A 276,612-nucleotide genomic window follows, 5' to 3' on the forward strand; every position below is an offset into this window, starting at 1 on the left:
TAAAATCCAGAACTTGTAATAAACAAGAGGGACCATATGGCCAGGGCTTCTTCTTCATCTGTAAATAACAGAAAATAATGCCACTTTGCGAAAAATCAGTCCCTTGCAGTATGCCCCCTAGCTACTTTGAACTTGTTGGAAATATTTTCTAGAAGAGCAATTCTAGAAGGGCCAGACTATTTGAATACCAGTACAGTAATTTAAGTTGCCTAAATAAAAATGTCTTCAGAATCTTGCCACAGTTGCTCTCGCTGCTGTTAATAGGTGTGAAATGAGTTATTTGGTTTTTTTTAAAGATCTCTATCCACATCTATATAGAGATTTCAAAGAGCCAAGGAGAAAGCTAGAGATGGTCTGTCTTGTTATTTAAAAAAATCTCACTAAAGACTTTGGAAATACATTTGGAAATACTCCACCTTGAGCTCCTTGGGAGAAAAAGGTGGCATATAAATAAATGTAGGGGGGGTGCTTTTTTAAACACCTTTTTTAAAAATTCATTTTCTTATGCTTGCAAACCGCCTTGTGTATAGCAATATCGAAAGGTGGTGTACAAAATGAAAAATGAAATGAGAGATGAAGAGTGAACAAATAAAAACGAAGAGAGCACCAAAGAGAGGTCACCTGGAGTACTGTGTCCAGTTCTGGGCACCACAGTTCAAGAAGGATACTGACAAGCTGGAACGTGTCCAGAGGAGGGCAACCAAAATGGTCAAAGGCCTGGAAAGGATGCCTTATGAGCAACACCTTAGGGAGCTGGGTATGTTTAGCCTGGAGAAGAGAAGGTTAAGGGGTGATATGATAGCCATGTTCAAATATATAAAAGGATGTCATATAGAGGAGGGAGAAAGGTTGTTTTCTGCTGCTCCAGAGAAGCGGACATGGAGCAATGGATTCAAGCTACAAGAAAGAAGATTCCACCTAAACATTAGGAAGAACTTCCTGACAGTAAGAGCTGTTCGGCAGTGGAATTTGCTGCCAAGGAGTGTGGTGGAGTCTCCTTCTTTGGAGGTCTTTAAGCAGAGGCTTGACAGCCATATGTCAAGAATGCTTTGATGGTGTTTCCTGCTTGGCAGGGGGTTGGACTGGATGGCCCTTGTGGCCTCTTCCAACTCTATGATTCTATGATAGTTTCTTCCTTCGCGCGCATTTCTCTAGGCTACTCTGAATTTCTCGCCTTTTCCGTTTCGTTTCTCAGAGCGGGGTCGCTCAAGGGTCGCGGGTGGCGATTCACCTGAGAAACAGAGAAGGAAGCCCCTCCCTCGCTCGCTCGCTCGCCCACCCGCCTGCTCGACTCGAACCCTTGAACGGGCACCCAGAACGAGATGCGCTGCTGCACCCCCGCTTTGAGCAATAGCGGCGGACGATGAAAATCTCCCTGGCCGCCTATGCCCCGCCATCCTCTCCCTCAGCCGCCCCTTCGGGGCTTCTTGGAAGCGCGCTTAGCGCAGAGCAGCAGCGCAGCAGCGCCTTTTCGCGCCCCACGCGGGTCGTCCGAGCGCCTCACGAAAGGGCTCCGAATCCACACCCACCCACACCCCGAGCCCCCGGCTCTTGAGCCACAGCCCTGTGGGTTTCATGGAGCATTTTTGTGGGTGCTGCTCGGGCACCCCGGGGGGCGAAAGGAGTTGGCACCTGCGGGCACGAGGAGGAAGCGCAAGCGCCGCTCGCTGAGGAAAGGCGTCTCCTCCCCCCCCCGGCCGTGTGGTGATGCAAAGTGACTCTGAGAGGGGGGGAGGGAGGGAGAGAGGGAGAGCGCCGCGCGCGCAGCGTCTTATGCCAGGTGTTTTGGATGTGCCTGACCTGACAGAGACGGCGCGCGCCCTGCCCTCCCGCCACACACGCGCAGAGGCACCGCCGCTGCTGCCACCACCACACCTCTCCTCCTGCTCTCCGCCTGGCTATCTCGGAGCCGCAGAGCCAGGCAGACTCCGCCAGCAGCAGCAGCAGCAGCACCAGCAGCGGCGGCGAGAGGAGGAGGAGACGCGAGAGACCCCGCAGCGCCCCGTCCCAGTCCTTCCTCTCTCTCTCTCTCTCTCCACACACGCGCACGCGCGTGTTCCAGCGAAACCAGCAGCCGGCCGAACGCGAGCGAGCGAGCGAGAGCCGTTCTGCCGTTGAGGGAAAGACTCGCCGGCTCCTCTCACTGTCTCCGTCTCTTGCGAGCGTGTCTCTGGTCCTCCTCATCCTCTTCCTCCTCCTTCCTGCGCGTCTTTTCTCCCACCACCATCACCAACGAGCCACCATGGCGAAAGATCTCGTCCAGAAAAGGGGCTTCAACTGCAGGCGCTTCCTGAAGAACAACTGGCTCCTCCTGGCCACCATCCTCGCTGTGGTGCTGGGTGAGTTGGCGGGCAGGGAAGGAAGGAGGCAGGCAGGCAGGCAGGCAGGCAGGCAGGCAGGCAGGCAGGCAGGCAGGCAGGCAGGCAGGCAGGCAGGCAGGCAGGCAGGCAGGCAGGCAGGCAGGCAGGCAGGCAGGCAGGCAGGCAGGCAGGCAGGCAGGCAGGCAGGCGAAGGAAGCTGGAGGGTCGCGGGGCCGCGTGGAAAAAAAGGCAGCCCTTCCCTTTGGAGGGAATCCTTGGCAGCTGCTCTGGGTCACGTTTGCCTCCTTCCAGCCTTGCACAGCATAGCTGCCAAGTTATCCCCTTTTTTAAAGGGATTTTCCCTTATGCTGAATAGGCTTCCTCGCGGGAAAAGGGAAAACTTGGCAGCTATGGTGCACAGTAGTATTCCTTAAGGGGGGGGGGTTATAAGCAGGAAAATAGGGGTGTCATGGCAAGAAATAGCTCCACTTGCTTAACATTGAAGATATATACTGTATGATACACACAGAGAGACGTGTATATATATGAACAAAGAAGATTAGAGATAGATAGATAGATAGATAGATAGATAGATAGATAGATAGATAGATAGACAGACAGAGCACAGACAGACACAGATACACACACACACAGAGAGAGAGAGAGAGAGAGAGAGAGAGAGAGAGAGAGAGAGAGAGAGAGAGAGAGACCAGGGCAGGGGCGGAACAAGGCTTTATTTCACCCTGGTCAAAGACCTAGCCTGGCACCCCCCACGTGCATTTGCGTACAAACACACAGGTTGGGAGCTTCAATGGTGCCCCAAGGGGCTTCACCCAGAGCAAAAAACCTGGCTACCCCCCCATAGCTACAGCTCTACACACACGCGCTAAACAAAATGCTCAGCCACCATGGGAGAAATGTAACGTTGTATTATGAGCATCTTAGAAAGGTAACCCAGCTAGGATTGGTTCCAGGACTTATAAAGGACCTCCCCTGCTACGGTATCATTTGGGCAGGATTGCAGTCTACCGGTATCTCCTCTAAGCTCTTTGCCAAACCCCCAGCTGAGCTTAATAATACCTAGTACACACACACACACACACACACACACACCTCGAATATCACATGATGAAGGTGTATAGGTGTTTTCCTCGTGGAGAGCCCTGTCCAAAAGAATGGATAGCTCCCTGGAAACATGCAGATTTGTTCTTTGTGGGGAGGATGGAGGTTTCCTCAGCCCTGTTGAAATGAAGGAAAGAGCTGGCAGTGAGCAAATCTTTGCCATTGTGATGAAATGGTGCTAATGTTATAGAGCTGACCTGGCATTCGTTGAGCATCTATAATGCTGATAAGATTAAAGCACCGTGGCTCCGGAGTCGAAATATGTTTACTCAGGAGCAAGGCCCACTAAGTTCAACCAGACTTGGCAAGTATTTCAAGAAGTAAAGGAAACCTTAAGGAGAGCTGGTTAGCAACTTGCCCAGGTCTAGCCCCATTGCAGATCATTAAATCGTTCTTCATCTCAGCAATCATTGACTTGTCCTATCCTAGTAATCTTGGAAAGGAGGCTCATTGCAGAAATGTTTACTTCCAAGTAAAGCTTATTAGGATCATAACTGAAGAAAGGGTAAGAAGATGAATACCATTCTGTGAATGGCACATTGGAACTGTGTAACCTGATTTACATTATATATACTTGCAAATAAACCCTGCTGAGTTCAAAGGAACTTGCTACTTGTCAAGTAGGTTTAGGATTGCAGGAGAGCCTAACCACGTGTACTCAGATGTAGATGGCTCTGTGTTTGTTTGTTTGTTTGTTTGTTTGATAAAAGTTACATACTGCTTGGTCCTTGGAAAAGACCCTGATGTTGGGAAAGATTGAGGGCACTAGGAGAAGGGGACGTCAGAGGACAAGATGGTTGGACAGTGTTCTCGAAGCTACGAACATGAGTTTGACCAAACTGCGGGAGGCAGTGGAAGACAGGAGTGCCTGGCGTGCTATGGTCCATGGGGTCACGAAGAGTCGGACACGACTAAACGACTAAACAACAACAACTGCTTGGTTGTAGGGGGGGGGGACTCAAAGCAGTGTTAAATAGAAATCACTCCCAAATAAATGTGAGAAGCACTGCAGCCTCAGTTTCCCTTCCTTCCAGGAAGAATGATCCCCATTCTCTTTCTTAAATCTCCAAAGCCACCTCTAGTATGTGAAGTTATTTCTGTGTATTTTTTTTTAAAAAAAAAAACAACAACTAGAAACAGACAAGTATTTTTGTATACCGGTATAAGCAGTGCACTCTCACTCCAGCACGAATTGCCTCGCTGTCAAAAAATATAAAGCATCCTTGGTGATTGTTTCCAGCCAGGATTTGTTAAATAATTCATTTCAGTAATCTCATTTACTTGACTGCATTCAGTTATTGGTGTTTCTCTGGCTGTTAGAAGTGTAAATCACGCTTATCCAACCAACATCATTCTCATGCAATATTAATATTTGTTAAATGCCATCCATTCAGTGTATTTCATAATGATGTGGGCAAATTAATACTAGAGACAAACATGCCTCTTCCCTCTCCATTTCTCTCAATACTGGCGTTCCACAACCTAAATGATAGCTCTCAGTATTGTGAGCATATAAATTCCTTTTGAATCAGTTTTGTTTGCTTTAGTGTTACAATTATATCCCACATTTATTTCCTTTAAGTAGTTCAGTGGGTTACATTTCATCCTCACAACTTCCTCCTCATTTTATCCTCACAGCAAGTGTGTGTCGTAGGTTAGGCTGAGAGAGGGCAACTGGCCCAAGGTCATTCAGGGAGATCCATGGCTGACTGAGGATTTGAACCCTAGTCTCCCACGTCCTAGTCTGATTCGGGATTTAGGGTGCAACCTTAACCCAAGATCCACCAGCGAGTTAGGCTGCAGTAGATCTCTGGCTCAGTCAGCTGAGGCTGCAGTGGTTTAAGTCCCCAACCCTAGCTTAGCTGGAGATACACTAGTGCAAAATGCTCGTCTTGGCTCAGATGGCGCTCAGCCAGGCGAACCAAAGCTGACTGGATTGAGGCTGGTGTTAAGTCCCTAGGAAAGCATGCTGGGGAGAGGAACAGGCAGGGTAGAGACTTCATAGGGACCCTAACTCTGTTCATCTCAGCCATGTGGCCTAGCTGCCCAGCAGAACTTATGCCAGCAAAAAAAGGGGTGGTGTGAGTCACACTCTTAATTTACGGCTTCTTTAAGGCTATTATTTTAAGGCTTCCCTCAAACAGGGTGGGGCTGTCTCGGTTGGCAGTAGACTTGCTCCCGAATGGGGTTTGGATCTGTCTTACCTTGTTGTTGTTTAGTCATTTAGTCGTGTCGGACTCTTCGTGACCCCATGGACCATAGCACGCCAGGCACTCCTGTCTTGCACTGCCTCCCGCAGTTTGGTCAGACTCATGTTCGTAGCTTCGAGAACACTGTCCAACCATCTCGTCCTCTGTCGTCCCCTTCTCCTTTTGCCCTCCATCTTTCCCAACATCAGGGTCTTTTCCAGGGAGTCTTCTCTTCTCATGAGGTGGCCAAGTATTGGAGCCTCAGCTTCAGGATATGTTTTACCTTAGGCTGACTTAAATTAAGACAGGGTAATTAAGACAGGGTAATTAAGCTGGCTTCCCATAGGATTCCTCCTTTAACCGTCAGAAATAGCAAAAGTTGAGGCTGACAGTTCAGTGTGCACTCACTTAGAAATAAGGGCTTCATGGAACTACTTTTGAATGTGTCTAGGCTCTAGTTTCGCATATTCTAAGAACTGATCTAGAAACTGTACTGTGTACAGTGGTACCTCAGGTTACAAATGTTTCAGCTTACAAACTCCTCTAACCCAGAAATAGTACCTCAGGTTAAGAACTTTGCTTCAGGATGAGAACAGAAATTGTGCTCCGGTGGCAGCAGGAGGCCCCATTAGCTAAAGTGGTGCTTCAGGTTAAGAACAGTTTCAGGTTAAGAACGGACCTCCGGAACGAATTAGGTTCTTAACCAGAGGTACCACTGTATACATATTTACTTGGCCACAAATCCCATTGTACTTAATGCAGTTTATGCCCAAGTGAGGTACATAGGATTGTTTCCTTAGCATAATGCTATGCAGCTTCATTTGGACGTGAACCCCATTGCGTTCAGCGGCTAAGTGTGTATAGGATTGCATGTGTGGATACTGAGCTGCAATATTGTGCTAAATGAATGGTATTTAATAGCTGGATTCGTTTTATTTTCCATTTATAGGCTGGGGGGGGGAAGGATCATAGCTGCAATCCAGGCAATCTTTTAAGCACCCTTGATTTCAATGGGAGAGACTTCAGCACATGCTTAAATATCCTGTAAAATCGACATGGCACACACAAAAACTCCACTTCTTTGGCTGGGTTGTGCCCCCAGGCTATGCAAATATGAGGAAAGTCCCTTATTCCCTTGTATTTCTTTGGATGCTTCAAAATGATCACTCTTAAACAATTTAGGAAGGCAAGCGAAAGCAACATCACATGCCCTCTTCTGGTGCCATTGCATTGTCCTCTCCCACGCAACAGCACAGTAGTTTTAAATACTGTTTCGTATTTTATGAATGTGTTGAGCCACTTTGAGGAATTTGTTTCAATCAAGAACATAAATAGATAATGTTAAATCCATAAATTGCAGCAAAGGCTGCAGCACCCTTAACAGTTAGGTTGGAACCAAGCTACACCCTGCATGAAATAAAGCGTGTTTAAATTGGCAGTTCTTGTTTTGAAGAATAAGCCATAGGGGCCTTTATTGGTTTCCTGCTAGAAATCTCTCTGCACCCTCTGACTCAGCGGCTGTTTGCCCCTAAACATGTTTTTCCCCATTGCAAGTTTTAGGCACTGGAGGCCTGATCAATCTTGGGACTGTGATGCCAGGTGAACTTTTAACTGTTTCCCCCTTTTGCTGTTCCAATATGGAATGGGCTCCCATTGCATGAGAGGTGTCAGGGACTGGGAGTTGGAGGCTAACTTGGAAGACAGGATCAGTGAACTGGGGAGATGAAGAGTCCGAGGCAGGAGAAGCTGCAAGATTGGAGAGTGAAGAACAGGTGCAGGAGGAGAAAGAGATAGGACGTAGAGTCAGGGACTTGCGCACTTCTTCCTCCACCTCTCCTGCTCAACTGTCTCCTAGGACCAGAAGAGGATTGAAGTGGGAGGAGCAGAGGGTTACATGCAGGCGGAGTCTTCACCTGCTTGTGCACAGCCCAGGTGGGAGAGATACATAAGCTGAGGTTGGGGGCGCTGCGTCTCTGTTGCGGCAACTCCCTCATTGGGTGCACACCTAGAAGTTGCCAAGAGATGTAAGGCTGAGGCATGTGCCTTTTCCTAACTTGCAAGTGTTCTTTTTTTTTTTTTTTTAAATATTTTTATTAATTTTCCAATTAAAACCAATTATATCACATTCAATATTTCAAATTATACACATATATATATCAATCAAACCGAATGTTATGCCAAATCATCTAAATAATTTATTTTTGGGTTCCCATGCTTCAAGAAATTGGGAATTCCTCGCAACTGTCCACTGCCGTCTTATTTCTAAAGTTCAAATCGTCCTCCAAGCTCATAATATTCCAAATCTTCCCCTTACAGTCACATAGGTGTTTTCCACTTTCATCCGATTGTTCCAGCTGCTGAGATAAATATCAAACGAAGTTTCACAGATGTTCTTTCTCCTGTGTGAGTTAATCAATCCAGCCTCCCCATAAATCTTCTTAGTGGAGCTCCCTGTTGCGACGAAGTAGCAGCGCCATCTTGAAAGGCTCAAATCACTTTCATTTTCTCTCATAGCCATGAAGATTTACGATTTATTTATCTTTATAGAATTTACAGCTTTTTCAGGCAGGAGACCCAAACATCCAACCATGAACTCTTAGTAAATTAATGGATCTCCTTGCCCTATAGCTGAACTTAGCTTCAGGTCGCTGCTCCAATTTAAAGTGCGTCACAGCTCATAAATCCTCCGAACGCGTCCAGAGCTCCTTCCGTCTGACTAGGGGGGGGCTTTTCTCATCGGCAACTTCACATCTTTAAGAAATATGCTCAGTAACAACAGCTATAGAGTTCAACTCACACAGTCTTTTGCTTCTCTTTCACTCCAAACAAGCCAGGACATCGCGTCCGGGAAGGTACGAGGCAACAATATGAAGAAAAAATAAAAACTTGCTTCCCTTATCGCTCCGTCCCCATCAATCCTTCTTCCAGATGCCGTACATTCTTTGACTCCTCTCACTCAGCAGCTTAAAATTCTCAGCAGTAAACAGCGCTTCTTCCCCTCCTTCTGAAGTATGTCCATAGATTTAAGCCTAATTATCTTCTTTAACCATGGAAATCCCCGCCATGCAGATTAGCGTCCGGGAGTCCTGGCCGTCGTAAGTGCTCAGCCCAAGCTCCCCCCACTCCAAAAACAGTCGGAGTGGGTCTGGGGGCATCGCGGGCCAGCGGCCCCTCTCCGTAACCCCCGGAGAGGGTAGGGGGTTGCCATTTACTCCCCTAGCAACCGCCAAATTCCTTACGAAGGTCAGAGAGATGGAAAACAGGTCCGCCATTCCTGCAGGCGGAAACCGGAACCCCAACTTGCAAGTGTTCTTTTGACAATAAAGAGTTAAATCCTCACTCTGGACGTCCCTGTCTCACAAGAGGGCTCTCGGTCCACAGCAGGGGAAAATGGGTGACAACACATCCCACACAGAAGATCCCCAGAGTCTGGATCAGACCCCCCCCCTGCCTATAATTTGCTGCTTTCCCCCCCATTCTTGGAGGAAGAGAAGAGAACACAGAAGTTGAGGTGCAGCAGGTGGAGAGGGCAGAGGAAAGGACCTAGGTGGGGCAGATGAGAAACCTCTAAGGATCACATTTACATGTGATCTAAAGTTTAAGTCACATGATTTGCCAGCAGCAAGTCCCACCCAACTATCCTATCTTTTCCCATAGCTCCCCATTCCATGGGCGTAAACTGCATTGAACGTGGTGATATTTCTAAGTGGACCTGTATAGGACCGTGGTAGAAAAACTCCTTAGACAACTGCTCAGGTGTATGTTCTCAGGCCCTGATCTCCTTTTTCAGAGTGGATTGTTGAGGTCTCACAATTCAGGCAGGGCCAGATTTACCATAGGTTTGATGAGGCCCTAAGCTACTGAAGGTAATGGGGCCCTTTTGATGTCCAGCTGTCCTTTGTCAGCAACAAATGGTCGCTGATTTTTGTGTTGAATATATGCTATAGGGTAATTTATGGACCTCACAGGTATCTAAAACCATTTGCACATAACAAAATATGTATTTTCTCAAAGTAATTGTTGAAATGAAATACAATTAAGAAGAAGTGATACTGTATTTTAGGGAGCAGGCTAGCAGGCAGGGCCCATTACAGTGGTACCTCTACTTACGAATTTAATGCGTTCCGAACACACATTTGTAAGTCGAAAAAATTTGTAAGTCGAATCCCATAGGAATGCATTGGGAGAAAAAATTTGTAAGTCGAAGCAACCCTATCTAAAAATTCGTAAGTAGAAAAAATCCTATTTAAACCGCATCCAAGATGGCAGACGGAGCTCCATTTGTAAGTAGAAAAATTCGTAATTAGAGTTATTTGTAAGTAGAGGTACCACTGTACTTACACAGTTGCTGTATGTAGGTTTTATTTTATTTGTTTTTTATCTTATTTTTTGGAAATGTACATCCAGAGGTTTTTTCCTTAAAGTTTTTGGGGGGCCCCCAAGAGAGTGGGGCCCTAAGCTATAGCTTGTTTATCTTATATGTAAATCTGGCACTGACTTCAGGACACCTTTACCTTTTTGGGGGGAGAGGAGTGTCTCTGGAATCATTTTTATTTCATTTGACAAAGCCAATCATCCACTGGACTCTGCATGCGTGGCTCAGGATCTGAGCAAAAGGGATTTGAATACATCCTTTGTAAATTCTTACAGATTTTCCTTTGAACAACTCATCCCTGTGCCATAGGACATACTGCTTCAGAATCTTGTCAGGTGATCTTGGAGGTTGCCATTCGTTGTGTGTGGGGGGGTGCACTTTGGGATGTTGGGATGAGTTTCATAATTATTTGGATCTTGGCTACAGTTCAGTTCCTTTTCTGAGTTTTGTACATTCAGGATTTGATCCAGAAGGCAAATTCACACATGCAATGCTCATTTGTTGATCTCCCCCACTGCTTTCCTGCAGGGAGAAATTTAGAGATTTTAAACATACAGGTGAAACTTGAAAAATTAGAATATCATCGAAAAGTGCATTTATTTCAGTAATGCAACTTATTGTTTTTTCTTTTTCTTTTAATTTTTACAAATGCTTTCTTTTGGAAATTCCACAGTAATAAAACAAATAGTTACAATAATACAAAAATAAACATCGCTATTGCATTTCATTAATTACATTCCATTTATAATTGATCCACCTAATGACAAATAATTACAATTACAACAAATAAAGGCTTGACATATCTTGCTTTGCATGTCATGCATCTATCTCATATATTGGTTTCACCTTTTAAATTGTGTTACTGAAATAAATGCACTTTTTGATGATATTCTAATTTTCCGAGTTTCACCTGTACCTTTGAAGTGGGGGAGTTGTAATCCTTCTCCACTGACCTTGATTTAAAATAATATGTACAAATATAATCTACTGGCGAAATTGTTGTTTCTTCACTGTTTGTTTGCAAGTTACTTTGTTTCTAAAGCAGCTATATATTTCACATGGAAGTCATTTGAGTTTCACGTTTTCTTAAAGAAATATACTTCAGATAAGTAATGGTTGTGAAAAGATAACATTATTAACATGTTGGCAAATTTTCCAGAAACTCATAGCATCAAATTTTAATGCATATAAACAATTTTATGTCCATACATTTGAATTCTAATAGATCTTTTGAAGGAAGCATGAAGATCTATTAGAATTGAAATGTATAGACCTCAAGAAATTGTCTCAATTTAGCAAAGAATTGGGCAATTAAAGGCCAGATTTGTGTGTATAGGTTAATGAAGAATAGTGTGGGCATGAAAATAGCTTTTCCATATAGCATTATATTAAGATCAATATGTACTGCTATACTTCAATACTTCGGAACATTGTTAAGGATAACTGCTATGCTTAGTGTATTTTTGGTATTTGGGATGATAAAGCGTGTCATACTTCAAAGAAACCAGTTAAATTGCTTTTTTGGTACAAGGACATGCCCTTCTGTGCAATTTTTTTAAAAAATTGGGGAGGGGATATATGAGCATTTCAATTGGAAACCTTTTCATAGCTGAAAGTGTAATTACACTTTTTTCAAGGTAAATTACAAAATACAATTCCATCCTTCCTTAGTTCAATCAACAATATGGCATTGGAGGAAAACGCTATTTGATGTTTGGGGACTTAATTTGTTAAGGATCTTAAAAATAATTAAATTATTAAGTACCGGTAAAAAAGAAAAGAATGCTTCTGTGGAACCTTTCAAAACTTTTGCAACCAAGCTTTGAGTAAGCAGTAGTGCAGTAGCTGAACTGTTGTTGTTTAGTCGTTTAGTCGTGTCGTGTCCCCATGGACCATAGCACGCCAGGCACTCCTGTCTTCCACTGCCTCCCGCAGTTTGGTCAAACTCATGCTGAACTGTATACAACTAATATACCATATATACTCGAGTATAAGCCTACTTTTTCAGCACAAAAAAAAAGTGCTGGAAAAACTGCCCTTGGCTTATATTCAAGTGAGGCGGGCGGTGGCAGAGAAAGGCACAGGACCGGGGGTCAGAGAAGCTGCGCTGTGACTCTCTGAACCCCCGTCCTATGCCTGCTCTGTGTGAGGTAGCAGGGAGGGAGAAGCGGCGAGGAAGGGATCCTCATGTGTCTCCAGAACAAAAACATAGAGAATCGAAGCCAAACTCATTTCCTTTTCTTTATATTTTTGTGTATAAGCAGACTGCTTCGTTTCCAAACTTTATGTTGCATAGATACACGCAGAAAACATATTTGATGGATTGGAACAATGGGGCAGCTTTAGGAGACACCGGTGGTTTCAAACCATGAGATTGGTGGCTAGGTGTAACTTTTGAGCATGCTCCAAGGTGAGGCATGAGCCAGGAAGAACAGCAACAGGAAGAATGCTCCCATGGTTGAGCTGCCTCACAACTCAAGTACACCTGAAGGAACCTTCTGCCATATTTGAATAACATACAGTGGTACCTCAGGTTACAAACTTAATTCATTCCGGAGGTCCATTCTTAACCCGAAACCGTTCTTAACCTGAGGCGTGCTTTCACTAATGGGGCCTCCCGCTGCCAGCGTGTGATTTCCGTTCTCATCCTGGGGCAATGTTCGCAACCCGAGGTTACTACTTTCGGGTTAGCGGAGTCTGTAACCCAAAATGTTTGTAACCAGAAGTGTTTGTAACCCGAGGTACCACTGTACTTGTGAAGAACAAACATTTTCAGCACTGTAATAATTTGCTTTATGCTGACTAAAATTATATTCAAAACATTATTTTCCTCTCCCCTCCCAAATACTAAATCTAGTTTTGTATTTCACTCTTACGTCTTAGGCATTGGATTGGGTGTCGCTGTTAGGGAATATGGAAATCTCTCCAATCTGGATAAATTTTACTTCGCCTTTCCAGGAGAAGTTCTGATGAGGATGCTCAAGCTAATCATATTGCCATTAATTATATCAAGTATGATAACAGGTAAGACCAAATATACCGTGTGTGTGTGTGTGTGTGTGTGTGTGTGTGTTTTCTTATTTCTGTAAATAAAATATGTTTGGTTAAAAAATAGCATTAAGCATTTAAAACTTTACTCCCGTGACTTTCAAATGTAACATTTCTCAAGTCTTACACTGATGCTATTTTAAGAATATAATGTAATAATAATTTATTATTTATCCCCCGCCCATCTGTCTGGGTTTCCATAGCCACTCTGGGTGGCTCCCAACAGAATATTAAAAACACAATAAAACTTCCCGAAACAGATATCTTCTAAAAGTCAGATAGTAGTTTATCTCCTTGACATCTGATAGAAGGGTGTTCCACAGGGCAGGTGCCACTACCGAGAAGGCGCTCTGCCTTGTTCCCTGCAATATCAAAGCATTTCCTTCACCTCTTATTTCTAGATTATTGTTCCTTAACAGGTCTTTGGAAGCTCAAACTGTGAAGTTTACACAAATGTAGAGCAGGTTCTCAGCTCAGAGTTTCTCCTGGCATCACAGGAGGGCTCTTGTCTTTTGCCGGTTGCAGGCAGCTGCTTCACCAACTGCAACCAGTTCTCAACAGGGAGAGCCTAACCGTGCTCTAATAACCTCCCCAATTGAATTGCCAGGGGTGAGGGGAGGAGCACCTAATCCCCTATCAATTTGCCCCTCCTCCAAAATCATCTTATGAGATCCTCCTTCACGCAAACTCCCTGCCAGAGGTGGGGTGGTCAGACAGAGGACCTAGTGAGACATGGGTCCCCAGTTATAGAAGACCCCCCAAAAGAGACACACACCTGGCCACCAGCGCTGTTATCTTGTATGTACCAGGTAAAACTCTGGTTTTGCTTCTGGAAGGAAGAGCTTGGAGTGTTGTTTCCAAGTGGAAAACAAGTGTCTTGTGCTGTTTCAGAGTAGCAAACCTTTGAGAAGTGATTCAGGTAGGTAGCCATGTTGGTCTGACGCAGTCGAAATATATAAAATAAAAATTAAAAAATTGTCCGGTAGCACCTTAGAGACCAGCTCAGTTTCTTTGAGAAGTGAATACATTTTAAAGCTCCGGTAGTCAGAAGGCATAAATTAAAAGTAAATCATCCAGTAAACCATCCTGTTAAGGCACAAGACAGCATATCCTAAATGCTAGCACCTTGTGATGACCAAGCACACACCCCAAACTGTACCCTGGCATGTCCCCTTTTTCCCCCTAATGGTACTGAAGTTCTGCATTAGACCTGTGGGAAGAGGAAATCTACTACAGTTGTACCTTGGTTTTTGAACAGCTTAGTTCTCAAACATTTTGGCTCCCGCACGCTGCAAACCCAGAAGAGACTATTCCGGTTTGCGAACTATTTTTGGAAGCTGACCGTCTGACGGGGCTTCCGCAGCTTCCGATTGGCTGCAGGAGCTTCCCGCAGCCAATCAGAAGCCACGCTTTGGTTTCCGAACGTTTTGGAAGTAGAACGGACTTCTGGAACAGGTTCCATTCGATTTCCAAGCTATGACTGTACTGGATCTCACTCTCTGAAGCTGGAAGGGGATATCCAATATATCCTATGGGCCCAACACTCCTTCCCAGGGACCATAGGATTACATGTACAGAAAGCAAAAACAAAAATGTATGCCATATTAATTGTACATGAAGTGAACATTCAAAAGCGTTTAAACTTTTTAAAAAATGGAGGCGGGACCTAATAAAGTTGCACTTAACTTCATTTAAAGGTTTTATTCACAGAAATCCCAAGTTTTGCTTGCTTGTTGTTGTTGTTTTTAAAAATGGATACTGTACTTGTAAATATTTTAAGATATGGCAACTTAGTAATGTACACTGCTGGTTTACTATTTTGACTTCAGGTGGGGAAATTAAGAAGCTGGAAATTGCAGACATGTTAATTTTTGCTTACTTGAAGAGCTGTATACATGAATAAAGTGTGCTTCTTACCTGAAAAAGTTACTTACAAATTTGATGTTGTATCCATTTCCAGTTGTCCACTCCGGCAACATGCTAGATCCCTCTACAAGAAAGCAGCTGTGGCTTTGCAGTGTGGGATATTTGAGACGTCTTAGTGTAAATAGGAGGAAGTCTGCATATTCTGAATTATTAAAAATGTTACAAGGAAAGGAAAAGAAGTGTTCTGATCATTGGTGTGAAGTGGCAGGAAATGACTGTGATAAAAGGGCATTGTTTGCCAAGCAGGACAAAGACTCGTGCTAAATGGAGTGCTCATCTTTTCAAGCTAATTAAGACAGCTGAAGTTTGCATATGGCACCTGATATTTAAAAAGGTAAAGGTACCCCTGACCATAAGGTCCAGTTGCGGACAACTCTGGGGTTGCGGCGCTCATCTTGCTCTATAGGCTGAGGGAGCCAGTGTTTGTCCGCAGACAGCTTCTGGGCCATGTGGCCAGCATGATATTTATATAGTCACAAAAGCACATGAAAATAGCCAGTACACACCTAGCCTATTATGGGGTTTGATATTCTTCCAGTTCCAACATGCACAAAAGGAAAGGGATTTGGATAACAATGTGCAGCTCTATTTGGCAACTATCATTCAATTCAATTCAGAGTAGCTATAGTAGTAGCGTAGTTTGAAGTTGTTGTTGTTTAGTCGTTTAGTCGTGTCCGACTCTTCGTGACCCCATGGACCATAGCACGCCAGGCACTCCTGTCTTGCACTGCCTCCCGCAGTTTGGTCAAACTCATGTTCGTAGCTTCGAGAACACTGTCCAACCATCTTGTCCTCTGACGTCCCCTTCTCCTAGTGCCCTCAATCTTTCCCAACATCAGGGTCTTTTCCAAGGATTCGTCTCTTCTCATGAGGTGGCCAAAGTATTAGAGCCTCAGCTTCACGATCTGTCCTTCCAGGGAGCACTCAGGGCTGATTTCCTTAAGAATGGATAGGTTTGATCTTCTTGCAGTCCATGGGACTCTCAAGAGTCTCCTCCAGCACCACAATTCAAAAGCATCAATTCTTCGGCGATCAGCCATCTTTATGGTCCAGCTCTTACTTCCATACATCACTACTGGGAAAACCATAGCTTTAACTATACGGACCTTTGTTTTTGAAGTTTGAAGTAGATAGTGACTATTATGCATTATGACTTTGACCTATTAATTCCCAAGTCAAGGAGATGGCTATACAGATAACAAAGAAGCTTTAAATAATCTTGTTTGGGGATTACTAGTATCACTGAAGAGAAATATGTTTATTCTGTGTGACGCAAAGAAGATCCTAAATGTCTCCTAAATCCATACCTTTTCATATTATTTACAGCTCTAGGAGACCCTGTTGTTAGCTGTTAAGTGGAAATTAACAAAATTTCATCCCATGCAGTTTCCCCTCATCCTTGTGTTTTCTCATTCCCCCCCTTTTTAAAAAAAAGTTGGGCAACAATGGGGGGAGGAATTAGCCAATGAATTTGGTTCATCATTTATTGTTGATAAAGCAAATTCAAGATAATTCAGGAACTTCCTTTATGTGCTTCTGTTAATATTATTTATTTCTGTCAGTAACCCACTTTGCAAACAAGGGCTTTGGTTCGGTAATGACCTTTAAAAATAAAAACCTTTGTCCTTGTAATGTTAAACTATGTGTCACACAGTTCTACATCTTATAAAGAAACGGCTTGATGACGAGCCTCTTGACCGATCAATATGCTACTACCCTAAAGCAGCCACTGCAAATGAACCAGATCGAATTGTGACTTGGAGACCATGGCACAAGGGACAATTTTTAATCAGATTGTGAAGCTGTCATCTGCTTTAGGAGGAGGCATGCCAAGGTGTCCCTTGTCTTCCTACAAGGTACATGCCTTTATTCTAGGGTGGCCAAAAGTGGACGTTATTCCTATAACTTTTGTGTAAAAGAGGGAACTCCAGCAGGTGTAGCTTGCATAATAAACTACACCTGTTGAACTTCTCTTTTCTGCACAGCTATTAAAGTTGTGGAAGCCCTGACTTTCACTACCGCCCACCTTACCTTATCCCCCTCCTCTCACCTGCTCCTTCATTAGGGCAGTAAAAATGTGGCAACATCTGAAAGCATGAAAAGGAGAGCTTGCAGGCTCAGACCTCAGCACTCCAAGCCCCTCCCAGACACCATGTGATCAAAATGGGTTCAAATCAGGCCACAACTTTATTGACTGTGATGAAGCGGTTCAATAGGCAATGGGTAATCGTTTTACTTCTGGCCCGCCTGCCAGAAATGATGTACAGGGTCAACCCAACAGCAGAGATTAGGGTTGCCCAGAATTTCCAATACATACCCAGAATACTGTAGTCGGAAGCAGTGTTGAGGTGGAAATTGGCAAAATGCCCAGGATTGCTGCCTTGAGGAACACAGTTGTCTAGGCCCCCAACTGGGCATATGGACAACTGGACATATAGATACCCAAGGGAGAGGAGGCGAAGGTACAACCTCCCCTCCATCCAAGACTAAGGTTACACAATGCCTAGACTGCCACTCAAGCCAATTGACCTAGCCACCAAACCCCTACATCTGCAGCCAGGACCTAAGGCTGTTAGTTAGATCAGGAGGCCAAATCTCATTCCCCTCATATGAAAGGTGCACCCTGTCCAGACAATAAAGAGTCAGGGTGCTGACTCACCCTGCCGTTCAACTGCAGGACATGCCTTTTTCACTGCCTGATTGGCCTTTTCCTGAGCCTCTTTCATACCTACAGGGTCTAGATTGCACCATATCCTCAGACCACACAAAGGAAATGGATGGATACTGGACATGGAGCTGCTGTAGGTCCTCTATAATAGCCCAAGTAAGGTCGACACTTTCCTTTGCCCTGGGTTATTTTGCACCTAGTTGGGTGACCTTGACATCCGGGGAACTGCTTAACACAACTGTCTTCATGTATAGGCCCTCCCCCCTCAAGATGTAACTGTAGGAACCTGCGGGTATCCCAAACAGGACATGGGCTATGACCCCCAAAGGCTGGTAAAACTGTAGTGGTGCCGTTTACCAGTTGATCTGTGGTGCCGGGAATGGGTCTGCCCCATGCCCGGTCACCAGCTCCTTGCCAATCTATTTTTTTGATTTTTGATTAGGTGGTCCTTAATGATAAAAAGCAGAGACATCACCTTAAAAAGCAGAGACATCACCTTGCCAGCAAAGGTCCATATAATTAAAGCTATGGTTTTTCCAGTAGTGATGTATAGAAGTGAGAGCTGGACCATAAAGAAAGCTGATCGCCAAAGAATTGATGCTTTTGAATTATGGTGCTGGAGGAGACTCAAGAGTCCCCTGGACTGCAAGGGCTGAAGGAAAGCAGCCCTGAGTGCTCCCTGGAAGGACAGATTGTGAAGCTGAGGCTCCAATACTTTGGCCACCTCATGAGAAGAGAAGGCTCCCTGGAAAAGACCCTGATGTTGGGAAAGATGGAGGGCACAAGGAGAAGGGGACGACAGAGGACGAGATGGTTAGACAATATTCTCGAAGCCATGAACTCTCAAAGTCTAACCAAACTGCGGAAGGCAGTGGAAGACAGGAGTGCCTAGTGTGCTCTGGTCCATGGGATCACAAAGAGTTGGATACGACTAAATGACTAAACAACAACAACAACAACAACAACAACAACAACTGATAGGTGGTGAGGCTAAGAGAATTTGGAATCCCTTTGAAAAGCTTTCCCGTAAGTAGCCAGCAGCAGATGTATCAGGGTAAATATCTGGAACGGTTTTAAGGATGGGGAGTTTGATAGGGGTTGGTGCCAATTCCAAGCCCAAATTGTTTACGGTCCTGCTTGGTCCTCACAGACAGGCCCTGGTGCTTAATGATTCAAGACTTGTATTAAGCTTCACATGTTTTGGAGTACAAGTTCTTTCGATTTAGAAATAAAAACCTCTGAAAGTCAGAACTTAAGGTAAAGGTAAAAGACCCCTAGACGGTTAAGTCCAGTCAAAGGCGACTATGGGGTTGTGGCGCTCATCTCGCTTTCAGGCCGAGGGAGCCAGCGTTTGTCCGCAGACAGCTTTCCGGGTTGTGTGGCCAGCAGGACTAAACTACTACTGGAGTGTGGAAACTGTGTTTACCTTCCCGCCGGAGCAGTACCTGTTTATCTACCTGCACTGGCATGCTTTCATACTGCTAGGTTGGCAGTAATTGGGACAGAGCAATGGGAGCTCACCCCATCACATGGATTTGAACCGTCGACCTTCCGGTCAGCAAGCCCAAGAGGCTCAGTGGTTTAGACCACAGCGCCACCCGCGTCCCTCTAATTCAGAACTCAACAATCATAGAATCACAAAACTGTAAAGTTGGAAGAGACCCCAAGGATCATCAAGTCCAACCCTCTGCAATGCGGGAATCGCAACTGAAGAATCCCTGACAGATGGCCATCCAAACTCCGTTTAAAAACTTCCAGTGAAGGAGATCTTGACCACCACTTTCTGAGGTAGTCCATTTCACTGTCAAACAGGTCTTACCACCAGAAAGTTCTTCCCAATGTTTAGTCAGAATCTCCTTTCTTGCCATTTGAACCAATTGGTTCAGGTCCTACCTTCTGGAGCAGCAGAAAACAAGCTTGCTCCATCTTTCATATGAGAGCCCGTCAGCCATTTGAAAATAGCTATTATTTCCCCTCTTCTCTTCTCCAGGCTAAATATACCCAACTCCCTCATCTATTTCTCAGAAGGCTTGGTTTCCAGACCCCTTTTTAGTCTTGGTGGCCCTTGTTCTGGACACTAGACTTCTATTGATGCAGTCTAGAATTGCAATTTTGTGTGTGTGTGTGTGTGTGTGTGTGTGTGTGTGTGTGTGTGTGTGCTGCATCACACTGTTTACTCATATCAAGCTTGTGGTCCACTAAGACCCCCTAGATCCTTTCATATGCACTATATCATGCCAGGTGCCCCCACAAATCCTTCTGTAAGTCAAGATTCCTTCTTGTTCTGGCAGTCATCAGATGAGAGTTAAAGGAGGAAATGGGTCATGCTTCAACTAGGCAGAAGACATGTGTTAATCCTCACAACCTTCTGGGAAGCAATGATTATCTTAGTCTGAAAGTTGCAAGGTGGTTGTGATGCAGTTTTCAAAGAGATGGTAATGTGATTGCTCTGTGGCAAACTAAAATTTCCCCCTCATATTAGGTTATGTGAGTTGATCATTTGCACACCACATGCAACCTAGTTTGTGTGCAGGCTGCTTTTGAATTCCAGATAATCCACATCATTCTGCCGACACGTTCACAAAGCATAACCACATTATACGTAGCAACCTACTTTGCTGAACTGTACACTGAAGTGGTTGTGTGAATCGGTTCTTAATGCACGTGCTCTTCGAGAAGAGCTCATTTTAATGTTTGATCGTGTTTGGTTAAGTAGTAACCACACTCTTCAATAACGTGGCATGTGTGCTTGAGGTCATGTATTTTGTCTCTGCAGGTCTATATCTCGTGCAAGCACAACACACCTATTGTCCGCCTCGGGAACTGGCCAAGTATGCAGTATGAAATCAATCTCTGTAGAGAGAGGATTTATGGTTTGGTCATCAAATAGAACAGTGTTGGCGCAGGCAGTTAAAACAGGCCAGGCTTTTTTGCTGATCCTCTTTAATGACCAATTTATTGCGTGGGCTAAATGGAATGGAGGAAGAAATAGATTCTGTCAGTTTCCCTCTAATAGCTAGGTGACTTGTTCGGTCCTTGCTAGAAGCTCTGAGAAAGGGAGGAGAAGTACAGCTGATTCACTCTCAGTGATGACTTTCAGATTTCATCAGTGGCAAATTTCTGAAAGAGAGCTGCTTTGAGTTCAGTCCTGCCTGAAAGGCACACCCTTTGATCTTCTACCTAATAGCAGGTGTTTTGAGGGACTAACGCTGGGCACACTGTACAGAGAACAAACTCTCCACATGTGCAGAGGCACACATATCTTATTACCTCGCAACATCATTCAGAATGGAAGCCTTGCTCAATTGAAATCTGGTTCTGGGTCTCCATCTTAGTAATTTTGTGAGACCTTTAAAACACTGAAATGCTGACACATGGTGATAGAAGTCAACGTGCCGAGACACCATAAAGAACAAAGAACAGAACTCTGCTTTGTACTGGGACACAGTCACAATTCTGGCAACAGTGCAGGATAAGCAATTAACACATTATACTGGCAGCTGCCACATGGCCGCACCAGGGCAATTATGTTGATCTTGGGGTGCAAGGAAATGGCAGGATTCTCTCCACAGTGGCAGAGCAAGCCGATCGGGTGCCAGGGGCGGCGTGCGTGCCCTGCGCCCAGGGGCAGGGCCAGCCACCCGTGGGGAGGGGCGAGCCAGGGCAGGACACTCCATGGGGCCTCCGGACTCTGCCTGCTTCCTCCCACTCAGCTCCCCTACAGCTGAGGAGGAGGCGGTTGTTGGACCGTTTGGGGGTAGCGTGGAGCCTGCGGGCGCTCAAGCCACCGTGTCATTCCAGGAGAGACGCATGGCATAGCTGCCAAGTACCCCGTTTCCCCCCGGGAACCCCCCGTTTTTAGTTACCTTTTCCCGGTGGTCCCCCGTATCACTTCGTCTCCCGTTTTTCTCCATTATTTTCTCCTGACGGAGGCCATTTTTTTTCTTTCTGATTTGCCCTTCTATGGGCACCAAAAATGGCCACCGCCGGATTCAAAAGTCACATCTACGCATGTCCGGAAGTGCATAGATGGGCGGAGCGACACCGGAAGTTGCGTTGACGCACTTCCTGACATGCGTAGAAGTGACTTTCGAAGCCGGCGGCGGCCATTTTTGGTGCCCATAGAAGGGCAAAACGACACCGGAAGTTACATCGATGCAACTTCCGGTGTCACACAGCTGCCGGTCCTGGATTCTGCAGTCCAGGACTTGGAAGGTAAGACGCGTGGCTCGGGTGCACTGCAGGCCCCACGGTGAGTGCCGCCTGGCATTTTGTCACACACACCCCAGTGGTGACACCCAGAGCAGACCGCCCCCACCGCATCCCCCTTCCTCCACCACTGCCTCTCCAATCCCTTTGTGTAATACTTGGGTCTTTGTCCCTTAAATTGAGTGATGCAAGTTTGTACTGGTTATGGTTAACGGGATGTAGGACCAAACCAGCCAGGACACTGAAGAATGGAGGTAGAGGAGCTCCTACCATATAGGTCTATAATTTTTTATTTGCATTAGATCTGAAACTTGTTTTGGCATCACTGTTATATAAGCTTCCTTCTGTGTTCCTGGAATTTCACCTGTGATAGAATGAGATTCTAGAGATAGGTGAAATTCCAGGTCTTATCTCTCTGAAAACCACTGAAATGCTGGGAATTTTTTTAGCAAAAGATCTTAACTATGAATGTATGTGATTGGTATGTAATGCAGACCTTGCTTATTCAATTGAGCTTGTTGCAGCTTTTCCCTAACTGGAAAACCTTGTGAAATTTGAACACTGTCCCAGGGTTTGCTTGATTTTTGATTTTTTTTTTAAAAAAAGCAGCTTTATCTGTGTTGCTGAGCAATGAAATTTCTTAGTATTAACAAATAGACAGAAGTACGTCCTTCTTGACTGCTGTTCCAGGAACATTTCCTAACAGAATTATTATTAAGTGGAAGAGGGAGGTTTTGTTTGTTTTTCTGAGAACAATATGTGTCTCTTTGAGCATAATATAAGTCTGTGATTCATAAATCCTTCTTCATGGAAATAATGGAGGATTTTATGAGAATGCTGAACCTTTAAAAGGGTTCTCATGTTGCAAACACTTCAGGTTACAGACTCCGCTAACCCAGAAGAAGTAACTCGGATTAAGAACTTTACCTCAGGATGAGAACAGAAATCGTGCGGGGGCGGCACAGCGGCAGCAGGAGGCCCCATTAGCTAAAGTGGTACCTCAGGTTAAGAATGGTTTCAGGTTAAGAATGGACCTCCGGAACGAATTAAGTTCTTAACCTGAGGTACCACTGTACTATGTTCCTGCCTGAAATTCTGAAATAATGTCTTATTTCTAAAACGGATTAGTTTATTTTGTTAGATAAAAAGACAGGCTAACATCCATCTCATAAAATAAATTTCCCCTGCCACTGAGTCACTTTTAAAAGCAGTTAGATTTTCCTCTGCAAGTTAAAAGGGTGGCATGTACGACGCAGAATAAAATGGCACAATCAGATACATTATCCGGCTAGGAGGCTGACTATCAGCCACAATGACACAATGAGTCCTAGTTACAGGTAGGTAGCCGTGTTGATCTGAGTCGAAGCAAAATAAAAAAATTCCTTCAGTAGCACCTTAAAGACCAACTAAGTTTATATTTTGGTATGAGCTTTCGTGTGCATGCACACTTCTTCAGATACACGTGTATCTGAAGAAGTGTGCATGCACACGAAAGCTCATACCAAAATATAAACTTAGTTGGTCTTTAAGGTGCTACTGAAGGAATTTTTTTACAATGAGTCCTGTATGTTCAGGGTAATACCATATTTACTTGAATCTAATGCTCACCTTTTTTTGCCAAATTACATTGCAAAAATTAAGGTGCGCATTAGATTCAATGGCACATTTACATCCGCCAGCAAATACATTTTTTGGTTTCCAGGTTCTGAAAATTGAGGTGCGCATTAGATTCGATGGAGCATTAGACTCGAGTAAATATGGTATATCTTTGATTACCCAAACTGAAGGCGGGGCAACAGCTGAGAACCAACACCTTGATGCTGTGCTTGTGAGATTCCAGGGATCTGCTTGACAGCTTTTGTAAACAGAGGGTAATGCTGCCATTCTGGTTGATCAAACAGAAGTGTCTACTAACAAGTGGTTTCAACCATTTCCCCCTTCCTTCTGCATCTGGGGCGGCTCCCAGTATGTTTCCAAGCACAATTCAAAGTGTTGGTGCTGACCTTTAAAGCCCTAAACAGCCTTGGTCCTGTATACTGAAGGAGCGTCTCCACCTCCATCATTCTGCCCAGACACTGAGGTCCAGCACCGAGGGCCTTCTGGCAGTTCCCTCATTGCGAGAAGTGAGGTTACAGGGAACCAAACAGAGGGCCTTCTCGGTAGTGGCACCTGCCCTATGGAACGCCCTCCCAGCAGATGTCAAGGCAATAAGCAACTATTTTACTTTTAAAAGACAACTGAAGGCGGCCCTGTTTAGGGAAGTTTTTAATGTTTGATGCTGTATTGTTTTTAATATTTGGTTGGAAGCCGCCAGGAGTGGCTGGGGAAACCCAGCCAGATGGGCGGGGTATAAATAATAAATTATTACGGTATTATATTATTATTATAACCCCCTGCGCCCCTTCCACACTGTCTTGGAGGTTCCCTTAACTCTTATGTTAGTAGGCATTTTATATGAACAACACAGGAAGTCATCTTATACCAAATCAAACCATAATTAGTGCATTTAGTCTCTGTTGGCGGTCAGCATCTCTCCAGGGTTTCAGGCAGAGCACATTCCCAGTCGTACCTTGAGATGCCAGGGATTGGGACCCTCCGCATATGAAATGACTGTTTTGCCACTGAACTACGTACAGCCCTTCGGGTGTGTCAAAAGCTTTTTCTGCAAGTGGAAAAGCTTAACTGGAAGCCACCCACTATGCAAGGAGAATAGGTAAAGCAAATATCAGAAATGTGGACATGAATTGCCCATGTGGAGATGGCAATATTGAGTCGGTGGCTCATGTGCTTCTGGCTTGCAGTCCTTATAAAAAGATTTGAGGAGTGAGGTTATTACCGCTCTACTATTGCCCATGCCAGGTCACTCAACCCTTGCTACTGTGCCCGCCCTTCTAGCAGATCAAGATGATCAGGTGGCAGCAAAAAACTACAAGGTTTCTAGCGGGGGCAATTAGAATAAGATCTATTATTTTATTATTGATGTAAACCTCCAAAATGTATTTTGTATAGTTAAGTTTTTGCCTGTCTTCAGTACATTTTATTTTATTGCTATGGTTAGTGGCTGATGCAAATAAAGATTCTAATGATCTGCTCTGATCTAGACATGAACTGCATTTATTTACAAATGTTTATGAACTAGAATCTCATTATTTTCCAAATATCCCCAGGTGTTGCTGCTTTGGACTCTGGCATTTCTGGAAAGATTGGCTTGCGGGCAGTTGTTTACTACTTCTTCACTACAGCTTTAGCCGTAATCCTAGGTAATCCTAGAATCTTTATAATCCTTAAATTTATTTGCATTGTACAATGACATTTTGTTTTTATTTTAAATGCACATCAGAAGTAAGCAGTCATTTTTCACCTCACCCAGATTTTTTAGAAAGAGCATGTTTGGATAAACTGTTCATCTAGAGTCATTCTCATGGAATAGGTTTTTGTTTTGTTTTTTGCTCCATGCTACATTCCCGATATGTGATGTCATAGGCATACAGGATTGTTTTAACAACAAATACAATACTTAACCACGGGATTACCTGTACCTGTACTGTTACCTGTAGTGTTTAGGGAAGCTTTTAGTATTTGATGAATTATTGTATTTTAATATTTTGCTGGAAGCCACCCAGAGTGACTAGGGAAACCCAGCCAGATGGGCGGGGTATAAATAATAAATTATTATTATTGTTTCTGAGCAAACAAGGACCGGGCAGGAGCAAAGCGGCTGCAATCTCCTCCTTAGGATCCAGCACATTCACACAAATCATCATTTCGCTTATTGTGAATGTGCAACTTTGGCCCCTATGGCCGTCTGCAGCCTGGGTTCATCAATAGGCTGAATGACTTGGTGGGTTGTGTGTTCATCTTTTCCCCTCCTATAAAGCTTACTCTCTGTTGTGTGTGCCACAGAAGCTCTGAAATGAGTCAGCTGTTTCCTCACTGAAGGAATTAACCCATTAAGCTGCATTCTTTAACACGATCTTGTATCCTGTAAATGTGAACTCAGTTTCCCACCAAACCTGGAAGGAAAAATCCCCGATTCTACAGCTGACATAATCCTGACCTGTCATTTGCTGTGCTCTGGAAACAGCCATTGTACACCTTGTTTTGTTTTTTGTTTTAAAAAAAAATGCTGCGTGCAAGATTTCCATCTGTTCAGAATGTTATTTTTCTCCATTACAGGGATTGTGTTGGTTGTGGCTATCAAACCAGGCGTGTCCCAGAATGCTGCAGAGATTGACAGAATGGGCAGTACACCTGAAGTCTCCACAGTGGATGCTATGTTAGACTTGGTTAGGTGAGCCTTTCAGATTATGTTCTGTTGCTGAACCGATTGCACCATAAATGCCACTGTCTCAGTTTTAAGCTATCAAACCATATGTATCTGAGAGATGGGGAAGCTTGTAGTATGGAACTTTTAAGCAATAGATTTTATCCAATGCTGTCTCCAGACCATGAGTGAGCAGAATAAACCTCTGCTCTTACGACGAGACTTCACATTCCTCTTCTCCCTCTTTAATGCTCTATTGTTTTAATACTAGATTGGGAGCCGCCCAGAGTGGCTGAGGAGACTCAGCCAGATGGGCGGGGTATAAATAATAAATTATTGTTTTTATTATTATCCCCTCTGAGTGCCTTCAGTCACCTGCTCCAGGTGTTGTGGGTTTCTCTGGAGCATATTTTGTGGGGAGAAGCAGAGATGTTGGAGTCCCGATGCCCAAGTGGAAATCTGCTCATGCAATGTTGGGTTCTGACCAATATAAAGGACCTGTTCATAATTATGCAGTTCCTTTTCTTGATAAAACACAGGGGGTAGCGTATGCAATTCGTACTAGTTTTTTTCCTTTTCTTTATTCAGCTGGTAGGTGTCCCCTGCCCAATGCAGGAAGTATTTGGAACTATTTGTCTGCCAAAACAAAATGATATAATTACTAAAAACAACAACTAGAAAGTGTTACAAAGTCTGAGTGGGACATTTTTATCCTACTATGTCAATCCAGTAAGATTGTATATCTATATCCCAAGCACTGAATCCCGACTGAATGACAAATATAGCATGGAAGAAAGATCCGTTGACTCTTTAAGGCCTTACATAAGTGTTTCACCTTGAACAGATCTTCCTAGAACTTTGAGCCTTGATATAATATATCCTGGGATATGTGGAGAGAGAGAGAGAAACATTATCACCAGCATTCCCTATTGCTTCTTCAATATACTTTGTATTGCGTGGACAGGCGGAGTCCCCCAAACCCCATGCGACCCCTGAGCGGAATAATGATGCAAGACAACGTGCTATGGGATTAAAAATTGGCCACAACTTTATTGAGATTCAGATGTAGTGAGACCTTGGCTCAGGCATTGGGCGTTATCCTCTCCCAGGCCCCAGCCGGGGTTCTGGGAGGCTTCGGGGTTATCCAGAATGTATGGGGGGTAGGGCTGGCTCTGAAGAATATATGTTCAAGCAGAGAGAGACACCCCCCCCGTTCGCTGCCGCTGGATCATGTCGCCCTCACACCCCTCCCTTCAGGAAGATAGCCTAAAGAATTCGGCCCAAGTCCTGACGCCGCCAAAGTTGTGACGTATTGCTACGGGAAAGGCGAAACCTGCCAATGCAGGAAAATTCCTTTCCGGCCCTTCAACAGCGAACTTGATGTAGCAGCACCTGCATACCTATGGAAAAAAGGGGGCTAATCTGCAACAGAAAGTCAGTGAACTACAACGAAATGGTCAATGAGGGCGTGGAGGGTGGGAGAAGCTCCGGAGCCGACTGGTGCCTGTAAGTAGGATTCAACTTCTATTGTGTGAGCTGTAAGACCCTCCCCTTACCTGGCCAGACCCCTGGCAAACACCTCCCCCAGGCAGGATTGAGCAGTTGGCTGGGGTAGGCAGAGACCCCCTGCATCCTGCCTGGCGAGGTGGTGCCAGATCCAAACTTCCAGGGAGTCGCCTTTTGGGGGTCAAGGGGGCTGCGCGCGACCACGCAAAATGTGTTCCCCATTTTATGTGGGGAGCGGTCATTATTACATTGTGATATCATTAAAGGATCTTAAAATCCTTCTGCAGGAATATGTTCCCAGAAAACCTTGTGCAGGCCTGTTTCCAACAGGTAGGTTGAATCTTGGTATTTACGAACCCGTGCTCTGCATTTATTTCTCCACCTCCATAAAACAACATTGTGGTGCTTATACTGTAGGATACTGTGATATTTTGGGGGCAACAAAACACACAATGAAAACATCACGGAAAAATTAGGGTCTCCAAAAATTCACTTTCCTTTCCAGTTACCAGCACTCTAGAAGACAATTTTCAGAACCAAAGTAACATATAAAGCATGCATTCCGGGGCGGCATTAAGATCAGGGCCGTCTCTAGGCTTGGGCTAGGTGGCGCAATGCACCAGGGCGCCTGGCCACCAGGGGCACTGCTGCGCTCACCAGAAAGCTGATGTCTGAGCCCTATGGCTCGGCCGCCGCCTCCTCTCCTTCGGCCCGCGGGAATCCCCTCAGCCGCTGCCCGCCGAGCCGCTGTCACATGCGGAAGCGGCGGTGGTGGGAGCGGCTCCCGAGGGGCCTCCTCCACATCTGGTGCCTGCCGCCCCACCATCACCACTCCCGGGGCACAGGCAGCGGCATGGCAACTGCCTCCTGCTCCTCAGGCCGCTGGGAGCGCAGCGAGAGAGCACAGGCGGAGGCAGCGGTGGACCGGTCAGCTGGCCGGGGAACAAGCAGCGCACTGCGGGACCCGGAATTCACCACTCATGCCTGTTTCTGGGGTGGAGGAAGGAAAAAGAAGAAAACACAGAACTGTGTAAAGGCGGAAAAACTATATGCAGATATACAAAAAAAAAGCCCTAACCCATACATTCTTTTATAAATTTGATATTGTTATCTTAATACTAATAGAAATATTAATAGTCTGCTGCATTTTGTATAAATTCATTCCAAATATTGTCGTATTTATCCAAGCAGAGTCTATGTCTGTAAGCAGTCCATTCGCCAGTTGCAAGTGTTATCATATTATCAATCCACTGATTAAAGGAGATCATATCTTTACTCTTCCAGTTCATCAGTATCAGCCTCTTGGCTACCATTAGAGAGCGTAAAATCCATTTTCGTTGTCCTTTTGCTAACTTCCGTACAGCAGGTATAAAGAAAACCAAATCATTTACTCCATACTATGTTGGCTGTTGTTCTAACACAGGCACCCCCAAACTTCGGCTCTGCAGATGTTTTGGACTACAATTCCCATATTCCCTGACCACTGGTCCTGTTAGCTAGGGATCATGGGAGTTGTAGGCCAAAACATCTGTGTGTCAGCATTCTAGGCCTCACTAAACACCTTCCCAATCCTGAAAAGAAGTTTAAAAAATAGTTTCCTTGTCAATCCATAATATCCTAAGAATGTAATGTATGTTTTCTTAACTTTCAGTATAAGACCAAGCGTGTAGAAATAACGATAAAAAAGGAAGTAGACAAAAATGCTACTGTTCCTACACCAGACCCGCTCTCGACTGTACTGCCAACAGAGACTCCAAAGGTATTATTACTACTGGCTATTGTATTGCACTGCAACCATTGAAATTATGAAGAAAGGGTTATGGTAGTGAAATTCTGCTTGTAAATGTGATAATTAATAACAGGAATTGAAAAGGATCTACTAGACCACACTGTTAAAAGACCCAAGCTTGTGGTTGAATCCTTTGAGATAATTTGTTCTCCAGAGTTTCTAGCATGCAGCCATTTAGAAGCACTACACAAACCAACACTTTCAAAGCTATAACCCAAGGAATAAAGTAGCAAACTAACCAATAAACCCCAAACAGGCTTAAGTTTCTAGAGTTTCTTGAACTTTCGTATCAACAAAATGCATTGTTGGTATTCATATTTTATTGAAAAGATTTCAGTTGTAAAGAAATAAAGTGATGCAAAGAAAAAGAGAAAAAGGCGCAAAAATGTGTAGGGGGGAAACCCACAATATATGAATATATATGAAAAATACCCGAACCCATACATTCTTTTATAAATCTGATGTTATTATCCTAATGCATATGGGAATATTAATAGCTCACTACATTTTGTCTCGACTCATTCCAAATACAGTCGTCCCTTTGAAGTCGAATGAAATCCGTTCCGGAAGTCCATTCGACTTCCAAAATGTTCAAAAAACAAAACATGGTTTCTGATTGGCTGCAGGAAGCTCCTGCAGCCAATCAAAAGCCCCGTCAGACGTTTGGCTTCCAAAAATAGTTTGTAAACCGGAACAGTCACTTCTGGGGTTGCGATGTTCCAGAGCAAAAACGTTCAAGAACTAGGCTGTTGGACTTCCAAGGTATTACTGTATTGTCATATTTATCCAACCAAAGTCTACGTCTGTAAGGGGTCTGTTCATAAGTTGCGAGTGTCATCATATTGTCAATCCATTTATTATAGGGAATCGTATCTTTATTCTCCCAGTTCATCAATATCAGCCTCTTGGCATTGTAGCCAATTGGTAACCTTTCTCCTTCACTCTCAATCTGCAGAATATAACCAAGGAATACAAAATAGTGGGTTCGTATTCCAATGGTATTAACGTTCTTGGCCTGATAGTCTTTTGCCTTGTCTTCGGAATTGTTATTGGGAAAATGGGAGAAAAGGGGAAAGTGCTGATGGACTTCTTCAATGCACTGAATGAGGCCACAATGTATATAGTTCAGATAATAATGTGGTAAGTAGAAAAATGATACCTTGTCCATAAGTTTTGTTACTGAATTCAGGATGGCAACAAAAAAAGTAATTTACATAAAACTTCTTTTGGAAAGTCGACGTGATTAACGGGTTTATACCTTGAGTTTTTAAAATGTTACACATTTGGCTGTGAAAGCTCTTCTTCCCTCCCCACCTCTTTTGCTTTTCCTCTTCCCACTCCGACCGAAAGAGGCTAATTATTCAGCTATCAAAGTTACTGTATAGCAGGCGGTTAGGGTTGGGGAACGGCATTTTTGATATTCGTGCAACTGAAAGCTTGTTGCCAAAACTATGACACAGCATGGTTTCTGCTCCTAACTTTCAAAAATACATCTCTTCAGAGCTCGTGACCTCTTAACTACCAATGATGGTTTTTGGGTGGGCTATAATATTAAATAGGGACCCAGGTGGCGCTGTGGGTTAAATCACAGAGTCTAGGGCTTGCTGATCAGAAGGTCGGCGGCTCGAATCCCTGCAACGGGGTGAGCTCCTGTTGCTCAGTCCCAGCTCCTGCCAACCTAGCAGTTCGAAAGCACATCAAAGTGCAAGTAGATAAATAGGGACTGCTCCGGCGGGAAGGTAAACGGCGTTTCCGTGCGCTGCTCTGGTTCGCCAGAAGCAGCTTTGTCATGCTGGCCACATGACCCAGAAGCTGTCTGCGGACAAACGCCGGCTCCCTCGGCCTATAGAGCGAGATGAGTGCCGCAACCCCAGAGTCGGACACGACTGGACCTGATGGTCAGGGGCCCCTTTACCTTTACCTTTATAATATTAAATAGATCCTTTACTTATTGCTTACCTGATTTCAATGTTTACCACTTCTTTCCACTTATACCGTAACAATGACACATGTGAAACCCGTAACTGTTTCTTCTGTTATTTTTGTTCTATATTCTATTGCAGTTTACAAAATTAAAAATTATAATTTTTCAAAAAAGTAATGGAGTACAGTTGAGAAAATGCAGTCCCTTAGGAGTGCACCTAGAAGCAATCCAGAATTAAATTTCTGAAAGAAAGAAAGAAAGAAAGAAAGAAAGAAAGAAAGAAAGAAAGAAAGAAAGAAAGAAAGAAAGAAAGAAAGATCTCTTCTATATAGGGGCTTTTCTTTTGTTTTGCAAAGGAATTCCAGCTACACAATGCAGTACTCCCTTTCTTAGCTGTCCAATGTTGATTGACTCGTGGATAATTTAGCTGAGATTCCTGAAATGCAGGGGTTGGGCTAGATGACCCTTGGGTCCCTTCCAACTCTGTGATTCTATGACTTCGTGTTTTGCATAATAGTTCAAATTATGAACGTGTTCATAAAATGTATTAGTCATGCTAATGTCTTTCTTTTCTTTTTTTACAACACCGAAAAATGGTTCTTAAATACAACTTGAGAAGCAAATAATTTCAGCCACTTGCTTTCCCTTCATTGTTACATGCATGGGAAAAAGTTGAACAATTTTGTTTTATTTAGCATGTTTTTATAGTGAGCTCTATGAAATAATAGTGATCATGGGATACTTTTTTATTATGTTTTGCGCATTCCAGGTATATGCCGTTGGGTATTATATTTTTGATTGCTGGAAAGATAATAGAAGTTGAAGACTGGGAGATTTTTCGCAAATTGGGTCTTTACATGGCTACTGTTCTGAGTGGGTATGTTATTCCTTGAACCATAATAAAAATGTACTGATTTACTTTTCATTTTTAATTTATATATGATAGATCGGTTTCTTCTACAACTGGGTATGAAATAACATTCGTTTTATAGAAGTTATAATTTCACTGTGCTTCAGAACGACACTGAATTAGAAGTGTTCATTTTGCATAACATAAATCCCCACATATTTTGCATAAACTAAACCACTCAATATTCCATTATTACATCCATCAAAACTTACTTACACTGTTGAATTTATCTTAATGCTGCCAGCGTTTTCAAGTGTGCACAACCTCCCAGTATGTTGCACCTTGGTGCATATGAGTAGATCATACATCAAACATATAATAATATCAAACAGAATATACAAGTATGTCACATCAATTATTGTGGGGGCAATTGTCCAAGTCAAAACTACAATAGCTTGGCTAGTTTGTGATGCTTCTGGTAAGTTTTGGAATCTGTTGACAGCACTTCCCTAATACTTTATTGTCAGGTAATATCTGAAAGGTAAAAAAGGGGGGGTACCAGGAGGAAGTATGCATGCATGTTAGGAAGCAGCACCTTAGAATCAGGGCCATAATGGGTGCTGTTTTGCATGCACCTCTGGGTGTGTGGGGAAGAGGAGAGGCACGTGTTGCCCGAATGTCCAGAGATCTATTGCCAGTCAGTGTGGACAGAAAAGCTCGATGCGCCACGATGAAGGACGATAACTCAGTGGGAGAGTATGCTTGGCATGTAGGTTTAGTCCCCAGACTGCTGGTATCGGGTACCAAGGTCCCGACCACCACCCCACCACCCTGCAGTTGAATAAAGACGCTAGACACCAGTATTTTAGGTTAATGGGCTAAAAAAAAGGCCACAACTTTATTGGTTACAGATTGTGAGCGGTATTGGCTTAGGCATTGGACCTAACCGACTATATCTGACTCCTGCCCATCTGCAGGGAAGAGTTAACCACCAGTAGGGGGAGTCCTGCTGAGGCACATCAACTAGGAGCTCCCCTGGGGCCACCGATAGGGGTCGTGCCTTAGGCCATAGCCTTCCTAGGCTTTGGATAGGGCCACGCCCCCAGGAATCCTTTAACAGAATATCCTTCAATGTGTGGGGGAGATGATGGCGCTACCTCCCCTCCTCTCTTCTCCAGCAATATTCCAATGCCTAACCGCCAAACCTTACCAAGTTGTGATGATTTGCTATGAGGTAGGCAAAAACCAAGTGGCTGGTGCCAATTTGCCAAGTGGAAAGGCCCCTCAACGGTGACCATAGCAAAGTCAAAAGAGATGAAAACCTACAGGGTGGGAGAGTGGGAAAACTGGAGCAGCTGGAAGCGTGAAAAGGAGAAAACTCCCCATCGCGTCCTGCTGAAATCAAGCAGGCCACACCCCCAGACCAATTGGATTGGTCACCTGGGCAGTGACGCGGCCAGGAATCCCCCCAATCATGTGGGGCTGACCACACCTCCCCCCACGCATGTGGAGGGGAGGGGTCGTGAGAGCCCGCAACCCCACCTCCTCCTTAAGGCGGAAGTGGCTTTCATATTAATTTGAACAGTTTTAAAAACAGAACCAGATTTCAAAAATTGAGCTGTGATTTCTGCATTGCGGTGGGTTGGACTAGGTGGGATCCTTCCAACTTTACAGTTCTATGATTCTGTGATTTCCCCTCCCCTTTTTCCCCCCCAGGCTTGCAGTTCATAGTGTTGTAATTCTGCCGCTTATGTACATAATAATAGTCCGGAAAAATCCATATAAATTTGCCATGGGGATGGCTCAAGCACTTTTGACAGCGCTCATGATTTCCTCAAGGTAAGGATAATTTGGGGGGGGGAATCTTCTCTTCATATTGAATCATCTTGGAATTAATAGAAATGAATATAGAAATGATTAGAGCTGCCCCCTGTTTTGCCGCATTAAGGTCTACATCTTTATTTCCAGTAGCCTCAGAGCACCATAAGTTGTTCTCATGCCAGATTATTAGCCATGCACATTGACATTCTACTACTATGCTTCTTAAAGTCTTTTCTTTATCCCCCCCCATGTGTGTGATGCAGTTCAGCCACTTTACCTGTCACGTTTCGCTGTGCAGAAGAAAACAACCATGTTGACAAGAGAATTACCCGATTTGTTTTACCGGTAGGCGCTACAATCAACATGGATGGTACCGCCCTTTATGAAGCAGTGGCTGCTATTTTTATTTCACAACTGAATGACTTGGAACTAGATATTGGCCAAATAGTGACTGTTAGGTAAGAATTGTACTCTTGCATGCTTTCCAGTTCTTCTTTTCCAAGCAATGTAACTGCTGACTTTGTTATCCAGAATGCTTAACGCACACAAAGGTGGGCCAACCGCAACATGATCTGACGTCTCGCTGAAAACGTGTAGAGAACAGTGAGATAGGTTATCCCAGTGAAGGGCTAAATCAGCTGTGGAACTGAACAAAGACTGGATTTTCTGACATACCCACAGATCTTGGCATTTGACCAGTGCCTTAGGGATGAACTGAGCAGCCTAATTCTGACTCGCTTCAGCCGAGTATTTACAGATGAGCATACCTATTACACCTGATATTGTTACACAGCAAGGGGCGCGGTTGGCACTGTGGTCTAAACCGCTGAGCCTCTTGGGCTTGCCAATCAGAAGGTTGGCACAAATCAGCACGGCAGGGTGAGCTCCCGCTGCCCTGCCCCGGTTCCTGCCAACCTTGCAGTTTGAAAGCACGCCAGTGCAAATAGATAAATAGGTACCACTGTGGCAGGGAGGTAAACGGCATTTCCATGCGCTTTGGTTTCTTTCCGTCATGGTGTCCCATTGCGCCAGTAGCAGTTTAGTCATGCTGGCCACGTGACTCGGAAAGCTGTGTGTGGACAAACGCCGGCTCCCTTGGCCTGAAAGCGAGATGAGCACCGCACCCCATAGTTGCCTTTGACTGGACGTAACTGTCCATGGGCCCTTTACCTTTTATCTATTGTTACACACCACTCCTGTCTCCAGGCAGTGCAAGATTCCAGGGGTACCAAGTGTGCTTCCCAGGCTCTGTGTTTCCTTTTGGACAGTGGAGACTATGGCACCTTTATGATATATGGTTTATTTACACGTAAATACAACCTGGGTCTAGATGGAGAAAGTTCAGAGCATTTTCATCCCAAGAGGGTCTCTTGCTTCTCCAATAAGCAGAAGAGGCTTGAGTCTCGGAACAGAGAAATCAGCCAAGCTCTCTGCCTGTCCCAGCCAGCCCACATGGTTCTCCAAACGATTTTCCTTGCTTACATCATCCAAACACAAACCTTACACCCCTTAAACCCTTTTTGCCTCTGGCCACTAACACACAGCTGGAGGAGGGGTTCCCACCCCTCTTCCTCTGAATTATTACTTTGTTATTGAGGTGTCTTGTCAGTATGCTTTTCACTATGTTTTTATCATTGACGTTCTGTAATGTGTTTTTAGTGTTGTACACCGCCCTGGGATCTTTTGGCAAGGGACAGTATAAAGGTAAAGGTAAAGGGACCCCTGACCATTAGGTCCAGTTGTGACCGACTCTCTGGGGTTGTGGCGCTCATTTCGCGTTATTGGCCGAGGAAGCCGGCATACAGCTTCCAGGTCATGTGGCCGGCATGACTAAGCCGCTTCTGGCAAACCAGAGCAGCGCACGGAAATGTCATTTACCTTCCCGCTGTAGCGGTACCTATTTATCTACTGTACTTGCACTTTGACGTGCTTTCGAACTGCTAGGTTGGCAGGAGCAGGGACCAAGCAATGGGAGCTCACCCCGTCACAGGGATTCAAATCGCCGACCTTCTGATCAGCAAGCCCTAGGCTCAGTGGTTTAACCCATAGCGCCACCCGTGTCCCTAAGGGGCAGTATATAAATTGAATAAATAATAATAGTCTTTGCTCTCCCAGTGACTTTCTGGGTAGGTAAATGACTCGGTCCTTACTAGCTTTCTTCCACTTGATTTTTCCTCTTCCAGGTGGTTTCCTAAATGGGGAAAGCTGAGTCCAGCTATTTAAAGTCTGATTTTCAGTTTAGCCCTCCAAGCATGGATTAATTCTAACTTTTAGACCCAAGAATTTAGAGGGGATTTAGAGCATCCCCCCCCAAAAAAACCATAGCTATATAAAATGCACTGTTTTAAAAATCATTTAATCTTAATATACCAAACAGCAGACCTTATTGTGAATGTTGTCCCACCTCCTCCAAGACAGCTAAAATATCTTCCCTCTTGACACCACCACTACTAAAACTTAAAATGGCTGCAGTGTTCTATGATGGAAGAAAAGACTCAGATCAATTAAAAAAACAACCTCAGCTGGTATATCCCTTAGAAATCCCTTTAGATTAGTTCTTTACAATCACCCAGCAGTTGGAATTCCCATAAAGTCAATGTTTTTTAGGATGGTAGGGAATATTTTTTTTCAAACAACAACTCTGGTTTAAAAACTTCAAGAAGTGTTTCCATAACTGCATAAGACTGAATGAAGCAGAAACATATCTGATGCCCTTTTCTTGGTTTGGGATGTAGTGTCACGGCAACAGCAGCCAGCATCGGAGCTGCAGGTGTGCCCCAGGCTGGACTAGTTACCATGGTGATTGTCCTGAGTGCCGTTGGACTGCCTGCTGAAGACGTTACCCTCATAATAGCAGTGGACTGGCTTCTGTAAGTATCCATAATAAAACATAGGGTAACCTGCCAGCGTAGTATTAAAAGGTTGCCTGTGCTAGACCATTAACTTGAGAGCAGATCTGCTGTACATCTTATTATTTGTATCAAAACGTGTGGCATACAGATTGCAGCCCTGCTCGGGGGGGGGGGGGAGATTACTCATCCGTCCGCCCAGAGTGTGGTTTAGAGGGTTCAAAGTTGAACAAATTTGAAAACATAAAGGGTGAGGAACCTGTGGTGGATCCACAACGTCCACCATCCCTGATCTTGGGCTGTGTCAGTGATGGACAAACTTGGTCCTCCAGCTGTTTTCGGACTACAATTCTCTTCATCCCTGACCACTGGTCCTGTTAGCAAAAGATGATGGGAGTTGTAGTCCAAAAACAGCTGGAGGGCCAAGTTTGGCCATCAAAGGGCTATATTGAGAGGGGCTGATGATGGGAATCAGAATAAAAAAATTCCTTCAGTAGCACCTTAAAGACCAAGGTATTTTTTTATTTTGCTTCGACTCAGACCAACACGGCTACCTACCTGTAACTAGAATGATGGGAATCAGAGTTCAGCAGTCTCTGGAGGGTTTCAGTTTGCCCATTCCTGGTCTAGGTATATCACTAATAAATGTAGGAAAAAATTCCTTCAGTAGCACCTTAAAGACCAACTAAGTTTTTATTTGGGTACTGAAGGAATTTTGCTACTGAAGGAATTTTTTTCTATTTTGCTTCGACTCAGACCAACACGGCTACCTACCTGTAACTAGAACTAATAAATGTGAAATTGAACACATACTTGACACTAAGAAGAAAATTCAGCCACTCTCATGGTTTTTGTATCATATATATGCTGCTAATGATTGAAAACCCACTGCTCCAATCCTGTCCACAAGTGATAGCTTGAACGTCTTGGCGAATACAGTAGTTTACCATTGCAGTCTCCAGGGCCGTCTTAAGCGCCCCTGGCACCGTGGAGCGTCGGATCCCTCCGGTGCCCCCCCCGTTCCCCAGCACGGTGGGCGGGCGGGCGCAGCGCGGCTTCCACAGGCACTGCTGTGCGGCGGGCGGGCAGGCATAGCACTGTTGCGTGGGCGCAGCTGCGTGGTGGACCGGTCAGCGGGCGGGCGCAGCTCCCGGCGCCCTCCTGGCGGGCCGGCGCCGTGGTGCCCTGCGCCACCCAGCCTGGCCGTAGGGCTGGCCCTGGCAGTCTCTGTTTGAAGTTCTTTTATTCAAGTTTGGGTACAGTAAGTAACAGAGCATTCCAGGAGGCTAAAGAGTTTCCCCAGTGGGGTATATATATAAAATAAATATATATAAAATCTGTTTCTGACATCACATATGCATTCATTTAGTATTTGGCATGGAGAATGGCCTGTTTTGTTCTATGTAGAATGCAATAGGGCGTTGCTGGAAGGCGTTAGCATATATCACATTGAAAGATGAGAAGACGAATAACCCCCTGATGTTGTGGATGGGTCATACAAAGTTAACTAGGTTCTTCAATAGGTTTGCTGGAGTAGACATGGGCACAGAGTTGGCATCTGGGTCTGTTGCAGCATGGGGTCCATATATGTCATACATCCATACATTTAACACATCTGTACAAGTGGACTGTAGTGGCCCCTGAAACCTTTGTTGGTCCTTAAGGTGTGGACAACAGACTAGCATGTTAACACCTCTACAAACTATCCTAAAATCAGAACAGCATCTACCCACAGGCATTCTCCACCCAAATCAATGCAGTGGTACATCGGTTTAAGAACAGCCCTGTTTACGAGCTATTCAGTTTACGAACTCTGCAAAACTGGAAGTAGTGTCCCGGTTTGCGAACTTTACCTCGGTCTAAGAATGGAATCCGAACGGTGGAAGGGCACCGGCGGCAGGAGGCCTCATTAGGGAAAGCGTGCCTCAGTTTAAGAACGGTTTCGGTTTAAGAATGGACTTCCGGAACGGATTAAGTTTGTAAACCAAGGTACCACTGTATTATTTTCTTAGTTTGATGGTTTGCTACTGAATTCCTATAGCATTCATTTATATGTCACGTTAAAATCTTGACTGAGCCAACTACAGCTCATTTCTGATCATTATGAAAATACAAAGTTCAGGAACATCAGGAATTTATTTGGACTATTTGATTTGTGAGAGCTTTAAAGTGTGAACTAGAAAATGAGATAGCAAATGGATCAGTTTTGGGTAAAATACATATTTTCAAGTATTACTTTATAGTTGAATCATATTCCCATTTTGTTTCAATGTGATCAGTTTGTTCTGAATGATTGGTCTTTTTGTTGGCACAAGTTTGGATATTTCAGTCAAGTTTTCCTTGACACTCAGTTAACAATACTGTATTAACAAGAACCCAGATAATCATTTGGTTTCAAAGCCCCAAGGCAGCCAATTGTATACCTTTTCTTTGCATAGACGCTTACTATGTACTAGTAAATAAATTCATTGCCGTGACAATTGCCTTCTGGCATACACTTGCAATCTTATCTGTTGCATTTATTTTTAGAACACTGAATTCTTTTTGCAGGAAGCACATTGCACTGGACTGTGTCACTGGCCACTTAGCACTTCTGCAGATTGATTGCCCCAGGGTGCCATGTTGATTATCAGTCTTTCACTTATTACCTCAGATGTATCATCTTGTCCTTCCAGGAAGATTATATGCAAGGTTGTGTGTTGCAAGAGGGAATTTTGCTCCTAACTCCCAAACATAGCTGCCAAGTCTCCCGCTGAAAAATGCGGGATCAGCAACGGCGTGGCACCGGAAGTCGCTTCTACGCATGTCCGGAGATGCGTAGAAGCAACTTCCGGTGCCGCTCCGCCCATGCCTGGGCACCGAAAATCGGACAGAGCGGCAGTGCCTAATATGATTTTGGACCAAAAAAGCACATTTTTTTTTAAAAAAGGAACTCCCAATAGTGTTCCAGGCCTGAATCCTTGGAGAAGGAAATCAACACTAACAGTGCATTTTTGCCTACTCAGAGATTGGTTTTACAGAGTTCAATGAGCTGTTTAACTAGTTGTAGAATGTGGTGTTTGTAAGTAAGTAAAGTGTGCACTGCCGTTCCAATGTAACCCCTGCCTCAAGTGCCTCAGGGCAATTTTGTCTGTTGTCTTCAGAACCAGGCTAGGCTGAAGAAGCAGTCAGAGCATAGACTTGATTCTAAGCCATAGCCAAGCCCACTGGCCCCCTGCTTCTGTCTTAAGTGTGTTTCTGTCCAAGTGTGCTATACAATCAGTTACATAGCGTGGGTTGCTAGCGCCCAGAGCTGCATGGAGTGGATGGGAGGGAGGGAAACAGCAGAGTATGCATGCACATTCAACTGTGTAATGGTGCCATGTCACCCAGGATATTGCAGCCACATGGGTGAAAAAGGAAGAGTCATTCCCTTGTCTGAAGAGGTCACTTCCTGGTTCACATGGAGAACCCGTTTTCAGTGGAGCCCAGTGACAGAAGCTCACAGCTGTATGGAAGCAGCACTGGGTGTTGAAATTTTGTACCCCCTAGCAATTTTGCACCCCTACCCCTGTGCCCACCCCCCGCTACGCCACTGCACACAATCCCCCACTGCCTCTGCCATGTATGTGATTTTTCATGCAGGTTGGCAACAACAGCATGATCTAGTTGATAGAAGGTGTATGAAATCAAGACCTTGAGCTGAACTCATTAAGCAATGCCAGTCTGCAGTCCCCAAAAAGGCTAGTGTAGTTACAGAATTTGCTTAGAGCAGAGATCAGATTTGGGCAAATAGAACTGGGCAAATTTCAACATTAGGACTTTCAGCTGTGCAACGAAACTTGCCCTCCTTCTCCTTTCCCTATGCATTCCCTGAACATAGAGGGGTTTTCCCAAACCCTTCAGAGCAGATTTTGGGATGTGTGGGATGTGTGCTAACAGAGGAAGTTGGGAAGTTTCATTGCACAAACAGAAATCCTTGTGCTAGCAGAACAAGTGCCCTCTTAATTTGATTTAAAGGGGGGGGGCACGGGAACTCAGTTTCAGAATCCAGTTTGCATCTTTATATGAAAGCATAAATAGAAGCAAAAATTTCAAATTTCTGGGATCCACTTGAAAACTCAGTTCACTCTGAACCTAAAGTTCATGTTGAATTTTTGAAACGCAAATGTTAACATTCCTTCTACAGAGCTTAAAATTCATATTTTTAAAAAATAAAAAAACTGAGCTTTCGACTGTGATCTTTCCCACATTTTGTTTGAGTTCTGGTTCTGTGCCATTAATTACAAAATCAGCCTTGCGAACTGAAACATTTTGCAGAAGCAGTATAATTTCTGCCTTTGTAAAAATAGGTTGGACCCAGTCAACTTGCCCGGACTGACCCAAAATGTTTATTCCATAGGGATAGATTCAGAACAATGGTGAATGTCCTCGGCGATGCCTTTGGTGCCGGAATTGTGGAGAAGCTCTCGCAAAAGGAACTGGAGCTTATGGACGTTGGTACTGAAGTCAACATAGCGAACCCTTTTGCCCTGGAAAAAGCAACGAAGGATGACCGTGAGGAAACAGAGGCCAAGAAATCTTATGTGAATGGAGCTTTTGCTATTGATAAATCAGACACCATATCATTCACCCAGACATCGCAGTTCTGAATGAAATGGACTGACAAGGGAGCCACACTGGATTAAAGGACATGGGGAGGCCCTATGTTGAACCATATTCTGGGCCCCTCTCACTTCAGACCCCACATGCTTTTTTTTTTACTTCTTTGCCTATATTCATACAGGCAAACAGGAAGACACACATCCTCTCTCATACAAAACTCCCCTTCTCAGATCTGCCACAACACAGAGAGCACAGTCGTTCTGCTCCTTTTCTTGCGCAGGCTATAAGGAGATTTAAAATTTGCCCATTTGTCATTTCGCAATGGGGTGGCCAACATGTTGTGTGTTGATTTCTTCAGGAGCCTCAGTGATAGGTATATTCTCAGCATAGATATGTTCCCTGACAAATACAGAATGTCAGGGAACCCTACGTAGCTGAGGCCCTACACTGAAACAGGCCACGGTCTTACCTGTGTCGGCACTCTGAAGAACATCATCGTGCATGAAATTATTTAGCAAACCGAAAGGCTTTGAAACAGAGGCTCCAGCTTTTCCTCAGCTCTTTGTTTTTGAAACATCTGATCATTGTGGGCAGATTTATCCCAGTTGTACAAATATGTATTATTATTTTTTTAAGTTCCATCTCTTGAGAATTCTAGGTATCTGCTTGCAACGATCATGCTTATAAGTTGGGATAATAATAAACCAAAGGAAATGGTTTATATCTGAGGCATAGTGCCGTGTTCCCATTCCTCTACTCTGCACATGAAAATCTTCCCCTCCACCCCCAAAAAGGAAGACTCTTCTTTTGAAAATAACTTTAAAAGGAATTCTTATTTGAAATTCCATCTCTGACATTTCTCTGCAAATCAGCTCTGTGCCAAATGTTCATTCTGGTAGCTAATTAACTGTTAGAGAAAGGAGATGAGACTGCTCCTTCAGTATATGTGAACTTTTAAAAAGTATGTGTATATTTTTTTAAAATAAACTATATAGTATGGAAATTGGAAATTACTACAAAAGAGCTTTCATCTTCAGTTGTATTTTTTTTACACCATAATTTATAGCAAGAACATATCTGGACTTCAAATGCTAAGCCAATCATAACAGCTTTGCTGTAAATTGAAACTCTCGTAATTTAGCTTTCTTCATTTATTAGTCCTCTTTTGGAAGTGGCAAGAAGTAACTTCAGAGCTATCAGCCAGAGAAAACAGATAAAAAATAAACCACATAGCTACTCATGACATAGCCTGCCGACATTTTATGCTTTCAATAATTATTATACCCACTGTATAATTGCTAGTGGTTAGCTGAGTGTCAGCTTCCTTACTTTCATTTTGTAATTTAATCTGAAGGTTTGCGGTGGCCAATATGATAGGCCTCATGACAATAAAAACCCAAACTTTAAAGCAGCCCTCGAATAGTGAAGAACAAATATTTGCATTTTACAAGTGTTCATAGCATAATCGGCTACATGGGCGTGGCTTTTTTAATCAAACCATTCCATAATGTTAAACATTTTATCTAATACTTATACCAGGTATTTCAATGGTGCACTTTTTCCTGCAATGAAAATTATTGCAAAGTATAAACTATTTCAAGTGCACATCACTTGTTGGCCACCTGACTTGTAACACAGATTAAATTTAAGAGAGAATACCTTTTCTTTTCTTTTCTTTCTTTCTTTTTGTAAATAAGCTTGTGTTAAACCGAAAAAATATGCACTTAATTGCTATCAAGAAAAATATAAACAATTCTGTAGCATTAGACAAACTCAGTCTTACACTTTTGTATTCGGTAAATAAGCCAGGATATGTGCCAAAGACAACTGAAATAAACAAACAAACAAAAAATCACATATAGCATTACGTTTTGATAAATCGCACCTTAACTGAGAGGCATAATACTGTATGTATTTAAATATTATACTGTAAGCTAAAAATGCAGTGTGCATACAAAGTGAAAGTGTTGATATGTTTATACAAAATGAAGGCGTGTACAGTGTAAATTAGTTCTTTATCTTGTGCACAGTTATTTTTTTAAAAGATATTTGTACAGCTTTGCTACTGCTAGAGACAAAAAAACATCCATGCTTTTCTTTGCAGCTTTCTTTTTGTAACTCATCCTTTCATCACTGTACATGTTGCCTTTCTTTCATCTGAATAAACAGGCATCCTGCCTTCAAACTATCCCTGCTCCACATCTGTATGCAGACATCTCCCTGGGAACTAACACATCACATGGGTTTCTGCTCATCTGTTCCAGCTGTTAAACTAGAATGGAAGAAAAACAGTGCCTGTGGTGTTTCTGAAGCTGGTTTTGCCAGAGTAGCCCCAATAAATATTACAAGGCTATTCCAGAGTGAGTTGTGGCTGGGACCCGCGTTTCCTTGCGACCAGCTAACGTGATTTAGTATTAAGTCACCTATATTATAGCAGGTGCTTATAAAGCAAAAGAAGCAGTGATTTATCCGTCCTCAGGCTCACGACCGAGACCTAACGATAACAGCTTTGGAAATGGAAGCTCAGGACTAGTATCCAAAAATATGCTTTGGCTGTAGCAAACCCAAGCAATCTGACAATAAACAATAGCGTTAGTCACATAATATGCATATTTAAATCAGGTTGACTGTTTTGATTGTACTGTACTTACGTTTCTGTGAACTGCTTTTTGGGGGGGGGGTTTCCTTTGGGGATCAAAGGATGAGATGGAAATTAAATAATACTGCTATATCTGTTATTCTTCTAGATTTCTCTTAGTTATGCCCATGTGGAATAAATCGTGTACAGCATCATGAACTATGATCACCGTGTACTTTCGTTCTTCCTACTTGTCGAGGTACCACAAAAGCACACCTAACCGGTTACACATAAGTACAATGGGGCTTTTCTAAAAGAGGTACTCAGCAAGATCCATGTGCGCAACAGAGCTATTTGCAGTATTTTCCTCAACAGCAGTTCCCTGTGTGTGTAACGGACGTGGCTTATCTTGTGAAGCAGAAAAGTTCAAGTTGTGTATAAAGCTGATGCACAAAAGCAAGTTCATGTACGAGTGTGACATGACTTGCTGGAGGAGCAGGACCACTAACTCCCTAGCATCACTGGAAAAACTATTTCAGTGCGTTGATTATGAATGAGTTGGCCAGGAATCAATACATGGCACCGTATCATGAGTCTTGAGAGGAATGTGTGCTAAATATTTTCAGTTTCTATCAAGCAGTCGTATGGTATTAACCGTTCATGTAGGACGGTTGAGAGCAGCCAGCAATTTCTCCACAGGTGGAAGATCACAGTTTTGGTTTAGTTACCCCCTTTATAACCAAAATGTGTCAAGAGTACATTGAAAATATAAAAAAAAGCTTTGTGTACACATGGCCTGATTTATTCCCAACATAAGCCAATTTAATTTAAACTGTGTTTGGCACAAACTACTAGGGCAGATTCCAAAACTGCTTGAAAGAGTTGAGTACGCATTTGTTTTAGTGCTACCATATTGACAATTTGTTTTCTAACTTGACAAATTTGATAAAACTACATTTAAAGTTTTTGGAGATGTCACTCAATGAATTAAACCAGTGACCATGACTTTCTGACGTGTGGCTGTGAAGTTCATAGTCTGACACTCAACACTGTGACCTGGTTCAGATGTAACTCTCCCCTCTACAAGAGTTTGGACACATCTTGCATTTTCAACTATGTATTGGCATTTTGTACTTTCATTGAAACCAGGAATTGCCATTAAAACTAACTATGCTTCCAATTTCATAGTGGCCATTCTGGGAGGGGGAAGATAAAGTACTTGAGGGCAAGGTGCATCCACACAGCAGCAAACTATGATCTGGTGTGATCTCCAAACATAGCCAGCCTGCTTCTACAAAGGTCTGCCTAAAAGTCACTTTCGAAATAGCAAACAAAATAAAAAAATTCTTTCCAGTAGCACCTTAGAGACCAACTAAGTTTGTTATTGGTATGAGCTTTCGTGTGCATGCACACTTCTTCAGATACCTTCTTATCTGAAGAAGTGTGCATGCACACGAAAGCTCATACGAAAGCTCCTGCCAACCTAGCAGTTTGAAAGTACGTCAAAGTGCAAGTAGATAAATAGGTACCGCTCCAAGCAGGAAGGTAAACGGCGTTTCCGTCATTTTTTGTTTTTGTTGCTTTAAAAAAGGATAAAAACAAACACCAGCCACACAAGGCAAAATGACATGAATTATGCCACATGCAGCTTGGACCTAAATCGTAACAGTGCTGGATTTAGGATCTGATGTGGAGCAGAGCTGTTTCCACCAGGACTCAATTAACAGAGGGACCCCAACCCTTTTACCTTTCATACTGACCCCCCTTAGCTACTGTGTTTTAAGGATATATGGGCGGACACAATAGGATGTCCTTGTTTTCACTGGATAATTGTTGGAGGGCATGGAATAGGATGTCCCTATTTGCACCTGAGAAATGTTGGAGGGGGTGGAATATAGCTAAAATTATGGTTAATCGGGATGAGGTTGTGAGTTGCACTAAGAGCTTCCATACCACCCCAACTCCTACCAAGCATTTGAGCATCAAGATCCAGCAAGATCTATAGCAATTCACTCATCTACAGCCTCATTATGCCAGTCAAAGATAAGCCAAGTATTTTCGGGGAAGGGTTAGGGAGTGTGAAATTATGCCAGAGAGCTTTCGAAACATCTTCACTAGAGGTCTGAAAACCCTGCAACAATTCAAAATGATTAACTAAGCCCCTGATAGCATGGTTTTGTGTCCATAATTTTGTTTTGTTACATTTCTATAGAACCAAGAGATTGCTTTCACGGTGTATATTCTGAAGAGGCAAGATACAAAAACCTTATGGACTTGCTGTTGCCTGGTCCCATTAAATAATAATTACGTGCCTAATCTCCCTCTAACCTGGTAGAGGAAATAGCTTTGCTTGTCAAATTTAATAGTGCTATGGAGAGATATAAAATATGGATTATGAAATAATATGCAGTTGAAAAGGTTGACAATAGGACCCATGGAAGGAGGGTGGGAAGTCCAGAGATTCAGAGAAGTGTATAAATATGGATATGTATGTTGGGTTGTTAGAACTCTACACTTGCAAAATCAAATAAAAATTATTAAAGAAGAAAAAAACAAATTTAATAGTGCTGCTGCTGTAATTCAGATGAAAGGCAGAGGACATAAAACAGAAGGTTTCTTTCCATTGCAATGTGTGTGTGTGTGTAGTAAGACTTTTGATGCACTCAACTTCGGTTGCAAACAGAGAGCATGTACTTGTATAAGATACAGATCCTTGTGAACACTGGGTGACCTTGAGCCAGTCACAGTCTCACAGCCTAACCCACCTCATAGGGTTGCATTGAGGATAAAATTGGAAGGAGGTGAACCATGAACATCACCTTGAGCTCCTTGGAAGAAAGGTAGGGCGTGGATGTAATCAACAATTAAATAAATAAACTGAGGGAACGTACTTCCAACTAAACACGCTACAGGGGCAGAGCTACCTGCCCCGGTCCCCGGAGCGGTGGGGCTAGCTGGCCAGCAGGGGCGGAGCTAGCCACCCACACGGCAAGTGTCCCTAGCCACCCGCCACCCGCCCAGAGAGCAAGGGCAGCGCCTCTAGCCGCCCACAGCAGCATCGTCCCTAGCGGCTTGCCGCCCTCACAGCGAGCGTCCGGGGGTGCCGCCCGCGCAGTGAGCGTGTGGAGGTGGCGGCGATGTCACCCGCCCTCACATCTGACAACTGGTCCGGTGCGGAGCGCACCCCCCCACACACACACACCCGCCTTCCTCCGCCAGTGAACACACAATGGATTAGAACATGGCTAGGCAAACTAAGGCCCGGGGGCCGGATGCGGCCCAATTGCCTTCTCAATCCAGCCCATGGACGGTCCGGGAATCAGCGTGTTTTTACATGTGCAGAATGTGTGCTTTTATTTAAAATGCATCTCTGGGTTATTTGTGGGGCATAGGAATTTGTTCATTCCCCCCCCCCCCCAAAGATAGATAGATAGATAGATGATAGATAGATAGATAGATAGATAGATAGATAGATAGATAGATAGATAGATAGATAGATAGATAGATAGATAGTCCGGCCCCCCACAAGGTCTGAGGGACAATGGACTGGCCCCCTGCTGAAAAAGTTTGCTGACCCCTGGATTAGAGTCATGCACCCCAATCCTGTGCAGCTTATTTTTCTCCAGAGTACACTCTTTTGTAATCCAATTTGTTGTTGTTTAATCGTTTAGTCGTGTCCGACTCTTCGTGACCCCATGGACCAGAGCACGCCAGGCACTCCTGTCTTCCACTGCCTCCCACAGTTTGGTCAAACTCATGTTTGTAGCTTCGAGAACACTGTCCAACCATCTCATCCTCTGTCGTCCCCTTCTCCTAGTGCCCTCAATCTTTCCCAACATCAGGGTCTTTTCCAGGGAGTCTTCTCTCCTCATGAGGTGTAATCCAATTACAACTTCTCATCTTATTCAACGTAGGGAGTATAGGAGAACTTTGTGTCCTGCTTCCAAGTGCCCATTATATGCAAAGCCAATTCCGCTTCCTCAGTTTGTGTTCTCCTTCCAGTCCCAAGGTCTGGTGGTGAAGGATCACATTTTGACCACATCAGCCCTTCCCTTCGCTAGCCCTGCTTTCCCCAATGGCCTGGTAAAATGGCTAAGTGAGTCAGTTATGAAGCTGTAACCCAGGGCTGGAAGCAGAGGGGCTAAAGAAAGCATGCTGTTCAGCCAACTTTGTGAACCACATCCCATTAATCCAGTGGAGGAGACTGGATGGTACTGCTCTTCTTCAAAGCAAAACAGTTCATTGCTATGCTCTACTCTGGCTTAATCTGTGCCCGAATGGCTCAACACAGGTCACCTTCCTTTTTCTTGCAATACTCAAACGTTGAGTAATTTAAAGAGGAAAAAGCCATCTTTACTATTTCCCTTTGCATTCTCTGCTCAGTAACACATCAAAATAAGAGAGACAGGTCTTAATTCGCATCTCCGATGAATTGGATTGACACCAAAAAGAAAGTGGTAGCGATCCACCTCAGCCTACGAACTGCACGTGGTCCTCAGGTTCTCAGTTATTTTCTGCTTGAGCTATTGTTCACCCATTTTCAGGGCAAAATTCTTACGCAGGCAGGGAAGGCAGGCAGGAAGATATTTCTGCTTCTTCCCTTAGCATATTCTAGAAATCTGGGTGTGAATCGAGAGCCCCGCTTTGCGGTGTGGAATTTTACTCCTTCCAAGGTTAAGTAACTCGACTGATTGAAATGAATTGGAGACTACAGTCCGGTGTCTGTTCAGTGTGGAGTATCAGAGCGGAAATAAAGAGTCCGGCCATCACATTTCTATAAATCTTTCTCTACAAGGTGCTAAGGGTGGGCAATCATTTAAAGCAGCAATTTGAAGAGAAAATTGCTTTGATCCTCTTCCAACTGTTGAGACATAACTTTTGTCTTTTGCTGTAAATAAGGCATTAGTGCAATCCAAGGTCATTATTTTCTTTTTCCAGCACAGGGTGTGCCAAGCCATAAGCCTGCTGGGAAGCTGAACCTTCTGAATCATAAAAACCTTTCTACTTAATCCCAGGTGTGGGATAGGCTGTGGCTATTTAGCAATAAGAAAAAAATGCATTCTCTACATGTCTTAGAGCAGGCATCCCCAAACTACGGCCCTCCAGATGTTTTGGCCTACAACTCCCATGATCCCTAGCTAACAGGACCAGTGGTCAGGGAAGATGGGAATTGTAGTCCAAAACATCTGGAGGGCCGAAGTTTGGGGATGCCTGTCTTAGAGGCACTGGTGTTTTTACTGTTATTTCACATATGCCTGGCGACAAACTAATTGGTAGCCAATGTAGTCAGACCAGGATCGGTATAATAGGCCAGGGGAGCCAGCGTTTGTCCACAGGCAGCTTTCTGGGTCATGTGGCCAGCATGACTAAACTGCTTCTGGAGCAACAGAACACTGTGATGGAAGCCAGAGCGCACGGAAATTCCGTTTACCTTCCCACCGCAGCGGTGCCTATTTATCTACTTGTGCTGGTGTGCTTTCAAACTGCTAGGTTGGCAGGAGCTGGGACAGAGCAACGGGAGCTCACCACCGTAGAGCGGATTCAAACCGCCAACCTTGGGCAAGCCCAAGAGGCTCAGTGGGTGATACCACCCGCATCCCTTAGGATAAGTTATATAATATACCAAAAGGCCATTCCCATGTGGATGGTTCACATGGCAGGAACTTATCTTTCAGTGTCTTGATTGCACTCATCAATGCGTTCATGATGTGAACACACATGCCGTTGCACTGTTGAATGCAGTAAAGGCATTTAAACATGGTAGGGGTTTTGAACAGCAACCAGATGTAGCAAGTTGCATTTAATTAGCTGTATCTGCAGAACTTAAAAGATAAAACATTAATATTTCAAAATGCTCAGTGCTTCTGAGGGGAGGGGAGGATGTTCGCCACACAGTCGGTGGCTGTGAAATAGTAATGAGTTCACCACTGCTATAGAAAAGAGATTAGTTTAACTTCTGGCTAGCTCTTGATTAATTCATGCATTTAAGTTTGCAAATCCTGGAAAATATCTCATGGTAGTCTGCTAAAACAAAGTCAAATCAGAAATGTCTGCTTTAGAGGATCAGGAATAACGTAGATGAAAAATGCAGGCTTTAAAATCCTCCGATGACGACGACAGAGCTGGCAAGCTGGAGTTAGGATTCACTCCATTTCTACTGAAAGAGACTACATTTTCCAGCTGAGCATCAGTCATAAATTAAACAGGTGCATCTTCAACAGCAGGGAGAGGCAGTCATAAATTTCTGCATTTCACACAACAGTGAAAGGCACTGAGCCTCTGGACGGGAAGTTCTGCTCCTTTCGGCAATGGGACAAACAAGACCTGCATCTTTGTATTTAATGTAACCATTTTTAAAAAGAAAAAATGTAAATAGCACCCTGAAGCGGGTGCCGATATATAATCATCAGGATCACAGCAGGACTTGAGGAGGGTTTTTGCAGATGACACCAAACTAGGAAGGGAAGCTAATGCTGCTGAAGACAGAATCGGGATTCAAAATGACCTTAACAGATTGGAGACCTGGGTCCAAAATAACATAATAATAATAATAATAATAATAATAATAACAACAACAACAACAACAACAACAATTTTTATTTATAGCCCACCCTCCCCAGCCATAACCGGGCTCAGGGCAGCTACCGTGTTTCCCCCTTTTTAAGCCATAGTCATAAAGTAAGCCATGGCAGGATTTTTAAGATTTTAAAAATATAAGACATACCCCGAAAATAAGACATGCAGGCGCCCAGCAGGGAAGGTGGGAACGGGGCCCGAGGACGCCTCTGGCCAAAAGTTATGGGGGGGGGGGGGTGTCGGGAAGTTCCATTTGGTGGGGGGGGAGTTGGAGGGAGGGAGAGACACCGCTGACTGGGCTCGTTGCCTCTTTTTTCTTTTCACATTGTTTGTTCCTATAAAATGCCCGCAAGCCGGCTAAACAGGAAAGAAAGGGGAGAGGACTCACGCGTTTTCCCTCCCCGCCGGCACCTTTTTCCTCTTCCTCCCCCCACCCCCAAAGCTTCCTCGATCCGGTGCTGGGCGCCGACCCGGCAGGCCGCTTCCTTGATCCGGCGGCCTGCCGGGTCGGCGCTGATCAGTGCTGCGCGGAGCACTGGATTGAGGAGCCGGTCTGCAGAGTCAGCGCCCAGCAACGCCGTGCTGGATTGAGGAGGCGATGCTCTGTGCAGCGCTGCTGGCCGCTGACTCTGCAGACCGGCTCCTCGATAAGCGCCGACCCGATCTGAGGAAGCCCCGCTGCTGCCGCCAGTCCCCGAGCTGCGCTTCGGCTCGGGGGACTGGCGGGGAAGGCAGGCAGGCGGCAAGCAGCGCCCGCTGAGTTTCGGCTCCGGGACTGTTGTTGCCTGCCTGCCTGCCTGCCTTCCCCAAGGAAGCCCCGCTGCTGCCGCCAGTACCCCGAGCTGCGCTTCGGCTCAGGGGACTGGCGCGCGCCTGACATCACCGAGGTCGGAATCCGCTCCCCGCGTGCCTTCTCCCGGGGAGCCTCGGTGCGGCGCTTCGCAGGCGGCCCCCGCGGTAAGTCTGCAGCTACGGCGGGGACCTGACCTGGCAGCAGAGGTAGCGGAGGCGACCCTCCCGGGCGGAGCACCTGAGCCAGCAGCCGGGCCTCTGCCTGGCCCGGCTGAGGAGGCCTGCCACCCCGCAGCCCAGAACTGGCGGCTGCTGCAGCGCAGAGCGCTCGGAGAGCCCAGCAGCACCACGGAAGCAGAGAGCCTGCGAGGAGGGAGGAGGAGGAGTAAGAGGAGGAGGAGGACTCCTCTGTGCTGCTTGGCGGTGGCACTTTAGCAGCATGGTCATGGACACCCTTCCTGGCAGGGTGGCTGCGGCCCCTCAGCACAAGCCGAGACCCAGCGCCGACGGGGTGCCCCCTCCTTAGCCCAGCCTGCTCCATCTGAACGCGGGGAGGGAAGGAAGGCATGGGCGTATGTGTATGTGCGCGCACACGGTCTAGCCCGCCACAGATTCTGAGGGACAGTGAACCGGCCCCCCACATTAAAAGTTTGCTGACCCCTGTCCTGGACAGTGTTGCATGCTCTCCACCTGCTCTGGCTTCCCATATATTACCAAGCTAAGTTCAAGTTCTTTTGTAGATACACAAAGACCAGAACAGCTGTAAGGTACTGTAATAAAAACAGTAAGATTAATTAAAAAAAGACATCCCCTGAATATAAGACACCGTGTGTGTTTTTGAGGAAAAAAAGTTATAAGACGGTGTCTTAAAAAAGGGGAAACACGGTAACATCAAAATATAAATACATTAAAGCATAAAATTCAGCAATCGATTGAAATACAGCTTAAAACCGGATTAAAATCAAATAACATCAGAAGGCTCTTATTTATCAAATAAGATCAGAAGGCTCTTATAAGATCAAATAAGATCAGAAGGGACCCAGGTGACGCTGTGGTTAAACCACTGAGCCTAGGGCTTGCTGACCAGAAGGTCGGCGGTTCGAATCCCTGTGATGGGGTGAGCTCCCATTGCTTGGTCCCAGCTCCTGCCAACCTAGCAGTTCGAAAGCACGTCAAAATGCAAGTAGATAAATAGGAACCGCTACAGCGGGAAGGTAAACGGCGTTTCCATGTGCTGCTCTGGTTCGCCAGAAGCGGCTTTGTCATGCTGGCCACATGACCTGGAAGCTATACGCCGGCTCCCTCGGCCAATAATGCGAGATGAGCGCGCAACCCCAGAGTCGGTCACGACTGGACCTAATGGTCAGGGGTCCCTTTACCTTTACCTTTAAGATCAGAAGGCAACCCGCAAATTATGACTATAGGGGTCGAGAACTTTAGGTACTCAGCAGGCTCAGCTATTTATATGAGCTGGTGAGAGGAGTTAGAGAGGCCTCTTATATATAGGGTCTTGTAGGAGGAGAGGGGTTAGACTGGACCAAAGGCCCTGCGGAACAGCTGGTCTCCTGCAGCAGGGCATTCCACCAGGCTGCTCAAGGCCAGTCTAACCTCCTTGAGGCCCTGGATTTCAGTAGGGGCAAATGTAACATTCTACACTTAGACGGGAAGAACCAGCTGCACAAATATAAATGGCAAGGGATTTATGCTGCCTACCACCAGCAGAAATACCCCTGGCAGTCGCATCCTCTTACCTGTAATTTGGGTGGGCGGAGTCTGCAGAACTGGGCGGAGCCAGGAGAGGGCTGCTCAGTGGAACTTGAATTTAATCCTAGAGTGGTTCTTCAAAAGTTTGCTGTGCATCTTTCCAGCACGAAACCAAACTCTTTTCCCACGCCTTTATTAAATCCAAAATGGTATTCGCTTCCAAATTTCTAAAAGTGAGCTTTACACTGAGGACACAGCCCTGAGTGGTAACGTAATTCCAAGTAGGTTTTTCATGGAAAATACTTTCAGCAGCCAAATCTTAAAGAAGTATATAGCACCATCAATAGGATCATGACATCAACCCACAATAAGCTGATAGGCTTGCACTTGTTTGAAAATGTATAAATCAAACCTTTAATCAGCACTACAATACAGAGTGTTGTTTTCAAACCAATTGAGACATAACATCACACAGAAAATAAACTATTCTTCAGTTAGCTCTAGAACAAAAATCTTGCCAGCAATGGGTCTTCAGGTCAATATCCCAAGGCTGCTGCATTCTTTCTGGAAAAAAAGGTGTTAAATTGTCTTATTACTACAGGATGGGGGAAATTGATAAAATATTACAGAGAAACCTCATGCTTGGACAAACCTGTAGATCCTCTTCTATTTTTGTTTTTGTTTTGCATCATTGCTCTGAATGCAGTTCTCCAATGAAGACTGCAAGCTAAGCATCAATCAATCATTTTATTTGTATGCTGCCTTTCTGAAGTTAAAACCATGCTCAAGGCGGCTTACAATATATAAGAAATTACGTAAGTACAAACGTAACAAAAGGAGCCATAAACAATAAATAATTAAATATAATTAAATATTTCCACAAAGAATCGTAAGATCCAAAACAAAAATAGAAAAATTAGCAACAGCAACAACCCCACCCCTTCCCTTCCACCTAAATAACACCCCAGGCAATGAATCTGCTCAGCAGCCTCCCAGACCAGGTGTGAACAGGTCTGCAAGGCAGGGAGCCAGTCTTCCAGGACTCACAGCCAGGGACCTCAAGGTTGTGTACAGACTATTTTATTTTTTAAATTTCATATTCTAGCTAAGTAGTTTTCAACTGTCCAGCTTCAGGGACCCTCATTAACTATCTATTGAAGTGGAGGACCTTCTGTGCATCTACTTAAGAATTTCCATCTTTTACAATCCATTTATAGTTTGCGCAGGGTGCTAGCCAGTCCTGTTAAATTTCAGTCATTCATTCGTTCATTCATTCCAGCATTTACAATAAATTTTGTATGCTGCTTTTCTGGACACACGAAGCCCTTTCCTCACCCCACCCCACCCCCCGCACAAGCAATACAATATAAAGCAATTAAAACCAAAAACACAATACAAGCAAACTTCGGGGCATCAGACACCATTAAAAGCTTGTTCCGACATATTATGACAGGCATCCCCAAACTTGGCCCTCCAGCTGTTTTGGGACTACAATTCCCATCATCCCTAACCACAGGTCCTGTTAGCTAGGGATGATGGGAGTTGTAGTCCCAAAACATCTGGGGGGGGCAAGTTTGGGGATGCCTGTATTATGGGATCCTTCATTTCCTCAATTAGGCTGGCCAGAGTCCAAATGACTTAATGCAGTGGTTTTCAACCAATGAACTCAATCAATGAACTCAAAAAGGTTGAAAACCTCTGACTTAACAGATTCAAGTTACAAGAAAGGAGATTCCAACTAAACACCAGGAAGAACTTTGGGACAGTGAGACAGTGTGGAAGGTGGTGGAAGCTGCATGGCTTCCACACTGTCAGTCTGGGTTTGTTGCATGCTCTTAAAATGAATGGCAGAACACGGCGATGGCATCTTCATAGCAGAGCACGAGACAGATCCTAGCAATAAGCCAGACTCCATTGCAATCACTCTCATTTTGCTTGACCCACGTCAGTGTGAGAATTGCACCTTACGGGGCCTGGAATGCTGCTGTAATAGTTTATCTTACCGATTTGTAGCAGGCTTTATATAACCTTCCCAGTTCTTTTTTTTTTAACCTTCTGAAACAGACCAGTCCAATAAATCAAGAGAGGGGGGCGCGCGCTTTATGCAGCATACCTTGCCGATGACAGCAGTTATGACCAGTATCTTTGATCCGTTGAGTCACACAGTGGGGAACTCCTCAAAGAGATGGACCTTCTTTCAAGGACATCATCAATTTCGGAATCAGTGGCTCCCTGCAAAATATAGTTGTCCCGTTAAACCTGGGTTGTTCATCGTCATCAGCGCTGCTAAATGTGCCTGGCTGAAAACAAATATATCAGCTGTTCTAGGAGAATTAAAAGAAGCTTATCGCTGCACGTTTGGGAACAATTGATGTATGACACTGTCCCCTAGCTCTGTCGGTCAAAGGACCTTTCTATTAAGGTTCGTTAGAAGAATGTATCATCTTGGAGAGACAACAGCAAGTAATGTCACTTTGGGTTAACTCAACATGGATCTGTGTCTCCATCATGGGAGCTTTGAAATTAGTGAGTGAAAGCAGTTTCTGATTTAAACAAGGCATAACATTGAGATCCTGGGGAGCCACAAAAAAATCATGAGCAGAAAAAAAGGCTTTTCGGTGGAGCTAAAGCAGGGGTGGGGAATTCCCCGTCCACAAGCTGGATATGGACCACATCTTGATTTCACAAGGCCCTTGTGGTCCCCTTCCAGAGGACCTGTGAAGATATAGGGCTCTGATGTCCCACAGAGTGCGCAACTGCAGCTCCTTCCTCTGCAAGACGACCAAAGCAGGAGGGGAAAGGCAGGAGGGGAAAGGAACATTTATGTTCCTTGCAATGTGCAAAAAGTGCCTGTGGGTTTTGCAGTTGCGTGCATGCAATTTTCAGGATTCACTTGCATGCTGAAGTTTGAGACACTGCATAGCTGCAAGGGAGAAAACTGCAATTCAGATATGCACTGAACTTATTTGCATTCTTCTGCTGTGATTATTTTGCATAGTTGGGAAAAATGAAGGCTGTTTGAGGGGCTCTCTGCTTGTTTAAAACCATAGAATTGTAGAGCTGGAAGAGACCACAAGGGTCATTAAGTCCAGGCCCCAGCAATGCAGGAATCTTTTGCCCAATGTAGGGCCCGCAACCCTGAGATTAAGTGTCTCATGCTCTACCAACTGAGCTTGTTTGTTTTAATAAATATTCATAACCCACAGGCTATGTGAATCACCCAACTGACTGATCGCGGCAATATCCAAGACCTGATTTCGTTCCGCAGGGCCTGTAAGATAGAGTTGTTCCGCCTGGCCTTTGGCCTGGAATCAATTTGATCCCCTCCCCCACTTTCCCTTTTTTCTTTTTCCTCCCATGATGGAACTCATATTTGGGGACTTCCCTGGCTTTTTTTCTGGCCCATGGAGGACCAGTCTGGATAGTTGGCCTTGGTGAAGATTTGACGTTTTTTCCCCCCAAACAGTTTTTATTTGAGTTTCTACTGAAATGAGGCTGCATTTTAATTTTAATGTTGTATTTGATCTTGTTTTTAAGTTGTATCTTAATCAATTGTTTTGTATCTGGTGTTAGCCGCCCTGAGCCCGGTTTTGGCTGGGGAGGGCGGGGTATAAATAAAAATTTTATTATTATTATTATTATTATTATTATTATTATTATTATTATTATATAAAATGTAAAAATCATGAAAGTGTGGGCTCCACTTTTCTCCGTAACCGCTTGACCAATTGTCCTGAAATTTTGACACAACGATCCCAGCCACTCCCCGAGTGTTGTTAGGGGGGAAAAACCCCACACATCTCACACCTCTGCAGGTAAAAACCTGTTTTTCAACAAAATAAACAGCGCCCTCAAGTGGATTTCCTCCCACAGTACCCTTCCTGTGAAATCTACACCACACCCACAAACCCCGCCTCCACCACGAGATCCACCACTCACATATATCCACCCGGCAGAGGTGTCGAAGACCTCAGCAGAGACGCACAACAACAACGTCCTTCCCTCCTACCAGCTTTGTTAAATCTTCCAAAAGTAAACTTTTCCCTCTCACACTCCCTCAATCATCCTCATAATCCTCTCACAATCACAAATCCCCCCTGAGAGCCCATTTCACAGACTAAACCACAGTGGGACCTACAGGTCTGAAGCGGGACCTACAGGTCTGAAGCGGGACTCTGAGGCCCCATTTCACAGACTAGGCCACAGCAACGCGTGGCAGGGCCAGCTAGTTGTTATTATTATTATTAAAAGTGTCACAACCTCTTTAGCTGCTGTAGGCTTAGCTGCTCTGAGATCATAGAGGACTGGCGTATCTTGAGCCAGGCTTTGGGTCTTGCATTAGGCAGCTTGGGAAAGGAACACAGAAATTTAAAGCCCTAAGCAGATGTTACTCTAGATGTGCAGCTGCTGAAAACAGCATGCACATATCAACTTCCCCACCTGCCTGCGCACGTCTATTGTCGTTTACCTAATGTCCCCTCAACATTCAAACGTGGGCAAGAACCGGCCTTGTTGTTTTCCACATGCAACTGTTGCCACCGCGCACTCTCAATATGGTCCCATGCTCATAATCCACATGAACAATCCGCATCCATCTGGTTGGGTCATTTAAACGCTACAAAACCCACATAGCAGCCATTCATAGAAAAACGGCTGCCACGTAACTATGGGAACATCTAAAAGGACACAGGATCTAGGCAAAGTGCTGAGTCTTTGTCTCCCATTATCAGCAGCCAATGAAATCGAGGGGTGGGTGGGGAGGGGTGGGATGGGATGTCATGTCCAGAGCTAAGTTGCTCCACATATGTAGACAGAAGGGAACTAGCCGTGTTGCTGCCATTTTTGATGGCGCCTATTGATCAGAGTATCATCTAGATTGGCCCCGAGCAACTTTGGGTAAAACTTTAAACCACAACTCCGCTCAGTTAACGAGTGTTGACTATGGTTGCCATATTCCCAAAAGCAGAAATCTAGACAAAGTCATTGAGCTTCGTTGACATATCCCCAAAAAAATCCACCCGGGCGGCATTTTAACATTCCGATTCCCAAACGTATGGCAGCCCCAGTGTTGACTGAAATGTTTTGATTTAACAGAGATGGATAAATCGACAGAGGTGATAACACGAATGACAATTCCCATCATCCCTGACCTTTAGCCCTGCCTCCTGGAAGCTGGAGACCAACCCATATGGAAGACCACGTTATATCCACTCCTGATTTATAGAATATGTGAAGCCATATAAGGCTTTGTAGGAATTCACTCTTGCAAATGGAGCGAGAGGAATCAATAACAGTTCTGCTTAAAGCGCATCATACTTACAAAGGATAGTCTTTGTATGGCGTCGTCTGAAGTTAGGAGGTTTTTCACTCTCTCGTTAATCTCTTCCCAGCTTGAATTGGGGCTGGAATATATCCTGGGGAAAAATGTCAGGGGACTCAAGTCACATGATACTCAGTGTTTGTGATCTCTCTCCATATAGTCCCATCACGTAACACAAGTAATGTCAAGTTGCTGACCAGTTCCCAGTTGTGTTCCCCACTATCATAAAAGCCCTCTGAACCTCCTTTACAGCTGTGAAATTAGGCAGCCAGAGAATTGTTTCAACCTCTGACCTCTATGTCCTGCAAGTTAGGACCAAAAGACACCACTAAAATGACTCTCCTTGCTACTATGAACAACAAATGGCACAGTTCCGCAGAGCAGGCCAACTTTTGCCAAAGTGCTGAGTATGAACCCAAAGTATCTCTCTGACAAAGCAATGGCAAAGGAATCCAAATATATGGAATTCTCTCAGATCTTCTTGGCTATTTTTATACCACAAGGTCAGGATTGTTTATGGGGCCTGCCTGGAACATAGCTCCTGTTCTTGTTAATCTCTCCTGATCAGCATCATTGCATTGCGTTCTCCAGTCAGCATGAAAAAGAAGCAGAGGACTGTCACTTAAACTTGTCACGAGGAAGAAACTCTGGATAGTAATAATTCTCCAGAGATCCCCCATCAAGCCTCGTATAAAGTGTTGTGTGAAACGCACCTGAGCATCTTCTGCATTCAATCGCCGCCACTCCTATTAACTATTCTTCAAAGAAATTATTCTCTACCTCCTGCCTAACGAAAGTCTCTAGGATGGCTTGCAATTTTTTAAAAAAAATTTGCATTGAAAAGAACAGTCCTCCACCACCACCAAAAAACAAACAAACCACTATACAAAGTTGTTAAAGCCAGCAAATTAAATTTTTTAAAAAACGAATACTGCCAAAGTCCTTGGGAAATGCAAAACGTGTCTTCTTATCGACACAATGCCAGCAAGGTGGATGCCTGCCAAATTAAAGTGAGGTGAAAGCTCTGCACTCCAGGTGGCGTCACCAAAAAATTCTGACATGGTCCCCACTCCCCTTACTTCAAGCCCTCAGATCGGTGATCTCAGTGAATGGAAGGGTTCATACAGGGAAAATGCATTGCTTAAGGCAGTGGTCCTCAACCTTGGGCCTCCAGATGTTTTTGGCCTACAACTCCCATGATCCCTAGCTAGCAGGACCAGTGGTCAGGGATGATGGGAATTGTAGTCTCAAAACATCTGGAGGCCCAAGGTTGAGGACCACTGGCTTAAGGTACCCTGCTCCCAGGCCGAGAGGGTTTTAAAGGTCCAAAGCAGCAATGCAAGTCCCTAAGCTCTGGTGACACATGAGCAAATCATGGGGTTAATAACTTCAGACAGTCTTCGAGAACAACCCCATATGTGATGTTTTGGTGTAGTCTTAATTGGGTAATGCCAAAGCATGGCTAGCTCAAGCTCAGCAGGAAAGGTCACTCACTGCTGGTGAACAAACCGATTGGTGGGAGGTGCTCTAGACCAGGGGTAGGCAACCTAAGGCCCATGGGCCACAAGCCACCCACGGGGGTCGTTTAGCCGGCCCACGAGCCGCCCCCGAACCGAGCCACCTGCTCGGCGAGTCCCCGCGCGCTGTGCTAAACTGGTGCAGCGTGGCACGTGGACTCGCTTCTTGTTGTTTGTTGTTTAGTCGTTTAGTCGTGTCCGACTCTTCGTGACCCCATGGACCAGAGCACGCCAGGCACTCCTGTCTTCCACTGCCTCCCGCAGTTTGGACAAACTCATGTTCGTAGCTTCGAGAACACTGTCCAACCATCTCGTCCTCTGTCGTCCCCTTCTCCTAGTGCCCTCAATCTTTCCCAACATCAGGGTCTTTTCCAAGGATTCTTCTCTTCTCATGAGGTGGCCAAAGTATTGGAGCCTGAGCTTCACGATCCCTTCATGGATCAATGCCTTGTCATGGCGAAGGGGCTTGAATAACTCAGAGAAGCTATGAGCTATGCCATGCAGGGCCACCCAAGATGGACAGGTCATAGTGGAGAGTTTTGACTAAACGTGATCCACCTGGAGAAGGAACTGGCAAGCCACTCCAGTATCCCTGCCAAGAAAACTCCATGGACAAAGACAACAGGACTCGCTTCTGCGATGCTGGAAATCACAGGCGCACACAATCCGGCCCACAGAGGGATCGCTCCTGGAGTGAACCGGCCCAGGCGAGGTAAACCTTGCCAACCCCTGCTCTAGACAATGGAGGATACTTAAGAAACATTTGTAGATCTGGATTTCTAAACGCTCCAAAGCTGGAGACCTGAGATTTCAGGGAGAGTGCAAACCCATCCAAAACAAACTAAATACCAATTCACTGATCAGCTTAACACCAACCAACAGAACTTCCGCCTTGTTTGGAATGAGCTTCAGGATACTGACTATATACGAATGTTTTGCAGTGGCAGCAGCAGCTACAGCCGCCCCCTGAAACATTGGCCTATCTCCAGGACCCCACAACTCTTTTTCACTCTATGCAGTAATGCAGAGGGAAGCATCCACCCAGGTCTTCCAATGGCTGGCAGGTGGTCTCTTGCCACCGCCAGAGAGTACTGTGCCAAATGCTGGCTCCATTGCCAAGGAAACGGGGCAGGGCCCACCCCTTGCTTGAGTCCATAAGAGTGTGTACTTCGAGGCAATGAATTAGTAATAATTACTAACCATCACCATCAAGTTGCGACTGTACCACTTGGCAGTGATGCGGAGCCACCTGTACGTCACCAGAGCAACTGAGCCAATGACTCCTTTCTGGCAACTCCATCTCCCTTTCCTGCCCACTCATCCTGCCTGCTTCACAAGAACATGGAAAGAGCCCTTCTGGGTCAGACCAAAGGTCTATCTGCTCCAGCATCCTCTTCTCACATCAGCCAACCAGATGCCTACTGGAAACCCCAAATCAGGACATGAGTGCCACACCACTCTCCCTATTTGTGGTCCTCAGAGACCTACCACTTCAGATTATTTATTTATTTATTTATTTATTTATTTATTTATTTATTCTGGGCAGCTTCCAACAGAAAAATAAAATACAGTAATCTATTGAACATTAAAAGCCTCCCTAAACAGGGCTGCCTTCAGATGCTTTCTAAAAGTCTGGTAGTTGTTGTTCTCTTTGACATCAGATACTAGTCTCTGTGGCTAGCAGCCATTGGTGACCGTATCCTCCATGAACTAAGGCCTTGGCCTCACTCAGGGGCTTAGAGACCACACTCCCAGATTTCCATGGGCCCCATCCAAGCAGCCCATGCTGTGGTTGAAATTTCCTGTTGCCAACTCCTCCATGTCACCCAGCAGCCAGGCTGGGGTGGAGATACTGGCCAACGACTGGGCAGCCCAAAGGTGAGAACGTTGACCTTTGCTGCACCAAATCTCAATATATTGTAATCAAAGCTGTGGCTGTTTTTAACTCAAGCTTGTCCTTGATTGCCATTGGTCCCATACACTTATCCCTCTAGATTTGTATAGTGGCATTATAAATTTGACAGCCCCGTAGGGTTGGCAGCCTGATCCTGGGAAATAGGGTGGCAACATCGGTTGCTGCTACTGACTTCCAGGAATTTTCGAGGCAGGGGTGCCAATACATGCTTGCCCCTGTCACTTAACTATCTAGGAATGGTCACCTGTGTTGAGGAGATGCCCATCGAGCACATGGGCTTGGTGATCGGTAGCGCTTTGAGGAGTCCGATGAAGGTTTGTGGCAAAGAGAAAGAGAGTGATCAAAATCAATAGGTTCCCTTGTTTCAAGTGATGATGAACCAGGATCCAAGCTGTATTGCATATCCAGCTCTCTGGTTACCTGTGGAGAAAGGAGGAGTTTTATTCATTATTATTTCACAACATTCATATACCACTTGATTGTAAAGATAGAGACAGACAGCCGAATAGCAAAGTAGTAATTCAGAGGAATATGCCAGAAGAAGAGGGGTGGGAACCCCTCCTCCAGCTGTGTGTTAGTGGCCAGGGGCAAAAAGGGTTTAAAGAATGTAAGGTTTCAGTTTGGATGATGTAAGCAAGGAAAATCGTTTGGAGAACCATGTGGGCTGGTTGGGACAGGCAGAGAATTTGGCTGATTTCTCTGTTCCGAGACTCAAGTCTCTTCTGCTTATTGGAGAAGCAAGAGACCCTCTTGGGATGAAAATGCTCTGAACTTTCTCCATCTAGACCCAGGTTGTATTTACGTGTAAATAAACCAGATATCATAAAGGTGCCATAGACTCCACTGTCCAAAAGGAAACACAGACTCTGGGAAGCACACTTGATACCCCTGGAATCTTGCACTGTCTGGAGACAGGAGTGGTGTGTAACAATAGATAAAAGGTAAAGGACCCCTGGATGGCTAAATCCAGTCAAAGGCGACTATGGGGTGTGGCGTTCATCTCGCTTTCAGGTCGAGGGAGCCGGTGTTTGTCTGCAGACAGCTTTCCGGGTCATGTGGGCAGCAGGACTAAACTGCTTCTGGCGCAACAGGACACGGTGACGGAAGCCAGAGCACATGGAAACGCTATTTACCTTCCCACCACAGAGGTACCTATTTATCTACTCACACTGGTATGCTTTCGAACCACTAGGTTGGCAGGAGCTGGGACAGAGCAACGGGAGCTTACTCTGTCATGGGGATTCGAACCGCCGACCTTCCGATCAGCAAGCCCAAGAGGCTCAGTGGTTTAGACCACAGCGCCACCCGCGTCCCTCCCACTTGATTGTAATAAAATTACCACTTGATTGTAATAAAACCTTAAAGCAGTTTTCCAGGAGTTGGGATGTCTATAAAGGGAGAGAACTCCAAGGACCCCCCAGGGGACAGATTTCCAGTCAACAAGATAAATATCATTTCCTGTACTTCAGATATATGTTTCTACCACCTCCGGAACAAGCGCTTGTGTCACAAAGTCAATTCAATCTCCTTTCTCGGCATAGAAAAGAGTGTGTCGTGCACATGGATCAGAAAGCAACACAGGTAACAAAACATAGGAGGAGGTACTTTGGGTTAACATCACAAAGTCCAAGTCTGCCACACCAATGCTCTGTGTCCATCCCCCAACCCCAACCCCCCATCAGCAACCAGTCTTTGCATATGAGGAAGGGGAGGCGCGCATGAAAGATGACCTCTGTAACAAACCAGACCAAGGCTGTTTAAGGCTTGAAGAGTAAACTTGGCACTCCGAATTGTGCTCTGAAGAGAAACTGGGAGCTACTGCAGATCCCTCCACGCACACATTTAGTGCTTCTCTTGGTGTGCTCATGCTAGCAAGCAGGCTGCCACGTTTTGAACAACATGAAAACTTCCAAACTGTCTTCCAAGGGAGGCCCATGGAATGTGACCGTACTTCAGACCAGAAGCTGCCAAGGTGTGTGTCCAAGGTTTTCAAACTTGCCAATCAAGCAGCAGTGGTAAAATGCACTCTTGGCTGCCAACTTAAGATGCCAGAACTGAAACTGGGTCTAGAAGTGGCACCAAATCGTGAGCTTGGATCGTTCAGGGAGGGTGCAGTCCCATCTTAGCTCAGTCGGATCTCCCACCATCACCATCACAGCTTGGCACAAATTTGTCTTTACCCTCATCCCGTCCAATACAGACCCCAGGCACCTGTCTAGGCTATCCACTGCCTCACCTGGTTTGCCTGGAAAGGAGGACAGAATCAGACTTATAAGAACTGTAGAGCTGGCAGGGACCACACGGTCCACCCAGCCCGATCCCCTGCAATGCAGGAATCTTTTGCTCAACATGGGGCTGGAACCCATGATCCTGAGTTTAAGAGTCTCATGCTCTTCTAATGGTTTCATGTACATGTTAAAAATCATGTGGGCGTCTAAAAAAGCATAGGGACAAGATGAAATGTTGTGGCACCTCACTGGGTCAATCCAGTGGGTTGTAGCGGTTATCTGATATCTACCAAATTACAATCTTATTGGTAACGGACAGTAGTTAAAGATTAAGTAAACACAAAACAGCAGAAAAGCTAATAGCAGTAAAGCTACTGCATTTTATGAAGTGCATTCAACCAATGTGTTGTCTTCCCCCCCCCATATAAAAGTCTCACAAATTTGGGAGGGCTGGGCTTTAGGAACACAACAAGAACTTTCCTGTTCTCCTCTGCTCCTTCCTTCCTAGTCGTCCTGGATGTGTTCCTCCAGCTTTCATGCCCTGCCCTTCCACCAGTTCTTAATAAATTACAGGTTTGCTGGCTTTTAGAAGACAATAAATGTAAATGGTACAAATCAAATATATGCAAATATGGTTCTTTTGCTTAATTTATCAGAAGCGCAGAATTTAGGGGCTTCTTGTGCTGAATTTGAATTCAACCTCAGCATGGAAGATGGAACAAAATAATGTACACACCCACTGCATTTTGTTTTGTTTTGTTCTGATTTCAACAAGAAGTTGCACTGACAGCCTTCTTGATTTTGATCATTTTAAAGCTCTTAAGACTTTTGTCAGTGAGAATACCAGAAGCAGTCGGCAGAAGGCACGGTGGACCTGGACATTAGATGAAACTGGATCTTAGAAAGCCAGTATAAGGAGGTAGCCCGAAGGAATAATTCCAAGTATTCTTCATAGGGAATGACAGTTCAAAAGTATGATCGCTGGCTTATATCCGAACTAGTTTTACACACCTTTTAGCGTAGAGTAAAGGGTGCCTTGTGGAAAGTTACATGAACTGTGTGCCCTTGCCAGCCACCGATAAATAGCCTTTTTCCCCTTAAGTATTTGTCATTTCCTAACCCCAAGCACTACCATGGCAAGTAGCCAGTCTTATTAAAGTCATACACCCAATAACCTAACCAGCAAATGACGCTACTGACTCCACTTCTTAAATTACCTTTGCTGCCGGGCATGCAGACTTCCAGCTATCGTACGATAACGCTGCAAGAAATTTAAAAAAAATAAAAAATCAATTCTGAAGAATTAAAACAATGCCTATAGTTGCATGTATCACATATGGAAAGAGGGCTGAGGAAAGATGTCGTGATGGTTTCATATGGATTTATTTGTTGGTTGGTTTGTCAACACAATTTCTAATATAGAACAGAAACAAGCAAGCAAAATAGAGTCACTGCTTTGCCTCCAACTGTTTCATGGGCCCTGCCATCCATCCATAAACATAGCTCCCCCAGCTAGTCCGCTCACGGGATCTGTCATTTCCCAAGCACATCAACAGCAGTAATCTTTGCCGGTGTGGTGAACAGGTACAGATTACACAAATGTTTATCTGGAAGGAGCAGCCTTTGCCCTAAAAGCTCCTTCTTCTAATCACAGGATGTGGTTATGCAGGAGAAAGGAAAAGCACTCTGTACATTCTCAAAGGTACTGCCTTCACCCCCCAACCTCACACACATATAAAAGCACAAATAACTAGGAGGGCCCACTAAATCTGGAGCTGCCCCTGAATACAGCTGAATACATTGGGTTGTTCTTGTTTTTATTTTGATTATGTCTTCTGTGTGTTTTATATCGTGATTTTATCCTGTGAACTGCGGGTATAGGGCGGTACAAAAATTATTAATACAAAATTGTGCATGTATTTTAATATAAAAATTTAATACCTTGGTTTTCAAACAGCTTAGTTCTCGAACGTTTTGGCTCCTGAACGCTGCAAACTCAGAAGTGACTGTTCCGGTTTGTGAACTATTTTTGGAAGCCAAACATCCGACGGTGCTTCCAATTGGCTGCAGGAGCTTCCTGCAGCCAATCAGAAGCCGCGCTTTGGTTTCCGAACGTTTTGGAAGTTGAATGGACTTCCAGAACGGATTCCATTCAACTTCCAAGGCACAAGTGTAATAATAATAATAATAATAATAATAATAATAATAATAATAATAATAATAGACAAAAGGTATTAGGTAGTATCTCCTGTACTAAACTACTCAGCGGTGTTGTGCTGGAGAATTCCTTTACCCCAGAGGCAAATTAAAGGGTGAACACCGCAACTTATAACATGATCTGAAATAGTTACAGGTAGGTAGCCGTGTTGGTCTGACGCAGTCAAAATAAAAATAAAAAATCCTTCCAGTAGCACCTTAGAGACCAACTAAGTTTGTCATAGGTATGAGCTTTCGTGTACATGCACACGAAAGCTCATACCTATGACAAACTTAGTTGGTCTCTAAGGTGCTACTGGAAGGATTTTTTATTTTTATTATGATCTGAAATCCATTACTTGGAGGGAAATCTCATGAATTCCCATGGAACTGAAATAATTATTTAGGATTCGAATGCAACACATATTGGCATGCTATCCCAAAGAGCAGCCTTCTTTCCTGGGAACCAATGGAACAATGTGAATAAAACATCAATTCAACGGAGTAAGGGTGACAGAATACAACCCACAGCCTATTAGAACCCTATGACATTCATGGTGGTCTTGTTATCAGCACGGTTCACATTTTGAATTAAGATTAAGGAATTGTTAAGTACCTCGTTTCAACTGAAGTTTGTGGGAATTCCTTGATGAGCTCCCATTTTTACTTGGATTCCAATATGGTGACCGTGGCTCAGAAAACATTTTAGAAGAATCTGTAGAAAACATTTTAGAAGAATCTACCTAAAAAAAAACAACAACCAAGAAATAATAACAAAACAATATTCTTAATACAACTGAAATAGGTTTGGAAAAGAATACTTTGAGATTAATGCCTATACTTTGAGATTAATGCCAATTTTTTAAAAGGTTTCCTCCTAGTCCCTTTGATATTCCCTAACATGGAATATCTCTCAATTAAAATTAAAACTGACTGGTTGGCTTGAAACCCTCTAATTAACTGAAAAACATTGGCTCAAGAGTGGAATTCTGCTCCTGGAATGCTCCCATTTTAGCGATTCCTTCTCCCCCCCCCCTTACAGGCACCTGAAAATCTGCTCTAGAAGCCTAGAAGATCTCCTGGGAATGTGGGAGGTGGCCCTGGGGGCTGAAAGGGGGAAATCAACAAAAATCCCCCTAACTCTCCTTTCTCTTCCTCCTGCAGTGGAATCCAACAGATCTCCGGTCCTTCTGTTCATGGTAGGGGCTCTGAATCCAACCAAATTTCAGATATTTGGGGAAAGCTATGGCGAGCATCGTTTACCAAACATGTGACTCACAGGATATCTGCTCATGGCCTGCAAGTGGTTCATTAAACAAGTAAAGATGTATACGGCTCCAAAATACCCCTCTACAAGGGAGGCTGCCTTTTGGGTCTCTATGATTCGCTTGCTCAGGCCTCACCTCCTTCTAAATCAGGCATCCCCAAACTTCGGCCCTAAAGATGTTTTGGACTACAATTCCCATCATCCCTGACCACTGGTCCTCTTAGCTAGGGATCATGGGAGTTGTAGGCCAAAACATCTGGAGGGCCGCAGTTTGGGGATGCCTGTTCTAAATGAACCCTGCTTGGGATGAATCATTCTGCCCCACTGGATGATTTTGTATTATTCAGCCACACCTGAAACCACAACAGCCTTCCAGTACCTGGCACACTCTGACCATTAAAACATTGCTGATGGAGAATTGGCGAAACAGGGCCTTGTCCTGGGATTTTTCCAATGGAATTTATTTTTACCTGCCTCATTATCATACTGGAATTGATTCCTATTTGAATTCATCTTATCATTACATAAATAAAATATTTTGAAGACTTATTTGAAATTCGTCTTCCTCCTGGCCCGAGTTCTTGCAATTTGCTGTTTTTTGCCAGGTATGCTGTATTTTTTTTGGCGGTTGGGGCAACCCAGTCAGACGGGCGGGGTATAAGTAATAAAATTATTATTATTGCTTTATTGCGGTGGCTTGGAACCGAACCTGCAGTATCTCCGAGGTACGCCTGTACAGGAGTAGCACTTGGAATCAGTGACTCGTCAGAGTGCCAAAGGTTAGCTATTAAAGCTATCTGAAATTCAACCCAACTGTTCAATGAAAGTACGTGACAGACTATTATGGAATACACTGTCCACAAGAGAAGCATCTTTCTGATTTCAAATAGTTGCATGTTGCCCGATACCCCGGAAATAAATGCACAGCAGCTGCGTCCCCCAAATGACTTCTCTAGATTAACTGTCTTGATGGAATACTCTGCTGAATCGAACGCTTGCTTGATGCAGCTTGCTTGATGTGCTCTGGACTATGACAATATGTGGGAGGTCAGTTTCAGCACTCACGTTTTTGTCCTTCCCAGCCTGCTAGTCTACTAAATTGATAGCCGGCGTCACGTAATGCACATAGTGTCCGTGGTGGCAAAGACTCGAATGCGAGCCTTGCAAGAGGATGTCAGGGCCCAGAAGTCTCTGGGCAGGCTGCAGCCTACGCTGTGCCCTGGGGAAGGAGGCTTATTGGAATTCACAGAACTACATTTCACATTATGCCAAGATGCTTAAGACTGCATCCAGGCCTGGAGGCTGGGAGTGAAGGTGGTATTGCCCCCTCCAGATCGCCACCATGCATAGGATAACCTACTCGGAGGCCTTGCACACCCGTGATATTGTTGTAAACAATTTGGACTCTGCAGTTGTCCAATAGGGCAATTGGGCCCTATCATTCATTCCAAAATCTTACTTTTCTATTGATGGGAATTGGCAGGTTCTGCTCATTTCTACGAAGCGTATTTACACCCTTAGTGTATCTTGTACAGAAGTATTTTTCTATGGCATTCCGTGTGCGGACCTCTATAATTTCCCTTTTGTCATCTACTGGGAGGAACAGTGATGAACGCCCAGTTTCCCTGGCCAGGCAATTTTTTTAAAGTTACATTCTCAGGACTTACATGTCGAACTACAAAAGGCGGCCTGGGGTCTGATTCTGATTCTGACTTGAACTTAACAGACCTCAAGCTCAGAGAAGGTGTCTGCTGCTGGCTTTCCGGGCAAAACTCCGGGAGACGTCTTGTTGGCGACGGAGAGCGTGACGGGGATGATCTTGAGAATCGCCTACAGCCCTTTTTCTTCATTGTCCTACATCGTGCCGGTGAAATGCTACATCGTGCCGGTGAGATGCTCCTCCTCCGGGGCGATGCCGAGAGAGCCCTTCTCAACCTGCTCTTATTTCTGCCCTGCAAAATACATTAATATCTACACCCGCTGCCTGGAGACCTGGCTGCAGAAAGGAACAGGTATGGCAGAGGAAATATCCACACAGCAAGAAGTTGTGGCCCCTGGCTATCTCACTGGTCAGCTGAAAAATGAGATCATCGGCAGAAATTGTTCAATCAGTTTGACTTTGTTTTGCCCCAATCCGAAAAGACAGACTCATAAATGCAGTGAGTGGTGTGTTTCCCCCCCCCCAAAAAAATGTTTAGGGGTACTCTCATTTTCCTACTCATATTGAAATAAATGAGGCCAAACTTAGATTCACAAAATGTTTAGGGGTATGCGTTCTGTGTCCCCCCAGAAAAAAAGCACTGCACACATGTAATCAGCATTTTAGGCCCATTTGCATCGCAATCCTTTTCTGAGCCCTACAGGATGCCTTTTTTATATATTCTTATAAAATTCTTATAAAATATATGGCACTGTGGTCTAAACCACAGAGCCTAGGGCTTGCCGATCAGAAGGTTGGCGGTTCGAATCCCCGCAACGGGGTGAGCTCCCGTTGCTCGGTCCCTGCTCCTCCAACCTAGCAGTTCGAAAGCACGTCAAAGTGCAAGTAGATAATTAGGTACCGCTCCGGCGGGAAGGTAAACGGCATTTCCGTGTGCTGCTCTGGTTCGCCAGAAGCGATTTAGTCATACTGGCCACATGACCCGGAAGCTGTACGCCGGCTCCCTCAGCCAATAAAGCAAGATGAGCGCCGCAACCCCAGAGTCGTCCGCGACTGGACCTAACGGTCAAGGGTCCCTTTACCCTTTACCTTTAATTATTTTAATAATGAAGCAATCATATCATAGTGGCAAGTCACTTACAATACAACAACAGAAAAAGACAAAAAAGTGGGAAGCATCTATCGATGATGACAAGTGACTGCCTGCATTTGGGGCTAGTTCATGTATGTGGCTACTTGCTTGTAACAAAGCTTTGTGGAGCCTTTGACTGCATATGGACGGGCGTAGGGCAACTGCTGGATTCTTGGCATGATGTGTGGGTGGACGCCTACAAATCACTTCAGATAAATATGAGAAACTGCTAGAAGACCTCTGCAGGATAGCTCCTGAAAGCAACGGCACTTGAGGTCGGATGCACCTGTTATTCCTAGGCCCGAACTGGTTGGTGCCAGGCACCAAGTCCTCATAGGGGAAACCAGGCACCACACAGGTCAAGGGCCTTGAGAAGCAGGCAAGTTCCCCTGAACCCAGGGCTGAGGATTCTCTTGAGGATAGCTGATGCCAGAGGAGTTAGCGGAGCCAGCCCCCAGTCCTTGACAGCGGTGGCAATGAAAGCTTCAGGTCCAGGCTGAAGCGCGATGACACAGAATGCGTCTACAGACCAACTCATTGGTCTATTCAAGAATAAGGGGTCTACTAGTGAATAAACAATCCCTGGTGCTCCTTCACTGTCAGCAATGGTGGTTACATTGTGGTTTAGGAGGGCAGAATATAGAAGGCCTCCCTCATGAGTCTTCTAGTTACTAGAAATAACAGAGATCACTGGTTCCTTAGTCTTTGCTGAACCCCCTGTGATATTGATCTTGGGCTCTTTGTTTCCTGACCTCGCTTCTGGGTCATGTTTTTGACCCAGACCAATGTTTCCCAAAGTGGGCCATACAGCTCCCTGGGGGGTGCTGGAACAATCCAGGGGGGGCGGCGGTAGTAGCCTCAGGTGCAGTTGGGGGGGGAATAAGGGGTTTGTTGAGTAAAGGTGAGTAAAAATAAGGGGGCGATGGAATCATAAAGAAGGAAGAAAAGAGAAGAAAAACTGTTCATGCATGTTTCACCTGTTGTGTAACGACGCTGACCGATGTAACGTAGAGTTAAAGTCGTAAAGATTACTTCGTTTTTCAAATAAACAAACACAATGCAAGTTAAAGACGTTCAGTGGTCAAGCCTGCCGACAGGTCTTAATAAAAGAATGTGTAATGTGAATGTTACTATGGTTGATTTTAATAAATAATTTCATAATTTCAAGCTTCAATGTGTCTTACTTACAATGGTATCTTTATTTACCATGTTATTAGGATGGAGGTAGACATGCAGATACGTAAAAGAATGCAAACTAGCCACCGTATTGTTCTGTTTATTTGCTTAAAGGTAGATTTGCAGCGGGGCGGTGAGTACCGTATTTTTCCATCTATAAGACGCCCCCATGTATAAGATGAGCCACAATTTTGAACATTATTTTAGAGTAAAAACACCCTAGTCTTATACATGGAAAAGTACGGAATCATAGTTTTTTTCTTAAAAGACGGCAGTAGGCCAAATAAGTTTGGGAACTTATGACCTAGACCAGGCATAGGCAACCTTGGCTCTCCAGATGTTTTGGAACTACAACTCCCATGGTTCCTAGCCAACAGGGCCAGTGGTAAGGGATCATGGGAGTTGTAGTTCCAAAACATCTGGCGAGCCAAGGTTGCCAATGCCTGACCTAGACTGATTCTCTGTGCTTGATACACCTTGAACTGCCCTTTCTTTGTATCCTCCTTGAACTAAGACCCAGGCACCCACTGGAGGATGACAACACCTAGCCCTGAATCATCTTCGAACAAGAGTAGCACTTTTAGGGATGATCAAAAGATTAAATGGCTACAGCCTTCTGCTACTTAGGCTAATTCCAGGTAGCTAATAATCTGAGCAGAAGTTGAAGAGAACTATCAAGACACAGAATTGCTATGACTGCTATGTCATGCTAGATGCAATGAGGTATTAAGAGAGATTGGGTGTGACTGAAAACGTTGCTGTTCATTTCTTGAGTTAAGTAGCTAAAATTACTTACACGATACCATCTTCTGGACAGAAGTGGAAGCTCTGTAATAGTTGTCCTTGTGGAAAACTCTAATTTTGGTGCAATGCCCTTAAAGATTTGGGGGGAAAAGAATGAGAAATTTGCGTAAAGAAATGCAGTTCTAGATGTATTTTTTTAAAATTAGATTTTTCTATTTTAATCTATTGCAAGGCAATCCTAAGCATGTTTACTTGGAAATAAGTCCTGCCCCACTTGATTTAATGGGGGTGTGCTCCCTTGCAAGTGCATTTAGATCTGCAGCCTAAACTCATTCATATGGGGGAAAGTTCCCTTAGGTTTGGAGGAGCTTGGTTCTTTGAAAACATGAATAGGGTTGGCCAGTTAGGCAGGTTTATGTGTGAGAATTTTTTAAAAACCTGTCACAGGGTGGCTGGCGGCTACTCTAGAGTAACGACTCCGACACGTTGCCTTTTCATGCTTTTATTATCTGCAGACTATTTACAGTGTGGAAGCTGTACAATGTACATGTTCTCAGTCTGGGTCAGTACCCCGGAATGGGGATTCCCGCGTCATTTTTCCAACAAAGTAGTCTGGGAATCCCCAATCTCCTCCCCCTTTTCTTCATGCGCAGCTCCGGAACTGGAGGGAGGGGTCTTCTAGCCGTGTTTTCCTGCCTCCCCTTTTCCCTCTCCCTTCCTTCCTCTCCCGGTCGGCGCAGGGGCTCTGTGACCCTGTCAGATCCCTGCCCTCTACTTCCTGTTTCCCCGCTGGACTCATCTCCTTCCCCGCTCCCGCTTGTGCTCGGAGAGGAACTGGTGGTCACGATAGGAGGGGGCAGTCTATAGCTCCTGTCCCTCACAAAACCCTTCATAAAAAGTAGGAAATGGGCCAAGATTATAGTTCAATGCACACCTGGGAGTACTTCTCACTCAATTCATTGACACTTACATCTTCTTTTTCTTCGTCAAACTTTTATTAGGCGTTACAAATACAGGCCATCATAATAAAAAAATTCCTTCAGTAGCACCTTAAAAGACCAACTAAGTTTTTATTTTGGTATGAGCTTTTGTGTGCATGCACTAGTGTGCATGCACACAAAAGCTCATACCAAAATAAAAACTTAGTTGGTCTTTAAGGTGCTACTGAAGGAATTTTTTTATTTTGCTTCGACTCAGACCAGCACGGCTACCTACCTGTAACTAGGCCATCATAAAACATCCATATATGAATTTTTAAAATATATACAAATACAGTGGTACCTCTGGTAACAAACTTAATTCATTCCGGAGGCCCAATCTTAACCTAAAACCGTTCTTAACCTGAGGTTCCACTTTAGCTAATGGGGCCTCCCACTGCTGCTGGCGCACAATTTCTGTTCTCATCCTGAGGAAAAGTTCTTAACCCGAGGTACTACGCCTGGGTTAGCGGAGTCTGTAACCTGAAGTGTTTGTAACCCGAGGTACCACTGTAAACAGCCATGTAAAAGGTAAAGGGACCCCTGACCATTAGGTCCAATCATGACCGACTCTGGGGTTACAGCGCTCATCTCGCATTATTCGCCGAGGGAGCCGATGTACAGCTTCCAAGTCATGTGGCCAGCATGACAAAGCCGCTTCTGGCAAACCAGAACAGCATACGGAAACGCCGTTTACCTTCCTGCTGGAGCGGTACCTATTTATCTACTTGCACTTTTGACATGCTTTCCAACGGCTAGGTTGGCAGGAGCTGGGACCAAGCAACGGGAGCTCACCCCGTCGCGGGGATTCAAACCACTGACCTTCTGATCAGCAAGCCCTAGGCTCTGAGGTTTAACCCACAGCGCCACCCACGTCCCTTATAAACAGCCATGTAAAAATATATAATAACAAAGATTTTCATTGGGGTTTCTTCCTGCTAAATAGTGGGAAGAAATAAATGGAAGCCAAGAAAAGTAGAATTCTCTGACATATCCAAATTGTGCAGATTCTGTGTGCAGATTTGCATGCGCAGACCACCTCCTGAAACAAATTAGTTCACCAGGAAAACAATCGAAGTTGGCCTCCATGGTGGCAGGGCCAATTTGTATGGTAGCCCAAATCTTAGGTCTTTATGGGATATCAGTTTATCTCAGATTTTAATCTTCAAGCTGTTGTACAATGTTTTAAATGTATTTTTTATTCTCGTGAAAGCTAGCCCAGTTGTGTTTTTTGAACTGGTCTTTGACCGTAATAAAATTATGTATGAGAACTAGGCCAGCAAGGGATTCATTCTTTTCTAATGGAGACACACCATGCTACTTAATTATTTTCTCTTCTACCTATTCTGACTGTGAAGGGCTGCGTTCTGTTTTGTCCTGAAGGTGCCGCAGCTGTTTTCCTAATGGTTCCCATAGCTTAAATGGTTCCAGTGTTAAATAAACCAAGGTAAATAAAGATGACAAATGTTTACTACATGTTAGGAATCACTGTGACATAAGTGAGAACCGGCTACTGAGCAGATGTTTCTGTTTTTTGGGATACTCATTCCATAACCACTTACTGGGAAGAAAGGGCGGGTTTTCATTAGTAACTCTCTGTCCACACCGGGGTATGTAGGAGTCAGTTTAGGCACTGGGAACAGAAAACCTCGAGTATTCTCTTCATAAAATGCCAGCTCGCCTTTCCCTGAAATGTGAAACGAAAGGAGAAAAGAGTGCTAGGATAATGCAAGCAAACACTGTAACCAGTCCCCGACAAAGGAACACAAGCCCTCTTCACAGCGCAAATTTAAAAAAGGACATTTTCATTGGTCACGGTTCTCCAAGAAACATTCTGTTTCAAAGTGTACAACACATCTGCAGAAATTTCGTGAGCCGGATTGGGAGAAGAAGGAGGAGGAGGTGTAAGAGGAAATTCAGCCACTAGAATTTGTGTTATGCTGTGGGAACTAACTCCTAACTACAGGGTTTTTTCTCCATTATTTATAATTTTTGTCTAAGATTTTCATAACTTGGAACTAGGTCCTGTAGTTAAGGAGTTTTGGTGAGTTCCAGCTGAAAAAGAGCCCTGACAACAAAGATTTTGAAATTTTCACCCTCATCTTCATAGATGAAAACTACAACAGCTATGAACTGCATAGGTTACTGAGTTTTTCCTACTGCTGGATCAAGTTAATAGTTGTGAATTTTTAAACGATCTCACAAGGTGTAGTAGTTGATCATACTTGCAGTTAAATGAAAAGATATACTATGGAGCAGCGGGGAACAGGAAGAATTAGGTTTAATATATATTTGAGTTTGACCAAATTCAGTTAAAAATAAATAAATTGCATGCAGTGGCATGAGTACAGTTTTAAGAATTAAAAGGTCTTTCCTCATTACCGGAAAGCCCTTCTGAGAACAAACTGATCACACAAACAGCTAAACAAGGTGACACCCAAGCTTTCTAAGCAATTTAGGATTGAATCTTACAGAAGGCTTATTCTGCCACCATGTGTTCACTTCTCCTGTACAACAAAATGCCACCAGCCAGCTAATTTCTATGAATGTTGCACAGACGGACATATTTTGTCCAGAATTCAAATGGCATATACATTTTGTCTTGTATCACCTCCTCCTAAGTAAGTAATAACAGCAGATACAGGAAACACTACGAGGGGAAAAGAAATCAGCATCTCTAACCCCAACATCATCCAAGATTCATTCTTTCATTGCAGAGTTTATGGAAGTTGTGAAGAATAGGTTTCTCCTGTTTACCTGAAGGTACCACTTCGACTAATCGGAACTTTGTTACATTTCCTAAAAGAAGATGAATAAACTATGTTATTCATGACAGAGACACGTAATATTTAAACTATACATTAAGCCTGCAACTTGTGCACGTTCAACTTTATGGGGAAAATAAAAATGTAAAATATAAAAGGGGTGGAAAGGGGGCAGGATTCTGGGGGGGAAGACTCTGGCAATTCTACCTCATTAAACCCAATAGGTTTTGAATATACAGGCAACCCCCCTCCGCATTTACGTGGGAGTTATATCCTGGGGGGTCATGGGAATCATGTATATTTGAAACACCACAGAAAAAGGCATACAGACTACACTCCCCCGAAACTCATAACACTATATTCCCCGGTTGTTATGGTGAAAAGAAGAAGCCCTTTCTGAATGTTCAAATATCACCTACAAGCTTTTCTCGGAAATAAATATGAAGCATGACACACTGGTTGGACCCGACACAATGTGTAACCATTGTTTCCTGCTAGAAGAACAAACCACACCTCCTTCTCCCCTCTTCTCCTTCGTGTCTGGGATCAAAAGCTTCCGTTTCCAGTTTTAGAGCAACCACAGTTCTCCAACCACGGCTACCCGAGTTTAGATGCCACAGGGAACTACGCTTAGTTTAAAGTAGATGCTTTCAATTTTATCCTCTGCTACATGAAAGAGGAAGTTGGGAGGGGGTTGCCGGTCCAAGGCTGAGGCCTATGTAGCCCTTTCACATAGAAGGAAACCATGGTTTTCCATTGCATTTGAATCCAAGCCATTGGAAATATCATCATGGCATGGGCCTGCAGTAATTACAGTACTTTCAGCAACAGATAACAGAAAGGAAAACTTACTTTCTAGCATTTCTACAACAGCAACAGGATCAGTAGCTTTTTCAAATACCTACAGAACAAAAGAGAAGGCAAAGGCAAGGATAAAGTCAATAAAGCTATTAACCAATTAAATCATTTTCCATGTGATTAAAACCGCGAAGTTGTGCTCAGCATAAACCCACTGGAATTAATGAATATGACTAAGATAAGTCCTTTAATTTCAATCGGTCTTCTCTAGTAAACCTAGTTGAATACCACACACAGTTTTGACAGATTGATCGATCAGCTGATTAAATTTAAAGAAATGTACATATTACCACACTTCCAAAGATTTATGCTTTTGTCCTACTGAAGTTCAATATATCCCACAATATAATATATTAAAGAACTACTGTTGGAGGCAAATGCATTCTTTCCTATTTTGTTTCTACTGCATTAAGCTGAAGAACAGTAGTCTCAAGAATTAAAAAGTGTGCTTAGGACTTTCAGATTCCTTGATAAAACAAACCTGCAGTCACTCATCAACTATAGTCCAAGAAAAGAACGTCAAAATACTCCAAGATATGGGCAAGCAGTGTATAGATTTTGTGAACCAAATTGATAGTGCCACTGGCCCTATCTTCTTCCTTAAGCCCTGCTTAAAGAATATGGATGTCATCTTCAATTCCACTGAAGAGGGCTGGTTTGAGGGGAGGGGGGTCATATGTAAGGTGTCCCCCTGTGCTGCCTTGAACCCCTACCAGAAGGCTTATTATGGGATTAAATGAGTAGCACCGGGCAGCAGCATGTTAATTCCCTGAGGGTGCCTCTGAGCCTTGCATCTCACAGTTAACAATACTTGCCTCCTAACAAGCATGGCATTTTTGACTACGGCAAATGCAAAATGGAGATAAAATATTCACAATCCTCCCACCCATTTACGTTTGTTGTGCCCAGAGCTGTTGGCTATCAGCCAGACTCTCGATCTGAATACAGCAGAAGAGTGCTTAGGTTCAAAAAGGAAAGGAAAGAATCAATACATCTTAGGCAAGGATTTTGCAAGACGCGATCCTAGGTTACCTTTTCAAACCACATTTTCTCATGGAACCAGAGAGGGAAGACGGGTCGAAGGCTCTCGGTTTCCTTGCACTGGCCCAGGATGCAAACATGCAGATAAACATCATTCTTCTCCGTCAAGTACACACCGGGACAAGAGACCTGTGATGGGAGAGAAGATCAGAACAGTTAAAAGGAGACAGAGGCACAAGGTGTGTTGTGATTGTTTCCCACCAACTGCAAAATGATGAACAGACGTAGCATGACACATAGCAGCCAACTCAGGCATCTGATTCTGAGGATTATGAAGGGAAGCAAATGGCAGCCCTGTTTAGGGAAGCTTTTAATGTTTAATAGATTATTGTATTTTAATATTCTGTTGGAAGCCGTCCAGAGTGGCTGGGGAAACCCAGCCAGATGGGCGGGGTATAAATAAATAATAATAATTATTATTATTATCCATGCATGATTATTTTTACTGCCATCGAGTAAGCAGAAGAGTTGCTCATAGGATTCTCTAACTCAGTTGCCAAAATATATAACTTAATGGGGCAGGCAGTGTTTGTTGTTCCACCTCAGCCAGCAAAATGTGTTGAGCCAGCTCCGAGCAGAAGCATCCTAGACCCAGAATTCACTCAAACATTTACTTGGTCCACATACGTCATAAAGCAGATGCAAGAGGAGGAAGAGCTAGCGCACAAAACTTTGCAGGAACCCTTCTCACCATTAATTTGAATGGTGATGTCATGATGGGGGAGCTCAAACAGTGATCAAGAGGAATGGTTGCTGGTTCTAGATTATACAATATGCTGGCTTTATGATGTTGAATTATTCCGCTCTTTTCTCCATCAATGAATCTTGGACAAGTAAGAACAATAACATATTCTGGCTTGGGAAGTAAGTTTACATTCCATGCTGCTGGCTTTTCTTTAAACTATAACCCAGGGTCCCCAAACTAAGGCCCGGATGCAGCCCAATTGCCTTCTAAATCCGGCCCGCGGACGGTCCGGGAATCAGCATGTTTTTACATGAGTAGAATGTGTCCTTTTATTTAAAATGCATCTCTGGGTTATTTGTGGGGCATAGGAATTCATTCATATATTTTTTTCAAAATATAGTCCGGCCCCCCACAAGGTCTGAGGAACAATGGACCGGCCCCCTGCTGAAAAAGTTTGCTGACCCCTGTACTATAACCTGAGATCCAGCCCTACTCTAAACCACAGTGCAGAGAACCCCACATTTGTAACCAAAGACTGATTTTGAATTAGAGACCTGAAGGCCTGGGTGGGGTGGGGTATGGAAAAATGAGGGAGGTCGCCATTTTTCTGTTGGTTCCCCCCACCCCACCCCCAGGCCTTCTACACTATATTTCAAATGTTCTTGGATGATAAAACATTACACAGTTCAAACAGCACACATACAGATGAGAACACCTCTGGCCATGTGTACAGCACAGGCAATCACCCCCTCCCCAACTGGACTGGGGAACGGCAAATCTCTCTGAGACACTGCTGTCAAGGTTGAACTCTGGCTTCTCTCCCTTGGAAATAAGTTAGCTTCGTTTTCCCGCCCTCATTTCCACCGCAACTTTCCCTCTCCCAACTAGGGGCAAAAAAGAAAAAAGAATATGGGAAGAGCAGATGATAGATAGATAGATAGATAGATAGACAGACAGACAGTACAGATACACATACACATACACATATACATAGATGCACACACACACACACATGTACACACATGCATAAAATTTAAAGGTAAAGGGGCCCCTGACCATCAGGTCCAGTCGTGTCCGACTCTGGGGTTGCGGCACTCATCTCGCTCTATAGGCCGAGGGAGCCGGCGTACAGCTTCCAGGTCATGTGGCCAGCATGACAAAGCCGCTTCTGGCGAACCAGCACGGAAACACTGTTTACCTTCCTTCCGGAGCGGTCCCTATTTATCTACTTGCACTTTGATGTGCTTTCGAACTGCTAGGTGGACAGGAGGTGGGACAGAGCAACGGGAGCTCACCCCGTTGCAGGGATTCGAACCGCCGACCTTCTGATCAGCAATCCCTAGACTCTGTGGTTTAACCCACAGCGCCACCTGGGTCCCCCCCCACACATACATAAGTGCTTTTTTCCTGGGGGTACTCAAGAGTATGCAATGCTGGCACCTTTTTTCAAATGTTAAAAGTGTGGCACTGATTGTAACTACTTCAGGGTGAGTAGGGCACCTAAAAAAAAAAGCACTGTGTATGTGTATACACACACAATGTATATACATGCATACATGTGCTCATATAGAGAGGGGAGGCTATATTTCTGGGGTTCTCCCCATCTGGCCTTGCACGGCCCCCCTCTCCGGCCCGCCTTGCCGCGTGGATCTGCAGCTCCGCTCCACCTTCAGTGGCATCCTCACCACACACACAATCACACACACACGTGTTGATATGATCTCGCAGCTACATTTCTGGGGTTCTCCGCATCTGGCCTTGCACAGCCCCCCTCTCCTGCCGGCCTCACCGCGTGGATCTGCAGCTCCACCACCACCTTAAGCGGCATCCTCCGGAGCGCGAGAGGGGCTCTTCCTTCCGCCAAGGCAGCTACACCGTCGCCGGGGGGGGGGGCGAAAGCGTCGTGTTGCCATGGCGACGCCAACGTTCCAGCGTCCCTCGCTCGGGGGAGGGGAGGAGGGGCCTCCGGTCCTTTTCCCAGGCGCCTCTGAGTTTACTCGCGAGCAAAACCGCATAGGCGAGAAGAGCCTAGGGCAGCCGGAGATTTCCTCCTTGCAAGTTTTTGCAAGCTTCTTCTTTTGTTTTTCCTCGGCGGGGCTCATCCTGCGCGGCCCTTCGCGCAGCTGCAGGATTTCAGCAGGTGCAGGAGGAGGAGGAGGAGGAGGAGCACCTGTTGAATTTCTGCCACGCGCCGAAATGAAAGGCGGGCTGCCGTTTGGTGTCAGGGGCGTCGAAAACGTTCTAGCCGGGAAACAGGTGCAATAGAGCAGGTGGCCCTTTCTGCCTTCTCCCCGAGCCCTGCAAGCTGGAAAGCTTTTGCCCTAGCAAGTGATGGTGATGAGGTTAATGGGCTGCTGAACAGCTCCTTCGGTAGAGCGTGAGACGCTTCATCTCAGGCTTGTGGGTTCCAGTCCCACGAAGGGTGAAGAAAGATTCCTGCATTACAGGGGGGTTGGACTAGATGACCCTTGTGACCCTTCCAACTCTATGAACCTATGCAGTAATAGTAACAATCAGTGCTTTTTTCTAAAAAAATAAATAAATGCTTTGGGGTAGTCTCATTTGGACTCAAGAAAATCACAATTTTATAGTTCAAATCGGGGGAAATAAATACAGTAAATGGACAAAAGAACAAAGATTCACAAAATGTTTAGGGGTATGCGTACCCCTGTGTCGCCCCCCCCCCCAGAAAAAAGCATCGGTAATAATAACAATTAACAAAGTTGTTAATGGGCTGCTGAATAGCTCTGTCAGTGGAAGGATGAGACACTTCATCTCAGGGTTGTGGGTTCGAGTCCCACGTTGGGTGAAAAATTCCTGCATTGCCGGGAGTTGGACTAGATGACCCTCGTGGCCCCTTCCCACTCTATGAACCTATGTAATTGTAATAATAATAATAATAATAATAATAATAATAATAGTAATACGTAATAGCAGCGGCAGACGCCGACTGTGCTGTCCAGAGGAGCCGGCGCCTCCGGCTCAGCCCACCGCGCAAGCGCGAGGCTTCCCTCCCTGTCTCCTAGCAACCGCCCGGACACCCCTTTGTCCCCTTCACGTGACGCGGCCGTGGAGAGGGGGCGGGGTGCGACAAGGCAGCGGCGCGGTGAGCTCATAAGTCGGCGACCCGGCGTTGTTGCCGGAAGTGCCTACCGCAGGAACTTCCGGCGGGACCTTGTAGTAGAAGCCGGAAGTCCAGGCTGAGACGGGGCAGGGATGTCTCTGTGGCTGCCGCGCTCCCGGGACCTGCGCGCGGGGCAGCAGGAAGACCCTCTGCCGAGGCCAGGCGCTCAGGTACGGCCGCTCCTCGGCCAGGGACGCCGAGAGGCTCCTCGGGGCGACTCTCTCCCCTTCTGCGAGAGGGGCGCTCTCACGAACGGGGCAGCTGGGGGGGGGGTGTCCGGTTCCTTCCCTTGGTCGGTGGCGTCGCTCGAGGCGCCTGGGCGGGCTTGGCCTGGCTGCTGTTCTCTCCTTATCCCCCCTCCCTCGACATAGTCACTTTGGCCGTCTCCCTGGGCCCCCTGGAGACTTAGTTTCCCCCTGTCCTGTATGTAATACATTATTTTTACGGTATTTTTATTTATTTAATGCCCCGCAAAAAGTGCCACGTCCTGGAGAGTTTTGTCCTGTGTTTCAGGTCTCCTCTCTGTCTCTTTCTCCGTGCTAAGTTCTGGATCCTCTCCCAATGTATGCGCGTGAAAGGTCATGTATTTTAAGCTCTGGGCAGCTAAGCACAGGCAGAGTTACAAATCCATGGTTGTGTACATGAGAGAGAGAGAAATTGCATCCTGTTAGGCTGCAATGAGTTGCTTTGAAGTCGCTTCAGAGCCAGATGGGCCAAAAAATGCCCCCCCTCCATTTTGCCAGAACCAAGGTGGCGAAATGGGGTTTGGTTCAGTGAGGTTTGGTCCCAGGGAAGGCTCTGCCGCTAGAGTTTACCGTTGCTTCTTGGGTTGATGGGATAATTTCTCCAGGTAACCTTTCATTCATTCATTTTGTGGGGCTGCCCTTTCATGGAAAGCTCTTGCGTTTTATTTTACTTTTTACTGCTTCATGTGGGTGTGGAATAAAGTTTCTAATGTAAAATATCCAGTAAGAGACACACTCAGTCAGTGGAACGTGAGACTCTTCATCTCAGGGTCGCGGGTTCGAGCCCCGCATTGAGCAAAAGATTCCTGCATTGCCGGGGGTTGGGCTACATGACTCTTGTGGTCCCCTACAATTCTATGATTTGTCATCTTTCTAGTCCATGTGCTGCCTTGGCTAAAATAGGGTGTTGTCATGAAAACTCATACCATTAAACCAATTACACTGTATATCTCAGTTGTATTGCATCCACGTTTCATATGGAACTGGCTCACCTGCTGTGTTTTTTATTGGGGGGGTTCAAATTAAAAAAATTCAGCGATATATCAAACACAAATAAAAACAAGATTCCAAGGAATCTCCTGGACTTCCATCCTCCCCTTTGTGGGCCCTACTATTAATCATTTCCTCCTGCATCTTTTATGATGATCTAAATCTTTTAATATCTCCATTGTGTTCAGAATTCACCCCTTAAAGTGATATTCCAATCCTACTAACGATTTTAACTGTTTACAGTGGTCTTTAAGTTATAAATTTTCCCCACTCCTTATTAAATTTTCAGTCTTCCTGATTTCTGATTCTTCCGGTCATTTTATCCATTTTTGCATAGTACATCAACTTCATCTGCCATTCTTCTCTGGACGGAGCTCTATCTTCTTTCCATCTCTGGGCCAATTGGCCCACCTGCTGTATTCATTGAGACATACATCAAGTAACCACTAAGGGCTGAAGCCATGCAGCTGCTCCGTACACATGGTTACTAGGAAACAAACCCATGTGTGTTCTTTTGAATGCGTTCCTAAGTAAGCATGCCTAGGATTTCACACTTATCTGGGAGGAATCCCCATTGAACTCAGTGGACTCTGCTGGATGGTATTGTTTGTTTCATAGGGCAATTGGGAGTACTTAATATGGATTAGTTACCTTTTAGTACAGCCAGTTGTGAAGGATGAAACCCTTTCTTCTGGCAGGGAAACCAAACAGGCTAACAAAGGTAGGGTGGAATGACCTGTTCCTCCTACATCACCTCATTCTCATCCTATTCCACTCACCTTTATGCAATCCCTTGTCTCCTAAGTCTGTCAGGCAACTTAGTTCTGGCATGGAAATGCATCAGGCTGTCAGAGTGGAGGGATCGATCACTCCATGCCTCCACCCACCAGTCTGCTTTGCAGAAAGCATTTGTTTACTAGTATGTTAAGAGGTAGTGGCCTGTGTTACTGATAGCTATGGAGGGGGGTGGGTTTCTGCATCTCTGTAGTCAGCAGAGAAGTATAGGCTGCTATCTTCTTAAAAGCTTAGTAACTTTTGAGGGTTTATTCACAAAGTTGTTAATAGCATCCTTTAATTACCTCGCTGTTTTTAGTGCATTTTTATGTTGAGGTTTCAATGCTGTTAATGATGGTGACCCCAGATCCAAGGAGTGATCTTTATTTTGGAATAATGTAAATGTCATCCCACCCCTGGAATGAGGAAAAACCTGTGTTTGTGGAGCAGGTTAACCTGATCAGCTTTGCTTTGCCAAAACTTTTTAATGGGTCAAAGCAAATATCGGCCTCACGCTGCCTCTTATTTTTATTTCTGGCATATTTCCTGAACTGGCCAGCTCCGAGGGCTCTTGGAGTATCTCACAATTAAAGATAAACGTATCAAAATATAAAACTATAGAGGCAAGAAAAGACAATATAAAGCCTTGTAATTAAATACATTTGTTGTAGGTTTAAGCCCCTGAGAAGCACAATTGCAATGGAGACCTGCTGTGAGTTGTGAGGGTTGTATCCAATGCTGTCCCTGCACAAGCAGAAAAGACTTTGGTGTGTTCAATATTATTATTTTCTCCTCTCCCCTGCAATCTTCTGCATGCCCCCACAATCTGCTTTGTTTGCTTCCCACCCTACAGCTCTCCAGAGCAGATTTTGAGGGTTGCGTGGGGGAGGAGAAATATCCTTGACTGAACAGAAGTCCACTTGCCCAGTGTTACATTCCACCCTGTGTGTTTCTATGTGGGGAATGGAGGACACAAGGTTGCACATTTTTCTAGGTCTTTGCTTAGATACAAAGCACTCCTCTTATGTATCTGTTTTGTATACAATCCCTTGGGCAAGCATGCATTTGAAAAATACTCTTCATTCCTCTACGCTCTACAGACTGTGTATAAATTCTGTCTGTTTCGTTCCCGAATAATCAAAAGGTTTTTTTTCTTAACGCAGATTTATGACGGGATTGAATTGGCTTGTCAGCAGCAAAAGGAATTTGTAAAGAGTTCTGTGGAATGCAAATGGAATTTAGCAGAAGCCCAGCAGAAACTTGGCAGTTTAGCGTTGCACAACTCTGAGTCCATGGACCAGGAAAATGCCAAAGCACAGACTGAAGCTGCAGAGTTGAAATGGAGGGAGGAAGAATGGCGGCGGAAGGAGGAGGTGTTAAGGCAAAAGGAAAGACAGGAGCTGTGGAATACAGATTTTGTTAGTAAAGAGGTATTTAATAAGGTATGGAACAATTTCAGATTGCCTAAAACCAAGACACAGCCACAAAAGATGCATAGAAGCTGCAGAGCACTTTTAAAGCAGTTTGGTAACACATGTTTCTACTGTACTGTATTCGAACACTGTCCAATGCCCACAGTTCTGCCAGTATTAATTTCAGTTGGTTAAGGCACATCTAACTCAGTATAGGAATGAACTGCTAAAAGTTCTTGTCCTGCTGCTTCCCAGAAATCATCTCGAAGAGTGCTGCTGTGGATATTCAGATTTCAAACAATTTATTTCGTATCAGAGAAGCGGGGTCACAGGTCAGCTAAGCTTAGACTACTTTGAGTTAACTTGACTTGTTCCCATTGACTTTCGTAGGTAGACTTAATACAGACTCTACCCACCTGAGAGTAAGCCCCACTGAATTCAATTGGACTCCTGAGTAGGCATGGTTAGGATTGCACGGTTGAACTGTTGGGGCGAATGAATGATTCAAATTCAGACGAAAGAGTTAATGGGAAAGCCACTGTGGAATTTTAAATAGCACATGTGCCAGGTCTTTAAAATTCAAGCTCTTATGAAATAAAAGCTGTAAAGACATTATGCACAACCTGAACCAGGAATAATTTGCAAAGGGTCTGATGTACCTCACAACCTGCCCTCCAAAATAGTTTCTTCTTTGAATTGAGTTTGAATTTAACTGCTGATCAGCTGCTAAAGGCTGCATTCACACAACACACAAATCAGTCTTCTTGCGGCTGAGCTAAGCTAAATGTGTTGTCTGAATCAGGAGTTGTAACCCAGGTTTATTCTTGGCTATAGCTCATGGTTAGTGAGGAAAGCGCTTAACCACAAGTCCTTGTTCATATAACATGCTAAGACAAATCTTGACTTAGCTAGATGTGGAGTAGCAGCAAGGAGGATTGTGGAGGAGCCAATGGTTGGCTTAACATGCCATGCAAACCATACCAGTTTGTGATCTGGAATGTTGTCTTCTGCAACAGATACTCTTGACATCTTGCACTGTTGACTCCTGAACAATTACAGCTTTGTAATAATTTCTTGCTAAGTATTGTGATGGGGTAGATAATCAACTCTGAATTTCTGTTTGCCAGAGCTTTATTAATCAAATGAAAAGGAAAGAAATGGAAGATGATGCATCAAAATCATTCATGCAGAAACATGAGCAGAATATTAGGCATTTTGGTAAGTTTATATTTGGTTATTTTTCTTAGCCTCTGTTTTTCATGATCTGTAACATCACACCAGCACCGTATATTCACATTTTAGAAAGTGAAGCAATTTGCTTTAAGTCCTTAGGATTCTTGGGCTTGCATTTTATATGGTAGTAGTGCCGTCCTTAAGTGACTGAGCTGAACCCTTTGGGAATCAGACCACTGTTAAATTCATAGTTGGGTTGGGGAGGAGGAACCACGGCATGACTAACTTTTATGGTGATTTCATAGACAACTTTGAACTCAAGTCGCATAAGACCATTTTTAATTTGAATGAGAACTATTTTGGTTGCATCTCATTGTTTTTCCAGGCATGTTGAGCAGATGGCTCGACAGTCAGAGATTTCTCTCTGAGCACCCCTACCTTGTCTGCGAAGAAACAGCTAAATACCTCCTTTTATGGTGCTTCCATCTAGAAGCTGAACAGGTATAATTTACATGCCATTCTACTTTGAAATGGAGAAAGGTGTACAAATAGATCGGTTTCCAGTTTTATCCTTCCATCTGGTTCTAGAAATCAAGACTGTTCTGAAAACTAGAATGCTCTGGTGAGGACCCGTAGCCTATCACTGCATGATAATGTCATCTTATCTGCTAGACTGAACCATCAAGAAATCAGCAGAGGGTAAAATGAAGGTGTAATATGACCTCGCTATCCCTGCACTAATAAACAATCTTCTCTTTCATTAATCTGTGGAGGGAAAGATATAGTCTCAAATAAACTACATGCTGAGATTTCACAAACAATAAGTACATCTTTTTAAAGGCAGGTTTTAGCTCTGAACTCACAGCTAGGTTTATTATTGTCCTCCTGCATGCTGTGAACTGGCCTTCTCAAGCAAGCATCTGCCAAGGAAGTTTTTCATTTTGAAATTGCCCCATGATAGCTGCAGCTCCTCACGGCATTATCCAGCGTTGACCCACCCTTTGCTTTGCTGCTGCTCTTTAAAGGTGATGATTCACCTCCCATTCAGTTGTGTTAGATCATACTTTTAAAATTAATGCGAACCATGGGGGCACTTGGAGAGGAGAGTGTGCCTGGTGCTACAAAGCCCAAGTAGGCAGCTGCTTGTTTAGCTTTCTCACCCAGCTTAGTGCTACAGACACACCTTTATTTTAAAATGTCTTTGTTAACTTGCAAATTTGGTTCTTTTTCTCTGATTTGCTTTGTTTGTCACGCCCTGAGCTCTTTGGAAGAGTGTGATTTGAATGGCTTCCATATGGTTCCTCGGTAATCTACTCCAGCAGTTTAAGATGCCAAACTTGCTTGGCTTCAGACAATACCAACCAAACTATTATGGGACAGCAAATCATTTCTGTCTACAAACCTAAAACTTTGCAACTTGATAAGAGTTTGATCTACCTATGGGCCTATTAAATTTTTGCTTTACCCCACGTCAAGGGTGGGGAAACCAGCTTTCTAGAAGTTCATGACCATCTCTGATCATTGGCCATGCCGGCTGGGGCTGATGGAAATTAGACCGTAGAGCCACAAGTTCCCCATCCCTGCCCTGTGTGTTTCTAATACTAGATCTTCCTGTACACCTGCTATGAGCCAATGGTTTCAGATATGGTTTATTTTTATCTACTGTATATGTAAAAGTAGGAATTGCAAATGCATTTACATGGCACCATCCTTATTTCAGACATTGTACTGTATTGGTATATTGTGACGTTGAGCTGGTGATATATTGCACTGTTGAAAACCAGATATCGTCCAGCCCTAGCTATAACATAAGCTTAATTATAGCTAGCCATGTGTAGCTACACACACACAACCATGAAGGGGATATGTTGTTGGTTCCTTACGTGTTGATTTCACCTTATTTTCAGAAAGGGGCTCTGATGGAACAAGTAGCTCACCAAGCAGTGGTAATGCAGTTTATTATAGAAATGGCCAAAAGCTGTAACGTGGATCCACGAGGATGTTTTCGTCTATTTTTCCAAAGAGCTAAAGTAAGATGGGCTTTCTTTGTTTCTTTGTGTGTGTTTTTAATTGTGCCTTTGAGCAAGCAGGCAGATGTCATTGTATGTTGCTTTTTTTTCAGCACAGGGTGAAAAAAACTAACTGCTTGCTTGTTGGTTTGTTTGACAGACGGGAGAAGAAGGCTATTTGGAGGCTTTTAAAAATGAACTTGAAGCTTTCAAATCGAGAGTGAGGTTTTGTTCACAGTCTCAGAACTTTCAAGCTAATCCTGCTCAGAATCCTTCATTTTATCCTGATTTCAATTGTATAGGAGGGCTTGCATCCTTTCCACAAGTAAGTCTTAACTTTTTTATAGTGAATAGGTAGCTGGCTTAAGGTATTTTTGTCATCCTTTCCTTTGAGCGCCTTGCTAGAAAAATGTTTGTTTCCTCTTCCTACCTTAAAATGGTTTGGGGGAGAGGAGAGGGGGCAATATATCTAAAATATTAGATTTTTTTCCTGTAGCCTGAAAATGGCAAAGCTAGCACTTATTCAAGGGAAGAGACTTTTGTATCCAGTGTGTATAACTGGCCATCCACAATCAAATAGCACCATCCCAGAGGTGTACTGAATTAAGTTTAGTCCCCAAATCACAGGCGAGCAGTGTTGCACATTCATTGCATGGGAACGTAGAATAAGGTTTGTTTTCCATCTGTCTGTTCTGGGAATTGTGGCCGTAGGATTAGCCATGTGAAACCAGACCCATCATTCCCCATGCAGCTTTAAAACCCATCTACTCAGCTTTCCTGCTTTGGTCTGTGGTTAATACGGACATGGGTGGCACTGTGGTCTAAACCACCGAGCTCTTGGGCTTGCTGATCAGAAGTTTGGCAGCTTAAATTCCCGTGATGGAGTGACCTCCCATTGCTCTGTCCCAGCTCCTGCCAACCTGGCAGTTTGAAAGCACGCCAGTGCAAATAGATAAATAGGTACCACTGTGGCGGGAAGGTAAATGGCATTTCTGTGCACTCTGGTTTCTGTCATGGTGCTCTGTGCGCCAGAAACGGTTTAGTCATGTTGGCCATATGACCCGGAAAACTGTCTGTGGACGAACGCTTGCTCCCTCGGCCTGAAAGCGAGATGAGCGCCGTAACCCCATAGTCGCCTATGACTGGACTTTACCTTAAAACAGATGTTTTGGAGTCAAGTTGTGGGGGATGTCTTTCCTGGCTTCAGCAGACTGACATTTCTAGGTTATGAATCTTTACTACTGTACATAGCTTACTGGTTCATTATATGAATTCACTTTCTGCACTCGGAATGGTACTTGGGTCGTCCCGTCCTGTCCTTCGCTTATCCTCATAATTAGCTGAGAGATAGTGACTCATCCAGTGAACTTTGTGTCTGAACAGAAATTTGAACTTGAGTCCTCCTGATTTGATGCTCTGGTTTGCCAGAATCGGCTTTGTCATGCTGGCCACATGACCTGGAAGCTATACGCCGGCTCCCTCGGCCAATAATGCGAGATGAGTGCGCAACCCCAGAGTCGGTCACGACTGGACCTAATGGTCAGGGGTTCTTTACCTTTTACCTCCTGATCTAAGACCTATAGCACATTTGCCCCTATTTCTATTTTTCCAGTCCATGGAGTGATTCAGTTCAGTTTTAACTTTCCAGCCACCATCTGTCTCTCCCCACTCAGCCCCTGGTTCATGTTAGCCATCGCCCCACGCATGAACTTTTCGGTAGCCAATATGAAACTATTGGATGAAGTGGCTCTCATCAGATTCTTGAAGAATTCCTCAGATTGCCTGCCTTGAAGATGCATGCAGTAAGTTCCGGCTTTCCCTGGATGTTGCTGTTGCTTCTTGGCCTGTCCATTTTTCTTAATCTGTGCAAGGCCGGCCCTGATTTCTGCATCAAGAGAACTCTTTTGTAGCCTTGCACAAAGCTCCTGCCTTAGCTCTGGACAGTGGCTGCTCAGAAGACGAAAACAGGTATACTGCTAGTATATTATGAGAATGGATGGCAACTATACTGGGGTGAAAGTTGCAAAATAAACTGTTCGCAACCCTACAGGTGGTTAGGAGGCAGGAGGTTTTCTACAACTCAAACCAGAGTTTTGTATCCAGTTCCTGTCTTCAGCTGACTTGTTCCTTGTTCTCGTTGTTACAGAATGCAGATTCACTTCAGGGATGCAGTTTGAACTCGGTGGTACACAGAGACGAAGAAGAACCTAAAATGATGGATACAGTATAGTACTCCTAAGACTGAGCCCAAGTTCTCTTATTAACAAAAAGAAGAATGTGGCAAATTTCCTAGACTTATTTTTATGGGTACTGCACTTTATTTTGAGTGTTTGTTTTTGGGAGAGAAGGTATTCCAGAAACACACTTGTCTTTTTGTTGGAAAATGTGCTGCTATGTTTTTTTTTGGGGGGGGGGGGTTTCTTAGGAGAGGGGGATTATTGTGTGTTACTGAATGTGAAACTGGATGTTTTTCTGCCTTTTTAATTTTAGGAATCAAAGTTTGAAAAAGAATCTGCACAGTTGCAATGTTTACAATTGATTGATTCTAGAAGGAATCTGCTTTAATCTTATTAGGAATACCCTTGTCTCCCTTGGGAATACTAAAAATCACTGTAAAGCATTCTGTTACTTGCATAGTTGATGCTCAGATCTGATTTTATCATGAATTGCAATAAATCAGTGGTTGCTATCAACTTTGCAGATCTGAATGGCTCAGATAAAAGCACTGGCCTTTTAACTCTGTTACAGGGATTAAATTTTTATTTTCTGTTTTTTGGGGAAAGACCTTTTAATATTTTGTTTTGCCACTTTTATGTCTTGATGCGTAAGTGGCCACAATTTCTTATAATGAAATTATAAAACAGTATTTTCTAGAGACAACACTCATGAAAAAACCTTCTTTCCTTGACAGAACTGGCTAAAACTATCCGCCATTTGTGAGAGAGGACAAATCAGTACTAATTGGCTTTGTACCTAAAAAAAGAAAAGAAAAGTATATTGTTCTGTGATGATGTCTTTAAAATGAGCATTTAAGGACATTCAGGTGCCAAACTGATTTGACTGTTTTCAGCTATGTGTTATGAGCGTGACACTTAAAATCTATTTTGGAAGGGTAGCTATGCGTCAGGGCATATCGTCAGTTGGCAGTTTTAAAACCAAAACATCTCCAATGATGTCGTCAGTGTAGGCCGAGCTCTGTTTTCTTTCCCCTGTATTTTGTTTATGTGATACCAAAAGTATATAAAACCACTAGACGTGGGCGATATTTCAATTCAGAGTCTGAAACCGGCATGAAGTTCAGATCACGATACCGGTTTTGGACTTTTGGAGCTGGCAAGACATCACTCCCATCTGCCTGCACTGTGCTGGTTGTGACCAGGGAGCCATGATGTATCGCCAGCTCAAATTGGGTGCTCGCCCGCCTGCGCATTTGCCCTCGCCCAAGCAAGCAGGGCAGGCTGCATCTTTCCTCCTGGTTAGTTGTTCCTCCTGCGACAAACCGGGAGGAAAGAGGCAAGGCACTTGCTTGGGCAAAGGCAATATGTGCAGGCAGACGGAGGACCTTCTCAGGCTCCCTCTCCTGAGGATGGGCAGCTGGGCTGTGGAGGGAGGGAGGGAGCGGGCAGGAGTCCCTTTGCCCGAGCAAGTGGGCAGCCTCCTTCCATTCCTCCTGGTCGCTCCTCTCTCCCTCCACAGCCCAGCTGCCTTTTCAGCCTCCTTCAGTGTTATTTCAGACATCGTGATATATCAGGACATCGGGGTATATCACAATGTTGAAAACCAGATATTGCCCAGCCCTAAAAACCACCATTTCTCATCCAGTTATCATGCTTCAACTGGCACTGCTTCCACTTAGCCAAACCAGGGATGTAGGACTATGTGTCGAAAACATGAATGTGCTGCTAGCTTTTTCTACCAGTACACAACCATGTTTACCAAGTGTATCTTAATCAGTAAAGCACCTTGTGTTGCATCAGTCCCAGAATCAGAAAGGTACTGTAGAATCTGATACAATAAGTTCTTTCGTTTGGCTCTGCTCCCTTGCTCTGCCCAATAAGTAAAGCAAAAAGCATACAAGGCTATAGCTAAGTTCTTAAGAAACAGGATACATGCATGGGGCAGCCTTCTAAGTGCACAATGGGGATTGTGTCTGTTGTCTGTCCACTGTCAGGGGGACAAACTGCTTTTTCCGTAGAACAGCGGTTTGCAGTAAGGAACTGCAGTGGGAAAAGCAATGGAAGCTCTTGTCCACATACGTGGTTCTCCTAGCATTCCCGTAATTCCTTTGGATCTCAGCCTACATGTGGAACATAATTCCCTCCTCTAACATTTCCTGGTTAAATATAAATCACCCCCTTCTGCTGCGGCTGGACGTTGCAGTTAAAAGGAAACGAGGGCTGCTTGTTTCCTTAGACGTGATTATTGTCAAGCCCAGTATACAACTGGAGAAGTCTGAGAGGCTAGTTGAGATTGTGAGATGTGATGAGAGAGAATCATGGATACAGCTATTTTACTTTTGGTTGGGAGGGGGGGGGTTATAAACAATGTTAGACTCCCGGATTCCTCGAACAGAAGGGATGGTGGTCAGGAATACATGAGTTTCTACAGATTACATAGTAACACTGAGTGCTTGCATGTAAAAGCTTCTTCCATGTAAAAGATGGTGTTTTGAGTAGTAATTCCCTTGAATGATCTTGTTGTATATATGAAATAAAAATTTATTCAATTGTATATTGGAAAAATTATGAATCCCAGAGACCAGGGAATATTTTGGGCAGAAGCAGAAAACTTTCAGCAAGCGACTAAAGATACTAGAATTTATTAATCTGCTGCCTATGGAACCAGTCTAAAAGACAATAGCAGATGGGTCTCAGTAATATTAGGTTCTACGCTACGCAATGTTAACAGCCTGCTTGAGCAGTAGAAATCCACTTGTGAAACTAGACTTCTGTTTTCTCTCCTCCCTCTTATTTGCCTCCCAATCTTCTCTGGAGAGTTCCCAAACTATTGTGATGGGGAGAACTCAAAAAGCTCTGGATATCATTGTAGTTCTTTAGTTCTTTAGTCATGTCCGACTCTTCGTGACCCCATGGACCAGAGCACGCCAGGCACTCCTGTCTTCCACTGCCTCCCGCAGTTTGGTCAAACTCATGTTCGTAGCTTCAAGAACACTGTCCAACCATCTCATCCTCTGTCGTCCCCTTCTCCTAGTGCCCTCCATCTTTCCCAACATCAGGGTCTTTTCCAGGGAGTCTTTTCTTCTCATTAGGTGGCGCTAATGATACTGGATATCATTACTTCAGGACAAATGTAGGGGCATGGTACGTGGGCAGGCAACTGTGTTTCTGTTGCATTCAGCTGAAAACAGGAACATAAGCTTCGAACACAATGTGTGAAACGGCCCTTAAGCAACAGTATTCTGAATCTGGCCTTCTCTCAACATTCAAGAATCAGTAGAAAAGGTTGGGCCAAGTTAAAAGAAACGGCAGCAAAAACAGGTGTTGTTGTTTGATCTGACCCCGCCACCACTATTCTATGTAAACAGGAATCGAATGCCTATTTGGCCACTTTTCTAGTTTTCTCACATTATTGTTGAGAAAGGGGTTATAAATACTTTGATGCTAGAGGGGCAAAAGCATCACGGGGCGAAACCGGACATATTGTACCCAACCTTCTTCATTTGCAAAACAGAAAGGAAATAATTACAGGTAGATAGCCATGTTGGTCTGAGTTGAAATAAAATAAAATAAAAATTCTTCAGTAGCACCTTAAAGACCAACTAAGTTTTTATTTTGGTATGAGCTTTCGTGTGCATGCACACTTCATCAGATACTTCATCAGGAAATCAGACACTGGTTGTTAAAAGTAAGCTACAGTTCTGCTTTCATTCGTCCAAAGCAAGTTTTATTAAGCGGTACAGCAAAACCTCTTAACATTTTTCCAGTGGTCTGTGGAAGGTTTGACAAGCCCTGTTCTCGGCAATACAGTTTGGCTTTGTAACGTCATTAAAGAAGCAGATAACTCGAAAGCCTTAATAGGAGAACAATGCGACAAAATATTGCTTCACAGTAAGACTGTCTCCTCCGAGTTTTGAAAATAAAACACAACTTGCTGTTAATAACGTGTACTTTTGCTGCAATGCGTGTTTCATTTGATAGCAAACTTTTAAGTTCTGTTGAGGTCTGTGTGCCTGTGATGGACGGGGCAAAGGAAGGTGGAGCGACACATGTAACTTCCTTTTGTGCAGTGCATGGGCTGCGCGCGCGCGCGCACACACACACACACACACGCACACACACACAATGAACCAGTACAACCCATAGTTCAAGGATACAGCACTCAAAGAGGGTGTGGAGCCAACCAAGGAGGAGTTGGGAGAGGTGTTGAGAGAAAGGGCATAGCATGGGGGGGATCAGGGGAGGTGCACAAATTTATGGGGGCCATGAACCGGGTGCACCCACACAGAGATCCTCATCCTCCCCCCCCCCCGCCTTCTGCCAGGGGTCTCTAAGCCTCACCGCCGTGTCCCTGGCTCCCTTGCTGAATGGCTTTCCAGCCACTGCTTGCTCGGATGCTGAGCAGGCAAAAACAGAAGGAAGTGGGCAAGGTGCAGCCCCAGCGTGGGCACGGCCTATCGCTTCTTTCCGCAGGCATCGGGGGAATTTGTCCACAAATGGCTGTGTCAGCTGGGTGGGCTCCCCCTGTGTGGTGGGCAAGCGGTGCTGCACAATCCCGCTTGGCTTTGGTGTCCTCCCCTACCAGGTGCATACCCCGGGCACCAGCAAATGCTGCTATGCCACTGCTGGAGGGTGCATTTGGTCTCTGTGCCTGAAGTCCCTTACCCCTTTTCTGGCAGGTTGGAAGCAATTTACCTGACCTACAAAAAGTCTTCAAACCAGCAAGGGTCCATCAGTTTTGGTTTGGGGTGATGGGCTCAGCCAGTGGGGGCTGCTGACTTTCTGCAGCTGCTTCATTGTCTAGTGCTGGCCCTGGGGGGGCTGCCCTCCACAGCTGGCAGCATTCCCCTGGTATGTGGGGTGTGCATCAGTTCAACAAAGGGCCATTCTGAAAGGCAGCAGATTCTGGCTCCCTGCCATTTGGAAAGTTGGGGCTCCTTTGCCCTGCCTTACTCATCCCTCTGCATACATATTTTTGTGGGGTGGAAAGTTCAAAGTACAGGAGAATGAAACAGCGAGTCTGATGGTGTGATGCAAGTAGGAGGATTGCAGCAATGCGGGCTGGTGAAGCAAGCTGCGTGTGTGCATGCAACACACACGAGACAACAGCAACACGAGCAAACTGGCCTGGTGTTGCGGCAGAATTCACTGTGCAAACAAAACGAAAGACACTCTAATCTGGACTAATTCTCAAAGGAGCGTACAAATGCTGAACTCTACAAGACAATGTGTCGGAGATATAATCCTATATAATAAAGTCCAAGTGTCTCTGCGTCCAGATTTCCCGTGTGTCCCTGGGTTACTGCGCATGGGCCCCAGGGACACAGGGATTGGACAGCAGAGACTGGACGCACACACACACACGCTCTCCCCCCCACCTACCGTTTCCCTGCGGCTGCCAACCGCCGCTCCTGGCTGGACTGAGCAATGGCAGGGGGGAGCGCGCACGTGTGTGCGTCCAGCAAGGACAGGTCCCGGGGTTCGGAGAAGCGCTGTGCAAGTGCTTCTCCGAACCCCGGAATGCCTCCTTCCTGTCCGCGGCTTGGGGAGAGGAACGGAGGAGGAGAAAGCAGCGCTTTCTTCTCCTCCGTTCCTGTCCTCTTGCCGCCGACAGCAAGGACAGGTCCCAGGGTTCGGAGAAGCGCTGCGCAAGCGCTTCTCCGAACCCCAGGATGTTCTAGCGCCCGTTATTGAACAGGCTGAAATACACAAGTAGTAATATAATAATGATGATTTTGTTATTTATACTCTGCCCAACTGATGGTCACATTGCAAGGTGATGCAGCAATGCTGCTAAGTCCTTACTATAGAAGGTTTTTATAATGAGACGCAGGTGGCGCTGTGGGTTATTGGGACGCAGGTGGCGCTGTGGGTTAAACCACAGAGCCTAGGGCTTGCTGATCAGAAGGTTGGCGATTTGAATCCCTGCGACGGGGTGAGCTCCCATTGCTCTGTCCCAGCTCCTGCCAACCTAGCAGTTCGAAAGCAAGTAGATAAATAGGGACCGCTACAGCGGGAAGGTAAAAGGCGTTTCCATGTGCTGCTCTGGTTCGCCAGAAGCGGCTTTGTCATGCTGGCCACATGACCTGGAAGCTGTACGCCGGCTCCCTCGGCCAATAATGCAAGGTGAGCGCCGCAACCCCAGAGTCGGTCACGACTGGACCTAATGGTCAGGGGTGCCTTTACCCTTTACCTTTATAATGAGAAAAGTATTTAGATTCAGAGTAGCAAAGTCCAGTCCTGACTTTTGAGTAAGAAGTAAGAAGTTGTAAGAATTCCTTTTTCCCCCTGGACCGTTGAACACCTTGGACTGATAATGCCAGTGGCAACCACACCTGGCTGCAGATAGCTTGGCCATAATGACCCGCCCTGTGGCAACGCCTTGTTTAGACAGCAACACCTCGTACAGTACATGGAAACTGCAGCGGCTTCCAAACAAGGACGCAAGAATATTAACTGGAGCTGAGCATTATTTGACCATGCCAGCTCTTCTGCGGTCGCACTGGCTTCTTTGTTCTGGTTCTCTAGCTATGGAGTAGCCCCCCCCCTGAGATGTGGCCGGGCAAACCTCTCTGCAGTATTTTGGCCACGAGATGAAGACCTTCCTAGTCACCTATGCTTTTTAATTGGGCTATTAAAACTAATCTTTGGTGTTGGGCGCTTTCAGTACAAGGTGTCAACTGTTGGTGCTGTATCTGTTAGGAGGAAAGGTGGGTTTTTTTTTGCAATTTTATTGCTTATTGACTTTAATTAGGGCCTATGGTGTTTTTACTATCTTCGTAAGCAACCCAGAGAATACAGGTGAAACTCGGAAAATTAGAATATCTTTGAAAAGTGCATTTATTTCAGTAATGCAACATTATTATTATTATTATTATTATTATTATTATTATTATTATTATTACTACAAAGGCTTTCTTTTGGAAATGCCACAGTAATAAAACAAATAGTTACAATAATACAAAAATAGACATTACTATTAAAGGTAAAGGGACCCATGACCATTAGGTCCAATCGTGACCGACTCTGGGGTTGCGGCGCTCATCTCGCGTTATTAGCCGAGGGGGCCAGCGTACAGCTTCCAGGTCATGTGGCCAGCATGACAAAGCCGCTTCTGGCGAACCAGAGCAGCACATGGAAACGCCGTTTACCTTTCCGCTGCAGTGGTACTTATTTATCTACTTGCACTTTGACGTGCTTTTGAACTGCTAGGTGGGCAGGACCTGGGACCGAGGAACGGGAGCTCACTTCGTCGTGGGGATTCGAACCACCAACCTTCTGATCAGCAAACCCTAGGCTCTGTGGTTTAACCCACAGCGCCACCTGCGTTTAACCCACATCACTATTACATTTCATTAATTACATTCCACTTATAATTGACCCACCTAACGACAAATAATGACAATTACAACAAATAAAGGCTTGACATATCTTGCTTTGCATGTGATGCATCTATCTCATATATTGGTTTCACCTTTTAAGTTGTGTTACTGAAATAAATGCACTTTTCGACGATATTCTAATTTCCCGAGTTTCACCTGTAGTTACTGCTGTGTGGCCATACGAAATTTATAATAAATAAGAATATAGGTGGCTTGTACTGAAATTCCCAAAGGACATCGAGAGGATTACTCTTTCCCAAAAGCCACATGCCCCATCACTATGGTAGAGTCCAAAACAGACAGCCTTAATGTTTTTACGGAAATCACATGCGTGTACACATTGGGTAAAAACAGCATCCTTCATTTTTCAGATCAGAACCCTCCTTTTGACAAACCGTGAGATCCTTCGGCTGTATTTTGTTAAAAATCAATTTAATATTAAATTACTTTTACAAAATGCAGGTCCATCTAATACAAAATTAGCACTTTTAAAATCAACATACCAGGGGACAAAAATAAAATAAAATAAAATACTAGATTTACAAACGTGGACATTTCTTGAGATTTCAAGTCGGCTATTTGTCATTGCGGGCACATTCTATTTGTAACAACAACCAGGTCTCCATGAGTCTACTGTTGATTATACAATATATTTCTGGAAGCTTAGCCAAAGGCCACCAGCTTCTATCATGTCAGTACAGTAATGGATCTTCCTTCATCTGTAGGTACACGCTTCCTTCTGGCTGATATCAGGCAGCTTGGTTTGAAGGAAACGATGAACATGGGGCCATATCTTGTTGGTCTCTGTTCCCGAGAAAGATTCCAACACGCCTTTCCGGCTACAGAAGAGAAAAGAGGTACATGAGTCATGTTTGTCCAGTGTTATTCTAAGGTTTCAAATATAGTATAAATATTCATAAATGCACACGTATCTAAATATATAAACCATGTATAGTACAGGAGAGCAGTCCTGTAGCCATTTTGACTCTCCCAATGACCTCAAATATTCCTCTGCAGTAAGGGAGGCAAATGGAGGAAGCCTTCCCATCATACCTGCCAAGTTCCGGCCTGAGAAATAAGGGACTGGACCGGAAGTAGCAGACCGGAAGTAGCGCTGCCGCCATTTTGGAACTGGGCGGAGAATGCTCAGAAGCGACTTTTGATGCTGCTCTGCCCTGTTCCAAAATGGCCGCCGCACCAGAAGTCACGCTGCAGCCATTTTGGAACTGGGCAAAGCAGCATCAAAAGTCGCTTCTGAGCATGCTCCGCCCAGTTCCAAAATGGCCACCGCGCTACTTCTTTTAAAGTAGTTTGTAAAAAGTTCCCATTCTTCCTTAAACTCACGATTGTCCTTCTCACGTAGTTTATATGTTAATTTTGCCACAAGTCTCAGAGGTCTTGATAGGGCTGCAGAAGGACTCCCTCTCCTTTCCAATCTAAGATCTGAAGAGGAAGAAACAAACTAAGGAAATCAGAGTTCTATGCTATGACTTGTAGAAATCAGCATGTGTTTCTTGCTGATCCTGCTCAGGAGCTAGGAGGACTCTCAGCAGCTAGAAGCATCATAAGCTGACCCTGGAGGAGTGAACAACATGGACCACGAGTACCAAACCGTAGGGGAAACAGAGAGAGAGAGAGAAGATGCCTAATGAAATAAGGAGCTTACCGATAATACTCCAAGACAGGTTTGGTTTCAGTTTCGTAAGATTTCAGCCTCTTCATAACCGTTTCTGGTTTGTCGTCATCCCGTTGGACAAGAGGCTCTCCAGTAATATCATCACAACCCTGGTTATGGGAAAGGAGAACTCTCAGGCGCAATGCTATTTCACTCTAAACACACCTGCACACAATTACGCCGTGTTGAGCAGTCATGGCTTCCCCCAAAGTTAATAATAATAATTTATTATTTATACCCCGCCCATCTGGCTGGGTTTCCCCAGCCACTCTAGGTGGCCTTCAACAAAATATTAAAATTACATTAAAACATCAGTCATTAAAAACTTCCCTCAACAGGGTTGCCTTCAGATGTCTTCTAAAAGTCAGATAGTTGTTTATTTCCTTGACCTCTGATGTGAGGGCGTTCCACAGGGTGGGCACCACTACCAAGAAGGCCCTCTGCCTGGTTCCCTGTAACCTCACTTCTCGCAGGGAGGGAACTGCCAGAAGGACCTCGGAGCTGGACCTCAATGTCCGAGCTGAACACTGGGGGTGGAGACGCTTCTTCAGGTACACTGGGACGAAGCCATTTAGGGAAAGAATGCTGGGAACTGTCATTTGCCTAAGAGAGCTGAAAGTTCTTAGGAGACCTCTGTTCCCCTCACAGGGCTACAATTTCAAGAGTTCCTGGGAAGAGAGATGGATTGTTAAGCCACTCTGGGAACTCTATCTCTGTGAGGGGAACAGGGGGTTTCCTAACAGCGCTCAGCCAGTGTGGCGTAGTGGTTAAGAGCGGTAGACTCGTAATCTGGTGAACCGGGTTCGTGTCTCTGCTCCTCCACATGCAGCTGCTGGGTGACCTTGGGCTAGTCACACTAGCCCAAGTCTGGACACTGATCTCATTCCAGAAAGCAATACCATCAACAAACAAAATATTTTGCCTATAGAGTGGTACCTCGGTTTATGAACACAATTTGTTCCAGAAGTCTGTTCATAAACTGAAGCGTTCATAAACTGAAGCGAACTTTCCCATTGAAAGTAATGGAAAGTGGATTAATCTGTTCCAGACGGTCCGCGGAGTACTTAAACTGAAGCGTTCATAAACTGAAGCGAACTTTCCCATTGAAAGTAATGGAAAGTGGATTAATCCGTTCCAGATGGGTCCGTGGAGTACTCAACCTGAAGCGTACTAACCCGAAGCATGGGTGTAATTGGTTCCGGAAGTCTGTTCATAAACTGAAGCGTTCATAAACTGAAGTGAACTTTCCCATTGAAAGTAATGGAAAGTGAATTAATCCGCTCCAGATGGGTCCACGGCGTTCATAAACCGAAAATTCGTAAACCGAGCTGTTCATAAACCAAGGTTCCACTGTACTATTCAATACATTCAGTTTAACCTATTTATCTTAATAATTCATGCTGTTACTCATATCTCATGTTTTCATCTTTCTATAGTAGTTCTTTCAATACTCAATAAAAGGTCTCCAGTCCTCAAGGAATTTTTCATCATGTTGGTCTCTAATCTTTGTGTTAATCTTGCCAGTTCTGCGTACCCCATCATTGGAACATCTCCCTTTTTTCCACCTTTGGGCATACAATATTTGTGCTGCTGTCATTATATGCATAAATAAGTTAACCAGCTCCTTTGGAACATCATTATCTATAATTCCTATTAAAAAAAGCTTCAGGTTTCTTGGGAATCATCAACTTAAACATCTTTTCCATCTCGTTATATATCATTGCCCAATAGCCCTTATCTTTTTTGCAAGTCCACCACATATTAAAACATGTTCCTCCTCCACATGCAGTTGCTGGGTGACCTTGGGCTAGTCACACTTCTCTGAAGTCTCTCAGCCCCACTCACCTCACAGAGTGTTTGTTGTGGGGTAAGAAGGGAAAGGAGAATGTTAGCCGCTTTGAGACTCCTTCGGGTAGTGATAAAGCGGGATATCAAATCCAAACTCTTCTTCTTCTCAGCACCCATAACAACTCCTGTTCCCAGGGTTCTTTGGAGAAGGCGTGACTATTTAAGTGCCATCAGTCTCCTTTTCTCGAACAGAACATGTTAGTTTACCATTAAGCAATATCCCAATAAGCACTGAGCTTCGGAGAACAAACATACATATAGTTGGTTTATATTAACCAGTAGAACCCATGCAGGGTTGTACCAGGTCATCTGTTTTATAGCAGACTGACAAAGGCACTTACTTACCTGCAGCATCAACAATATTTAGTAATCAGCTAGTTATCACTCTGTTTTCCCAAATAGTACAGATCACAAATATGCTGAGAGATTCTCCCACCTGCAGTTAATAACCCCCAGCAGGAGCGCTGGCAGTTTCAAGCATTCCCAACTAGTAAGAATTATTTTAGATCTACTGCTGCTTGTGGCACAATCATAACCATAAGGAACAGTGGAGATTATTAGTGCATTTGCAAGAAGATACAGGGCAACCCAAGCGTTTAGTCCATTGCTTGAATGGCACACAGAAAAAAGAGGTTGGGGGGGGATATTTGTCTCTACAGTGCTGGACTAGAAACGAACATCACTCACAGGGACTTTGGGAGGGTTGAATTCAAGGTTGTAGACCCTGCCGCTGGCAGGATGGATCCAGCGGGCAGTGAGTCGTTGCCGGATCGTCTCAAAAGGCACATCCAAGTCAATCACCGTATCTATTGGACACACTTTATCCAGAGCTTCGGCCTGTGGAACAGTCCTAGGGAAACCTGTGACAAAGGAATAAAACGTCCTTGTAGAAATCTCAGGTGCCTTTCTGAAACAGCTGTGCAATCACTCCCGCTCAAGTCTGAGAATTGTGGGGATGTTCAGGGAGGCAGGAGAGGATATATTGTTTATTAATATCCTTCCTAACTTGCGCTAGCAAGTTCCTTTACTTAGCAGAGTTTTACATTCCCCTTTTAAACGCACAGCAGATAGCTGGTTGCAGGCTTGTTTAAACCTCTTAGTATTAGGTTCCTGGTAAGTTCCCTTATATCCCTCTTAAAAGAATAAACACGCCACATTCTTGTGTAAAGTATATAAAAGAAGTTTACTCACATCATCAGTTCACAGTTGGATCCCTGAAGGCAGACTTAGTTACAAAGTATAAACATGTGGGTCTATCCCATATGACTGAGAGCCAACAGAGCATTTCTAGCAAAAAGCAGCTCCAACGACAGAGGAAGTCAAAGAGAGGGAGTGTGCTGCATGATTTGTCCTTCTGTTACCTGGACAGGTAAGGTCACGCCCACCTCTAGTCACATGCAAAAGGAAGTATGTCCCAGCCAGGAGGAAACAGGAAGTTTTTGACTGGCGGGACCAAACATTTCCCCAGGAATGTTGTACTTGACTACTACTTATGTATCACATCCCACAAGAATCAGGAACATAGGAAGCTGCTGTCTACTGCAGGCCTAGGCAAACCCGGCCCTCCAGATGTTTTGGGACTACAATTCCCATCATCCCTGACCACTGGTCCTGTTAGCTAGAGATGATGGGAGTTGTAGTTCCAAAACATCTGGAGGGCCGAGCATCGGTTTGGGTCGATATATTGATATCACCCAGCCCTACCAGGAGATGCTGAGGATTCAACCAGAGACCTTCTGACTGCAAACCAGAGGTTTTACCACTGAGCCGCAGCCCTTATGTCTGCCCCAAACGTTCCAGAATTCCTCTCCACTTCATAGTTTCCATCCACGCAAGGATGGGCGGGAGAGCACTTTCCACAGCCCTGCCAGAGATGCTACTGTCCAATTCTCACCATCCAACAACACACTGTTTCGCTCCAGGTTTTTCAGTTCACTGAGCATCAGCCGCGTGATAATGTCATCAGGAATCAGCTGGCCTTGATCAATATAGGACTTCGCAAGGATACCAATTTCTATGGAAGTAAACAACAACAACAAAAGTCATTGGAACACTACGTGGGACAACACAACTTGCCCAAAGTTGTTTCTGAGTTTTCTGCTTCTCATTTGAAGCACTTGTAGAGAAATATCAGGGAAGAGAAGTCACTTCTAGAGAGTCAGCCAGGAGGTGAGTAAGTACAAGCTCAACAAACCTCTTGCAAACATTATACACACGGTTTTCAAAATAATTACAGTAGTCCTAATTAATTCTTCATCTTTCCCGTCTTCCATGCCAGACGTCGTTGAGTCAAAGTAGCATGGTTGATATTTTTAAAACCAAATTAAAGGAAAAGGTGACATGGGAGAAATTTTGAGGAATATCTGCTCAGGTTTTCTCAACAAAATCTCCCATCTCCCAAACTCTTCAAGCCCACCATTGAGCCCAACAGTCTCAACACTTTCAACCTAGTTTCTGCAACCAGCGTTCGGCAAACTGTGTGTCATATCTGCCTTGCCTTCCCCCTCCATCCATGGTGCGGGTTTAACTTTACCCCACTTCAGTTGTAAACTCCTAGGGGAATTGCCTATAAAATTACTGGGCACACCGGGAAGGGATATCAATCAGCATAGTCAGGCATGTTGGCCTTCCGAGTGTCAATACAAGTGAATGTTTAACTTGCATGAACTTGCGAAGAAGGGTGGCAACATTTATTTGAACAGGGCTAGATGCCTGCTGTGGCGGAATGGTGCCTGATGATGATTCTGGTTCATCATGGGTTAATCCCTCACTCCCATTCTAGACAAGTGTTCCCTGAGAGGCGGAGCTTGGGGGGGCATTCTAAATGGCAGTTGGGAGTTGGGGATTGACAGTTGGGAGTTAGGGAGTTGGTAGAGGGTAGAGTGTTAAAGAGGGATGCAGGAGCTGTATGAAGAAAACTGTGTTAAATAAAAAAAGAAGATATGTGCTTTTAAGAACCAAAGAAACTCATGTTTATAAGTTAAATAATAAAGTTAAATGTGCTTAAATGTTCACTGACTCGGCAGTGTCTCGGTACCTTCAGAGGTGTGACAAAGAGGGGAGAACAAAGCTTTCCTGGGGAAGAGGAAACTGTTTGCTGTTTCTCCTGTCATACAAAGGGCTGGTTAGCGAAGCCGAAGGAGCCACATAGTTGCCTAAGGGAGAGGCACACTGTAGCAGTAGGGATCCCAGGGAGGGAGACCCCACTGGTGGCCATAGGTTTCGAATGCAGAGCCTGAGGTACTCTGGAGACAAGTCCAATTTGGACTCTGGAGGTTTTTTTCTCCTGTTTGTGGAGAAGCACAGGGAGAGCCTCTGAGGTTAAAGCAGTGAGGTGGGGGATCCATCACACCTGCTATTCAGCACCACATGAGATTTGAACTAGCAAGAGCAGAGGGAAAGGGCGAGAGTTCGCATGCAGGATTACGCCCAACCAAGGCTTGCTGCAAATGAGGTTGGTGTTATGTCTGAATCTGGGCTCATGCTTTGTTTCCTGCAAACAAGACCATGAGCAGTAAGCCAAGAGCAGCCCTCTTTGTTTGTTTGTTTGCAGCAAGACAAACCACGAGCTTGCTTTGGGATGCAACACAAAGCCAAACCATGGCTTAGCTCCTGGCAGCACGAGGAAACGGAAGGTGTAAATAGGTGAATAAACCATATTTCTTAAAGCAGCACAGTCTCCACCGTTTCTTCTATTCTCCAAAGGGGTACAGACCCTGTTTGGGTGCCTGAGACCCCAAGGACTTTTTGCTACCACTTGGCAGAGAGAAGGGCAGGCATCAGACATTTGTAACCGTAGACACCAGTCATGCTTGTTTGGCTCAGTGCTACATGCAAAGCAAGCCAACGAGCACCGCTTTAAGCGCAAATCACAAAGCGCTAATAGATCAATGATTGCCATTTTTGTATCCAGCAGACACTCAAGAGTATGAAAGGGATAAGGCAGTAAAATCTGGGGCTTGTATACATCCACAGGGCACGGAACTTTTTGTACTGTATATATCTACATTGCAAGACTGAAACGATCGCAATAACATTTATATTTCACGAACAGTCACTTTTCTTCTCTGTTTTGTTAATTATTGTTTCTTTGTTGCATTGCGTACATGTTTTGAATGGTAATACTACTACTAATAATAATACAAATAAAAATATATTTTAAAAAAGGTGCTGCTTCACCCTTAGTACAGAAAGGGAAAATAACACACAGTGCAATTAAAAAACCATCTCAGGCTTATTTTCCATGCTGCACAAAACCCTGGTCTTTCTAAAGTAGATTATAAACTGCCTCAGCACCTCAGAAACACAGCAACTAGCTAACCAGTGTGCTTTCAAAATAGTTACTGGAGAGACAGGTTCAAGTCCTGAAACCTGACATACTAGAGTGGGGGGCTTAAACTTCAGCACTATAATAATAGAATAAAAAAATTCCTTCAGTAGCACCTTAAAGACCAACTAAGTTTTTATTTTGGTATGAGCTTTCGTGTGCATGCACACTTCTTCAGATACACTTGAAACAGAAGAGTCAGACCCTTATGTATATACAGAGGGTGGTGGGGGGTGGGAATGGGTGATGGGCTGATGGGAGTGGTAAACCTGTAGATGGTTGTTAACGACTGATGATGACTGCAATTGGTCCTGCGGGGGGGGGGGGGAAGCAAGGGCTGAGGCGCTAAACTTCAGCACTATAATAATAGAAGACAGGTATAGCAACACTTAGGAGCCAAAAAAGATAAATGGAATCCCAGAATCAGCACACTTCTGAATGCCCCACACTTACAACAACCAGGACTGCTGTTTCCATGCTCTGCTGAGGAGCTTCTAAGAAGCTTTCAACCAGCTTTTGTTGAAAATTGAATGCTGGGTTAGATTTATATACTGTACTCTCTTTTTTTTCCCTGCCACCTGGTCCTCAAAGCAGATTACAACATAGAAGCAACTTTAAATCAATGCATTTTAAAAACAAAAGATAATCACAAAGCTAGCAGTAGCTCTGCAGCAATGTTCCACTTCCATTTTCACAAGATATTTAACAAGAAGAACTCCTGCCTTGGCAGAACAAGCATTACCGTATTTTTCTGCATGTAAGATGCCCCCATGTGTAAGACAACCCCTATATTTTTGAACCCCAAATTAAGAAATCAATTTTTTAAACATCAAACAGAACAACTTTGATCTTTCTGGGGGTAGGTCACCCAAAGTTATTGAGCTTTTTTGGAAACAAAGTTGGCCAAAACTGTTGAGCTTTTTGAGCTTAAATAAATATAATATAAATTATAATATAATATAATATAATATAATATAATATAATATAATATAATTATACGCTGCTCATCTGGCTGGATTTCCCCAGCCACTCTTGGCAGCTTCTAACAACATATTTAAAATACAATAAAACATCAGTCATTAAAAACTTCCCTAAACAGGGCTGCCTTAAGATGTCTTCTGATGGGAGGGCGTTCCACAGGTGGGTGCCACTAAGTTTGGGTTGCCACAAGAGCAGGAGCTTATACAATCACCGTCCATGTATATAACGACCCCCAATTTTTGACTAATTGTTTTAGCAAAAAAATCCAACTTATATGCAGAAAAAAAGACCTGGTACATATTTTATAGGGACCCAGGTGGCACTGTGGGTTAAACCACTGATCAGAAGGTGCTGATCAGAAGGTGGGGCAAGGGTGCTGAACCCAGTGGGGCAAGGGTGCCCCACAGGGGGAGTCCAAAAGGTTAGAAAGTGACACTCTAAAGAGAACGCTGTCGTTTCGTGTACACCCCACGCCCGGCACAGTTTTAACTTTCACCTATTGGCAGGGCCGGATTTAGGTTTGATGAGGCCCTAAGCTACTGAAGGTAATGGGGACCTTTATATGTCCAGCTGTCCTTCGTCAACAACAAGTTTTCACTGTTTTTTATGTTGAAAGGGATGCGGGTGGCACTGTGGGTTAAACCACTGAGCCTAGGGTTTGCCGATCAGAAGGTCGGCGGTTCGAATCCCTGCGATGAGGTGAGCTCCCGTTGCTCGGTCCCTGCTCCTGCCAACCTAGCAGGTCGAAAGCACGTCAAAATGCAAGTAAATGCAAGTAGATAAATAGGTACCACTCCAGCGGGAAGGTAAATGGCATTTCTGTGTGCTGCTCTGGTTCGCCAGAAGCGGCTTTGTCATGCTGGCCACATGACCTGGAAGCTGTATGCCGGCTCCCTCGGCCAATAACGCAACCCCAGAGTCGGTCACAACTGGACCTAATGGTCAGGGGTCCCTTTACCTTTACCTTGAATATATGCTACCGTGTTTCTCCTAAAATAAGACACGTCTTATATTTATTTTTCCGCCAAAAAAACACACAACGGCTTATTTTCAGGGGATGTCTTTTTTTTTTAAGCTTCTTTACTTTTTACCGGTATTAAGCTTTCAGAGAGTTTTGCTGGGTCGGGGCTCAGCGCGGCGCGCACTGCCGCTCTTCCCGGGTCCCGCTCAGTCCTATAGAATAACGTAAGAGCAATCTGAAATTGACAGGAAAGGATTGTCACCTTGTCCTCCGCAGCGCTTTGCCCCACAGCGAGCCCTTCAAGGCGCCACTGCCGCCGCCGCCGCTGGCCACCAGGTGCTGCTGCAGATGCGACGTCGGCTCCTCCTTCCGCCGGCCGCCGCTCATTGTCCTCTTCCGCCGCCGCCACCTCCCTCCCTCCCCGCCGGGCCGCCGCTGGGTCGGGGCTCGAGCGGGAGCCGGTCCCCGCGGCAAGAGGCGGCTGCACGGGAGCCGCTTCGGGGAGCACAGCGCAGTGCGAAGAGCCTGGTGAGAGACAGGTGCGGCTGCAGGTGAAGCCCGGGATCTGCGTGGGCAACTGGGGACGAGCGCCCTGAGCGCTGCGGCGGTAGTGAAGAGGTGCCCGATCAGCCCGCTTCTCAGCTGATCAGGCGCCTCTTCGCCACCGCCGCAGCGCTCAGGGCGCTCGTCCCCAGTTGCCCACGCAGATCCCGGGCTTCACCTGCAGCCGCAGCTGTCTCTCACCAGGCTCTTCGCGCTGCGCTGCGCTCCCCGAAGCGGCTCCCACCCCCGGCTTATTTTCGGGGGATGTCTTATATTTATTATACTAATGAAAAGCCTGACATGGCTTATTTTTGAGGACCGTCTTATTTTAGGAGAAACACGGTATATGATACTTTATGGACCTAATATGTATCTAAAGCCATTTGCACTTAACAAATAGGAGCCTACACAACACAAAACACTGTTGCTGTACGCAGGTTTTATTTGTTTTCTATCTTATATTTTGGAAATCTACATCTAGGATTTCCCCCCAAAAGAGAGTGGGCCCCTTCATGGATCACTGCCTTGTCATGATGAAGGGGCTTGAATAACTCCAAGAAACTATGAGCTATGCCATGCAGGGCCACCCAAGATGGACAGGTCATAGCCGAGTGTTTAGACTAAATGTGATCCACCTGGGGAAGGAACTGGCAAACCACTCCAGTATTTTGCCAAGAAAACTCCATGGGCATAAAAAAAGGAAAAGCTTCGAGAAGAAAGTGAGAGTTTCCAAGGCATGCTCTGGGTCATGGGGTCATGGAGAGTCGAACACGACACAACAAAAAAGAGAGCTATAGCTTGTTTAGTTCATATGTAAATCCGGCACTGCCTATTGGGTCAAGCAAGCAGTTTTCAAGGAGGCAGGAGACCACACTATGGCAAAGCCCTGGGGCCCCAGAGGAAAGCAATTCAATTTTTCCACCTGTGCCACAAGGTTGCCTATGTGTCTTTTTGCTCCACAGTGGTGCTTGTGCACCCATGAGTCAAAAGACCCGAGCACAGCCACCGAAACCAACAAACCCGGAATCATAGAGTTGCAGAGTTGGAAGGGAACCCGAGGGTCATCTAGTCCAACCCCCTGCAATGCACTTCTCTCTCCCCTCTTCCTACCATAGCTGCTGGTAGGACAGACCTTTGGGGTTGGGCAAAATATACGGGACAGGTCTGGCAAAATGAAGGACAGGTGGGGTGGAGGGGGATGGGTGGGCTAAAATGACTGTTACCTGGCGCAGAAATGGCTTCAAAGCAATCCATTACAAACGGAAGCTCTCAGTAAGGGCAAGCACCCCAACAACACAACAACAACATTGAAAGGAAATCCTCCCCAGCTGCTGAATTTCTGCCTGCCAGAAGGAGGAAAAACGCAGCCAAAAAAGAAAAAAGAAAGAGGGGAAGGAGAGAGAGAGAGAGAGAGAGAGAGAGAGAGAGAGAGAGATTCCTTTTCTCTTCCTCACGGAGTTTGCAAAGGTGCATCCCAGCAATATTGCCAGGGGGCAAAAAGGCAGCGCGGGGGTGGGGGGTCTGTTTGCAAGCGACACATTTGACGTTGGAGGAGCCTTCCTTGCTTTGGGGAACATTCACTCCTAATTTTACAACAGCCCCTGGATGCCCGAGGTCAGGAGTCCCTGGGAAAAGGCGCGAGGTTGTGCCAGCTTGGCCCCGCGACCGTGGGTACCCGGGACCGTGGGAGCCTGAGGTCGTGGGTTCCCTGCAACGTGCATGGCCCTGGCACCGAAATGCGCAGGTGTTCCCGTCCCCTTCGTGGGGGATTTCGTGGGTGCTGGGGCACCCAGGGCCCCGGGGACTTGGCACCTATGATTTGCCCAAGCGATGCCTCCTCCTTCCCTACCGCTCTTGCGGTTCATGTTGTCGCGCAGGATGTCTCCGCTGGAGAGATGCTTGAGCGCGAAGTGCTGCACGATGCGCGCCGACACGGTGCCTTTGCCGGAGCCCGGCGGGCCCATGATCAAGGCGCGCAGCAGCAGCGCCCGCCGCGCCGCCATCGCCCAGCCAAGCGCGCTCCTCCTCCGGCTCGCTCCCCGAGGCTCCTCCGGCTGCCCAGCCAGCGACGCCTTTCCTTCCCCCGCCGGGTGGGCGGCTCCTGCCGCTGCTCCCGCCCCGGAGGCCGGCCTCGCTCGTCGGAAGAGGAGGGCCGCGGAGATGGCGGCGCTCTCCGCCCTCCACGTCGTGCTTCCCTTCCGTTTGCCTTGAAAGAGCAAAAAAACCAACAAACCACAACCCCACCAAAAAAAACCCTTTTCTCTCGCTCTCTGCCAGTCTCCCAGTCTTCTCTGCGCAGAGAAAGGACTTACCAAAAGGATCGGAAAGACTGAGGAACCGAAGAATCGTGGGCACCCCCGGGGTCATCTAGTCCAACCCCCTGCAGTGCGGGAATCTCAACGAGATCATGCAAGGCAGGTGGCCACCCAGCCTCTGCCCTTGCGCTCATGTCCTTCCTCTAGCCATCAGGCTGGCCACTCAAGAGAAAATGCTCCACTAGCTAGGCCAGTGGGGTCTTCTTATACTGTAGCTCTCTCTTAATCCTTTGAAAATCTGTGTTTTTAGGATCGCAAAGGTTTAAGTTTCTCTTCTCTCTCCACCAACTGCAAGAAAGGGGGAGGGAATTGAGGCAAAGATTCCCAAATGATAACTTTCCCATACATTGCAGCACAACATCCCAAGTAAAAGATTTATTTGCTGTCATTTTTGTTTTTGTTTGGTAGCTGGTAGTTTTCTTTCCACTTACTTATTTTAGCTTAGTGCTTCCCAATACCCCCTTTTGATATTATTATTACAGTATTATTATTATTATTATTATTACTACTACTACTACTACTACTACTACTATTAAGGCCTTTGTGGAATGAGATCTCTAGAGGCAAGAAGCTCAAAGCAGTTGTCATCCTGGCTGTCGTCCACAAACCAGTTCATCCAGAATGAGTAGTCCAATTAAAGCCAAAGAGAGGAAATTATGTGTGAGACGCAAGTTCTGCCATCTCGCCTTGGAGTAGCCAGACAGCGTATGACTGTTAATGCAATGTTAGCTGCAGATTTGATGTTTCTGACCAGCGATGTAATGAAGTCATCCGAGTTATGCAACTTTGTGTCTCTCTCATCCATTCTAACCATTAGCTCATCCATTCTAACCATTAGCTCATCCATTCTCCCTTTCATCAAAACAATTATCTCTGCCGGCCTTCACCCGCCTCCCCAAATGCTCCAATATCCTCTCACCTCACTCTGTTTTTATGGTATACAATAATTGTAAATTACCTCAAGACACATGTAAAAGGCATGTTTTTTTAAAGGCAATTGTGTGTTCTTTTTTGAAATTTGTACATTTGTGTGTGTGAGAGAGAGGGAGAGAGGGAGGGAGAGGGAGAGGGAGAGATTTTAAAACCACACACAATTGCTTCTTACAGACTGTTGCAATTTTGGGACAGAATTTGATCATCTAACAACAGATTTGGGTTGAGCAATTAAAGTTGATCTGTTACTCTTGCATGACAAACCCATTTCCACCCCAAAATGGGACTTTTTGTGATAAGAAAAATGATGGAAAATTGTTTCAAGCAAATGTTATCCCCACATGTTCAAGTGCAACTTTGCATCACCTCTCAACAAACAAATCAGAATCAATGCTAAAAAAAATAGTCAACGGAGTCCAACTTCCCTGCAAACTTTTTGCGGACGAAATCTGTGTGAGTGCTCAACTCTTCCATCTTGTCGCCACTTTCCATCCTTGGTAACATGGTTGTAGTAGTAGAGTCCTTTAAGTTTCTGGGCTCTATAATTTCTCATAACTTAAATTGGTCAGGCAACATCAATAGTATTATTAAAAAGGCCCACCAGAGGTTGTATTTCTTGCGACAACTAAGACAATTTAAATTGCCCCAAGAATTGTTGATCCAATTTTACAGAGGTATTATTGAAACTGTTCTCTAATTCTATTACTGCCTGTTATGACACAGCCTCCAAGCTGGATAAGAAAAGGCTCCAACGAGCAGTAAGAACTGCAGAAAGGGCAATTGGTGTTAGTTTGCCCTCAAGAGAGACACTTTATGCTGTCTGAGCTAGGAAGAGAGCAGAGGGAATTGTTGCGGACCCTTTGCATCCTGGTCATCATCTATTTGATTTACTTCCATCTGGACATCGCTACAGGACTCTAAACACAAAAAACAGCTAGGCACAGGAACAGGTTTTTTCCTTGTGCCATCAAACTGTTAAACTCGTAGTTGGGTAGTGGAAGGGGAGGTCAGTTGTGGGGTGGGGTTCCTTTGCTGTACTATTGTGTTGTATTGTATTGTGAGCGGAATAGTGTTTGTATGAGGTACATTTTTTACATTGCAATGTAGGCGAAGCAAAATTATCCTTGGTATTTGGCCAATAAATTATTCCTATTCCTATAATCAGGTCTGCAAGTGCTATCAGAAGGAGTCCTGTGTCCTTTTGAGGTTTGACAATCTCTCTTTCTTTCTCTGCAAACTTTTAGCAGACAAGCCCTTTGGAGCAGAGCTGAGTGGATCTGAGTGGAGCTGAGTGTTAGATGCCCATGTAATGACTGACAGAAGTCTTTAACCTTTAGAAACTTCGCTGCAGGCAGAAACTGCAGACACTTCAAAACTAAGGTTAACAGATTTTTTTCAATGAATCCAGGGACACTTTTAAACTTCAATGGATTTTGTATGGGGACTGATTTGTAATTCCGGGGACTGTCCCTGGGAAACGGGGACATCTGGTAACCTTATTCAAAACTGCCCCTATGTTTGGGTGGGATTCAATCACTTCCCAGCAATATCAGGTCTCACAATTACAGTTGGTTGGGATGGGTAATCCTGCACAACGAATCTGCTCCCCCAAAATACCAGACTTATTGGGATAAAGATATTGATGGGGAAATGCTCTAGAGAGAGTGGTGTAACACTTGTTTTGACACAAAGTTGTCTACCAATTAGGATGAACGCTCAAAAAACAAGTCTTCTGGAAGCACTGCTTGCCATGAAATGATTCCCATCACTACATTTACATGCTGGGAAAAGATTCACTCATTAAATTTCTGCATGCCGGATGTCAAGGCAGGAGACACAAGCTTGTCAGGAATAACTCGCAAGGTGTGGGTGAAGTTGACTCTATTCAAAGAATCAAAGCAGCTCATGCCTAGCGAGCACAGCACTCTTCCCAGCAGATTTTGCTCAATGAGGCAGTTTTGAGGGCTGAAGGTCTTTCCACAGCTACCTACCGGTAAGTCTCCTCCTCCCCCAGGTCCTTCCCAAGCCACCTGAAACTTATTATCTGCCTTGTCTCTCTTTGCTCTTCATATCTCTGCAGGATCTAGGAGACAATGGTCAGGGCAGGAGGGCAATGGTCACAAGCAGGAGGGGAAGACTCCCTGGCTTCTTCAACAGCCGGCCTCATCTCTACCTCTACCCCTCCTCTCCAGCCTCTGCTTCTGCCTCTGCTTCTGGACTGCTCTCTGCCAGAGTCTCTTCCTGCTCACGAAAGCCTGTTACATCTTCGGCTTCTGAAGGCCCCTCCTCCTAGCCCGCCCCCTCTTCTCCCTCTGAACACCCATCCCTGTCCCACCACCAATCCCCTGGCTCTGAGCCTTCTCCCCTGGGGGGGGGGGTTCCCTTGGGGGTTCCCCAGTTGCTGCCTCCCACCACTCCTCTTCATCCAGGCAGTCCAGATGGCTCTCAAAGGTATTGAAGCCCTGCTGGAAAGCAATGCTTTGACGCCATAGGAAAGTTGCATTTCTTTTGAAGAAACATGGGGGAGTGCATTGCTAAAGGCTCAACCTTTAATCATTGAGTTCAATGATGTTGAACTCAACTGGTAATCTGGCATGGTGGGGAATTCTGCCTTGGAGAGAGAAGGACCTTGCCAACAAAGCACAAAGTTGATTTTCCTTGATAATATCTGATTAGGCCTTGGGATTTGATTCTCCTTATCCAAACACCCTAGGTACTCCTTAACTAAATTCTAATATGCTGGAAATAGACCTCTTGCACTTTGCATGCCTTGTCTGCTAATTTCCTTCAGCCGTGTAAAATGTGCGGCAGTGAGAATAAGCAGACCTATGAGCTGAGCCTGAAGTCATTTTATTTTTGTTTTACATACATCCACATGCCCTTCAAATTATGTATGAGGAACATTGCTGAAATGCCATGCCCATCTAAGACTGGGCATTTTTGGATTAGCCTGGCCTGCTTTTTGCCAGGAGAGAACAGGGAGCAGCATCAAAAGAGAAAGTGTGTGTGTGTGTGTGTGTGTGTGTGTCTAAAGGAAGAGGTGACCCACAAACTGCAGTAACTTATTTTATGAAGAATACCTGCAGATAAGGGACGCGGATGGTGCTGTGGGTTAAACCACAGAGCCTAGTGCCTGCCGATCAGAGGTTTGTGGTTCGAATCCCTGGGATGGGGTGAGCTCCCGTTGCTTGGTCCCTGCTCCTGCCAACCTAGCAGTTCGGAAGCACGTCAAAGTGCAAGTAGATAAATAGGTACTGCTACAGCGGGAAGGTAAACGGCCTTTCTGTGCACTGCTCTGGTTCGCCAGAATGCTGGCCACATGACCTGGAAGCTGCACGCCGGCTCCCTTGACCAGTAAAGCGAGATGAGCGCCGCAACCCCAGAGTCGTCCGCAACTGGACCTAATGGTCAGGGGTGCCTTTACCTTTACCTGCAGCTAGTAGTGATTTTAAGAAGGTTATAATCTGCTTTTTAAGAGAAAATAACTGACAAAACAGCACAGAGAACCCAAAGCTGGAGTGGTACTACTGCATCCCTCAATTTGGACACTAGACGTCGAGAATGATAGGATTGTGGAGTTGGAAGAAGGGACCCCTAAGGGCCATCTAATCCAACCCCCTGGCAATGGGGGAACATTGCATCGGCCTTTTCTGCTGCGCACTCCTGTCCAGCTCGTCTCCGAGTCCTGTCACAGGTAGCGCTGCCTATGGTGACGTAGTGTCCCCGCCTAGCCATGCTTTCGCTAGCACTTCCGCCCTTTTCCTGGCACGGCGCGTCTGCGTCTCCTTCCCTCGCCACGCCTCCTGCCTCCCCAGCAGCCTCTCCTCCCACTGGCCGCCCGGGCCCCGGAGCCCCGCCCCTTCCCCTTTGACCCCGCGACGTCTCGGCGCACTCTCTTCCTGCTCCAAACCACGTGGGCGATGCGGAGCTCCCTGCGACCATAACAACCCGGCGCTCGCTACCTGCCTGGCCGCCTCCCGAGCTCCTCCGCCGGACGCGACCCGGAGGCAGCGCGGAGGAACCGTCGGCATGGCGACCGCCTCGGCCTCGCTCAGCTACGCCGGGTGCAACTTCTTGCGGCAGAGGCTGGTGCTCTCCACGCTCAGCGGCCGCCCGGTGAAGATCCGCAAGATCCGGGCCAAGGAGGAGAACCCCGGACTCCGAGGTGCGTCTGCCCTGGGCGCCCGGGGAGGGAGGCGGGCGAGGAGAGGGGCTGCCTGGGGAGGAAGAGGAGGACAGGGTGGAAGGAAGGAAGCAGCAGCAAAACCTAGAGTTGGAAGGGACCCTGAGGGTGCAGGATTTTGCAGCTGCCCCTTAGGGAGATCCAGTGCCGGATTTACGTATAAGCTAAGCAGAGGTCAAAGAGATAAACAACTATCTGACATTTAGAAAACATCTGAAGGCAGCCCTGTTTAGGGAAGTTTTTAATGTGTGACGTTTTAATCTTTGTTGGAAGCCGCCCAGCCCAGAGTGGCTGGGGAAACCCAGCCGGATGGGCGGGGTACAAATAATAAATTATTATTATTAAGCTATAGCTTAGGGCCCCACTCTCTTGGAGGGCCCCCCAAAAAATGTAAAGGGGGAAAAAACCAGGATGCACATTTCTGAAATATAAGCTAAAACGCAAATAAAATAAAACTTACATACAGCAACAGTGTTTTGTGTTGTGTAGGCTCCTATGGCGTAAGTCAGACATCCCCAAACTTCGGCCCTCCAGATGTTTTGGACTACAATTCCCATCATCCCTGACCACTGGTCCTCTTAGCTAGGGATCATGGGAGTTGTAGGCCAAAACATCTGGAGGGCCGCAGTTTGGGGATGTCTGGTGTAAGTCATGGGCCCCGCCTGCTAGCCTGCTCCCTAAAATATCACTGGTTTGCTCATCTCTATAGTTTGTATTTCACTATGAATATACTTCTTCTTAATTGTATTTCAGTTCAACAATTACTTTGATAAAATACATATTTTGTTACGTGCAAATGGCTTTAGATACCTATTAGGTCCATAAATTACCCTATAGCATATATTCAACACAAAAAACAGTGGCAATTTGTTGTTGACAAAGGACAGCTCGACATATACAGTAAAAGGCCCCATTACCTTCAGTAGCTTAGGGCCTCATCAAACCTAAATCCGGCCCTGCGGGGATCTGACCTGCACAACCTTGGCATTGTCGGCACCATGCTGCAGCCAACTGATCAGGTGTAAAGGGGGCAGTCTCTTAGCATCATGGAATTGTAGAGTTGGAAGTGACCCTGAGGGTCAATTAGTCCAACCCCCTGAAATGCAGGAGTCTCAACTAAAGCATCCATGGCAGAGAGCCATCCAACCTTTTCTGTGAGGCCACAGGTTCTTTTTGTTATAGCGTTAGGCTGGGCGCTTCAAGGGAGCAGCTGTGCTGCTGTTTGCTTTCATTTAGGCAAGAAGGGCAGCTGGTCTTGGGGTTGTAGGAGGCGGACATGCCAGCCTGCTTAGAGGCAAGTCCAAGCATCCTTCCGTCTTTCTTGTACGCTGCTTCCTCTGTGCAGAGTTATCAGCTGCTTGGACAGCCAGTTTGTCGCTGCCTGAAGTGAAATTCTGTTTAACGACACAGGATGCTTTGTCATGATCTGGGAAACACAGTTTGGCCTCAGGAGCTTCTCAGAGCAGAGATGTATGGAAGTACATCTCCAGGCATTTCAGCTCTAGAATAGGAAGAAGCTATGTGCTACGTATCTCCCCGTTATTCAGAGAGGACCTAAGCACAAGCCTGACAATTTCTAATCAGAAGTAAGTTCTGTTGAATTCAGTGGGGTTAGGAACGCAGCCCTGGCTTCCTCTTTTTTGGAGCGCAAGCGGTGCGTCGAGGGCAGACTGCATTGGGTAGGCATCGCTTCAGATTCCTCCTCACCCATCAGACTCAATGGTTGGCCTTTGGCTAGTTGGACTCACCTGCAAACTTGTTTGGTTTGAAGGTAAAGATGGGCTGATCTCATGTATACCAGTCTGAATGTTTGGGAGGAATAGGGTAGGGATATAAATGTAAGATCATGGAAGTCCTGCTAGATTTGAACAAAAGCTCATTTAGCCCAGCCTCTGGCCCACAAGCAGGTCATGAGGGCAGTTTTATTTATTTCCCCAAGGTTTTTATGCCATTTGATTGGGGGGGGGGGGGAAACTTCAGAACAGTAAAACAGCAAAAGCCTTCTCTTGCTATTGCCCTCCAGCAATTGATGATATTCAGGCTTCTAAACCCAGAAGTTACATGCAGGCAGCACAATTGGTATCCGCTGATAGCCTTATGAATATGTCATAGTATTGTGGAATTGTAGAGAAGGAAGTGACCACAAAGGCCATCTAGCCCAACCCCCTGCAATGCAGGAATCTTTTTCCCAACATGAGGCTTGAACCCGTTACCCTGAGATTAAGAGTCTCATGCTCTACTGACGGAGTTATCCCAAGTCAAATCCCCCTTTAAAGCCATCTTTAGTTTGTGGCCATTACTACCCACGTCTTGTAGCGGTGAGTTCCACACTCAATGAAGAAACACATCCATTTATCTGCCCTGAAATGTCTTCTGTCGATCAGTGATAAATTTAGATTAGTGTTGCTGGAAATGAGTGCTGGTTTCGAAACTAGCAGGCATAGAACTGGGAAACGGGACCAGCTGATTAGAGTCCCTCTGTATAGCTTGTGTTTTAGGTTTGCTTAAGGGTTATAGTATTGCCATTGTTTACACACCCTCCCTCTCACCTTGAATGTAAAAGATTTTCCTCCAATATGGACCGTGTCCAATCGCAGTAGCCAATATGTAGGGAAGCAGCTGAGGACAGAGGATGAGTGGATGAGAAGGAACTCTGAATGTCCATAGAAGTTGCATGGAGTTGGTTTTTCCCCTAGAGCTTATTGTTGGGAACATTGCAGGGTTAAGAAGGAGCTAATGATCTTCTACTACTGATTCCAGCATGAATTTACTTTGCTCTGTGTGAGTCTCTCAGCTTTTATATCTGAGTTTCTAACTTTGCACTGCTCCCATAACACCAAAAAGGGGGCTTGCAGATCAGGCCAGCGCATGTTTACCTGGAGGAAAGTCTCACTCTGTGTAAACAGGGCTGGCATTCAAGAGTTTGTGCAGGATCACAGCCTTGCGTTCAGTCGGACAAAATTCTTACGGTTCCCTCGGCTACCAAATGGGGACGCATTTTGCTCTCTCCCATCTATTTTTAACGGCATGGTTGGCAAACTGTTCAAAGGGGGGGTATTTTGATTGTAGCACATTGCATGTTGTTGGGATTTCATTAAGGGTCTCGGAATAATGACCGAATGCTAAGCATCTTATGTTTCTCTGGCAGATTTTGAAGCAAACTTTATCAGGCTGATTGACAAAATAACCAATGGCTCTAGGATTGAAATAAACCAAACAGGTATTTATGTATTCATTATCAACTTGGCACCATCGCTTGCACAGAGAGTGCAAGAGAGCATAGCCCTGCTCCAGGATTTGAAGCGTGATACTCAAAGGGGAGGGGAGGCAGGAAGCTGGGAAAGTTCCTGTAATTGTTTAAATGGCTGCAGTGGGTTTGAAGGGTCACCAGCCATCTCCTTCAGCAGGTGTATGTAAGAATCACTTCTATATCATGGGCACCCAGGGTTGGGGAAGCCCAACTTCTGCCTTATGCCGACCTTGTTATAGTCATGGACAACTAATGCGGAGAACGTTTTCCGTGCTCTTTGAAAGGTACCACTTTATACTATCAGCCTGGCCTGCTCTACGGGGGTTCACTGGAACACGACTGCAGCCCCAACCGCAGCATTGGGTATTATTTGGAAAGCCTGCTGTGCTTAGCGCCGTTCATGAAGCACCCTCTAAGGATTGTTCTCCGCGGTGCTACCAATGATCAAGTGGATCCTTCGGTAAGTTGTGAATCATCCCAAGTGTCGATGGTTTTTTTATGTTTCCGAGCACAGTTCAAAGTGTTGGTGCTGACCTTGAAAGCCCTAAACCAGGCATCCCCAAACTTCGGCCCTCCAGATGTTTTGGACTACAATTCCCATCTTCCCCAACCACTGGTCCTGTTAGCTAGGGATCATGGGAGTTGTAGGCCAAAAAAACTGGAGGGCCGCAGTTTGGGGATGTCTGCCCTAAACGGCCTCGGCCCTGTAGACCTGAAGGAGCGTCTCCACCCCCATCGTTCAGCCCAGACACTGAGGTCCACCTCCGAGGGCCTTCTGGCGGTTCCCTCACTGCGAGAAGCGAAGTTACAGGGAACCAGGCAGAGGGCCTTCTCGGTAGTGGCACCCTCCCAGTGGACACGCTCCCTTCAGATGTCAAGGAAATAAACAACAATCTGACTTTCAGAAGACATCCGAAGGCAGCCCTTTTTAGGGAGGTTTTTAATGTCTGGTGTTTTCTTGTGTTTTTACTATTCTGCTGGGAGCCGTCCAGAGTGGCTGGGGAAACCCAGCCAGATGGGCAGGGTATAAATAATAAAATTATTAGGAGCGAGACGGTGGGAAGAGTGGATGGTGGCTGCAACAAGAGCAAGGAGGAGTCTGGGGGAAGAGAGCTTGGTAAGTCATTGATTTGTGGCCACATAGGCCCCTTAATTTGGTCCCTGAGGATTGGTGCCCCCACCCCCACACTTCCGCTCTTGTTGGGTCTATAATTACAAATCCTTTTACTGTGTCCATGTCACTTAACACGGAGAAAGGGAAAGAGTCTGTCACTGGGAGTGCCATGGGGACAAGAGACCATGTTCTGTGGCTGCCCCTGTAGTCACAGCTCAAGGCTGCACTAACTGAAATGGGTTGATGGAGAAACTGAAAAAGGAATTGTTGATTATGAATCCAAGGTACAGTGCTATGTTGCTTTTGGAAAATCTAAGCACACATTCACCCCACCCCCACCCCCCAATCCATTGTGAATTAAAAGCTCCTTCTCAGAACGAACTTTTAATTGATTGGGACGCAAAGATTGTTTGTGTTTTCTTCTAGTCAAGAGGCGTTCTCATTGAATATCTTTCAGGTGGATTGCCTTAAGGCGACAGCTCTGCCTTTATTGAAAAGATTTGGAATCGATGGCGAAGAATTGGAATTGAAGGTAAGACCTTAAATCACTACAGTATTTCTATATATTCTTACTCATATCGCGTGTGCTAACCTTTCTCCCTGATTTGAATGAGTTTTCATATTCATTATGGCAGCTTTATTATCTCACTAGAATTTGTCTTCAAATGTTGGATAAAAAAGCTGGAGCTCTTAAAAATCTTACGGCTTAAAATTCTCGTTTATTGTTTTCAGATCGTGAGAAGGGGCATGCCGCCCAAAGGAGGTGGCGAAGTGATATTCAGTTGTCCTGTTAGGAAAGCACTGATACCCATTCAGTACGTTGATCCTGGCAAAATTAAGCGCATCAGAGGTGTGGCGTATCCTTCTTGAAAGGTTTCCAAACTGATTTGTTTGCTTCCCTTATACAGTAAGGGAGAGAGTTAGGCTGCAATCCGAATATCCACAGACCTGAGTATGCCCCATTGACTCAGAGTGGTTCCCTTACAAATAGATTTGTATTCGACTGTGTGGTTAGTAAGGCATAGTGTCATATGCACAACTGATGTGCAGTGCCAGAATGCAGATGGCGGAGCCATGGTAGACGCAGGTGGCGCTGTGCTCCAAACCCCTGAGCCTCCTGGGCTTGCCAGTCAGAAGGTCAGCGGTTCGAATCCCTGCAACGGGGTGAGCTCCTGTTGCTCTGTCCCAGCTCTTGCCAACCTAGCAGTTTGAAAGCATGTCAAAGTGCAAGTAGATAAATAGGTACAGCTCTGGCGGGAAGGTAAACGACATTTCCATGCGCTCTGGTTTCTGTCACGGTGTCCCATTGCGCCAGAAGCGGTTTAGTCATGCTGGCCACATGACCCAGAAAGCTGTCTGTGGACGAACACCGGCTCCCTCAGCCTGAAAGCGAGATGAGCACCGCAACCCCATAGTCGCCTTTGATTGGACATAACTGTCCAGGGGTCCTTTACCTTTTACCTTTACCTAAAGCAGTCTGAAGTCTATTGCCGCAGGGCCCAGAGTTTTGCTTCATTTTATTTAATTTATTGAATTTATACACTGCCTTATACCCAGAGGTCTCAGGGCGGTTCACAGAATAAAATCAGAATATAAAACCACAAAATACATAATCAGAATAAAAACAAAAACAACCTAGTGTTTTAAAAGGGCATAGGATGTCAGTCAGGTCAACCAAAGGCCTGGTTAAAAAGGAATGCTTTTGCCTGGCGCCTAAAGGTGTATAATGAAGGCGCCAGGCGAACCTCCCTGGGGAGAACATTCCACAGACAGGGAGCCACTGCAAATTAGTGCATAGATATGTGCTGTTCAGATGCATGCACAGTAGTGTGGGAATAAAGGCGCAAAAAAAAATACTAGCCCAAACATTACATTTAGTGGCCCCACCTGTTCTTGCATATCAGTTTTAAACATTTTGTGATCTAAAAGGGAAAATAATGAATCCACTTTGGTAGAGCAAAATAAAAAAATTCCTTCAGTAGCACCTTAAAGACCAACTAAGTTTATATTTTGGTATGAGCTTTCGTGTGCATGCACACTTCTTCAGATACACTAGAAACAGAAGTGTCAGACCCTATATATATATATATATATAGAGAGAGAGAGAGAGAGAGAGAGAGAGAGAGAGGGTGGTGGGGGTGGGTGGGAATGGGTGATGGGCTGATGGGAGTGGTAAACCTGTAGATGGATGTCAGCAGCCATTTACAGCCATCTACAGGTTTACCACTCCCATCAGCCCATCACCCATTCCCACCCACCGCCACCACCCTATATATATATATATATATATATATATATATATATATATATATATAGGGTCTGACACTTCTGTTTCTAGTGTATCTGAAGAAGTGTGCATGCACACGAAAGCTCATACCAAAATATAAACTTAGTTGGTCTTTAAGGTGCTACTGAAGGATTTTTTTTATTTTGCTTCGACTCAGACCAACACGGCTACCTACCTGTAACTAGCACTTTGGTAGAGCTTTGTTTGCTGATTCGTAATTGCCCTCAGGTGAGAAGGTGAGTTGTGGCGAACGGTGCCATCCTAACCACGTCTGCTTAGTAAATCCTCTTGAATTCTGGGCTTAAATGGGAACACACACACGCCCAGCTCTTTCTCTGCCTCCGCTTTTGTTGCCCGGTGGTTAGTCTCCTCTTTTACTCTTGACACTTTCCTAATCCTTTCATGTGTAAGATCTTTTAAAACACTGAATTAGGGTTACAGGGTTGGGATGGCTACATACTCAAGCCCCACCCCCACCCCCACCTCTGTTTGAGGTACATGCTCAGAAAGATAAAGAGCAGTGTGGTGTAGTGGTTAAGAGCGGTAGACTCGTAATCTGGGGAACCGGGTTCACGTCTCCGCTCCTCCACATGCAGCTGCTGGGTGACCTTGGGCTCGTCACACTTCTTTGAAGTCTCTCATCCCCACCCACCTCACAGGGTGTCTGTTGTGGGGGAGGAAGGGAAAGGAGAATGTTAGCCACTTTGAGACTCCTTAGGGTAGTGATAAAGCGGGATATCAAATCCAAACTCCTCCTCCTCCTCCTCCTCCCCCTCCTCCTCCTCCTCCTCCTCCTCCTCCTCCTCCTCCTCCTCCTCCTCCTCCTCCTCTTCTTCTTCTTCTTCTTCTTCTTCTTCTTCTTCTTCTTCTTCTTCTTCTTCTTCTTCTTCTTCTTCTTCTTCCATTCTTTTTTGCTGTAGGAAGTTGTCACTACTTTTCCCATGTTGAGTTGGTTGTTGCACTGTTGTGGTGTGATTAGACCTTTCAAGCAGGTGGGTGGGTGGGTTGGTGAGGGGCTCAGTAAAAAGGACACTGCCCAAGATATATTCAGCAGACCCTTTTGACCAGGGGTCAGCAAACTTTTTCAGCAGGGGGCCGGTCCACTGTCCCTCAGACCTTGGGGGCGGACGGCGGACTATATTTTGAAAAGAAAAAAAAAATGGAACAAATTCCTATGCCCCACAAATAACCCAGAGGTGCATTTTAAATAAAAGGACACATTCTACTCATGTAAAAACACGCTGATTCCCGGACTGTCCGCAGGCCAGATTTAGAAGGATTCAGATTGGGCTGGATCCGGCCCCCGGGCCTTAGTTTGCATACCCATGCTTTGAACCCTGGAAAGTTAAGTAACACTTGCAAACCGCTTGCAGCAAAATGCCCAAGCAGGAAATGCGTTGAAAGCTCTCTTCTGGCTATGAAGGACTTGGTCACAAGTTTATTGACAGCTGCACGAATTATTATAGCTAGGAAGTGGAATGGGGCAAGCAGAATATAAAATGGAAGAATGGTATAAAGAGGTGTGGGATATAGGTGTTAATGTTAAATTAACACGTTCCATTAAGGTTAGATGGGGAATACTCAGGAGAAATGGTTTTGGAGGAGATAGGAGGCTTGTAGAATTTGTACTGTTTAAACGGAAAAGAGTCAAACCATTGCAAGAGCTGTTGAAATTTTGGGAGATTGGATAGTTATAATGTCTTATTTATTTATGATTATTACTTTGTCAAAAATAAATAAATAAAAAGAATGTATAAAATGTAAATAAAAATAAATAATAGATAAATGAATAGATAAAATAAAAAAGGAAGTCCTCTCCTGTATACTGGCCTGCTTTTGTGTTAAAATCTTTTTCTATAAGAAATTCTTTAATGTCATAAACCAGCTATTCAGTAAGAGTGTCCCCGCAGATTGCAAACCGAATTGTGGATTCTGCAAGGAGCGTCCTGAATAAATTCCTACCGGATATTTACATTCACACAGACCATATGAAAGGGACAAGCTCTGGGAAGTAAGTTTTCCTAATAATAATATTTTATTCATACCCCCCCATTATTCTTTAATAGGTTGTTTATTGGTGGTCTACTAATATAATACCTGCTTGAAGGAGAAGGGGCGGGGGCGGGGGCAGAAAGCAATCTAGTAATAACAATTCCGTAGCATTTACACAGCTCAATTTGCAGTTTTCCAAGCCTCTCGGTAATCTTTGCAACTGTTCTGCGAGATACCATTCTATCTGTACGGTAGGTGAGGAATTAGTGAAGCTTGGGGAACAGTGGCTTGTCATAGGCTGAACTGCTGAGTTTGTGGCTGAAATGGGATTGGAGCCACAGACCCTCCTGGCTTCCACTCTTACAATGCGTGAGATTTTCATTGAGCTACACCTGATCCACCTGACCTGTGCCTTCTGATCACAACCAGCTTTTGTAAGGAAGGAAGCCCCTCCTGAACTCTGCCGACCCTGCTCCCAAACTTTACAACTCTCAGGAAGAGGATTCTTACATCTTCACCCATGCTTTAGTTTGCCATCTAATGGGCTTGGGAAGCTCTTAAAACACAGCTTGTTAGCTCTGTCTGTCTCCTGTTGTTATTGGCATAAGCCAGGCTTCCTCAACCTCGGCCCTCCAGATGGTTTGAGACTACAATTCCCATCATCCCTGACCACTGGTCCTGCTAGCTAGGGATCATGGAAGTTGTAGGCCAGAAACACCTGGAGGGCCCGAGGTTGAGGAAGCCTGGCGTAAGCTGTTGATGTCACCTTTTTACACCTCCATCCCAAGTGTGCTTATTTTATAGGACTGCAATTACTTGCCCTTCAGGTCCTATATTGCAGTGTTTCTCAACCAGTGTGCCTCCAGATGTTTTGGGACTACAACTCCCATCATCCCTAGCTAGCAAGACCAGTGGTCAGGAATGATGGGAGTTGTAGTCCCAAAACATCTGGAGGCACACTGGTTGAGAAACACTGCTATATTGCCCTGATATCAAACCAAACGGAAAGATCATTGCTGTCTCACAGCATCCTCCAAGTGGGCTTTCCTCTCCTGAATCAGGAGCTACGATCCGGGACCAGACGTGGTCCCACTGGCTTCTCTGTGCAGGCTATACTGAACTTGATGGAACAAGCAGTCTTAACTCTGTGCAATGCATTTCCCCATGTACCCACTGATGGGCATAGTAACTCAGTGGCTTAGTAAGTGTTTTGAATGCTGAAGATCCCGGGGTTTCCAGTTGAAAGGATCTGGTGCTGACCACCAGATCCTTTCAACGGGAAACCCCGGGATCTTCAGCATTCAAAACACTTACTAAGCCACTGAGTCAGCATTAGGGAAGATCTCTTTGGAAAACCTTGGCATGGCCACTGCTGGGCTCAGTTAGACAGGCCTGGTGCAAAACAGTCAAGGGGTCAAGGAGAATGACCAGGCCCAGTTGGGTGCTGAAGGGAGTAAATGTCGCTGACTCTTTTATACCAGAACGTTAATTTTTTACATGTAAGTTTAGGCTTTGGGTTTGTTTGTTTTTAAGCAACAAGCAGGCACCTTCATCGCGGAATTTTAAAATGAAACAATGCCTTTCATTCCATCCCTGTCTCCTGTGTGCTTTCTTCTTTCAGGTCTCCGGGTTTTGGCCTCACTCTGGTTGCAGAGACGACAAATGGTACTTTCCTCAGTGCTGAGTTGGCCTCCAGCCCCCAGGGACAGGGCGTGGCTGTGCTCCCGGAAGACCTGGCCATAAACTGTGCAAAGTTGCTACTCGAAGAGATTCACAGGGTAAGTAGCTGTTTTGTTTTCGCCCCCTGAAGAATTGCGACAGTGCCTCATCCCTTCATTTTACATCTTTGCGTTTAGGAGGCTCTCTTTCTCTCCACGCTGCCCAGGTTGTATTCCTTCTCTAGATGGCAAAAGAAAACCTGTGCTGTGTGTAATGTATTTATCCTTAATGCAGCAAATGATCTTGGCCAGAAATAGGCCTCGTCTTTAAGAGGCAATTAGAGCCCTTCTCCGGTTTCAAAAGACTTCTCCCCTTTGATTAGGAAGGTTGTAGACCGCAGAATAATTTTGGTCTTGCTGCTGATGCACCGTGCACTAAATGGGTTCCTGATCCGTTAGTGGTCAGCTCGAGTCACTGGATATGCCAATGACTATTTTAATGAGAGCTGGAGAAAGAGATGGGCCTTATTCATGGTTGCCTAATGGGCTGTAAGGGATGCAGGTGGCGCTGTGAGTTAAACCACAGAGCCTAGGGCTTGCCGATCGGAAGGTCGGCGGTTTGAATCCCTGCGACGGGGTGAGCTCCCGTTGCTCGGTCCCAGCTCCTGCCAACCTAGCAGTTCGAAAGCACGTCAAAGTGCAAGTAGATAAATAGGTACCGCTCCAGCGGGAAGGTAAACGGCGTTTCCGTGCGCTGCTCTGGTTCGCCAGAAGCGGCTTTGTCATGCTGGCCACATGAGCTGGAAGCTGTACGCCGGCTCCCTCGGCCAATAATGCGAGATGAGCGCGCAACTCCAGAGTCGGTCACAACTGGACCTAATGGTCAGGGGTCCCTTTACCTTTACCTTTAATGGGCTGTAAGGCTCAGGGTGGAGTTGGAAAGCCAGGGCCACATTTCTTTCTATGCTGTTCCTGAGTGCATCTGAGGTCAAGAAAATGCATGCCGCAGATTGGGCTGGCGGGTTGGTCTTGCAGAAAGGAATCTCTCTATCTCAGCGTATGATGCAGCTTGTTCCACTCGAACCACCTGTCTTTGTTAACTCGGGGTGCCGCATGCCTGTGCCCACTTACCGGAGGGTACTTACTTCTGAGTAGGCATACATGGGATTGGGCAGTTGACTCCTTTGGCCCTACAGATTCCTCTGCTTTTGCACACAAATTGGCCCCAATACTGGTTTCAAGCACCTTTTTTGCCGTTGGGTTCGTTGAACGCGTGTTATCTTTTTGACCCTTGAAATGCAGTTCTGTGGTTTTCCCTCCCTCTTCCCCTTTTCACCCTTATTTTCCGGTTAAGTGCAAAGCTTAATTATTAAATGGTTTGCGTTTGCAGGGAGGCTGTGTGGATTCAACAAACCAAAGCCTCATTCTGCTCCTCATGACCCTCGGCCAGCAGGATGTCTCCAAAGTCCTGCTGGGACCTCTGTCCCCATACACGTAAGTCCTTACTCTTTCCCCCACCCCCTGAGAATGAATTGTTAGAATATTGGGGTGTAAATCACCAATATTCTTACTACTGCCACTGGCTTCGGTAAAGAAGACAGCAAACAATCGTAGGTGCTAATCTACGTTTATTCAGAGAGTGTGTGTTCAGCCATCACTCTCCAGTTCAGAAGAAAGTGAAAGTAGAAACAGAACAAAGAACATCACATGACAGGAGATCAGGTTACAGCTTGAGCTCCTGTGTGGGAAAGTACAGCAGTTTTATAAAGTAAACAATTAGCCACATGCAGCATCTGTGCCATGTAGAGGATTTATGCTAACATGAATTACCCACCTCTGTTCAATTTGCTGATTGCACAGAATAACAGATTTTGTTACTGCTGGGAATGCTTAATTTGTAGCTGCAAAAGGAACTTCTTCAAAGCCCTCAGTGCAGTATATTAGGTAAAAAGATAAAAAGTAAAGGACCCCTGGACGGTTGAGTCCAGTCAAAGGCGACTATGGGGTAGTGGCGCTCATCTCACTTTTAGGCCGAGGGAGCCAGTGTTTGTCCACAGACAGCTTTCCGGGTCATGTGGCCAGCAGGACTAAACTGCTTCTGGCACAATGGGACACTGTGACAGAAACCGGAGCGCATAGAAACACTGTTTGCCTTCCCACCGCTGCAGTACCTGTTTATCTACTTGCACTGGTGTGCTTTCGGACTGCTAAGTTGGCAGGAGCTGGGACAGAGCAACGGAAGCTCACCCCGTCGTGGGGATTCGAACCACCAACCTTCTAATCTGCAAGCCCAAGAGTCTCAGTGGTTTAGGACCACAGCGCCACCCATGCCCCTTTACTAGGGGTCCTTTACCTTTGCAGTATATTACCTGTTTCCTGATTTTAGGAAAGCCAACAGATGACTTGCTCATCAATCCTCTGAAACGTGCTGTGGCAAGTAATGGGCACACAAGCTGGGTGCTTGTTTTCTGGGGTAACCTCTAGAGCAGTGATGGGCAACCTTTTGAGCTTGGTTTGTCAAAATTCGCTAAAAAACCAAGCATAACTTGGGTGGTGTGTCACTTCGAGAAAAAAACCATAATTTTGCAATATTTATAGTTTAAATAACAAAAATGTATAATTGTAATATATAACTCTATTTAATAAACCAAAAACTAATTATTTAACCAAACCAAAAAACCCTTATTTATCACAAAGTGCCCAGAGTTGTTGAGCTTTTTGGGGGGGAGCTGCTGACCAGAGTTTTGTAGCTTTTGGGGGGGGGCACAAAAGTTGCATTGCTTTTTGGGGGGTGCCCCAAAGCTGCTGTGCTTTTTTTTGGGGGGGGAAGAGACCAGAAATAAATGACGAATACTGTAATACCTTCGCTGGAACTAATATGCAGCACTGACAGTCTGCCAAAGCGCCCAAAAAAAGCACAGAAAGGGTTAAAAAGTGCCAAATAAAAACAGCACAGAAAGGGTTAAAAAACGAACCTGTTGCACCCAATCAGAAACAGCCACTGACTCAGCAAATTGAAAAATAGACCAATTGCTGAGCACAATCTCTGGCTACCAGGAACAACAACAACAACAAAGGATCCGGGTTTTAACAGCGGAGACAAGCTGTAGCGTGAGGAGGAGTGGGAGAACAAATTGGGGGACGACAACAACAACAACAACAACAACAACAGCGCGGCGCGCATACTAGCAGTGAGGGCTCTGCGTGTCACAGGTTCGCCATCACTGCTCTAGACCATGGTGGTGATGGTGGTGATTTTATTATTTATATGCCGCCCATCTGACTGGGTTACCCCAGCCACTCTGGTTGGCTTCCCACAATCTATAAAAACCACAGTAAAATGCCAAACATTTAAAACTTCCCTATACAGGGCTGCCCTCAGATGCCTCCCAAAAGTTGGATAGTTGTTTATTTCCTTGACATCTGATGGGAGGGCATTGCACAGGGAGGGTGCCACCGCCAAGAAGGCCCTCTGCCCGGCTCCCTGTAACCTCACTTCTTGCAATGAGGGAACCTCCAGAAAGCCATCGGAGCTAGATTTCAGTGTCCAGGCTGGACAATGCAGAAGGAGATGCTCCTTCAGGTATACATGGCTGAGACCCTTTATACCAATAGCTGTGGCATAGAAGGGCTAATATTTTGGACCATTTAATCATCTTCTCTGGCTTGATTTGCGAAGATTGAAAAGAAACTGCCAGGCATCACCTTTTGTGTTTGGGAGGAGGAATGTGTGTATTTCAGCATTTGGGGAAAAGCTGTCTGTGCAAAGGAAAAGACCCGTTTTTATATTGGTGGAAGGAGATGTCAATATTTGAAGATGCTTTCTTTGCAATTCACCATTTCCAGCGGAGAGCTTGGCTATGGTTTCTTCACCTTGCATGCCGGCTTCTGCATCCATTTGGGAATGCTGTTGGAACAACTAGACTGTGAACTGTCCTTTTTCGGTTATCATGGTACCAGTGCTGTATGTGTGAAAGGTACAGTACTGTGATAACTGAAGAATGATGGTGCCATCACAATGACATGGGTGCTGTGCTGGGAAACGACTGCTGGACCTCCACTTCTGACCTTGGAAGCCAAAGGGGAGATCTTGTGATTGGGGGACCGGGGGGGGGGGGGACAGACAGAGCCTGTGTTACCAACTGATGGGTGGTAATCCAGAAGCACTCGGACATAACACTCGGGAGCGGCACGCAATCAGCTGTGGATGCCTTTGGTAGCAAAGAGGACCACGTGATATTTCCTGTATTGGCAGTGAGCCTATATAAGGAGCAGAAGTAGAGCAAGGATCGCCCAACGGGAGAAACCGAGTTGCAAATTGTCAGGAGCCGGTGTCGGTCAGCAGTAAAAAAAAACCCACCAATGTCAGCAGGGTGGGTTTGATTTAAATGAAATTGATTTAAATCACTAGTCAATAAGACTTGATTTAAATTTTTTTTTTTTCAGAAAGACTCGTTCTTGCTGGTATAATGTTAATATTTACAACCAGATGAAGGTTTCATTTTTGGAATGATAAATTTTCAGAGTAGTTTTTACAGTTATATCAAAAATTAATGAATTGGTTATACTATTAGAAATACATAGACGATAATTGTGAAATTATTGTGAGGTTTAATAAGTTAGCTGTTTATATTAGGACAACTTATGATATAAGTTTGTCAGCTCTAGCCAACTGTTGCCATAACTAAATCAAATGCTAATTGCGATGTGGACTTTTTCTGTGTGTTCTGGACTTCCAATTTGCTCAGTATATAGAATCTTGGAAAAGAAACAAATTTTATAAATCGTGTGTATTTCCCCCCACTGCTTTCGTTATAAATTTCAGGTGTATCTGTTGCGTAGGTTAAGACTTTCGCGTTTGCCTTTTCTTCCTTTCTTAGAATTGAGTTTCTGCGACATCTGAGAAGTTACTTCCAGGTTATGTTTAAAATCGAAAGCAAACCGTCCGGCGAAGAACGCAAAGGTGGAGACAAGGTCTTAATGACATGTGTGGGCATCGGGTTTTCCAATCTTAGCAAGACGGTAAAATGATGTGCCTGTGGATTTTTGTATTATTAAACTAATTCCCTCTTTGTAACACAGAAGTTATCGGCTATGTTTGCAGAATCAAATAGGGGAAAGGGCGATGGCTCAGTGGTAGAGAGCAGCTTTGGATGCAGAAGGTGCCAAGGTTCAATCCTTGGCATCTTCAGGTGAGTCTGGAAGAAACCCCGTCTGAATTCCCGGAGAGCTGCTGCCGGCCAGTGTAGACAGTATTGAGCTAAATGGGCCAGTGGTGTGACTGCATACGATGCAATTTCCCATGTTCCATTCTCCTTTTGTAGGAGTGGGGAAGCCACAAGGAAGCCACGGTTAACAACACTTCCTGTTGCCTTTGAACCAAGAAACATTCATGGCTTCCACAAAAGTCAGAACGGGAAGCCGTCGTCTGACGTAGGCTTCCAGTCAGAAGAGTACCTAAAGGTTGGTGAAACCAGCCCCTGCTGGGGACGCCGCTCTGGAGGGTGGGGCGTGCAAAAATCACATATCAGACCAAGGATTGTACGATGTGTATACAGTCATACCTCGGTTTAAGTACGCCTCGGTTTTAGTATTTTCAGTTTAAGTACTCCGCGGACCTGTCTGGAATGGATTAATCCACTTTCCATTACTTTCAATGGGAAAGTTCGCTTCAGTTTATGAACAGACCTCCGGAACCAATTACACCCATGCTTCAGTTTATGAACATTTCAGTTTAAGTACTCCACGGACCCGTCTGGAACAGATTAATCCACTTTCCATGACTTTCAATGGGAAAGTTCGCTTCAGGTTAAGTAGGCTTCAGTTTAAGTACTCCGTGGACCATGTGGAACGGATTAATCCACTTTCCATTACTTTCAGTGGGAAAGTTCGCTTCAGGTTAAGTACAGACTTCCGGAACCAATTGTGTTTGTAAACCGAGGTACCACTGTATGTGGCACTGCAGTGCCGCCGCCACAGTCGGATCCAGCATAGAAGACGCTTCCTTCTCACACCGCGGCACAAAAGCATGTGGTCAAATGATTTTTTTCTAGGGGGGCACTGATACAGCTCCTTGGCAAAGGCACAAGGCACCCTAGTTATGCCTCTTGCTTCCAGTCCCGGTACTCTGGATAGCGGCATCCCAAGCCAGATGGGCAAGTGGCTGTGGCGAGCCTGCATAACTGGTCTTCTCCTGGCTTCCATCACCTGCGGCGATTGCTTCATTTTGCATCACCGGACAAAAAAAGGCTGACATTTAGAGTTTTCGAAACTTGGAAGACTAGTTTTACAAGGGGTGAGCGCTTGCAATAAATTAGCACAGGCTTCTTTCCATTGTCTTAAGAGTTTTTGCAGTGATATTTTGGTGAGCGAGTAATTCTCTCGCCCCTGAAAGTTAGACGCCCCCCCCCAACTGAATCTTTGACCCTGCACTCCTCTCTAAAAAAGCTTTGACCTGAACCCCACTAAAACGGGGGTAGATCACCTCCAGTTTATAACTGCGAGTAGATCGCAGTCTCCTGGAAGTTGCCCACCCCTGCTGTATGTGGCTTGTAACCCTGCTTGACACCAAAGGAGGAGGATGAGTCTTCCTTGGAATTTAACACCACAAGTTGTTGCTGGCTTTTGTCACTGTAGAAGAGTCGTCTTCTTCATCATCATCTTCGATCACTCGTAGCTGAGTAAGATTGTCTTCCACAAACACGGTTTTAACAGTGAGTCCGTAAGTGACAGTGGAGGCCAATTCTGGATCCACACGTCCTTCTGCAGTGGGGACATAGGTTTCTGGATGGGAGCTGATCACGGTGAGGGTTTGCCAAGCACACCTTCCTCTTAGCACCTTTCTCTCTTTCGACCTGAGTTCAAGCGTCTTCAAAGTCCATGGCACCTTTGGCAAAGGCTGTTTTCCAATTGGAGCGCTTGCAGGCCAGTGTTTTCCAGTTGTCGGTGTTTATACTACATTTTTCAAGATTTGCCTTGAGAGGGTCTTTAAACCTTTTTTTGTCGACCACTGGCATTCCACTTTCCATTTTTAAGTTGGGAATAGAGTAGTTGCTTTGGAAGACGATAATCGGGCATCCGCACAACATGACCAGTCCAACGAAGTTGATGTTGAAGAATCATTGCTTCGACACTGGCGATCTTTGCTTCTTTCAGTACACTGGTATTTAACCCCACAAGTTGCTGCTAGCTTTTCTCACTGTACATGAGTAGCATTTTATTCGCTTCCTGAAGCATACAGGTTACATGGCATGACATCGCGGCTGCAGAAAACTGTTCATGCACCTGTGTGCTACATGCAACTTGTTCAATTGTAGTTTCACTAATACAATCACTTTTGTTGTTGTTGCTGCTGAAAACCATTAATTTAAATGGCTCTTCTCTGAGCAAAACTTAGTTGGATACAATCCTCTCTGCTCAGTTCATTAACTTTGTTCCACTCTAAGATGAGAAGTTTGGTGCAGGCCAGATCAGATAGCTGAAAAGGAGGTACCTTTTGCCTAGTTAAATTGCCAGGCCCCTATTTAATACGAAAAAGGCTATGGTTGTTAACAGTGGTAAGCTGAGAAACATGAGGAAATGGTTGAATCATACCCCAACTCACTGTAACTATATTGTGATGCATTGCCCACAGGGATATTGTAGCAATCTGCCGGCCTGAGAGTGTTAAAAGTTCATAGGCATGTGCAGTTCTATGTACCCCCATCATGTCTTGTCTTCATTCCAAGGTGGTTACTGTGTCATGAAAAGAAAACCACCACTTAGCTGCAGGACAAGAGTACAAAATGTTAACGGCTGGACAACAAAATGTGCTTGTTTTCGGTCATTCTAGCTATAGACAAAACTGGCTGGCTATAACTCGAAACCTTTATTGCAAAACTCTGGAAGCTTAAAGCAATCAAAAGGATTAGCTAGGGCAAAGTACTGACTGCATTGTCCTTTGCAGGTAAAGACATCAGTAAATACTTCTCTGCATTGCTTCTGGGAAAGGGGAGGCCAGCGGATTCTGCAGCCGGCCCTTAGGGTACAACTGCCTCTTGGCAGTAAGCTGGGTGTTGTTTTTCCTCCCATGGGTGTTCTTTTTCCTCAAAGGGGTGCTCAGTTTTTCCATGTGCAGAGGTTACTGGTGGTTTCAGGCTGAGTGGTGGACAAGGGAGAGGCACCCTTTCAATGCCAAGGAGATGAAGAGCTACACAACTTTTAGAAGACACCCAAAGGCAGCCCTGTATCGGGAAGTTTTTAATGTTTGTTATGTTTTTATATGTGTTGGTAACTGCCCAGAGTGGCTGGGAAACACAGCCAGATGGGTGGGGTATTATTATTATTATTATTATTCCTCCAGCTCTTTCTCAGTAGTTTTTTCTCTTGAGGTAAAAATAATTTTGTTGTTGTTGTTTAGTCGTTTAGTTGTGTCCGACTCTTCATGACCCCACGGACCAGAGCATGCCAGGCACTCCTGTCTTGCACTGCCTCCCGCAGTTTGGTCAAGCTCATGTTCGTAGCTTCGAGAACACTGTCCAACCATCTTGTCCTCTGTCGTCCCCTTCTCCTAGTGCCCTCAATCTTTCCCAACATCAGGGTCTTTTCCAGGGAGTCTTCTCTTCTCATGAGGTGGCCAATGTATTGGAGCCTCAGCTTCAGGATCTGTCCTTCCAGTGAGCACTCAGGGCTGATTTCCTTCAGAATGGATAGGTTTGATCTTCTTGCAGTCCATGGGACTCTCAAGAGTCTCCTCCAGCACCATAATTCAAAAGCATAAATTCTTCGGCGATCAGCCTTCTTTATGGTCCAGCTCTCACTTCCATACACCACTACTGGGAAAACCATAGCTTTAACTAGGACCTTTGTCGGCAAGGTGATGTCTCTGCTTTTAAAGATGCTGTCTAGGTTTGTCATCGCTTTTCTCCCAAGAAGTAGGCGTCTTTTAATTTCGTGGCTGCTGTCACCATCTGCAGTGATCATGGAACCCAAGAAAGTAAAATCTCTCACTGCCTCCATTTCTTCCCCTTCTATTTTCCAGGAGGCAAATAATAATACAGGGGTCCAAATCTTTTGCCTGATGGAAAAAACTGTCAAGAACAATGGAGATAAGGGAATACTAGGGGCTGGTCCCCTGCTCATGTCCCCTGCCACCCCCGCAGAAATCCCTCCCCAACCCCAACCCCCACCAATCCCTTCAGTCACCAGCCCCCTCCAACCCTCCCCCTTTCAGTCTGCCCCCTACCAGTTAACCCATTCTTTTTTAATTTCATGCTGCTATAGATCGCAAGGCTGCTGCCCCCAAATCAGGTGCACCTGGGCATTATTTGGAGGGAAGGAAAGGCTGGAAACGCATGGAGGGAGAGATGTCCCCTCCCCCTCCTTAGACCATCTCTCCCGAAGAGGGGAGTGTCCCTGGCAGCCCAGGCAAGCCATTCCCTTTAGCCAGCCCCCCCCCCCTCCTGGAGAGCTGTGGAGGCATAGGTGATGACAGGCCTGGGGCAGCTTCTCGGCACCCGCCCTGCTCGCAGGAGAATGGCATCTTTGGTGAGGTGGCAGCAACAGGAAGCGGGCAGGAGAGCTGAGGAGCTGTTGTGGCCCTTCCTCTGCAGGTTGCCTGGGCTGACTGCCACCACCCTCCAATGCTGCTATGATGGGCTGGCAGCTCTCTGAAGGCTGTTGTCCTGCTGTACTTTACGGTGCCACCTGTCTGTGGCCAAGTGAACTGCAGGGTGATGACACTCTTAAGATTTTATTATATCGGAGGTTTCCAACCTTTTTGAGTCCACGGCTCCCTTGGCCAACTACATTCTTTCTGGGGCTCACCTGTGGGGAAATGCGCTCCGAGCCTCAGGAACCTAGTTACGTCAGCCCTTGCCTGCAGAGCCAGCAGCCCCTCGCCCCTTTTCGAATACCCTGCCTTGTGGAGTGTTCGCTCAGCCTCCTCTCCTCTCCTTGGGAGTCCTCCAGGCAGCCGCTACCACCACCCCTGGTCTCTGAGCTGTCCCCTCCCCCCCGAGAGAGGTGCCTCCTCGCAGCGCCCCACAGGGACCTGGGACAAAGATGCACCCAGCCTTAGTGGCCCGACAGAGACTGGCCAAAGGTGAACATGAGGCCAGCACCTTACTCTCCTTGGGAGACAGTAGTAGTAGCAGGCCTGCATGTCGGAATGGCTTCACTTGGGCATCGGGCACTCGGCTCCAAGGCACTGCACACAGCAAGCACAAGAAAGGCCATTGTGGCACCTGCCTGGCATCCCACTTGTCTGTCTGTCCATTCCCAACAGCAGGGGCTGGCTGTTGGGCTGCCTCGCCCCCTTTCTTGCTTACTCCGAGGCCACCTCACCTGGCAGCCAGCACCCCCTGGTCAGCCCCAGAGACACTATTTGCCTGGGGAGCTTGTAGCCAGGGCTGCTGCAACAAACAACCGCACAAAGCTTTTGGAGTCGGAGATGTGGGAGGGCATCAGAGGAGGGAGGGAAGGGAAGAGGGACAGAGGCCAGTGTTTCCCACATCATCCCTGACTATCATTCAAGGCAACCCAGGGTGCCACACCACACTGGAAATCGCTGCTATAACGCATTTCTGCCTCTCTATTTCCCCACAAAGCGCATTTATGGGGGATCAATTCCATCCTTTTTCCTACCACCGTTTTCCCAATTCACACATCCCCCACTTGCTATTTGGGAGCGGGTGACCGAGATGCAGTCATGCTAGTCAGCTCACCTTTGCCGTGCTTCAAAGGTTTCTCCAAACAACCTGCTGCTCATGTTCTGCCTCTTGCAATTTTCCGCTCTGGCACGGCATTCCCTGTGTTTTTATGGAGGAGTTTTGCGAGCCATCGGAGGATTTCCCAATCACCACTATCAAAACTATCTGACGTGAGCCCCACCCATTGCCCTCTGCTCCATTAGGCATTGTTAACACAAAAGTTGGCTTTGACCAAGTATTGGCTCATCAGTCTTGCTCAACTTGGGGTAATGAGAGAGAGCACCACCGTGTTTTCCGAGAGAGGGCATCACCATTTTAAGAGCTCTAAAAGGTATTCTGACTGATACATGAACAGTTCTGGTAAAGGGCTGTGTATGAAGCCCCCCTCCTCCTTATGACAGGGCAGAAAGATTGTCCTTAACAGTCACATTCCCCACAGGCTGGCCACACACTTCACTGGGAGTCACACACTCACAGGTTTCGTGGCGAGTAGACCAAGAGAGCAGCATGAAAAGAATGTATAAGGAAGACTGGAAAGGATACGTAGAATATCTGAAAAATCATTGTAAACACATTAAGTTGTTGACCGCATTAGAATAAATTCAGCAAGAAATATTTTGATAGAAAACGAGAATGGTGGAAATTGAATGTGTAGCAGAAAAGATGATGTTGTTGTTGTTGTGTTTGTTGTTGTTGTTATTTATACCCCGCCCATCTGGCTGGGTTTCCCCAGCCACTCTGGGCGGCTCCCAACCAAATATTAAAAACACAATACAGCATCAGCATCATATTATAATAATAATAAACCATGTATGGGGGGAATAGGGAAGGGAAGTGATGATAAATGTACCGTATGTTTTGTATTTGTTAAAAAATTGAAAAGGATCTATTTTTTATTAAGGAAACCCTCTAAGGCTATAGTGTTTTACCACGGGTTTTGAGATTTTGTGGGGCTTGCCAAGTTAACGAAATATAAACAGGGCAATTGTGTGCATGTTTACTCAGGAGCAAGTCCCGCCGTGTTCAATGGCGCTTATTCCAGATTCGTTTAGTGTGCAATTGGCTATAGAAGTGCTTTGGCATTTAGAGCGCTGAAACTGCAGGGTCCCCGTCCCCTCTTAAATTCAGAGACTAAGTGCAGATTTTGCCTGAGTCAGAACTGCGGCCTTTGCTCGGTGACACTCAGAATATTTGTGGGAAAGGATGCGGAATAATATCTGCGTAATGTCAAAGCCCAAATATCAGCATGTATGTACAATGGAAAACTGCCACAAAAGCCCAGTATGGTCACATTTCGTTTCAGAAGATGCAAACTCTTCAAGTACTTTAAATTGCAAAAAAGAAAATTTAATAATAAATCATATTTTAAAAAGAAGATGACGTCCTTCGATTCAACCGAGAAATCTTGGAGGCATCGGGGTCGCGGTGGCGCATCAAGCAAGGTGACGAAAACGGATCGCTGTGCCCAGCTTCGTCCTTGCGTTCCCTTTCACCCGAGGCGCCGCCTCTCCCAGCGGATCGCTCTCCCGGGCTTCGACGTCGGGCGTGGGCGGCGCGGCTCCACCCCGGCGCTCCGCGGCTCCTCCCCGGAGTGGCCGCTGCCGGCGCCCCTGCTCTCCTGGAAAGCCCATGCGTCGTGACGCAGCTGGCGAGCGCCTCCCGAGCGCAGGCCCTCGCCGCGTCCCGCGCCGTCTGGGTCCCGAGCGGAGGAGGCGCCTCTGTTCTCCACGCCCCCCCCCACCGCCGGGCGAAGCGACCGGGAGAAGCGGGGCGGCGGGGTGAGAGGCGGACCCACCCGGGCGCGCTCGGAGGCTCGGCGGCGCGCGCAAAGCAGCTGGCGTCGTTTCATCCTCGGCTACTTCCTCCTTGCCTGTATGTAGCGGGGGGAGCCTGAGGGCAACCTCGGTTTCCCCTGCAGCGCCGCCGTCGCGGGAGTGGGGAGTCGGTGTGGCCACCTCCCCACACTCCCGTTTTCCGAGGTATTCGCTTGCCGTCCTTCTTCAGGGGCGGCGTTGCTCCCGGGCGCCTTGCTGCGCTTTCGCTTCCCCGGTGGGGCGAGTTTGGGGGCGCCGCGGAGGGTTTGGTGCCTGGCGGGAGTGGGGAGGAAAGGAGAGCGGAGTTGGGGGGAATAGGAGGCGGTTTTTTGGGGGGGTTGTTGTTACTCCGGCCTCTTTATCTTTCTCTCAAAATACCCCCCTTTAAACCACAAAACCAAAACTAATTTTACGCAGGAAACTTCAGGCGGGCTGGGCTTCCTTCCACCCACCCTGAGAAATTCCCTTCCCAGATACGAATGAAACCAAAGTGCAAGCCTATCAAAACGGGGTGGATCGGTTGGGATATTAAGAGTTTTGAAGGCCAGGGGTGTAATTCACCACCTTCCCATTATTTTCACCGTTTCTATTAAAATGATACCGGTATTAATGAAATATTTTGATAATTATCTGTTTAGGCTGTAGTTGCAGTCTGAGGTAGAAAGATGTGAACTCTTTCCTCGTGGACAAGAAGAGGCCTTTCTGCCACCTTTCCGATGGTGTGTATTTTTCAAAAAAAAAATTTGGGGGGTGGGGGTGGGAGTCGGTGTTTAAGTAATGCACCTTCAAAATATGGTTAAAGGGATGAGATTTCCCTCAGGTGCCTGTTGTGCTTCAGCTAAGGTGTAATTATTGTAGCCCTAGTGCATATAATTTTGTTACGGTTTGTTTTTTGCTCTTTCTCTTTTGCAGCATGGGACTTGTTTTCCAGCTGCTAGTCTGCTTCTTAAGAATGAAAGATTGTGTGGATTGTTGGAGAAGGGGAGATCTGGGGCAGCGGAACTTTTTATCTGGGGTGGGAAGGAGAAATGAAATGTGCAGTTTAAGTAACAGAAGCCAGTGAGGCTGTTTAGCTCTCCATCCTCTTACTTGATCACTCCAACTTTCCTGGTCTGTATAGGAAACAGATTCCCTTTGACATTGCTGGATTGTAACTTTGGAAAATAATGGAGGGTGAAGGAAATTGAAAATACCAGTAGGAAACATGTCGGGCAATTTTGTAGATTTAAAAAAGCTGTTGCTATTTAAAAAACAAAAACAGAGTCTGTATAGTAGCTGTTGGTTTTAAGACCGCAGGAGTATATGATTGTATCTTCCAACATCCATTCTTTGATTAAAAACAGCTGTGATGTCTTGGCTAATAAACCACAGAGCCGAGGGCTTGCCGAACAGAAGGTTGGCGGTTCGAATCCCCGCGACGGGGTGAGCTCCCATTGCTTGGTCCCAGCTCCTGCCAACCTAGCAGTTCGAAAGCACGTCAGAGTGCAAGTAGATAAATAGGTACCGCTCCGGCGGGAAGGTAAATGGCGTTTCCGTGTGCTGCTCTGGTTCGCCAGAAGCGGCTTTGTCATGCTGGCCACATGACCTGGAAGCTGAATGCCGTCTCCCTTGGCCAATAATGTGAGTTGAGCGCCACAACCCCAGAGTCGGTCACGACTGGACCTGATGGTCAGGGGTCCCTTTACCTTTATGGAGGGGGAAAGATAGGTGCCAATAGCAATTTTAAGTTGTTTGAAGAGTGTGGGAGGAAGCCCTCCCTCAGCAGCTTGCGATCCATCTAGTTTGGTTATTCATTGTGTTTTGCAAACTCATTCCTTATATACTTGCAATTTATTTTTTGGTCAGATGTGCATGTGTTGTACAGTATATACAATTCATACATTAAGAAGAAGAAGAATAGCATTAATATTGCTGTCAAAAGTTAAGGTTTCGAGCTCTTCCCGACACCTGTAAAATGTTTGTTGCTTTGTTGCCTGGCCAACTGCTGCCTTCCTTGGTGTCGTTTCCTTGTGGGCTGATAAGAAGAATATTGCCCTTTCCATCAAAAATCAAATAGTTGATTTTTCCACCCTGCAACTGGTAGTGTTTTACTTACACTGGAAGAGGAGTACAGGACCTCTGTTCCAAGTTGGCTGTTGCAGAGGAGTGTAAAACCTTGATTACGAGTTGGAGTGAAAAGCCCCCTCTTAAATGCAAAGCAGCAAGGCGCTTCATAGTTTTCATGGTAATGTTTTCTGCCACTGTTACACTGCTGTGTCCCCCCCACACACACACACAGCAGAGATGTGTGTGAACAAACCACACGTCCTCACATGTGTGTACACATTTCAGGAGAGTCTTGGCTGTCTGTCGTGGCCCTCAATGTTGGGTGAAGAACTTGGAACTCCCTGCACAGTTTCTGCTAAAGGCTTTGATGCATGACTCAGATTGGTGCATAGCCAAAGCACAGGTTTCAAGATGCAGCAGGTATCTTGTATAGAGGGCCAGGTATAGAGACATGGCTGTGTGCAAGCAGATAATGTTGATTTGATAAGCCACATGCTCCCTGGACCTTCCTTTTGAAGAGTGGGGTAAGCACAGCTCTTAGTGTGGCAAGTGGTCAGCACTCAATTAACTCTCAGTTGCCTTCCTGAAAGAGGGGCATCCTCACTGACAGGAGGAGGAGGAGGAGGCATCTGCCTAGGGATGTCCAGTGTCACAGGGCTGGAACAGTCCTCTGCCAATCTGCTCAGCCCCTACCTTGGATCCAGCTCTCCATTCCTCCTCGCCGAGATCAGGTGTTTCTTGGGGGCCCTCCCCAGGGCCGCCCATCTCCAACTCCCTGAGCAGCACCTATTCCTCCTTAGCATCTGACCTGCAGTAGCTTCATGGCATCGCCCTCTTTATGAAGTGCCCAACCCCAGTCATCATGTTTGGACTTGCCTGGATAGCAATAATGAAAGTTGGCAATTAGTTGGGGGCACGCAAGTTATCCTTTTCTTCCCAGAATGGCTCTTTTGACCATAACTGGTCCAGTGAATCAAATACTTGTGGCCTAGGGTTGCCCAGCTCCAACTCCCTGAGCTCCTCAGAATCCGGCCATCTCCTTCATGACACTGACTCTCAATCACAAATACGGGTTTAGGGACCTGTCGGGAACGCTTTACTGTGGGGGCAAAAACTACTGTACTGTAACAGTTGCATTCCTGTGGCAGACAAGATTGCCAAAGGAAGAGGAAGTTTAAAAGCAAGGGAAGCTTCCAAAGGGCTTTGGAACTCTTTAAACCAGGCATCCCCAAACTTCGGCCCTCCAGATGTTTTGGACTACAATCCCCATCATCCCTGACCACTGGTTCTGTTAGCTAGGGATCATGGGAGTTGTAGGCCAAAACATCTGGAGGGCCGCAGGTTGGGGGTGCCTGCTTTAAACCCAGTGGAAGCAAAATATCCTCAGCTATAGAATACTACTAAAGGACACTGAGTGTCTCTTGTGTAACTGTATAACTTTATGCTATGTTTACTCATTTCAGTGCCAGTTAATTACATAATTATTACCTTATTCTGGTTGTAGGGTTATACATATTTTTACAGGTGGCATTTTACTTTTAATAACAGCTTCATTAATTGGTTGTGTGTGTGTGTGTAGTGGGTGTTAATTCAGCTGTGGGAAGGGCAAATTATTTCACAATTGGGAGTTAGATATGCTTGAAAGAGGCAAAATGCTCTGCATTTATTTTGCTTTTAAAACCCGGCCACTGAGTTTTTGCCATGCTCCTTTGTTGTATCAAAGGCAATGTCCAAAATCAACTTCTGTGGTGCTTTGAGAGTCACAACTATGCAGCTACAACTTTTAAATATACCAGAGCATTAAGAATATAAGTTTAATTCTTTATTTTTGAAATGTGTGTGTTTGACTTACTTTGTTGCGTATTTGATGTAGTGCACTTACTTTCAGAATTCGCTGTTCCATGAAATATTTATTTTCTGTATTTAATTTGTATACAGTTCTTCCTCCCAAAGGAGCCTAGGGCAGCAAACACATCCTCAATGTTAAACAAACCCGTCTAAGAGTAATCTTCTGTCATTCCTAGTGTCCAGTGTCTTAACTAATGCCAAACTAGAATTTTCCACTCTCTCAATATACTCAACAGATCTCAAAGCACTGAACAGTGTATCAGTATGTACTATAAGATACACAAGGCTCTCACTCATTGGTATCATTACCATCTGAAGGCAGCCCTGTTTAGGGAGGCTTTTAATGTTTAATAGATTATTTCATTTCATTTTTCTGTTGGAAGCCGCCCAGAGTGGCTGGGGAAACCCAGCCAGATGGGCGGGGTATAAATAATAAATTATTATATTATTATTATTATTATATTCTGAAGCTTCCACTGTAAATTCTTGTAAATTGATGCTTCTAACTTACATAAGGATGTTCTAGTTAACCATCGTGGCAAAAAGTTGTTTTGATATTTTTTGGGGGGAAATTGTGGATTTTGTTTAACTTTGGGAGTTGAAAAGATGTAAGTGGTGATATCAAATGTTAGTAGTCAAACTCATACTTAACCCATTGATTTCAGTGAGTCTTGTATGAGTATGATGTAGGTATTGTTTTTAGTTGAACTGAGTGTTGAATCCATATATTTGCAGAAAGGGAGAACCAACATCAAACAAATTATGCCTTCCATTCCCTCCCTTTCCACTCCAAATTATTGCATTTTCTGCCTTCAGTGCAGCAGCGAAAAGCAGATTTCCACTGTGACTCCCACGGTCTTTAAACTATGTAGTTAAAGCCGATTTGGCGTCTATACAGAACAAACAACACAGTATGCATTGCTTTATGTTTGCTGAATGTTATCTGCCATTTCACGGATCCAATTTGCATTTTACCCCCAGGAATGATCGCATCTTCTAATTAATACCATATCCTTTTGTTAATGCTCCTTGCACACAATCAGAGTTACTCTGCAGAGTTCAACTCTAGTGAATCACAAAACTCTGATTTCACTGATCACAAAGCAGTTTTATCCAGTGCTGATCCAAACCCTCCTTCCTGCCCCATCTCGTCGCACACCATTTAAATCTTTCTTATTTAATGTCCCTCTGTGTGGAACAGAAAACACTTTTACAAATGCTATCACCAGTGTCTCAGGTTTGGAAATCCACCCTGGCGCTCCCATCTTGTCTTCTTTGCACGCTTGCATTGCAAACGTTCAGAAAACATATCACAAGACTTGGAAGCGAATATGAACGCAGCAAGGAACAGCAGTGTGTTTTGTTGTGAGTCATGAAGACCTGGATCATTTGTATCAATGCCACAGTTCAGAGCTTCTGCTGCAATATCTTTTGGTAACTGTTTCCATGGCAGGGAGCACATTATTCCAAAACATGGTTCAGACACTTCCCTCTTGACAAGCATATTTATATTTGCTGTATCCTGCTTAGATGTTTTCGGCACAAGTTAGCAGCATGTAAACATTTTTATAAATAAAATGAAAATACTGGCATTGGAAGTTCTCACAAGTCAGCAATATTTGCCATTTCTTTTGCTGGCATCAAGCATTTAGGGTTTCTTCTTCTTTTGATAGAAAACAATGGATGCCACCAATTCTTCTTCCTGAGCGTCATGTACCGACAACCGTTGCTACACTAGGCAACAATTAGGAAAGGGGAATCCTCCAAGCTTCTGTCAAACAATTGCCTTCTGATGAGGTTCTTTGGGCTTTGGTATGTTGGCCTAGACAGGTGTTGTGGTTATTCTGCATGTGAAAGGGCAGGTCCTGTGACCTGTGTCAAGCTTTTCTAGGTCTTTGAACACATACACATTTACTGCAACTCTGTTTAACGTTAGTACCGTATTGGCCTGAGTATAAGCCGCACCTTTAAAAAAAATTGGGGGGGGGGGAGAGACAATACCTGAATATAAGCCGCTCCCTTAAAATTCCGCAGGCACTCACACCCGTTCCATTTTACCGTATGACTGTGTTTTAGCAGCGACATCGCAAAAGCCTATTTTTGTAAGGTTGCGAATTTAAGCTGTGCTTTAACTTTTCACAGTTGGAATGTGGGGTGTGTGTGTGGCTTATATTCGGGCCAGTACAGTAATAAGCAAAAGGATGGGGGAGAACACTTCTTTTAATTAAAAAGTGCAGATAAAATTTTATGCCTGTCTCATAACAGATGTGGATATTCAATCAATGCAACCGAACCACTCCTGAATCTGGTCCAAATTTTAGAAAATAAAGGAATCACATAGATCAGTGGTTTTCTGGTTTGGGGATAGGATCAGAATCTTATTCTGATGTGTGAATGTCTCCTTGACTCGGTTGATGTCCCTATCCTCTAATTATCTCCTATAATTAGATTTACAGTAAGCAGAATGGCACCTGCTATAGCCTTAGAATGGCAATTTCAAAAACTTCCTATCTTAGTTGGGCTCAGTGCTCAGTCATCAGCTGACATCTGAAATAATTTGATTCTGTACATTTTTAATAGATTTTGGGATGATGGGCTTATTCAGTCAGAGAGAGCGACTGATGCAAGTTAAATAGCTTCTGGGCTTCATGCCTGCGCCACACAAATTGCATTGTTAGAGTACCCCAACTTTTTGGTAAGTGAATACCTAATTTCATGGCTGCCAACACCAGCTACCTTTGATGGGTGTAGTGTATTCACACATATTATTAATTTGCTTGAGATGGTTCTCTTTTGTACAGTTAAGCAGCTGCACGTTGAAACAGTTATTTTCTAAGACCGTTGTTTAGGCAGTTTCTCTCTTGGTTATAAAAATAAGTATTGATTAATTTTTGTTTACACTTTGTCAGATTCGTTCACACTGAACAGCTGCATGAGTTTATAACCAGGGATCTCAGGTCAGCTGGAATACGTTAAATATATTTTGCTGAAACAGAACATGCAAAACTGAAAGTATACAAGTTAATCATTAGTCTGCTATCTTTTTGTGGGAAGCCATATTCACACAACAAGACAAATATAATTAATATTGTTTAGTCTATGGATGCTATCACAAACCTGTGTGTTTTCTCATTGCATATTTGCATGGGAAAGGTCAAGTATTTAAAGAACTAAAATAACATGTTGACATTCTTTCATTCTCAAAATATTCCTTAAAGTTATTCATGGTTACATTTTATCTTCAGTCTTTATCCTAAAAGATAGCTATAATTGTATATTGGTTGGTGCTGAAAATAATTCAACTTCCAGGGAAACAGTGTCTGCATCTCTGCCAACCATGCACAGGTGTGTAGGGGGGGGTCACTTTGTGACACCTGAATTCCAAATCCTATCCCTAACCTTGGTAAAGTTCTACCTATCTCCGCCCCTTTCTTCCTACCAAAGAAGAATAATGCAAATCATGAACTTCTAACTAATTGCTTAAATGTCCCTTGCTGTGTTCTTTGGAAAGCTTTACCAATTATATAAACGCTAGAATTCTGACACTGCATTGATAGAACAGTTTTATGACTTTGCATTGCAGGTGATGTCTTCTCAATCAAACCATTGTATATTTATTGAACCAACTAGTGGGAGCAATTATAATTTTTGTTGCTTTTCTACCAGTGCTTTTATCCCAAAGCGTCTGCACTTCTCTGTTCAAAATCTACATGTACTCAGTGGATGAACTTAGGACTACTATGTATGAGGTATAAATTACAATTCCACCCAACTATGATTCTATGAGTCATTGTGCTTACTAGATGGCCTTGATCAAGTCACAGTTTTCCAGCCTTAGTTCTACATTTGTAAAATGGGGGAAATATCCACTTGCTTCGTATAGTATAGTTGTTGTAGTAGGAGTGGACTGTGCAGCACTGCTTCAGTGTAAGAGCATTTATGCAGTTCACTGGCAATTACAACAATCAAAAATTCGTAAACCGAGGTGTTTGTAAACCAAGGTTCCACTGTATGTATGAATTGTGATGTGTATCCTATTGCCTTTGAGTTGGGGGACAATTGGGCAGAAACATACATGCAAGTGAGGCATTCATTGATTGCATTCCATCTGAAATAAGCCCTTGGACTCATGAAAGCTTATATGATAGATTAAACAGAAGACTATTATGAATGGGATGGGTATAAAAAAGCACCATGAGAAAGGAGAAATAATAATGGAAACTGGCTTCAGAGAAAAAGTCACGGGTGACTAATGATATGAACCTAATGACCTGGAAATGAGTTTTGAATGATAAATTCCTTCCTCATTCTAACTGTAGACCCAAAGTCCACAGTAAAGTTAAAGTCTTAAAAACATTGTCAAAATGATTGAAACAGATTTAGTTTCTTTTATTTTTGACAAACCCGGCTTTTAAAAAATCTGCACATATATGTTCTTTCCTGCCTCTCAGTTGTTTTAAATTCTTTGGCTTGCTGCTTTTTGCATGTAAGGCTTGGTCTTCTGCCTTTTGAAACTGCCAGAACTAATTTTGAGTCAGCCTGTATACATTTTAATATAGCATTATTCAGAGGAAACGGGGGAATATGCATACTCAATTGCATGATTCATCACTAGAGAGACCTAGCCAAATGCCACCAACAGAATTCTTTTGAACAATGCCACTGCCTTAATGACAGATTTCTCATGCAGTCCAAATGCCTTTCAAGAACATGAGCCAATGTTTTCTTCTCGCCTCTTATGAAAGCAACCTTGTATAGTCATACAATGCACCAGAATACTACTTGAAAGGAATAGTCTTTCTGGTATGGAAATTGTATGAGTTGTAGCTTGGAAAAGTACCTTTCAAATGTCAAAGTTGGGGTGCCCTTAATATTTCAAATGACCCTGTATTAACATTGCAAAGTACTTCATTCTTAATACATTTGTGTTCCACCGAGTTTTCCTAGTACGGCCTTAGAGCCAAGCTAAACTTTGTTCCCACCAAGGGGGATGCTGCTGGAAATAAAATAGCCATACTTATACCTCTCTCTCCCCATCACATTATCTCTAGGAGAATGGTTCCAAAACACACTCTCACACGCCCAGGCCACTTGAAAATTGTTGAGAGTACTTGGTCGACCACTCACGATGTTTCTCCCTGTTGTAACTATGGCAACGCATTGGGTTAAATGCTGTATGCTTTTTAAATTGCTTTTTTATTTCTTATGTGTTGCATGTTATTATATTAAGCCTGAAATTAATGGAATTCAAATTGTGACACCATAAAATGCGAGAGAAGAAACAGAAGAAACACTAAAATGCAATTAAAATCAATACAGATATTTAATGCAACCGATATGCCTCCCATGTTGTTGTTTAGTCGTTTAGTCGTGTCCGACTCTTCGTGACCCCATGGACCATAGCACGCCAGGCACTCCTGTCTTGCACTGCCTCCCGCAGTTTGGTCAAACTCATGTTCGTAGCTTCGAGAACACTGTCCAGCCATCTTGTCCTCTGTCATCCCCTTCTCCTAGTGCCCTCAATCTTTCCCAACATCAGGGTCTTTTCCAAGGATTCTTCTCTTCTCATGAGGTGGCCAAAGTATTGGAGCCTCAGCTTCACGATCTGTCCTTCCAGTGAGCACTCAGGGCTGATTTCCTTAAGAATGGATAGGTTTGATCTTCTAGCAGTCCATGGGACTCTCAAGAGTCTCCTCCAGCACCATAATTCAAAAGGTAAAGGCGCCCCTGACCATCAGGTCCGGGCTTCCTGATCAGAAGGTAGGCGGTTCGAATCCCTGCGACGGGGTGAGCTCCTGTTGCTCGGTCCCAGCTCCTGTCCACTTAGCAGTTCGAAAGCACATCAAAGTGCAAGTAGATAAATAGGGACCACTCCGGCAGGAAGGTAAATGGCGTTTCTGTGCGCTGCTCTGGTTCGCCAGAAGCAGCTTTGTCATGCTGGCCACATGACCCGGAAGCTGTCTGCGGACAAACGCCGGCTCCCTCGGCCTATAGAGCGAGATGAGTGCCGCATATTCAACCACAAATCCACAGGTGCCCCGTGGGCCAGCTCCGAGACCATAGTTCGAGAACTCCTGTTCTAAGAGAATTTTCCATGTGACGCACTGTGACCACCCTGAGTTTCCTTGCCACAGTCAGTGGTAGCCAGTGCCATGAAGCAAGGGCAGCAAACTCATTTTAAGTGGGGGCAGGGAGAAGTCCAACTTGCTACAACCAGTTGGATAGAAAAGCTATTCACCACATGGCTCCTGGAACTGGGGTACAAGCACCAAAACAGAACAGTTAGTTGCCATATCCCTCCCCCCAACGTGTCAGCGCTATTTATTTTTATTTCCCCCCGAAACACACAAACGAATACGCAATTCACATCAGTGACACATTGTTAAAACCACGTTTTTAATGGTTCTTAATTGGTCGCCACAAACATAAATGAGGCTCAGCAATAGTGGCCAACCATAAGCATTTATAAAGACTGGTTGGTGTGCGTGTGTGGACCATGGGTAGGCAAACTAAGGCTGCTATAGCCTGGTACAATACTTTGTAACTTAAATTAGCAGGGGATTTTATTACCTTTTGGCACAATTAGCCACTTCCTCAGCCAGGGTTTTTGCCTTCTCAAGGACTGTCCCCTGTGCTTTTACTACGTTGCATATTCCTTCAGACAACTCAAGGTATCCTGTTCTTTTTAAAGTCTTCAGCGATTAACAGTTTCGTGCTATTTGTACATCTCCTTGTTCACAATGAAATGGACCTCCCCTAGCCCTGCTACGGCCTCTTGGATGCAATGCAGCCAGGCACTGAGGAAATAATGTACCCTACTTGAGCTTGCTTTAGTTTTGCTGCAACAGTTCGCTGCTGCAAGAGACAGGCTCCTGGTCATTTTGAAAAGCAGCTTATTTCTTAGAGCAGGGGTCAGGGATGAACGAATTTCTATGCCCCACAAATAACCCAGAGTCGCATTTTAAATAAAAGGACACATTCTACTCATGTAAAACCATGCTGATTCCCGGACCGTCCGCGGGTCGGATTGAGAAGGTGATTGGGCCTCATCCAGCCCCGGAGCCTTAGGTTGCCTACCTATGTCTTAGACATTAAGGGAATGCTATACGAAAAGTGTATGCAAGCAGAACTATTTTGGATTGAAATGCCTAATTTATTTTTTGTAATTTTATGTCCACCTCTTTTTGTGGGTGCAGGTACTTAAAAGTGGCTTACAGTTAAAGCTAGTATAGAATAAGAGAACAAGAAGAACATACATTTAAAGAAGATTCGAAAATGTTTGTTGAATATATGGGGGGGAATTGTGTGCACTTGAAAATGTTGGCAGTGTTAAGATAAACCCAACAGTGTAAACAAGTTTTGATGGATGTAATTATGAAATTCTGAATGGTTTAGTTTATGTAAAATATGCAGGGATTTATCATATGTAAAATGAACCATGGAAAGAGAAGAAGGGAAGTCATTGGCATTTTAAGGTTGTTTCAATGAATGTTCTAAATTATAAAACAGAAAATTTAATAAAGTTATACCTAGTACCGTGTTTCTCATATTATAAGACACGTTTTATATTTATTTTTTCCACAAAAAAACACACTATGGCTTATTTTCAAGGGATGTCTTATTTTTTTCCTCTTCCTCCTGCCGCGGCCAACATTGCTGCTGCGCCTATCACTATGTCTTACTTTCGGGGTATGGCTTATATTCCTTGAATGCTTAAAAATCCTGCTATGGCTTATTTTATGGGTATGTCTTAAAATATGAGAAACAGGGTATAAGTAATGTCTTTGTGTGTGCACCTCATAGTTCCATGAAGGTACCTACCTAAAAAGTTGTTTTTAATTAGCACAGAGTAGTAGTGTGAGCTCCATTCATGCCCCTATTTGGGGGGAAACTCAAATTAAAATTAATCTGATGTATGTGTGTGTGTGTGTGTGTGTGTGTACACACACATATACAGTGGTACCTCTACTTACGAATGTTTCTACTTACAAATGGAGCTCCGTCCGCCATCTTGGATGCGGTTTAGATAGGATTGTTTCTACTTACAAATTTTTAGATGGGGTTGCTTCGACTTACAAATTTTATCCCAATGCATTCCTATGTATACCTAAAGGAGCGTCTCCACCCCCATCATTCTGCCCGTACACTGAGGTCCAGCTCCGAGGGCCTTCTGACAGTTCCCTCATTGCGAGAAGCCAAGTTGCAGGGAACCAGGCAGAGGGCCTTCTTGGTGGTGGCGCCTGCCCTGTGGAACACCCTCCCATCAGATGTCAAAAAGGAAAACAGCTACCAGATTTTTAGAAGACATCTGAAGGCAGCCCTGTTTAGGGAGGCTTTTAATGTTTAATAGATTACTGTGTTTTAATGTTTCTGTTGGAAGCCACCCAGAGTGGCTGGGGAAACCCAGCCAGATGGGCGGGGTATAAATTATTATTATTATTATTATTATTATTATTATTATTATTATTCGACTTACAATTTTTTTCGACTTACGAATGTGCATTCGGAACGCATTAAATTCGTAAGTAGAGGTACCACTGTATATATATATGCGCTGCATTTCTTCCTCCTTGCAATAAATGATCTTTCTGGCAGTCTTGGAACTTGCCATTTCTTAGGATATGAGATTTTACAGAACCATAGAGTTATAAATTTACCATAGCAGTCTCTTGCTCTGAGACCTCGTGTCATGTTGTCATTTATTGTTCTTGACGATGGTGAGCCTCCAAATGTACATTGATGGTTTAACAAATACCTTTCGGTGGTGCTGCTTCCTATGCAGAACTCATTTTGTTTGGTACTGTACTCTGTATCTCTCTTGTTGAGAATAAGAAATACGTATGCTTACAATGGGAATGGAATATACAGTGGTGCCTCGCTTAACGAATGCCCTGCTTAACGAAATTTCTGCTTAACGAAAGGTTTTTTCTAGTGGAGGTTGCCTCGCTAGACGAATTCGTTTTACGAAAAAATCGTCTAGCGAATCCCATAGGAATGCATTGAAATTCAATTAATGCGTTCCTATGGGCAAAAAAAAAAAATTCAATGCATTCCTATGGGATTCGCTAGATGAATTTTTCGTTGTAAGAAAAGACCCGTGGAACGAATTAAATTCATCTAGCGAGGCACCACTGTATATATATTTTTCCGTGCACATATTTTTGTACAATTTTTCAAGTGTTTATATTCCCCCCTTTTATAAAACAAAAATATTTTAAAAGGAAACTAATGAAAGAAAAGAAAAAAAATGCTGGAAATATATCACAATCATAATTTGGTGTTGCATTACATCATCTCAAATATTTTGGATCTGGTGGAGAATGTTACACTAGTATTTGATAAACATGAGAAAGAGTTAGAAATGAATCCAGCTCTTTGATACTGTACTTAAACTCACAGTGTCTTATCAGGCCTAATTATTACGTACTCTCATTAGACCAAGCCTGTATAGTGGATTGTTTTCTTCCAGTTACTGAACAGGGCTTTTCTGCACCCGTCTTTCCACTACTGCTGTCTGAGCCCACTAAAAAGCTGTGGAAAGCGGTATAGGAGGCTACAGCAGGGAAATAAGGTTGTTGTAAAGCTGGGACGCGGGTGGCGCTGTGGGTTAAACCACTGAGCCTAGGGCTTGCTGACCAGAAGGTTGGCAATTCGAATCCCCGCGACGGGGTGAGCTCCCGTTGCTCGGTCCCAGCTCCTGCCAACCTAGCAGCTCGAAAGCACGTCAAAGTGCAAGTAGATAAATAGGGACCGCTACAGCGGGAAGGTAAACGGCGTTTCCGTGCGCTGCTCTGGTTCGCCAGAAGTGGCTTAGTCATGCTGGTCACATGACCCGGAAGCGGTATGCCGGCTCCCTCGGCCAATAACGCGAGATGAGTGCCGCAACCCCAGAGTCGGTCATGACTGGACCTAATGGTCAGGGGTCCCTTTACCTTTAAAGCAGGGAAGGGGTACCTTGCACAAAGCAAAGTGCCTTCAGCTCAGTGCAAGAGCAGCTTCAAATCTACCCTAATAAATACACCGCAGCCTTTCCATTGCATAAGCAGGAAACTCTCTTATAAGACGCTCCAGAATTGACTTCCACTAAGTACCATTAAAGCGCCTTTAATGGCGTGTAGTTTTTTATCATAAAATAGCAGAAGGAGGCTGAGATAAGGAACTGAAAGTTACTGTTTTTGTTTTACGGACAGAAATGCAAAGGAAAAAAAGGAACTGTGGAAGTGCTGCCATTTTATCATTCCAGCGATTTAGTTTATTTCCCTGCATCTGCATGCTGGATTTTTTAAAATATTTTTTTACGATGTTGGCTTTCTGCTCGCCTTGAGATTTTATTTTATTTTAAGATGTTGGCTTTCTGCTCGCCTTGAGGTTGTTTTGAGGCATAGCCACTTTGCCAAAGGGGGTGGGGAGACAATCCTAATTCCATTTCTTACTTGTTTGCGGAGACTTAGCCAGTGTAATCAGGATAGTTGCATAGTGAGCTGTAACTGATTATATTAGGTCAAGGCAGCTTATTTTGGTGCGTGTTTGCCTGGCTAGGTAGGCTGACATGGTTGTGATAAAACTGAAAAATGTACATTTTACTGCCAGTGGGAAGCAACAAGAACCTCTGTTCTATTACACCAAGACAGCTGGTAATTGTGTTGGGAAACTTGATAAGAAGGCTATCCTTCAGCATCGTTTATGTACTCGGATAAAACATATATTATTAGTGCCTCAGAGAATCGCACTCTTGCTGTGGGCAAAGGAAATATGCTGCCTCTATAAAAGGCTGTCTAATTCAGTTCAGAGTTGAACCTGGCTGTTTAGAGTTGAAATTGGATTGTCAAGAGGAGAAGTGTTGAAAGTTTTCCAGGCAACACTGCTATATCTCTCAGGCTTATTGGTGGATCATCAAGGAGACAAAGTTAGTGTTGAAAAATGTTCCTTGGAGGAAGAAACTACAGAAGACCACTCTTTCAGACAACGTTGGCTGTATATACAGTGGGACCTTGGTTTACGAACTTAATCCATTCCGGAAGTCCGTTCTTAAACCAAAACCGTTCTTAAACTGAGGTGCGCTTTCCCTAATAGGCCTCCTGCTGCCGGTGCCCTTCCACCATTCGGATTCCATTCTTAGACTAAGGTAAAGTTCTCAAACCAAGACACTATTTCCGGTTTTGCGGAGTTTGTAAACCGAATAGTTCATAAACAGGGCTGTTCTTAAACCGAGGTACCACTGTGTGTGTGTGTGTGTGTGTGTGTTCGTTTGCAAGTCTGACAAGTGGAAACCTGAAAAGGCCTGAGGTTGTCGTAGGCTACAACATAACCTGGGAACCAGAGCTATGAACTGGAGCATAATTCTTTTGTGATCTGATTGGTTTTGCAGTGAAATAGATTCAGAGGTGGTTTTTAAGCTATACAGTGGTACCTCTACTTACGAATGTTTCTACTTACGAATGGAGCTCCGTTCGCCATCTTGGATGCAGTTGGATTTTTTTCTACTTACGAATTTTTAGATAGGGTTGCTTCTACTTACGATTTTTTTCTCTCAATGCATTCCTATGGGATTCGACTTACAATATTTTTCGACTTACGAATGTGCGTTCGGAACGCATTAAATTCGTAAGTAGAGGTACCACTGTATTGATATTTACAACAACATGTGCAACTTAAAACAATTAACCACATTGTAAATGGTATGCAGTGAGGGAAATCCCACTATGAGCTATTAATAGTTAAGCCACACTGTTTGCCATTGGAGTTTCTATTTAATATGTAACAGGCTAACCCTCGTGGCAGGGATAAGGTTGTGTGTGTGTACCGCCAGAAATTGCATTTGATGAGCCATTCAACAAACTGGGGCACTAACACCTGTAAGGTATGCAATATTGTGAAGTTGTTTGGCGTTAATATGGGCCTCTTTCATAAACTTATTTCTTACAAAATATAAGCTGATTCACATGCCAGTTGAATCCTGTGGGGTTAGGAAACTGATTTGTTGAAAATAACTTATTTGTATGTTTAAAAGTTAAACAACTCAGCCATTCAGAGCACAGCAGGATTTAATGCTCTGCAACTTTAGCTGTTTTGCAGCTTTATTGTTTGCAAAAAAATAAAAGCACCTTTTTTGCCTTAAGATTTAAAACTTGAGGTTTTCATGCCGTGTAAAATTTAAAGAATGACTAAAATGGAGTCACTTTTTATTCGGGTGTTGCTATGGAGTGTTCTAGCTCCGCATCGCTTCTATATGTGGGAACATCTGCCCTTTTCATTTTTGTGAAGCCTCTTTGATCTTTCCTTTCCTTCCTGTTAAGAGCTTGACGGCTTCTTTCTTCCTAACACGTGGGGTGGTATTCCTGCTGTCATTCAGAGACTCGTGCATTGAACAAATCCATGGATCTTATCAAACGCTCGCTGCTGAATAATGCACATTTGCTTGCTAGAAACTTGATTCTGAGTGACAACTTCGAGCTATTAATCATTTTAAAATAAAATAGATATAGTTTTGTGTTTTAAAGTAAACACGGTTATTTTCGTTTCATGGGTAAGGTATTTCTTTCCCTAGTCCTAACCTGAGGGGTGTTAAAATTACTGTGACATATCGGGAGGCATAATCCTCTATGTGTGTGCATGAAGCAATTTATATCAGAATATTAACGCTATATAATCATAGTTAACATGATGACTGGGGCAAGGAAGAGAGTTGTAACGTGGTTATAAATTGACACATGTTAAGTACTATATGGACGTGGGTGGCGCTGTGGTCTAAAACACAGAGCCTAGGGCTTGCCGATCAGAAGGTCGGTGGTTCGAATCCCCGTGACGGGGTGAGCTCCCATTGCTCGGTCCCAGCTCCTGCCAACCTAGCAGTTTGAAAGCACATCAAAGTGCAAGTAGATAAAATAGGTACCGCTCCAGCGGGAAGGTAAACGGCGTTTCCGTGCGCTGCTCTGGTTTGCCAGAAGTGGCTTAGACATGCTGACCACATGACCCGGAAGCTGTATGCCAGCTCCCTCAGCCAGTAAAGCGAGATGAGCACCTCAACCCCAGAGTTGTCCATGACTGGACCTAACGATCAGGGGTCCCTTTACCTTTATCTTTAAGTACTATACAGTGGTACCTCGGTTTATGAACACAATTATTTCCAGAAGTCTGTTCATAAACTGAAGCGTTCATAAACTGAAGCGAACTTTCCCATTGAAAGTAATGGAAAGTGGATTAATCTGTAACAGACGGTCCGCGGAGTACTTAAACTGAAGCGTTCATAAACTGAAGTGAACTTTCCCATTGAAAGTAATGGAAAGTGGATTAATCCGTTCCAGACGGGTCCGCGGAGTACTCAACCTGAAGCGTACTTAACCCGAAGCATGGGTGTAATTGGTTCTGGAAGTCTGTTCATAAAGTGAAGCGTTCATAAACTGAAGCAAACTTTCCCATTGAAAGTAATGGAAAGTGAATAAATCCATTCCGGATGGGTCTGCGGCATTCGTAAACTGAAAATTCGTAAACCAAGGTTCCACTGTATAAACATGGTTTTAGTGGCTAGGATCCTGACTAATTGTCCACAAATGAAAGAGCTACTTTGATCCAATGGACGTTCTTAACAGTAGAAGAGGAGAGGGAGATTTCTCCAACTTCTCCTTTCTCCCATGCAGTCCCTCTTGCTGCTCAGAGGGGCCCCCATCCCTCTAATGAAGATGGTGGGGCAGAAAGGGCTTCAGAGGGAAGGGAGAATCAGTGAAAATCGTCACCCCAGCCTCCTCTTATGAGTGGAACTCTGCTCTGGGGATGTTCTTGCCAGCAGAATCCTACTTACGGTACATGAGGGACGCTGTGGTCTAAACCACTGAGCCTCTTTGGCTTCCTGATCAGAAGGTTGGCGGTTTGAATCCCCGCAACAGAGTGAGCTCCCATTGCTCTGTCCCAGCTCCTGCTAACCTAGCAGTTCGAAAGCATGCCAGTGCAAGTAGATAAATAGGTACAGGTACCACTGCGTCGGGAAGGTAAACGACATTTCTGTGCGCTCCGGTTTCCGTCATGGTGTTCCGTTGCGCCAGAAGCCGTTTAGTCCTGCTGGCCACATGACTAGGAAAGCTGTCTGTGGACAAACGCCGGCTCCCTCGGCCTGAAAGAGAGATGAGTGCCGCAACCCCATAGTCACCTTTGACTGGACTTAACCGTCCAGGGTTCCTTTACCTTTTACTTAGGGTACAATACATTCTGTTAGCCTTAGGTTCACATGCTTTTAATCTTAAACCTACTGAGTATTATTTTTTTTAAATTCTGGTTAACAACTTGGGCACATGGACATTATTAATTTTTTTTGCATTGCTCTTTGCATCTGTTTGTGGGTGTACACACCCCCTCCTCCCTCCCTGTGCTTTGCATAGCTAACCTTCGTCATGCCATTCCCTTCCACCAGATACATTCTGTTGCAGGCTATACCGTTCTGGTACTGTACCGTAGCTAAAGATGCAGTTGTAGGCTTAGTTTGAAATAGCACTTTCCACTGTTTTCACTGGAATTCACGTCTTTTGACTGGATTTGCTGGAATCCATATGTTCAATATTTAATTGACCATATTAAAAAGTAATAAGGAAAGGAGTGATATCTGCAGTGGCCTTTTTATGCATGCAAGGCAGTTAAGAGTTGAAGGATACATATGCCAGCTCCCCCTTCCTTTCAACTCATAAGGTTGACAGATTAGGTTAAGAGTTCATGTTCTTCATTGCCTTGCACAAATAACTCTTTCCTTTCCCTGTTTTAACTGGCGAAATACCCTTACTTAAGTTGCTTCACACTGTTGGGTAGGTGTGGTTTCTTTTTTAGAATTGCACTGTGCAATCTAAAGCCACAAATTCAAGTACAGATCAGCTTGGCTAGACAGCAATTTTCGGAATTAGCCAGGCACCAGGCGCATCTTGCACCTGGTTATCAGCCACTTGCGACCAAGTGAAGAGGCCTAGGTTCCAGGAGGGCACCTAACATCACCACCTGGAGGTTCATGCTTGGGGATCATTGGACCTGGACTGTTTGCACACACTGACACCCCATCCTGTAGAATTCTGTCCGTTAGATTTTATCTGCATAATCCAAATGAATTTCGGGAACCAAAATGCTGCTTCTGAGCAGGAGCAGTGAATGACATTATAATTAATTGCTGTAGCCTGTCTTCACTTACTTCACCCTACTGCCCTGCTCACAATTGTGTGTGTGTGTGTGTGGGGGGGAAATATTCATGTTATGAATGGTCCATATCACCATTAAGAAAAAGAGGTTGGAATAGGCCAATATATATGTGGCCTGTCTCTGGATCAAGTGACTTTTCTTCTTGAAGTTCTCAAAGCTCTTAACCTAGCTCAAGGTTGTCCTCTGAACTAACCAGATGTTTAACTCATAATCAGTCACAGTCATTTGGAAAATAAGACCTTAGAGACGTCTTGCCCCAAAATAGCAACTAGAACATTCCGTACCACCGATTATAACCTTGGTTTAAGAGCCATTTGGCGCCTAGCTTACTTATGTGAGTTTCTATCAGTGCTGGACAAGGGATGAATGGCTTTTCCCTACACTAGAGGTTTTCAGGCTCTTTGGGTCCACGGCTCCCTAGATCAACTACATTCTTTCTGTAGCATCCCTGTGGTGCTCAGGAGCCCAGTTGTGTCACCCTTTGCCTGCAGGACTGGCAGTCTCTCACCCTTTTTCAAACACCCACCCCTTGTGGAGTGTTCCCTCAGCCTAATCTCCTCTCCCTTCTCCTTGGGTGTCCTCTGGGCAGCCGCAGGGGCCACCCCTGGTCCCTGAATGGCTTCTCCCTGCCCCAAAGAAAGGTGCCTCCTCCCACTGCCCACAGGGGCCTGGGAAGCACCCCTTGGCCAGCCCCAGCCCCACCATTCGCCTGTGGAGCTTGTAGCAAGGACTGCTGCAACAAACAGCTGTGCAAACCTTTGGGAGGCAGCGACACGAGGGCATCAGAATAGGGAGGGAAGGATAGATAGCCGCCCAGAGTGGCTGGGATAGCCACTCTGGATAGCCGCCCAGAGTGGCTGGGGGAACCCGGCCAGATGGGCGGGGTATAAATAATAAATTATTATTATTATTATTATTATTATTATTATTATTATTATTATTATAGAGGGGTGGAGGCCAGTGTTGCCTCTGGCACCCTTGACCATCATTCAAGGCACCCCAGGGTGCCACTTCACACTGGTTGAAAACCACTGACCTACATGATTATATATGATGCCAGTATAGATATATATTTATTGGGGCTGTTTTCCGAGTTTGACGTATCTAATAGGTGTTTTTCAGAGGCCAAGCATTATGTTAGGAGAGGATGGAGGAACATGAGACATATTCCGTGCTTGAGAATAAGCAAGGATATGTTAAGCCTGTTCTCTTGCAAAACTTCACTCTATAAAATGTGCTGTGCTGCCGGTATTGATTAGTACAAGTAGTAAATCCAAATGAGCAACTGTGGCCAATTAGTTTCTTTTCAGTGTCTTAAGAAATCACATTTCGTTGATTGCTCTTTCATGCGGAGTAAGACGTTGCATTTGTATTACTCCAGAGTTCACAGTTGGGTAGCAGCTCTGTGAGCGCCGGTTAGGAAGTCACAAAATTGTGGCAAGGTTACAAGTTCTCCAGAGTTCTTCATCAGGAGAAGTGCTAATGCAAAGTAGTTGAATGTGGAAAAAAAAGGTAGAAAAAATTAGATTGGATGTTGTAACCATGCAGTCTGTTTATAGATTGAGCTTGGAAAGAAGATTGCCAGCGAAGTCCTTTCTAGGTGCAGAGTTTTCAGGTTACACACTTAGGATTCTGGGATGAAAAAGCAGTGGCTGGTGCTCACATTTTTTTTTTAAAAAAGAAAAGAATGCCTGGCTTGTAACGGGGAGTCTGTGAAACAATCTTCTAAGTGTTTCAAATAGATTTTTTAAAACTTTCCTAAGGGTTGCTTCTGTCAATGACCTTTGACAGAACAAAGGAAGGCATGATTTTGCACCAGGGAGCTGAACGAGGAGGACTGGGATCAGCAAGTGCTTACTGAATGTCCTCCAACTGCCTGCTGCTGTGTAATTAGAAGGGTACAGAACGGTTCTGCTCTAATCCTGGCATCCAAGGAGGCAGCTACACCTGGTGCTGAGGACGCATCTCTCGCCTAACAAAGTTAAAGTGGTCCACATGCATTGAAGTCGTGATGCCACCTGAAGACGATTAATCTGAGCAGAAGCAAGTACTGTTTGCATGTCAGGGATTGTCTGTTGCCCAGGGGGCTGGACTAGTTGGCGCTCAGGATCCCTTCCAACGCTACAGTTCTATGACCTCAACTACATTGCTTGACTTGTAGGCTTGCTCTTAAAACAGTTCACTTGTCCCAGTACGCAAGAAGGTAGAAACCACACAGTGGAAATGGAAATGGTATTGACAGTGGACTAAGGCAGAGGTTTATAAACAGCAGTTGCTAACCTGGCGCCCAGAGATTCGCATGTACTGTAGTCGCAGTTGAACCCCGCGCCAGTAGCAAAACGCGCCTGGCTAATTTTGAACACTGCTCAGAGGAGGAAGGATCTGATGCAGAAGAATGGTGGTGGGATGCAGAAGACGGGTCAGAGGAAGAAAGGTGGAGGCAGAGGAGTTGGAGGCTGAGCAAGCAATAGGTGAAACGGCCGAGGTGGAGATCCCCAGCAGCCTGCCAGTTCCACTGTTTCTCTCTCCCTAGAACAATAGAGACAGGGAGCATCTCCTCAAAGGAGTTTGCAACTTTTGGAAAGGCCTTAGGAGGAAGCGAGAAGCTCAGATCCTCAGTCCTGGCAGCTGCTTCATGGGGCTCCTGTGGAGTTCTCTGTTTGCATTTCGTCTCTTTGAATAAAGAGTAAATTTTACTGCTCGTCTCCGGGTCTCTGTGCTGACCTGCGGCTGAACCTGCCCTGACATTGCACTTTTTATTTGAATTTTTGTGTAAGCTGCCTTGAGAACCCATATATAGTGCAATCTGAAAGTCATTTAAAAATAGAATTATAAATGGAATGGCAGAAATTCTCTCTCCCTCCCCTATCCAATACAGTATTTGGTTGACAAAGGTTGTTGAATGCAGGGGTGATCTTGTGCAATTTTTGTTGATCCTTCGTCCCTGTGACTCCCAAAACCACCTCCTCTGGGATGGTATCAGATATGGCACAAAAGGCTGCAGATGATAGGACAGACTGGTGAAAATTGGATTCCTTGTCTACCGCTAGTGGAAGTACGTACTTCTGCTAGCGCAAAGCTACCATTTGATACAAACCAGCAGCAGTATTGCCCAAATGGAAGCCACAATAAATATACGTATATACTCGAGTATAAGCCGACCCAAATATAAGCCAAGGCACCTAATTTTACCTCAGAAAACCTGGGGAAACTTATTGACTTGAGTATAAGCCGAGGGTGGGAAATGCAGCAGCTACTGGTAAATTTCAAAAATAAAAATAAATACCATCCTATGCCTTTTCCAGCTGTCGGCAGCGGGGGGGGGGGAGAAGTGGCGAGGAAGGATCCCTTTCTCATCGCTTCTCCCTCCCCGCCGCCTCTCAGAGAGCAGGCATAGGACGGGGGTTCGGAGAGGCGAGGCGCAGCGCAGCGCTTCTCCGAACCCCCAGTCCTGTGCCTTTCCCCGCCGCCACCCGCCTCACTCGAATATAAGCCGAGGGTGGCTCTTCCAGCCCATTTTTGGGTGCTGAAAAAGTAGGCTTATACTCGAGTATATATGGTAGTTTATATGGTTTTATTGAGGTCTTGTACAACTGCATGTCGAATTAGTTGATGAAGAGTGGGCCACCAGATTATGAGCTAACTCTGCTCTGCCCTTTTGGGTATAGCCGACGAACCAATTCTGAACTTGAAAATGTTCTGCTTGCCACAGCCGTTTCTTTCACAACACAAAGAAGGTAATCTCTTTTGTAAAGACAGATAGCCAAGATGAGTTCAGTGCCCTTTCGTTTTAAGCTGTTGTTTGGCGTTGTCTGTGCTGATGTTTACTCTTGTCAGACTTCTGTCTAAGCCAGTCTCCTTACCTCTGGAAGCACATTGTGACACAGTAGATACTGTGGGCTTTTGAGTTAGTTGCTGCTTCCTCCCACCCCTCCCTTTTTCTCCCAAATTCAGAATGGGCAGGCACCGTGCACTCTGTGTGTGTCAGTACAGCTGCCTTTTTGCCCTTAAAGTTGGAAGACGGATCATTAAAGTATGTCTTGCTTCTTAAGTTTTAAAGTGAGAGCTGGTGTGGGCAGCTGCCATGGAGCTACACTGTGGTACCTTCACAATGGCTGCCCATATGGCCTCATCCTTTTCTGCCCACTAAAGGGCTGCTGAGAGAGGGAGAAAGCTGCAAGTATAGTGCTGTGGCAGCTGGCAGCTCTAGAGATGGGTGCCAACCATAACGCTTTGGCAGCAGGTGCACACAGGAAGGCAAAAGAGAAGGGATGTTTTCCCACTTGATTGGTCCAACATAAAAACCAGCTGATGCAGCCTAGAATAGCATCAGCTTTTTTGCTGCTGCCTGCATTACACTGTTGACTCACGTTAAGCTTGTGGTTCACCAAGACCCCAAGATCCTTTTCACGTGTACTGCTAGCAAGCCAAATGTCCCCCATCCTATATTTGTGCATCTGGTTCTTCCTGACTAAGCGCAGAACCTTACATTTGTCCCTATTGAAATTCATTTTGTTAGCTTGGGCCCAGTTCTCCAATCGGTTAAGGTCATTTTGAATCCTGATTTTTGTCTTCTGTGGCCTAGCTACCCCTCCTAGTTTGGTGTCACCTGCAAATTTGATGAGCGTCTCCTCAATTCCTTCATCCAAATAGTTTATAAAGACATTGAACCCAATATCACGACCCAGCTCTGCTCCCTCCTGAAACAAGTGAGAACTTTGGGCTTCTCCCAGCCCTTATGCTATCTCCGTGTTGGTAGTAGCAGAGGAACGTAGCTGCCTGCACTGCTCAGAAATGGCTTGAGGCATTAATATTAGCTCTTGGTGAGCTTGAAGCTACACTGCAGGATGTGACGGATTGGCCTGGTGGGCAAAAGAACTCCAGGGTGCAAAGAGTTAAACCCCAACCTCCTGGATAAATGACGCATTCCATTCCTGAGGGGCGGGACTGCCAGGAGTTTAAAAGGAATGGGAGGCAGTTGGTTCTGGGGATTGGGAGAGGGTTGTGAGAGTGAAGAGGTAGCGAGGGAGCGTGTAGGAGCAGGAGATCTTAAAGTGTTCTGAGGAGTTTAATTGAATTATATTATCTAGTCATTGTTAAAGGAAACTAAGAATATGATCTAAGAGCCTGTACACATGAAACCATTACGCGTTTAAAGACCTCTAGTTTGAATAAAGCTTTCTTGAATGTTATATTAAAAAGTGGATGTTCCTGGTTATTCCAGCTGGGTATCAAAACTCACAGAAGTGGTGGCTCAGTAGAGGACAAAACTTACCTCGGGAATAGAGGCGCCAGTTTGTGTCCTAGAGTTACACTGAGGAGGCTTAGGAGGGTAACCTGGGGTGCCACAAAGTTGCCAGAGTGGAAAGGGCAAACTTTTGCAGTGGGGAATCAAACTGTGTGAGACCCTTTACTGTAGGCAAGAGGTTATTCCGTCAAACAGCCTAGAGTTTCCCAAGATACCAGGCCACATAAGCTGGAAGACTCTCTTTACTAAGAAACCCACAAGTAAAAGGGGTTTATCTTAAGGAGAAGAGGGAGGGTGGTTTCACCCCTGGATTCCTGTGTCACATTTTTAGTAATAGAGAGGGAGGACAATTCGTCACATAATTGGTGGCAGCGGATCCTCGAAAGTTTAGTGACAACGCCGGGACTGGGTTTGTCGCATATTAATTGGTGGCAAAGTCCTTGGGTCCGTCGCACAGGGTATCAAGAAAGTGGTTTGTGCCACTGAGACTTTAGTGAGAGGGAAATGGACTTGGAATCTCGTTTCCTCTCACAGATAAAATATGATTGCCTGATGGTGTGTGGCTCCTGAAATACTTCATACAGTAAATGTAAACTTAAAATGGTAAATATTGTTGATGTGGTTTGAGTCCTGGAAACTCTGTCCAAATATATTGGCCGTGTAACAAAGCAAATGAATTTTGTTTTCAAACGAGGAACAGAATAGAGAGAAAAACAATTAGCTCCAGGTCCTGTTTTATTCTGATTAGCCAGTATCAAAAAGCACCTTAGCAACAAACAGAACTAATATCCTATACAGTATCAGGGATGTCCAACTGGTCAATCTCGATCTAGATCACTGCCACTTCACTGGGTAGATCACTGCCAGTTTTTTTTATATATAGTGGGAGTAGATTGCAGTTTCTTGGAAGTTGGACGTGCCTGTTGTATATAATCGTTGCTGTAAGGAGTTCTTTGCACAGATGCAGGCAGAAAGAGGAAGTTAGGAGAAAGGGTAGTGAGAGGTTTTGGGGGTGTATAAGAGAGAAAGCAGGGCAGGGGAGGAACCCACCACCCCAAGGCTCGAGGGAGAAAGGATAGCTCAGAGAGCAGTGCTGCTCAGCCATTTTTGGTTTCAATTTTAGTTTCTCATTTTTCCAGTCTTCAGCTCAGTTCTCCCCCGACCTCATCTTTAGCTTTGGTTCAGCACCTTAGAAAGACACCGGATTGAGACTTCTTATAGCCACAAGTCCCGGCAGACCCCTGATAATAGAAATGTACAGGAGCTCTTCCGAAATGGATGGTGTGATTGACATTGTGCTGGAAGCATCTCAAGCATCTGGTGGTGATAACGAGGCAAGTTTTGCTGGGGGTTATTTTATGGCTTTCGAGTCCATTTGCTGCTTTTCGGCTGTAATGTTGATCCGAAGCTGCAAAATAAACACTCTATTGTGATTGAACATCTAAGAGTGACCAAAGTTACTGTTCAGGGGATTGCAGAAACTGGACCTTGTGGTTTTGATTTGCTGTTGTAGTTTTGTTGCAGGGCTGAAGAAGGAAGGGTTCACCTTGCACAACAAAGCTATTCCGGTGGAGGCAGAGCAATCGCATCCATTTTAGCACATGGCTTTCCATGAAATAACTTGTAGATCTATGCTCACGGAGATTGAAGCATATCCCCCTTCTGAATGGCCCTCTTTTGCTCTGTTCCTGAAGGAATAGACTCACTGCACTGCTACTGCAAGAGGCAGCAGCCCTACACAACCCAAGTACAGTGGTACCTCTACTTACGAATTTAATGCGTTCCGAACGCATATTTGTAAGTAGAAAAAATGTGTAAGTCGAATCCCATAGGAATGCATTGGGAGAAAAAATTCGTAAGTCGAAGCAACCCTATCTAAAAATTCGTAAGTGGAAAAAATCCTATCTAAACCGCATCCAAGATGGCGGACGGAGCTCCATTCGTAAGTAGAAACATTCGTAAGTAGAGGTACCACTGTATTACAAATCTCTATCTGAATGGGACAAGAAGCTACAGTTAGAACTGGATATGGAACAACTGATTGGTTCAAAATTGGGAAAGGAGTACGACAAGGTTGTATATTGTCTCCCTGCTTATTTAACTTATATGCAGAATTCATCATGCGAAAGGCTGGACTAGATGAATCCCAAGCAGGAATTAAGATTGCCAGAAGAAATATCAACAACCTCAGATATGCAGATGACACAACCTTGATGGCAGAAAGTGAGGAGGAATTAAAGAACCTTTTAATGAGGGTGAAAGAGGAGAGCGCAAAATATGGTCTGAAGCTCAACATCAAAAAAACCAAGATCATGGCCACTGGTCCCATCACCTCCTGGCAAATAGAAGGGGAAGAAATGGAGGCAGTGAGAGATTTTACTTTCTTGGGCTCCTTGATCACTGCAGATGGTGACAGCAGTCACGAAATTAAAAGACGCCTGCATCTTTGGAGAAAAGCAATGACAAACCTAGACAGCATCTTAAAAAGCAGAGACATCACCTTGCCGACAAAGGTCCGTATAGTTAAAGCTATGGTTTTCCCAGTAGTGATGTATGGAAGTGAGAGCTGGACCATAAAGAAGGCTGATCGCCGAAGAATTGATGCTTTTGAATTATGGTGCTGGAGGAGACTCTTGAGAGTCCCATGGACTGCTAGAAGATCAAACCTATCAATTCTTAAGGAAATCAGCCCTGAGTGCTCCCTGGAAGGACAGATCATGAAGCTGAGGCTCCAATACTTTGGCCACCTCATGAGAAGAGAAGAATCCTTGGAAAAGACCCTGATGTTGGGAAAGATTGAGGGCACTAGGAGAAGGGGACGACAGAGGACAAGATGGTTGGACAGTGTTCTCGAAGCTACGAACATGAGTTTGACCAAACTACGGGAGGCAGTGCAAGACAGGAGTGCCTGGCGTGCTATGGTCCATGGGGTCACGAAGAGTCGGACACGACTAAACGACTAAACAACAACATCTGAATGTGGCGGTCATGTATTCTTCCAAAGCAAGGGCTAAGGGTAGAGTGGGGAAGCTGTGGCCATTCAAATGTTCTTCGACTACAAGTCCCATCAGGCTCAGCCAGCATGACTACCAGTCTGGAATGAGATGAGATGACATGTAATCCAGCAACCTTAGGAGGGCCACAGGCTCCCCACCTGTGCACTAAGGTGCATGCTAAAGTGTGAGAGGAAGTCCTGACTTGTTTTTTCTTAATAAAAGCAGCTTTTCGGAGCACAATTCAAAGTGTTGGTGTTGACCTTTAAAGCCCTAAGTGGCCTCGGCCCAGTATACCTGAAGGAGCGTCTCCACCCCCACCATTCAGCCCGGACACTGAGGTCCAGCACCGAGGGCCTTCTGGTGGTTCCCTCGCTGTGAAAAATGAGGTTAAAGGGAACCAGGCAGAGGGCCTTCTTGGTAGTGGCACCCACCCTGTGGAATGCTCTCCCATCAGATGTCAAAGAGATAAATAACTACCTGACATTCAGAAGACATCTGAAGGCAGCCCTGTTCAGGGAAGTTTTTAATGGGTGACATTTTAATGTACAGTGGTGCCCCGACTTACGAATTTAATCCGTTCCGAAGGCACCTTCGTAAGTCGAAAAATTCCTAAGTCGAAAAACGCCATTGGAAACGCGATTTCCCATAGGAATGCATTGAAAACGGAAAAATTCGCAAGTTGAAAAATCCTATCTAAAACCGCCGCGGATTTTTTTTCAGATGTCGAGACATTCGTAAGCGCGCGGCCATTACCCCCATTCGTAAGTCAAAAAATTCGGTTGTCAAGTCGTTCGTAAGTCGAGGTACCACTGTATTTTAAATTTTTGTTGGAAGCCACCCAGAGTGGCTGGGGAAACCCAGCCAGATGGGCTGGGTACAAACTTTAAATTACTTAAATGTTACTCAAGAAGGGTGCAGAGTTGAGCACAGGATTGCTGTTGGCAGACTGGCCACTTGATCTGTTCTCCATGGTCCACTTCTCTTCTCTGAATTCTATTCCAGCTTGAATCAGCAAATGCAGAGGTCCCAAGTCCAAGTTTGTGTTGCGCCTTTAATCTCCTGACACTGCTTTTTAACTGAAAAAAAAATGGTTGGAAAGACTTGTATACAATTTTCATGTAACACCGTAACTCTTGCTCTTTGGTTGTTTTTATGCTTCCCTTCCTCAAACCTTAGAGCCAGCGTTAGAAACTCAGATATATAAGCTAGGTGGCGAATGGATCCTTAAACCCAAGGTTCCAGTCACCAAAATGGAATGTCTAGTTGCAATTTTTGGGCAAGATGGCTCCAGTGTCTTATGTTTGACTGGCTGGGATTGATTCTCAGCTAAGCATCTGGTTAGTTCAGAGGACAACCTTGAGCTAGTTTAAGAGCTTTGAGAACTTCAAGAAGAAAAGTCACTTGAAGCAGGGACAGTCCACATATATACACATAATCTATTCCGACCTCATTTTCTTAATAGTGACATGGACCATTCATAACGTGAGAATATTTTTCACGACTGTGAGCAGGGCAGTGAGGTGGCGTAAGTGAAGACAAGCTACAGCAATTAATTATAATGTCATTTGCTGCTCCTGCTTCGAAAAAGCATTTTGGTTCCTGAAATTCATTCGGATGGTGCAGATAAAATGTAAACTGGTAGATTCTACAGGAGGGGGTATTTGTGTGCGGAAAACAGTCCAGATCCAAAGATTCCCCAGGTGGTGGAGCCGTCAGGCATCATCCTGGCGCCCAGGCATCTTCACTTGGTCTCAAGTGGCTGATAGGTGCAAAAAGCTCCTGCTGCCTGGCTAATTTCGAAGACTGCATAGAGCAGGGGGACATTTTGCCTACGTGGGCTGGATCCTTATCAGATCCTAGTTGGTGGGGGCAGATTTTACAAGTAGATCTGGACCAGAAGTCAGAACTTAAGAGGTTGCCAAGAGTTCCCATGGGGGAACTTTTTTGCACCGCCAATCCATCTGCTAGGGCCAATGCCTGTTGTCCTTTGCCAATGCACTTTAAGGCTTCCAATTGTGCACTGACAACTGCATTTGTACCTTCCCAATAGCAGACAGCACATATGCTGAAAGGTGTGGGGCAGGTAAGCATGGATTGGGGAATGCAGCCTTGCGGACAACGTTTGAATCCCTGCCAGTTTGACTTGCAAGCCAAAGTTTCCCCACCTGTGCTGTAGAGTCTAAGAAGCTCAAGGTGATGTGTTAACCAGCCTCCTGGGATAAGGCTATTACTGGTGATATTGACTTGCAACATCCATGCCTTTAAATAGCGCAGTTTCATCACAAATGCAATGTAGGTTTGAGAACAGAGAAAAGAAGGGAATTGTAGAAACACTAAGGAGAATGAGCTGCTTTACGATGTATTTTGTTAAAATTGCTTTTTTATAATTCTGGGCAGAGCTTTATTTGTGTTTTTTTTTGCTCCCTTATAACAGATTGTGTGCAATCTTATCTTTTTCTCCATAGGCTTCACCTGGCCGGCAAGACAATTGTTAGGCTTGCACCCTAAATGAAGCACTTTAGCACTATGTAAGTTTATAAATGTACTTTAAACCTTCCCGAAAAAGACACCCCCAAATCATTAACTTTTCTACTCAGTGAACTGTTCTCAGCTTTGTTTGTTTACTAGAAAGACCCAAGAACAAACAGCGACTGCATTCTGACACTGTATTTACTTTACCAAAATAAACGCCAGTCGAATTCATAATCTGAAGATAAATGAGCAAATAACTGCTTGTTTGGCTTGGATGCAAAGATGGCTGGGCTACTTTTGCATAGCTGGCCAAAGTCTTTGTGAGCTAATATATCAAAACTCCCTGTGAAAGGTCTTTTATGGCTTCTGGGATGACTGCAGCAGTAATACGGTACTTGCTGCCTTTTGAAAACCAGAAGAACACAACCCTACCCTTTAAATCGTATGCTCAGATCACATGTACAAGTTTTTCGTATCAAATCGTACAGTCTGGGCAACGAAAGGTCATGACTGTGTACAGGCGGCATAACCTCCCAAGTATGGTGGCAGAACATGGTTGTGTTGTGAATTGAAGTGGCATAGAATGTGTGCTCTGACCATGTCTCCATCCCTATTTTGGCTGCTCTAAGTCTCTATTTTCTCTGGCAGAGCAGCTGTGTTTTGTGGTGCATCCCAACAGCATATTGGAGACTTCTGATATGCTGGCAGAATATATTGTGTTCCGCGGCCGTAGCAGGGCTTCTGCCGAGATCCTAGAACTCTTCGGCTGATGCAAACTCAAGGAAAAGATTGCACTCCGATATTTAATTTACATTGGTTTTAAATCCCACCCTTTCTGTGTGGAGATTTGAAAAAATGATTCTGCCGGCAAAATTTCAAAATATGGTATACATTTCAAAACAAAGTGTTAAGTGTAAATACAATATTATAAACTTGAAATTGGTCTTGGAGAGTGGAATAGTTTTGCATTAACAGTTTCTTTTCAGTTCAGTTGTAGTAGGAGGAAGAATAAAAGCTTGTTTGCTAACATTCTGTCGATTCAGTGAAATGCAGACTCTGTTCTTAGCCTTATAAGAAACCAAGTGTTTACACTAGCAATGAATGCTCCCTGTTCGCCTCCTCCTCCTCCTTTTTTCTTCTTCCTTTTTCACATGTTGTTTACTTTCAGAGCCCTGGCTTGTGTTTGCGGTTTTCCATTTTCTGTCAAGCTGCATTTGTAGAGATAAAAGCGATCTTCGTTCTGCAAGTTGTCTTATATCTCTTTTACAGACTATCTGCCTTTTTCAGATACGTAGCCGTGGAAAACACTTTGGGCCACTCAGGGCAAAATAAACTAACATGAAAAAGTCTTGTGTTTTTCAACTTAGTGTTCAAGAGCATAGGTTCTTCATGGTGGATTCCCCACCCCACCCCCTCCCAAAGTGATATTTTCTCATTGTGATTTGACAATATGCCAGTAACAAAATATGCAATAATTTACTGACCAGTGAAGTTAAAAAAAAAATTCTTCAGTTCTTTGGGCAATTTATTTTCACCACCATTTAAAGGAAAGGTAGGAGAAGGGATATTTTGACTATGTCTGAAGTAGTAGTTCTATTTAAAGATATCTCTGGTTTTTATTTAGTTTCTTGCGGCAGCCTCCTCCTCCTCCTCCTCCTCCTCGAACAAAACTCAGTCCTTGCTCTGCCTACTGTACGTAAGCCCTGCCATCGGTTCTGATAGCTGAACGGAACCATATTCTGAGGAAGTATGAGATGGTTGAGAACTTTGGTGAATGTTGTTCTGCCCCCACCTCCATGCTTGCAGTGTTTCTGCCACTTAAATACTGAACTAACCCCCCCCCCCTTCCTGGCGCTGTGGTTAAACCACTGAGCCTAGGGCTTGCTGATCAGAAGGTCGGCGGTTCGAATCCCTGTGACGGGGTGAGCTCCCGTTGCTTGGTCCCAGCTCCTGCCAACCTAGCAGTTCGAAAGCACGTCAAAATGCAAGTAGATAAATAGGAACCGCTACAGCGGGAAGGTAAACGGCGTTTCCATGTGCTGCTCTGGTTTGCCAGAAGCGGCTTTGTCATGCTGGCCCCATGACCTGGAAGCTATACGCCGGCTCCCTCGGCCAATAATGCGAGATGAGCGCGCAACCCCAGAGTCGGTCACGACTGGACCTAATGGTCAGGGGTCCCTTTACCTTTACCTTCAGTGTCTGACTATTCAGATATGGTTTAGTTGCATAACCATTCTTTTGAGAACTCAAATTCCAGCTGAAGGGAAGACTTGAGCACAGTACATATGTATCATATCAGTTAATGAAGGATGCACACTGGTTTTTAACGTGGCTTATTTACCTTTTTAAAGAACACAAAAGCAGGAGCCTAATCCTTCCCTGCTTGCTTCTGTAGTTTATAAGGAAGGAGGTCTGGATTAAAATAACAAAGTGAGACTGCCAGAAATCCCTGCTCTAATTATTTAGATTGATTTCCCTTTGATAGTTTCACTTATTTTGAATCCCACAAATTTATCCCATTAGACATACAAAATATATCCAGATTTCAAGAAAGAACAGTCAGGGAAATGTGTTGACCATTGGGATGGTATATAGACTCTCCAAAAGAATTACAAAAACGTAAGATAATGCTAGAGCACCATTGCAATCTTAGTTTAACCCACTTATCAAGTTATAGTACTTTAATTGAATGTCCTTTTCCTGAGGATCGGCTTTTAACTCATGTTCATAGCTTCGAGAACACTGTCCAACCGTCTCTTCCTCTGTGGTCCCCTTCTCCTTGAGCCCTCCATCTTTCCCAACATCAGGGTCTTTTCCAGGGAGTCTTCTCTTCTCTGAGGCCAAAGTATTGGAGCCTCAGCTTCAGGATCTGTCCTTCCAGTGAGCACTCAGGGCTGATTTCCTTCAGAATGGATAGGTTTGATCTTCTTTCAGTCAATGGGACTCTCAAGAGTCTCCTCCAGCACCATAATTCAAAAGCATCAATTCTTCGGCGATCAGCCTTCTTTATGGTCCAGCTCTCACTTCCAAACATCACTACTGGGAAAACCATAGCTTTAACTATACGGACCTTTGTCGGCAAGGTGATGTCTCTGCTTTTAAAGATGCTGTCTAGGTTTGTCATTGCTTTTCTCCCTAGAAGCTTTCTGAGGGAAATAAGAAAAGCTGATATCAAAGGGGAAATGTTTCCTTGGTCTCAGGATTAAATAACAGATGATGATGATTATGTGAACAACTAAATAATCAGGATTTTGCCAGCTTTGAAAACATCAGAAAGCATAGCTTAGTATGGTATGTAATAATAAAAAATACAGAAACACATTTTAATGGTTTTGTAGTAGTTCTTTGGGGGGGTTTTTTTGGGGGGGGTGTTTGTTTTTTGTAATAGATTGTCTAATTTGAGGAAGTTAAGTGAAAGAGGATCTAAACCTGTGTGCTATTTTTGCCTGGGCTACCTTTTTAATGCAGAAATGAAACTTCTGAATCTGGAAATTTTGTTAAGTAGAACAAGCTTGTTCAGGAAGTGGAGAATAAGAATTCCCTTAACTTTCTGCAAGTTGGCATGACCAGAGCCTGCACCTCTTCAGCAAACAGCAATGGTCTGCCTCGGTTTGTTTCACCGTTTCTCCACCATGACTTTCAGAAGTTGCTTCCACAGCATTGTGGAATGAGAGTTCTAGAACAGTTTCTAAAAAAAAGACACGGTTTCCACTAAGTGGTTTCAGAAAGCCACTTCAGGATTTGAATGGATGGTATTAAGCAATGCCTTCAACAGTGCGCTCTGTTTGCTTGTAGAATTCTTGAATTTTTGGAAACAAGTGTGCGACGTTGGGTTTTCAACATCGCAGTGTATCGCCAGCCAAACATCGCGGTTTGATGATATACCTTGATGTTCAGAAAAGCTACAATGGACCCAGCCGGTGAGATTCCGGGTGAAACTGCCACAACTCTCATCGTGGGAGCTGAGGCGCTTTCACCCCAGTGCCTTGTGGGCTGTGGCCAATACAGCTCGCCCCAGCCTGCTGCTCAACCGGGGGGCAGAAAGGCTCCTGCCCCCAGCTGAGAGAGCCCTAAGACTCCTTGGCCAGGTTCTGTTGGGGGCGGGAGAGCTCCTGCACCCAGCAGAGTCAGCCCCAAGGATGAAACTTTTTTGGGGGGGAGAAGGCGTTTCGGAGCTCCTTGTAAAGAAAGGCTGGGGGGGACCCCCAAATCTCCACTGTCATTCCAAATCAATGCAACGTATTCTAGATCTTTAAAAAGGTAACGTGACATTTTTTTTCTTTGTGGATTTATTTCAGGCCAAAGTTATGAACCTTAAAATGTCGTGATGGCTTGCCTTACGATGACAGAAATGGAAGGCCCGGCTTCATCTACTCTTCACCAGAATGGTGGCGTCCTTGGGAATACGGCCGTTTCCACGCACGCAGAGCCACTGCTTCGAGTTTACTTGTATCATTCCCAAGGAAGGATGGACGCCGATTATCTACAGTTTCCAGCAGGAGAGTACGTTGCAGAAGAGATCTGTGTTGCTGCTTGTAAAGCTTGCGGTAAGATCACACGCCCCATTTTCCGTTGACTGATGGAAGCATTTCGGCTTCACTTTTCTGGGATTTGGCAAGAATCGCAGATCAGAATGGCGCTTTGCAGTTCAGGCAGCCCCAGCAATGTTCCTTCAGTGCTCTGCAATCGAATGTTTGAACAACTGTCCTGGGGGCTGTTGGAACAGCTGTGTGCTGCACCTCAAAGCCCTGACAGTTGAGGCTTCAGAAGAGCAGCTTTGGGAGGGAAAAGTGGTTTGCTCCAGCACAGGAACGGTCGTTTAAGTTCCAGATTGTTCCTTTGCAGCCCCACCCTTACCCACATCTGACATCCCCAAGTTTGACCCACAGCCTGGAGGTTCGCCCATGGTTTAAAGGTAAAGGTAAAAGGACCCCTGACCATTAGGTCCAGTCGTGACCGACTCTGGGGTTGCGTGCTCATCTCGCATTATTGGCCAAGGGAGCCGGCGTATAGCTTCCAGGTCATGTGGCCAGCATGACAAAGCCACTTCTGGCAAACCAGAGCAGCACATGGAAACACCGTTTACCTTCGCGCTGTAGCGGTTCCTATTTATCTACTTGCACTTTGACGTGCTTTCGAACTGCTAGGTTGGCAGGAGCTGGGACTGAGCAACGGGAGCTCACTCCGTCACAGGGATTCGAACCGCTGACCTTCTGATCAGCAAGCCCTAGGCTCAGTGGTTTAGCCCACAGCGCCACCTGGGTCCCACAGCCTGGAGGTTCGCCCATGGTTTAGTGTCATGCAAATGAGCCTTGGGCTTCCCCCTCTGCTTCCCCCCATTAACTGCTGTTTAGAATGGTCAGAACACTGAACTGTAGTCACTCTTAACTACAGCGGTACTTCTGGTTGCGAACGGGATCCGTTCCGGAGGCCTGTTTGCAACATGAAAAGGCCGCACCCTGAAGCGACGCATCTGCGCACATGCGTGACGCAATTCAGCACTCATGCGCAAAGCACGGTTTAGCGCTTCTGCGCATGTGTGCGCACCGAACCTGGAAGTAACCCGTTCCGGGACTTCCGGGTTCGGCGCATCCGTAACTTGGAAAGACGTAACCCGCAGCGGATGTAACATGAGGTATGACTGTACTATTGAAACAAGCCAGCTTCATGTAACATAGCTCGAAATAAAGCATAGATAAGACTAACAGGGTTGTCCAGGTTTGGACGTAACTCAAACCAGAAGTTAGTTAATATGGTCTCCTTCTGACTAGAGGGGGAGCATACTTCACATAATGCTGGCACATTCACAGAATGCTCAACCATCGTTTAGCATTTCACCTAAACAAGGCTTTTGTTGGTGTGAGAAAAAGAACAGAACCTGCGGCTGGTGCTCACACCGTCCTGTTCCCCTCGGAAGCTGCGGTTGTCTTTTGAAACCGTAGGTTCCGCTTCACTCAAGCTGCCCCTGATATTCTCTGACTAGACGAAGGAAGCTCCTGCTGAACCAAATGGAAAAAAGGTGCTTTCAAAAGAGACCCAAAGTTTGGATGATATCTTGATGATGTAGGTGACAGTCACCGGCCCGTCTCGCTCCTCTGGCAATTTTAGGATTTCAAACATCCGATTAAGAATTTGCATCCATGCATTTAAGAAAATGTGACCAGAGCTCAGAGGCTGCACATTTTTCTTCGGAAGGCTTGGGAAGGAAAATTGTTCAGTGTAACAGAAATCTTAATGTCATTAATGTCATTAAAAGAAATCAGTCTATTTTGTGGAATTAGAGAATAGTTTGGTTCCATATTTTTAAGCTGCTAGTGTCATTAAGATTGTCTATTGCTAACTGTTGGAATTTGATTAATAGCATAACATCTACTGATGTATACTTTCTGGTGACAACTCCTCTTTTTTATCTTTGCCAAGTATTTCTATTATTGAAGTAAATATTGTAGTAATTGCTTAAGCCAGAGTGCTCAATTTTTTAAAAAAATTACTGGGAAGGTAATTGTAAGGCCGTATGTGTTGTATCCTGGGGTAGTAGGGGAGCTTTCTGGTGTAGTCTCAGAAGTTCTATCATCCTGGAGAATGGGAAAGGTGCCACAGGAAATAATTTAAGGTTGCCAAGATCAGACTGTGTCTTTAAAATATACATATTGGACAACATGTCTGTTCTACCCACCCAAGATACCTCCAGATGCCCTTATAGAGCCTTTAGGTAACCTAGGGGAAATCAGAGTTCCATCTTGGAGTCAAAAGATGCGTCAGGAGAACCTACTATGGAACACTTTATTCCTTCTTTTTCACCATCTCCAATCTGTACTTCACTTGTTCATGAAGGTTTGATTTAACCCACCAAGTTACACTGATTCAAAACAGTGCTCTACTTTTTGAGTTTTGGAAGACAAGGAATGTGAGCACTGCAAAAAAAAAAAAAGTTGTGCAGTTCTGTTTGTAATCTGAATTCATAGCATCTGGTAGTTCATTGATGGTCTTTTTTTCCTTTTCCCTTTAAATTAGCGAGTGGTCTTAAGCAGGTCATGGGGCACCTGGAAAGCATGGTTAAGGAAGCTTTGTTTGGCCTTTGGTCATGCCGGTGGTCTATGAATATTCATGCTTGCAAAGAGTTTCCTTATCTATTCCTTGCTATTACTGACTTAATTTTCTTAGTACCTCCAAGTATGAACTTAGGACTGTTGTTCTGTCAGTGCTTCTGTGAAGGATGTTATTTGTTCACTTCTCTTTCTGTGCTAAGTCTTGCACCATTTGTGAGGTGCGGTATAGAACCATCCATCGGACTACGGCTCTCCATGTGAGGTGTTTGTCTGGAACTGTTGGATTAAGCTTTGCTTTGTATCTAACGTGGCTCGGTCCCTTTCTGTGTTTCCATGCATTGGAGCCATGGAATGCTTATTTATTTAAGTGTTCGTTATTCCTTGCAGTCCATGCCTTTATCCTGTGTTCGGGAAGAGGTGCCTTTTCAGGTGTGTGTTGTTTAGACAGTAGGCTAGCATATGCACACGTGGCTCCTCGTTTCCTCCCTTCCTTGGTCCAGAGGTTCTGCTGAATAATTCCACTTTCATAATGCCAATCCCCTCCCCCTTCTCACAGGGTGGCCTTCAGCATATAAATCTAGGAAGTAAAATGCAAGAGACAGAACTGTGTCTGGGTACCAGAGGTTTGGCTAATAATTAGTAGTATTCCTAACTCAGTCCATTCCATGGAATCCAGATCTCCGTGGTCTCAAGCAAAGTTCCTCACCATTCAAGATCCGGGGACTTTGTTCAAGCACATTTCATAGAACGTAGGGTGCTGTTTTATACCACATGAGTCTGTTGGCCCATCTAGTTCATAATCTCTCCACCAACTGGCAGCTGCAACTCTCCAGTGTTTCACACCAGGTGACATTCCCTGGCCTATCTGGAGATGCACAGGATTGAACCTGGGACCTTCTGCAGGCAAAGTTTGCTCTGCTACTGAGTCATGGCCCTTCAGCTATTGGTTACTTTCTCTGGCCCTTATCCCTGGAACAGGGATTTATTGGGAGGACGATGATTGAAATAGGCCAGTATTCTGCTCCTCCCCAAAACCTCTGCCTAATTTATTATATCACACAACATACAATCAATCATGGCAGAAAACCACAGTCCGTTTCCCCCCACCCCCAACCCGCGATCTGCAAGTGTGGTTCCTTACCATCAAAGGCAATGTGCTAACAGAGGGCCTTCTACTTTTACCACTAAGAAGTGAGTGGCAATACAGGGCGAGTTTGAGCAATCCGTGGTGTCGGGGGATTGTTGCGGCTACTCCCGAGTAAAGACGCTCCAGTCCGCTCTGTCTTTAAGAGTTTTATTGTGCATACTATTTACAGTGCAGAGACATCAGAAAACATGATTGCCTAGTCACTCCCAGAATCCGGCAATACCGCCTTCCGGTTTCTGGTCCAACATAAGAGCTTGGGGACCTCAAAACGCCTCCCCTTCGCCCTACGTCTGGGCGTGCGCCTCAAATCAGGCGCCAGAAGGGGCTGCGTCCCATCTCCCCTCTGTTGGCTGTGACTTGTTGCTGTGACTCCGCTGTGTCGCTGAGCCTTCCTTCCTCTACTGGCCATCGGTGTCGGTGCAAGGGCTCAGCAACATCTCAGAGCCCTCCCTCCATACCGCTCCAGTCCTCTCTCCCTCCTGACCCGCTGCTGACACTATCGCTGGGCGAACTGCTGGTCAGGATGACTGGGTGAGGCTCCCTGTAGGGAGTCCCCCTGACACATGGGTTGGAGGAAACCGGGGTTGGCTGCAAAATCCAAACGTGGTAGATTGGCACGTTGGTAAGTACTTTTCGTCTTATATAAATAAGATCATCAAACACTTTTGAAACAATTAAACGCGGATGGTTAGACAACGAATTTCAAGAAATTAGTAGCCAAATCAGGATAGTGTCTGTGCAGGTTTGGGGATGGTGCAGTGCGGACCGCCAATGGCGACTTATTTCTACCACCTGACCAACCCGAATCAAAGCAGGTAATACACACTAGTGAGACTGAATGTGCTGCCATCGACAATACTACAGGGGAGATTCCAGAAATTACCGATTGCAGAGAGACCATGTCCCTGTGGACAGAGTTGTATAGAATCGGTTGTGCATGTTCATTTGCACTGCCCCCTCGTATCAGAGAATTGCATCTTAAATTCATTAATCAGTTGGTTATTAGCAGGGAGTGGCATTTAGATTAATGTAAAGAAGCCTTCCTAATGTTGACCCAGGACGGGGATAGGATGGAGATAGTAGCCAGGTTTCTGCAACAAGCAGTGAGGATCCCTGAATGTTGTACAACAGTGTTGTAATTGTTAGATGAGTGGTTTTCTTGTACTGAACCTTTGGGAATGTTGTCTATGTGCCCATAAAGGTTTGAGATTGATTGATTGACCTTTAATGGATGTTACAGGAACTGTTCTCCAGCGGCCAAGATGCGAACACACGAGGATAGCAGGTCTGCCATGATTTATGTTTAACTACTAAACACCCAGGGACCCAGGTGGCGCTGTGGGCTAAACCACTGAGCCTAGGGCTTGCTGATCAGAAGGTCGGCGGTTCGAATCCCTGTGACGGGGTGAGCTCCCGTTGCATGGTCCCAGCTCCTGCCAACCTAGCAGTTCGAAAGCACATCAAAATGCAAGTAGATAAATAGGAACCGCTATAGCAGGAAGATAAACGGCGTTTCCATGTGCTGCTCTGGTTTGCCAGAAGCGGCTTTGTCATGCTGGCCACATGACCTGGAAGCTACACGCCGGCTCCCTCGGCCAATAATGCGAGATGAGCGCGCAACCCCAGAGTCGGTCACGACTGGACCTAATGGTCAGGGGTCCCTTTACCTTACTAAACACCCAAAGGAGACACAAGTCCATTACACGGTTACTTAGGAGATAAAGTCTAAAGCCCACATTATTTTGCAAAGAGGGCCAAACCCGATCTCAGTTTATTGCCCTCACTAGCCGTGAAATTTCACACAGGCACAAGCAAGGATCTGAAACGCTGCTCAGCATTCCGACATGTTGGCTTGAAATACAAGGAGGCTTTTGTCTGTCTCTGTACATAAAGTACGGGTTCTGCACTGCTGTCCCCTCCGTTGAGCTCAGCTAGAGCATTCCAACTGCGAAAAAGAACCACTTGCAAGTTAAATACCCCCAAGATAAATATGCCCAGGACCTCTCAACCAAAGTAGAAGCTGTTTTCATTCCTGGTCTAAAGCTATTTATTACACTCGCATGCATGCGTGAGTCTCCTGTTCTGGAATATGCAGCACTGGAAATAAATTAGCTCAGTTACATAAATGTACAACTGAAAGCAACTTAAATTATTAAAATACCTAAGCAGCAAATGTTCTCCCTAGCTGAACTGAATGGGTAGCATAAAAATAATATGCCAGTGTTGTTTAGTGGTTAAGAATGATGGACCGGGATGACGAGGGTTCAAATCCTTACTCAACCATGAAGCATCTTGGGTGATCTTGGGCCGGTCGCAGTCTCTCAACTTAACCTGGCTCACGGGGTTGTTGTTAGGATAAAATTGAAGGGGAGGAGAACCACTTATGTCACATTAAGCTCCTTTGGGAAAAGGTGAGATATAAATGCAGTAAGGTAAAGGTAAAGGGACCCCTGACAATTAGGTCCAGTCATGACCGACTCTGGGGTTGTGCGCTCATCTTGCATTATTAGCCGAGGGAGCCGGCGTATAGCTTCCAGGTCATGTGGCCAGCATGACAAAGCCGCTTCTGGCAAACCAGAGCAGCACATGGAAACGCCGTTTACCTTCCCACTGTAGCGGTTCCTATTTATCTACTTGCACTTTGACGTGCTTTCAAACTGCTAGGTGGGCAGGAGCAGGGACCGAGCAATGGGAGCTCACCCCGTCGCGGGGATTCAAACCGCCGACCTTCTGATCAGCAAGCCCTAGGCTCAGTGGTTTAACCACAGCGCCACCTGGGTCCCATAAATGCAGTAGGAATCCTAATAATAACAAGAAAAACAATACTATTGGAGGCAGGGGAGTGATTGAGGCCCAGTAAGCAGCAGTCTCTAGGGCTGGGCGATATTTGGTTTTCAACATCGCCAGCTAAACATTGCAATATATATCGATATATCATGATGTCTGAAATAAGGATGGAAGAGGTGAACATGTGGGACTTGACGATACCGTGTTTCCCCCTTTTTAAGGCGTAGTCATATAGTAAGCCATAGCAGGCTTTTAAAGTATTTGTTAAATAGAAGACACCCCCTGAAAATAAGCCATACCTCCGCGCTGCGCGGAGTGAGACCGCTAGCGCCCAGACAGCCAGTGGGACACAGCACACTGGCCGCAGGAGGAGGAGGACGTCTGCCTCTTTTCGGGAGGAGGAGGCAGACACCCAGAACCGGCTGCTGCAGCTGGGCCCGGCGGAGGCGAGGCCACTGCTCGCCCCTGGGGGCTGCGGAGGCAGCTGGGCAGGGACAGCCGGAGCCCAGCCGGGCAGCAGCAGCAGCGGGAGGTGGAGTACGGTGCTGCTGGCCGCGGCATGGAAGCAGGCGCCCGAAGGCGGCGGCTACTGCAGCCCCGACAGAGCGCGCAGCAGTGCCACTCCTCCCGAGGTAGCGGGACCCAGCAGCAGTGCCGTCCTCGTCCTTCCGCTGCTGCGTGACTGGGCTCCAGCTGTCCCCGCCCAGCCTCCTCTGCAACCCCCAGGAACGAGGCGAGCAGCGGCTTGCTTCCACCTGGCCCGGCAGCAGCAGCAACAGCAGCGGGAGGATGAGGACGGCGCTGCTGCTGGGTCCCGCTGCCCCGGGACGAGCGGCGCTGCTGCGCGCTCTGTCGGGGCTGCAGCAGCCGCCGCTTTCGGGCGCCTGCTTCCTCCTGCCGTGGCCAGCAGCAGCACCATACTCGACCTCCCGCTGCTGCTGCTACCCAGCTGGGGTCCGGCTGTCCCCGCCCAGCCTCCTCTGCGACCCCCAGGAACGAGGCGAGCAGCTGGCCCGGCAGCAGCAGCAACAGCAGCGGGAGGATGAGGACGGCGCTGCTCCTGGGTCCCGCTGCCCCGGGACGAGCGGCGCTGCTGCGCGCTCTGTCGGGGCTGCAGCAGCCGCCGCTTTCGGACACCTGCTTCCTCCTGCCGTGGCCAGCAGCACCACCATGCTCGTCCTCCCGCTGCTGCTGCTACCCGGCTGGGGTCCGGCTGTCCCCGCCCAGCCGCCTCCGCAGCCCCCAGGGGCAAGCAGCGGCCTCGCCTCCGCCTGGCCCAGCTGCAGCAGCCGGTTCCGGGCGTCTGCCTCCTCCTCCTGAAGAGAGGCATAGAATCATATGATTCTATGAAAAGAAATGCCCCACGGCATTGGCGGCAATGAGGGGAGGGTCTCTGGGTTGGCTGGGCACGGGAGTTGAGCATGGCGGCCCCAGGAGGAGCGCGGGCAGCGCTGGGCGCACTCCTGGCTCTGACCACGCTCACCGGTGAAAAAGTATGACGCGCGCCCAGCTCCAAAGGTCAAAATGTAGATTGCTTAATTAAAAAAAATAAGACACCCCACCGAAAATAAGCCATAGGCTTATTTTCTTGAGTAAAATAAATATAAGACGGTGTCTTAAAATGTGGGAAACACGGTATTTGGTTTTCAACATCATGATATACCACCAGCTAAACATTGTGATATACCAATAGATCACAATGTCTGGAATAAGGATGGAGCTATGTGCAAGAGGCAGGGGAGAGCTGAGCTGGGAGACTTAATAGGGCTGCAGGAATCAAGAGAAGCCTTGGCTGGCTTCACAGTTTTTTCTCACATTGTGATTTTTACATAGGACAGACACACACCCACACCATGATTCACAATATATTGGCAGGTCAGAAATTATGAAACCGATATCACAATACCGACTTCAAGAGTGACTGGGGAAACCCAGAATGGGGTATTAATAATAATAATAATGATTTATACCCCGCCCATCTGGCTGGGTTTCCAACAGAAAAATAAAACACAGTAATCTATTAAACATTAAAAGCCTCCCTAAACAGGGCTGCCTTCAGATGTCTTCTAAAAGTCTGGTAGTTGTTTTCCTCTTTGACATCTGGTGGGAGGGTGTTCCACAGGGCGGGCGCCACTACCGAGAAGGCCCTCTGCCTAGTTCCCTGCAACTTGGCTTCTCGCAATGAGGGAACCGCCAGAAGGCCACCGGTGCTGGACCTCCGTGTCCAGGCAAAACTATTACAGTGGTACCTCGGTTTACGAACACCTCGGTTTACGAACTTTCGGTTTACGAACTATCCTAACCCGGAAGTTAGTAAACCGAGGTGCCGGAGGTCTACTGAGCGTCCGATGCCTTCGGGGAGGCCGGGCCTTCGCTCCGATGCCTCCTGGAGGCCCGCAGCGAAGGCCCGGCCTCCCCGAAGGCATCGGAGCGAAGGCCAAACCTCCCCAAAGGCATCGGAGCGTCGGATACCTTCGGGGAGGCTGGGCTTCACTCCGATGCCTTTGCGGAGGCCGGGGAGCGTTTCCGCGACTGGGCTGCAGCCGCGAGAGCGGTCCCCGGCCTCCGCAAAGGCATCAGAGCAAAGCCCCAGCCTCCGGAAGGCATCGGAGCCGGGACTTCGCTCCGATGCCTTTGCGGAGGCCGGGGACCGCTTTCGCGGCTCCCCAGCCTCCGCAAAGGCATCGGAGCGAAGTCCCGGCTCCGATGCCTTCCGGAGGCCGGGGAGCGTTTCCGCGACTGGGCTGTGCAGCCGTGAAAGCAGTCCCCGGCTACCGGAAGCCGGGGACCGCTTTCGCGGCTGCACAGCCCAGTCGCGGAAACGCTCCCCAGCCTCCGGAAGGTATCGGAGTGGCTTCGCTCCAATGCCTTTGCGGAGGCCGGGGAGCACTTTCGCGACGCTCCCCAGCCTCCGCAAAGGCATCGGAGCGAAGTCCCGGCTCCGATGCCTTCCGGAGGCCGGGGAGCGTTTCCGCGACTGGGCTGTGCAGCCGCGAAAGCAGTCCCCGGCAACCGGAAGCCAGGGACCGCTTTCGCAGCTGCACAGCCCAGTCGCGAAAGTGCTCCCCGGCCTCTGCAAAGGCATCGGAGCGGCTTCGCTCCGATGTCTTTGCGGAGGCCGGGGAGCACTTTCGCGACGCTCCCCAGCCTCCGGAAGGCATCGGAGCCGGGACTTCGCTCCGATGCCTTCCAGAGGCCGGGGAGCGTTTCCGCGACTGGGCTGTGCAGCCGCGAAAGCGGTCCCCGGCTTCCGGTAGCCGGGGACTGCTTTCGCGGCTGCACAGCCCAGTCGCGGAAACGCTCCCCGGGCTCCGGAAGGCATCGGAGCTGGGACTTCGCTCCGATGTCTTTGCGGAGTCCGGGGACCGCTTTCGCGGCTCCCCGGCCTCCGCAAAGGCATCGGAGCGAAGTCCCAGCTCTGATGCCTTCCAGAGGCTGGGGCTTTGCTCCGATATCTTTGCGGAGGCCGGGGATCGCTTTCGCGGCTGCAGCCCAGTCGTGGAAACGCTCCCCGGCCTCCGCGAAGGCATCGGAGCAAAGCGGTTAATCCGTTCTAGGGGGTGTTTTTCCTCGTCTAGAACGGATTAATCAACTTCCCATTACTTTCAATGGGAAAGTTCACTTCGGTTTACGAACACTTCGGTTTATGAACAGACTTCTGGAACCAATTGTGTTCGTAAACCGAGGTTCCACTGTATTATTATTATTCAGACTGGTTTTGCCCAGCCCTAGTCATCTCTCTGTAAAGAAAATCATTCATCAGTGTAATAATAAATAGGATCAATCTATCTTCCCCTACATTTTGGCTTTGTGACGAGCAGATTCAGCTCAGTACACATAGCAGCAACGTGTCAAAAGCAGAATGCAGCACCTTGTCTGAATTTAAACTGGCAGAAAACTGCAACAAAAGGCAAATTTTGGGCACACCTGCAGCTTTTTTTTTACACCTCTGCAATTTCTGTGTGTGCTGGCAACCATGATAGCTGAACATAATGTAAGACAATCATCCCTGTACTGAAATTTATTTAGAACTTGTTAAGCTACTGTAAGTAACAACCCAGCCTGTGAAATGACAGCAATATGGAAGGAAGTATTTATGGATGGAACTGTAAATTCAGTATTTTCAGGATTTGAGATGTGAGCAACAGAAGAATGTAGAGATTGGACTTTGGAAGCTTAGGAACTAAATGTACAGCCGTACCTTGGTTTTCGAATGCCTTGTTACTCGAACGTTTTGGCTCCCAAATGCTACAAACCTGGAAGTGAGTGTTCCAGTTTGTGAACGTTTTTTGGAAGCCGAACACCTGACGAGGCTTCCACGGGTTCTGATTGAGTGCAGGAAGTTCCTACAACCAATTTTAAGCTGTGCCTTGGTTTTCGAACGTTTTCGGAAGTAGAACGGACTTCCAGAACGGATTCCATATGAGAAACAAGGTACGACTGTAGATGTGTTTTAATGCAGCTACTAAGAGGGGAAAACATCAGGGAAAGGAGGGACATGAAGTCAAGAAGAAAATGTGCAACCCAAAAAATGATACACATGATTGGAGTTATGTAATAATTTGGAAGGTTTAATAAAAATGATTATTTGAAAAATGCTTGCAATACTAATAACACCCAATTTTCAACTGTATGCAATGGGTGTGTATGTAAACAACCAGCCCAAAATCTGTACTGCACTTAGAAGGTTTTAGATTTGGCTATCAGTCCACAGAGCAGAAATGCATTCTGGTGCTAAGATTATCCATCTGGGATGACAGCTGAGTCAGACAGGGGATTAAGATGTGTCTGTGACCTCTAGCATTCTTGCCATCTTTTCCCACAGCCAGAAAGTTTCACTTACAGTTTTCCACAGTAATTGCCAGAGCTGGAAAATCTTGCTTTTCTGTCGCTAACCTTCCTATCTGGGTTAACACCTGCTGCCAAAAGGGTAAATCACCTAAACCCCTTCTGCTTTTTTTTTAAAAGTGGTTTTTGTTCTTGCTCACGGAAAGCTCAAGCTGCAGACAAATTGGGTTCCTCTTGAAATCTCTGCGAAGTAAGATTGCCGTGTTCCCTATTGCTCACCTTCGTATGCAAGGAAAAGTAGTGCTTTAATCGAGATTAGGTAGAGTATTTAGCAAATGATGATGCAGTTTAGTGAACAACGCCCTTCCAGAATGCATAACGGTGGCCCTTCGAAAAAATAAAGCCAGGTTGTTTCAGGAGGCACTGCAGAGTAGAGCTGGGCGATGTTACGATTAATTGTCTGAAACCGGTATGATGTTCAAACTGTGATACCGGTTTCAAACTTTTTGAGCTGGCCCACAGCTGGTGGCCGGGAAGCCAAGATGTAGGGCCAGCTCAAGTTGCCTTTATCAGCTGTGAGATGGGCAGTTTATGGGTTTCTCAGCTGATCAAGCCTCCTGCAAACTGAAGTGGGGGCCAGCTTGTTTAAACTGCTCCTCTGAGGGGCCGGCAGTCTCAGGGGCCGGCAGGAGCCTGCCCGCCCTTGTCCCCATATAGCTGCTGCCTGTGGGAGCCAGAACGGTGTGGGGGGCTCGTTCAACTTAGTGAGCTGGGCAAGTCCCCATACCTCTTTGGCTCGTGTATCCAGGAGCTTCTGGAGCAACGGAACAGCGTGACGGGAACCAGAGCGCACGGAAATGCCGTTTACCTTCCCGCCGCGGCGGTTCCTATTTATCTACTTGCACTGGTGTGCTTTCAAACTGCTAGGTTGGCAGGAGCTGGGACAGAGCAACGGGAGCTCATTCCGTCATGGGGAATCGAACCGCCGATCTTCTGATCGGCAAGCCCAAGAGGTTCAGTGGTTTGGATCACAGCGCCACCCGTATGTCATGGCAGAAGTGTAGGGACTGGGATAAACAGTGAGGATCAGAGTATTGCATTAGTTCCCTTCCATTCTGGTGCTTTTAGTCTTTCTGAAATGCATTAGTTTTTATGATTATTCATTATCTACAGTACTTACATTTTGAAATGACTGCGGAACGGCTGGAGTTCATGGGAGTGCAACAAAGGTGTATGAGGAAAGGATAAATGCACCTTTTTGTGTTGGTTATGGAAAATCCCCGGTGTGACACCAGCCTTTCCCACATAATCCATAGCCCCAAATACCTGTATTTTACACTCTTCTATACAAATAGATGTAGGCTGCTTTGTAAAAATGACAGGAAATTACATCAAACGTTCATCCTGAATCATTATTTCTTCATCAGGTTTGTAAAGAGTCCAGCTTGCTTATTACAACATGAAATTTCAACATATTTCTGCAAATAATAAATATGAATTGCTGGTTAAGGCTGAATTGTTCCTTGGCCATTGTTCTCGGGTGTTTTTAGAGAAGGCAAATAAGCTTTTTGTTTCAAATGGAAAGCTGTTAAGCTAACCAATCTCACGTTGCTTTAAAGCTGGGACTTTCCATATATTTGAAACCACCAGCTGCCAAACTCCAGTCCAGACAAATGTCGGCTCATTCTGCCGTTCCGTTGGCACCGAGAGAGGTGCTTCATTAAAGCTTCATCTCTCTCTCGTTATGCTTGAATGCTGTTCTGCCAAATTGATGTCCAAAGTGACTCACAAATGAGTCACCTTTTGCTTAGCAAGTGATTGCTGCAATATGTGAAGACTGGTTCTATACAAACAGAAGCTGTTGAATGTTTTGCTTTGCTTTGGTGGAGCATATCTGGGGGTTTCTACCCTAAGAGGAGCTGCTCTTTCCCCAGGCAAGGTCAAGCAGAGTTCTCACGGTGACATTCTCCCATCTTCTGTTGTGTATCTTTTCTTAGCCATGTCTTCAACCTTGTATATATTAATCCATTCAGAGCAGGAGTCCCAAACTAAGGCTCGGGGGCCGGATGCGGCCCAAATACCTTCTAAATCTGGCCCGCGGATGGTCTGGGAATCTTTTTTTTAAAAAAGCATTTTATTAAATTTTCCAATTAAACACATCTCACAAATAACAAAACAAGACAAACACAACATAAACACAACATTTTTCTGTTAAACATCTTCTCAATTGTTACAATTCTCTTTGCTCTGCCGAGCTTTGACTTCCCTCCCTCCCCCCAGTCGGTTTTTTTGTCCATTCCTGTCTTACAGTTTCTTTATTCCTCTATCTAAAGTCAATTCGTAGGATTTATTTCAATCCTGCGAGTGTCTTTAAACTTCTACAGTTCTTCTCCATATAGTCCACAAATTTACTCCATTCCTTTTGGAACTTTGACTCTCCCTGGTTTCGGATCCTGCTAGTCAGTCTTGCTAATTCCGCATAATCCATCATTTTTGTCTGCCACTCTTCAATCGTCGGTAACTCCTGAGTCTTCCATTTTTGGGCTAATAAAGTTCTAGCCGTGGTTGTCGTGTACATAAATAATACTTGGTCCTCTTTCACAATCTCGTGTCCTATAAGTCCTAATAAAAAGGCTTCAGGTTTTTTGGGAAAGCATATTTAAAAATCTTTTTCAGTTCGTTGTATAGCATTTCCCAAAAACTTTTAATTTTATCGCATGCCCACCACATATGATAAAATTCACCATCCTTCTCTTTACATTTCCAGCAAGTTTTACTACTCATCCTATACATCTTGGCTAATTTTACTGGTGTTAAAATACCATCTATACATCATATTCAAAACATTTTCTTTCAAGACAGTGCATGCAGTAAACTTCAATGTTTGATTCCATAATTTCAAGATGGTCTGGGAATCAGCATGTTTTTACATGAGTAGAATGTGTCCTTTTATTTAAAATGTGTCTCTGGGTTATTTGTGGGGCATAGGAATTTGTTCATTTCCCCCCCCCCAAAAAAATATAGTCCGGCCCCCCACAAGGTCTGAGGGACAGTGGACCGGCCCCCTGCTGAAAAAGTTTGCTGACCCCTGATCTAGAGCCATAGTCTTCAAAACACAAGGAGACAGAAGTTACACAAAAGTGCTGTTGTCTCTCATCACATTGCCTGAGCCAGTCTGCAGAGCACTTGTGCTTAAAAGCAACCTTTCTCCCTCCTCTATATGACATCCTTTTATATATTTGAACATGGTTATCATATCACCCCTTAACCTTCTCTTCTCCAGGCTAAACATACCCAGCTCCCTAAGCCGTTCCTCATAAGGCATCGTTTCCAGGCCTTTGACCATTTTGGTTGCCCTCTTCTGGACACGTTCCAGCTTATCAGTATCCTTCTTGAACTGTGGTGCCCAGAACTGGACACAGTACTCCAGGTGAGGTCTGACCAGAGCAGAATACAGTGGTACTATTACTTCCCTTGATCTAGATGCTATACTCCTATTGATGCAGCCCAGAATTGCATTGGCTTTTTTAGCTGCTGCATCACACTGCTGACTCATGTCAAGTTTGTGGTCTACCAAGACTCCTAGATCCTTTTCACATGTACTGCTCTCAAGCCAGGTGTCTCCCATCCTGTATTTGTGCCTTTCATTTTTTTTGCCCAAGTGTAATACTTTACATTTCTCCTTGTTAAAATTCATCTTGTTTGCTTTGGCCCAGTTGTCTAATCTGTTAAGGTCATTCTGAAGTGTGATCCTGTCCTCTGGGGTGTTAGCCACCCCTCCCAATTTGGTGTCATCTGCAAACTTGCTCAGGATGCCCTCAAGCCCATTGGGTTCTTTGGTGGTGGTGGTGAAACGGTGTGCGGTGGGTCAGGCATAGAAGGCGGAGAAGGAGGGACGGGAGCGGCAGTGGGGCTCGGGCAGCGCGATGCCTCCCTTCCCATCGGAGCAGCCCCAATCCCATTCCTACTTGCATGCAAGCAAGACGGGGTGGGGATCCCTCAGCTGGGAAGGGAGGCTTCCTGTTGCCTAACTGAGATATCCCTGCCCCCTCCTGCTTGCACGCAAGCTCTGATAGGCAGCCTGAAGCCTCCCTTCGCAGCTTAGTTGCTGGGGTCAGGGAAGGTGGAGGCAGCCTGGAAGCTGCATCTTAGAGCCCCTGCACCACCATCCTATGGGGACTTCCGAGCAGCTCCTGAAGCCAGCCAGAGCCAACTGCTCCGAGCTGCTGAGACAGCCGCTGCTGCGTTTCCCGGGGACATTAGATGAAATCCGGGGACATTCCGGGGATGGAATTTGTCTGGGGACATATTCGCAAATCTGGGGACTGTCCCCTGGAAACTGGGGTGTCTGGTAACCCTAGGCTACTTCACACTTTGCTCTTCCTGTGTGCACTCACAACCTCCTTTCCACAATGCACACGACTGTAACCAGGTGAGTAAAACTGAACTGGGTTGTATGTTGATAGGCTTTCCCCAAACTTGGATCTCCAGCTGTTTTTGGACTACAAAGCCCATCATCCCTAGCTATCAGGACCAGTGGTCAGGGATGATGGGCGTTGTAGTAGAAAAAAACCCACCAGCTGGAGATGCAAGTTTGGGAAACGCTTGCTATTGTTTGCTATGGTTTTTTTTTTAACTTACTTTAATGCCTCTTGTAAGGATCCTGCCTTGGTATGATTGTATACTGAAAAACAGGATATATATATATTTAAAGAAGATGAATAAATGTGCAAATGTTCAAGTTAATTTGGATGCGCAGAAGATATTGAAAACAAATTTAAGGAACCGCAGAAAGAGGGGAGTGGAAGTCAAGTTTTGAAATGTCAAAATGAATGTAAAATTAGTGAGATGCATAAAACTAGTGAAATGTATAAACTTGAAAGGTATAAATAAATAAACAAAATCAAGAAAAAGAAAAACAGGATATAAATAACCTTTTGTAAACCTCTCTGCAAGATCCATCCTAATAGTGGTATAAAATACCTTAAACAAACAAAAACAAGCAAAGAATTGTTCTAGTTGGGTGTTGGAGCTGTTACAAGTATTTCAAAAGCAGATGTTCTGTTTACTGAAGCATGTCTTGGAATGGGTACCACATTAAGGGATGAACAGGCCTACCTCAGCCCTCTTTCTGCAGTGTTATAACTACCGGTATTTATTGTATTGGCGTTGTCTGTTGCTTTAACCGAACCAAATTCAGTGTGATCTGAATGTTTTCTTTTCCTAAGCTTTTCCCATGGCAACCTCTTCATAACCTAAAATCCAAATGAAAGTATTAAACCCCTGCGGGTGTGGCAAGTACAACAACTGCTTAGCAGCAGCACCTTTTCAACGCAGGAAACAGATCTCGCAAATAAAACATCTTCGTCCTTTCTTTTCCTTAGGTATCTTGCCGGTGTACCATAACATGTTTGCACTAATGAACCAGACGGATAGATGCTGGTATCCTCCGAACCACACCTTCCAAGTAGAGGGATCAGCCAGTCTCACTGTTCTCTACCGGATAAGGTTAATATCTTAGCTTGTACAGTATTTGTTTAAATCAAAATGGTTTTTGTTTAATCAGATTTCTCTTAAAGGAATATAGCGTAGGTTGAAATGATTGTTTAATTTCCTATGGCTTTTTTAAATTTCCATTTAATTATCAGAGGGGTTCATAATAGGAATAACGCTCTTTGTCCATACATTTTACAGTCAGTTTTATTCCATGTGTGTTTTATGGAGGTTAAAGCAAATGCGCATGAAGTCGGGGACAGACCCCTGAAAGCTGACGGACTCACATGGTGACCACTTTTACTCCTCCTTGAAGTAAACTTGATTATCTATTTTATTTAAACCCAGAGCTATTTAATTAATTTGATGGGCCCATTTATAAAAAATAATTTCAGTGGAATGTTCTCTTCTTCTGTTTCTTCTTCAAATAAATGGATTGTAATGCAATTACTGTACAATTCTAAGCATGTAGGTGTGAGTGTTTATTTCCAGGTATGCATGTATGAGGTTGCAGCATTTTGTTTCTGGAAATAAGCAGTTGTTTCTGAACAATGGCTGCATTTCAACTGTGTCCTAGCAACCAAGGCATTCCCATTGCTCTAGTCATATAACCATTTTGCATATATTTCCAGAATGTAAAACATCTGCGGATCAGTGTGTGTACTTCTGTAGTCTAGAAAAATTCCCATTGAGTAGCCCCCATCTTAAGGATCAGTGTACCACAGTGCGACTTGCCATCACACACATAAAGGAGATTTTAAAACCATTTTGCCATAATGTTTCTGGGGAGGCCAAGCTGCCTGTTCCTTTATGTCATCGTGTCAGCCAATGATGAGGGTAGGAGTTTCGGGAAACTTGCCAGAGTCCATAAAATACATAGATACAGGCTTTGTTCAGAAGCGTATGTACCATGCCTGACAATTGTCTCGAAAGAGCTGCTTCTTCCTTCTCCTCTCCCAACTAAGCCATGCTTCCTAAAATGGAGATTGCATGATGCACAAGAAAGTATACATTTACTACAAAAGAGACACAAAACTTTTGATTCTTAAGACGAATGTGTCTTGTGATCTGATGGTGACTCGCAAGATGAATTCGTTTTGTGAAAAATTCGTCTTGCGAATCGCGGTTTCCCATAGGAATGAATTGAAATTTAATTAATGCGTTCCTATGGGCAAAAAAAGAAATTTCAGTGCATTCCTATGGGAAACTGCGATTTGCAAGACGAATTTTTCGCAAAACGAATTGACTCGTGGAATGAATTAAATTTGTCTTGCGAGGCACCACTGTACCTGTTTCAGACTCAATACATCCACAATGTATTGCCAGCTCAAAATGCCCTCAGACCGCAAAGGCACAGGCAGGAAGACAGAGCCTGAGAAGGTGCTTGCCTTGAACCTACACAGACTCCATCCTCCTGAGTGCCTCCAGCATCATCCAGGTGGGTGGGCTGCCACTTCCTCCTTGTTGGTCACTCCTGGAGTGACAGACAGACTGACTGAGTGGAAAGAGGCAGACCTCCCAATCAGGCGAAGGTGGAGGCAGGCAGGTGGACGGAGCGTGAGAAGGTTGCTGGTGAGTACCTTCCCTGCGTGCACCTTTGAAGAAGCCGCTCTCTCCCCCCGCCCCTGGGCTCACACGAGCCAGAGCAGTTTGAGGGCTCACTCAGCTGTAGGGCTGGGTGATGTATCTCAGCTGTTTAAGGTGGGGAGGAAGAAGCAGCCGAGATACATTTCAGGCATCACAATATATCCATAGATCGAGAAATTTAGTTGCTGAGATATCACGATGTTGAAAACCACATATCGCCCAGCCCTCCTTTCTGTGCTGCCCTGCTCTGACAATGTGTTGGAACTACAAGAATCCCTGAACAGGAAGCCATGGCATATGGCATATGAGCAGCCCCAAATTTTACTCATCGCAGTAGGGCAGGCCACAAGTGCCCAGGAATCCAGACTTTCATAGAACCAGCTGCATTTGCCTGCCTGTGATCTGACGTAGTACTTTGCAAACTCTAGAAGATAAGGCTCTAAAACAGGCATAGGCAACCTTGGCCCTCCAGATGTTTTGGGACTACAATTCCCATCATCCCTGACCACTGGCCCTGTTAGCTAGGGATGATGGGAGTTGTAGTCTGAAAACATCTGGAGGGCCGAGGTTGCCTATGCCTGCTCTAAAAATTAGCAAATTTATTTAGTAGTGGTTGTAAAGCATGAATGCGTCACGCACATGTAAGTCCCAGAGGCAGTTGCAGACAATTCCAGGGAATTGTGCTCCTTTTGTGACTTCACTCCTTCAGAGTCATACCAGAATAAAGAGGGGGAAGGGAGGAGGCAGAGAAGTCAGTGCAGTGCAAATACGCCAGCAGGAGCACCAGATTGCCTCTGCCAATGCGTTTGCACCACTGCTCCCTTGCCTCTCCCACTCCCCATCCTGGTATTCAGGAGCAACTTGGCTGGAGGGAAGCCAGGGAAGCAGTGCCCCCCTACTGCCCCATTCACTACTATCTAAAGGCCACTGCTGAAGCTAAGTAGTTCTGGGTCTGGTCGGTGTCTCAATGGGCGGTTGTACATCACTCTGGGTTTTGAGATGGAAGAAAGGTCAGATAGAAACATAAGAGGTGGGGCGGGGGAATGAGTGGTGGTACTTGACCAGTAAATTGGCTATGAGTTTTGATGTTTGGTTATTTGCTGGCTAAATACCTACTCCAGTGAAGATGGCTCATTTCACGCTGGAAACTAACCTGGCCTTGTCAGGCTCTTGCTTGGCTTTAAGAAGCACTAGTCATATATTGGTTCTGTGAATTGTTGGCCTTTGAGGGTTTTAAAAAACCAACAGTTGGCCCAATTGTTGCAGTATTTACCCTATAAATACCCGAAACTCACTATTTGAAAACATAATTTGAATTTAGTGGCAATATGAACTTGTGTGAAGGTATTCAAAGCCCTTGCCCTTTAAGCAGCCTGAATTTCATTAAACAACATGTTTCTAACATGTGTGGTCTTGGCTGCAAAAGCGCTGATACGACGTGTCTTTGCTTCTTAACAGGTTTTATTTCCCACACTGGTATTGTAACAGCAATGTGCGAGCATTTCGGTACGGTGTTTCCCGAGGTGCAGAGAGTCCTGTCCTTGATGACATTGTCATGTCTTATTTGTTTGCTCAGGTAAAATTTTGACAACGTATTATTTGGGTATGGATGTTATTTGGCTCTTCTGTGCGTTTTTACTGCTGGAAAATGAATGTCTTCATCCCAATATGGATAATTTCACAGGAATAATAACAATAATATGCAGTTATCCTGTGAAATGAAAATACAACAGCCTTGAGAGCCAGCACCAAAGTGTTGATTCCCCTTTGAGATCTGAGCTGATTTCTTTGTTCAAATTAAGTTCAGAGTTGATTCAATAGAAGACAACTCAAGCTGCGATGAAAATAAATGAAAAGAGCAGTAGGCAAAATTCATCAGAATTTCTGTGCCTTCGGGTTTTTTTTGCCTCCAGTGGCGGGAAGACTTTGTCCATGGCTGGGTGAAGATGCCTGTTACTCATGAAACACAAGAAGAATGTCTTGGCATGGCTGTTCTTGATATGATGAGGATGGCCAAAGAAAAGGACCAAACCCCATTAGGCATCTACAATTCTATGAGGTAACTCTCTTTGCGACTACTTCTTCTTCTGCAGCTGTGCGAGTGGAGGAGGGGAGGTGGAGGCAGGAAAGCACAAAACGGAAGTTAGGATCCAAACCATTATTATTTTTATTGCCTGTTACTCCACCTCTTTTTCAAGGAACTGGTTTCCAGTTCATGGCTTCCCCCCCCTCCCCCATTTTAAGATTAGGCTGAGAGATGGCCCACGGTGATCCAGTCAACTTGACGGCACAGCAAGAGTTTGAACTTGGATAAGGCATTTGCAGATCCGAGCAAGTTGCCGCGTGCTCCATTTCACCAGATGTGACATCCCCTCTTTTATACAGCCTGGTGGTTCCTAGTTCTGGTCATTGCAGAGAGAAAGTTTGAGGGTGCAAACCCCGATGTCACCAGCGGAATTTGCCTCCTGGTTTTCTGTCCCACTTGCTCATAAGTTCAAAGATTTTGGGATTTAGGACTTACCTGATAGTTGCTTTTGCATCTTCTGTAGAAGAAGAATACCACCAGCCCCCTTTGATATTTCGCCACTCACTTGGTTGTCTTTGTGTTCACAGCTACAAGATGTTTTTGCCAAAATGCATCAGGGAAAAAATCCAGGATTATCACATTCTGACGCGAAAGAGGATCAGATACAGGTTCCGCAGATTTATTCAGCAGTTTGGCCAGTGCAAAGCAACCGCCAGAAACTTGAAACTGAAATATCTCATAAATCTGGAGACCCTCCAGTCTGCCTTTTATTCAGAAGTGTTTGAAGTGAAGGAGCCTGGTAGAGAGCCTTCGGGGGAAGAGAGTTTTGCAACCATTGTTATATCCGGAAACGGTGGCATTCAGTGCTCAAGAGGGAAGCACAAAGAGAGTGAGACGCTGGCAGAACAGGTAATCTCAAATAACATTCTTCTATATTTTGTTACTATGAAAGCTTCAAGAATACCACTGGAACCAGAATGATTTGGTTCCATCAATAGAATGCTTACTGGCCAAGTAGAAATTCACATTGTACAGTCAGTTGAAAGTATTGTGGCAAGTACTTTGCAGGAAAAGGTACGCAGAATATAAATGGTGAGAGAGGAATGGGAGGCTGGTTTAAGTTTCTGTAGGTTTTTAGTGCACACCCAGTTCTTTTCTGTGGCTTGGGCAATGCAGGTTCCCAATCCTTTAGTATCAACGCAGACTGTAGTTCCTATTGGTTTTTATTTGTGCCTAGCGCTGAACGGGATTTCAACCAAGTCTTTTTAAGATTACTAGTCTTCCTGTCGTGGAAATAATTTAGATTAGCAGTAGATGTGCCTGAGAAGTAAAGACTGCCATTCTCTGTCCTGCAGTGGTGTTAGAGGAGGATAATAAATTGACAGATCATTATTTTTTTGAATGATCATTATTTTTTTTAAATGCATGGTGGTACACAATTAACTCAACTGATAAAATATTTCCTTTCTAGGTGCTTTATAGACTGTAGGTTGGGTTCAGCAAAGGGGGATTTTCTCTTGAGTGTTCTGGATTTTGCTGCGTATGATGATTCTTATCTAAACAGAGATCAGCAAACTTGAGTAATGCTGTCTGTGCACACAGATGGTAGCCTTCTTAGAAATAAGACCCCAATCCTGCTCTGCAATCTGTGCAGTTGTCAAGGTTAGCCTTTCATCAGTTTATTCTGAACATCATTGCATAGAGAGGGATTTTTCCCTTGGGAAACTCTTCCCTTGAAGGTCTGCCTGATTCAGAGGCTGGTAGCTTGTGGTAAAGATGTAAAAACCAAGAATTTAGCTGCCATTAATAAACATTGTGAAAGGGGAGTGGAGAAGGCTCAAACTTATTTTTCTGGCAGGAAAGGATGTTTCTTACTACCTCAGAATCAGGCTATTGAGAATAATGTTACAATTGCTCTGTTCCAGTTGATGGCTAGAAGGTTGATTAAACACTCAAAAAGAATCCGTTTCCTAATAAAGCAACATCTTTTCGCAGGAAATACAGACCTATTGCGATTTTCCCGACATTATCGATGTCAGTATTAAGCAAGCCAGCCAGGAAGGTTCTGGCGAGAATAGAATTGTAACCATTCACAAGCAAGACAGCAAGAATTTGGTAAGAGTGGCTTTCCCCTTTGATTACCTTACATTTCTGTGCATTACTTGTCTAAACAAATTGGATTTGTTGCTCTGCGTTGTTTGCATATCTGCCATGCTGGACCATTAGGCAAGTAAGTTAGACTGTGACTTTCACAGAATGTAGCAAAAGCAACCTGTGTGTTCTTAAAGACAACAACCCTCCTGTTCCGTTTTGAGGCAACGACACCATAAGCCTTGGCTTTCCTCATGCATTTTGCACAGGAAACGATTAAACTTGAATGAGTATATATCTCCCATTCATTTGAGATTCCTAGCTGTAGTCATTAACCACAGAAGAACGATGTAAGTACAGACATGTGCAACAAATCATAGCCTATCAGATGCTCCTTCTCCATCTGCTGAGATTGGGAGGGCATCTCAAACTCACATGCTCGATCCAGTCTCCTTCCCGGCAGGAAGAAGGCAGTGATTCCACATGGAGATCATACATATATTTGAGCATGGTATCTCTTAGCAGAGTCCCAGTTTTCTCCCCGTGGTAAAGACTGTGGCAGAGCATGCAGCTTAGAAACATTCTCCTGAAATATCTGCACATAAGGAGGTAGTGGAGTCCTATTCAGTTCTATCTAGCCTGAGAACCATGATTGTCTGTTTCTCCCCACACGATGGCACATTTACATAATTTTGAAACATGGTGGAAGACAGATTTTTCCCCTTCATTCTTTGTTAGACAAACCTTACTAAAAATCTAATATGTGTGGTTTGTTGTTGTTGTTTTTTAATCCCCCTTAGGCTGTAGGGCTGGGCAATATCTGGTTTTCAACATTATGATATACAGTGGTACCTCTACTTACGGACTCGATCCGTTCCGGGGTGCCATCCACACCCCGAAAAGTCTGTAACTAGAGCACCACTTCTGCACACACACGCAGCGCGATAGAGCTCTTCTGCGCATGTGCGAAGCCCGCAAAACGCTTCTGCACACACGCACACACGGTGAAGTATACACTTCCGGGTTTGCCATCTTTGCAAGCCGAAAAGACGCAACATGAACCTAACCCAACAGAAGGTACAGTATGACTGTATATCACCAGCTAAACATCGTGATATACTGATATATCACAATGTCTGAAATAAGGATGGAGCTATGTAGAGGTATTGGCTGGCTTCATAGTTTTCCCCACTTTGTGATTTTTGTGCATGTGCGCACACACACACACACACACACACACACACACACACACCACAGTTTGTGATATATTGCCAGGTCAAAAATTACGAAATCACAATATGGAATTCAAACCTGTTTTGGATGATATATGGATATATCGCCCAGCCCTATTAGGTTGTAAACCTGTGAGCAGAAAGTGCAGTGGGTCAGCAGGCTTTTTTTCATTATATGTAGTTCTGACATCTTCTGTATGCAGGCACTAGAGTCATTCAGATTTGGGGTATGAATGATTTGCACGATGTATTGGCCTGTATGCACAGATATGAAATGTGGCTTCAGAGATTGGGGCGTGGAGCCCAACTCCTCACCTTAATAAGGAGTTTTGAATTCCACTGCTGACTTTCCTAAACCTTGAATAACCTGGGCCTAAATCACAGTTGTGTAGGTGGGGGCGGGGGCCGGCATTTGCTATTTCTCTCTCCTTGCCCTGTGCTGCTCTTCACACACCTGGTATCCACATGTGGAAAGATTGGCATAGGAATTACTTGCAGGTAAGCCCCTTTCCTTTATAGAAGGGAGAATACCTGGAGTATGGCTTTTTATGTTAATCACTTCAGGATGTTTAATGGGGAGTGATTGATAAATGAGACAAATATTTTTGTACTTTGACAGCAACCTGTTCAAATCGATAGCCGGTGCTGGTATTCCCTGTTCAGAATAACATGCTGTTTAATCTATAGTAAAGTTTTGATTCAGGCAATTCTTTTCTCCAGCTTCAGTTGGGAATAAGTGTACATTGGGTCTCTCCAGAGACGTTGCCTAAGAAAATGCATTTTTCTGAAGTAAAATACAGCTTAATCGCAGGGGTCAGCAAACTTTTTCAGCAGGGGGCCAGTCCACTGTCCCCCAGACCTTGTGAGGGACGGTCTATATTTTGAAGGGGGGAAATGAACGAATTCCTGCGCCCTACAAATAACCCAGAGATGCATTTTAAATAAAAGCACACATTCTACTCATGTAAAAACAGGCTGGTTCCCAGACCGTCTGCGGGCCGGATTTAGAAGGTGATTGGGCCGGATCTGACCCCCGGGCCTTAGTTTGCCTGTTGTTGTTGTTGTTTAGTCATGTCGTACTCTTCATGACCCCATGGACCATAGCATGCCAGGCACTCCTGTCTTCCACTGCCTCCCGCAGTTTGGCCAGACCCATGTTGGTGGCTTCAAGAACACTGTCCAACCATCTCGTCCTCTGTCGTCCCCTTCTCCTAGTGCCCTCCATCTTTCCCACCTTCTCATGAGGTGGCCAACCCATGCCTACCCATGGCTTAATGCATTCACCAGACCATTCATAATCCTTGTCATGGAAATGGATGGATTATTCATTTCAATGCTCATGAGTTAATGCAACAAAACGATCAACCATCAGAGGCATATGCATCCAATTAGTGTTAAGTTTTATAAGTGTATAAGAAAAATAATAAATATCTTACTATCTTTCTCCCTTGCCTTTGCAGGAAGCTGAATTTCAGTCACTAAGAGAGGCTCTTTCTTTCGTGTCATTGATTGATGGATATTACAGATTAACCGCAGATGCCCATCATTTCCTCTGTAAAGAAGTAGCACCCCCTTCCATCATTGAGAATATTCAGAGCAACTGTCATGGGCCAATTTCGTAAGTGGCATGTTTTATAAGACGTTGAAAAGGTTTCCCCCCCTCTTTAACCCTGAAAGAAAAGAGACGGCCCACTTTGCTCGGGAGGCAATTGCCCTGGTTCGTCAAGGATAATTAATGCCAAATCTTTTAGGTATGTGCAGCTGGATACGTGCTTTATTTGGCTCGTGGTGCTCATTTTGGCACAGCAGGAAGTGGCTGGATGTGCAACACCTTCACCCAGGAACACTTTAAAAAATGCATCTGCCATTGGGTATTTTTTTACAAAAAATATGCAATAATATATTTTCCCTATCTCTCTTTCTCTCCCTGGAAATACTGTGAAACCTTGTTCAAAACATGTGGGAAGGTCTCTCAGTGTCTCCTTTTGTAATGAATTCATGTTTATTCTATTTAGGCACAACACTTAATGCAAAGTTTTAAGATGTTTTTTCTTTCATTCTCAGTTCAGTTCTGAATGTGTCATACAGTGAATAGAGAACAGTGAGTTTAAGGTCTTCCAGCCATAACCATGGTGATGGTATATGCGGTCATAGACAGAGAACTTCTTAATAGGTTCACTGCAGGATCTGGCAGAAATAGAATTTGAAATTGTGGAGGAAGAAAAGGCAATTCAGATATCAATATCTGGAATTGAGCACAGAACATTGCTAGCAAAGGAAATTGCTTTTGGGCTAAGTGTTCCCTTCTTGTGAACTTTTCCGTAGGCTTGAGGAAAAAGAAATATTTCCAGCTGTGAGGGTTGTTTTTGTACTGTTGTGTAGTATTGCCTGTTTCTAAAGAGCCCAGTGTCTCTGCGTGCTTCAGTTAAAAGTCCATCATAGGGGTTTCTCAGCCTGTTAACCAGAGGGGTAGAAAACACCTCCTTGCTAGTGGAAGGCAAAGGATCGCCCCCGCCTCCAGCTTGGGCAAGAGTTGCAGACAGTCTTTTTTGAGCTCTTCTGAGCTCTACTTCCTGACCTCACCGTTCTTTTTATTATTACAGTGGTACCTCTACTTACGAATAACTCTACTTACGAATGTTTCCACTTACGAATAGAGCTCCGTCCGCCATCTTGGATGCGGTTTAGATAGGATTTTTTCTACTTACGAATTTTTAGATAAGGTTGCTTCTACTTACAATTTTTTCTCCCAATGCATTCCTATGGGATTCGACTTACAATTTTTTTCGACTTGCGAATGTGCGTTTGGAACGCATTAAATTCGTAAGTAGAGGTACCACTGTATTATTATTATTATTATTATTATTCTCCACTCTGGGTTGGGAGGAAATACAGCTATAGGAAGCACGTGAAGATTGCTCTTGGGTACTTTGTCCCAAACAAACTGCACTTCCTCTTCTACAGCTGGAAGGCGGAGCCTACAGTTCCTCCTTTCCACCTGGGCTTGGTGAAAAAAGTTCTTTGAGCATGAGCCTGCTGGCTTGCCCACTCCTTTGTAGGAGAGACAGAGAAAAGGCGTTCCCCAAATGAGTAACTGGATTGCTCTCCTCCCTTCATACACCTCTTGCAGAGCACACTTGACAGAGAAGACTCTTTTGAAATGTGTTAATTCCTATTCTCTGCTTGGAGGCATCCATTTACTGACTTCATCCCTACTTCTGCCCAGGAGTAGCAAGGAACCATGAGACCAGGTTCTGAGGTCCATCCATTCTCCAGTTTCCTTGCCTTGCCTCTTCCAGGGCAGAGCGTGTGTCTTTGTCTCTGCAATTTTACGACTCCACCTCCGCTCCAACATTTTTTTTTACCTTTACTGTCTTCCTCTGTTCAGTTTCCACCCAACCCTTTCTCATTCTTTTGCAGAAACAAAACTTTAAAAACACACCACAAGAATGACTATTTTTCACGTACCAGCCCTCTTCCAAGAACATGCCCAAATCCTAACATCTTTCGGGCTTTTGTTGCTGGACTCCAAGCCACATTTCTCCTCTCTTGTTTGACATCTCCTCCTCAGATCTTTGTCTCTTAGCTGGACAGAAACTTTGGAATGTGTTAGAAGGAAGAGGATAGACCTAAGAAGTTAGTCACACCATTCTTCTGGGCAAAAGTAGGGGTTAACCCAGTAGCCCTTCAGTCACCCCAAGCAAGAAACTGCTTTCAAGGAACCACATTTCCTTTTTCTAGATGTCACCAGGCAGGAATAAGGATGAGGACCCTATACTATATTACGAGATTCTGGGTGTTATATCATTTTGAGGATCTTTGGTGAGCCACTCTGAGAACCTCCTGAAGATATAAAATGAGACATAAGTTTTCTAAATATTAAAGTTTAAGGAGGTTACATTTTGTTGTTTAGTCGTGTCCAACTCTTTGTGACCCCATGGACCAGAGCACACCAGGCACTCCTGTCTTCCACTGCCTCCCGCGGTTTGGTCAGACTCACGTTGGTAGCTTCGAGAACACTGTCCAACCATCTCATCCTCTGTCGTCCCCTTCTCCTTGTGCCCTCCATCTTTCCCAACATCAGGGTCTTTTCCAGGGAGTCTTCTCTTCTCATGAGGTGGCCAAAGTATTGGAGCCTCAGCTTCAGGATTTGTCCTTCCAGTGAGCACCCAGGGCTGATTTCCTTCAGGATGGATAGGTTTGATCTTCTTTCAGTCCATGGGACTCTCAAGAGTCGCCTCCAGCACCATAATTCAAAAGCATCAATTCTTCGGCAATCAGCCTTCTTTATGGTCCAGCTCTCACTTCTATACATCACTACTGGGAAAACATAGCTTTAACTATACCAGGCTATACCAGGGGACGACAGAGGAAAAGATGGTTGGACAGTGTTCTCGAAGCTACGAACATGAGTTTGACCAAACTGCAGGAGGCAGTGCAAGACAGGATTTCCTGGCGTGCTATGGTCCATGGGGTCACGAAGAGTCGGACACGACTAAACAACTAAACAACAACATACCAGGCATCCCCAAACTGCGGCCCTCCAGATGTTTTGGCCTACAACTCCCATGATCCCTAGCTAACAGGACCAGTGGGCAGGGATGATGGTAATTGTAGTCCAAAACATCTGGAGGGCTGAAGTTTGGGGATGCCTGAACTATACGGACCTTTGTCAGCAAGGTTATGTCTCTGCTTTTTAAGATGCTGTCTAGGAAAGGCAATATTGTGTTATGGGATCATTTTCAGCTTTTGCTTTCAGTGGGATTGGGGGATGTCTGGTTTTTCAACACTGTGATATATCACCAGCTAAATATTGCGATATACCAGCATATCACAATGTTTGAAATAAGGATGTAGCTATGTAGAGGTGAATGGGATAGTATCCTGGCAACTGCTACTACTTAGGGGGTCTAAAACAAATGCGTTTTACTTAATCTATTTACAGCTGTATGTGCTGCTTCTTGTGTATAAAAAATGATATTATTGCTTCAGTGCTTTTATTTGTTTCTATTTTATTTTATTTCCTATTTCATCTACAAGCTGTCTTGAGTCCCTGCCAGGGGAAGAGGGTGGGAAATTAATAAATAACATCCAAGTTTGGCACTGATCACACTTACAGATCCTAGAGATAGTTATGTGCCCCCCCCCCATTTTCTTGTTAGATTTTCCCTTGCATTTGAACTGCTGCCATACTGATTTCAACAGTCTGTTAGTATTGTTAGGGGTCTGCGCTCTTCTGTTCTGCCAGGTTTCAAATGAGACACCGAATGAACCCCTTCCAGCTAGCAAAATGGGGATTTGGTTCTGCCTCCCTTACTCAGAGGGGAGACTTTAGAAATTCATAGTAAGTCTGTTTCCCTTTCACCTTGACAAATGAGTTTATAGAATCATAGAGTTGGAAGAGACCACAAGGGCCATCCAGTCCAACCCCCTGCCAAGCAGCAAACACCATCGAAGCATTCTTGACATATGCCTGTCGAGCCTCTGCTTAAAGACCTCCAAAGAAGGAGTCTCCACCACACTCCTTGGGAGCAAATTCCACTGGCGAACAGCTCTTACTGTCAGTTTGCCGGAGATGCCCAGATGTTGTAACCTGTAGGCAGTTGTAAGTGGATGGCCACAGTGCATTTGAAACTTTTACCGGGGGTAGAAATACGGTAATCTCTAGATGTTGTGCATAGCTCAAAGGTTGCTAGCTTTTAAAAGCTTGCTTTTAACACTTGTGCTCCCTGCCTCTCGTTTTTCCAAAACAGCATGGACTTCGCAGTCAGTAAACTGAAGAAAGCTGGCAATCAGACGGGCTATTACGTTCTTCGTTGCAGTCCAAAGGAATTCAGGAAATACTTCCTTACCTTTGCAGTCCAGGTTAGTAAAGAGGAGCAGAATACACTGTTACTTTGGCTGTGAACAAGAAAGGGAGGATTCAGAGTACCTTTGATTATAAGTGTTATCTGTTAAACCACTGTGCTTTTGAATATTTTTTAAAAGCTCAGCCACCTCTAGTTCTCAGTAATCTCTGTGCTTTGTGAACAGTGCACATACCCATGTCAGTCTGCAAAGATCAGGAAAAAGTGAAGAACTATAACTTTCCTTTTCTTCTAATATGTTCATTCAGGTAATTTAACTGTTAGAATTTAGTCATATCTTCTATTTGTGACTTAAAAATAAACCTGTCTTAATATTAGCTTATCTGCACAATCTGTAGGTAACCAGGCATCATTTGTGCTACAAGTAACAAGAGATTGATGCTATTTTCATATGAGTATGGGCTTTCTACATACACTCACTAGCTTCTCTTTAAAAAAAAGATTTACTTGCTTATATCTGTGCAGTTGCTTAATATAACATGGTTAGTTTTAACTACAAATGAAAGTAGTGTACAGTACTCGAAATGTAATTCCAAATTATTCCTTGGAAGATGATCAGCTTCTTTAGTTAAAAATGCACAGATATTCACAGTGTATTTGAAAAATAATTTAACATGGATTAGATACTTTATGCTAAGGTTGTTGAATTCAGATGTCTTGGAGTTCTGGTGTCTTGGAGGGCTAAATTCTGCACCTAGCAGATAAAGCAGGAGCTATGCCCAGATTTTTTCCATCAGAAATGCTATTCTCACCTTGATTCCCCCTGAGCTGTCACTTGCAACACAATCAGACATTAAATATAACTGTGGAGATGGGGTTTGGAATAGAAACATGCAAAATATCCATTCTTAGGCTTCTTCTTTTTTAAAGAGCAAATGTGATAAAGAACAAATTTGCCAGACTGCATTAGGGAACCTTAGCGGACTCTTCAAGGCCTCAGAGGCTGATAAAAGCATCTGATAAGGTTGTGGGTTTTATATCCTTGCTTTAACCATTGATGTCACATTAGCAGAGTGCTTAAAGCAAGATTAAAGGACAGGTTTTCTACTGTTCATCAAGTGACATGCGGTGTGTGATGGTAAAATATTGACAGATATAGGTGAAACCTGCAACAAAACATGCTTCTGTTCAGAGTACCAGCGAACCATGTCCTCTTCCAGGATAATCTGATTCTGTTAAATTCTGCGTTATATTTGAGATTCCACACAATGTAAAGGCCCCTTCTGGAAACGTAGCTCAAATTTAGTACTCATTTCTGTTTTGTTTGCTTCCCGGGGGGGGACGGGGATGACCCATTTGCAAATAACACTGAAATTAGCGCTAAACCTGTGCTATAATCTGCTAGATTTCTGGAAGTGGCTTTTTTTGTCAGGTAAAGGCTCGGATATAATGCAGAAATTAATAGTTAGGTGAACATCAGGAATACAGAATAAACTCCCGCATGAATCCGCTGGAGTTTTTATTATTGTTCTATAAATTTGGAGGGTTTCTCTGAGCCTGCTATGCTGGTACCTCCTTCTGGTACCATGGGATGGCACCATTTTGTCTACAAAGGTATGATTCCTAATTTAAATTCAATATTATAAACAAAAGAGCTGTTTTAAAACAACATATTTCTTACCGTTTCTTAATCTTCAGCGAGACAGTACCACGGACTATAAGCATTGCTTGATCACAAAAAATGAGAATGGCGAATATAATCTCACTGGAACTAGAAGAAATTTTACAAACCTCATGGATCTCTTGAACTGTTACCGGACAGAAACTGTCCGGTCAGACAGTATAATTTTTCAGTTTACCAGATGTTGCCCTCCAAAGCCAAAAGGTAAATGATCCATAACTCCCTTAAGGGGGCGGTGTTAATGTTTTTTGGTTTTAGACCTTGCTTTTCTGTAACAAAATCTGCCTGGAGTGACTTGCAAAACCATAAATACACTAGCTGGCCCTGCCACGCATTGCTGTGGCTAATCCCTGTGACTGCCACCACCCTGTGTCAATCTATGACATATCCCCACCCCCCCCCACCCCGGCTTTTCCCTGTGATTTCCCCCAACCTGTCCCGTCCCAGACGTATCACGCCCCCTCTTCCCAGCACCCCCGGGTCAACCCTTTTTGAGATTGGAATTATGACAACTTTCCCCTGCAATATAAAGTTTTGCTGTATCAGGAAAACATTGCGCTGGGGAGGGGTGTTGAAATGAGAAAAACACAAAACTCTGCAATGAAAACAATGTCAGAGAACTGGGGTCAGGCCTTTCGAAAGCAGGTTCTCAGTTTAATAAAGTGGCTCGATTAATCAATGTTTTCTATATTTTTCTATAACAGGCAGTGTCATGTACAATATAGAATCTACTTGACACAATAACCAATACACACTCAAGCTCCAAAACGTGGCATGAGTAATAAAAGCAACGGGGATTTGTGGCCCACGGTGGTCGTGGTAGGAGGATTCTGACTTAGACACTTCCTTTTCTTCTAGGCCATTTATTAATTTCATTCATTCATTCATTCTATAATCTGGTTGGTTTTAATAAATGGCTTGATAGCTAAGCTACAGACACTCATAGGGCTGAGGGCTAGGTGTTTCAGAGCCACTCCTGGCTCTGGGGCCAAATTCAGGTGCAGCTCAGGCCCTCGTAACCGTGCAGAAGTAGCAACCAGCACTGAGATCCCTCTCCGCTGTGGTTCAGCGCGGCCGCGGCCTTCCGATCCCCTTTTGTAGCATTCTGCAGGGGGCCTTTTCTGTCGCGAAGGAACTGCGGAGACTGACGTGGGTTTGAGGAAAGGGGAAGGAAAGCAGGGTGCCAAACAAACTGCAAATATGGGAAGCTGCCCTCTTGCCAAGTATAGGATTCTGCTTGTAGCTGCAGTGGTGTTAGGGGTAGGGAACTTGTGGCTCTGCAGATGTTGTTGGGACTAGAACTCTGCATCCCATGCCGGCTAGGACTGATGGAATTCGGACCACATCTGGAGGGGCAAATGTTCCCCATCTCTGGTGTGAGCCATGCTCCGTGCAACCATGGCTAATGCAGATGAGGAATGTTAAATAATATTTGGATTAGGTGTGTGAAGGGAACAATTTTTAAAAAGAGTTCTGTTTTGTGGCCAGAAGTGGAACTGCAATACTGCTTGAACCGTATGAAGAAATAGGGTTGCAGTCTCCTGTACAATATCCCCCTGGTGGTGCAGCAGTAAAAACTTAGCTGGCACATTGGCCAAGCTAAGCAGAGTCCCCTGTGGGTTTCAGATTGGATGGGGAACCCCGTGTTGAGATTCGTGCATTGCCAGGCGGTTAAACTAGATCCTCAGGGTCCCTTCCAACTCTGCAATTCTACTAGGTCAGCTTTGGACTTTTGTTTCTGCAACAACATTTCCCCACCGTCACCAACCCAACGCTACACGACAAGCCGCTTTTTAAATCAAGGGTGTAAAATGTGATCTAGAATGGATGTAGTTTGCATGTTGCAAAGGTTATTTCAGTGCTACGCTGTTCCCAGTTTTGCACAGAGATTTTTCTAAAATTGCTAATGGTCTCATTAGAGAAAAAGTGGAGCTCTTATTACATATTTATCCTACTGTTCTGGGTGATAGGCTTCTCTCCTTCCCCATTTTATTCTTACAACGACCCCGTGAAGTAGGTTAGATTGAAAGGCTCAAGGCGATTTAAGAAGCTTCGTGGCTGAATGAGGAATTCCGATTCTCCTCTCCCCCTTCAAATGGCAAGTTTTCATTGTTGAAAAATGTGAAACGAAATAATACTTTGCTAATACTTCGTGCAGATGCATGCATACTAGTTAGCACTTGGCTCCTGGTCTTATTGATCACATATACAGTGGTACCTCTGGTTAAGAACTCAATTCGTTCCGGAGGTCCGTTCTTAACCTAAAACTGTTTCTTAACCTGAAGCACCACTTTAGATAATGGGGCCTCCTGCTGCCGCTGTGCTGCCGGAACACAATTTCTGTTCTCATCCTGAAGCAAAGTTCTTAACCTGAGGTACTATTTCTGGGTTAGCGGAGTTTGTAACCCTAAGCGTTTGTAACCCGAGGTACCACTGTATATAATGTGAATGATCCATTGCAGAGGGAATTCTTACACAATTTCAGCTCAGAACTAAATATATAATTTTACAGTGGCGACGATGTACATGTTCAACTGCAAGTCAGCAAGACTTCAGTCTGAGAGACCAGGGTTCAAATCCTCAGTCAGCCATGAAGCTCACCAGGTGACCTTTGGCCAGTCACGGTCTCCCAGTGTGGTGTAGTGGTTAAGAGCGGTAGCCTCGTAATCTGGTGAACCGGGTTCGCATCTCCGCCCCTCCACATGCAGCTGCTGGGTGACCTTGGGCTAGTCACACTTCTCTGAAGTCTCTCAGCCCCACTCACCTCACAGAGTGTTTGTTGTGGGGGAGGAAGGGAAAGGAGAATGTGAGCTGCTTTGAGTCTCCTTTGGGTCGTGATAAAGCGGGATATCAAATCCAAACTCCTCCTCCTCCTCCTCCTCCTCCTCCTCCTCCTCCTCCTCCTCCTCCTCCTCCTCCTCCTCCTCCTCTTCTTCTTCTTCTTCTTCTTCTTCTTCTTCTTCTTCTTCTTCTTCTTCTTCTTCTCAGCCTAACCTGCATCACTGGGTTCTTGTGAGGTCAGAAATGGGGAGGAGAAAGCCATGTACACCACCTTGAGCTCCCAGGAGGATGAGGTGGAATATAAATATAATAAATAGAATGAAATTAAGTCTTTCTGTGTGTGAACCAGGACTCTGTTGACTTCTCCTCACAGATAAGTCCAACCTCCTTGTCTTCAGGAGCAATGGAATTTCTGACTTGCCATCATCGCCCACCTTGCAGAGGCATAATAACGTTAACCAGATGGTCTTTCACAAAATCCGGAATGAGGACCTGATCTTTGTAAGTTCACGAGACGTATCTTCTTGTGTAACACTCTGATCCTCAGCGCAGTCCTTTGAATTAAGTCCCCTTAATTTAAAGGCACCAGAGTTGTTTCTCAGAGGTGTGTGTTACTGGAAATAAATGTGCACATCGGTGGGAAATTGCATTTACAGAAAACTAGGTATTTATTGTGATAAGTACACCTGGAACCACAGAGTGGAAGTGTTCACTCCATTATATAAATTCATTTGCTGTGTGACTAAATTTATTGAAAATCAGCATGTGTGGTTTTTCTTTTTCATTTGGGTTCATACTTTTATTACTAAGATAAATGTGGGAGTTTGAACTGGATGATGTCCTAATCATCACATTTTCTTTTCAGTAGCCTTTCCAGCCTTCCTACCGTCCGTTCTCAACCAAATAGAACCAATTTAGTTTTGTGGCTTTTAACTTTATGCAGTATTGCACTCCTGAAGCCTCTCCACCAATAATAGTGCATGCATCAGCCAGGAAGGGGAGAGGCAGAGAGACAGCCAACATATATCAGAGAGATGTTTGTGTGGCAACTTCACCCTAGGCCAGTTTCCTCTGAAATCAAGTCCCCTTGAATTAAATGGAAGTTACTATACCCCATGAAGTAGTAGCAGCAGCAACAATTTTATTTCTTTAGCTGTAAACTGAGGCTGGGTGATATATCGATATTCGATATATTGTCCAAAACCAGTTTGAAGTCCATATTGTGATATCGATTTCATAGTTTTTGACCTGGCAAAATATCACACGAATTATGGTGTTTGTGTTGCAATGTGGGGGAAACCGTGAAGCCAACCAATGCTTCTACATAGCTCCATCCTTAATTTCAGACATTGTGATATATTTGTATATCACATTTTTGGGCTGGTGATATGTCACGATGTTGAAAACATCTCTCAGGCCTGTTGTAAACCGTAAAGGTAAAGGGACCCCTGACCATTAGGTCCAGTCGTGACCGACTCTGGGGTTGCGCGCTCATCTCGCATTATTGGCCGAGGGAGCCGGCGTATAGCTTCCAGGTCATGTGGCCAGCATGACAAAGCCGCTTCTGGCAAACCAGAGCAGCGCATGGAAACACCGTTTACCTTCCCACTGTAGCGGTTCCTATTTATCTACTTGCATTTTTTGACGTGCTTTCGAACTGCTAGGTTGGCAGGAGCTGGGACCAAGCAACGGGAGCTCACCCCGTCACAGGGATTCGAACCGCCGACCTTCTGATCAGCAAGCCCTAGGCTCAGTGGTTTAACCACAGCGCCACCTGGGTCCCTCCATATGGGTTGTAAACCATAGCAAAGATTTAAAAAGACATTTGGAATTCAGCCACAAATCTGGTGCTTGATTTCCTGGCTGCCAACGCAATTAGAGAAACTCGCAAATAAGATCATTTTCCTTGTCTAGCAGCAAAAGAACTTCCCTTGGTGTAACCCCCCCCCCCAAAAAAATGACTTTGTGTAGGATCACTTTGGCCTCTCTCCCCAGGAGGGAAAATGAGAAGCCCCCAGCCCGCCCTAGTCAATCCCCTCACCGTCAGAGAAGTCATTTTGGCCTTCCAGCAACACCGTTCAAGGTGGCCGCTTGCAGGGCAAGTTTGTGCAGTCAAATGGAAATAATTCCTCTGAACTCAGTTGCGGTTCCATTTGGGTGAACGCACAAAGGATTGGTCTCCAAGCCTCTCTCGCGGAATATGCATTTAAATGAAGCATTTGATCCGTTCAGTTATTAAGCTAAACTGTTTTTACATTACAGGTAGGTAGCCGTGTTGGTCTGAGTCGAAGCAAAATAAAAAAATTCCTTCAGTAGCACCTTAAAGACCAACTAAGTTTATATTTTGGTATGAGCTTTTGTGTGCATGCATGTGCATGCACACGAAAGCTCATACCAAAATATAAACTTAGTTGGTCTTTAAGGTGCTACTGAAGGAATTTTTTTATTTTGTTTTTACATTGTAATTGTTTCCTTTCAGCTGACACAGCTCCTGTATTAGTCTTGAAACTAGGTATGCTTTTGTTTAAAATCAGCGTGAAGGGATTTTGCAGGCGATTAACTCCCCTCCCCCCTTTATTTATTTGTGGGTTTTTTTTAGAATGAAAGCCTTGGCCAGGGCACCTTCACTAAAATTTTCAAAGGTGTGAGGAAAGAAGTGGGCGACTATGGCAAGCTGTATCAAACTGAGGTGCTACTCAAAGTCTTGGATAAAGTCCACAGGAATTATTCTGAGGTTTGTATTCCTACTCCTTGCGTAATATGCTTAATAGTTCATATCCAGGGCTAGCTCAGCAGAGCAGGAATGCAGAATTCAGCAAATATAGGATCTCCGCTTTAATTTTTAAGATGATGATGAATTCAGTTTATATACAGCCCTTTACCAGAAGATCACAGGGCAGTGTACGGCATGAAAACCACCTTGCAGAACATCAATGTTCCCTAGGGAAAGCTAAGTGTGTGGGGGTTTTTTTTGGGGGGTGCATTTGGCCATCCTTTACATAGTGCCCAGACCCTTTTATAATAGTAGTAGTAGTAATAATAATAATAATAATAATAATTTATTTATACCCCGTCCATCTGGCTGGGTTTCCCCAGCCACTCTGGGCGGCTTCCAACAAAAGTATTAAAATACAATAATCTATTAAACATTAAAAGCTTCCCTGAACAGGGCTGCCTTCAGATGTCTTCTAAAAGTCTGGTAGTTGTTTTCCTCTTTGACATCTGATGGGAGGGCGTTCCACAGGGCGGGTGCCACTACCGAGAAGGCCCTCTGCCTGGTTCCCTGTAGCTTTGCTTCTCGCAGCGAGGGAACCGCCAGAAGGCCCTCAGCACTGGACCTCAGTGTCCGGGCAGAACGATGGGGGTGGAGATGCTCCTTCAGGTATACTGGTCCAAGGCTCTTTAGGGCTTCAAAGGTCAGCAGTCTGACCAGGCAATATGACCCCATTTCCTTTCCCTGCCCGCAGACAGGTCTAATCCCATCTCTGCCAAATAAACTGTTGTGTCGAGTTGAGGCGGGGGGGGGGGGAGAAGGTGAGGGTACCCCACTCATACACGAACAGTGATTGCCTCGTGCTCCCAACAGGAATATTTATTGCCAAGTTCCCTGTTCCCAACCAAACGGTTGCAAAGACCCACCTAGGCTCTCTCTGAAGCAGCCTCCTTTCTCACTTGGTCTTTTTCGTGGGGCGATGGCTGTTTGTGTACCTGCTACTCTTCCCACACGCCCCTTTCTCCTTTTCTTTTTAGCGCCAAGTTTGGGGTTCTAGTTCTTTTGGGCACGTCGAGCTCCTCGCCACCCTCATCCCTTCTGAACAGATAAAAACATAATGAAAAGCATGCTGACAGGGAGCCTAATAATAAAATCATCATCATCATCATAACAGTCCACACCCCCAATTGCATAGATTATTTAATAGCCTTAGGCCTGGGTGAAATTAAAGGGGGAAAACTGGATTCCAAAATATGAGATAAAAAACAAATAAAACCTACATACAGCAACAGTGTTTTGTGTTGTGTAGGCTCCTCTTTGTTATGTGCAAAAGGCTTTAGATACCTGGGATGATTACTGTTTCACACAATCAGATGTTCATGAGATAAACATGGACACATTTTCACAGTGTCTCTGTGTAATGTGATGTCAAGCCTGCTCAATCTGATTGAATGATGTAGCTGATAGAAGTTCCCCCTGAGTTTAGTCTTTTGAAAATTAAATGCTTGCCGGTTACTCATCGGTTGGAACTGTCATGCATTGAAAACTAGCAGCAGCATCACCCTCGGCTGTGGGCAGATGTAAGAGTCCTTGTGTCCTCATGGGGGATTTTCCTACTGCCAGTAAATTGACATGATTCACTATTAAAGCAGTTAGGCGTTGTGAGAAACAATGATTAAAAACAGGCAGAGAACAACAGCACCAAATTAATTACACAGTATCGTTGCGGAGGGTGGGAAGCTGGAAGTTATATGAAAATGCAGGCGGTTTTTAATTAAATTTTATTCCAAACAGTTCCCATTAGGGTTCGCCCTGCTAATTATTGTTCCCTTTCTCTTGCAGTCTTTTTTCGAAGCAGCAAGCATGATGAGCCAGCTTTCCTACAAGCACTTGGTATTGAATTATGGAGTTTGTGTCTACGGAGAAGAAAGTGAGTAAAGCCAATTAACTGTTTTGTGTGCCCTAATTGGAGTTCTATTATTACCTCCCTGTATGCAAATATCTATTTCCGAAGACATTTGCCTTCTTATCAGGTATATGTTGTCTGGCAGGGAACTACAAGTGTCAGTACAAAACATTGAGAGATAGAAATGCCCTAGGATGGTGTAATCAATTTGTTCCTGACTGTACATATTTCTGCTGTACAGTGGTACCTTGGTTCTTGAACTTAATCTGTTCCGGAAGTCTGTCCAACTCCTGAAACCTTTTGAAAACCAAGGTGCGGCTTCTGATTGGCTGCAGGAGCTTCCTGCACTCAAGCGGAAGCCGCGTCAGACGTTTGGCTTCCAAAAAACATTTGCAAACCAGAACACTCACTTCCGGGTTTTGCGGCGTTCGGGAGCCAATTTGTTCGGCAACTAAGCCATTCAAGAACCAAGGTACCACTGTGTCCATAGAATTAAAATGAACACCTGATATCTATTTTTTGTTTTAAAATGCTCTTAGCTGTTTTCACTTTAGTTTTGGCATACTTTTTCTCACTCACTTTCCCCAGCAGTTAAAAGGTTGACCAATTCCATTATTATTATTATTATTATTATTATTATTATTATTATTATTATTATTATTAACTATTGTCTGCATCTATGTTTCAAATTAGATATTCTGGTGCAGGAATATGTAAAATTTGGGTCATTGGATACTTATTTGAAGAAGAATAAAAATTCTATAAACATCTTGTGGAAGCTGGAAGTTGCAAAGCAACTGGCAATGGCAATGCACTTTTTCGTAAGTATTTCACATTTCCCCCTAGCAAAATGGCGAAGGTTGGAGATTCACTCCCCCTTCCCCTAGTGCAGGCATGTCCAACAGGTAGATTGTGATCTACCGGTAGATCACTGGACATCTGCGGTAGATCACTGGTAGATCATTGGCTCCCCCCAAAGAAGCTGAACAACTGTGGCTCCCCTAAAAAAAGCTCAACATTTTACCTTCTCCCTGAAAAAACTCAACAACTTTCACCAGAACCGCCCCCCCAAATAGGCCTGCTTCCTTCCTAAAAAAAGCTCAACAACTAACTTTGACCTGAACCCCCCAAAAGGGGGTAGAGCACTGCCAGTTTTTTATTCTGTGAGTAGATCATAGTCTCTTGGGAGTTGGCAACCCCTGCCCTAGTGGATATTGGTGAAGATTTTTAGGCAGATTCATTGGTGTTTCTGTTTGTAGGATCCAGACAGCTTGCACACGGGTCTTGTTTTCACGCTCACTCCTTTTAGAATCTGGTGTCTTATGTGTGATATTATATTATCTGAGTTGTGCTGTTAAACAAATGCAGGAAACCCCTGCTTTATCTGTTGGAGGGAAGCAGGCTTACTTAAACTACAGGGGAACTTATAAGCAATAGATTTTTCCCCAGAAGCAACGATTGGATAAAGCCTGTAACTAGTTTTTGGTAATCTCCTTCTGTTCTTCTCTCTCTTCTGGGAAACGGAGAGTAAGTGTGGAGTTTGTCCCAAATAGATTAGGGCCTCTATGGTGAAGTTTGCCATGCATTTAATGAGCTGCTGGACTGCTGCCACTAAGTTCAAGCTAGGCACTTGTGTACTGTGTAAATCAGCCATTTAAAGCTGCATCCCATTTCCTCTTTATGTCCGTTTACATAAGTATTTGTTTATGTAAAAATGTCAGCTTGAAATGCAGTTAGGAGGTTGGCAGTTGATCTGTGCTCAGGAGGAAAAATAAGCAACGCTTGTCTGCCTTTATCAGGAAGATAAAAACCTTGTTCATGGGAACGTATGTGCAAAAAACATCTTGCTTATCAGAGAAGAAGATAGGAAATCCGGGAACCTTCCTTTTATCAAGCTCAGCGATCCTGGCATCAGCACCACAGTTTTGCCAAAAGACAGTAAGTCTCTGACTCATCCATTTCAGCAGTTCACCTGCTACCTTGAAAATGTCGTGGAGTGATTATCTCCTCCTCTCATTGCACTTAAACTTTATTTCGTTGAGTACCGCTGTTCTTGTTTGGGAAGCCACGAACCTCCCACAAGCATGGGGTGTGCTTTTGATTTGTTCTGCTGCGGGCATCATTTTGCTACTTAAAACTATAAATCTTTATATCCATGCCAGCGGGCATACCTATTGCACAAAATGAGCAGTGCATATTCTATTGCAACCGGTATGAAAATACTGCTGGAAACAGAAAACCCATCAGAATAGACCCATCTGTTTCAATTCTTAAAGAGTTGTAGCCAATGTTGAGAATCCCCATTTAATACTCTGATAAAGGTGAATGTGGTTCAGGAGCAGCCAGTGCAATCTTTTATAGGATGCTGAGCTCCAACTCCCCATCAGACCCAGCCAGCAGGATGAGTCCACCTGGAAGACACCACACAAACTGCCCCTGATCCATTTGTTGGATTTAAAGCATTTTTGCCTCACCTGAAGAAGAGTTACATGAGATACCCTATCTCTGTTGGCTTACAAATTGAATTCCTTGGGTTAGGATTTTTATCTGAAGGAACCAAGAGAATCAAAAGCTCTCTCTGTGTTTACATGCTTTAGCTCAGGCATCCCCAAACTTCGGCCCTCCAGATGTTTTGGACTACAATTCCCATCTTCCCCGACCACTGGTCCTGTTAGCTAGGGATCATGGGAGTTGTAGGCCAAAACATCTGGAGGGCCACAGTTTGGGGATGCCTACTTTAGCTCATGCCTCCCATGCTTAAGTCTACATGTGAGGATTTCTAAAATATTTCTTAAAGGCCACAGACATGGGGCTTCAAGTTTGTTTGCTTGCTTGCTTGCTTGTTGTCATTTACAAGTCCTAAAGGTATTTATAGACCACATTTCCACCAGAGGTCCTCAGAGATTACCTAATATAATTGAGCAGCAATTAAAACATCCTACCAAAAAAAAACCACAAAAACACATTCAAATGCTTTCTGATTCATCCTAGTAACAAATTGCCTTGTTTTTTTCACGATTGTATAGTTCTACTTGAGAGAATACCATGGGTTCCACCTGAATGCATTGAAAATCCAAAGCAGCTGAGTTTGGCAACGGACAAGTGGAGTTTTGGAACCACTCTGTGGGAAATCTGCAGTGGAGGAGACAAGCCTCTTAGTGCCCTGGATTCTCAAAGAGTAAGTACCATGTGAGGTTGAACATGTTTGTCTTGGGAAACATACTGTGCAGAGATGGGCATAAGCCACTGTTAAAATAGTTGGATGCAGCTTCTTATCGGGTTTAGCATTTAGGGAAGATTTCTTAGACTGCTAGGGAGGTTTATTTAAACTACAGGGGAACTTGCAAGCAATAGCCTTTCCCCAGAAGCAACGATTGGATAAAGCCTGTAATTAGTTTTTTGTAATCTCCTTCTGCTCCTCTTTCTCTTCTGGGAAACAGAGAGTATGTGTGGAGTTTGTCCCAAATAGATTGGGGCCTCTATGGTGAAGACTGTCAGGCCCCCACTTTCCCGACATTTCCTCGGTGGTCATTCAGACACGCTGTGAAAACCAGCATGTGGACATAATTTGTGTGTACGAGGGAACCCCTCCCCATCTCTTAAACTGAAGTTGTTTGTAACAAAATAAAAAAAATTCCTTCAGTAGCACCTTAAAGACCAACTAAGTTTTTATTTTGGTATGAGCTTTCGTGTGCATGCACACTTCACGAAAGCTCATACCAAAATAAAAACTTAGTTGGTCTTCAAGGTGCTACTGAAGGAATTTTTTTATTTTGTTTCGACTCAGACCAACACGGCTACCTACCTGTAACTGAAGTTGTTTGTGTCAGAGACAAAGAAGTGTTGTATCTGATGTTTGCTTGGGCATTTAAAAGAGTCTCATTTGTTGTTGAAAGTATCTCTTTTCTCCTCCAAAAAAGCTGCTCAGAATTGTCCTAAATCACTGTCATTTCTTGAATCCTAGAAATTACAGTTTTATGAGGATAGGCATCAACTTCCTGCTCCTAATTGGACAGAACTAGCAAATCTTATAAACAACTGCATGGATTATGAGCCAGACTTCAGACCCTCTTTTAGAGCGGTTATACGTGACCTTAACAGTTTGTTCGCTCCAGGTATGTTATTGGAGAAGAGGTAACTAAATTTTGGTGGGAGATGAAATATGTTTTCTGATCTGCAGTTAGAGTAGAATCTACTGCATAGGCAAACTGTTGCATGGGAGAAGGATGTTGCTCCAAATGTGTTCACCTGGTGTGGCCTAGTGGCTAAGAGCCTGAGCTATGGATCGAGAAATAATAATAATTGTTGTTGTTGTTTAGTCATGTCCGACTCTTTGTGACCCCATGGACCAGAGCACGCCAGGCACTCCTGTCTTGCACTGCCTCCCGCAGTTTGGTCGGACTCATGTTGGTAGCTTCGAGAACACTGTCCAACCATCTCGTTCTCTGTCGTCCCCTTCTCCTTGTGCCCTCAATCTTTCCCAACATCAGGGTCTTTTCCAGGGAGTTTTCTCTTCTCATGAGGTGGCCAAAGTATTGGAGCCTCAGCTTCACGATCTGTCCTTCCAGTGAGCACTCAGGGCTGATTTCCTTCAGAATGGATAGAATGGATCTTCTTGCAGTCCATGGGACTCTCAAGAGTCTCCTCCAGCACCATAATTCAAAAGCATCCATTCTTCGGCGATCAGCCTTCTTTATGGTCCAGCTCTCACTTCCATACATCACTACTGGGAAAACCATAGCTTTAACCATACGAACCTTTGTTGGTAATAATAATAATAATAATAATAATAATAATAATAATTCCTTCCAGTAGCACCTTAAAGACCAACTAAGTTCATACCAATGACAAACTTAGTTGGTCTCTAAGGTGCTGCTGGAAAGAATTTTTTTGTTTTGTTTTGACTACATCAGACCAACACGACTGCCTACCTGTAATAATTATATCTATTTATTTATTTATACCCCGTCCACTCAGGGTGGTTCCCAACAGAATATCAAAAACACGATAAAACATCAAACATTAAAAAATTTCCCTAAACAGGGTTGCCTTCAGATGTCTTCTAAACGTCATCATTTCCTTGACATCTGGTGGGAGGGCATTCCACAGAGCGGGCACCACCACCAAGAAGGCCCTCTGCCTGGTTCCTGTAACCTCACAGCGAGGGAACTGCCAGAAGGACCTCAGAGCTGGACCTCAGTGTCTGGGCTGAACGATGGATCGAGAAATGCCTGCTTCAGCTCCTTAATCTGCCATGAACTCTGTCAAGCAAGCCCCCCCCCCATTTTTGCAGCTTCAGCTCCCATCTGCAATATGGGAATATCAACACTGGGCTCACTTTATAGAGTTGATGTATGTGAAAACACTATGAACTCTGTAAAGAGCTACATGAATGTAATGTATTATTTATCCAAAACTCTTTACTTCATGGATAAATCTCTTTTAATAGCCTATTAATAAATATTCTCCAATTTAACCCAACATTTTAAAGTTGTGTGTGTTGGGGGAGGGAAAATGCAAGGCTTGTAAATCCATAGTACTTTAAAAAATAATACTTATTGAAAGTTGTGTTAAACCAATCAGGGCTATTTTGCACATAACACAGCTTTGATTTATTTCAGCTTGAGCTTCCCCAACTCTGATGTTGTATGACATCAGAGGCTTGGGAAAGGTGAGCATGGTTGACTGATGATTGGATGGGCCAACTTCTGGCTTGGTGGGGTTAATTAGACTTGTAGGCAAGAGATTCCACACCACTGCTATAGAACATGTCTGTCTGCAGAAATATGTGAGTTGCACACATAACTTCTCATATCAAAATTTGTTTCTGCTTGTAGAGTTAATGAGCAAATGAACCACGAGTGGGAAGTTTTGAAATGCACTAGGGATTAGGCTGCTTCTATTATCTTCCCATTGGACGTGGGTGGCGCTGTGGTCTAAACCACTGAGCCTCTTGGGCTTGCCGATCAGAAGGTCGGCGGTTTGAATCCCCAAGACGGGGTGAGCTCCTGTTGTTTGGTCCCAGCTCCTGCCCACCTAGCAGTTCGAAAGCACATCAAAGTGCAAGTAGATAAATAGGGACCGCTACAGTGGGAAGGTAAACGGCATTTCCGTGCGCTGCTCTGGTTCGCCAGAAGCGGCTTAGTCATGCTGGCCACATGACCTGGAAGCTAGCTGTGGACAAACACCAGCTCCCTCGGCCTATAGAGCAAGATGAGCGCACAACCCTCAGAGTCGTCTGCAACTGGACCAAATGGTCAGGGGTCTCTTTACCTTTACTATTATCTTCCCACGCAGGACAGTATTTTATGATTGAAAATTAAGATAGCATGTTCATATTTTCTAGGGCTGCACAAGTTAATTTGTCTGATGATGATGATGATCTGTTTCTGTGGGAGCCTGGCTGAACATAATATTTTCTTTTGTGTGTGTGTGTGTTTCCCCCCAAGATTACGAACTATTGAAAGAAAGTGATATGTTACCAAATATGAGAATTGGAGCTCTTGGGTTTTCTGGGGCTTTCGAATGCAGGGACCCGACTTACTTTGAAGAGAGGCACCTGAAATTTTTGCAGCAACTTGGCAAGGTAAGAAGATGGGATGTCTTATTGCAAGGATATGCAGTACTGTTAGAAACAAATAAGATATAGAGTGGAAAACCATGGCTAATTTGAAATAATTTGCATACTTTGCATAGTATTTTTGGAAGTGCTTATTTTAACAGTTTTTGGGGAGTGGTTTCAGCTTTTTGAAAGAGCAACACAACTGTTTTTTGTTCTGTTCCCTATCTGTTCAGCTTTTTGGGGAGGGCGATAGTTCGGAAATATCCTGTTCTGTTCCTCTTCTCAGAGTGGATCTACACACTGGGCTGGGGGTGGGGCGACGCTCTAAATAAGTCAGCAATTAGATTATTATAACAAAAGAAAAAGAACCCTACAGAAAATCGCATTCAGTGGTACCTCGACTTATGAACGACTCGACAACCAAATGTTTCGACTTACGAATGGGGCAAATGGCCGCGCGCTTACAATTCTTTCGACATCCGAATGGAAACCGCGGCGGTTTTAGATAGGGTTTTTTCGACTTAAGAATTTTTAGATGGGGTTGCTTCGACTTACGAATTTTTCCGTTTCCAATGCATTCCTATGGGAAATCACGTTTCCAATGGCGCTTTTCGACTTACGAATTTTTCGACCTACGAAGGTGCCTTCGGAGCGGATTAAATTCGCAAGTCGAGGCACCGATGTATAAAAATTTCCTGCTCTCTGGCGCCATCTGGTGTTGCATGTTTATAACTCATTCAAAACACTGTTTTTTGACTAATGTAGCTGAGTCCTAACAGCATTATGGAATTGCTACCTCCATCCCAAGATATTTGCCTTGCATTTTTCTTTAAGACGAAGAATGACAAGATATGGTGGCAGCCTCTGTTGTGCACACCACATCCCCTTTGTCCCTAAATTTTAATCTTCCCTCTTAACTTTAAGCCAGCTCTTTTTTGGTTTACCCCTTCCTATTTCCTCCTCGTTTTGCTTCCCTCTTTGTCACCTTTCTCCTTTGCAGTAAATCATTGGATGTGAAGAGAGCAGGGATTTTAGGGGCTTCCTTGGTGTTCAACCTGCCTCCTTTATCCCTGAGCCTTTTTGGTGTATGTTGTTGCTTGTACATCACATCTTCAGATCTGTTTACTTCACAGCCCTGAGCGGTCAAAACAGAACCAAGTGCAGGAATATTTTTCCTTTGGCCCATGCAAATTTTCAGATCCTTTAGGACTTGGCAGTGCCTGTTCCCTTCCTGTCCCTGTTCCTAAATGTGCAATTCTGTTTCCCTTTATTTGAATACACCATATTTTTCGGACCATAACACGCGCTTAATTTTCAGAGGAGGAAAACCAGGAAAAAAATATATTCTGAACAAAACAGTGGATGTATGGTTTTTGTGGTTCATGCTGTGGCCACAGAACATGATATTTGATTTCACGGTGAATTTGGGGTGACCCAATGCAAAAATCCTGAGGATCCATGTGGATCTGTGACTTTGTAACCATGTTTTTTGCGCCATTGCGGCCCCACGAAACAGTGGATGCGTGATTTTTTTTGGTGCAGGCTATAGCCATGGACATGCTATGTGATCTGATGGTGAATTTGGGGTGACCCAGTGCAAAAATCCTGATGATCCATGTGCTTTTACCTTCCCCCTCCCAGGCAGCCTCCTTTATTGCTAGCGTCCCTTATCTGGCTTGCCGATCAGCTGCTCATCGGCTTCATACCCTCTCTCCCTCTTGTTTGCCTTCCTTAGCTGGGGCAGTTTTTTCCCCTTTTCTTCTCATTGCTTGCTTTAGTACTCTCCATGCAAATTCGCTGTCTTAACCTCCCCGCTCCCAGGGCAGCCTTCTTTATTGCTAGTGTCCCTTATCTGGCTTGCCAATCAGCTTGGCTATCAGCTGCTGCTGGAGCCATGGCATTTACTCCATAACACGCACAGAGATTTCCCCTTACTCTTGAGGAGGAAAAAACTGCGTTATGGAGCAAAAAATAGGGTATATGCAGGCTACCCCTGAAGTCATATGGGTGAAGTTTACTTGTCCTCCATCTTCAGGAGATGTTGTTGTTGTTGTTGTTTAACTGTTTTTGTGCACTCTTAATAATCTCATGGGGTCATGAAGAGTCGGACACGACTAAACGACTAAACAACAACAATAATCTTAGACTCAGAGTGTTACGAAAGTCCCAAGCTGGTGGCGAAAACAGGACATTTATTGAGTCATTGGTGGGATCCCATTCCTGGCTGGGTCACCAGGTAGAAAACTCATTTTGTAGGCATGAATTGTGCTGTGTGGCACTGGGGAAAGAACCTGTCGTATTTTCTTTTAATTATTTCTAGGATTTTGTTGCCCATCAAGTCCCAGGGCAGGTTACAACTATAGGATGAGTTGGGTGGGGCCTAAAAATAAATGTATCAGCTGTCAAAACAATAGTGCTGGGTTCCTCCCCTGCCCCGCCCCGCCCTGCCCCCCCCAACCCGGCTTGATATGTAAATGTGTCTATTCATATTCCTTGCAGGGGAATTTTGGCAGTGTGGAGATGTGCCGGTATGACCCGCTGCAGGACAACACAGGGGAAGTGGTGGCTGTTAAAAAGCTTCAGCACAGCACGGAGGAACACCTGCGAGACTTCGAAAGAGAAATCGAAATTCTTAAATCTCTGCAACATGACAACATTGTGAAGTACAAAGGCGTGTGCTACAGTGCCGGTACATGCGCTTTCTAATGTTATTTGTTAAGCAAAAGCTAGCAGTCCCTCGATAACTTATCAGATGTTCCCTCATTAGCGTGAATCGGTGTGTACAGATGTCCGAACAGTCTCTCTTTAAAGTAGTGTGACCTTTCCTGTTCACATTTTAAAGAGCAACCACAATCACACTGTCAGAGTCTTTGCAATTATTAGCTTCTTCTTGAATTGATTTCCAAAACGTTAACTAAATGAGATGTGGTTTCAGTAAATGTCATTGCATCCTTCTTCGTTTAAGCCTTAGCTTTTAATCCAGCATTTGTCTGTTAGCATGCTGTGCACTACTACAGCAACAATGCCCTTCCTGAGCTGCATTTTCCTGTATGGTTTTAGCAGTCAAAATCCCTCTTCACAGGGAATTCTGGAAATCGTAGCTCTATGAGGGGAATAGGGACCTCCTAACTACTTGCAGCAGCCTTCGCGAGATACAGCTCCCAGAATCCTTTGGGAGAAGCCATGATGGTTTAAAGTCATATCATAGGGCTTTAAATATCTGATGCAAATGTGGCCAGACGCATTGCACTGACACAATAGTGGTCACATCTCTTCATGGTGGGGGGCGGGGGCGGTCACAGGGTAGTTGCCCCGGCCACAAACTTGTTAGGGGCCCAAAATTGTAACACTGGGTGCTGCTTCAATACAGCTGTGTGCTCCCGTTGGCTGGGCTCCGTTGAAAACACGTTCTCCGTGCGAACCAGGAAGTGACCTCTCCAAACAATGGAACAACTCTTCTTCTTTTTTAATCTCTGCGACTGCAATCTCCTGGGTGACACGGACACTTTTGGGCATTGAATGCACGTGCTTACTCCTTCCATTTCACTCCCTCTCACTCCATGCAGCCCCGGGCACTGTCAACCCTTGATAAACCACTGCATTTCATTCCAGAAATGCAGTTGCCAGGGTAGCCATTTTGGGCTGCCATTGTTTTGAACTTTATCCTTTAGTTTTGCCCGTGTTAAAGTAGCAGCATGTAACTCTGCTTACTACTCATCAAACACATCTTCCTCGTGTAACTAGCTGTGTGGTGCCAGTGTGGTGTAGTGGTTAAGAGCAGTAGACTCGTAATCTGGTGAGCCGGGTTCGCTTCCCTGCTCCTCCACATGCAGCTGCTGGGTGACCTTGGGCTAGTCACACTTCTCTGAAGTCTCTCAGCCTCACTCACCTCACAGAGTGTTTGTTGTGGGGGAGGAAGGGAAAGGAGAATGTTAGCTGCTTTGGGACTCCTTTGGGTAGTGATAAAGCAGGATATCAAATCCAAACTCCCCCTCCTCCTCCTCTTCTTCTTCTTCTTCTTCTTCTTCTTCTTCTTCTTCTTCTTCTTCGTTTCTTTCTACGCAGTTGGAAAACAGCAAGCTTAACTAATTTTGATTTTTGGCAAAAGAATACCGTAATGGAATGTTCCACTGCATATATGCTGCCGGTGGTCTGTGCCCTTTGCTTATAACGTGTTATATGAAGGAAGCTCTGTAAAGCATAATTTTGAATTTTTTCTTTCTTTCTTTCTTTCTTTCCTCACGTGTTTGGGAAGGCCGGAGAAATCTGAAATTGATAATGGAGTACTTGCCCCACGGAAGTTTGCGAGACTATCTCCAGAAGCACAAAGACAGATTGGATCATAAGAAACTCCTGCATTATGCCTCTCAGATATGTAAGGTAATATGTTTTTCTAGTATCTCGAACTCTACCAAAGTCTGCTCTGGGAGCAAGTGGTGTGAGAACCAGAGCTGTTTGCCACAAATGCTATAAACGCTCAGGCAGACTGTGTGCAGTTCTCCTTCCCAAAATACAGTGCAGGGTCATAGAACCATAAAATCGGAGGGAACTTGGATATAATCTAGAACACAACTGTTGCCTCTTCTCCTCCACTCGGTCATGCCAGGTAGCAAACGCCGTAGAGGGGACAGTTGATTTATGCTGCAGATGTTATCAAGTTGTACTCCAGAGCTCCCTTTTTGCCTGCTTAGCCGTCACATAAACAAGCCTTTGCTGGCATTTCTTGGCCAAGTTTGGTCCAATGCACAAGGTGAAGTTGGCAGAAATAAATGTGGGAAGAATAAAGAAATGGAACAATTTCGCAGGGAACCACCCCCGTTGATGGAAAACAGGAGAATCGTGTTGTAAAGACACACACGTGTTTGGTTCTGAGAGAGAAGACTTCGAATTTCTAGGACTAAGCAGCAGTGAAATGGATGAGGTTATTCTCTGGGTCAAAACGATAGCTGTGTGTCTATAACAGGCATCCCCAAACTGTGGCCCTCCAGATGTTTTGGCCTACAACTCCCATGATCCCTAGCTAACAGGACCAATGGTAGGGGAAGATGGGAATTGTAGTCCAAAACATCTGGAGGGCCGAAGTTTGGGGGTGCCTGGTCTATAATGCCAGTGCTGTGTGAAGCAAGGTCAAGAATGCTGCTGGTTACTTCGGCGTTCTGCACAATTGCTTTGCAGCAGACACAATGGTGACATTTAGTGGTACTTGGGTCACGGTTTGGTAGAGGTATGGTGAACTTTAGGAACACCTGCTGCCTATTCCTCCCTGTCTGTTAATTGTTTCCTAATAGCATAGGATTATGTTGATAAGCGGGATGTTCATAAGCATTTGGGGGGGATTCTGACAGCCAGGCGTCAATTACATGTCTCATCATCCCTTCTGCCTCCAGTATTTATTAAACCCATCAACACTGATTTCATGACACTGTTTGTGTACGCACAGGGTATGGAGTATCTGGGTTCAAAAAGATACGTTCACAGAGACCTAGCAACACGGAATATCTTGGTGGAGAATGAAAACAGAGTTAAAATTGGAGACTTTGGCTTGACGAAAGTTTTGCCTCAGGACAAAGAATACTACAAAGTCAAGGAACCAGGAGAGAGCCCCATATTTTGGTATGTTTCTCTCTGCTGCTTGATTACAAGGCAAATGATTTGGGTAAAACGCAATACTGCATAAATTCTTTGGCCCTTGGAATATAATAAAGTGATGCATCTAAAATTTACTAAATCTAGAGTATTATTATTATTATTATTATTATTATTATTATTATTAATGCCCCAGCCACTCAGGGCAGCTTCCAGTACATATAAAAGCATAATAAAACATCCAACATTAAAAACTTCCCTGAACAGGGTTACCTTCATATGTCTTCTAAAAGTCATAGAGTTGTTTATCTCCTTGACATCTGGTGGGAGGGCGTTCCACAGGGCAGGCGCCGCTACCGAGAAAGCCCTCTGCCTGGTTCCCTGTAACCTCACTTCTTGCATTGAGGGACCCACCAGAAGACCCTGGGAGCTGGACCTCAGTGTCTGGGCTGAATGATGGGGGTGGAGACGCTCCTTCAGGTATACAGGACCGAGGCCATTTAGGGCTTTAAAGGTCAGCACCAACACTTTGAATTGTGCTCAGAAACATAATGGGAGCCAGGACTGGTGTTATATGGTCTCAGCGGCCACTCCCAGTCACCAGTCTGGCAGCCACATTCTGGATTAGTTGTAGTTTCCTGGTCACCTTCAAAGGTAGCCCCACGTAGAGTTGTCCAAGCAGGAGATAACCAGAGTATGTACCACTGGCGAGACAATGCACAGCCAGGTAGAATCTCAGCCAGCGTACCAGCTGGAGCTGGTAGACAGCCCCCCTGGACACAGACCTGTTAAGAGTATAATGTGTTGTGTTAAATTGTTTTTGTTTCATAGATCTGTTTTTCCCCCTCCTGTCCCCTATCTCTTCCCCCCACCCCGGCTTCTTATGCTATAGGTATGCTCCAGAATCACTGACGGACAACAAGTTTTCTGTGGCTTCTGATATGTGGAGTTTTGGTGTGGTCCTCTATGAACTCTTCACATATATAGACAAGAACAAAAGCCCCCCAGCGGTTCGTAGATAACCTACATGTGTATACTTGGTCTAGGGCTATGACTGTCCCCTATAGGAGAGGGTGTGGGACTATTTGCCCCTACTAGGTCATATTTTGTTGAGTCAAAGTGGTTAGGAGTTAACACCTCCGCCCCTTGGCTTCTCTGCTGCACATTGAGAAACGGACTCCTGTTTCTCCCTGTGCAGCACAGAAACACAGCAAGCTGCCCTTGGAGAAACAAAGTTGTCTTTTCCTCTATGGACAGGTCAACCTGGCACTTTCCCTCTTGTTTCCTGCTGAGCTGCGGTCAGCTGAGGAGCACAATCTCCTCTCTCCAAGGTGCTGATCAGCACAAAATACTGCAGGGTCTCGTTTTCCCTGCTAATGTTTGTTTCTGCCTTTAAGGGCTGTCTGAAGTTAGTTATTTATATGCAAACACAACTTTCATTCCTCCCTTTCCCCCATCTTCATCTACCCATCCATTCATTTTTGTTCTCTTCTGGCTAGAGCAACCATTCCGAAGGAGGTTGAGTGCTACATGCAGACTCCAGGTCAACAAATTGCAAAGCTCTTAACAGTTTGAACCCAGAATAACAGAAGGAAATTTCTTCTTCCTTGTCTTCCCACCCCCTGTTAAGTAGCTCTTTTTCAGTAGCTGGTTCCGAGATTTGGAATCAGTTATCAGGTTTGCTGTATGTAAATCTGGGAGACTGGCCCTTTTAAACAAGCAAGCCTTTTATAACTAAATATATTAACACCAGCTCTCTTTTTTTAAAATCTAACTCTGATAGTATTTTAATGTTGCTCTAGTCTTTGTTTTTATATATATATATAAATCAGCTTTAACCTACTGCAAGAGCAAATGTTGAAAAACAGGCTATAGATTTTCCAAATAAATAAAAGCAAGTTTCTGTCTGCAAAACCTTCAGATTGGCATAGTCTTTATTTATTTATTTTTACTTTTTTGAAAGAGGGGTGTTCTATAGACTTTAAGGGTTTGCCTCTGTGACATTCTGTCCAACAAAGACTTCTGCATAGCACCTCCTATGAAACTGGATCATTCTTTGATCCTTTGATGTCTTTAACCTTAACGGAAATTGAACTGGATTTTTATTTATTTTAGGAGTTCATGCGCATGATTGGGAATGATAAGCAGAACCAGATGATTGTGTTCCATTTGATAGAGCTTCTAAAGAACAACGGGCGGCTGCTCAGACCTGACGGATGCCCAGATGAGGTACCTGAATGTATCATTTTATCGCGCTTTTCTCTCACTTGGTGTAACTGTCAGTCATGGTGTGCCTCTGAATTGTCCCTGTGGTAGAGACAACCATAGCAGAACACTTGCTCTCGTTTTTACCTGGAAGCCTAGCAGCGTGGGCAGTTTCCCCGGCCTTCAAAAGTTTTGTTGCAAAACCAAAAACCTGGGCTTTCTCATTCATGAGGAACTTAGTTTTTTTATAAACAAGAAAGGCAATGTGGAAGTGCAATGCCGTCTAGAATCCATTAGTTACTTCCAGTTTACAAAGCTTGCTTTTGCAAAGAAGCTACTTGTAAGTGAACAAATTCCTCTTGGATCATTGCCCAGAAAAACCAAACGACCAATCACCAGGAGCCACATCCTTGGGTGAAGTAGATGTTCCACATAATTATTTTGATTTTATATATTGTTATCTTTCCTGTGAACTGCCCTGAGACCTCTGGGTATAGGGCGGTGTATAAATTCTTGGAGATCCAGCGCCTAGGGCCTTCTGGCGGTTCCCTCATTGCGAGAAGTGAGGTTACCAGGCAGAGGGCCTTCTCGGTGGTGGCGCCTGCCCTGTGGAACACCCTCCCATCAGGTGTCAAGGAAATAAGCAGCTACCCTATTTTTTAAAGACATCTGAAGGCAGCCCTGTTTAGGGAAGTTTTTAATATTTAATGCTGTATTGTTTTTAACACCTGATTGGAAGCTGCCCAGAGTGTCTGGGGAAACAGCCAGATGGGCAGGGTATAAATAACAAATTGTTGTTGTTGTTATTCTGATGATGCTGATGATGTAGTATATGGTGGAAACCATGAAGACAGGGTTTGCATACAGTATGTGTAAGGGGAAGAAAGTACAGAGAACCTCCCCCTTGCATCAGAAGTAGCTCCTCCCCAAGCAGTGATGGAAGCGAGGGCTCTGAGGAGGCTAGTGAGGAAGTGGAGAGAGAGGGTCAGGGCTCCAGCAGCATGGGAGAGCCCCAGCTACACAGGATGGAGGAAAGAGAGGAGAGAATGGGGAAAAGGAAAGCATGGAGCGTAGGCCCTTTCCTCCGGTTCCGGAATTACGCAGGAGAAAGAAAGGGAGGAGATTCACTGTCCCAAGACTCTTATGTTGGAGAAGATCACGTGGGGGGGGGGCAGTTCCGGATTCTGCATCGGAATGAGCAGACATGTTTTTACACTGTAAATAGTCTGCACTAATAAAAACTGTTTAAAGACAAGCATGCGGAGCGTCGTTACTCTAGAGTAGTCGCAAGAACCCCTGACAGTATGGAAGAAATGTGCTGACCTGGGATTGCTGCAAGGTTTCGCACGGCTATTTCTGCTCATCTCATACTGGCGTTTTTCTCTCTTGCCAAGGTCTATGCCATCATGACGGAGTGCTGGAACAACAGCGCCAGCCTGAGACCCTCCTTCAGGGATCTTGCTCTGAGAGTGGATCTCATAAGGGAGAGCATGGGTGGGTGAACATGCTGGAATTCACCCAAAGGGACATGTCGACATGCACAGCAAGTGTGTCCTGTTCTTCGGGAGGTTGCAGATCGTTGCTCATCCCTCACCCATTCAGAGACGGCAGCAAAACCATCCCATCCAACCTCGCACGTGACGACGAAGGATGTGGCTTAGTTTCTTCATCGGGAATACTAGCGCGATGCATCGATGAAAAGTGCTTTGGTAGCAAAGGAACTGCATTTTATTTTATTTTTGAAGCAAAATAGTGTCACATGATCAGTAAGCATCACCGTGGTTTGCCTGATAGGACAACTGCAGAAAAAAATCATAATGATGTCAGACAGGGAAGCTATGGAACGATAAGAAGATTGGGTGGAGGCGTGGCGATTTAGGTACAGTCGTGTGCCTGCGGATTGCTATTGAACAATGATACTTGCTTCTATGGAGCCATATATAGGACTGTGCTCTTCAGCAGCAGTTGACTTGCAGAGTTTCTGGCAGCACAGCTACCAGAAGACTTTGCGCTCCCAGCTGCACCACTTTGAAAAAGAGCAAACGTTTGCACTTAACAATGGATTTACCGGTGCATGGATTCCTCTTTTCGCTACCCCTTATTTTGGTTCCTCCCCCTGTTAACCTTCGTCCACTTTTGCCTGCCGTAAGAGGTGATGTTATGCCAGAGGAGGCTATGTTTCACGTAGCTTGGAACGGTGTGTTCCTTTGCGTAGACGAACATTTCTCTAGGTGTGTGCAGTTATGCAGTTCTGTGAGAAACTTAAAGATTGTTTTTTAAAGGATAATATAGGTGTAGCAGAGAACACAAAGCACCAATCAAGATGAGAGAAGGTTGCTGGTGGGTCCTGGCGATAGCTTTTATGTCCTACAACTGCCCAATGTTGCGCCAGCACAAGGACTGCTCAAAACGTGGCAGCCATACGAAGTTGAGGCTCTGCTGCAGAAGTGTTTCGTGCCCTGCAAGCTGTTGCTGAGTAAGTCTGAGTTGCAGAAAGCATCAGAAAGAAGCCGCTGGAATACCTTTTTGACTTTTTCCTGCAGTGAACTATGAGCAGTTTAGCCTCCTGTTCCATGCATTGCACAAGAGACGCTGTTTTATGAAAGGGTTTGTTGCTGTTTATTAATAGTTTTAAAACTTTTTTTTACATTGTCAAGGCGTTACGGCTTTAATGTGTAGAAGAAAGGCTTAAAAAAAGAAAGAAAGAAAAATAGCTGTTTAAGCAACTTCTGTGTGCCTGTCTAAGCCAGCCATAGAAGAGATGGACTGTTCAGGCAGTGTGATGTACTGTAAATACTTCAAAGGAAAGGGAACAAATAAGAAGAGATATTTTTTTAAAACAAACACCTGCTGAAAATTGCATTTTTAAATGAACAAGTATATATAACAGTCTATTTTCCTATGTATGTTGTGGATATGTCAAGCGCTGACCGTGTCTCCTTAAGGTACAGTTTTTTGAAATCATGTCATAGGCAGCAGTTTAATATGTTCCCCATGCTAAACTTGGTTAGCCTTGCCAACCTTCGCAGATGCTGCATTTTCCCTTTCTACCCTCTTCAACTTTTTACTGGGTGGTAAAAGTAAAGTAAAAGCAGTAAAAAGTTGGTAAAAGTAAAAGTAAAAGCAGGCTTCCGATGTTACGAAGAACAAATGTCCCCCATCTGGTCCGTCCTACTCTTCTTCAGGTAACTGAATAATTTGGCTCTGTGTAAGGGTAGCCGTGTGATTTTTCCTTACTTGTACACAGCCCAACTCCTTGCGCACCGGAGTCGGTGGCGCAAATTGCCATTTGCCAGCCTAGGAACACAGAGAGTAAAAACCAGGTACAGTGGTACCTCGACTTACGAAGACGATCCGTTCCACGGCGCTCTTCGTAAGTCAAGGTTTTCGGATGTCGAAGCGGCTGTTCTGCGCATGCGCGAAGCACGATTTTGCACTTCTGCGCAGGTGCAGAACGTGTGCGCAGGGCGCACGCGGCAAAAAGACTTCCGGGGTTGTCGACTTCATAAGTCGAAACCTTCGGAAGTCAAAGCATTCGTATGTCGAGGTACCACTGTAGTAGCATCAGACTCTCTCTCTTGCCCCTAATGATTTGGCTGTCTGCTTCGGAGCTGGCCAGAGTACTTTAACAGAAGGGCACTGGGAATTTCCTCTTCTCTCACTGGTTGCCCACCAAGCCCTGCTTTGGTGGCTTGCAATAGAAGTATCCTCCTTGGGAGAAGGTGCTGAGAAGATGTTTGCATCCTAAAATCAAAAGGGGGGGACGTCAGTTGAAAGAGGTAGTTGCTTTCCACTATGGAGACGGAATGAAACTTGAAACGTACTTCGGCGTATGGCAGAACGTGCTTAGGTGTGCTATGAACTTATGTACCTACCTCAGAAATGGAGGACGGTGCAGCGATGCGAGTTTTGCTTGAGGCTAAGAAGTACCTCCAAAAGTTGCAGTTACTTACCAGGTGAACTCCAGTCTAGGAATATTTTGTGCCACTCTGTGCTCTGGCATGTGCTGATCGAAAGGCTTTTTGGGTACTTGTGAAGCTCTCCTTTCACACATGCAGGAGGCTATAATTCTGTTTTACAAGCAGGGGTGTTTCACACGCACGATGGGCATACGGAACAGCAATTCTTGTTTCTAAGTAGAGATAGGAAACGCTGGCGTCTTTTCCTCTGGTAAAGACATTTATTTTATTTGTAAGAGAGTTATGCCAAGCAACTGCAGGGGGATTGGCGGAAGGAGGAGGACGTGGGATTGAAATTGTGGGTAGCCATGTTTTGTAACAGCACGTTATGTTTAAATGGCTGGAAATGTTTGCATTTTAAGAGACAGTTTCACAATGTATATTTTTTAATTGCTTTTGGTCGAATACATTGCACATTTGTACATTGCTTTGAAGTTGATTTTAAAACAGGTTGTACATGAAATATATTTTCTTTTTTGTAGACTATTTACGTGTATTGTTTTTGTTTAAGTTCCGTTTTAACCGAAATCATAGTAGCATAAGGTTTAAAGCGACAACAAGTACCACGATAAACAAATGCAGCCGTCCGACCATGGCAGAAATGCATCTTCTATGTGATGAAGGATTTCATATTCCATATTTTTTAATTTAAAAAAGGGAAGAAAGAAGCCTCAGGGAATTTTGTGTAACGCAACAAAGAGTTCTTCCATAGTGGTTTTTAAGTAAATAAAAATGTATTTTGTTTCATCTAGTATAGTATGATTTACTTACATTCTCTTGATGATGGTGGTAATCTTTTGAATTTGTGTTTTAGCTGTTCTAAGGATTCACACACTTATGTGGTTGCAATCGCCTAACCTAGGTGGGGGGAATCTCATGCCAGGGGGCCAAACGCAACTCTCCAGGCCCTCTTTATCTGGCCAAAACCTCTGTCCCCAGGCCACACCTCTCACGGGCCTTGATTCACGTTCGCCTCCAGTGTTTTTCCTCTGACTGGAATGTGTCTTGAATAATAACTGTTGCTTACCTGGATAGAGAGGGCTGTGCATAGAAACCATTGCTCCATTCCCTTCTGCTTTTAACCCTCCTGACACTGGCACATGACCCTTGAAGCTTCCTCAAAAAAACCCAAGGCCTTCGGACGGAAAAAGGTTCCCCACACCTAGGCAGGTGCAAGCCCCACTGAGCTCATTGGACTTACTTCTGAGTAAGCATGTGTAGGATGGCACTGTTAGAAAGTTAAGTGGGCATCTGTGTGAGATTAACTTTGAAACATGTTCGGCGCACTCCCTAGCATGAGCAGAAGGTGCTGTAGCTCTGGCTTCTGCCGTTCCTCCTCCCTTCCTCCAGCAACGTGCCACATCAAACACAGGTGAGAAGCTCCCAAGACACAGAGGGGGCTGCCAGGGGAAAGAATTAATAGGTGGGAAAGCCTCGTTCCACAAGTGGAACGCGACTCAAGTGTTTCTTTTGAACCCTTCGTTCCTTTATTGAGATGGAGCGTTTCAGAGACCTGGAGCCTGGAATCCCTCAGTCTACAGAGGAAATGGAGACTGTTTCAGAATATGTGGATTTAAAACAAAAACCACAAGGCACCAACATGGAGGACTTTTAATTTGTGAGGGTATTGGCAACATGGCACTTTGAATCAGGCACAACTCCCTCTGTGTGTTCTTGGGAGATTTTTTCCAATGTGTACTTTCGGCACCAGAGCTCCGTGGCTGCATCAGCTACTTCTGTAGAGCAGCCTTTTCCAACATGGTGCCCTCCATATGTCTTGGATTATATCCCTGGCCTTTGGCCCTTCTTCCTGAGCTGATGCAATCTTCTGAAGGGCCACAAGAGGCTCTCCAACACAGGGGACCTCTACATCTTAGAGGGCTCACATGTTCTCCTGGGCTGCCCTCTGAATGTATGATGTTTTCATTCCCAATGTGATTTCAGTCTTCTGAGTTAGAGCCATCCCTTCAAAGCTATAGCCCTCCTTTGAAATTGGCGAGTGCACTTCAGAAATTCACTGCATCTCTGTTAGCACTTCTGTTAAGATTTTGCTTAACATTGCATCGTGCAATTTCAGTTAACGACTCCTTTCTTTCCCACAGTCCCTATTCACTTCCACAGGTGTTTTGTTTATCGCGGATACAAAAAAATTGCTTTGAAAAAACTGCCACACTGACTGCTGCTCTTGATAATTGCGTTTGAGAGAGAGAGAGAGAGAGATTTTACATGAATAAATTCTATATTGCAGAGCTTTCCAAACAGTTCGTGTTGGTGACACACTTTTTAGACATTCATCATTTTGTGACACAGTAATTCAGTTTTGCTTGCAAACCGAAGATTAAAACAACCCCTTTCCAGCCCTGGGAGGAGTATTTATGCAACACACCTACACAACCACACAGTTTGGAAAGCTCTGGTATATTGTTAAAAAAAAGTTGAGATGAATCTGTGCTTTTTAATTTCCAAATTTTTAAAAAAATGGTCTGTAGTTCATGATGCTAAATTTAAATATTGAGATTAAAAACATACAAATTAAAATAAAATACTAATCATCACAAAACAAAACAAACATCACAAAACAAACCAATATTAACAAATGACTTGTTTTTAATGTGTTCCAGAGAGTCGAAACACTAATGAAATAAGGAAAAGAATGCAATTTTTCATAAAACAGAAAATAAGAATTTTGAGTTACTCAAATATTCCTTGTTTCAAATAAACTCTTCCACATCTCTTGGGCATTTGTTACCATAAGTCGCTATACTCACATATCTCAAATATTTTCAAGAACCTGACCTGAGGTTTTTTTTTTCACATAGAGCTGCTGTACTCTCATCCCCACTGGGCTAACCCGGCCCTACTGAGGCAGGAAATAAAAGGTATCTATGCATTAATCTATTAATGAGGGTGAAAGAGGAGAGCACAAAATATGGTCTGAAGCTCAACATCAAAAAAACTAAGATCATGGCCACTGGGTCCCATCACCTCCTGGCAAATAGAAGGGGAAGAAATAGAGGCAGTGAGAGATTTTACTTTCTTGGGTTCCATGAAAGCAGTCACGGAATTAAAAGACGTCTGCTTCTTGGGAGAAAAGCAATGACAAATCTAGACAGCATCTTAAAAAGCAGAAACATCACCTTGCTGACAAAGGTCTGTATAGTTAAAGCTATGGTTTTCCCAGTAGTGATGTATGGAAGTGAGAGCTGGACCATAAAGAAGGCTGATCGCCGAAGAATTGATGCTTTTGAGTTATGGTGCTGGAGGAGACTCTTGAGAGTCCCATGGACTGCAAGAAGATCAAACCTATCCATTCTTAAGGAAATCAGCCCTGAGTGCTCACTGGAAGGACAGGTCGTGAAGCTGAGGCTCCAATACTTTGGCCACCTCATGAGAAGAGAAGACTCCCTGGAAAAGACCCTGATGTTGGGAAAGATGGAGGGCAGAAGGAGAAGGGGACCACAGAGGACGAGATGGTTGGACAGTGTTCTTGAAGCCACCAACATGAGTCTGACCAAACTGCGGGAGGCAGTGGAAGACAGGAGTGCCTGGCATGCTCTGGTCCATGGGGTCACGAAGAGTCGGACATGACTAAATGACTAAACAACAAAAATGCAAGCTTGTTGCTGACAAAAAGCAATAGGAAAAATTGGGAAATGTAGGGGCTCCTGAAAAAAACTTTGAACAATTTTGAACCATCCGTATCAGAGAGGCAGCCATTGTGGGGCCCTGGAGGACTCTCGACCACACTTGTTTGTGTAGTGAAAGATTGGCAAACAGCTCCCAGAAATGGAGGGGGAAAAAATAAGTGAAAAGGGGTGGGATGTCATAGAATCATAGAGTTGGAAGAGACCACAAGGGCCATCCAGTCCAACCCCCTGCCAAGCAGGAAACACCATCAAAGCATTCTTGACATATGGCTGTCAAGCCTCCGCTTAAAGACCTCCAAAGAAGGAGACTCCACCACACTTCTTGGCAGCAAATTCCACTGTCGAACAGCTCTTACTGTCAGGAAGTTCTTCCTAATGTTTAGGTGGAATCTTCTTTCTTTTACTGTAGTTTGAATCCATTGCTCCGTGTCCGCTTCTCTGGAGCAGCTCTGGAACAACCTTTCACCCTCCTCTATATGGCATCCTTTAATATATTTGAACATGGCTATCATATCACCCCTTAACCTTCTCTTCTCCAGGCTAAAATATACCCAGCTCCCTAAGCCGTTCCTCATAAGGCATCGTTTCCAGGCCTTTGACCATTTTGGTTGCCCTCTTCTGGACACGTTCCAGCTTGTCAGTATCCTTCTTGAACTGTGGTGCCCAGAAGTGGACACAGTACTCCAGGTGAGGTCTGACTAGAGCAGAATACAGTGGTACTATTACTTCCCTAGATCTAGATATTATACTCCTATTGATGCAGCCCAGAATTGCATTGGCTTTTTTAGCTGCTGCATCACACTGTTGACTCATGTCAAGTTTGTGGTCTACCAGGACTCCTAGATCCTTTTCACATGTACTGCTCAAGCCAGGTGTCTCCCATCCTGTATTTGTGCCTTTCATTTTTTTTTGCCCAAGTGTAGTACTTTACATTTCTCCTTGTTAAAATTCATCTTGTTTGCTTTGGCCCAGTTGTCTGATCTATTAAGGTCATTTTGAAGTGTGATTCTGTCCTCTGGGGTGTTAGCCACCCCTCCTAATTTGGTGTCATCTGCAAACTTGTTCAGGATGCCCTCAAGCCCATCATCCAAGTCATTGATAAAGATGTTGAATAAGACTGGGCCCAAGACAGAACTCTGTGGCACCCCACTAGTCACTACTCTCCAGGATGAAGAGGAGCCATTGATGAGCACCCTTTGGGTTCGGTCAGTCAGCCAGTTACAAATCCACTGAATGTCTTGTACCTGCGTGGTCTTGCACCTGGGAGTGTAATGTTTTGAAAATCAAAGGCACCTATTCTTGTAGATTATGATATGTTCTCATCATGAAAATGTAGAGTGGGTGAGGATCAGAAGGCATACAAAATAGATAGCAGATACTCTATACAGGTGGGCAGCCTAGAATCCAAGATGAAGGGGTACTACACACGTCATGTAAAGGCTAGGCAGGTGGAGGCTGAGCTTAGCATGTGCTGGCTAGCACAGAGGTACCTGGGAGCTCAAAGGCGAGCTGTGGGTGAGGGGAATCGGTGACTGAGTGTAAATGGGCAAGATGGGCTTCAACCAGCTCCTGCTATAGCCATTAACTGAATCGCCAGCAGAAACAAGTGTTCACATTACCCCAGAACCTGGAGCAGGACTATCTCAGGTAAAGGTGGCAAAGAGAGAGATAATTTTGGTGTAGAGTCGAGAAAACAAACCACCCCAAAATCTATTCCCACCACCCAATAAAACTCGCATTCCAATATGTCAACAATACTTTTCTTAGTTAAGATGCACAGAGGATTCAGAATTTATAAGGAACTAGCTGTACCCTGCCACGCGTTGCTGTGACTCAGTCAGGGTCCCCCTTTCGGAGAACGGGGCGGATGTGACCCCCCCCCCCGGATCCCTGTCTGTTTCCCCCCATATAACGGATTCCCTGTTTGGGGAGGTTCTGTGAGGTTTCCCGGGTGGATCCCTGTGGGTGAGGGGATAGGGGGGTACCTGTAGGTCATGTTGGGGAGGGTCTCCCATATCCCCCGCGGCAGAGTTGGTTTCAGGGTGTGGCCTGAGTCGGAGGTGTAGGAGGAGGAGGACGCTGGATCGGGGCCAGGCCTGGCTCTGCAGGCGGTGGTGGACGGTGGATCAGGGCCAGGCTCTGGAGGTGGCAGCAGATGCAGGATCGGGGCCAGGCCTGATTCCGGAGACGGGCGGGAGTGGCGGTGGGCCCGGCCTGGCTCTGGACCGGCCTGATGAGGTAGGAAGAGGAGGGGGCGGGGGCGGGTGGGGTGTGGCGCCAGTACAGAAATGGCGTCTGTTCCTTTGCCATCCACTGGAGGGAGCTCTTTCCCCCACAAATTCATGTTTTTACCTGTGACAGGTGTCACATTTGTGTAATCTAAGTTTATGCAAACACTCTGATATTGGACTGGAACATTGTGTCCAAATTTCAACTCAATCGGTCAAGCGGTTTTGGAGAAAGGTCATGAAACACAAACATGGACCTTTTACATTTTTATATACTGTACCGGTATATAGATTTTGCAAACCTAAGTCAGATAAATTTTATTTAAAGTAACTGAGGCTGCAATCCTGGGCACACTTAACGTGTGAGTAGAACACATTTAATAGAACGTACTTCTGTCTGAGAAGCCCTATAGGATGACGGCAATGGAAATCAAATCTTCTGTTGAACTGCATTACCTGTCTGCAACAACTTCAGAAGATGAGCTGAGGAGCATAATGGTTTTGTCTTTCCTTTCTTTTTCGGAGATGCTCTTGCAAGAGAAGTGTTGCACACTGGGATGCACCATGGAGGAAATTATTATTATTATTATTATTTTAAATAATATTTATTGGCATTTTCAATTCAAAATTTCCATTAATAACATCAGCTTGAATCATGCTATCATACATCAAAAAAGATAAAAAGACAATAAAGAGAAAGAGAAAAAAAAGAAAAAGAAAAGGCAAAAAAGACAAAAAAAAAACCAATCTAATATTTATAACCTTGTCAGAACTTTGACTTCCTCGCTCCTCCCTTCCTGAGCCTAATTGTAACCCTCATTTGGCAATTTTTCTAAATACAAATTTAATCATCTCCCTTCACTCTTAAAACTCTTAAAACAATACCTAACATCAATGTTCCATACAATAAATTTCTTATTACTTTCTAACTTATACAATTTAACATCTTAACATCTCCCTTAACAATTAATCCTTGAATTACTACCTTATATAAAATTCTTTAACCATTTATCAAAATTGATTAATCCTCTAATTCTACCCTTTAGCCTCATGATTTTCACAAAAAAAATATTTTATCTTATCAAATCTAATATTCTTTCAACCCAATTCATAATTAAAACCCTAATATCCCCCCTCCTCCACCGGGTAACAGTTTCCTGGATACTCCAATCAGCTTGTATGTCCAATCCATTTCCACACCATTTAATCCGTCCCTAAAATTCAATACCTCTCAACCCACTCCATCTCGCACCCACTCCAGCCCAGCTTCTTCAGCCCACCGACCCCGCTGCCAGTCCCAGTCCAATTTTTCTTTTTCCTTAACCTCCCCATTGACGTTATCTTCGCCTGGTTTCTGCCTCCCCTCTCCCACTGAGGAGGTTCGAAACCAGGCCACTTCTTTGGTCTTTGGCACAGCTGAGTTGGTTTTACCAGAGAACTGCTCTCCCTCTCTCACCGAGAGAGACAGTTCCTGGAAGACTTTAGACAATGTAGCTCCGTTGTTGTAATATTCGTCCCGTGCAACCTCTCCCACCGGTTGCACTTCGTTCACAGTCTTGCGCTCCTCTTCCACGTCTTCTCTTGGTAGATAAATGTTTTTATTTTCAATTAATTCAGTCTGTGTCTCAATCATCTCTTCAGGGGGGGGGGTCGGTGCTGTGGTTCAATGCACAACTTTGTAAGTCTTATATATTCTTTAACTCCTATCTTCACCTCTTGGATTTTTTCCCATAGACATTGTATCTTTTTCTCCCACATCATGTCCGATTGTTGTGTCTAACTCAGTCTTTTGTCCTCTCAAATTACAATATGGCGCTTTAGGCTGTTGTGGCCGAAAATCTTTACTTGGGTGACCGGTGCGTCCAGGTCCCTGTCACCCCGCTACCGGAGAGATCGTTCTTTTTTTAAATCCAAATTTTGCGGAGATCCAACTTAAAAGTCATTCACGTCCCCTTGGTTCCGCTACCACCCGGGAGGGGTTCAATTAAATTTTTTGCAAAGTCCAGAGTCCCGTTTCAACCTTATGGCTGCAGGCTCGGCAATTGCTTAATGATGCTCAGTGGGGGGGAACGACCTCCGTGTTCGTTTAAATTCCCCTCCAGAGTCCAAATTTCTTCCAGATTATAAAGTTCTTTACTTACAGTTCCGAATTCTTTTAAACTTTACGAAAGGAATCCACCGCTGACTGGTTGAAGGCTCAGGGCTTCGCTGCTGGAGGTGATGGTAATGCCCAAAATGGCTCCCGCAGCTGCAACTCCGCTGACTCTCGGGGACTCTGCCGAGCTCCCCGGGCAGCGGAGGAGCTGCGTTAAGGAGCAGCGCCGGGCAAAAATAGCCCCCGGGAAGCTCTACCCAGGGTTTGTGGGGATCCACACGCCCCACGGATTTCCCCCCCCCCTCCGCAGTAGCCAGAAGCCTCGGAGCTGGAGGCTTCTGCGCCCTCTCGCCAGCGCAGTGAACCGGAAGTCCATGGAGGAAATTATTAATACCTACTGCAGTAATGATTGACCATTGTGTACACAAAGGAGAAGCAAAGATACTCTTTTAACCCCGTCTTGTATGCAATTAATTGTAGGCTTTTTAGTGCCTTTTACACAGCTGCCTGAATGCTCATGAAGTTGTGTGGGAAGAACAAGGGACCAATGAGGAGATTGGTGGGGGAGATGAACCCTTTTCATTCCAGACGTACTCTGCCATGATATGTCCAGTGGCATAGACAGAAAACAGTGCAACTGCTGTGTAAAATATGCGTGCGTGTGTGCCTTTAAAAAACAAAAAATATCTAAGTATTTTAATGCATCTGAATGGCCAAGCCCAAACCTCTCTTTCTCAGAACAGCTCTGATCCCAGATCCATGTGGATATGTAGCCATTAGGGTGATGACTTTTTTACAACCTCGTTTCCCTGTATCATAATTTGATGAGCTTTCATTAAAGATTAGAAAAAAATCTTACTGTACTTTCAAAGAGATTTGATTAAAAAAAACCCTCACGCACAAAATGATTTTAAAATTTTTATTTATCAGTTTTTTGACCATTTTTGAAGTCACTGTAAGCAGATATAAAATTGAACCCAAGCTTTAGAGTCACATATATACAACATTATATAGGGTCATCAAACACACAAGGAAGCTTTTTTTAGCTGCAGTAACAGTATAGACGCCGCTAGAGGACGATGTTTTGCTACCTCTCCTGTAGGTTCTTTTTCCAGCATGCCCGGCAGGGTCTGCTGGCTGAGTTTTGAGGTCCCAAAAAGGGGCTTTTACCTTGCGCAGGTGTGACATTTGTATACCCTATGTTGCTAAGAATACAGTGGTACTTCTACTTACGAATTTAATGCGTTCCGAATGCACATTCGTAAGTCGAAAAAAAATGTAAGTCGAATCCCATAGGAATGCATTGGGAGAAAGAATTCGTAAGTAGAGGCAACCCTATCTAAAAATTCGTAAGTAGAAAAAATCCTATCTAAACCACACCCAAGATGGCGGCCGGAGCTCCATTCGTAAGTAGAAACATTCGTAAGTAGAGTTATTCGTAAGTAGAGGTACCACTGTATTCCCCATTGTGGAATGTGGTGTTGTGTCCAGATTTGATACGAAATATATATAGAATTGTTAATGCGATTTTATGAAATGGTAAAACGGCATACAAAAAAATTTACAAACGGTTTGTGCGTAACCTTTTTAAATATTTCAGTGGAATATACCTCATTTTAGTCATTGATAGGCAAAAGTTCATCCATTTGTGCTACAGGAAATAATTTTTGAGGGGGGAAAATGAAAAAGTCATCACCCTAGTAGCCATAGTATCCTTGTCTTGTGGGCCAATAACAATGCAGGTTGTCAAGCCGGGGCACACGTGCCATTCACCTTTCCTTGTTGCGTGTCAAGGAATGATTCGGGATCAGCTTTGGTCACTAAGCAAACAGGCAGCTGCAGGGCAGCTACCAGAGCTGGTAAATGTGCAGCTGGGCACAATGATCTGGAAAATAGAGAAGGGCTCAACCTCCGCCTCACAGCCAGGTTGCTGTGCCACTCGAGCTCAGTCACTCTGCTCACCTTTCCTAGCCAACATATGCACACCTTCACCTCCACCTACCCAGACTTCACAAGATGTCCATGTACTCTAGCTTCTATCTACTTTGTGCCTTCTGATCCTCGCCCTCACTGCTTTCTCATTATGATAACATGGGAGATCTTAATGTACAAAAACAGATGCCTTTGATTTTCAGAATATTTCAGCCCCCACATGCAAGAATGCACAAGTACAGGACATCTTCCATTTCCCTCGGAAGGCCTTATCTTCTTTTTCCATATCACCTCATGTTGCACCTCATGTAAAAAAGGTGTTGCACCTTATTTAAAGGCCAGGCAGGTAGAGGCTGAGCTTAGCGTTTGCTGGCTAGGACAGAGGCATCTGGGAGCTCAAAGGCAAACTGGGGGAGAGCAGAGTCAGCGACTGAGTGGAAATGGGCAAGATGAGCTTGGACCACCTCTTCCTATTGCTGTTAGTTACGCTGCCAACAGAAGTGCTGCCCCAAGAAATAACAGGATATTGTGGCCGCAAATACTACAAGGCAGTTGTGTATATCTGTGAATCTCAACAACACGCAATCAACATGCTGGAAAATCTACGGCAGGGGTGGCCATCTCCCAGGAGACTGCGATCTACTCACAGAGGTAAAAACTGGCAGTGATCTACTTCGGGTCAAGGTTGTTGAACTTTTTCTATGAAGGAAAGCCCTGGTTTTTTTGGGGGGGGGGTTCAGGTCCAAGTTGTTGAGCTTTTTAGGGAGGAGGAAAGCCCTGGTTTTTGGGGGGTTCAGGTCGAACTTGTTGACCTTCTTTTAGGGTGAAAGAAAGCCACATTTGGGGGGGGGTGCAGGGCAAAAATGTTGAGCTTTTTTTTAGGGGAGCTAAAGCTGTTGAGCTGCTTTGAGCGGAGCCAGTGATCTACCAGTGATCTACCACAGATGTCCAGTGATCTACCGGTAGATCACAATCTACCTGTTGGACGTGCCTGATCTACGGTATTCCGGTCACTCAGGTAAGTGATTCAGCCAAAGTTGAGCTACCAAGCAGTCCTTCACCATGTAGATTCCACCCCAGTCAGTGGGGGGGGGGGAGGAACGACCCCCCCCCAGGCAAAACGCAGGAATGTTTCCAGCACTTCTCCTCGACGTCTTCATGACCTTTGCCTTCTAGACACCGGGGCACATATTCAGATATCTTGCAGAGTAAAACACAGAAGGACTGAGGCAGAGGTGTGTGCTACAAACTACTCTTATTACTAAGTATAAGGCAGAACAAAAGAAAGCACGTCTCCTCTCGCTGAGAGAAGTCCGAAGAAGGAAGAAACAAACGGAAACAGAATACAGCAAACGTCCGCTCCTGTGATTCCAGCGATCTTTGCTGGAATGCATAAACACCATTTTGTGACTGCACAGTGAGAGGAATAGGAACCTAACCCCTGACCCTTGTTACCTTTTTACTCTTAAAATCTGGTCACACCACTTCTGCTTTCTTGGCGACTGGGTCAGTTCTGTATTTAAAACACGGAGAGCTGCAATTCTTGTGTCTAGTCACACATTTAAAATGTTTTAAATGTGTTGTAAAAGAACAACATACAAATGTGACACTAGATGGAGACAGTGAGCTAAGCAAAAGTCAATGTATTTTTCAAAACTTTTTTTTTAAAGAAAGCATATTCATGCCATTTTTAATATGTGCGTAGATTCCACCCCGGTCACACCTGGAAGCTGATTTTGCCTGCCAATGCACCTCCTTCGCCCTTCCTTCAACTGCACGAGGGCTGGGTGATAATATTCCAGTGTGTACCGTGCATGTGAGTGAGGAGGTAGAGATCATGTGGATACCCCAAAATATTCTTCACAAGTTCACTGTTTCTTCCTTTGTAATTAAGAAGCTGAATGTTTATCGCTGTAATATTTTGCACCTGGAAATGCAAATCCTGTCATTCTACGACAGCAGCGAGACTTTTGATTGCCAAGAACTGGAAGCTACAAACATTACCAACGATTGATGATTGGCAGATGAAGATGATGGAGTTTATGGAACTGGCTGAGATGACCGGAAGAATCCGCAACTAGGGAGAGGAAGCGATGGAAGAATAATGGAAAGATTTTAAATTATATTTTAAAAATATGCTAAAGTAACATATTAGATCAGAAATTAAGTTGTAAATAAACTGTGGAATATGTGAACTTGATATTTTAGAGGAAGAAAAGAAGTTTTTTACAAGGTGAATAAACTGATATAGAATTTGCTAGAAATAAATGTATTTAAGAACCACAGAGAGGGGAACCCGAGGAGGTCCCAATATACACTGTGAGGTGAGATAAGATTTTATGCTTTATATGTATTTGTTTTTCTATTGTTTTTGTCCTTTTCCCTTTTTCTATTTTTGTTCTTTAATGTTTTGTACTTTTTTTGAAAAAAATTAATAAAAGATTATTGTAAAAAAAAAAGCAAATCCTGTCATTCTAGTTTGACACTGTTCTGTAAAATGCGCAGCCATATTAACTATAATAACATCCCTCCTCTCCTGTGTTTTTTTCTAGCCGCATCTGACGATAGGCCTCCGTCAGCTCATCTCGTAAGGTGCGGTGCAGAAATGGACGGCTATTGTCTAAATGACGGCACCTGCTACATTATCATAGAGACCGCAAAGCATTTCTGCTGGTAAAAAAAAAGCCTTTCTTTAGTAGACTTGCAGCATTTATTGTCAAACACTTTTTCCTGATGAATTGGTTATCAAGGATAATTTAGTCCACAAATTAATAGCAGAGTCACTGCATTTTTTAAACCTCCAAGACCCTGTATTATGGTCTGGTTCCCAGAGTCGTCTTCTCAGCAATTTACTAGTATTGACATTAGAACTATCCTTCCTTAACTACTCCTACCAGGGTTAGTTTGGCAGCGATACTATTTATTATTAGGAGTGACACTTCCAAAAATGTTATTGAACACAGTTTCTGCTAAAATGGAACAGTGCTTAATAAAACAAGAATTGTAAAATGCAAAATACAGAATTTTGACAGCATATAGAATTCATACTACAGGCATCTGCATTCGAACTAGTGCAATATGTGCAATATATTATGGTTGCTTGTCCTGTAATATTTAAAAGACTCAAGTTGCCACCTGTGTCTGCAAAAACATACAACTGTCTTGTTTGTAGGTGAATACTTGCAGTATTTTGCAAAACACAAACAAACAGCCATCTACACAGCTCCCTGTGCTCCCTGGTTGGTAGAAAACCTGGTCTCGGGTTCTGGAAAGAAAAAGGTGGCCTCTGAAAAATCAGGGGCAGGTTATGTGTTCTTGTGCACCTGACTCTGCTCCAAGATGCGCAATTAGGAGCCATGGCTGAGGGGACTTTTGCACAGCATTGGCTTACACACCTGAAGTGTAGGTGGGTTTCCACAAAGCAAGACACAGTGATAACAGCAAGAACCTTTATTGAATGAACAGAACTGGACAACAGGAGCAAAGCAACTGCTTATATACCTTTCTGAAGGCCTGGGCCAATCCTACTGCCAACGTGATTGGCTGTCTAAACTGCCAAGCTGCAAATCATGACTCGGAGTTTAAGGGCCAATCGCAGAGGCCCAAATCCTGAAATGTTCTGTGATTGGATATCCCAGGGGTCAGCAAACTTTTTGGGCAGGGGGCCGGTCCACTGTCCCTCAGACCTTGTGGGGGGCCGGACTATATTTTGAAAAAATATATAAATGAATTCCTATGCCCCACAAATAACCCAGAGATGCATTTTAAATAAAAGGACACATTCTACTCATGTAAAAACATGCTGATTCCCGGATCATTCGCGGGCCGGATTTAGAAGGTGATTGGGCTGCATCTGGCCCCCGGGCCTTAGTTTGGGAACCCCTGGGATATCCTGTTTTGCTGTTCTTCAGTTACTGATGACTCCCCCCCCCCTTTAGGTGCAAAGAGGGAATGACTGGGAAAAGATGTGAAGCCTATGTAATCACGAGAGACCAAAACACAGAAGGTATGTAGTAAAATAATATGAAATCTGCTTTCTCCTCCAGCTGCAGCAATCAAAATCTGTGTCACTTGCTGTTTTCATCCTTCAGTTTAAACTGGGCTCTTTTTCATCTGCCTTTGACCATACATTGTCATTTGTACATTATGAATCAGTGCATCCCCCCCCCCCCGCCCGATCACTGCATTTTATTTACTCAAGTCGAGTGTGCCATCGAATCTAATGTGTACCTCAATTTTCAGAACCATGAAACCAAAAAGTATTTGCTGGCGAATGTAAATGTGCCCTTGAATCCTTAATTTTCACAACATAATTTAGCCAAAAATGGTGAGCATTAGATTTGAGTAAATATGATTTTCAAACTGCAATCTTTCTTATACCAGAATCTTTGAGCTAAAAAGAAAGCTTGCTGGTGTGTACTAACAAAAGTAATGTTTTCATCTGAAGTGTTGCACTCCCATATTATATTTCCTAAGGTTCACTTCAGTTCACTTCACTTTCAAGCTTTTGAGCTTTGATGGAAATGAGAAAGATGGATACATCAAGGCTGAATCTACACAACATCTTTCCTCATATTTTTATCTGTAACCAAATAGATTACACAAACTGATGTAGATTGCCTCTGGTATAAGTAATTTCAAAAGTTCAACTAGACTGATTAGCAGAATCAGGCAAATTGTAAATGTACCTCTAGATGACAGTTGAATTCAGCTGCTGCAATATGAAATAAGTTTGAATTACGGTAATAAACAAATTTAGCACCGTGCTAATGGAGGACATGTATGCCTAAATCCAACACAGAGTTAGGCCAACATAATCCCAGTGAAACCAATGAGCGTGAGCAAATTAAATACAAAGAAAAACTGTCACAAGTAGCTGCAAAGAGGATTAGGAAACTATGGTTTGTTGGTACAAACCAGAAAATCGAATGAAGAGAACCAAACAAGGAATGATATTGTGCAATGTTCTCAATGCTTGTTTCTCATCAATAATAGTAGTACGATTTTTAAAATAAATAAATAATGATTACTCAAACAAACCACCCCAAAATCTAGTCCCAGCACCCAATAAAACTAGCATTCTGATATGTCAACAATATTTTACTTAGTTTAAGATGCGCAGGGGATTCAGAATTTATAAGGAATTTTGCAAACCTAAGTCAGATAAATTTTATTTAAAGTAACTTAGGCTGCAAACCTGGGCACACTTAGAGTGTGAGTAGCACACATTTAATAGGACGTACTTCTGTCCTATGCAGGTGGTGCTGTGGGTCAAACCACAGAGCCTAGGGCTTGCCGATCAGAAGGTCGGCGGTTCGAATCCCCGCAACGGGGTACGCTCCTGTTGTTTGGTCCCAGCTCCTGCCCACCTAGCAGTTCAAAAGCACATCAAAGTTCAAGTAGATAAATAGGTACCGCTCCGATGGGAAGGTAAACGGCGTTTCCGTGTGCTGCTCTGGTTCGGCAGAAGCGACTTAGTCATGCTGGCCACATGACCTGGAAGCTGTACGCCGGCTCCCTTGGCCAATAAAGCGAGATGAGCGCCGCAACCCCAGAGTCGTCATTGACTGAACCTAATGGTCAGGGGTTCCTTTACCTTTACTTCTGTCTGAGAAGGCCCTATAGGATGACGGCAATGGAAACCAAATCTTCTGTTTAACTTCGTTTCCTATCTGCAACAGCTTCAGAAGATGAGCTGAGAAGCATAATGGTTTTGTCTTTCCTTTCCTTTTCAGAGTTTGCTCAAGACCACTACCAACCCAATGAAAAGCCATTGCCGCGACATTTCTTTGATTTAAATAAGCCTAGCAAGAATTCTATGGATGCAGCTGAGGAGGGTGCTTGGCAGAAGAGAAAATATCCAAAGGGCAGAGCCGGCCGTTTTGGATCAGGTTTCCCACGAGTCAAACACCTCCAAAGACAAGATATGCACCTGCCAAGAAAGTGTTGCACAGTGGGATGCACTGTGGAGGAAATTATTGTTGCCCACTGTTAGAAATACAGTACTGGTTCAGTTGCAGTGCAGCTTGACCATTGGGTACACAAAGGAAAAGCAAAGATGATTTTTAACCCTGTCTTGTATGCAATTAATGGTAGGCTTCTTAGTGGCTTGGAAAAATCTGGGGTGGTGTCTTTGCATTGTGACAGTAAACTATCGCAAAATTCCGCAGTGGTTTTGCTGAGATGCATCCACACCCCTTCTCTTCTGGAACTTGTCTTGGATCTCATGATTGATAGATAGATGATAGATAGATTTATTGCAGCTTTAAGCTCATATACACATAACAATAGACCCAACGAGACATCTCATGCTGAACTTTCCATGGAAATTGTAATGCTTAAGGGAGACTATCCACTGTTAATTAAAGTAGTACAAGAGCAAAGGATTGTGGTTCTTAGACTTCCTGTACCACGGAATTAAAATATTGGGTTGCAGATGTGATTCATAACACACTTGCCAGGATGAAGGCAATGATTGGAATTATTATCTTGGGTGCAGAACTGCACCAGTCCATTCACACTGGTCTTCTGGTTCCATATGCGAGCTTCATTGCACTTAAGTCCATAGTTTGGTCATTACTTCTTGGGTGCAGAACTGCATCAGATCACCCACACTGTTGTCACCAGGTAGCTTTTGTCCTAGTCAACAAATGCAAACCTTAGCCACCTGTCCAGCCTTAACATGATGTGGAATAGCTCACCGCCTTGCGATCTAGAATGCCCACACACACATACAGTATCTTCTGTCCACTTTGTGTGCCTTCTGATCCTCACCCACTTTCTCATCATCAGAACATGAGTTATCTTAAAGTACAGTAGCAGATGCCTTTGATTTTCAGAATATTTCAGCTCCAAGATGCAAGACTACACAAGTACAGGAGATCCACCCCACTGCTCCTTTCCCCTAATACCTTATCTGGGATGCCGGTGGCGCTGTGGTCTAAACCACTGAGCCTCTTGGGCTTTTCGATTGGAAGGTTGGCGGTTCAAATCCCCACAACAGAGTGAGCTCCCATTGCTCTGTTCCAGCTCCTGCCAACCTAACAGTTCGAAAGCATGCCAGTGCAAGTAGATAAATAGGTACAGCTGCAGCGGGAAGGTAAATGGCGTTTCCGTGCGCTGTGGTTTCCGTCACGGTGTTCCGTTGCACCAGAAGTAGTTTAGTCCTGCTGGCCACATGAACCGGAAAGCTGTCTGTGGACAAACACCGGCTCCCTCGGCCTGAAAGCGAGATGAGCACCACAACCCTATACAGTGGTACCTCGGTTTATGAACACAATTGGTTCCGGAAGTCTGTTCATAAACTGAAGCGTTCATAAACTGAAGCAAACTTTCCCATTGAAAGTAATGGAAAGTGGATTAATCTGTTCCAGACGGTCCGTGGAGTACTTAAACTGAAGCGTTCATAAACTGAAGCGAACTTTCCCATTGAAAGTAATGGAAAGTGGATTAATCTGTTCCAGACGGTCCGCGGAGTACTTAAACTGAAGCGTTCATAAACTGAAACGAACTTTCCCATTGAAAATAATGGAAAGTGGATTAATCTGTTCCAGATGGGTCCACGGAGTACTCAACCTGAAGCGTACTTAACCCGAAGCATGGGTGTAATTGGTTCCGGAAGTCTGTTCATAAACTGAAGCGTTCATAAACTGAAGGGAACTTTCCCATTGAAAGTAATGGAAAGTGAATTAATCCGTTCCAGATGGGTCTGCAGTGTTCGTAAACCAAAAATTCATAAACCGAGGTGTTCATAAACCGAGGTTCCACTGTAGTCACTTTTGACTGGACATAACCATCCAGGGATCCTTTAGGTTTTAAAAAATACCATATCTTCTGTTTCTGGTATCATATTTCTACACTCAAGCAGACATTAATACAATACGACACGACACAACATCAACACAAGGGGGCTTGTGAAGAAGGCGCAACAGAGACCGTACTTCTTGAGAATTCTAAGGAGAAACCTTCTTCCGCAAAAGCTGCTGCTTGCCTTTTATCACTGTGCCATTGAGAGCATGCTCACTTATGGGTTATGTGTGTGGTACCGAAGCTGTACTTCCCAAGATAGTTGTTACAGGTAGGTAGCCGTGTTGGTCTGACATAGTCAAAACAGATATCTGAAGAAGTGTGCATGCACACAAAAGCTCATACCCATGACAAACTTAGTTGGTCTCTAAGGTGCTACTGGAAGGAATTTTTTTATATTTTGTTCCCAAGATAGGATAGGGTTGTGCAGAATTATTAAAACAGCGGAGAGCATTATTGGCTGTCGGTCACGACTGGACCTAATGGTCAGGGGTCCCTTTACCTTTACCTCCCAGGGACCCAGGTGGGGCTGTGGTTAAACCACTGAGCCTAGGGCTTGCTGATCAGAAGGTCGGCGGTTCGAATCCCTGTGACGGGGTGAGCTCCCGTTGCTTGGTCCCAGCTCCTGCCAACCTAGCAGTTCGAAAGCACGTCAAAATGCAAGTAGATAAATAGGAACCGCTACAGCGGGAAGGTAAGCGACATTTCCATGTGCTGCTCTGGTTTGCCAGAAGCGGCTTTGTCATGCTGGCCACATGACCTGGAAGCTATACGCCGGCTCCCTCGGCCAATAATGCGAGATGAGCGCGCAACCCCAGAGTCGGTCACGACTGGACCTAATGGTCAGGGGTCCCTTTACCTTTACCTTTACCTCCCAAGATAGGATAGGGTTGTGCAGAATTATTAAAACAGCGGAGAGCATTATTGGCTGTTCACTCTCCACCTTAGAACAAATCTACATCACCAGGTGCCACAGGAAAGCACTAGACATATCAAGAGATCCATCGCATCCTGGTCACCATTTCTTCAAGCTCCTGCCATCGGGACGGAGATACAGAACAATGAAGGCGAGAACGAGCCATCTCAAGAACAGTTTCTTCTCTAGAGCAATTTTGGCCTTAAATGGAAAGTCTGGACTTTGAAGTCATCTTATTTTTTTCTTGCCATTTCGTATTGTATTGTTTAATTGATGTTTTGTAGTTATTTTAAATTTATGTGGAGTGCCTTATCTGAGTGGATGGAGCAGCTGAGTAATTTCGTTGTTCATGCAGGGTGGGCAATGACAATAAAGATTATCTTATCTTATCTTATCTCTTGACAGGTTACAGGTAGGTAGCCGTGTTGGTCTGGGTCGAAGTAAAATATCTGAAGAAGTGTGCATGCACACGAAAGCTCATACCAAAATAAAAACTTAGTTGGTCTTTAAGGTGCTACTGAAGGAATTTTTTTACTTATCTCTTGACATTATCTGAGAACTGAAGAATCGTCTGGAAATTGTGACGAGCTGGCTATCAGGATACAGATAGTGAAATGAGCATCTTCTATATTGTCCACATTAACAGATTCTCATCTAAGTAAGATTGTGGCTTCTTAACCAAAGCTATGGGGATGTACATATGGTGATAGGAACTATGGACCAGAGGATTAACAAAAGCTTTCAATTCACTGCATGGCCCAGGCCGGGGGGCGGGGCGGTTGCGCCTTGTTGGTGACTTCAGGTGGTAGTATTTCCAATTTGTTTTCTGAGGTCCAGGGTATTTTTGGGTTAAATACCATTTTCTTGAGCATGTCTTAAGGAAATCAATGTGAATGAGTCATGTAGCTAAAGCAGGTTGGCTAGTAAGTTGGAGCTGGAGTTGGTGACGATGATGGAGACAGACTATTGGTAGTCCCAGTACTGAAAACACTGAGCCTCATGTCATGATTCTGTTCAGCAAAACCTATAACCTTGGGGAAAACGAAAAACACGTGTGGCTAAGGGTTCAACTGCTACTTTTAGTTTGAAGAATTCCAAAATCCCCTTATGATGATCAACTAAAATGTCATAAAATAGTGAGCAAGAATTTGAGTCCACCGGTACTCTTTGGTAAGCTAGACGTTAAGCAAAACCAGGAAAGGGTAGAGGGATTGGCTTGGTATAGAACACCGATCTGCATTGGTCAGATTGGTCATGTTTTGTGCCATCTTAGAAAGGACATGGCTCTGGGTGTTGTAATGAAGAGTCCTGGAGAGCTTTGGGGTACCATATCTCTGGCAGAAAAACTGCAAACTGTGGTTTAGTAAATTGAAAGTTTTAAAGGTGGGCCCTCCCTAAGCCAATGAATTCCTGCATGGTTTTCTCCATGTATTTACACGAGCCTCTTCACTTTTATGTGCAATGTATAACCAATACAGCTCATGTCCCAGGTAATCTAGGACAACTACATTTTATTGTATGTATTGAGCTTTGTGTTTATGGAAATTCGGCATATTGGGAACACATAGGAAAATATATCCCTGGCTGAGTTATATCCATTAGCTTTCAATTTCACACATGCACATTTAATGTAGACTATGTTGTTGTTGTTTAGTCGTTTAGTCGTGTCCGACTCTCCGTGACCCCATGGACCATAGCACGCCAGGCACTCCTGTCTTCCACTGCCTCCCGCAGTTTGGTCAAACTCATGTTGGTAGCTTCGAGAACACTGTCCAACCATCTTGTCCTCTGTCGTCCCCTTCTCCTAGTGCCCTCAATCTTTCCCAACATCAGGGTCTTTTCCAAGGATTCTTCTCTTCTCATGAGGTGGCCAAAGTATTGGAGCCTCAGCTTCACGATCTGTCCTTCCAGGGAGCACTCAGGGCTGATTTCCTTCAGAATGGAGAGGTTTGATCTTCTTGCAGTCCATGGGACTCTCAAGAGTCTCCTCCAGCACCATAATTCAAAAGCATCAATTCTTCGGCGATCAGCCTTCTTTATGGTCCAGCTCTCACTTCCATACATCACTACTGGGAAAACCATAGCTTTAACTATACGGACCTTTGTCGGCAAGGTGATGTCTCTGCTTTTTAAGATGCTGTCTAGGTTTGTCATTGCTTTTCTCCCAAGAAGCAGGCGTCTTTTAATTTCGTGACTGCTGTCACCATCTGCAGTGATCAAGGAGCCCAAGAAGGTAAAATCTCTCACTGCCTCCATTTCTTCCCCTTCTATTTGCCAGGAGGTGATGGGACCAGTGCCCATGATCTTGGTTTTTTTGATGTTGAGCTTCAGACCATAATTTGCGCTCTCCTCTTTCACCCTCATTAAAAGGTTCTTTAATTCCTCCTCGCTTTCTGCCATCAAGGTTGTGTCATCTGCATATCTGAGGTTGTTGATATTTCTTCCGGCAATCTTAATTCCGGCTTGGAATTAAGACTATATAATGTAATTAAGACTATATAATGTAGACTATATAACACTTTAATTAAAGGTTGGGTTTCTCTCTTCAGTGTGGCAAATGTGGCACAGAAATCAGCATCATTTTAAAAGAATTGGAGTAGGAAAATGAACGCATAACAAAATGCAAATACATTCAGTGCAAAACATAATTATAATGGCAATGGCAATTCATGTGGTTTTTTGTTTTTTTACAGGAAACACCAGCAATAATTTGGAGACAAAATAGATTACAAATCAGCAATCTTCTTTTTCGTACAAGCAGTATTCAAATAAAAAGTACTGGCTGCAAAAAACACTGAGTTTTTGGTGTTCCTGAAAAATTGGATGTGCAAATATTAATTGTGGAATGTGGTGTTGTGTCCAGATTTGATACGAAATATATATAGAATTGTTAATACAATTTAATGAAATGGTAAAACGGCATACAAAAATTTTTTACAAACGGTTTGTGCGTAACCTTTTTAAATATTTCAATGGAATATACCTCATTTTAGTCATTGATAGGCAAACATTCATCCATTTGTGCTACAGGAAATAATTTTTGAGGGGGGGAAATGAAAAAGTCATCACCCTAGTAGCCATAGTATCCTTGTCTTGTGGGCCAATAACAATGCAGGTTGTCAAGCCGGGGCACACGTGCCATTCACCTTTCCTTGTTGCGTGTCAAGGAATGATTCGGGATCAGCTTTGGTCACTAAGCAAACAGGCAGCTGCAGGGCAGCTACCAGAGCTGGTAAATGTGCAGCTGGGCACAATGATCTGGAAAATAGAGAAGGGCTCAACCTCCGCCTCACAGCCAGGTTGCTGTGCCACTCGAGCTCAGTCACTCTGCTCACCTTTCCTAGCCAACATATGCACACCTTCACCTCCACCTACCCAGACTTCACAAGATGTCCATGTACTCTAGCTTCTATCTACTTTGTGCCTTCTGATCCTCGCCCTCACTGCTTTCTCATTATGATAACATGGGAGATCTTAATGTACAAAAACAGATGCCTTTGATTTTCAGAATATTTCAGCCCCCACATGCAAGAATGCACAAGTACAGGACATCTTCCATTTCCCTCGGAAGGCCTTATCTTCATTTTCCAGATCATGTAAAAGGTGTTGCACCTTATTTAAAGGCCGGGCAGGTAGAGGCTGAGCTTAGCGTTTGCTGGCTAGGACAGAGGCATCTGGGAGCTCAAAGGCAAACTGGGGGAGAGCAGAGTCAGCGACTGAGTGGAAATGGGCAAGATGAGCTTGGACCACCTCTTGCTATTGCTGTTAGTTACGCTGCCAACAGAAGTGCTGCCCCAAGAAATAACAAGATATTGTGGCCGCAAATACTACAGGGCAGTTGTGTATATCTGTGAAGCTCAACAACACGCAATCTCCATGCTGGAAAATCTACGGCAGGGGTGGCCAACTCCCAGGAGACTGCGATCTACTCACGGAGGTAAAAACTGGCAGTGATCTACCCCCTTTTGGGGGCTTCAGGTCAAGGTTGTTGAACTTTGTCTATGAAGGAAAGCCCTGTTTTGGGGGGGGTTCAGGTCCAAGTTGTTGAGCTTTTTAGGGAGGAGGAAAGCCCTGGGTTTTTTTTGGTTCAGGTCAAACTTGTTGACCTTCTTTTAGGGTGAAAGAAAGCCACATTTTGGGGGGGTGCAGGGCAAAAATGTTGAGCTTTTTTTTAGGGGAGCTAAAGCTGTTGAGCTGCTTTGGGTGGAGCCAGTGATCTACAAGTGATCTACCACAGATGTCCAGTGATCTACCGGTAGATCACAATATACCTGTTGGACGTGCCTGATCTACGGCAGTGGTCCTCCACCCCCGGGCCATGGACCGGTACCGGGCCATGGATCAATTGGTACCGGGCCACCCAAGGAACATTAAATACAATTTAATTAAAATTACTAAATCAAAACAATCTAAATAAAATATAAACAATCAACATCCCCCCCTCAGCGGGCAGTGAAACAATCGACACCCCCCCCCCTCAGCGGGCCGCAGTAAAATTATCAAACATTGACTGGTCCATGGCGATAAAAAGGTTGGGGAACACTGATCTACGGTATTCCGGTCACTCAGGTAAGTGATTCAGCCAAAGTTGAGCTACCAAACAGTCCTTCACCATGTAGCTTGCTGCTCTTTTGTATTCCTATTCAGCAGAAGTAAGGTGGCTTCTATAAGGGAGAGCATGGGATTTCCCATATTTAGGGCCACATTGGCTTTGCAGAGAATGTATTACAATGAATTATTAAATTCATTTTGCTCTGAAAACCGTTAGGCGCTCTGTTAAAAGCAGCGATAAAGAGAGATTGTGAAGGATCAATGAATGTTCTCTGTGATGAGAGCCCAAACATTGTAACATGCAATGCATTGTTTTCAAATTACCATATTTTTCCCGTCTATTTTGGGGGACTCAGACTTAAGAAAATGTGGGAAGATGGCCCCGTGTATAAGGTGCTCCATAATTTTTGGCATTATTTTTTAGGGGGGAAACCTAGTCTTATACATGGAAATATACGGTATTTTAATGTCACTGTTAATTTTTATTTTTAAAAAATACAATCTGTTTTCTTGTTGTGTAGACATAATTGCTGGACTACAATGCAAATATATTTGTCTTTTTTCCTTTAAACAATGCAATATTGGGTGTGTTTCGTATGTTTAAAGCCACAAGGCCCCGCTCTCCTCAAGAGACTGAGACGGGGTTTCCATTTTAACAGCAAATGGAGCGCGCAGGTGAGGACGGACTTGCTTCCCTGCAACTTCTCGTCCAGTCTCTCCCAGTCATTTTTGCATTTTGCGGAACTTATGGTGGTGAATTATATTGGGGCAACGTTTGGGGCAAAGGCCCCGTACCCTCCGAGTGCCCCAGTTTTCCAGGGACGTCCCGGAATTACAAAAGCCACCCCAACTTCTGATTTGATCCCTATTTTCCCCCCACCAGCATGGCCGCTGCTGAGCTTGGAAGGGGATGAGCTGGTCTTTATCCCGAATGGTGGCTGGGAGGGGACCTCCCGTGGCCTTTGCGTGGCGGCTGCTGCTTCTGCTAGTCTTCTCCCTTGGGCAGCTGTTGGCAGCTGCTGGAGAGCAGGCAAAGAGGAGCGGAAGCTGGCAACAACAACAACAGCAAAAACACTTTCTGCATCCGCGTCTAATCTTGCCCCTTTCTAACATTTATTTATTGCAGGGTGCTTTCCTTTTTTGTAACTCTACCAAAGAATAAAATAAAATAAAATAAGATCGGGGTTAAGGGGTTTTCTCAGGGCGGTAAAGGGTGTCTGTGCTGTGCCCCGTTGATGTAGAGGTGATGAAAATGGTCTGGGGACAAAAATGGGGGGGGAGAGTCAATGAGGGTCAGTCGGGAGGCAGTGAGGAATGTCCCTGTTTTCATCTGAGGAATGTTAGAGGGGATGCGGTTGTCGGGCAAGCGAGTGGGGGGGGGAGGAACGATCCGCCAGGCAAAACGCAGGAATGTTTCCAGCACTTCTCCTCGACGTCTTCATGACCTGTGCCTTCTAGACACCGGGCACATATTCAGATATCTTGCAGAGTAAAACACAGAAGGACTGAGGCAGAGGTGTGTGCTACAAACTACTTTTATTACTAAGTATAAGGCAGAACAAAAGAAAGCACGTCTCCTCTCGCTGAGAGAAGTCCGAAGAAGGAAGAAACAAACGGAAACAGAATACAGCAAACGTCCGCTCCTGTGATTCCAGCGATCTTTGCTGGAATGCATAAACACCATTTTGTGACTGCACAGTGAGAGGAATAGGAACCTAACCCCTGACCCTTGTTACCTTTTTACTCTTAAAATCTGGTCACACCACTTCTGCTTTCTTGGCGACTGGGTCAGTTCTGTATTTAAAACACTGAGAGCTGCAATTCTTGTGTCTAGTCACACATTTAAAATGTTTTAAATGTGTTGTAAAAGAACAACATACAAATGTGACACTAGATGGAGACAGTGAGCTGAGCAAAAGTCAATGTATTTTTCAAAACTTTTTATTTTGATTTTTAAGAAAGCATCTTCATGGCATTTTTAATATGTGCGTAGATTCCACCCCGGTCACACCTGGAAGCTGATTTTGCCTGCCAATATACCTCCTTCGCCCTTCCTTCAACTGCACGAGGGCTGGGTGATAATATTCCAGTGTGTACCGTGCATGTGAGTGAGGAGGTAGAGATCATGTGGATACCCCAAAATATTATTCAGAAGTTCACTGTTTCTTCCTTTGTAATTAAGAAGCTGAATGTTTATCGCTGTAATATTTCACACCTGGAAATGCGAATCCTGTCATTCTAGTTTGACACTGTTCTGTAAAATGCGCAGCCATATTAACTATAATAACATCCCTCCTCTCCTGTGTTTTTTTCTAGCCGCATCTGACGATAGGCCTCTGCCAACTCACTATGAAAGGTGCGGTGCAGAAATGGAAGGCTACTGTCTAAATGACGGCATCTGCTACATGACCAAAGAAAACACAACACCTTTCTGCTGGTAAAAAGAAAAAAAAAGCCTTTCTTTAGCAGACTTGCAGCATTTATTGTCAAACACTTTTTCCTGATAAATTGGTTACCAAGGATAATTTAGTCCACAAATTAATAGCAGAGTCACTGCATTTTTTAAACCTCCAAGACCCTGTATTATGGTTTGGTTCCCAGAGTCGTCTTCTCAGCAATTTACTAGTATTGACATTAGAACTATCCTTCCTTAACTCCTCCTAACAGAGTTAGTTTGGCAGCGATACTATTTATTATTAGGAGTGACACTTCCAAAAATGTTATTGAACACAGTTTCTGCTAAAATGGAACAGTGCTTAATAAAACAAGAATTGTAAAATGCAAAATACAGAATTTTGACAGCATATAGAATTCATACTACAGGCATCTGCATTTGAACTAGTGCAATATGTGCAATATATTACGGTTGCTTGTCCTGTATTATTTAAAAGACTCAAGTTGCCACCTATGTCTGCAAAGACATACAACTGTCTTGTTTGTAGGTGAATATTTGCAGTATTTTGCAAAACACAAACAAACAGCCATCTACACAGGCACATAACCGTGGGACTCCTGTTTCCAAACACATTAACACCCCCAACCTTTATTGATTTGGAAAGAAAAGGCTAAGCTAACAGTTGGTTTAACCCAACAGGTCTAACTAATCTTATGCTGAAATACATTCAAGAGCTCTGATGTTGGTATGTTTAGTTGCGTTTATGAAAGAGGCAGTGAAAAACCCTCAGCAGTGTCTCGAGGCTTAATGTGAGCGAACCAAAGGAGATCTGATCCAAGCAAGACAGAGGTGCTCCCTGGTTGGTAGAAAACCTGGTCTCGGGTTCTGGAAAGAAAAAGGTGGCCTCTGAAAAATCAGGGGCAGGTTATGTGTTCTTGTGCACCTGACTCTTCTCTAAGATGCGCAATTAGGAGCCATGGCTGAGGGGACTTTTGCACAGCATTGGCTTACGCACCTGAAGTGTAGGTGGGTTTCCACAAAGCAAGACACAGTGATAACAGCAAGAACCTTTATTGAATGAACAGAACTGGACAACAGGAGCAAAGCAACTGCTTATATACCTTTCTGAAGGCCTGGGCCAATCCCACTGCCAACGTGATTGGCTGTCTAAACTGCCAAGCTGCGAATCATGACTCGGAGTTTAAGGGCCAATCGCAGAGGCCCAAATCCTGAAATGTTCTGTGATTGGATATCCCAGGGGTCAGCAAACTTTTTGGGCAGGGGGCCGGTCCACTGTCCCTCAGACCTTGTGGGGGGCCGGACTATATTTTGAAAAAATATATAAATGAATTCCTATGCCCCACAAATAACCCAGAGATGCATTTTAAATAAAAGGACACATTCTACTCATGTAAAAACATGCTGATTCCCAGATCATTCGCGGGCCGGATTTAGAAGGTGATTGGGCTGCATCTGGCCCCCGGGCCTTAGTTTGGGAACCCCTGGGATATCCTGTTTTGCTGTTCTTCAGTTACTGATCACTCCCCCCCCCTTTAGGTGCAAAGAGGGAATGACTGGGAAAAGATGTGAAACCTATGTAATCACGAGAGACCAAAACACAGAAGGTATGTAGTAAAATAATATGAAATCTGCTTTCTCCTCCAGCTGCAGCAATCAAAATCCGTGTCACTTGCTGTTTTCATCCTTCAGTTTAAACTGGGCTCTTTTTCATCTGCCTTTGACCATACATTGTCATTTGTACATTATGAATCAGTGCATTCCCCCCCCCCCCAATCACTGCATTTTATTTACTCGAGTCGAGTGTGCCATCGAATCTAATGTGTACCTCAATTTTCAGAACCATGAAACCAAAAAGTATTTGCTGGCGAATGTAAATGTGCCATTGAATCCTTAATTTTCACAACATAATTTAGCCAAAAATGGTGAGCATTAGATTTGAGTAAATATGATTTTCAAACTGCAATCTTTCTTATACCAGAATCTTTGAGCTAAAAAGAAAGCTTGCTGGTGTGTACTGATATTGTTAGAGCAGGGGTGTCAAACTCAAATTCATCGGGGGCCGCATCAGCAGTTTGGTCACTGCATTCAATTATTACTGTTTTTTGTAATAATGTAAGCTCATTCCCACCCCCATGCGGATCACATTCCTGCGTCGTGGCGCGTGTGTGGGAGGGGATGTAAACGAGGGAAATTTGAACAAAAGGTGGGGATTGACAGCTTCCGGGGGGGGGCTCAACTAAACCTTCGGCAGGAAGGAGAAAGCCACTGCTGGGATTAAAAACCTGCAGATGGAAAGAGGGTTTCCCTCTCCCGCCCTGCGCACACCCAAACCCCGCTAGGCAGGATGCCACACGCTGCAACCCACCCCATGCTTTGGAGAGGGGCAGGAACATGCGGTGCAGCGCCAACTCCCTGCTTTGCTTTTGCATCCTCCCTCCTCAGCGCCAGAGTCCCTTCCCCTCGCGCTGAGGGAGGGCAGCGGATTTCCCGAGGAGGAAGGCGGCGGCAGCCCCAGCGGACGTGCATCTTCGCCTCAGAGCTGCTCTTCCCCCCACCCGCGCTGTTGTCGTCTTCGCCGCCGCCTCTCCCTACCGGGACTGCAGGCAGAGGAGGCTTGAAAACCTTCCCCCCCCCCCAAAAAAATTCCCCTCCCACCTACTCAAACCGCGAGGCGACTCCATCTGGAGCCCTACATCACAAGGGGCTGAGAGGAGGCGGTGGCAGAGCGGGAAGAGCAGGAACCCGTGCTGTCGTCGCCGCCTCCCTCCCGGCCGCCCCCCGGAGAGCAGCTCCACTGGAACTGAGAAGCCAAAGGGCGGCTCGGGGGTGGGGGGCAGAGCAAAAGCCAGGCACCCTCCCGAGTGTCTATGAGGAGAAAACGGGGGAAGAGGGAAGAGAAACCCGGCTCCATCAAGAGAGCAACTGTTGCGCTTCGCCTACTTCCCCCTCAGGCTCACTCCGCGTCCCTTTCGCCCACCTCCCGGATGCAGCCGAGGAGAGGAAGGGAAGCGGCGGGCGGCGGCTCCCCAGTGCCGCCTCACTCGCTCTCGGAGACTACAGCAAAGCCCGCCAAAAAAAAATCCAGCGCTGCTCCGTCCCGGCACTAACTTTGCTGGCGGCGCCTGTAGGGCTTTCCTACCTCCTCGGCGGGCTTCCTCCTCCTGCATCTCACTTCCCCGTCTGGCCGCTGTGCCACCGCCTCCCTGAGCCTCATTCGAAATTGAAATTCCCTGGCCAAGGCAGTCAGCGCGGCTCCAGCGCCCCGGCCTCCGCCTGCAGCCCCGCCCCCGGTTTTGACCCTCGGCCAATCGCAGGCTCCAGAACTACTGTCAGCGGGTAATGTCGGCGGTGGCTATGCGGGCCACATGACGAGGTCTGGCGGGCCGGATTAGGCCCCCGGGCCTTGTGTTTGACACCCGTGTGTTAGAGTATAACAAAAGTAATGTTTTCATCTGAAGTGTTGCACTCCCATATTATATTTCCTAAGGTTCACTTCAGTTCACTTCACTTTCAAGCTTTTGAGCTTTGATGGAAATGAGAAAGATGGATACATCAAGGCTGAATCTACACGACATCTTTCCTCATATTTTTATCTGTAACCAAATGGATTACACAAACTGATGTAGATTGCCTCTGGTATAAGTAATTTCAAAAGTTCAACTAGACTGATTAGCAGAATCAGGCAAATTGTAAATGTACCTCTAGATAACAGTTGAATTCAGCTGCTGCAATATGAAATAAGTTTGAATTACGGTAATAAACAAATTTAGCACCGCGCTAATGGAGGACATGTATGCCTAAATCCAACACAGAGTTAGGCCAACATAATCCCACTGAAACCAATGAGCGTGAGCAAATTAGATACAAAGAAAAACTGTCACAAGTAGCTGCAAAGAGGATTAGGAAACTATGGTTTGCGCAGGGGATTAAGAATTTATAAGGAATTTTGCAAACCTAAGTCAGATAAATTTTATTTAAAGTAACTTAGGCTGCAATCCTGGGCACACTTAGAGTGTGAGTAGCACACATTTAATAGGACGTACTTCTGTCCTACGCAGGTGGTGCTGTGGGTTAAACCACAGAGCCTAGGGCTTGCCGATCAGAAGGTCGGCGGTTCGAATCCCCGCGACGGGGTATGCTCCTGTTGTTTGGTCCCAGCTCCTGCCCACCTAGCAGTTCGAAAGCACATCAAAGTGCAAGTAGATAAATAGGTACCGCTCCGATGGGAAGGTAAATGGCGTTTACGTGAGCTGCTCTGGTTCGCCAGAAGCGACTTAGTGATGCTGGCCACATGACCTGGAAGCTGTACGCCGGCTCCCTTGGCCAATAAAGCAAGATGAGCGCCGCAACCCCAGAGTCGTCATTGACTGGACCTAATGGTCAGGGGTTCCTTTACCTTTACCTTTACTTCTGTCTGAGAAGGCCCTATAGGATGGCGGCAATGGAAACCAAATCTTCTGTTTAACTTCGTTTCCTATCTGCAACAGCTTCAGAAGATGAGCTGAGAAGCATAATGGTTTTGTCTTTCCTTTCCTTTTCAGAGTTTGCTCAAGACCACTACCAACCCAATGAAAAGCCATTGCCGCGACATTTCTTTGATTTAAATAAGCCTAGCAAGAATTCTATGGATGCAGCTGAGGAGGGTGCTTGGCAGAAGAGAAAATATCCAAAGGGCAGAGCCGGCCGTTTTGGATCAGGTTTCCCACGAGTCAAACACCTCCAAAGACAAGATAGGCACCTGCAAAGAAAGTGTTGCACAGTGGGATGCACTGTGGAGGAAATTATTGTTGCCCACTGTTAGAAATACAGTACTGGTTCAGTTGCAGTGCAGCTTGACCACTGGGTACACAAAGGAAAAGCAAAGATGATTTTTAACCCTGTCTTGTATGCAATTAATGGTAGGCTTCTTAGTGGCTTGGAAAAATCTGGGGTGGTGTCTTTGCATTGTGACAGTAAACTATCGCAAAATTCCGCAGTGGTTTTGCTGAGATGCATCCACACCCCTTCTCTTCTAGAACTTGTCTTGGATCTCATGATAGATAGATAGATAGATAGATAGATAGATAGATAGATAGATAGATAGATGATAGATAGATAGATAGATAGATAGATAGATAGATGATAGATAGATAGAGAGAGAGAGAGAGAGAGAGATAGATAGATAGATGATAGATAGATAGATAGATAGATAGATAGATAGATAGATAGATAGATAGATGATAGATTGCAGCTTTAAGCTCATATACACATAACAATAGACCCAACGAGACATCTCATGCTGAACTTTCCATGGAAATTGTAATGCTTAAGGGAGACTATCCACTGTTAATTAAAGTAGTACAAGAGCAAAGGATTGTGGTTCTTAGACTTCCTGTCCCACGGAATTAAAATATTGGGTTGCAGATGTGATTCATAACACACTTGCCAGGATGAAGGCAATGATTGGAATTATTATCTTGGGTGCAGAACTGCACCAGTCCATTCACACTGGTCTTCTGGTTCCATATGCGAGCTTCATTGCTCTTAAGTCCATAGTTTGGTCATTACTTCTTGGGTGCAGAACTGCATCAGATCACCCACACTGTTGTCACCAGGTAGCTTTTGTCCTAGTCAACAAATGCAAACCTTAGCCACCTGTCCAGCCTTAACATGATGTGGAATAGCTCACCGCCTTGCGATCTAGAATGCCCACACACACATACAGTATCTTCTGTCCACTTTGTGTGCCTTCTGATCCTCACCCACTTTCTCATCATCAGAACATGAGTTATCTTAAAGTACAGTAGCAGATGCCTTTGATTTTCAGAATATTTCAGCTCCAAGATGCAAGACTACACAAGTACAGGAGATCCACCCCACTGCTCCTTTTCCCTAATACCTTATCTGGGATGCCGGTGGCGCTGTGGTCTAAACCACTGAGCCTCTTGGGCTTTTCGATTGGAAGGTTGGCGGTTCGAATCCCCGCAACAGAGTGAGCTCCCATTGCTCTGTTCCAGCTCCTGCCAACCTAACAGTTCGAAAGCATGCCAGTGCAAGTAGATAAATAGGTACAGCTGCAGCGGGAAGGTAAATGGCGTTTCCGTGCGCTGTGGTTTCCGTCACGGTGTTCCGTTGCACCAGAAGCAGTTTAGTCTTGCTGGCCACTTGACCTGGAAAAGCTGTCTGTGGACAAACACCGGCTCCCTCGGCCTGAAAGCGAGATGAGCACCACAACCCTATAGTCACTTTTGACTGGACATAACCATCCAGGGATCCTTTAGCTTTTAAAAAATACCATATCTTCTGTTTCTGGTATCATATTTCTACACTCAAGCAGACATTAATACAACACAACATGACATCAACACAAGGGGGCTTGTGAAGAAGGCGCAGCAGAGACTGTACTTCTTGAGAATTCTAAGGAAAAACCTTCTTCCGCAAAAGCTGCTGCTTGCCTTCTATCACTGTGCCATTGAGAGCGTGCTCACTTATGGGTTATGTGTGTGGTACCGAAGCTGTACCGTACTTCCCAAGGTAGTTGTTACAGGTAGGTAGCCGTGTTGGTCTGACGTAGTCAAAACAGATATCTGAAGAAGTGTGCATGCACACGAAAGCTCATACCTATGACAAACTTAGTTGGTCTCTAATGTGCTACTGGAAGGAATTTTTTTATATTTTGTTCCCAAGATAGGATAGGGATGTGCAGCAGGGGCATAGCCAGGATCAAAACTAGGGGGGGGGGGCAAGCCATGGTTGTTCAGGGGCGGGGCCAAGGCATGGGAGGGGAGGGGCCACGAAGTGGGAATGTGGGTGGGGCTACAGGACCAGCGGGCCCGATGACATCATGGCGGCAGCGGCAGCGGCCACTTTGTGCTTCTGGGGCTGGCAGCGTTGGCTGCTACCCTGCTTGGCTGGAGAGGACGGGAGGGTCGGGCAGGCAAGAGGGGGTGGCAGGGCGGGCGAGGGCAAGGCAAGGCATGGCCGCAGCCACGACGGCTCCGAGGCGTTGCTGCATATCAGTATAATATTTCAACCATGTCGTGGGTTCAAGTCCCACCTTAGGAAAAAATTCCTGCATTGCACGGGGTTGGACTAGATGACCCTTGTGATCCCTTCCGACTACAATTCTATGATTCTATTGATATATTACCATAGCATATGCATCATTCTGCTATCTTGAATTGCCCTACTCCTAGGCATAGCAGCCAACTCCTAGAGGCCTAGGTGCCTCCCCCCCCCCCAATTACTGGTAAATACCGTATTTGAAAGTCATCCCCCCCCCATGTTGATGGGCTTTCTATGTGGGGCTTATCTGCCCCCCCCCCAGTATTTTATTAAGGATGGAAGAGGGAGGGAAGGAAGGAAGAAATAGAGAGAGGGATAACTCATATTTGTGGGTGCCTCTGGGTGATGCTGTGATGCTGGAACTCTGCAGCAAGAGGAAGATACCGGTACGCCTGTACAGGAGCCTTGTAAGCAGCTTTCTCTCTGCTTGATTTACAGCAGGCACGTCCAACAGGTAGATTGTGATCTACCAGTAGATCACTGGATGTCTGTGGTAGATCACTGGTAGGTCACTGGCACCCCTAAAAAAAGCTCACCCAAAATTTTCCTCCTCCCTAAAAAAGTTGAACTATGATCTGAAGCCCTAAACAAAAATGGGCCTCCCTCCCTCCTAAAAGAAGCTCAACAAGTTTGACCTAAACCCCCCAAAACAGGGCTTCCCTTCCTTAAAAAAAACTCAACAGCTTTGACCTGAACCCCCCAAAAGGGGGTAGATCACTCCCAGTTTTAAACTGTGAGTAGATCAGAGTCTCTTGGGAGGTGGCCACCCCTGATTTACAGTATACAGATGCAGGAGGAGGGGCAGACTGGAACACCACTGCTTTTTATAAACATCACTGTGTCTGTCAAAGCTACAGCCCCCCCTTTCTTATTCACTTCCTTTTAGCCTTGCAGAGCCACCTTAGTCAAATTGAATCCTCTGCACCCTCATTAAATCGCCAATAGAACTCTTAATGCGATTCCTGGATGCTCATTAACAACTCCCACTTAAGAACAATAGGGTGAAGTCGTCAGCTATCGAATCTTGCCTGGGGATATCTGCTCCATTGTCTTAACTGCTTAACTACTGGTAGCGACTTTGCTTTATTTATTTCAGAGGTGGCCAACTTCTAAGAGACTGTGATCTACTCACAGAGTTAAAAACTGGCAGTGATCTACCCTCCTTTTTGGGGTTCAGGTCAAAGTTGTTGAGTTTTTTCAGGGAGGAGGTAAAATGTTGAGCTTTTCTTAGGGGAGCCACAGTTGTTCAGCTTCTTTGGGGGGAGCCAATGATCTACCAGTGATCTACTGCAGACATCCAGTGATCTACCGGTAGATCACGATCTACCTGTTGGACATGCCTGATTTATTTGATGTGTTTTTGTTACAGCTGTGTCCCCCCCCCCCCCGGCAAGCGGAGACTTAGCTGCTCTTGCTAAAGCAAAGCCCTTTCCACTTCAGTTTTTGGAGGGGAAAAGTGCTGGTTATGGTCTGTAAAATACATTAATTTTTTGCTTCTAGGGGGGCAGCTGCCCCCTCCTGCCCCCCTGCCTACGCCCATGTGAATTATTAAAACAGCGGAGAGCATTATTGGCTGTACACTCTCCACCTTAGAGCAAATCTACATCACCAGGTGCCACAGGAAAGCACTAGACATATCAAGAGATCCATCGCATCCTGGTCACCATTTTTCAAGCTCCTGCCATCGGGACGGAGATACAGAACAATGAAGGCGAGAACGAGCCATCTCAAGAACAGTTTCTTCTCTAGAGCAAATTTGGCCTTAAATGGAAAGTCTGGACTTTGAAGTCATCTTATTTTTTTCTTGCCATTTCGTATTGTATTGTTTAATTGATGTTTTGTAGTTATTTTAAATTTATGTGGAGTGCCTTATTTGAGTGGATGGAGCAGCTGAGTAATTTCGTTGTTCACGCAGGGGAGGCAATGACAATAAAGATTATCTTATCTTATCTCTTGACATTATCTGAGAACTGAAGGATCGTCTGGAAATTGTGACGAGCTGGTTATCAGGATACAGATAGTGAAATGAGCATCTTCTATATTGTCCACATTAACAGATTCTCATCTAAGTAAGATTGTGGCTTCTTAACCAAAGCTATGGGGATGTACATATGGTGATAGGAACTATGGACCAGAGGATTAACAAAAGCTTTCAATTCACTGCATGGCCCTGGTGGGGGAGGCGTTGTGCCTTGTTGGTGACTTCAGGTGGTAGTATTTCCAATTTGTTTTCTGAGGTCCAGGGTATTTTTGGGTTAAATACCTTTTTCTTGAGCATGTCTTAAGGAAATCAATGTGAATGAGTCATGTAGCTAAAGCAGGTTGGCTAGTAAGTAGGAGCTGGAGTTGGTGACGATGATGGAGACAGACTATTGGTTGTCCCAGTACTGAAAACAGTGAGCCTCATGTCATGATTCTGTTCAGCAAAACCTATAACCTTGGGGAAAACGAAAAGCACGTGTGGCTAAGGGCTCAACTGCTACTTTTAGTTTGAAGAATTCCAAAATCCCCTTATGATGATCAACTAAAATGTCATAAAATAGTGAGCAAGAATTTGAGTCCACCGGTACTCTTTGGTAAGCTAGACGTTAAGCAAAACCAGGAAAGGGTAGTGGGATTGGCTTGGTATAGAACACCGATCTGCATTGGTCAGATTGGTCATGTTTTATGCCATCTTAGAAAGGACATGGCTCTGGGTGTTGTAATGAAGAGTCCTGGAGAGCTTTGGGGTACCATATCTCTGGCAGGAAAAACTGCAAACTGTGGTTTAGTAAATTGAAAGTTTTAAAGGTGGGCCCTCCCTGAGCCAATGAATTCCTGCATGGTTTTCTCCATGTATTTGAACGAGCCTCTTCACTTTTATGTGCAATGTATAACCAATACAGCTCATGTCCCAGGTAATCTAGGACAACTACATTTTATTGTATGTATTGAGCTTTGTGTTTATGGAAGTTCGGCACATTGGGAACACATAGGAAAATATATCCCTGGCTGAGTTATATCCATTAGTTTTCAATTTCACACATGCACATTTAATGTAGACTATATAACACTTTAATTAAAGGTTGGGTTTCTCTCTTCAGTGTGGCAAATGTGGCACAGAAATCAGCTTCATTTTAAAAGAATTGGAGTAGGAAAATGAACGCATAACAAAATGCAAATACATCCAGTGCAAAACATAATTATAATGGCAATTCATGTGGTTTTTTTTTTTTACAGGAAACACCAGCAATAATTTGGAGACAAAATAGATTACAAATCAGCAATCTTCTTTTTCGTACAAGCAGTATTCAATTAAAAAGCACTGACTGCAAACACCACTGAGTTTTTGGTTACAGGTAGGTAGCCGTGTTGGTCTGAGTCGAAGCAAAATAAAAAAATTCCTTCAGTAGCACCTTAAAGACCAACTAAGTTTTTATTTTGGTCTGAGCTTTCGTGTGCATGCACACTTCGTCAGATACACCAGCGATTGGCAACCTTTTGAGCTTGGTGTGTCAGAATTCGCCAAAAAACCGAGCATAACTTAGGTGGTGTGTCACTTTGAGAAAAAACCCATAATTTCGCGATATTTATAGTTTAAATAACAAAAATGTATAATTGTAATATATAACTGTATTTAATAAACCAAAAACTAATTATTTAACCAAACCAAACCAAAAAAACCTTGTTGTTGTTTAGTCGTTCAGTCGTGTCCAACCCTTCGTGACCCCATGGACCATAGCACGCCAGGCACTCCTGTCTTGCACTGCCTCCCGCAGTTTGGTCAAACTCATGTTCGTAGCTTCAAGAACACTGTCCAACCATCTTGTCCTCTGTCGTCCCCTTCTCCTAGTGCCCTCCATCTTTCCCAACCCTGGTCTTTTCCAAGGATTCTTCTCTTCTCATGAGGTGGCCAAAGTATTGGAGCCTCAGCTTCACGATCTGTCCTTCCAGGGAGCACTCAGGGCTGATTTCCTTAAGAATGGATAGGTTTGATCTTCTTGCAGTCCATGGGACTCTCAAGAGTCTCCTCCAGCACCATATTTATCCTTATTTATCACAAAGTGCCCAGAGTTGTTGAGCTTTTGGGGGCAGCTGCTAACCAAAGTTTTGGAGGTTTTTTGGGGGGTGCAAAAGTTGCTTTGCTTTTTGGGGGGAGATGCCCCAAAGCTGCTGCACTTTTTTGGGGGGAAAGGGAGCAGAAATAAATGATGAATAATACCTTTGCTGGAACTAACACGCAGCACCGACATAGTCTGCCAAAGTGCCAAAAAACCCAGCACAGAACAGGTTAAAAAACGAGCACTGTTACACCCAATCATAGTCTGCCAAAACAGCACAGAAAGGGTTAAAAAGCAATCTCTGGCTACCAGCAGCAGCAACAACAACAAAAAAGGATCGGGGGGTTTTTAACAGCGGAGACAAGCTGTAGCGGAGACAAGCTGTAGGAGGAGTGGGAGAACAAATGGGGGAAAACAAAACAACAACAACACGAATGGGCCGATGGGGCGTGTGCCAGCAGTGAGGGCTCTGCGTGTCATATCTGACACACGTGTCATAGGTTCGCCATCACTGGACACTGAAACAGATTCTGACGAAGTGTGCATGCACACGAAAGCTCATACCAAAATAAAAACTTAGTTGGTCTTTAAGGTGCTACTGAAGGAATTTTTTTATTGAGTTTTTGGTGTTCCTGAAAAATTGGATGTGCAAATATGAAGGTATTCTTAACACAATCTACTAATCTCAGTTTTGGTACATCCCCAATTACAACACAGTCCGGCCATCCCCATAGGGGTTGCGCGCTTTATTCTAGGCTGTTTGACCAAAGGAAAGTTATATGGGCTGATGGAATTGGCAACCCCAGTTTCGCTTCTGCTTTTGTGGGCTGCATCTCCCAATTGACGGATGTATTCATTGTATTCACTGGAAGTAGGAACATATTCATTAAAATAATCATATAAATTTAAAAAGTCTTTCAGCGACGGCTTTCCAACTTGTTGACTGATGCTTTGCAGTTGCTCCAGTTCAGGATCCAAGACAGACTGCAAGTTAATATTATCGAGTCCTTTGTCGGTGCTAGTTTGAAGAAACTCTGTTAAGGTAAAAACAAAGGAAACTATCAAAAGGCGACCCATTGTAAAATGTCTACTGAGTTTTCTGGAAGAAATTTTATTAGTGATACTGTGAGTATTATTCATGCATTTACCTATACACATTTTACCACACTTGTTCACCAAAACATTTCAGGAGCAGCTTGCAAGGATCAGTAAAGGTAAAGGTAAAGGCACCCCTGACCATTAGGTCCAGTGGCGGACGACTCTGGGGTTGCGACACTCATCTCGCTTTACTGGCCGAGAGAGCCGGCGTACAGCTTCCGGTTCATGTGGCCAGCATGACAAAGCCGCTTCTGGCGAACCAGAGCAGCACACAGAAACGGCGTTTACCTTCCCGCTGTAGCGGTACCTATTTATCTACTTGCACTTGACGTGCCTTCGAACTGCTAGGTTGGCAGGAGCAGGGACCAAACAACAGGAGCTCACCCCGTTGCGGGGATTCGAACCGCCAACCTTCTGATCGGCAAGCCCAAGGCTCTGTGGTTTAACCCACAGCGCCACCCATGTCCCTGCAAGGATCAGTAAAGGGGCCCCTGACCATCAGGTCCAGTCGTGTCTGACTCTGGGGTTGCGGCGCTCATCTCGCTCTATAGGCCAAGGGAGCCGGCGTTTGTCCGCAGACAGGTCATGTGGACAGCATGACAAAGCTGCTTCTGGTGAACCAGAGCAGCGCACGGAAACGCTTTTTACCTTCCCGCCGGAGCGGTCCCTATTTATCTACTTGCACTTTGATGTGCTTTCGAACTGCTAGGTGGGCAGGAGCAAGGATCAGTAGTGATATGCAAATTTTGCTAACTAAACTAGGGGTGTCATGTTGTTGTTGAGTTTTTTGGGGCAAAGTTGTCAAGCTTTTTCAGTTTTACCCAAAATTGTTGAGGATTTTTCTTTTGCAAAATCTCAAACAATTATGAAGTTTTTGACCGATTTTGAAGGAAAAACACCAAAATCAGACAATGCTGACATGGGATGCTGTATGTCCAGATTTCCCCAGGCATTTCAGCCCGGTCCCAGACACTGCTTCCGACAGCTGATTGCCGGCTATGTCTGGGAAATTCTGGGCGTATGGCAACCCTGACTAAACAATACTGTACATCTTATTTTAACAACTCCAAAATATACCAATGATTTATTTTTCAACAATTGAGGTTTTTTTTCCACCCATAAACATTTCAAGTTCAAAAAGAAATTGCTGAGCAAATGTTCTAAGCATGGTTCGCTGCTAGAATCTGGGACCCAGAATGTGATTCCTGTAAAGAGGTAGGGATTTGAAGAATAGAAATATATTACAGGAAACAGGAAAGTATAATTATGCCAGTCAAAAGACACAAACACATCATTTTCTTATAGCTGAAGTGTCTTCAGCTTGAAATATTGAGCATGTAGTAAGGTTGTGATTTAGAGATGGGGCAGTGACCCTTCCCCATTTTTGACCACTTAGGATTTTTCACACCACGTTTCTGAAAAGCTCACCGATTCTATAATACAGCCTGAGTTATTATTGCCATATTTAATTAAATAGGTCCATTTACTAGGTAATCATGCAGAATATACAACATATTTTGCTTCTTAAAAAAGAACACCTGTTTGCCAAACATCACTATTGGAAATTCCCAATACATCATTTTAAAACTTGGAATTTATCTAAGATGAATATTCTGTTGGATGTGGCTGAGTTTTGAACTCTAACCCCCCAATTTCTGTAACTTATTCATGCTTCAACTGAATTTTGATATGGCATTTCCGGTATATACAGCAGAAAAATGTACATTTGCAGCTGCAACAGCTATATAAAATGAGATTGTGCCAGTATATGTGGTAGAATGTTTTTTATAAGTCCCCGATTTAGATGCTTGAGTTTCCAGTCTGTTCCTCAAAAGGATAGTGGAAATTTAAAGCCACATGAATATTGGAAGTCCTAATTAAAATTGCTGTTATTACCTTCCTTGGTGCTCAAATCCCCATGCTAAGTTCCTTTTATTGATCAAATTGCTTCTGGTCTAAATCAAGTGTCTAAATCAAGATTTATAGTAGAACTGCTATATACTTTCATTCTACCACTTTATATTAAAATAATCCGCAAGCACTCGCCTAAGACATTTCTTTATGAATTAGTTAACCAGTTGAGCATGTCAATCAGAGAAGCTGTGAGCTGCCGGCAATCTTCTATTTGTTACCCACTCTCATCACAGGAAACAATAGATTATGTGTGGAGTGTGTGTGTGTGTGCACGCACACACACACACACACACACACAGAGAGAGAGAGAGAGAGAGAGAGAGAGAGAGAGAGAGAGAGAGAGAGAGAGAGAGAGAGAGAGAGAGAAGCTAGTATTTGCAATTTAAACCGGGGTGTGTGTGTGCAAATTCCACAACTCTTAAGTCTCCTTGAAATCAAATAAAGAGAATGCTCAAGCACCACTGAAATCAGCAAGACATTTAAGACTTACTGGTAACTTTGGGCTGGATTATACATATTTCATTTGCCCCTCCACCCCATTTATTTTAAATGAGAAAAGTTGCTTTTGTATGTATTCACGCTTGCTAGTGTTTCGAAGACTAATTTGAAGTTAAAATAGAAGGCACAATGGCAGCCTAACACAGGGATATCCCTTTTTTGCATCTGCCTCCTTGAAGTTTAGGGGGAAACTCACTGCCTTATTCACAAGATCAGCTGAGCTGCCTACCACCCTGGGTTTCCAGTTTTTTGCCATGATGCAGGGGCTTCAGGTGAGAATGACGCTCCCTAGATCCACTTTTAAACAAATACAACAGTGGGAATTTACAGTTTGGGGGGGAGGCTAAAGCTTTAGCGATTCAGAAACAACGAGGTAAAGACGGTATACTGAGAGGTGCTGTGAAGCCTGCCCTGGGAAATGCCCTCTCAACAGAGAAGCAACTGCACGACTTTTAGAAGATAGACCTGTATAGCAAAGTTGTCGATGTTTCATTGTGTATACAGGTATTTTCCTGGGGCATTGCAGTCAGATGGGCGGCCCAGAAATAATAAAATTACCACCATTGCTTTTATATTAAAGGGTAGGGAAAGCAAAGTGGCGGGGCGCTCTCGATGTTTCGATCTTTGGCTCGCGTCGAGCAGCAGCCTCCTCGTCTCAGGGTCTTGGGTTCGAATGCCAATGCTGAGCAAAAGATTCCTGCAGTGCAGGGGCAGGGGGTCGGACTAGATGACCCTCGTGGGTGCTCTTCCACATCCAGCTCGGGAGAACGGACTTGGCAGTGCGTCTTTACGCACGAGTCGCCAAATGTTTCTCTCGAGCTCCATTTGGGGGGGGGGACTTATCCCCAGACATGGGTCTACTCTACAAGATCGCGACCTAAATCCTGCTTTAGGAGCGAGGATCTGGAAAATTTGCGCGCGAGGCGAACAGAGAAAACTCCCTCGGGAATCTGTACTTTTCCTGGTCTTTCGAAGACGAGGTTGGATATTGGAGATGTTCGTTTGGCACCAAGTTTCAGCGGGAAGAGCCACAGCGCTTCGTCTAATTTATCATCATCATCATCATCAATGACAGCCCACTGTGGAAAACTAGCGACGCCCCCGACCCCCGTTTCCCCCGACGGCGCTACGCGAGCGTCTTACCGGCGCGCGCCCTGGCGGCGTCGAGCGGTGCCTGCTCCGTGGGCCGCTCGGCGACCCTCCTCCAGCGCGACCCTCCGCAGGTGAAGATGACGGCGCGGATGAACTCTCGTCCGCACAGCCTCACGGCGTACTCGCCGTCTTGGGGCGATGCCGAGGCTCCAGAGCTCCGGAAGGTCAGCTCGGTCGCCAGCAGCAGCACGACGGGCAGCAGCCCACGGGGCCTCATGGCGAACGCGCACCCTCGCCTGCCTTTGGCCGCTTGGTCGCCGCCTCGTCCCGCCCTTCCGTCGGCTGGGAGTCCGTCCGGCAGAGACGCGCCGTCGAGCGCGAAGGACTGGCGGCTGGAGCGCTGAGCCGCAACCTTCGCCAGGCGCGCTTTATAGAGCGAGAGGAGACCCTCCGCCTCTGACTCATCCACACGCACACGACTTTCCGCACTTCTCATTTCCGTCCTCTGCTTTCCTCGCCCACCTCCCTTTATTAATTTCCTAGAGAGAAGCCCCTGCCAGATGGCCACTGGGCTTTAGGAAGGAAACGTCTTATTTGTCTCCCCCCTCCCTTTTAAGGGTTCCCATATTTCAAAAAGTGAACATCCGGACACGAAACAATTGGGGGGCGGGTGTTTTAATAACGGACAATCTAGTATTTCTGCTTCCAGCTAGCATTCTGTAACATTTTCCTGTTCAATATACATCCCAGGAGTGCCAGCTTGGCCCCCACCCCCGTGGGGGCCATGGAGCGTGCATGGCCATGGCATCGAAATTTGTGGGTGCTCTGCCCCTTCATGGGGAATTTTGTTGGTGCTCAGGCACCCAGGGGAGTTGGCACCGAAATTTGTGGGTGCTCTGCCCCTTCATGGGGAATTTTGTTGGTGCTCAGGCACCCAGGGGAGTTGGCACCGAAATTTGTGGGTGCTCTGTCACTTCATGGGGAATTTTGTAGGTGCTCAGGCACCCAGGGCCCAGGAAGTTGGCACCTATGATACAGCAGTCCCATCTCAGACTACAGCATCGCTGAAAGCTGTAAGGCAGGCATCCCCAAACTCGGCCCTCCAGATGTTTTGGAACTACAATTCCCATCATCCCTGACCACTGGTCCTGTTGGCTAGGGATGATGGAAGTTGTAGTCCCAAAACACCTGGCGGGCCGAGTTTGGGGGTGCCTGCTGTAAGGTTTCCATCTTGTAGCCATGGTTTTTTTCCCTAATTCAGCTCTTAGCTGATTGAAGAAATCATTTTCCATGTTGTCATCATTCCAATGGTCTTCCCGCACATGTGCACCTTCATCTTCATCTTCATCTAAACCAGCCCAGTCTTTGGCAAGGAACTCTGCAACTTCTCCTGCTCCAAGAGCCCCAAGAATCATAGACTTGTAGAGTTGGGAAGGGACCAAGAGGGTCATCTAGTCCAACCCCCTGCCATGCAGGAATCTTTTGCCCAACGTGGAACTCGAATCCACGACCCTGACCTTAGGACTGTCATAGTTTCATAGAAGGATAGAGGCCATTGGCGTACTACCTATCGAATTATCGTTCTTATGCAAAATCACGTGCAGGATTCGAGAATGGATTTGGGGGGCTTAGAAAATAAATGTTGGTGTGTTTTAATGCAGCCTTTAAGAGGAAATTGGCGGGGGGGGGCATCAGGGAAGGAGGGAAGGGAAGTCAGGAAAATGTGGAACAAAAAACCCAAAGGATATATATGATAGGAGTTATGTAATAATTTGGAAGATTTAATAGAATTTGTTATAAAAAGGAGAGATTAAGGGCCTCATGCTCTACCAACTGAGCTGTCCCAGGGTATATGTCAAGCATCGTTCTTATTTTTGAGCTACAATGAGAATCAGGCGCCAACTCCTAGGAGCCCAGGTCCCCTTGCCCCCCCCAATAAAATATTTGAGGGAAAATGTTCATGGGCATTGCCATTCAAATGGTGTTTGCGTTCCACATCTTGTGATTGATTTTGCAGGGCAGAGCTTACCTCCCCCCCCCCAAATATTTTATTTAAGTTAGCATCCCTGGTGAGAATCGTAGAAGGGACACCGAGGGTCCCTTCAACTAAAACATCCAGGACAGCAGTGGCAGACTTTGGGCTCTCGAATTTCAGTGGTGCCCTGTGCAATGCTAAAATTTGGCGGCTCTCTCGCTCAGTTCTTCAGCATTGTGGTGGCGCTACCCTAAAAACCACCTCTGATGACAGATGGCCATCCAATCTTGGCTTAAAATCCTCCAAGGAGGGAGAGTCGGCCACCTTCCGAGGGGGTCCGTTCCACAGCCGAATGGCAAGGTCAGAAAGTTCTTCCTGATGTTTAGTTGGAATCTCCTTTCTTGAAGCACAACTTCATGCCTATGGTGTGCTCTTGCAGAGACAGCACAGAACCAGCCTTAAAGCACTGGCTTATTTATCACACAGACTTGCTACAGTAAAAAAGGGACATACTGTACTTACATTCCTTCAGATGGATTGGAATGAGGTCACAACAGAGGCTTGTGCAGCACACCGTGGAAATGCCTAACATTTATAAAGTGTTCTGAACATTTTATAAAGTGCTTCACATTATTACTCGCTGTTTATTGGTTATTTATAGAGAACTGGGCAGCCCAGCTTTCCATACCAAGTGAGCCGCAAGTGTCCTTTGACAGGGAACCTAAATAATAATAATAATAATAATAATAATAATAATAATAATAATAATAATAATATATTATTTATACCCCGCCCATCTGGCTGGGTCTCCCCAGCCACTCTGGGCGGCTTCCAACAGAAAAATAGAACACAGTAATCTATTAAACATTAAAAGCCTCCCTGAACAGGGCTGCCTTCAGATGTCTTCTAAAAGTCTGGTAGTTGTTTTCCTTTTTGACATCTGTTGGGAGGGTGTTCCACAGGGCAGGCGCCACCACCGAGAAGGCCCTCTGCCTAGTTCCCTGCAACTTGGCTTCTCGCAACGAGGGAACCGTCAGAAGGCCCTTGGTGCTGGACCTCAGTGTCCGGGCAGAATGATGGAGGCGGAGACGCTCCTTCAGGTATACTAGACCGAGGCCATTTAGGGCTTTAAAGGTCAGCACCAACACTTTGAATTGTGCTCGGAAACGTATTGGGAGCCAATGTAGATCTTTCAAGACCGGTGTTATGTGGTCTCGGTGGCCGATCCCAGTCACCAGTCTAGCTGCCGCATTCTGGATTAGTTGTAGTTTCCGGGTCACCTTCAAAGGTAGCCCCACGTAGAGCACATTGCAGTAGTCCAAGCGGGAGATAACTAGAGCATGCACCACTCTGGCTAGACAGTCTGCAGGCAGGTAGGGTCTCAGCCTGCGTACCAGATGGGCCGCCCTCTGCTTTGTCACAACAGAGGTGGGGGGAGCGAGCCCAAAATTTGACGCCCAGGCAGGAGGCACCAAGTGCCGCTAAGGGGTGCCAAAAATGGTCTTGAGGGCTACACATTGCAGCACTCTGATACCTTTGTATCCTGCTCTTCAGCCAAAAAAGCCTCCCAGAGCAGAAAACATAAAACAAGACCCTGCCTGCAGGTTTACAACCTAAAATACACAGCACAAAAGGAAAAAGGGACAGGGAGGGAAAAGGAAAAAAGGCAAACTGGCACAAATTATTAAATGGCACAGGCACAGCTCGGGTAGGGGGCAGCTGATGGAGCTGGTCTTCCCACAGAGCTGGTGGAGTGGCCGCTGCCAGGCGACAGCTGAGAGAGGGGAGGTTTGATGAACATCATCTTAATAGGTCAGTATTACTTCCATATTGCAGATGGGAGAGCGAAGCTGAGAAAGTGCCCTGCCTTATTCAACAGAGTTCAGGACAAAAACAAAAGTTTATAGCTCAAGTCTCAGCCAACAACAGTAACCGAGCTCTAAACCAGCAAAATAAAGTTATCTTTGTTTTCATATTCTGGCAAACCCTGACGCCTTGTTTGTACAGATGTCAGGTCCTTTTTTTTTTTATTCTGTCTCCGGTTTTGATTGTACGGAATGAACTGAGGGGAGCTGACCTTCAGCATGTACCAGGCAAAAGGCTGGTTTTTGACAGCTGGCCCATCCATTGCTTGCTTTTAACTCAACAAATTCCACTATATTCAATGGGACTTGTTTCCAATTAGGGCTGGACTGGATTGCAACCCTATTGCACTCTAAAGTAGAGTGATTTGTTTGCTTGTTTGCCTGTGACTGTAAAACTGCCAACTGCCGTTTTCCACGTTATTGACTGGGACAAATGAAATGTTAGTAAGAGGGGAAAACATAAATGAAATCACACCAGAATGAACCGACTGTTTGAGATTACTATACATTCTGTGCTTGAATGTCCACTTGGGTTTATTTCACAGCATGTTATTTATTTATTTATTTATTTATTTATTTTTAAAAAAACCTTTAGTACAATTAATTTGAAAAATGTGAGGGGAGCAATTAATAGCTAGACCCTTATCTACTCAGTTTTCATAACAAATCACAACTGCCGGTTTCCTAATAATATTTCAATGTCTTCTTTCATACCAGATTCAGGTAGGTAGCCATGTTGGTCTGACCCAGTTGAAATATATATTTAAAAAAAAATAAATTCCTTCCAGTAGCGCCTTAGAGACCAACTACGGTAAGTTTGTCATTGGTATGAGCTTTCATGTGCATGCACACTTCTTCAGATATGGTGGTACCTCTGGTTAAGAACTTAATTCATTCCGGAGGTCCGTTCTTAACCTGAAACTGTTCTTAACCTGAAGCACCACTTTAGCGAATGGGGCCTCCTCCTGCTGCTGCTGTGCCACCACCATGCGATTTCTGTTCTCATCCTGAGGTAAAGTTCTTAACCTGAGGTACTATTTCTGGGTTAGCAGAGTTTACCCTTATATAGTGGGAGGGTGGGGTGGGGTTTTTCTCAGGACGGTAGTAGGAGACAGGTGATTGACTCAATGACTAATCATCTGCATACTAAAGGACCCCTGACCAGTAGGTCCAATCCTGACCACGGCGCTCATCTCGCTCGGCGTACAGCTTCCATATCCCTTGCTTTTTCCTGTAGGACTAATTGCAGTCGTTAACAGTCTTCAACAGGTTTACCATACCCATTGAGTCAAGTCTATACCAAGAACAAACTTAGTTGGTCTCTAAGGTACTACTGGACAATTTTTTTATTTCTTTCATACCAGCGATTTATCGTGGTGAAGCAGGCTGCAAAACACCTATGCAAAAGTCATGCAAACATTTCTAATAATACTAATAGAAAAACCAATATTTGAGCCATACAGTAAGAACGTGGCAGCTGCACAAACAGATAGACGAATGGTAGTCCACATTCTATGCAGGATGCCCATCTGAATCATGCCCATAGATGGACGATACTATAGCAAAACGTGTTGCAATCTGGACACTATACTTCTGAATTGCGGAGTGCTGCTGCTCATTGAGTGGTGTGCCAATGCTCCATAGGGCATAGGCACTAGTGGTCATAATTAACCTAACCAGGGATTTTTTTTTTCAGCCTGAACTAACCGGAACTCAGAAGGGAGGCGTTTGTGGCAATTTCCGACACCACTTTTTCTAGAAAAATAGCACTGGCCCAAGCTAATCTTTCTCGTAAAAGCACAGAGAACACAAAACAGCTTTGAGATGAGAACATTTTCCAAGGCTACAAGCAAGGCCAGTGCAGTGGATTTCTTCCGTCATCATCTCCTATCTGTTGACTGACG

General features: G+C 44.9%; 7 protein-coding genes across 12 annotated transcripts; 4 read left to right on the top strand and 3 right to left on the bottom strand.

Moving 5' to 3' along the window:
- Nucleotides 1–1,806: 1,806 nt before the first annotated feature.
- On the top strand, nt 1,807–44,772 carry SLC1A1 (solute carrier family 1 member 1). Its single transcript, XM_035141042.2, has 12 exons — nt 1,807–2,339; nt 12,870–13,010; nt 25,005–25,097; nt 26,014–26,128; nt 27,895–27,937; nt 29,259–29,366; nt 30,352–30,536; nt 32,090–32,197; nt 33,887–34,009; nt 34,255–34,449; nt 36,727–36,861; nt 41,222–44,772. Exons 1-12 carry the CDS (start codon nt 2,243–2,245, stop codon nt 41,469–41,471), a joined length of 1,593 nt encoding a protein of 530 aa, XP_034996933.1. The 5' UTR covers nt 1,807–2,242; the 3' UTR covers nt 41,472–44,772.
- Nucleotides 44,773–52,512: 7,740 nt separating this feature from the next.
- On the bottom strand, nt 52,513–80,433 carry SPATA6L (spermatogenesis associated 6 like). 2 transcript variants are annotated; one of them, XM_060269242.1, is made up of 13 exons: nt 80,345–80,433; nt 77,862–77,999; nt 76,824–76,872; nt 75,964–76,005; nt 74,769–74,893; nt 72,282–72,359; nt 69,185–69,469; nt 66,867–66,993; nt 65,272–65,315; nt 62,071–62,246; nt 58,395–58,488; nt 55,188–55,306; nt 52,513–53,638 (listed from the first exon to the last, which is right to left on the bottom strand). In XM_060269242.1, the coding sequence occupies exons 1-12, from the start codon at nt 80,381–80,383 to the stop codon at nt 55,205–55,207; spliced, it is 1,299 nt and encodes a 432-aa protein (XP_060125225.1). In that variant the 5' UTR covers nt 80,384–80,433; the 3' UTR covers nt 52,513–53,638; nt 55,188–55,204. The 2 variants fall into 2 exon arrangements, with proteins under 2 accessions (XP_060125225.1, XP_060125226.1); XM_060269243.1 differs by lacking the exon at nt 69,185–69,469.
- Nucleotides 80,434–81,678: 1,245 nt separating this feature from the next.
- CDC37L1 (cell division cycle 37 like 1, HSP90 cochaperone) lies at nt 81,679–94,409 on the top strand. The gene is made up of 7 exons (XM_035097148.2): nt 81,679–81,849; nt 84,852–85,130; nt 86,228–86,318; nt 86,659–86,774; nt 88,181–88,303; nt 88,443–88,607; nt 90,429–94,409. The coding sequence occupies exons 1-7, from the start codon at nt 81,772–81,774 to the stop codon at nt 90,510–90,512; spliced, it is 936 nt and encodes a 311-aa protein (XP_034953039.1). The 5' UTR covers nt 81,679–81,771; the 3' UTR covers nt 90,513–94,409.
- Nucleotides 94,410–98,186: 3,777 nt separating this feature from the next.
- Nucleotides 98,187–110,258, bottom strand: AK3 (adenylate kinase 3). The gene is made up of 5 exons (XM_060269245.1): nt 110,026–110,258; nt 103,259–103,378; nt 102,052–102,224; nt 99,508–99,626; nt 98,187–98,680 (listed from the first exon to the last, which is right to left on the bottom strand). Exons 1-5 carry the CDS (start codon nt 110,177–110,179, stop codon nt 98,557–98,559), a joined length of 690 nt encoding a protein of 229 aa, XP_060125228.1. The 5' UTR covers nt 110,180–110,258; the 3' UTR covers nt 98,187–98,556.
- Nucleotides 110,259–115,332: 5,074 nt separating this feature from the next.
- RCL1 (RNA terminal phosphate cyclase like 1) lies at nt 115,333–130,992 on the top strand. The gene is made up of 9 exons (XM_035097294.2): nt 115,333–115,589; nt 118,756–118,827; nt 119,142–119,317; nt 120,429–120,503; nt 120,704–120,828; nt 124,144–124,269; nt 125,872–126,028; nt 127,299–127,402; nt 130,789–130,992. Exons 1-9 carry the CDS (start codon nt 115,454–115,456, stop codon nt 130,937–130,939), a joined length of 1,122 nt encoding a protein of 373 aa, XP_034953185.2. The 5' UTR covers nt 115,333–115,453; the 3' UTR covers nt 130,940–130,992.
- Nucleotides 130,993–138,198: 7,206 nt separating this feature from the next.
- On the top strand, nt 138,199–230,336 carry JAK2 (Janus kinase 2). Of its 5 annotated transcripts, XM_060268855.1 has the most exons (26): nt 138,199–138,575; nt 139,049–139,129; nt 168,185–168,247; nt 172,490–172,738; nt 189,347–189,470; nt 192,501–192,618; nt 192,956–193,101; nt 193,656–193,977; nt 195,064–195,183; nt 197,852–198,009; nt 202,145–202,256; nt 203,897–204,083; nt 207,034–207,161; nt 209,260–209,394; nt 211,216–211,303; nt 211,973–212,100; nt 213,079–213,217; nt 214,306–214,457; nt 215,244–215,394; nt 217,729–217,865; nt 220,341–220,530; nt 222,097–222,221; nt 223,282–223,454; nt 224,320–224,437; nt 225,543–225,656; nt 227,027–230,336. In XM_060268855.1, exons 4-26 carry the CDS (start codon nt 172,519–172,521, stop codon nt 227,132–227,134), a joined length of 3,393 nt encoding a protein of 1,130 aa, XP_060124838.1. In that variant the 5' UTR covers nt 138,199–138,575; nt 139,049–139,129; nt 168,185–168,247; nt 172,490–172,518; the 3' UTR covers nt 227,135–230,336. The 5 variants fall into 5 exon arrangements, with proteins under 5 accessions (XP_060124838.1, XP_060124837.1, XP_060124840.1 ...); XM_060268854.1 differs by lacking the exon at nt 168,185–168,247; XM_060268857.1 differs by lacking the exons at nt 139,049–139,129; nt 168,185–168,247.
- A 35,318-nt stretch (nt 230,337–265,654) lies between these two features.
- Nucleotides 265,655–271,349, bottom strand: LOC118075484 (prorelaxin H2-like). Its single transcript, XM_035097493.2, has 2 exons — nt 270,920–271,349; nt 265,655–267,300 (listed from the first exon to the last, which is right to left on the bottom strand). Exons 1-2 carry the CDS (start codon nt 271,143–271,145, stop codon nt 266,933–266,935), a joined length of 594 nt encoding a protein of 197 aa, XP_034953384.1. The 5' UTR covers nt 271,146–271,349; the 3' UTR covers nt 265,655–266,932.
- Nucleotides 271,350–276,612: the final 5,263 nt, after the last annotated feature.

This window comes from Zootoca vivipara, chromosome 16 (assembly GCF_963506605.1).
Source record: "Zootoca vivipara chromosome 16, rZooViv1.1, whole genome shotgun sequence".
Classification (NCBI taxonomy): Eukaryota; Metazoa; Chordata; class Lepidosauria; order Squamata; family Lacertidae; genus Zootoca; species Zootoca vivipara.

Coding starts and splice junctions, on each gene's coding strand:
- RCL1 (XM_035097294.2), top strand. CDS start 115,454: ATGGCGACCGCCTCGGCCTCGCTCAGCTACGCCGGGTGCAACTTCTTG. Junction 120,829..124,143: donor AAGCGCATCAGAGGTGTGGC/GTATCCTTCTTG, acceptor GTCATAAACCAG/CTATTCAGTAAGAGTGTCCC. Junction 126,029..127,298: donor TACTCGAAGAGATTCACAGG/GTAAGTAGCTGT, acceptor TTGCGTTTGCAG/GGAGGCTGTGTGGATTCAAC.
- SLC1A1 (XM_035141042.2), top strand. CDS start 2,243: ATGGCGAAAGATCTCGTCCAGAAAAGGGGCTTCAACTGCAGGCGCTTC. Junction 32,198..33,886: donor ATGGCTACTGTTCTGAGTGG/GTATGTTATTCC, acceptor TTTCCCCCCCAG/GCTTGCAGTTCATAGTGTTG. Junction 34,450..36,726: donor GGCCAAATAGTGACTGTTAG/GTAAGAATTGTA, acceptor TTTGGGATGTAG/TGTCACGGCAACAGCAGCCA.
- LOC118075484 (XM_035097493.2), bottom strand. CDS start 271,145: ATGAGGCCCCGTGGGCTGCTGCCCGTCGTGCTGCTGCTGGCGACCGAG. Junction 267,301..270,919: donor CGCCGCCAGGGCGCGCGCCG/GTAAGACGCTCG, acceptor TTACCTTAACAG/AGTTTCTTCAAACTAGCACC.
- JAK2 (XM_060268855.1), top strand. CDS start 172,519: ATGGCTTGCCTTACGATGACAGAAATGGAAGGCCCGGCTTCATCTACT. Junction 198,010..202,144: donor AACTGTCATGGGCCAATTTC/GTAAGTGGCATG, acceptor TTTCCAAAACAG/CATGGACTTCGCAGTCAGTA. Junction 214,458..215,243: donor GTGCCCTGGATTCTCAAAGA/GTAAGTACCATG, acceptor CTTGAATCCTAG/AAATTACAGTTTTATGAGGA.
- CDC37L1 (XM_035097148.2), top strand. CDS start 81,772: ATGTCTCTGTGGCTGCCGCGCTCCCGGGACCTGCGCGCGGGGCAGCAG. Junction 86,775..88,180: donor TCCATCTAGAAGCTGAACAG/GTATAATTTACA, acceptor CCTTATTTTCAG/AAAGGGGCTCTGATGGAACA. Junction 88,608..90,428: donor GGCTTGCATCCTTTCCACAA/GTAAGTCTTAAC, acceptor TCGTTGTTACAG/AATGCAGATTCACTTCAGGG.
- SPATA6L (XM_060269242.1), bottom strand. CDS start 80,383: ATGCCGCTTAAGGTGGTGGTGGAGCTGCAGATCCACGCG. Junction 65,316..66,866: donor CAAACTTCAGTTGAAACGAG/GTACTTAACAAT, acceptor AATTTCTTGCAG/CGTTATCGTACGATAGCTGG. Junction 55,307..58,394: donor CCATACAAAGACTATCCTTT/GTAAGTATGATG, acceptor TATATTTTGCAG/GGAGCCACTGATTCCGAAAT.
- AK3 (XM_060269245.1), bottom strand. CDS start 110,179: ATGGCGGCGCGGCGGGCGCTGCTGCTGCGCGCCTTGATCATGGGCCCG. Junction 103,379..110,025: donor CAACATGAACCGCAAGAGCG/GTAGGGAAGGAG, acceptor TTACTTCCATAG/AAATTGGTATCCTTGCGAAG. Junction 98,681..99,507: donor CCTGTCTTGGAGTATTATCG/GTAAGCTCCTTA, acceptor TCTCTTCTGTAG/CCGGAAAGGCGTGTTGGAAT.